Here is a 288,358-nt window from a genome sequence, read left to right as displayed (position 1 = left end):
TCTACACCTGCACCTCAGAGACCCAGAGCAAGGAACAGAGGCCTGACTCCATCCAGACACAGAGAGTTTAGAAGCATGTGGGATCCAGAGGTTGAGTCCACTCATAAGGACCGGTGGCCACCCAGAGAGGCAGACTGGGTCAAGTTGTGACATATAGGTTTTAAGGGGCATTTGAATGTACAGCTTCATTATCAGACTATGGTTTATCCAGGATACATGTGTGTTTAGAATCCTGAAACAGGAACAAAAGTCACAGAAGTGAAGCTTTTATTGGCTAAAAACTTTGGTGGGAAATTTTGTAGAAGGGATCATTTTATGACCAACCATTTGTACCACAAATGATAATGGTCATAATGCAATGTCATGCCTCTGTTCACCTGCAGAGGAGCAAAAGGGTCGAGAAGTAAATTATCCCCCCATGTATGTCATGACACAGTTGGTTTTTCACGTACCTCAGAAGAACCAGGTATTGGTCACTACTGGAAGCTGGATGCTGGCCTGGGAGGACAATGATATGAGTGGTACAATAAAGCCTTTCGTCAGCTCTGATCAAGCTGTTTGAGGCAGGGACTGTCTTTTTGTTCCATGTTTTTACAGCACTTAGCACAATGGAGGCCTGGGCCATGACTGGGACTTCTGGTGCTACAGCAATACAAGTAAATAATTGTACATGTTATTGTGACAATGTCACACCTGACAGTTCTGGGAGGGTGGCTGAAAGTAGGTATACCAGTCTTTGAAAAGTTAAAGCCCTTTTTCCTATGAACTGAAAGAGGGTACCTCTGGTTCATCAGGGACATGTAAGTCTAATTAAGGGCAGCCTGTGACTTTTAAAAATCTCTTTTTAAAGTGAGCACTGCAGAAGAATTGTGGGCAGTGAGGGGAAAAGGCTTCTCCTAGGTGAAGGAGAGCTCTTTTTTCCCTGTCAGGGAAATCTCGTGTTTATTTCTGTTCGGGGAGAGGGCCTTGGTTCCCAGCGTAGCTAGGCCCAGAGTGGATTAGAAAGGGTGGCTGGTGATTGGTAGCCAGCACAAATTGAAGCAGTATTCCAGTGGGAATTAGGAAATGTACTTTTGGGGGGGGAGGGGGTTGTTTAAAGAAGCCCTCTCAGCCGAACCCTGGGGCCTACCCCATAAATACTGTAAATAAATCAATATGAAGAATTAAACCTCCACAGTAGGACTGATTTAGCCCAGGCCCCTCCAATGCCAAAGAGAGAAACGCTGAGCCCTGATATGACGAAAGCGGTGTGTTGTTAAATATTATGAATAATAATAATAATTAATAGGAAACAAACTGAGCTGGAAACATTTTCCAGTGCCTTTTATCCTGGCCACTTTTTTTCCTTATTCTTCTAGTAGTGCTTGTCTACACTGCCTTGCAGTGTGGACAACAGGGATGTAAATAGTAGTACGCACCAAAGTGCTGCACTGTAACTCCTCCATGTGGACACTGCAGAGGTGAACTTAAAGGTTCCTAGTGCATGTTCATGAAGTTCTTTTCAAACAGGATTACATTTGTGTGAACTAGGAAATGTTGAGTTTGCATCCACACGGGTCAGTCACAACACACCATTTTAGCATGCCCTGATATTCATACCCTCATAGTCCAAACAGCACAGCTAGGTAGGCCTAGCCTTAGTTTCTTTACTGGCAGCAAGTGCAAACTGGTATGACTTCGTTCAGGAAATTCTTGCTCCTGTGGGTTTGTCTCTGAAGGTGACTCTGGGGAAGAACTCCAGTTAACACAGTACCTGGAAGTCTCAGGCAATAACCCTAAGTCATATGCCAAAGGGTGCAGCTAAAATGCTGAACGAGGGGTCTGGAGTCCCCTCATTAATACATAGCAACTAAAACCATAGCTCCCTGAGAAGTTGACGAAGAATGCTTTGAAGCACCAATGCAGCCCTGGGAGCTGTTTCACAGCAAGAACCCTCATTTCAATCTTGATCATTAATCAAGTGTAAGTGGGGGAATACTCCTGCTATTGTGGGGAACTTTCCTGGCTTCTGCACTACCCCGGTGAAGTGGGTTAGCGAAAGGATCTGAATCCTCGCTCCCACGTCCTTTATCCAGTGGCCTCCCTGCCCTTAAGGACTCCCCTTCCACTCTCCTTCTGGCAGAGTCCTCGTAACCCCAACAAGGCAGGGCCCTGGGCTCGACCCCCAACCCTGCTGTGGTCACCTAGGAGAGGGGCTAGGGTGTCCCCAGTCCGGGGTACTCTCTCTACACTGAGCACTTCTCTGACCCACTGACCATTACACACAATTTAAAGCAAATGCAAGTTATTTAATCAACAATTAATTTTAAAAAGAATAAGGAAAAATGGGAAGGTTAAAGGAAACACATCAACCCGCTCTGTGGCAGGGAACATCACAAACAGTGTCTCTGGAATATCTGGGCAGTTCACAGTCTGTTCCTTGTAAGTCCCAGGCCGCGTTCTCAGGCCCTGGCTGTGCTGCAGGGATGCTGTGGGTTGGACACTTGCTCTGGTGGTGGCCACACGCTCTCAGGCTCTAAGTGGTAGGACCCTTCTTCCCAGTGTTGCCCCCGCCCTGTCGGGGTTACGATCCAAGCCTGGCCTGCAGAGCCTCTTGGCTGAGGCGTCTCCCTGTGCTGGGCCCGCTGCCCAGGGTCCCCCTCGGTCTCCCCAGCTGCTCACCGCACCCAGCTCCGGACTGCTCCAGCCCCAGCTCCACCACTCTGTCTCAGCACTGCTGCTGCTGCTGCTCTGCCTCCAGCTCCCTGGGCTGCTTCTCTGGCCCCTCTGGCTCTGGTTGCTGCAGCTCTGCTCCCAGGACAGGTCTGCTCTGCAGGCTGCTTCTGTGACTCTGCTCCCAGCACTGACCTGCTTCCTGGGCTGCTTTTCTGGCCCTTCTGGCTCTGGTTGCTGCAGCTCTGCTCCCAGGACAGGGTCTGCTCTCTCTGGACTGCTTTTCTGGTCCCTCTGGATCCGGCACAGCTCTGCTCCCCAGCTTAGCTTGGGCCCCTGCTTTCTCCTTAGCTCGGCCCCACTCTGTCTGACCCAGGCAAATCCAGCTCACATAGAGGATGGGACCTCCCTGGCCTCCTGACTCCCTGATTAGCCTGCCTGCCCTGTCATTCAGGATGACCTGGAGCATTGGCCTCTCCCCATTGTTCCTGGGGACTATCAGTCTCAGGGTCCTGATTTCCCATAGACCCTTCCCCTTTTAGTACTGGGAGCTAGCCAACCAAAACACCCCCACTGAATGTTAGTAAGGGGGCAACAGTCCCCTTACACAAGCATTCCAGTTCCATTTGGATCTTGCTGCTTGGTTTCAACTTACAGATGTTCTTCAGAATGGCTCAGTTCAACACCCACTGTCCAATTGCTTGACACAATCCCAATATTAAGTCAGACTGTTTATTAGCCAAGGACAGAACTTGGGCTCTTGTGCCAAAATGTTATATTTTGAACTCTCACGCAAGCAGATTTAATTTGTTCCAACATTAGGGTCAGACGTCTAGCTGATATATTTAGAAATGACTTTCCATGGACTCCAGCTAAAGTGAATCACTGTGTCCAGTGTTAATGAACTTAGAAAATTACTGTTTTGAGGGTGATTGCATTGACAATTTTGATATATTTTTTTTTCTGTTCGCCTTTGGAAATTTCACAACCATCAGTTAGCCAAACTCCAAGTCTGAGCTGGGTATCTTGCAACACTGATTTATCAATGTTACTGAAAAACAAATCCCTACAGCGTCAGACCTTTCATTGATCCACCATGTTGGATTCAAGCCTGCAGTTTATTACATAAGACCCAAGGCAAGTAAAAGCCAAACTTGTTGATTTATACTAATCCCGAATCATTGTTTGGCTGCATATAACCCACTGACTCAGCTAGAATTCCAACTGGGGGCTTTGGCTGTATTACAGTCTTTTCGTACCTCCTTAGCCCCCAGCACAGGCTGGGGATAAAGCCACAGTCTAGCCCTAAAAGTGTAGTAACTCCATTGTCTTCCTTGGAATTACTCTGGATTTACATCAGCAAACCTGTGCTCAGAAACTGGCATATACATACCTGGGCATACAGGCATGTTTGTATGGTGTCACATCCATTCACAGTGCTATATGCATTTTTCTTATTATGAATGAGACAGTAATACACATCACTGTTTACAAGCATCTGTATGCATAATCCTTCATCAAAGTGTCTCATGCTTATTAAGTGTACAGAGGGTAAGGTAAGGTGCTGAGTTCATCACCCTGATCTGGAAAAGCACTTAGTCATGTACTTAACTTTAAGCACATACACAATGTCACTGACCTCAGTGGGACTCTCACATGTTTCAAGTTAAGCACATGCATAAGCATTTTGCTGGATCCAAGCCAGCATACTCAGCACATTACCGGATCAAAGTCTATGTGCATTGGACAGAATTTTGTTCCCCCTGAAGACCCATGGAAGCTTTTCCCACTGACTTCAATGGGATCAGTCATAATTTAGGCTCACCTAAGGGTTCATATATGCACCCAATTTTTCAATTGCACTGCAAATTCCAGGTAGGAGAATCATGACATGACACCATTGAAAGACTTGTATCTGGCTTTTAAATTGTGACTTCGGCAGCAGATAAAACTTGAAAAAAGGGACATGTAAGCTAAAAGAAATGGCCTCAGATGGTATTTCCCAACATTCTTTGCTAGTATATTTATGATTTATTTTAAAATAAGGATTGTCCTCCTTCACAGTGCAGTTTCTTCCCCTGCTGAATCTGGCATGTAAGTCCTAGGGCTCAGTTCTCCTACGCATCCAAACTCCACTTGGTGTGGAGTTGGAAGTCCATGACGGAGCCAGTTATAGTTCACTGATTCTTTGCTGGCTGAAGCCTTGTATGAGTTATGCCACAGGCATATGGTATTAAAGTGGCTTTTGTCTTTGTTTCCAGTTACTGTGCCAGTGGAGAGCGAACCATCCTCCTATCTTAATTTACAATGGCATACAATTCCGATAGCATGGACAAGATCATAATTCCAGATGAGGAATCAGATCCAAGAGCAGATTAACGCCCAAGCAACAGGAATCCTGTTTAAATGCAGAATGTCCCTAAATAAGACAATATAAAGGAAGAACAAACTGACATGTATGAGAAACTGCATTCAAACAGAAGGTTCTTTCTTACATCTGTATTTCTCAGCAGTGAGATTTTTCAGAGAGTCCATTTGGGCCTAACCACTCACCTTTTCCTCTTTCTTTGGGAGAGTGAGGTGCTAACTCGCCTTTCTGGAACTTCTACTTCATTTCCTGGAAATAAGCCTTCAGTCACGTTATATTGTTTTGCTACTCTTTAGGAATTCCAGCTCCTTGTTTGGACAGATTGTAAACAAGGAAACCTGATACCTCAAGGACAGAAGGAGGGAGAGAACAAGATGTCCCTAGAAAGACATTGGAGAGTGTTCAAACATACAGTGGTTTTTATTTTTATATACTATAATTTCTTACCCAGCACCACTAAATGCTATACAGAGAAAGTCAATCATAAACAAAGGGAGATTTTAAAGTAGGGGACAGGGCCTGATATTTAGCCCAGTTTTAAATGTGTCTCTGTCTCTGAAATTTTGCTGGTGCAGTTTTGAACCTACAGTGATTTCCAGGCACAGTTTTGCTCCCAAAGGACCTGATTTGCGGGTGCAGGCAGGGTCTGTACACAGGCAGGTAAATGAGCACCCACAATCTGCTGCACAAAACCAATGGGCAGTTTTTAAACAATCTGGCCCTTAAAGAATGGAACTGACTTGGTGGCTTTGGGAGAGAATGGGGATCTGTTCCAGATAGATGGGGTAGAACAACTGAAAGAGAGATTCCTGATTTTGGAGATTCATAGGAAGGGTACAGGGAGGAGGGCATAACTGAAGAAGCCGAGTACGCACAGGCCAATCAAAGGGAAAGGATGGAGATTTTGTAGTGGTAGAGACTGGGGGAGTGAATCCATAGGGAGTTTTAAAATCTAAGAGGGCAGTTTTGAATTCAGCACTTCTGCACCATGTCTGTGGCAGTGGGGGAGACATTTCTGAGCTATTTGCTTGTATTTCTTTGCTGCGATAGGGTGGGTTTGACATTATAATCCAATCTGTTAAGTACAGTATAAATAGGACAGCGGTGCAGAAGATGAGATGCTACCTCTCATGGTTCGATACTGTCAGCTTTTAAAAACATTCCCTCCCCAGATATGTTTGTTCTTCATATTCTCTCTACTTCTGGCAAACAGATGACATTTACCATTAGCCTTATGGTTCCCACTGTGAATAGTGGACATAGAAGCAAGCAGGGCTCTAGCTCTGAACTTCAGAATCACTGGGACCCTTAAGCAAAAATAAGATCCTAACCCTAAACTGAGCCCTGTCATTAACCTTAACTGGGACCCTCATGTGCACTAATTCTACACTGGTTCTAACCCAGTCTGTAACCCTAAGCCGAGCACCATGCTGACTGGCAGCCTCACAGCAGCTGGGAGAATAAAATAGCTGGGAAGCAGAGGGGCAGGGCAACTGCCAAAGGACCAAGAAGACTGGAGAAGAGAACTCCTGCCAGTAAGCTTCTGAGAAGCCACACAGAGAGAGCCCCTGAGAAGGGACAACCGGACCAAGAGGCTGAAAGCCTACAGAAATCAGGGGAAGTAGGAAGGAGCTCAGAGTACTGCAGGACTTAAGTCCCAATTATGCCTCTCTGGCTTAAGGGCCATGAGCTGGAAGGAAAACAGTGGACTGGGTGGGCCTGGGTTCCCCTACCAACCCCTGAGAGACTTAAAAAATGAGGCGGTTTCCAGACCCCCGGGGCACCAGGATTCTGCCAAGAATAAGGAGAAAGCACACGTCCTCTAGCAAGAGGAACTGACTGATCACCAACCCAGACTGAATGAACCCTGGCACAACGTTCCTCCTGGCCAAAGGGGGCACTGTTGCAGTGACACACCAGCTTCACACCAAGTTAAACAATGGGTCCTAAAATGTGTATTTCACACTCCATTGATTGCAAACTTCTTAGAAGCTTGGAGATAACAAGCTGTTCCCCATCAAATTTGTCCATTTGAAAACTGTTGAATTTCCCACCAGTCAGCACCCTCCACCATTTTCTTTTTCCAAGATAAACAATGTAGCTCTAGTTCGTTTACTTCCTTTTTAAGGGCATATGCTTCATAGATAATGTTAGGAGGAGCATGAACAACTCTGGCAACAGGGTCCAGTATTTAAAAGCCAGATCCAAAGCCCAGTGAAGTCACTTGAAGGATTCCCTTTGACTTCAGTGGGTTTGGGATCAGGCCCTAAATGTTGCAGTGGGACCAGTAAGAAAAGCTCATGCATAGAGTTGGGCAGGAAATGGTTTTCCCATCCCATGAGAGTCTGAGACTTTCCCAGCCCAAATTAGGACAAAAATTCAAAATCTCATTTGGAAACCGATAATCCAAAATATTTTTCAGATTGGGTCCATTGAAATGTTCTATTTCAATTTTGATCTTTAAAAGATAACCTATTTTTGGTATAAATTAACTATATTTCAAAATGAAAAAAGTAATTTCAAACCAAAAAATGAACTTCACTTTGAAAATGTCAAAGCAGAATGTTATGACAATTTCAAGACTTTTTTTTTCTCGCCAAAAAATGTCTAATTGGGAGATTTGAATTCTTGGGGAGATCTTTACATAACAATAATGATTGTTTTTCTAGGATGTCTGATGCTCTGCCAGCTCTTGGTTCAAGTTGCACAGCTGGAGGGTCTCCATCCACTTCTGTGAATAAATGCATCAATAAACAGAGCACCTTTTCATCTCTGGTTTTCCAGAGTCCTTCACAAATGCTGTAAAATGGAGCCCGCAAGGGGATACTGAAGTGCTGATTTCTTCATGAAGATGACACAGAACACAACTACAATTTCGCAGAAGACACCACCTCTGTTCCCTGCTTCAAACAGCTTCTACTTAGGACCTTGATATTTCATTTTGGTGCTTTTGTAAGAAAATGGAATGGGGCAATATAATCCACCCACTTATATACACCCTGAAACCTTGCAAAACATTTCACATAACACCAGTCTTGAACCTAAACATAAAAGTTTAAAGATTTTACCACCTAAACTGAGAATAAGCCCATATACATGGTTTTGTGCTCTCAGCTGCAACAAAGCACATTCTCTGCTGGAGTCTTGCTAGCTGGTTGTTACTGTTGCAACATATAGCTGAAATGGGTGCTATGGCTAAGTCTGGTTTCAGAGCAGCAGCCATGTTAGTCTGTATTTGCAAAAAGAAAAGGAGTACTTGTGGCACCTTAGAGACTAACAAATTTATTTGAGCATAAGCTTTCGTGAGCTACAGCTTACTTCATTTGAGCATAAGCTTTCATGAACTACAGCTTACTTCATCGGATCCGATGAAGTAAGCTGTAGCTCACGAAAGCTTATGCTCAAATAAATTTGTTAGTCTCTAAGGTGCCACAAGTACTCCTTTTCTTATAGCTAAGTCTGACAGTGCAATCCCATTGGAGGTCTGTAAATGATTCTGCTGTTTGTGATACATTCCTCTGATCTGGACTCCACTTAAAGGAATGACTTCCACTTAAATGAAGCCAAGGACAAAGTTCAAGGGTAAGCCAATAACCTTTGGTTTTATTTATGTAGAGAAGCAATTCCTTACAGTACCTTGTAGAATTGATTCACGCTGTCATTCTCTCTCTCCCCTTAGTCCAATTGTTTCCTTTTCCCTCACAGCATGAGCCGTTTATACACAATTCAGACAAATTTGCATCCCCCCTACTAAGTCATTCTGTTGTCCCCTTCCCCCAGCCAGGTGCAGTGCCCAGTACAGTCTCCTCTCCTGCACCTGCCCTAATTCCTTTGCAATGCCACCTGAGGAAGGTGGTGGTAGGGGTCTGTGTGATGTAATGTCCTGGGTGGAAATTGTGGAAGTAGTTAGGCTAATCATGGGTGAAGGTTTCCTGTGACCCAGGAGAAAAGGGCAGTCTGTGAGGTGCTCTATGATAGAGGGAAGGCATCGTCATTACCCACTCTATGTTCAGTACTTAGATATGGCACCCATCACCACAGTAGCTGAGCCCCTTGCAAGCTGTTTTTTTCATGTATTTATCCTCACAATACTCGGGGAAGGCAGGAAGAGCCATTTAACACCTGAGGAATACAGAGACTATAGGACTTACCAAGGTCACACAGGAAGTCGGTGGCACAGCAGGGAATTGAATGCTGCTCTCCCAAGTCCCAGGCTAATCTATCACTGCACCAACTTTCCTCTCCGAGGAGCTGCACTAATTATCCCCCCACAGCTCTCAGTCAGAAAAAAGCTGCTCAAATGCCACCACATGCAACACTGGAGCAGGGACCTGCATTAGGCCTCTAGGTGCCACTGCAATAGAAAGAACATCACACTCAGGGGTGTGTGCAGGAATTTAAATTTGACCGCTTTTGAAGGGGCATGTTAGAGCAGCAGCTGGGGGCTAGGTCAGCAGCCAGGGCTGGTTCCAGGGCCAGAGCAGTGGCTGGGGATGGATCAGGGTCCAGGGGATGGGTCCAGGGATGGGTCCGAGCAGCAGCCGGGGCTGGGTCCAGGGCTGGGTCAGTGGCTAGACTGGAGCAGCAGCTGGGGATGGAGCAGAAATAGGTATTTTACATTCATATTGGGGGTGCCCCTGCTTGCCCCCCCCCGTGCATGCTCCTGATTACACTTATGTTTCAACTTGTCCCTGGTGCTGTGGGCCCCCCAAATACCTGAGGCCCCCAGGTGGCTGTAGCTTTGACAACATTATCCAAACAGGCTCTGCTTATACAGGGCATGGATCCTACCATGACGAGATAACTGGTTCTGTGGATGAACGGAAAGCAGTGGACGTGTTGTTCCTTGACTTTAGGAAAGCTTTTGACACGGTCTCCCACAGTATTCTTGCCAGCAAGTTAAAGAAGTATGGGCTGGATGAATGGACTATAAGGTGGATAGAAAGTTGGCTAGATTGTCGGGCTCAACGGGTAGTGATCAATGGCTCCATGTCTAGCTGGCAGCCGGTATCAAGTGGAGTGCCCCAAGGGTCGGTCCTGGGGCCGGTTTTGTTCAATATCTTCATAAATGATCTGGAGGATGGTGTGGATTGCACCCTCAGCAAGTTTGCAGATGACTCTAAACTGGGAGGAGAGGTAGATACGCTGGAGGGTAGGGATAGGATACAGAGGGACCTAGACAAATTGGAGGATTGGGCCAAAAGAAATCGGATGAGGTTCAACAAGGACAAGTGCAGAGTCGTGCACTTAGGACGGAAGAATCCAATGCACCGCTACAGAATAGGGACTGAATGGCTAGGCAGCAGTTCTGCAGAAAAGGACCTAGGGGTTACAGTGGACGAGAAGCTGGATATGAGTCAACTGTGTGCCCTTGTTGCCAAGAAGGCCAATGGCATTTTGGGATGTATAAGTAGGGGCATTGCCAGCAGATGGAGGGAGGTGATTATTCCCCTCTATTCGACACTGGTGAGGCCTCATCTGGAGTACTGTGTCCAGTTTTGGGCCCCACACTACAAGAAGGATGTGGAAAAATTGGAAAGAGTCCAGCGGAGGGCAACAAAAATGATTAGGGGACTGGAACACATGAGTTATGAGGAGAGGCTGAGGGAACTGGGATTGTTTAGTCTACGGAAGAGAAGAATGAGGGGGGATTTGATAGCTGCTTTCAACTACCTGAAAGGGGGTTCCAAAGAGGATGGCTCTAGACTGTTCTCAGTGGTAGCAGATGACAGAACAAGAAGTAATGGTCTCAAGTTGCAGTGGGGGAGATTTAGGTTGGATATTAGGAAAAACTTTTTCACGACGAGGGTGGTGAAACACTGAAATGCGTTACCTAGGGAGGTGGTGGAATCTCCTTCCTTAGAAGTTTTTAAGGTCAGGCTTGACAAAGCCCTGGCTGGGATGATTTAATTGGGGATCAGTCCTGCTTTGAGCAGGGGGTTGGACTAGATGACCTCCTGAGGTCCCTTCCAACCCTGATATTCTATGATTCTATAATTCTACCAGCATAGTCCCACCAAGTAACGGTGGGCCTCATAGCAAATGCTGCCCTATCCCAGAAATTCACAACACAGTGAAATTGAGCTTGCTTTACTGAAATATAAATGGCTGAATCTGACAGTAAGCTAAGTACCTGACTTTGCTGAGAGCACTTCTGAAAATACTTTATTGTGTGTTGTATCTGCATTCGGTGCCATGCAGCCTGTCTTACCTTGAGTCCACTTGTAGTAGCCTTCTTAGTGTGCTCCTTTGTTTAGTGTTATAAATTGGCAAAGAAAGCTGTTTACCAAGGCTTGAAAACACCACTTACAGTGCAGAACAGTCCCCCACTACATTGAAACGCTTGGTGAACAAAACCCCCACTCAGGTCTGTCAAGATCAATGTGTTCTAGCAGTTAGAGTGCGAAACAGAGAAGGAACACTTGCTTTCATTCCTAGTTCTCAAAAAGAAAAGGAGTACTTGTGGCACCTTAGAGACTAACCAATTTATTTGAGCATAAGCTTTCGTGAGCTACAGCTTACTTCATCGGATGCATCCGATGAAGTGAGCTGTAGCTCACAAAAGCTCATGCTCAAATAAATTGGTTAGTCTCTAAGGTGCCACAAGTACTCCTTTTCTTTTTGCAAATACAGACTAACATGGCTGCTACTCTGAAATCTGATTCCTAGTTCTGCCACTGACTAGCTATGGAGCTCTTAGAAAGTCACTTTCCCTCTCTGTGCCACTGGTTCACCATCTGTAAAATGGGGCTGCTGCTGATTATTACCGGTACCTTCCACACAGATGGGCTGTGAGGTGTAATGCTTGAATATTTGGAAAGTGCTTTGAGATCTGTGATGAAAGACACTAGAAAGCTGCAAAGGTTTATTATTATTACTTATAATATAGTCCAAAGTTTCAGCTATCCCCCCTGAAATCCCAGTGGGGCTAAGGCAAAATATGTATGATTGTTTGGGCTTAGGCTGTGTTTTAAGTCTCTGAATTCTCTCATATGGTTGTAACAGCCAGAGACACTTCAAATGAAGATTAAAGAAGCCCCATGTACTGGAATAACTTTCCCACATGGGAAGTTTCTTCCTACCTCCCATGAGTTAATTGATGCATGAGGGTTACTCTTTCTTTTGATTTTTTTATCCTAGCTAATATAACTATGGATGTTTTCATTATTCATACCATATGATTTCCAGCTCATCATTCAATCTTTGCTCATCAAAGCTTCATTTAAACTGAGATTAGTTTATTTGAAATCTGGCTGCTGCCATCATTTCCCTTGCTACATATATTTATTTATTCCTAGCTGTATTCTTTTTGGGTAGCCTTGCCAGGTAGTTTTGATTAGTAACATATTGTTCATGCATCACTGTCATGGAGCCAGCAAAGGCCCAAAGATGCAGTAGGACGTACAAACCAAGCCATTATAGGATTGTGAAATGAACTTCTCTGAATGGCAGCACAAACTTTTCACTTGTAAAATCTTTCTCCGTGTAGTTCTATCTGAGCCTGTTTGACCTCTGTTTGGAATACATACTACTTACCCCGACAAAGGTACAGAGCCTTGTGATCTCACGTGAAGGAAGCCAAATGACCCTACTGGATAATGAATTTACAGAATTCACTTATTTTCTGAAGCATTAAGAAAAACACTCGAAGGTTTTAGGGAGGAAATACCCTTTGCTCAACTAAAGCTCTCTTAGCAGATTCTTCTCAGGCAAAGTGGAATGCTAGGTCAGGGGGACAGGAATAGACCTGAATAGTCATTGAAGCAAAGAGAGAGATAATGACTGTAATCTGGTGGTTCGAGTACACACCTGCGTGGGAGAAGACCTGGATTTCAATCCCTGCTCCAAAGAATATTTAATAATTTATATGAATTGGAACAGCCTGAACAGGAGAGATTGAGGGAGACTCACTTCACAACACATAATAATCTGAGGGTTAGAGTACTCACCTGGGATGTGGGAAACCCAGCTTTTGGAATGGGGATTTGAATCCGAGTGAGTGGTACTGGGCATGAGTGAGTGGTTCTGGGAAACAGTGAGTGGTATTGGTACTGAGTGAGTGCTACTGGGTATTGGTACTACACCCCTTCTAAATTTGTGAATGGCTCCTAAATCCCCTTGTGAATTCAACCATTCAGGAAATGTCAAGTGGTTTGTATTAACATTTCTGATTTTTTTCTTTTTTCATTTTAACTGAAACAATTAGCCATTATTGTCACAAATTCACAAAAATTACAGTTGACCCGAATCTGCATTTTTCAGTGAAAAAAAGTTTCAGCTGAAAAATTTCACCCAGCTCTAGATAGGAATGAACTGAAGGAGATGAGAGGGCCAAATTTTCAAAGTTAGGGACACACATGCCCACAGTGTATGATTGCAAATATAAATCAGGTATTTGCACAAGAACATAGACCATTTATCGCCCAACTGGCTGTGTGCACACACAAAAACTTGATTTGTATACACACACATACTCACACACACACACAATATTTGCATGCATAAGTTCATTGCATGCAAATATTCATATGCAATTGAATGCTTAGCTTTGGAAATCTGACCCAATATCTTTGTATGTGGAGTTGGCCAGTTCAGCTGATTACATGTTCAACATAGATAATAAATCAGGAGCATTGCTCAATGCCCTCAGGGGCTCTGACTAGAAAGAGAAAGGGAAGATAGCACCAAATTGCAGGCACGCATTTGTGTGTAATATTTCGCAAAGACAGAAGTATTATGCAGTTTACTGGCTTCCCCTGAGTAACGTTCTGTCATCTAATTGCTCAATAGTCAAAGGAAAGTTCCAATAAAGCTGCTTAGGCCTCTAAAGTTCCTGCCTAAAATATAGACTAACAAAAACCAAAAAGGCACTGTTGGGAAAGTTGAAATGCTATGAATAATATCTAACAAAAGAGAAGACATGGTGATTTTTAAAAATTGATCAGAGGCTATTAGAAAAGATTTCTGTGGGAATCTGAATGGCAAGTAGGTTAACCATGGGAGAAATCATGAAGTCCTAAACTCAGGTAAAGTTCCATTTTGAGGTAGGAGGGTAGGTAGGACAAGAAGTAATGAGCTTTATCTGCAGGAAAGGAGATTTAGGTTAGATATTAGGAAAACCTCTAATTATAAGGGTAATTAAACTCTGGAATTGCTTCCAAGGAAGGCTGTGGAATCCCTATTATGGAGGTTTTTAAGAACAGGCTGGACAAACACCTGTCAGGGATGGTTTAGATTTACTTTGTCCTGCCTCAGTGCAGGGGGCTGGACTTGATGATTTCTCAAAGTCCCTTCCAGCCCTTAATTTCTATTATTCTAACCCAGGAGTCCTGATTCCCAGGCCCTTGTTCTAAGAGACCACAAATTTTCCCTATGTAACAATGACCTATTTCCTTTGTTCTGAATGCTCATAGGATCTCTGTTGTCTGTGATGATTTGCAGTTAGGGGCCATGACCAACATTTTGCTCCTGGCTGGAGTTAACTATGAAGTAAAAAACCCAGCTGGCTAATTTGCCAAGTCGGAGAGCTATGGGAAGAGACCTTGACCACCATCTCACTGCCAGACCTATTTCTTGTCTTCCTTTTATAGAACCCAGTTAAAGGTGATGAGGTGTGTGTGGCTCTTTGATGAAGTCCTCCCCCTTTCCTTTGGCAAAGAGTCAGAGAGGACCAGACCATGTCTTCACTTATTGGTGGGGTGGAATGGAGGACAGAATTCGGATCAGCTTGTTTTCCACATGTTTAATCAACAGAGCAATGCCTCATACGTACATTTCCTGTGTCACCACTAGTCCTACACACAGTCCTCAGTGGTTTTAAACAGAGAGAGAAAGAGATAGGGCCCAATCTTGCATGGTCCTGAGCTCTTACATGCACGGTAGGACCCAGAGACAGAGGGCCAGATTCTGCTCGAAAGTCAATGATGTTATTCTAGACTTACAGTGATGCAAAAAAACAGAATCTGACCCAGGAGGGAGAGGTGAACTCCATGGCTGTTTATGACAAACTGTAAACTTTGTTCCCTTTATGTGATTCCTCCTCAGCAGTGCTTGACCACTGGAGCTCATTGTTCCAGCACAGTCCATGATTCACAATGTTACAACAGAGCTGAGTTCGGCTTCTGGAGGTTTTTAATTACCTATCCTTACAATCTGAACTAATTTTTTTTTCCAGTTTGGATAAGAAATTTGTTTTCTTGGGACTATTTTATAACATCAGTTCATCACTCTTTATTAGATTCATCGTCTAGGACTAAGGTAATATCATCTCTGATTGCTTAAACACAGTCATGGAAAGAAACGTTTCCAAACAGAAAATGGAATGGGCAGCAAAAAAAAAAAAAGGGCGGGCATTTTTTATGCCTTGATCCATCACTACCTTGAAAGGAGGAAAGACTGCTTTATTTTTAAGAGGCAGGATCCTCAGCTGGAAAAACTGGTGGCATTCTATCAAAGTCCAACTCCACTCCACTGGAGCTATGCCCATTTACCCCAGCTGAAACTCTGGAGCAACATTTCTTTCTTGCAAACTCTCTTTAAAAAACAGGTACAGTAGAATTTAGTGAATAGGGACACCTGCATGGACTGAGAAACCTAGATATTAGAGGCTTGAACCTAATTTCATTGAAATCAGTAGCAAAATCCAGTGTTGCTGAAACAGTTTGTATAGTGGGGGTGCTGAGAGCCATTGAACCCTGGATATAATGGAAACCACTTCAAGTCAGGGGGTGCTGCCGCACTCCCAGCTCCAGTACCTACGGCAAAATCCAATGGGCTTCAATAGCTCAGTGGTGTAAAATCTGGTTCTAGTTGTGCCTAGACATGATGGTGATTTGTGGCCTATAAACACAATAGATAGATTAGATAGATAGATCCCTAACAACAGAATTTGTGGTTTAGATTGTAAGCTCTTTGGGGCAGGGACTTTGCTTTCCAATTTGCTTGTAGAATGCCTCACCCATTTGTGGCACTAGTTTTATACAAATAATAATTTATAACAAAAACCAGGGTCAGATGATCAGGACAGCCACCCTCAGAGCCAACGTTCAGGGGCAACAAATCCCCATTTGTTCCTCCATTTATTTGTTGTTTTGCTTGCACCTTTTGTGGGGGAGAAGGGCAGGGCAGGCACTGAAAATGTTTCCCTCCTTGGATGACAAGGCCAGCCCTAACAACAACGCATAGCAAACTCCTCAGGAATTATTAAGGGAAACATTTACCCTCTCACCTCCAAATAGTCCAAATGAATTGTGCACAGATTTGTAAGGTTTGAATCGCCTCTCACACCTCTGTTAAGAGGAGTAGCTCCAATGAAATCAATGGGGCTACAATCTATTTGACCAAAGCCTGAGGTCCTTTTCCAGCAAAACTTCCACTGAAGTCAATTGGAGTTTTGCCCGAATACAAACTGAATGAAAACTGATCCAGAGATGTGAGCAATCCTTACTCTTCAGAGTAGTTCCATTGTCTTCAACCATGCTTTGCATGTGGGTTAAGGATTAGTCATGTGAGGAAGTGTTGCAAGATCAGGCTCTGGGACTTGGTTCTTAGAGGGCCTGATCCAAAGCCCATTGGATTCAGATGGAAATATTCCCCTTGACCTAAGGGGCTTTGGATCAGGTTCTAATTGCTCTGTTACTGTATCCGTTTGTATAATTAAAACACAAATGTAGTTGTCCTCTACTACATCAAATAAATGGCTACACAAATACATTTTTAAAAGTTAATATAAAGAACAATTTCATGGCCTTTGTCCTATCGGGACCTTTAAAAATTGCATTTGCTTTTTTATTCCTTCTCAAGCTCACACAGAAATTAAAAATATCAGTTCACATCCATTCCTATTATCCAGCACAAGGACCCAGAGAAGTCCCTTTTAAATGGATTTATGCCTATTAAGTATACTCCATGAAACTAGTTTACAGCAATATATGGGCTAGAAACTTTAATTCTTTCAGACAAACTGAATGCTTAAGATCACAAACCATTTAAAAAGATCTGTGATTGTGTTTAATCCATTTTTATTATAACTGATTTGTCTGCCGTTCATTGTGTGGTTTATAGAATAAGATACTTTAGAGACAAAAAAAAAAGTCTATTAGATTATCTACTTAATCTCTCTTTGCAAGAGTCTATTCTTCAGTACCTTGATCCAATCTAATTTGAAAAATGTCTCAAAATATGAGGTTTCCTGTTTCCACCACTTCCCTTATGGGAAAATTCTACAGTCTAATAGAAATCACTGTTAGGAAACTTCCTGATATTTAAGCCTAAATTTTCCATTGGTTAGTCTTACCTATTACTCTTAATTATTCCACTTGTAACACCCTAAGTAAATCCACTTTCTCTCTCTCTGATGTTTACAGACTTCAAATATTTGCAGATTATTAGAATGTCCTGCCTTAGTCATCGCTAATCCAAGATCACCTCTGTTTATTGATATGGATGTAGCGCACTCCTCCACTACTTCCTCCAGTCTGAGGAACCATCCTATATGGCACAAAGCTTTGTCAAAAAAAGAGAAAGAAAAGGCAACATAGTGAGAGAGAGTTGTTAGGTTAGATCCGTGGCCAAGACAACCACTCACGCTCACACTAGGGAATTGTTTGCATTATTTTCAACATTCAGTTTCTTTTATGGATGATTTTTCCCTTCTGCCCTTTTGCCCCCATTAGCTGTTCTATTCCCTTTGCCGTGTTTGACCAAAAGCACAGATGAGAATGCAAGAGCAACCAACCAAGACCCTCAAGTGCCAGTTTGGAGCTGGAGTCTGCTCCTATTCTGTCGTGTTTCCTTCCACCTTTCTTGCAAAAAGCCCCCAGTATGTCATGGGCATAGAATGGTTGGGTCTAAGGAGAATGAATGTGTTTATTAGATGCTTAGCTACATGCTCCCCTCTTTGGCTCCTACTCGGTAGCTGTGCAATGGGACTTTCCTTAATGCAGGATCAGGCTGCCCAGCTCATCTCCTTTTTACCTTGCACGTAATACATGCAAGCACTTCTTCCATGAGAAGGCTCAGTGCTCTCATGGGGACAGAAGGTGAAATGCTAGCCTCATTTAAGTCAATGGCAAAACAACCATTGACTTCAACCAGGCCAGGATTTCAGCTACAATTACTGTTCTTCAGAGGCAGTGAGGGATTAAAAGTGTGCCACATGAATGCACTGGTTAAAGTGAAAGACTGGCTAAGCAGATATAAGGTCCAAATACGAAAGCTACAGAGGGTCAACGTTCCAGTTCAGTGAACCGTGGCAACAGTTCCAGGACAATGCATCGCTCGAAGAAACTAAGTAGCTATCAGTGTGCACTGTCAAGAGCCTAAGGCTGAGATTTTCAAAGATAAGGGATTTGGACACATTGATTCCCATTCATTTTTATTTGGAATCGGGCATCCAACTCTCTGCTTAAGAAAGCAATAGCTGTGCTCCAAGCACAATGAGGCCTGGTGGCCAAGATCTCCAGATGGATGGCACTGCTATGGAAACTCAGCTCCTGGTGCCAAATCCATTCTGAAGTCAATGGAGTTACACCAGGGATAAATTTGGCCTCCTGCATTGTGCAAGCACTCATGGATTAGAGGCGTACTGGTAAACGCAGGCTGTGATGGTGATGCAATAGGTGGCATTTCTACATGGGAGAACCAGGCACAGGAACTAACTTGAGCCCAAGGTGTGGCAGTCAATTTGCAGAGCTGTTAATTTGTGCAGAGGAAGCTGAAAGCAAAGAAGTCAATAATGTAGTAAGATTATATAATCAATAAGTGACAGGGAAAAGGAATCTAATACAATGAGAAAAACTTTCCTTTCCTTCTCATAACACAAGAACTAGGGGTCACCAAATGAAATGAATGGGCAGCAGATTTAAAACAAACCAAAGGAAGTATTTCTTCACACAACGCACAGTCAACCTGTGGAACTCTTTGCCAGAGGATGCTGTGAAGGCCAAGACCATAACAGGGTTCAGAAAAGAACTAGATACATTCATGGAGGATAGGTCCCTCAATGGCTATTAGCCAGGATGGGCAGGGATGGTGTCCTTAGCCTCTATTTGCCAGAAGCTGGGAATGGGCAACAGGGCATGGATCACTTGATGATTACCTGTTCTGTTCATTCCTTCTGGGGCACCTGGCATTGGCCACTGTCGGAAGACAGGCTACTGGGCTAGATGGACCTTTGGTCTGACCCAGTATGGCTGGTCTTCTGTTCCTATGTTCTCTAGGCCCTCTGGCTGGTTAGGAGTTGGCTGTGGAAGGGACTGGAGTGGTTGTGATGACAGCAGCATTCCAGTTCCAGCTCTGTGTAAACAAGACAACTGTGTGCACAAATTAAGCATACAATTTCATGCATAGTTTTGTGCAGACAATTGCACCTGTACAGTTAGTAACATTAGACTCATAGCGTGCATCAAACTGTTTCATTTTATCAACCATTTAACCAAAATTTAAATGCATGTGGCACACAGGAGAATAGCCAGCAAGTTAATCTCCTTACAGTTTCCTAAACTTTAGCAGTTATGCCACATGAGACAGTCCTTTCCTTCTTTTCATTCTTCCTAACCCCTCATCTAGGGAGGACTCACTTCTCAGACACTACAGTCCAGCCCTCAGGCACTGACCAAGCATCTTGCCCTCTGTATGGAGACTCAATGCCTGTAGGCCGTGCCTACAAAAGGATGCAATTAAATCATAGAACTCACCATGACCACTGCAATGTAAATTGTCAGTTGAGCCTCTATCCAGCCTCTACTCCACTGGACTATGCGCCAAATTGCGCACACACTTACTTACACCTGCTCTTTGCAGATAGAAAACCCTGTTAAAAATTCCAACCCTTGTAAGCACCCTTTAAATAGTCTAACAGCTGTGCACACATGTCTCTGCATTGCACCCACACTTTAGCCCCACCCCAGTACGTGCAAGCTGGTGCTAGCATGTTTAAAGGGTACAAGCAAGTATTAATGCAAATGCAGATGTTTGCAACTGCAAAGTGTGGGTGCAAGTTGATACAACTGCAACTCATAGAAAATTCACCACAAAATGGCTTTACAGTGATTTGATTCCAACCTCCTAGGAAGGTAAGTTCTTAACACACATGGATCAGAGGTGCAAAGGTCAGATCTAGATCCATATCTGAATTCTCGAAGTTCAGGGTGTTTGGATCCAATTCTGGCAGAGTTGGACATGCTGTTTTGTTCAGGCTGATGATGTGGATTCCTATCCAGCATGACAGTCATCACTAACTCATGTCTGAAGCTTTCAAATTGCTGAGACTCACAAGGACCCATGCCCCTGCCTTACATCCAGGCCAGCAAACAACTGTCCCTGCAATAATACGGCAGTGAGAGGATATGAAATGTGGCCTGTCATCTATGCAAGGTATTTCATCAGTAACCAGATGGTTCAGAAATGTGCTTAGCAGCAAAATTGTGTAAGGGCAAGGAAAGTGAAGGCAAAGAGCAAATTTGGCAATCTCCCCTCTCCCCACCCCCAAGATAATAAAGGGAATGAAGAATGGAAAGGGGAGCTGCCATGCAGTTCAGATTATGGAACCAAGCAGGCAAAGGCCCTAAAAGGAGCTATCACAGGCTGTTCCTTTATTACATTATTTACCATTGACTGGCTGATCTGGCTGATTATATATTGTAAAGAGAGTGTAAAGTTTCATGTGTGTTGTTTCTGGAACTGCTATCACTAGATAAAAATGTGTTTTATGATACTTTTATCAGGAGCAGTACTTTCCTTAATTCAGAGTAGTTTCTGCAAAACAACAGCAGCCTCAAGAGCGTAAAGCTAGGGAACTTGTGCAGAGAGTGGATTTAATCAACTACAGAGTCAATTTTCAGTCTAACTGAGGGCTTGGCTACACTTGCGAGTTACAGCACAATAAAGAAGCCCCGGGTGCACTAGCTCACTACCTGTCTGCCGTGGCAAGGCACATAGAGCGCTCTGACTCAGCGGCTACAGCGCGGCTGGTACTCCACCTTGACGAGTGGAATAACATTTGCTGCACCCCCGCTGGAGCGCCGCGGCGCCAGTGTGAACGAGGTGTTGCATTACTGCACTCTGATCAGGCTCCGGAAATGTCCCATAATCCCCTTAAGTCAAGTGGCCACTCTTCTCATTGTTTTGGAATTGCTGCAGGAATGCGGATATGCCCTTTGAAAGCTCCATTTCTGACAGCCGGCTGCTTATCTGCTCCGAGACAAAGCAACCATTAGTGTGGAATGCTGTGTGTGAGAGAGAAAGGCCGGGGGCGGGGAGGGGTCTGCTGCTTTCTGAACTTACAAGACAGCATGCTGACATGCTCTCAGCCCCCCAAAAACCCACTCTCTCTCCCCCCACATACACACAACACACTCCCTGTCACACTCCACCCCCCATTTGAAAAGCACGTTGCAGTCACTTGCATGCTGGGATAGCTACCCATAATGCACCACTCCCAATGCTGCTGCAAGTGCCACAAATGTGGCCACGCCAGTGCACTTGAAGCTGTCAGTGTGGACAGACTGCAGCGATTTCCCTACTGTGCTCTACGAAGGCTGGTTTAACTCAAAGTGCTCTACATCTGCAAGTGTAGCCATGCCCTGAAGCTAGTCTCCAGTGTCATTAAACCCAATGAGGTCTATTCTGCCCTCCACATTGAAGTCCAAGTAATGTTCATGGTGTCTTCTCCACGATCAGCTGAAAAACCCATTTCATTTGCACCCATCCACTGTATTTTTACTAGGGTGGACCGGCACAACAAAAGCTGACAATGGCTTCCTCAGGTGAACAATGGGTGATTTATTTTCAGTATCTTGTCTGTGGTGTTTCGGTTCAGATATATTTGTGCCTCGCACAGAATGGCTGCATGCAAACTGACTGCATGGATCCTCAGTCTGAGAGTGAATTAGGTTCATGGCAAACTTTATGAAAAATCCATGTCACTGTTGTTGTGTCTCTAACATTCCCCGCTGTGTCTGATTATCATGGGAGTCTCTTAGATCTTTGGGATTTATACCAAACTCTATAACACCCAGGTGCTGACGAAATCGTACCTTGTACGAAGTAGCCTGTGCACTGATATATGTGGGCAAAACAAGGCAGAATTCCAGCCTTCCCTTTGAATACCCTAGATATGGTCTCAGGATACAGCTTTCTGTAATGTTGCATCCCCGTCATTTAAAAAATAGAATGTTTGTGAGCTGAATGCTGATGGAAGGTGCTAGAAGGAGTGAGTTGGAGTCTGAACTTCTCTACTGATCCACAGAACAGGCAGCGGCAATGCAATGTGCCTCAACCCTGACCTGTATGGACTGTCTGTAGGCCTAAAAGAGGAATTCACTCTATTCAGCCCTTGGCCTCTCTACTGGGACTGCCAGCAAAGAGTCAATTAGAATTAACTGTTTTGGTGGATTTTGTGATGAGGACACGAGTCCACTTGGAATTGGACTGAGACCCACCAAGAGGAAACTGGACCAGTTCTGAGTTTTCAAAGAAGATTGGGCACCTTTCACCAGCCTCACCAGTCAGTTTTAATATTGTGTAAATAACCAGTCACCTATGAAGGGGCTGCCTGGAGTGAGTAATGGGTTGTGAAGCAGGTAAAGCAGGTGCTAAACATTTGCCCCAAGAAGAAAACTGAGATCAACACATCATGTGATGCTGTGTTATTTTATGTCCCATTGCCTGGCAATGCCACACACCCCCTCAATGCCAGCTCACTGGGTCCCTTCTAAAAAGGTGGCATTTTAGGTTCTCGGTTTCTCTATCTGCAGAGGCATTCATGTTTGTTATTCTCAGGCTGGCAGTGTCTCTACTGGTTAACTGAGTAACCTACCTCTAATTAAAGATTAAAATAATTAAGAGCTAGCTCAGAGGTTTGGTAACAAGATACAAAGTTTTTCTCCTCTGGGTAACTGTTGCCAATCCAGACCAGGTCAGTAGGAAGTGGTTACAATCTGACAGCAACTCAGTGACTCCTCTGTGAATTGAGATTGTTCATCTCAGTCCAGTTCCTAGTGGACAGGAGTCCACATCATGGAAACCACAATTGTGTGTGACATTAACAGGCACCCTTGTTCGTGATCTCAGCACTGAAGCCCATGACTCATCAGGGCAGGAAAACTGACCTTCAGAAGGTGGGTCCCTCTGCACTGGCAACGAGGCACATTATTATTATTCACCTAGCACCCATATGAAAGGTGCTATACAGACTGATTTGAAGACAGGGCCCCTGCCCCTAAGAACTTATAGTTTATATAGACCTATAGAAATGGACATGGGAAGAAACAAAAAAAGGAACAGGAGCCCATCTGCAGGAGGTTTTCTGGGGAGACATGCCTAGATATAGCCGGTGCTAGACCTGTTCTGTGGTTTCTGAAAAGATTCCAGGGCTTGAATTGGGCACCTTTCACCAGCACCATCATTCAGTTCTAATATTGTAATAACCGATCACCTACAAAGGAGCTGCCTGGAGACATTTAGAATCCCTTGTGGGTAATAACAGGTTTTAAAGCAGATTAGGGAGGGCGTTGGTGTTCCCCCCAATGAAAAATGAATAATTATATAACTAAGTCTCTTTGCTTTCTGATGCAACACATATTGGGAATCTTGCACATTGACTACAGTGTGTGTATTGTTCCATGTCAGTGGATAAATAATTCACCATCTGAAGACTTGGTAGCTTTTTCTTGCAGCTCAGGATTATTGTTTCACTTGATGCAGGAAGCTGGCTCCCTTTCTTTCCCTTCTTCCCAGGAGAATGTTGTCATTTTGAGCCTTGAGTGATATGCAGGCTAGTGCCCCACCAAGCTTGTCTGGCCATTAGCGCGTGCATGTGTGTATCTGCCAGAGTTACGTGAAGAGCTGATTTAATTTCGGCTTTATTGTATTTCGGTTTATTTGTATTTTGCTTCACGATGGTTTTACAGCTGTTGCCCTTTGAGCTTTTTCCAACCTAATTTAAAAGCTAAGGCTAGCTTAGGGCCAAATGTGTGGGGGGGGTGCAGGGGGGGTGCGGGGTATTTTTGTTGTTTTAATGACAGGGTGGATATGTGTGAAAACACATCTGACAGGGATGTCTCTGTGTGGTGTCCTTTCAGAGTCTGTTCCAGAAAGTGAAGAAATCAATAAACTCCTCTTGGAAGAGAGAAACCAAAACCAAATCCCCAGATCTGAGGATCACCAAATTCTGGGGAAGCCTAGTGATGGCAAGATGGTCACTTTTCTATTCTCTGGTATTTGGGGGCAGTAGCAGAATCAATGTAAGCCTCCAGTAGGAGTGGCAACATCTTAGTGTGAGAATATATGTGGCCCCAATATCTTTAATATCAAAAGACTAAGGGTCTGATCCAGATCCCACTGAATTCATACAAAGTTTTTCCTTTTACTTTCAATGGGCTTCGAATCAGGCCCTAAAACTTTGTGTTAAAAGTCAGATGTGAAATATGGAATAAACCACATGGCCCTGAACCTGCACCATTCAAATCAATGGGCGCTTTGCCAGTGACTTCAGTGAGTATTGAGCCCTGTATCTGTAGCCTTCCATTTCAGAAAGGTATCGACATCTACAACAGAGATGTCCAAAGGGGCTGAAAGAGAAGTGTGTAGGTTGTGCATGTCCACACTATGTACCCATGTTCCACATCAAGTATGCCAACAGAGATGTAGGTGCTACACAATTGCCAGGGCAAATAATTGCACTATTGAGATAGACTCAAACTGCAACATTTGGATCAAAAGTCAGGGGAATTGCTTTGGGGCACTATAAAGATGGACGGCCAAATCCTCAGCTGGTGTAAATTGGTGCAGCTGCATTGAAGTCAACAGGGCTACTCTAATTTACACCAGCTGAAGATCTGTCCTAGAACGCGTTTGCAAAATTAGGTGCTGGATCCAGGACTGAGTTCTAATGCCTCACATTTTGGGTTGCAGAGCGGGAGGATTTCTTCATACCTGGAGTTTTGTTTTCTGCCCATCTCTAATGCAAGTCTGATACTTGGAAACATGATGGGTGAAAGTACATATTTTGAGGGAGAAATTTATGAGCCCACCGTTTGTAAATTCAGTCCATTCTGCATATATATATGTGTTACTAGTGCAACAAACAGGGCACACGTGTTCTTTGCACAATTAACTGTGTGTTGTGTGATTAATGAACAGCTGCTGTGTTAGCTTTTTAAATCATACTATGCTATGGGATTGCTAAAATCACGTGGTGGGTGTCACTCATTTTGTTGAAGAAGAAGAAGAATATGAATTCGAAGATATTTGATTTTACAGTGTTGAGGCTCTGAAACATCTGGGTAATATTATGCAACAATTGCTTTAAAACACACGTACAATTTCCAGCAGCTCCAGGCCTTGTTTGTCTGAAAACGGACTCGGAGCACAGACAGTTATCAACAGAGGCCTAAACAAATTTCAGCACAAGCTTTGTTTTTTTGCTGACTGAAAATCAAGGTCTTCTAGGGCTGCAGTTGCTGAGGCAACAAAAAGGAGAACATTAAATGATCAACATGAAGGCCAAAGCTATCAGAGTTGGAATGACCAAAAGTTAATATTTAACTTGAACCCGCTATTTGTTTAAAAACCTTTAGCTCAATTTATGTTACCAATTGCCTGGTGGAGCCACTTCAGAAATAACTGTGGACCATAGGAATTTTCATAGAAGTTCAGACCATAGGTCCATATATTTTGGATTCCTGTCTCTGATAGCAGTCAAAACCACCATAATGGGCAATTTTGCAATAACATGCCTATGTGGGAAGTTTTTCCTCTAATCCTATGTGTCTGATGGTCAGTTTATGTCTTTAAGCATGAGCAATGATATTGTTTGCCCTAATTAATATAACTGTGGATGATATTTTTAGTATCTATAAAAATGTCTAATTCTTTTTCAATTTTACCATGCTCTATCATGTGGCAATGAATTCCAGAAATTAATTCCTCTAAGCACTGAGCCCAGAAGACATGGAACAGTTGGCAGATGAGTTTGGTGGAGGTCAGGGCACATGGAAGTGGACTGGAACTAAAGATGGTGCTGGATGAAATGACCCACCTACCACCAGTGCAGTCGGGTGTTTTCCTCAAATGTGATCTTCAGCCAGTGCTGTCTCAAAGATCTGGCGGTACGCAGCCTTCCCAACCCCCCATGCTGTTTCTTTCACCCAAGGAAGTACCACCTCTGAAAAGCCAGTAGGAACACAGTAGCTTTGGCCAGCTTAACAAGCCCATTGCTAGTTTAAAGGTGGGGTAAGGAGGGTCATAGCTGAGCTACCTGCAAGATGACACTCACCCCTGGCCAGATCCTCAGCTAGTGTAAATCAGCATAAGTCACTGAGGTCAATGATGCATTGAAATCAAAGGAGCTATGCTGCTTTACATCTGGTCCTCTATTTCTTTTATTATACCTATCTCTTCTGGAGCTGATTCACCCCATCTTTTAATGAAAATATCCAGGAGGAAAACTGCCCACCTTCTACCTCCAAGCCTACCAGCAAAGTCGCACCCAGCCTGAGAAAACATTCTTCAAAAGGTCTGATTTTCTGTGTATGACCACCTGACACTAAACATTCATTCTGTCTGGTGATTTATTGATCCATACTGGAAATCATCAGAATAGCCATGTGCCATCACGGAGACAAAGCATTCATGTTCTAGCATACATTAGCACAGACTTTCCTTGGGGAGTGGTGAGATGTTGCCACTCCATTTCAGCTTTCCCAATCCCGCTGAAGATTTCAGTTCAATGGAAATATGACAGTTGTCTGCCTTGTGACTCTGACTAAGTGTCAGCAGACCCTGGGCAAAACCTTTTGGGTCTCTGAGGCTGTTGCCCACCCACATCACTCCATCGAATCATGTCCAATTCTTATTGTCCTTGTCATCGTCCTGTTCTCCTCCCTCTGTTCATCAAATCCAGAGGAAATTGGAGATAAGACTGTGTTCAGTGATTTCAACATGGACAAAGAGTTTGTGCATTAAGTCTCTGCAAAATAAATAAATAAATAAATAAATCATATGCAACAGGGCTGTAACACACAATTGGGAGGCCCAGCCATGTTATAAAATGATCCCTTCCTGTCACTGCAGATAGAAAAAAACAAAACACCCTGCATGTTACAAATACGTGAAGGAACCCTGGTTTAACCATGTTTATTTTCCACTGTCCCCTAACATGGGCTTAGATTGTGCCAAGGGGTATGCCTTCATGCATGGAGCTCGCCTTTCCATATGGAAGGACATATGTGCTGTTTCTTTAAAACTTGAGCAGGAAGTCAGGTGGGAGGAGCTGGGAAGGTGGCAGAGGAAGTCCTGGATTCCCTGATAGAGTAGCTCTTAGGGCATATGCGTGGAGCGGCCACTGAGGATCTGACCCTAAGGCTTTGACTCGTTGGTTTTTGCCTGAGCAAAGTATAACTGGAGCTGCCATATAGTATAAAAAGGTTACGCTCACACATAAAATTGCTGAGTTTGGTTCGCTGTTATTGGTGGAGTCACAGTGTTCACAGATCTGTGGATGGCAAATGTTTCACAAATTTCAACATAAATCATTTGCCTGAAAACGTTATTTCCACTTTGTTGTTTGTTAGCCTCCTGTTCAGCATGTTTCAGTCACCTGATCAGGGAGCAAAGATACTATCATTTGACTTGGATACCACCACTAACAGACACTGAATAGTTGAAGTCACCGGCCTGATAATTATTCATTCAAACTCTTTGGCAAATATTGATGAATAATAAAAACATTCAAAGAAAATGTGAATGACTTGCCAACCCCAAAAGGGGAAAATCTCATAACTAAACACTATTTGTAACTAATAGGTCTACAAGCTCCAGTTCTGAGTGAGGGGCTTCAGGATTGGGGCAAATCTATATCTATATATAATATATTCAGGGATCATTCACCCAACACTGACTACTGCCATTCTGGGGTCAAGCACAAGAGGTGTTTAAAAGTGCATAGAAAAGTTACGCTGCACTTTATGTCTATTTCAATGGACTCCCATTCAGTAAGACTTCTGCATCATAAATACAGGAGATATTCATTATTATACATACTGCTAATTACTTTCTGTGGGAAGGCGGGTGCATGGGCACATCCCCTCATCCATCTAGCTGTCTTGCTTTCTAAGCACATGCACCATCTTCATCACCATAATATTTGAATGCCAACTCTTAGGCTTCCCTTCTCAGGGACCCTAAATGAGGCTTATTTTAAGCACTCGGCTTGCTCATTCCAGAGCCTCTTTCCATGCATTCTTTACATCTTCACCACAATAGTAGGAACCTGTCACAAAGGGAAAGAAATGATCAAAAATACATCTGTAACAGGTATGATGCTGGCAGACCAGGTGCCAGTTCATTCCAGAGCCCCAGGCCACTTCATTTGCGTATTAGTACAGATCAAAGTGATTGTTAAATTTATAAGTGTGTATTTGGTGTTTAAATTTCATGAAAACTAGTGGAATGTTACTTGCATTGCTTTCACTTATCTGTATCCCATTTTATAATGTAGCAGCAAGCATTTACATTGTGGATACCCTTGTAACTAAATAACCCATCAAGTAACGCAGAAGCCTTGTGGAATACAAATGAAGAACTTTAACAGAAAAGTGCTAATTTCAAAGCACGTGATCATAGTGTGTGATGATCGGAGGTCAAAGACTGTAACTGTGAGAAGCAGCTATAAGTATGGATTCAAGGAAAGATCCAGCATCTCTGGACTGTTTGGACTCTTATAGAGAAGTGTACCAGATGCAAAGTGGAGATCCCCAGAGATAATCTGGGTACCCTGAGAAGACTTTTGGGAAACTGGCAGTTTATTACATCACTGCCACCATTTTGAATTACAAATTGTGGTTCACCTGTGCATATATTTTATCTGCTTTAATCCCTCAATCACTCTCATTTCCTTTTCTTAGCCAATGCATTTTTAGTTGGTTTACTATAGAATTGGCTGCCATCACTGTCTTTGGTGTAAGATCTGGAGTACTGATTGATCTGGGGAAAGTTACTGGTCTCTTGGGAATGGAAGCAACCTAAATGTGATGTGATTTTTGGTATAAGTGACCTCTTATCACAAAGTCCAGTTTGTCTGGGTGGCAAGATAGACTGGAGAGTCTAAGGGGACCCTCTGTGACTCCATGGTAAGATTGGTATAGTGATCCTGGAGTTCACATTTGTCACTGGCTTGGTGAAATCTATTTATAGATCAGACCACCAGTTTGGGGTGTCTGCCCTGGTTTCTGACAGTCTGTCCTGAGGTAAGCACTCATGGTCACGAGTCACTCCAGACAGCCTTACAACAGGTTGGAAATGTTTGCCTGAAACACCCCTGCTTTTTTAGCTGGTGTTAATCTTTCTGGAAAAAAAGATAAAGATAAAGAGGGTTTTGCTGACTCAGTGAGGCAGGTGGCTCAGACTACACCTGGATATAAAGGAGTGACTTTTTGGAGAGAGGAGACTAGGGTACATCTGAACAGTCCTGAGCAAGACACCCTAGGAGCAGTGAAGCCTGAAAAGAAAGTCTGAGCTGAACTTTGCTGTTGTGTTATCTTCTTGCTATTTTCTAAAGCCAAACCCCAGGGAGGGAAATCAGTTTGGGCTTAGACTGCATGGGCTGTTTGTAGACCAGGCTGAGAAAGATGCCTGCTCACACCATCTTTAACACAACCCCTTAAAGCCTAAATTTAACTGTGATAAAGTCATTTCCCTACGTGCTTTGTAAACTGAAGCTCTGAAAGTGAGCAATGGCAGCAGTTCACTGCTCTTACACCTGCTCCCACCTCTCCCAGCCTTCCTAGGGCAGCACTTGTTCAACAAACAGGAACATGTTTGCTGCTCACCAACTGCTAGGATTGGGCCCATAAGGGTAATGGGCTGGATTCTGATCTCATACTAGTTTTACACTGATGCAGCTCGACTGACTTCAATGGTGTGACTCCTGATTGACAGTAGGGTAAATCAGCATCGAATCAGGCCCAGCAGTACAATAGACCATGACCCCGCAGAAGGAATCATGCCTTTAATTTGTCATCTTGAGAGAGCTGAATTATTGCCTAGTTGGTCCATTTTTATAACATTTTTGGGAAACCAGAAACGCTCACGCTAAGTCAGTGCCCTGTTTTTAGCCTTAGGGTGTTAGAAAAGGGCTCTCTCTTTGCTATACACTAGATTCTATGTAATCCCATCTTCTTAGTACCCGGGGGAAATTAGGAAGTGAAACAACAATTCTGCTCTCACAGGTATCAGTCCATGGAGTACTCCTACAGCCAAAACCATCTTCCCAAGTACCATAGTCTTTGCCAAATGCGACAGAAGATTTTTCTTTGTATGAAAGTTGCTGAAAACTGCACTACCCACTCTGTCCCCATCATGTTGCCCCCAATTGAGGAGCATACAGTTCTAATCAAGCATAACCTAGGAGTCTGAGGGATTGATTTATGAGCAAGGATCACAACAAAAGGAACTAAATATGTATAACTGCTCTAATGCTATCTAAGGGGTGGGATACATTTGAGCTTCTAGGCACTATGATAATACAAATAATAAATCACAGTTATAATCTCACAGAAATGTTCACAACAGTAGGGGTGTGAACATTGGATCCTTATCTAACTCTGGTTTGGATAATTACTTTTTGATTCCTTGAATTTCCTCCCTCGATATAGTTAGCTATTTCAAATGTGTGCACTCGTACTCTGTCTGATGCATTGACTCTCCACTTTCTATCCCTACCCCCCCACCTCCCCACAATAGAGACACTGACCTCTTCCCAGAATAGGATAGTATATACTGTTAATAAAAGGAAATTAAAAAGTGTAACCCACATGAACATAACATATGCCAAACACCTCCCTCCCCATGAACTGGATATAGTATTCTTTGCTTCCCATCCTAAACTATTGTGCAGTGTTGCCATGCACTGTTATAAAACAACTGTCGTGTTCCACCCAAGAGAAGGCTGCCTTTCAGTGGATGGCATGGCACTTCCTGTGTCCCTTGGGACAAAGGACACAGTATGAACAAACAGTATTTTTCTTATTATACTATTACATGATTGCTGTAAACAAATGTGGTTGGGAATTGCAGCCAAATAAGCATAAATGCCAACAAAACAAAACATTACATACATCTCATCTGGAAGTTATTTTTATTTATGTTATTGCATTTTGTCATGGTGACGTTTGGCCTGTAAGTAGGAAAATCTGGACCCTGACATGTACTAGAAATCTCTCCTGTTCAGAGGCCCCAGACTTTTATTCCACTCTTGTAGTTTTGTTTATGACTTTCAGCACATGTGGTTGGACAGAGCTGTGCCTGGTGTTCTGTACTTTATATAACCAGCATTTTTTTTCCCAGAAGAAATTTATTAAAAATAATAAAATAAAAACACATGGAAAACTTCTCACTTTTATAGCACTATAGATCAGGCCACAGACAGATGTGCAAATAGCCCCCCCATACCCCAAATAATCTAAAGTGGTAAGTCACATTTCTGCTCAACGACCCCTAGAAGTTGTTGCTTTAAGCTGATGACTGCTGGAGTACATGCCCTCCCCCATGGTGATCAAACACTGGTGTAGATTTCCAACCTCACTTATTTCCATTGGGTCCCTTCTTTGCTTTGCTTTGCTCTTTACACACAGTGTAAGCCACTGAGCTAACTCACAAACCTGCATACCAAAGAACATTTTCCAGCCATAGGATTCCACTCCCTTTTCTTCAGAGACTGAGTTTTTTTTCTTCAGAAGAAAACTATTGAACACAAGTTCACCACCATCAACCCTGTCCTTTCCCCTTGACCCACTGTCTTGTGTGTGAGCCTATCTACTCCCTATAGGATTACACTCTGCAGACCATCTGTCTGGTGGTCATACATAAACAGAGTTCTTTCCCCTAAGCCAGAGACTCCTATATGATTATCATACCCCCTACAGCATTCCCCCTTCAACTGAGCTACCCGCTGGCTTTTATGAGAATGAGGAATCTTCAAACTATCACCTGATCTCTGGCCTCATAGCCTCAGCTGGGAGGCAGCTGATTAGTCACAGGTGGGGCTGGGTTGAACAGCCCCTAAAGGGTCAGCCTTGTGGTACAAGACCATAACCTGAAGCCTTGGATGGGAGTTTTGCTTGAGTAAGAACTAAGGATGAAATTATGGCCTCCCTTAAAGTCAACAGGAGCTTTGCCATTGACTTCCCTAAGGCTTGGATTTCATCCTGAACAGATATTTTAGTATGTGCCTTACACACATGTGCCCTGCGTGGGACGGTCTCCAAAATGTGCCCCATTTATCAAGTGTGGGGGCTGGGGTCTAGCAGAATAATTATGGGATGGGTGTTAAGAGACCTGGGTTCTGTTTTTAACTCTACCTAGGGTTCAAAGGGTGCCCCACGCAAACCACTGCATTTGTTTCCTTGTTGGTACAATGGAGGATAATATCACTTGAACAGCACATATGTGAATTAGGGAAAGCAAGGAAGGACAGCAGACTACAACCTCCATGTGAAAGCTAATTAGGACCCTGACTATCTGCAGCACCACCTGAAGCTACTTGTGGTGCTGGAGTTTCCTTTCCACTAGTGTCTAAGCTGTTTATCATACAGGTAGTGATAATCTTCAGTTATAATGTTCTCTTCTTGCTGCCTCTGCTGCTGGAAAACCCTAGAGAACTTAGCTGACTTTGAGCTACTTTTTAGTCCAATTGTACTCATTCAGTGTATGCAAATGGCCTTGATAGACTCTTCATTGCTGCGCTCTGTGGAATTTTCTTAGTGATGTGAGCCAGTTTAATTGGTCCATTGAAGACAAAGTTCTTTTGCCATGTTGTTGCCCTGAGAGGTTGTTGCCACCGGGCTGAGAAATGGGCTATTTGTAGAGCTGAGTGGGAACTGACATCTTTTCTGCCATGAAAATTTTCTATAGAACTGTTTCTGCTTTCAGCAAAAATTTTCTATGAAGTTTTTCATGGGTTTCTTTTGTTTTTGTTTTTTTGGTCAAGAATAAAAAAAAAAAAATTTTGGTCCCTGAAAACTGATCATTTTTCAGTTTTTTGACAATCACCCCTCCCTGAAATCTTCCACACAGAGAGACATTTTCTATGGAAATCTCCATGTTGTCAAAACCCCACAATCTTGCAAACAATCAAAACCATCCTGATTTGATGGAAAATTTTTGACCAGTGAAAGACCTTTGACTCTGAGGAGAGAGAATGAGTGAGAAGAGCACTAGGGGAGAGAAGTACCTTCCTCGGGCACAAGGGCTGCTGTTTTAGGTGGCCTTTAACTCTAGATGTGCAAGTGTTTACATCCTCCTCCATGCTAGGCACCTATGTTAGGTGGAATCATGATGTTGCCTAACGGGACTTTATGGAGACAGCTACTGTGAGGGGAAGGATGATCTTGTGTTTGAGACACTGAACTGGGGCTCAGGAGTTCGGACTTCAGTTCCTAGTTCTATCTATGTGACCCGGAGTAAGTCACTTGATCACTGTATGCCTCAATTCCCCAGCTGTAAAATGGGGTTAATAAAAGTTCCTTTGTCTGTCTTGTCCAGTGATATTGTAAGCAGTCTGGAACTGTCTCTTGCTATGCACCTAGCAAAATAAGGCTCCAGTTTCTAAGTACTACTGAAATAGAAAAAATAATAATACTCATGATAGGTAAGAGAGGAAGAATCTGGCCCTAAGTAGCATCTCTCTCTAGACATGGATTGGTTATTTATTGACCCAATAAACCTGCCTTAAAAATGCAATTAGAATTGTTCACAACAAAGGGTGGAATTTGTTAATTTTAACACAATTTATGTAGTTACAGAGATTAAATGGAAGATCAGACCAACCACCAGAGACTGACTCCAGTGAAATCCTTTGTACTAACTTTCAAAACGGGAACTCTTACTCAAGTAAAATGTTTGTGTTAATAGATAACAACTTAGTCCACAGACATAGTGAATGAATGACCAATGCTGGGGTTTTGGGGGGGCAGAGAGTTGAGGTTTTTTTTAAAGAAAAGTATGTGGGGGCACTTGCAACCAGCAGAAAGTATCAAAGATGGTTTAGAAGAGTGAGAATGGCAGCTGTAAGGAAAAGAGAGTTATGATTCCAGTGTTAGCCAAGGTAAACCTTTGAGGGTCACGGCCACATTCACTTGATCGCATGTAGGATTAAAGATTAAACTATTGCTGCTGTATGGTGCAATGTACATTCTAAATCAAGAGCCAGATTCATTCCTTGGATAGGCACTGGTATAGGAATGGAGGGAAGCTAGTTGATGCGTCCCCTGTTCAGGGACTGTGGGGGCCAATGCAGCCCTTAGCATAAGGTAGAGAAGCCCTGAGGCCTGTGCTAACTTGAGCCCCTCTTGCAATGGCCATTATGAGCTATTTCAGGGGCTCAGAATTGCCAGGGAGCAGGACCACCCTGGCTACTCCCTGTCTTTCCCCCAGTCCTCCTTGGAATGCCCCTCTGTTCCTCAGGTTCCTGCAGAGGTAGCAGAGTTGGTCCTGCGATATTTGGGAGGAGCAGTTCTTAGATGGGTTATGCCTTTCCTAGGCTCCTTTGTGACACAGGGCAAGAATGAATGGGGCCCCAAACCGTCCACGTGGACATAGCGAATACAGCCTTTTTCATCCACTCAACTGGGAATGTGGCCAAACATAACTCACATTTGGTGACTTTGTCATACCATGGTTATATACAGTGCAGACCTCTATCTGAACTCAAGGAACAAAAAGTTCTATTCCTGTCACACTCTGTTTTGCTTGAGACAATTGTATTTATAAGATCAGAGAGGAGTTAAAAAAAAACGAAGTGATTTTTAAGAAGTACAGGCGAATGGCTAAGACACAGGCCTGGGGCAGAGAACCAGGACACTTGGGATCTATTCCTACGTCTGCCACTGGCTTTCTGTGTGATCGTGGGGCAGTCATTTAAACTCTGTCTCTGAGTTTCTTCCATTTGAAAATGGAGACAGTTCTTATTCTGCAGAGGGTCTGGAAGGCTTAATTCATTCCTATTTGTAAAGCACACTTTGATCCTGAGATGAAAAATGCTAAAGAAGTGCCACCAACTATTTATTATTATTATTAATGTAGAGTAAGTGATTTATTCCACTGAGATGAAATGAAACTGCAGGAGCAAACTGGAGAAAGTGACTTCAGAGTTCTCTGGATTCACAGTACTCCACCCGCCACGGTGCTCCAGAAGATATCAAGTTTCAAACCTTATGCCATCAGGACCAACTCCACTTTGCTGGTCATCCCCTGAGGCATCACATGGTTTCTATCAGCTTGGAAGCCACAGTCTTATCTGAATTAAATATTTCATGGGTGTCACATATATCATACACCCATGGATTATCTACAGGACACTTCCAGCTATAATGTCTATGGGGTCACCATTGGTTCAAACAATCTGGGAGTCCTTGAGAAGCTCATATTCAAAGAAAACCATGAACTCTTAAGGAGAAATGTGTTATTAGAGCATGTTTATTTACCAGTTATTCATCGTGAACAGAAAAATTATTCCAGATGGCAAGTGAATGACCCCCCTCGAGTTGGTTCATTCATTCCTGTGACAAGAAGAGGAAGGGTTTACCGGATATACTTGTCAGCTACATATTACAGACTCTCTTTTCTGATAGAAAAAAGCCCTTCACCCCTCTTTTTCCATTAAACTTTCCTGAATAGCACTGAGATCGATAAGGAAACCTCAGCAGGTGACCTTCCCCTCCACCTTTCAGCATGCTGCTGGGACTCCCACTTCAAAACTCACAAGGACCTGATTATGGACCTCATCGTAGGGGGCAGATGTTTCATCGGTTGCTTCTGGAAGACAAAATGATCATCCACCTCTTCCATTTCAGAGGCCATTTACAGAAAAGCCAGGGCCGGCAGGTATAATTTACATCTCCACACATCAGGTAGGTTCCCTATCCTGGGCAGGTATTCACCATGTAGAATCATCACCTTCTCTCAAGTTTTCCAGTGGAGCAGCTTAAACCCTATTGGATGCTCCCTTTCTGAAACAGCCAATGAGGGAAACTTCTGAATCTGCGCACACTGACGCTCACGTGCTATGACTCCTGCTCTGTCTCGCACAGCCCCCTTTCCAAACAGCACTGATCCCACTGTGGCCACTCTCTGGCATAACTGAATTTGCAAACACTTTACCCTCATTATCTGCCACTGGGGACCTTCCTGTGAATGGATCTAATTTCTGCTCTCCAAGGTCTGGGGCGCGCTGTCTCTGGAAAAAGAACACGCATCAGAGAAAACAAAAAGTGGGCGACGACCTGGCTGCCAGTTTTAGAATGCTCAGGAAAAGCCAGCTCTCCGGCAGCCAAATCCGGCTTCCGTGGCACTCTTGCGCTTATTGGAGGCTGGTTTTATAAAATGCCTGGAGTCTTTTCTGCACAATAGCCTGCTACTTCTCTTTCCAGTCAGAACATTATATCAACTCTGAGAGCCCAATCCAATGCCCAGTGATGTCAATGAAGGTTGCATCTACCCAGTGCTTTTGAAAATCATGCCTTTCTTATGTCAGTGCCTAGCCAGAGATTTAGGAACCTCCCGTTAGGCACTTAGGTTTGAGAATTTTGGCTGGAATATTTTGAGAGGTAAAATAATAGTGGTTTATATTTTTACTTAGATGCGCTGCTGGTAGGTGCTCAGACACTATGTCAAGGGGTGTGCTAAAAACCCCTGGATAGTAACTCCTATGTCACATTTCATCTAAGGAGCTCAAAGCACACATGAATTAAGCTTCATAATATATAGGTGGGGCAGATCTATTATTCTCATTTAACACTAGGGGAAACTGAGGCACGGGGCAGTTAAATGACTTCCCTGAGGTCACACAGGGAGGCAGTTGCAACATCAGGAAGAGACCCCTGTTATCCTTTCATCCAACCCCCCATTTCTAACCACTAGCTTCTTCTCCCTCTTGGGGTCTAATCTAGTTTTGCTGTGATGGTTCCACCAAGGACCCTCTTGCAGTGCTATATAATAGGAAGGCAGGGGTACTTTTTGCTGTATAAATGAGGCCCAAACCTCTGTGCATGTTGGAGGAGGCAGGAGAATACCTCCTTTTGTTAACATACCTCCTGCTCTCCTTTCTTTTCCAGAAAAACAACAGGTCCGATTCACCTCTCATTTATACCAGGTTCAGAACTGTGATAACTCCGCTGACATCCATGGAGCTATTATTTCTTATTTGCCCTGGCATAAGTGAGAGGAAAATCAGGCCCTATGTCTCCCAGTCTTTCAAAGAGTTAACTTGTCATTCACATATTTCATTTCTGTTTTACATAATACTTTGGCTTGCAGAACTAAGCAGAAAGATGCAACCTTGCCCTCTTCTCCAGCTGGCTGGAACCTTCTCGGATGTTGTTCGAAACCATAGGATACCTTACTAATGTTGTTGTAAACCATAGGAAACCTTACGAATGACCCTATTTTAGCAGAATGCAGGCCAAGACATACACACTCCTTAGGAGAATAAAATTAAGAGCAGGATAGGGACATTGATGAAAGCTGTCAGCAGCATGCTCGCCAAGGAGATCATTCAGCCCTATCTAGAGAAAAGAGGGGCCACCTTAAATGGGATCATGTCAGCTTCACCACAAAAAAGTGAGAGCACAATATAGACTTGGGGAAGTATTGTTGTCACAGATTAAGGACCCACTCTGGCTCCCATGAAAAGCAATGGGAAGATTCCCATTAACTTCCATGGCAGATGGATCAGGCCTTATAGGTCCGATCCAGCTAGGTGCTGAGCACCTCCTGTGAGTTGCTAATTGCCCACAACTCCCACTGAAGTCAGTGAGCATCCGCAGCAATCAGGCCTGTGCTCCTTAGAAGGGCCACATCTGTGGTATTTCTAAATAAGAGAACAACTGGCATTTTACTACAATGTGTAATGCTCAGTGAACCAAACAGGACAGATTTAATAGGTGCTGTTAGGTGGGAAAAGGAAAACCACATTCCTGTCCACACCTTTGCTATTTCTCGTGAAGGGGATGGCAGGATCAGCAAGCTGGAGCCACTGAGTTCCCGTGTTACAAAACACGAATGCTTACATAACAGCAAGGAGATCACTGTAGTCATTAACCTCGGCTCAGTGCCAGTTGCTTTGTTCTGAAGTCACCTGCTTGTTTGGTTTAAATGTCTAAGTGGTATGTTAGAAAAGGAGAAACGTTCCAACCTCCTCCTACCACTTACCCTGTAGATCAGGAAATCCCAGGGGAAGGAAGCAGAGAGACTGCAACAATCCTTGGTGTGCGACAGTCCCCACAGTAATGAGAAAAAAATATACACAAATACTGAAATCCTCCCAGAAGGGTCAGTTCTGCTACCCTTAATCACGAGTCAGCCCATTGAAGCTAGTGGATTGACGCACATGGATATTGACCACTCCAAATCAGAGCCTGAGACCAGGCCTGATTCTCCCATCACATGGGTGTAAATTGGGAGTAATTCCGCTGAAGCCAATGGAGTTACACTGATATAAAACTGAAGTAAGTCACAGGAGAGCCAGACCCAGTGAGTGTGGCCTGGCTAAGTAGTGAGCCAGGAAATCAGGAGCTTGGCAAACTGGTTCTTTTTCTCTCGTGGGCATCTTTTCCCATTGTAATAATTATCAATACAACCTGACTTTATCTAGTGCCCTGTTCTGACCTTCTCTTATCTGATGTCCCGCCCTTAAGTTCTGTTACTCTTTGTCTTCTGTAATCTAATGTGTGTTATCTACATGTGGTCAGTGGTCCGCTCCAGTGGGTAGAGCAGAGGACTAAGTTTCATGACTTCTTATTTCTATTCCCAGCTCTACCTCAGCCTTGCTGTGTGATCTTGGGCAAATCACTAAACCATTCTAAGCTTCCATTTAGTCAAAGGTAAACTAGATATATGTCAAGTGTGTTAATGTCAACATCCCTTTATTATTATGCCTATGCCACACCTGCATTTGACTTCATCAGACTTTATTTCTTACCTTCTCTCATTTAATATATTTTTTCCACTGAACTCTGAAGAAATTAAGATGACAGCAACCAAAAATGGCCATTAAAATATTTTAGAGAAACATACAAACCTTGGGATCATGATCATCATCTTATAGATTTATGTTAGGGTCAATATGTCATTTATTTATATTTCTAGACTGCAACTACAGATGGCTGAAGTCAACAAGAATTAAGCATGTTCATAAAGGTTACGTGTTTCAGTGTTTTGCTGAAAAGAGATGCTTTATTGAATAAGGAACATAGTTAAGGTGTCTCCAGTTATGGTCCCAATCCACGTAAGAACGTAAGCCTATGTTTAAATTCAAGCCTATAGGTAGTCCTATTATCATCAACTCAGGAATCCAAAGTTTAATATTGCATAAATGCGTTACTGGATCAGGGCCTATGTCCACAATAGGTGGATGTATGCAAGTAAGTCTATGTAAAATTCAAAAAGTTCATTTGGAATTTTCAAAAATTGTCCAATTTTCATGACAACCCCCTGAAACATTATAAACTTTCACTCAACAATGGCACAACTTGCACCCCATAAATGGCCCTATTTTTGAGCAAAAATTTCAAAGTTTTCAAATTTCTTTTGGAACGATATCAGTTTGCCTAACAATCAGGCATACACATTTCTTAATGCATACACTTTTTTTTTTTAAATGTGAAAATGCCATTTCATGGAAAACAAAATATTCCAGGTTGCAACAGGACCCAGACTAGGGTTAAAAAAATGTTCACTTTTGCTCTGTTCTAATAGTGGGTTTTTTAATAACTCCAGTTCTGCTTTAAACACCTTCTACTGCAGAGGCATAAGAATTTCTGCTTCCAGTTCATTTTAGAGTAGATTGCAAAGTTATATTCATATCAGAGCTACAAGGAAGATGGGGTTGAGATTGTTGTGTTTGTTAATGTAAAGTAACCGGTTTAATATATAACTTCTGTAAAGAGAGTGGATGGGAGGGGGGAATGTTTACTATTCAAAGCCTGCATGCAACCAGCAGTCTAGTGCTTTTAGGACTATGATCTTCCCACATTTTATGAGTTAACAACACACAGTGGTGACCGAAACCTGGTTTGACGCATTCTTGAGCTTTGTTGTTGGTCATGCAAGGATTCTGTAAGACCACCATCAAAGTTATAGAAAGACTTGGGTCATATGTAAGTATCTTTTGGTGGAGTAGCCTGTGAGTCAGGAAAATAACATACACTGTCCCTAAGTGCTAGTTAGTCTGGTATTGGACATTACTAGGGATATGTTTCTGGACTATGTGGACCACTGGTCTGACCAAGTATAGCAGTTCCTGCATAGATGCAGACACAATGCTGACAGGAAATACATCATTGATTTCCTCCTCAAATGGTGAAAAGACAGACAGGCTCCAGGCAGTACAGGTGTCCTCCTGTGCAGAGCGTGAGAGGAGCATATTTTATGCCCCAATTCTGTGAAAGAGGAGTAGAAAGCAGGCCAGAATTTGTCCTCCTCCCCAGACCCACGGAGGGCTTTCAGATCTCATGTATCATTCTGTTGAATATAGGGCTTTCACAAGAAAATCAAACCAAAGTGAATTAGCAATTAAATCTGTGTTATGTCATACAGGATCTTCCTACTGGCTGATTAATTTCACAATCTAGCCCTATGACTATTATTACTAATAATAATCCCTGGCTCTTCTTTAGCACCTTTCATCTTAGCATCTTATAAATATAATTAAACCCCTGCAATATTTCTGTGGTGTATCATTATGCCCATTTTATAGATGAGGAAACTGAGGCATAGAGTGGTTCAGTACTTTGCCCTGGGTCACGCAGTGAGCTATTGACAGAGCCATGGCTAGAACCCTGCAGCCCTGAGTCCTCGTTCTACACACTAACCACTAGACCCCCACTGCCTTCAGCCCTGTTAGCTTTTCATTCGTTAACCACATTTGCACTGCAAACATGTTCCATGGCAGTCAGATACCAAAGAGGGCACCACAGTGACTGACAGGCATGGCATGAAAACTTAAATAGAATAGAAGGGGGAACAGAAACGTCTCAGGACCCCCAATAATTTCTGAGCTCTGGTCCCTGCTGAATATTGGTCCTATGCCTGTCACATGAAGCAGAGCAAACATCACTACAGTTAACTTTGGGCCTATCAGGATCACAAAAGCTTCTGAAGTTCACTGTGGACCAACTCCAGCCTCACCCTTTCACCCCATACCTAAGAAGTTATGTCCAGGTGAAACAAAACTCAAGAACTAATTTCTTCTCTCAAACATGACTGGGGGAAAAAATCATTTCAAAAGGGATTTAAAATTTCCATTTTCATTTTATTGTCAAAGTAAATATATTTTATGAAGAACAAAAGAAAATATACAGAATTGTAACTTATGTACACTGGCATTATAGATATTTTTGTTTCCAATTTACACAAATTTTGATATGTTATTAAAAGATATTTTATATAGATATGCATCTATGTACAGTTTTATTTACATACATTCATAGGATGTGAGATAAACCAGTCAACAAAAGATAGTTCATTTATATTAATTTCTAGAGGACAAAAGGAATGCATTCCTAAAATAAGGTAGTTTTAGCTCTACTGTTCTTACATACAGTATGTTCTCCACTTCTACCTACTAATGTGAGAATTGCAGTGTTTTATTTCCCATTTGGCTGACAAGAAGACAGACAGATGCCATCTGTGAGTGGAAAGGAAATGCAATATCCTTTATATAATCATCTCTGATTTTTGAATTCTACTGTATTCTAAAGAGTCCTACAATCGGCAGAGTTAAAAAATAAAAACAAAAAAAGAAACACAAACATAATATTGTTATGATAACATCTGATTATTGTTTAAAATTCCCTTCTTAGCCACTTAGGTAGCTACCATATGTATTTGTTTCTACTGTTCCCACCCATTCACTCACCCCAGCTGTGTGGCGCTCTGACATGGCTGTTAATAATAAAATAATGCTTTGCACTTTAAGATCCCTGTCAGCTAAGGATCTCAAAGTGCTTTTACAAACATTAATTACGCCTCACAATCTCTCCTGGGTGGGATATAAGTATTATTATCCTGATTGTACAGATGGGGGAACCAAGCTATGAAGAGATTCAGGGCCCAAGCCTGCAGGCATCTGCTGAAGTCAGGGGGAGTTAAAGATGCCCACCCAGCATCTTTCAGGATTGGTGCTTGCCCAGTGTCACACCGTGAGACAACAGCAGAGCCAGGGATAGAAACTAGGAGTCCTGACATCCAGGCTCCCCTGCTCTAACCACTAGACAACACTCCTGATAATGAAGAGGATAGTTTCAGCCAGAGCCAAGGCGTAATCACTGGTTCCTTAAATATGTGGGCATCTCCCCCACGCTCAACACATTGACCACGTAAGATGGAACGCATGCAGGCAGTTTACACGGATCCATAATGAAAGGCCTTCATTCCAGCCCATTGAATCTGGCCCGAGCGTTTGGGTTTTTTGTTTTAAAGACATTGTCAGATCCAGTTTCCGGGTGCACGAGATTTGCTGACCAAGTTATGAACGGCAAGGACCACTGAAGGATGGTGTGTTGGAGAAATCAGAGGCCCAAATTCCAATCCCACTACTCCCCACCTCCCAACTGTTCCTCCTCCTCCTCCTTTTGCCTGCCCCCCCCCCAAATCCTTGGCTCAGGCGACTCAAAAACAAAGGAGCTGTTTTCATTTCAAAAGGAATTTACTGTTTCCAAACTGGACAAATAGACCAGCTTAATAAAAACTCACAATGAATGGCTCTGTACATGAGCAAAGCCCTCAGGAATGCCAGGACTATAATTAACTAGCAGCAAGTAGCCCATAAATTTGCCTTGTGCAGCAGAAAACAGCTAAAAATAAAACACTGTAATTTCCAAAAAGAAGCAGCAGCAAAGGGAAAGATAGAAGGAAAGGAAAATAAAATAAAATAATAATAATAATAATATTAATAAAAAACCCACCCCACCCTCCCCCAAAAGAACTTCGTTCTCAAATCATGTTGGCAGGACACAAAACATTCAGAGGTGGTAGTGTGAAGTAACAGCGCTGACCGTTCTATGGAGACAAATAAATTATCACAAGAAATATAGTGAGCAAAGTGCTGTTGTCGGCTGTTCCGGGACGGACAGGTGGCAAGGGGTAGGCGGGACCAATCAGTTCACGGAGCGCACAGAGCGGTTGCTTCTAGGGAACCGGTGCACCTTGACGTGTTTGGATAAGTGGTCACTTCGAGCAAATTTCTTCTCGCAGACAGGACACTGGTAAGGTTTCACTCCAGAGTGGGAGCGTCTGTGCCGGGAGAGCTCATCTGATCTGGAGAATCTGCAAGCAGAGGTTTAGAAAAGAAAACCCTCTTCAGATTTTTGCTGCTAATTCTTTTATGCCATTGCTACTTTTCCATGGCCCATGCTGCATGCATGGAACTTCATGGCAGCATCAGGGATAGAACTCAAGTCCTCCTGCTGCAGAAGCCCAAACACTTAAGCTAAAAGAGAATATGTCAGCAGTATAAGGCCCATGACATACAGTCGAGCAGTTCTCATTCTATCCAGCAGAGGGCAGCAGTAACACACTACACTTCATTGCATCATTCTTTGGTGCTCATGCAAATTAGAACGGATAGCAATGACAGGAGACAGGCCCTAAAGGGGTTACCGGTGTATAAGCTTTACCCAAACCCCTGACTACACATACACACAACCCGGCTAATGCATCATCACTCCTGACCTGCAGCAAGCACCCCGTGCTATTCCAATCCCAAACCCCACAAAGCTCTGCCAATGCACATCAATTCTAACCCACAGCATCTTCCTTAAACTCCAGTTCTGGGCCTCTCCTGCGCAGAGACCACCACCGATGCTCCAAAGCTAAGGCTTCTGCCAGTCTCACCTTGGCATGCTCAGAATGATGGAGGAACGGCAATATCCTCAATCACAACGAGACTGTGAGACCGTGGCCAGATACTACGTGAGGGACTACCCAGGCAGAGTCAGCCATGCTTACTCTGAAGCCACTCGGCTTATTGAATTGACCTAAGAAAAGAAGAAACTTTTCTCCCGAAGGATTAAATAAAGGGCTATTAATGTCAATTCCGGCTCACGGTTATACTGGAGTAAATCCCAGAATGACTCTATTGACTACACTGCAGCTACTCTGGATCCGCACTGGTACAAATGGAGATAAGGATTTGGCCCTCGGTTACCAAAATTAGATTCCCCAATATCGTTTTATTTTTAGACACCTCCCACCCACAACAGCCAAGGAATAGTCGCCAAATAGCCATCGTGAATCTCGGAGGCCCATTTTAAACTCAGATAAACCAGCTAATCCTTGGGACCGAGCGGCTGGGTTGGTGCTATTTCTAGCCTAGACCAGTGCTGGGAGCCCAAGTGTTAACAATGTCATGCTAAGACAGTTCTCTCTGGATGCACGCAGAACTGCTGTCCAACAAAGGGTGATGAATGTGAGTTGCCAGAACACTAACAGAGAGTGGCATAGAAAAAGAACTCTCAAGAAACCATATCAGCTGTTTATTTACAATAAATACATGAAGTCATGAGTGTTTGCTGAATAAACAGGGGAAAGGACATGTGGGAAAATGTGCATTTGTGGAACAAAACCATCACAATACCACTTGTGTAAATATACTATTTTTCTGGAGGGGAAATAAAGAGCACCATTTCAGGTGGAAAGAGACTTTACAGCTCACACTCTAAATCCTTCATGTAAGAAAATACATACTAATTGCAACTAGAGATGATCCCATGCTACCAGTTGATGGTCAGGATCCAAACTTTGCTAAAGTTTGGTGTGTTTGGATTTAGGATTTTTTTTTTATTCTAAGCTTTTATTTCACTGTCCACTACAGAGAGAGTGGATAGTTCAGATTTTGATACAGATCCAAACTTTCCCAAAATTCTTGAGTGTCGTGATTCAGGGCTGAATTTGGGCCCATCTGCACCTGTGAACACTTCTCTCTCTAACACTGCTAGCCCTTTCCAGCAGTGGGTACCCAGCCATGACCAGAGTCTGGAACACTGACATGACCAAGAACTGTTTGTGAAACTCCTCCATTGGGCTGGCCCTGATGCAGTGTCCTTAAAGGAATTATCTTTAAGAACCATGAGATCATAGGACTCTGAGAAACTTTTCAGAGCAACTCAACAGGAGAGAAAGGGAAGGGCAGCATACACTATACAGAACTTTGCAGACTGAGAGCTGCTAGGACCTCACCAACATATCATAGTGGCAAGTTGACAGACATGGGATCAGACATGTTGGACAAGGAACTGATTTGTTTGCCAGGAAAGGTAGTCACTTTCTCAGGTGGAAGAGAAATCTACCTCAGGAGAGAGGTCCTTGAGAGACAAACACAGAGCAATCCTCATGGCAGAGGCAGGAGCCGCAAGATGCAGGGCTGCCTCATCCAGGTCTCTGTGTTGTCAGTATCATTATAAAACACAAGGAAAAGTGGGATGGAGGGACCTGAAACAAGCTCAGAGCAAGACAACTGCAATGGGTCCCTGGCAATTGCACCAAGGGAGAGGGGAGGGAGTCATATGTGGCTGGAATTTACTAAGCTATTACCAGCAGGAGAATGGGGTGGGAGGAGGTATTGTTTCATGGTCTCTGTGTATATAATGTCTTCTGCAGTTTCCACAGTATGCATCCAATGAAGTGAGCTGTAGCTCACGAAAGCTTATGCTCAAATAAATTGGTTAGTCTCTAAGGTGCCACAAGTACTCCTTTTCTTTATATGTCAGAGATGTGTGTGTTATGTGAGCCATGGACGCTACTGTGAGTTAATATGATAAAAATACACTTAGCCTCATAACGAAGCCCTTAGCTGAAGAAGTAAGAATGTTGCAATGCTGTTACCCAGCATTCATGGAAAGATCACCTTACCGGGCCCCACAGAAATAAACCCTCCTCTCTCTCCCTGTGTTTACAAAAAAAACAACCCAAAAGTTAGAACAGGAAAGCTGCTAGAATTCTATTGCCTGCGATATTCAGAGATCAGGCTAAATGACGATAAAGGTCCCGTCTCGCCTTACAGTCTAAAAAAATTGATGGAATTCCAAATTCAAACAGGTAGCAAATGAAAAAGAGGCCCCACTTACGAATAAGCAGCCCAAATTTTATGATCCCAGCACCTACGAAATGACAGCTCCTCCGAAATAAAGACAGAGACTGTTTGGAAATCTCACACAAACACAAGGAGCCAAATTCACCCCTCTTGTAATTCCACTGCAATTGATGGAGATGGGCCAAGGATGAATGTAGCCCTGTAAGTGCAGAATGACACTGAGTTTGTTGCCTTCCTTCCACTATACCTGCTGGCTTCAGTCAGGAAGCTGAATCACACTATTTAGACAGGTTTCAGAGTAACAGCCGTGTTAGTCTGTATTCGCAAAAAGAAAAGGAGTACTTGTGGCACCTTAGAGACTAACCAATTTATTTGAGCATGAGCTTTCGTGAGCTACAGCTCACTTCATCGGATGCAGACTATCAGCTTCTGCTCAAGGGAGACCTATCTTGTAAGGGAGTGATTGCATCTTGTTAGAATTCTCACTTTGGGAACAGGTGAAAGTATTTTCCACCTAAGGGATTTATTTCAAAGGCAAGGCTGCCAGGGACTTGGGAGGGTGCCTGTCGGCCCTTCACAGTTTCCCTCTAAATTCAGAAATCAAGTAGCCTCCCAAAGAGAAAGGAGATTCAGAGAGCACAATTATTTCAGCTCCTGAGAGCTGAAGTGCACTTTCTGGGCATTGGAGCAGGAGTGGTGGGGGGTGCAAGAATGTAAATAACAGAGGAGGGTACAAAGCAGAATATTGCTCCAACAAATAACAATCATACGAGGACTAAAAATATCCAGTCGCGCTGAGTTATAGACTCATAGACTTTAAGGTCAGAAGGGACCATCATGATCATTTAGTCTGACCTCCTGCACATTCCAGTTCCATCAGTTAACTAGAAGTTTCATAATAAAGTAGCTCCTTTCTGTTGCCTTTTAAATTTCACTGTGTGCCCTAGCTCTTCTTCGTCTTGTATTGTAGGAAAGGGAGCATCCAACTAGCCCTTTCTGTACCACTCCTATGACACAGGCAGGGGCAGTGCCCACAATGTGGCCCCAATCCCGAGAGCTACAATAAAGAACAATAATGGCACCATATAGTGACCCCAGATCCAAACACAGGGGCTCCTCAGGCACATCTCCCCCTTCCCATGCAGAAGAAAGGCTCAACCATTTCCACAGCACCTTTCCCCATCCTCAAGACCCTGCAGAAGCCTCTATGCCATTCTGGAGATGCCAGCTAGGGCAGAGGGTAGAGATTGGGCAAGTTTGAGGGAGGAGGGGCTGGAATATGGTAGAGGGATGGGGAAACAACACATTGTATGAGGGCCAGAGCAGAAGCACAGGGTCTCTGGTGTGGATGCCCCAGGCCTCGCAGGTGTCCCTGGGGATCCAAGAAGCTTAGGCTCGAGCCTTGTGGCCTTTTAAGTTAGAAGGAAAAGCCTCCTACCTAACAGGACGTTGTGAGGGATCTATCTCGGCGAGGGAATCCTCACAGGGATCTCTCCCCCTCCCCCCAACACCTCCTCCTTGAGTTACGGCACCTGGACTTTCCTTATGTCCTGTAACGCACTGTGTGCTCGGGAAATACACAGCCTCACACAGTAAGCTTCCTTTAACACAGCCACATCTTTATGCAGTGTAGAGGGGTCTTGGTGTAAATGAGAATCAGCCCCAAGAATCTTATTCACATTTTTGGGCCGTTGTGGTGCCCTGAGCAGGCAACTCCAGCAACTTGCCTATACTCTATCATTGACAAGATCATCATCTTGAGATCAGATTCATCAGCATGGTTTACCAGCCATTTAAACTGTTCCTTCGAAAGTGCAGTAGCTTGCATCTGTCTTCACCAAATTTCCTACATAAGATACTGAAGTTCAGGTGCGAGTTTCATGGTTTTGCCCTTCTCAGAAGAGGCAGGCATTAGCCACTGACCTAGATGAACATAAGGTGTAGCCTGGTCTGACACGGATCAATGCTCTGACTGGTACAACAGGATACTGGACTAAATGGGTCACTGGCAGTTTCTGTACTCTGCTGTTTGCATATTGCTTAAGACTGAAAAGAGCAGCTCTCGCGTTCTGTGACGGAGGGGCAAAAGTTGGTAGTGGTCAGCATTCAGAAAGGAACTTGGGAATCCCATGCTGTATGAGGCTTGCAAAAGTTTAACCTTTCCCATCACTTTGCTTTGCTACACTTAAAGATGACATACAGTTGGTTGGGAGTTTATTTTAGTTTAGCTGTTCTGTCCATACAGGAAGAAGGAAAAGCTTTTACACAGACACCCCCCTTGTAGCTAAACACTATGACTCAAAAGATACCAAGCAGCATTTTTCTAAATTGCTATTTTCCATGAACTCAGATTTTAAGTTCATTTTGCTGAAAAAGAAATACACCATACACACGCAGAGAAGAAAGGAAAAGAACGTGGAAGAAACCAGCAGCAGAATTTCAGTGCATAAATTCATTTGGGATGATATAAAACTGAGAACAGACTCCAGATGTACTTGACTTAGTCATGTGAGCTCACAGCTCTCCCTGAACTTCTGGAAAAGGTAAACATGCTTTACTGATGAAAGGGGACTGTGTAATTCTGTGCTCACTGCTCTGGCTATGGTATGTCACTGCAGATCTGACTTTGATGTCTGAGAAGAACACATGGGAGTGCTGGAATCTCAAGCTTGTTCTAAGAGATTTGTGATAGAGGGAAACAGCCCCTTTGAAAGTCTGCCCCCTCCTTGGTCTATGTTAGTGATGGGCCCCAGCTGAAAAATTTCAAACTGGGATCAGAACTCATCCAAAGTTATGGGGCATTTGGATCCGGGGTTCTGGCTTATGCTCTCAGTTATCCTAAGTGCAAAGATGCAACCACAATGAGGGGTTTGGAAAAACATCCAACAGCCAGAAACAAGCCTTTTTTGTATGGAAGTTATTTAATCCCTAGGCTCTACTGGACTTCTGCCCATAAAGAACTATGGCTGTCCAAGCATTTGGGTCTTTAAATTACAGGTTCTAGATGTACTCACCATCTGGATCAGTACTTCTCTTTACATGCCTCTTGGCATTTTTGCTATGCACCATTCACACTAGACTTCAACCCTTGTGAGGTTGTGGACATACAGAGGCTACACTCATCCTTGGTGTCACTTCATGGGAGGCACCCCAGGGAACATTGGTCTATATTGCTGCTTATGCATTCCTAATCATTCACCTTTGACTGACATTCTGGAAAATACCAGTGTTCTCATAAGATACATCCACAGAAGATCATCCGCAAAAGAACAATTCACAAACAGACTCCTGAGGTCTGATCTTGCACTGCTGAAATCAATGCGGAATCAGATAGAGACACAATCAGAGCCCCGGCAAGTCATCTTCTGACCTCAAATATGCCTGGGTCAGGACCATTGTCACTAGTGGTTAGCTGAATATTGCAAATCAATTTCCCACAAACATTCATTCAGCTTTTTAAAGGAATTAAACTTTGGCCAAATTTCAACCCTTTGTTTTGTTCCCCTTCCACAAAAATTTGGACAATCAAGTTTCACCAGCATCATGGCTCATAGAAAGCAAGTGTTACATTTGCACAGATACTAGCAGAAAACAAATCTTAAATATGCTCCTTGCAAGCATTGACTCTGAAAGTCAAACAGAAAGGACGATGCTATGCCAATGAGGGCATGGGAAAATGCCATGTGATTTATGTGACCAATCACAACTGAGAGACACAGTCGAATTTCAGTTCATTTTGAATCACAAGGCTGGAAGTAAACAAAGCTTGTGAAAAATTTCATTGGTAGCAAATAAATGAAGGAAAATTGCAATCTGCTCATGGAACCTCCATGAATGAGAAAAGGGAGGAAACTGATCACAGGAAGTATTAGCTACAAATGATCCACTCAGCCCTAGTGGCAATGGGGAAAGCTCAGTGTATCAGTTGCAGGAAAGGGACAAGATTCAGACTAGTTCCGACTTTTTCCTTTCAAACAAATTCATCCATCCCTAGTGGTCCTATATCTCACATAGCTGCAATTTTACTCATGTCTCTCCTCTTATCTCTTCAGTTCACAATGAGCGTGACCCATTTCCTAACCACACATTGCTCACCAAAGCACTACAGGATGTTTTTCCTTTTGCCAAGTCTTTCGAATCATTTTGGTACAATTTAACAGGAGGGATTTGAGATGATGTTTGGTTTTCATCAAAGTGTAGGAAGTTTCATTGCTCGGTTAAGAAACTGGCTGGGTTCCACAGCAGATTGAAAAATGGAGGAGAAGGGGTTTCCATGGGAAATTTCAACTTTTTAATCACAAAAGAAATATTTGTCAGTTTCCAGTTTTCCAACAAATAATCAAAAATTTTGAGGAAAGCTAAAGCTAAAGTAAATTTTTACTTATTCAAAAACTCAATTGTCCATTGAAGAAAAGTTTTGACAGAAAATTTTTAACCACCCCTTCTGATTGTTTTCACTGATTACTTTTGAAATGTACAACACTCAGGGGCACATCTGGATGAGCACTAATATACATTTCTAAACCAGAACATAAAATAAACACAGATCAAATTGGAGTAGCATACCCTATGATGAGACAGCATTCCCAAGCTAGTATTTTATTCTGGAAATTACAAAATTGCTTATAATGTTTTAAAGTTTTATTAGGGTTTTATTAAGCATATATGTCATTCATAGCCCTTCACTGATTGTATTTGACCTCCATGTAGTTGAATCTCCAAATACATATAATCATGTAGTACTAGTAATGAAGTGACTGTGCTCCAATGACCCAATTTGCTTTGTGTGTCCTAGTTTGCATCAATGGTACATTGGAGATGGTATGCTGCAATGGGACCAATGAATATACAAAGCAATATCTGCAGGAGCAAGTCTAATCTGGCCATTATGAAATGAAATACCAGTCACTGGGGTATTTTTTTAGACTTTTGTACAGTGAATGTCAACAGTAATGTTCTGCTATTCAACACACCAAAGTCCCTAACATTAAGAAAAGTGGTTTTAATTTTAAAACCAACCAAACAGGTTTCAGAGAACAGCAAAATTGTTTATAAACGAACTTGGTTCAAACCTGTTTGGCTGGCATATTATGTCAAGTGAATGAAATGTTTATTGGATACGGAGTACTACTGCATCACAGTACTGACCTCCATCCACAACCAGGCCACGTGCATGCAAAAGGTTTTTCTCCTGTGTGTCTCCTCAGGTGCGCTTTCAAATGGCTGCTTTTAGTGTACATCTTGGTACAGCCAGGGAAAGAACATTTGTGCATTTTAATGAGTTCTGCCGCAGGGTTCTTTTGAAATTTCTGGCCCACGATGATCCCCGTTTGACCCTGGATCATGCCTCCTGGCCCAATCGGCTTTGCAGCAATAGGGACTGGAGCTATGCGGACAAATTTAGAAGACAAGTTCAAATTGGATGACTGAACAATCTGCGGCACAAGTGCAAATGTCTGTCCTTGAATGTTGACTAGGAGCTGTGCAATTTTAATATTCTCTTGTGCTGGTCCTTGTGAACTAGGGCTTGTATTTGACTCTTGTTTGATCTGTACAGGCTGAATTTGGAGCATGACAGGTATCCCTCCCTCCAGGGATAGTGCTCCATTTGAAACATCGCTACCTTCTGTTGAGCTACTTGATTGTTCGCTTTTACTTTCTTTTAAATTAACGCTAGGTACCAGATGGTCTTTTTGCTGGACTGAAGCAACGGAAACTTGGCTGCAAGCTCTCAAGTCCTTGGTCTCACTTTTAGGCCCTTCCTTGAGATCCAACTCCATGTTTTCTTCCAGAAACTCCTCAATCTCCTCAAGTGTGGGCTGAAATGGTCCAGAATCTTCCATATCCACTGTGAACTCAGGCAATCTGAAATACTCCTCTTTCACTACTGGTTGAAGTCTCCTTTTGTCCCACCAAGAGGCAGGGGTGTTCCCCAAGGAAGCCTGGGACAGTAAATAGTCTAAAATGCTATCTTGACTTTCAGCGCTAGATGTGCTTCCATAGCTAGAGCTGAGAACCTGGGAATCGGGGCTGGAACAAGAGCAAAAGCTTGAAGAATCGCTGTCATCTTCTGACACCGGTGAGGGCAGCATCTGATATGACCTCCCACCGGCCATCATGTCCCCAAAGTATCCAACAGGGGACCTTGTGGATGAAAAATATTCATCAGCCGGAAGCAAGTGATCCACCATTCCTGGATAATCTGTTACGGATATCCCACCAGCATATACCACACAGTGAAAGCTCAAGCGAAAGCCTGAATATAGGGAACAAAAATATTGACAGTCAGAAGTCAGGTTTAATCATTCATCTCCATGCACTAGACCTACAAATCTCTCCAGCTCAAATGAGAGTCAACCGCATGCAGTTTCACTGGGAACACATGTTGCTACATGCTTTCATATTGCTGTATCACCCCCAAAGGATTCTGAGTGCCTAGGCATTTTCCAAGATTGCACCACATGTTTGCAAAAGAATTCTTTCAGAAATAATTTCACAACTAAGTGTTCTGTAGATTTACAGTGCCTTCTCAGACTATTACTGGCAAGAGGAAATACATTTATAATCTTTTGTCTGACAAAGAAACAGAGAGCCAAAGAAGGGAATGGGGGGGGGGGGGGGAAGTGTTGAAATTTTTACCACCCAAAAAGCAAATAAAAATAAAGTTTATAACTTGTGTCCATGAAAGAACACTATCCTTTCCTTATCTTATAGCTTTCCATTGACTTTATTTTTCACTGTCTCAGTTATTCAAATATAGGCTAATCTGCATAATGCAAGGACCAATCTGCTAGGAGCCAAAAATATTTATTGTGCTTCAGCATTTACTAGTAAGATTTTCCTTTCCAGATGTAATGAATCAGTTTACTAACGTCATCATCACCTGCATCACCCTTAATAGGACTGGCACCATGCTGGGCTAATTACCATGTGCTGGCAGGCCAGCTGATTGTGCGAGTGTCACCTCATTATTCCACGCTGCCTGTCACTTGGATACACAGCCTTGAGATGATCTAAACATGGTGCCAACTTCTAAACTGGGAACTTGGAACAAAGCTCTTGCGTAGGATTTCAACTCATTGTGACTACAGCAAGTGACTGCATTTTGTTATATTCTGAACACACGCAATTTAGTAGGGCCAATGGGCCTGATCCTTCAGCCTCTTACTCACTTGAGCGTTCTGGTTGAAGTCAGTGGGACTACTCCCTTGAATAAAGAACGACAGGCTCCGACGCTTATTTTGCAACCCTCAGGCAAAACTCCCTCTGAAGCCAATGCAATTCCTGCAGCCCTCAATTCAGGCACAGCAGTCTTACTGGGAGTTTTGTCTGAGAAAACACTGCTTGACGGCTGCACGATATAACTCTTAAGGAGCTAAAATGCAGATGTGCAGACTTTGCTGAACACTGACCCTGGGCCCTCCGCTCTGCTCAAGGTGACTGACTGAAAACTGAGCTGCATATGTACATAATAAAACATGCCTCCCTGTGGAAGGTATGTGGTTGCAGCGATAGATATAATTTGATCGGTCAATAAGGGTGTGTTTGAGAGAGAGGGACAGGCAATCAGAAGGCATGTGACCGAGCATGAAGGAAATGCCAGTCAAGCTTGTTGCACACTGTCATTTTCCACAGGCTCTGCTGCTGTGCTGTGGACACTTTGCCATGAATAGTCAATAGCGTCCAGTTTTGGGAAGGGTGGGAGCTGTTTATTATTACTCCAGGGCACCTATGCTGCCTGATCTGCAATTTGCCTCTGTCTCTGTCTTCTAGGAGGAGATAAAAATAAATCTGTGCACTCAATCTATAGCTGATGCAGTGCACAGCAACCTTCACATGCTCCATCAGCATCAGTCTATTAATGTTCCACAGGAAGTAAAAGTAAAAACACACTTCTTAAAGCTACAGCTTCCTTATTTATGTTTATGTGTGGAGGAGGGTGGTGGTGGTTCCAAAGAAAAGGGAATTAAAAGCCAAGTTGTACATTTTCCTGGTTTGCATCCACTGTCAGTCATCTATTCTTGCAAACTGATAATGAAATACTCACCTGTGCTCAAAGTGAGGAAGTTCAAACAACGGTTAGTGTCCATGTTCTGTGACCTTAGCATATAATCATTTCTAATAGTAAAAGTGATTGCCAGCATACCTGAAATATGCCAAGGGGACTACAAGTCAGATTTTGATCTCAGTGCAAATTCAATTACTCCAACAGAAGTCAGTGGAGCTGAGTTACTCCAGATGTAGACCAGTGAACAGAGATCAGAATCTGGCTCTGTGAATCTTTTATTGCTTCCAAAAAGGGTTCACTGATTAATATCTTGCTTGCCTCAAAAGCAGAGATAACCACAGTTTAATGTGGGGCAGAGGGGAGGGCACATTCCCATATGGCAGATGGCTTCAAATCCTGCCTATTCCCATTTTGCTCCAGCTCTAACCTCTCACTGCTATTGCTGTGACCACAAAGATTTTGCACACAAGACATTTTTGCTGAAGAGAGATTGGCGCGCGTGTGTGTGTGTGTGTGTGTCTGTGAGAGAGAGAGAGAGAAAGTACCTGAGTGGCAGCAAACTTAGCATAGAAAAAACATTTTTTTTTGTAAAGATTTCTTAAATGTCCATTTCAATCTGGAAACCCTTCTTGCTCCCACTGAAATCAATGACAAAATGGCCACACTACTGGCCAATCTAAAGAGCAAAAGACCCTCAGTACTGCGGCTAAAGATATGGCCCAAACCAGACATTTGCAAAGAAACAAGAACCAGTTAGATTAATACAAAATAATGATTATATCATATATCTAACATTTATACACAGCATTTGCATCCATAAGCATTCCAAAATGATTTATAAAAGAGGCTTCACTTCTTATGCCACTGAAATGCAGCCACCTCTGGGGTGAAATGTAGCAGCTGATTAACAGCGCACAGCAGCACTATGGTCTCCAAGTTTCAAAAGAGTTCTCAGCTTTGTTTTCTTGCATGTTATGCCAGAGTCACATTGTTCTGTTTAACAGTTGTCTGTTTAGTGACTGGCTAATAAAAGGATAGAGCACATATACCCCGTACAGCAATGTTTCAGATTAAAAATTACAAAAGTCAAGGCCTCAGCGGCTTGCTGAAAGATAGGCAGAAATTTAGCAGCCTGTTATTCCTGGTGATGTTTACAACATCATAGGAAATACCATAGCACGCAACTGATAACACCAATAGCATATTTTGGCAATTGGTGCTTGCTCAGCAGCTGTGGATATGCTGACAACCATTTTCCAGGGAAATCGCTTTTCTCTGAGGATTAAAAATGCATGCAAGGGCCTGATCCTGCTCCAGCTGGTCCATAAAGCTGACTATAAAGTGACTTTGAAACACTGTGGGCCTTGAATTTCAAAGAAATCAGGAGCCAGTTAACATATAAAGGCATTTTTAAAATAGAAAAATCCATTTTCTATTAGCAGCCTGGGAGCTGCATTACTGAAATTAGTTCTCCAAAGTAATTTTCCTGATAAGGAGCCTCTTTACAGTACATTTTACAATACAAAGTAGTCATGCCAACGATTACCTCTGCAAGGTGCATTAAAGAGAGGAGGCATTTGATACAGCATGATCTGGTGAGAGCTACTTTTAAAGGGGTGGTCTTAGGGGACAGCCTGAGCATTATTAGGAAGTTCAGAAAAATGCTTTCCAGCCCATCTGGTTTCCTCATTCCACAGCTTGCAAACGCCCCAGAACCCTTTTGGAGAAAGCAGGCTTTTGAAAAGCTCTTCCACTCTCCCCTGCCCTCTTACAGAGGAAACACTTTAATCTACAGCAACCCTGGCAGCAGCGACGGTGAAACAATAATCCGCTGCCTCGGTCGCAAGCACATGCTGATCACACATTCGTTCCAGGCATTTCTATGCTAATTTCTCATTAGTGAATGGAGCCCCGGCAACTGATGCGCTGCACGGGGCAGAAAGACGGGACAGGGGATGCTGCATTTCCGAGCCCCTCGGGCCTTGCCAGGCTGTGCGTCAGCCCAGGAGTTGGGGTTTCCTCTGCACTCATGGCTGAAGAGCCCGGCTGTGTTTAGCCCACCTGGCGGGGCTGGACATGGAGCGAAGGAACCCAGTGCACTGATGCTGCTCCCCCCCCCCCCCGGCCCCAGGGCTCAGCTTGACCGAGAGTAACCCTGCCTCGCCGCTTCGCCTGTCAACACTGCCATAACAGCCTGCGAGCAGAGCACACACAGCCCCCCCCGCTCCGGCTCCTGCTCCCCGCCAGCGCCTTCCCGAGCAGCCCCGGCCGGCCTGCACGCAGAGGGGCACGCGTCTCCCGGCGCGCCCGGGGGAGATGGGCTTGAGCTTTGCAGCCCGATGCTCTCCTGCGGGGCGGTGGGGGGAGGAGGGATGTCTCCCTTTTGCTCCTGTCCGGAGCCACAAAACAACCGACCCCTGCAATCCACATCCATGCATCGCAACGCCGGGTGCGGCCACCCCCGTGCAAAGAAAAGAGAGAGAGTGTGTGTGTGTGTGTGTGGGGGGGGGGGTTAACCATCTACTCGTTATCCTTCTGCAAAGAGCTAATCCTCCCCCGCGTCCGGCGGGGGGTGCTGGGGGGGGGGTAAAGTCTCTAATCCCGGGGCGCATTGCATCGGCAGAGAGCGGGCAGGCTCCTGGCTTGGAGAGCGGGGTGATTCCTGGCCCCGTCTTGCAAATGAAGCGGGTCTCAGCGTTGGGCAGAGGAAACTGTCCCTTCGCTGCCAGTCCGGCCAACATATGGTTATAAACATCGCCCCGGCTCCTGCCCGACCAGCTCCCCCGCCCCCTGCAGAAAGAGGAGCCCGTGTAAATACAGCCAGCTTGTGGGGTCTTATCTTCCAGAGTCCATTGGGACTGGATGGCACGAAGGACCCCCCCCACACACACACATACCCCCCTTTGCACGGCACTTCAACAAATCCGGATCTCCTCCTTCCCCCTCCCCAACGCTGATCCCAAAGCTTCTCTCCAGCATGTTCCCATCCCCCCTCCCGGGGATTCCCCCCCCCCCCCCCCCAGCAATCCCGGAGATCTCCTTCCCTTGGCCCCAGCGGGCAGCGCTAACGCGGCCAGCCCCCTGCAGGCAGGGTGCTCCACGCTACGGGACCCAGAGCCCCCCACCCTGCGAGTGAGAAACGTGTCTTTACTCCTTACCTGAACTTTTCTGGACAGACACACACACCAAAAAACAAAACAAAACAAAAAAACTAAGAACACCCCAAATCAAAGACAAGCAAGATCCCAGCGGGCAGCAGCTCCTCGTGGCGTTCAGAACCAGCGCGACACCCCCAGCAATCACCAAACCCCGCAGCGCTCCTAAGGAGGGGGCCTGGCCGCTTGTTAAATGTTGTCCCTGAAAACTGCCTAGAGGCAGGGTCCCGATTTGCAACGGCGCTGGCCGGGCTGCTGATGTGTCCTTTAGCTCCGCTAGTGTAGTACTCTATCCCCGTCACATGACTGCCAGGGAGGTTATCACAGTGAAGGCAGAGGAAGGCTTGAAAGAGGCTCGACCAAAGCCGCTCACGTCATTGGCCAAAGCAGAAGCAAAGGGGCTGGCCGGAGGGTTTTGTCGTCAATGGAAGCATCTGGCACCCTATCCTCCCTCTGCCTTTGCCTTCCCCTCCGCCTCCTCTCCCTCTGCTGCCTGCCCCCTCCTGGTCTGTATCACAGCCAACCGAGCGCAGGCAGGAATGTTTGGCTGCTTCCCTGCTTACTCGATCTCTGAGCCATGACAGTGAAGATCATGTGAATGAGAGGTAGAAATACCTTGGGGATATTTTGAGGACTGCAAAACCTGGAAGAAACCACACGGAGAATTTTTCTCTCACAGGGCCAGGTTTGGGTTGGTGGGGGCGGGTAGGAGGCTGGTTTGAGTGCAGATTGTAGTCTGCAAAGCTGGAAATGTTCAAGACGCATGCCAGTCTTATGGATGGATCTGAATCCATTTCCCTTTCTTTAAGTCTTGCCTTGTCTGTCCTTGGCTTCTGACCGGCCCTGGGATACTGCTGTTCGGAAAGGATGCAGGACAAACATGCGCTGAACTGGGGGGGGGGGGGGGAGGAGGACCTGGATTTGTGCTGGAAATGGCCCAACTTGATTATCATACACATTGTAAGGAGAGTGATCACTTTAGATAAGCTATTACCATCAGGAGAGTGGGGTGGAGGGAGGTATTTTTGCATGCTTTGTGTGTATAAAAAGATCTTCTACACTTTCCACAGTATGCATCTGATGAAGTGAGCTGTAGCTCATGAAAGCTTATGCTCAAATAAATTGGTTAGTCTCTAAGGTGCCACAAGTACTCCTTTTCTTTTTGTGAATACAGACTAACACGGCTGTTACTCTGAAACCTTCTTTTAAACAAAATGTTGATCCATTTTTAGCAGAGCTGTTTGAACACGGGAAAAGGACCATGTCAAAAGTTAAAGTGATTAAAGTGATCACAGCAACAAATACTCTCAATGATTTGCATTAAATATCACCAACATCAAAGCCCATCTGTGTTGTTCTGTGCTGTGGAAACACATACCGAGGGACAGTCACTGCCCCCAATGAGCTTATCTCCTAAATAGACGAGGCAGGAAAAAAGATCTGAGAAAGGAAGCTTGATTATCCCCATTTGACAGATGGGGAAACCAAGGCACAGAGAGATTAAGCCACTTGCTCAAGGTGGAACAGAAAGTCTGTGGTAGAGGTAGGATTTAAAGCCAGATCTCCTGAGTCCCATCCTTAACTACTAGACCATCTTTCCACTCAATTGGTTTTAAGTGCCTGCCAACAATCTGCTCAGCCTTGTGTCAGGCACACAATACAGACAGTCCCTACTTTGAAGAGGTTATAGCTTAAATAAGACAACACAGAACAGAGAGAACACAGTGGGAAATTGCTCTTGCTGACTCATTTCTTGGGAGCATCTCAGAAGGAGCTTTTAGGTAGAATATGAATGGACAGAGGATAAATGCAGTGATTCTCAAACTTTTGTACTGGTGACCCCTTTCACATAGCAAACCTCTGAGTGCGACCCCCTTTATACATTTAAAACACTTTTTAATATATTTAACACCATGATAAATGATGGAGGCAAAGTGGGGTTTGGGGTGGAGGCTGACAGCTCGTGACTCCCCATGTAATAACCTCATGACCCCCTGAGGGGTCCCAACCCCCCATTTGAGAACCCCTGAGATAATGGCTTGGTGCACTATAGCTGGGAGGGGTGGGGTAGAAGAAGACATGGAGCCAGCTGTATGTACGTGTGGGTGGATGGATAATGCACAGAGGCTGGCATCATTAGGGGTAGGGTGACAAGATGTCCTGATTTTATAGGGACAGTTCCGATTTTTGGGTCTTTTTCTTATATAGGCTCCTATTACCCCCCACCCCCATCCCGATTTTTCAAACTTGCTGTCTGGTCACCCTAATTAGGGGAGAGGAGAGGGCAAGGTATGATGTGATAAAAAATCAGGTCAGAGAGGAGTGGAGCTATGCAGAACCCTAGAAGCCGAAGGTGAAGACAAGATGATTAAACTTGTAGCGAAAACAGGTGGGGAGGGGAGCTAGAAGGATTCAAAGGAAGGGTTTTAAAGAATACTTATTTTTTGTTACTAATACTAATACATTATTAAAAGTGAAAAAAATCATTTTTACATCATTTATGGTCAGTTTTCCTTTTGGTGGGTTTAGTTTGGTTTAGTTTTTTTTGCGTGTCACCAGTTTACCCAGTGAAACTAGACTGAACCCTCATTTTTCAGCTGTTCTGCATACATATGCCTGTGTTTCAGTTTCCAACACTGAAGGGGTTGGTTTAAATTAAAAAAAGAAAAGTATTTTCATTAAAAAAAAAGAGTACACACACTTACATTTACATATTTCAATGAATACTATACACGCGCGCACACACACACACACACTTGATATATGTTAGATATATCAAGGGCTAAATGCAATGGAGTTACACCAGCCAAGAATTTGGCATCAAATATTTTTATCCACATTAGACTTTGCAAATTCCCTGCTTTATTGTTTACTTTAAATTCAAGTGCTCTATTGCTTGAGAATGTGTGAAATACACCACCATGCAAAGGGACCAGGAACAATGCTTATGCACCATCTAAGTTCCAAGACCTCAAAATAGGATCTAAATGGGACTTAAATAGGACTCCTGTGGACCCCACTGCACAAATGTGAAATTCACATACACTGTAATTAATATCTTAGGAACAACCAAAATCAAGCGTTTTTTATCAGAGCCTTAATTTTAGCAACATTATGACTGAAATATAAGGATGGGGATGCATTAGAGGACTCTCAACACTGTCCTCCACATGCTAAAGATGATTCCTTTATATTTTATTTTAATTTATTAACAGATCCATTCTTTTATAACAGCAATCTTATAAACCTTATTCTACAACATTAATAGAAATACACTTTCTATATACCCACAAACACAATTATAAATTGGCCTATGGAAGTCCCTAAAGTTGTATTGACGAGACCTGCTACCAGTCGCTTTCTTCAACTTAGTGCTACTGAGGTTGATGTTTTTCTGCTCTTTGTCTTCCTTTTCTGTCTTGTCAGTTGGTAGTGTTAGTTAAAGTCTTTCATTATCTCATGTTTAGGTCCAAACTTTTCTTTTTCTTACATTTAAATACACAATCTGTTACTTAGTTGTCCTATCAAACCTCTTTTCTCCTATCTATTTTCCTTACTTTAAGATATTGATTTTGAGTTTAATTTTGACTATTGTTGAAGGGGTTTCTTCCTTCCTTAGGACTAAAAAAAATTCTCAAGCTATCAGGTTTGATGGCGGGCGATGACCCTCTTCCAGCAAATTTCAGAAAGTTCCACCAGCCTTCTCAGTAGTTATATGTTTTTGCTTGTCTCCAGTAGATCTCTGACTCGATAAGTTAGTTTTTCTAGTTCCAGAATTTCCCACACTTTTTGATGCCAGTTAAAAGTTTTAGGTGAGTTACTCCTCTTCCACTACCTTGCTAGAGTAATTCTAGCAGCAGCTAGGAGATGAGTGATCAGTTCTTTATGACTTTTTTTAAAAAAGGGAAGAAGGAGGATCCTGGGAACTACAGGCCAGTCAGCCTCACCTCAGTCCCTGGAAAAATCATGGAGCAGGTCCTCAAGGAATCAATTCTGAAGCACTTAGAGGAGAGGAAAGTGATCAGGAACAGTCAGCATGGATTCACCAAGGGCAAGTCATGCCTGACTAATCTAATTGCCTTCTATGATGCGATAACTGGCTCTGTGGATGAAGGGAAAGCAGTGGACGTGTTGTTCCTTGACTTTAGGAAAGCTTTTGACACGGTCTCCCACAGTATTCTTGCCAGCAAGTTAAAGAAGTATGGGCTGGATGAATGGACTATAAGGTGGATAGAAAGCTGGCTAGATTGTCGGGCTCAACGGGTAGTGATCAATGGCTCCATGTCTAGTTGGCAGCCGGTATCAAGTGGAGTGCCCCAGGGGTCAGTCCTGGGGCCCGTTTTGTTCAATATCTTCATAAATGATCTGGAGGATGGTGTGGATTGCACCCTCAGCAAGTTTGCAGATGACACTAAACTGGGAGGAGTGGTAGATACGCTGGAGGGTAGGGATAGGATACAGAGGGACCTAGACAAATTGGAGGATTGGGCCAAAAGAAATCTGATGAGATTCAACAAGGACAAGTGCAGAGTCCTGCACTTAGGACGGAAGAATCCCATGCACCGCTACAGAATAGGGACTGAATGGCTTGGCAGCAGTTCTGCAGAAAAGGACCTAGGGGTTACAGTGGATGAGAAGTTGGATATGAGTCAACAGTGTGCCCTTGTTGCCAAGAAGGCCAATGGCATTTTGGGATGTATAAGTAGGGGCATTGCCAGCAGATGGAGGGACGTGATTATTCCCCTCTATTCGACATTGGTGAGGCCTCATCTGGAGTGCTGTGTCCAGTTTTGGGCCCCACACTACAAGAAGGATGTGGAAAAATTGGAAAGAGTCCAGCGGAGGGCAACAAAAATGATTAGGGGACTGGAACACATGACTTATGAGGAGAGGCTGAGGGAACTGGGGATGTTTAGTCTTCAGAAGAGAAGAATGAGGGGGGATTTGATAGCTGCTTTCAACTACCTGAAAGGGGGTTCCAAAGAGGATGGCTCTAGACTGTTCTCAGTGGTAGCAGATGACAGAACAAGGAGTAATGGTCTCAAGTTGCAGTGGGGGAGATTTAGGTTGGATATTAGGAAAAACTTTTTCACGACGAGGTTGGTGAAACACTGGAATGCGTTACCTAGGGAGGTGGTGGAACCTCCTTCCCTAGAAGTTTTTAAGGTCAGGCTTGACAAATCCTGGCTGGGATGATTTAATTGGGGATCGGTCCTGCTTTGAGCAGGGGGTTGGACTAGATGGCCTCCTGAGGTCCCTTGCAACCCTGATATTCTATGAGTCTATGACTTTTATAAGATGCAGGGTTTTCAGGACAATTTAATAAAAATACTAAGGGGTTTTCTGACAGCTAACACCCAGTTCTCTTTTACGGCTTTCCAAAATGTCTTAATTTGTTGGCCCCTCTTACATACATGGAGAAATCCCCCCATTTCATTACATGCTCTCCAGAATTTGCCTGTCCCTGTACTATAAATTCATTTAATTTTATGGGGAGTTAAGTACCACTGATAAACAATTTTAATGATAATTTTTGATTAATGTGTTTGCTGAGGTGTAGGGACTATAGCTCCATTTGTTCTCCCATTCTTCAGTTTTGGTGTCTATGTTACATCAACCTTCCAACTTTTCATGAACGTAGTTATTTTCTCTAAGTAACAGCTAGAGATTACTTTGTATAGAACAGAAAGCAAGCCCGTATGCAGAATCGATAGAGTGAGTGATTTTTCAAATTCCATCAATTTTCTACTTTGGTTTGCATTGGTGCAGGGAGGTTGAAAAGTATCTGTTGCAGGCATCGATATAGTGGAATTTTGGTGTCTTTTGCAAGTTGTATTTCATCAGGTAATCTAAATGTTTTGTCTCTAAACAGTTGGCTGAATTTTGATATACCTATAAGTTCTCAAATGTCAAAATTTCCCAGGCTTTTAGTGGGGTTACATTTTATATTATCTACTATGGGTATTAGAGATGATGGGTATGGACTTGGCTTTCTAAATAAGCTATCCCAAGTTTCTATTGTTGCTTTCATGAAAGTGTGGTTATATGTTGATTTTGGCCTATAGGTTTCTTTATACAAGGGATCATATGGAGTTTGAGTCCTTTATAGAATCATAGAATGGTAGGACTGGAAGGGACCTCGAGAGGTCATCTAGTCCAGTCGCCTGCACACAAAGTAGGACTATGTAATAACTAGACCATTCCTGACAGGCGTTTCCAGTGACGGAGTTTCCACAACCTCCCTAAGCAACTGGATCCTGTACTTAACTACGCTAACAGTTAGGAAGTTTTTCCTAATGTTCAACCTAAAGCTCAGTTTAAGCCCATTGCTTCTCAGAGGTTAAAGAGAACCATTTTTCACCCTCCTCCTTGTAACAACCTTTTATATCTTGAAAACTGTTACAATGTCCCCCCTCAGTCTTTTCTTCTCCAGACTAAACAAACCCAACTTTTTCCATTTTCCTTCACACGTCATGTTTTCTAGACCTTTAATCTCTTTTGTTGCTCTTCTCTGGACTTTCTCCAATGTATCCACATCTTTCCTGAAATGTGGCTCCCAGAACTGGACACAATACTGCAGCTGAAGCCTTATCAGCACAGAGTAGAGCGGAAGAATTACTTCTGTGTCCTGCTTACAACACTCCTGCTAATACATCCCAGAATGATGTTTGTTTTTTTGCAACAGTGTCACGCTGTTGACTTATATTTAGTTTGTGATCTACTATGACACCCAGATCCCTTTCTGCAGTACTCCTTCCGAGGCAGTCATTTCCCATTTTGTATGTGTGCAGCTGATCCTTCCTTCCTAAATGGAGTACTTTGCATTTGTCCTTTTTGAATTTCATCCTGTTTACTTCAGAGCATTTCTCCAGTTTGTCCAGATCATTTTGAATTTTAATCCCATCCTCCAAAGCACATTCAATTGCACATAAATACTATAATACTATTAATAATTGCACACTTTTTATAAATATTTGCTGACATTGGGTGAAATTCACCACTGTGTAGACAGCCAGACTTCCACCTAAGTGGAATTTAAGTGGTTCATAAGTCTTGTGCTTGCTCTCTGTGCAGGTGTCAATTTCATGCTTGTTTTAACTTAGCCCTGGAACCTTCTGTTCTTCTTTAAATAAAACTCCCACTGAAGTCAATAGGAATTTTGCCTGAGTAGTGACTCAGATTGGACCTTTAGCTTGTCTTGACGATAAAGAGACAAATCCATCACTGCAGTAAACCTGTGCAACTCCACTGAAGTTCACAGTGACTTGGGCTGAATGAGAGCATGTGATTTTAGCCAAATGGCAGAAACCAACACAGAACCTTGCCCATTCCTTGTGCACAGAAATGTGTGACTAGCGTGAAGTTAAATCCAATGTGAAGTAAAAAGACAGGTGTGATGTTTCTGTATTCATGCAATAGCTGTTTCACTACGCAAACATCACGGATCAGTTATGTTTCCCTCAGCACCTCCATAGCACAATGGGGAATGATAAGAATACAGGTAACCATCACGATCACTGCACCTGGGACTTGGTGTTGGATTGTCTTTGATTGAAAAGAGTATTGGTTCTGCCATTTTCTCACCTCTTTTTTAAATGTAGATTTTATCTGGCAAATTTCCTCATTTCACCCCCTTCCTCCCTGGAGCGTCACAATCTTTGGTGATCAGTTTGGCATAAATGCCTAGACAAACATATAGACCAGGGGTGGCCAACCTGAGCCTGAGAAGGAGCCTGAATTTACCAATGTACATTGCCAAAGAGCCACAGTAATACGTCAGCAGCCCCCCATCAGCTCCCCAGCGCCTCCTGCTTGCCGGCAGCCCCTGCCAATCGGCGCCTATTCCTCCCTCCCCCCGCCCATTGTAATCAGCTGTTTCACGTGCGCAGGAGGCTCTGTGGGGGTGGGGGAGGAGCGAGGGCATGGCAGGCTCAGAGGAAGGGATAGGGGCCTCGGGGGAAGGGGTGGAGTGGGGGTAGGGCTCAGGGCAGGGGGTTGAGCAGGGGGTTGAGCAGTGAGCACCCACCGGCACATTGGAAGTTAGCATCTATAGCTCCAGCCCCGGAATCCGTGCCTAGGTAAGGAGCTGCATATTAACCTCTGAAGAGCCGCATGAGGCTCTGGAGCCACAGGTTGGCCCCCCCGATATAGACAGACACACAGATGATAAGATCACATGTTCTAAAAGTTAATCTGTGGTCTAAATTTCCTCAGTGCTAATGTATCACAGAATCATTGGAAGTAGCGACTGGACCTTTTTTTGAAAGGACCGGTGAGGTTTTCTGGTCCCTTCCCTGCAATCAGTGCTTACTTTGTAATGAAAGAGGTGCCAGGGCTTGCCTCAAGCAGTTAGGTTGGGGCTCAAGCAATTTTTTTTACGTTCATAACTGATGCAGCAAGCCCAGAGGTGCTGGGGCTATGAACTGCCAAGCCTAGAGGTACCGGGCCCAGCTAAGCCCTGGCATAAGTTAAGCACTGCCTGCAGTCAGGAGTTGTCCTTGCAGTGTGAATTTTTTGGCTGTGTCTGCATATAGCTGAACATGCCAGTTTGTATGTGGACTGCTTTTTTTCCTTCTTTCAACAGGTTTACCATGCTTGTGTCTGAGCTGGGAGTATTCTCGAAGTATTGCGTTACCATCACCAACTTTCCAGTTGTGGGGGGACTGGAGAAGACGGTCTTTTAACTCAAACAATGGTCAACCAGAGAGGTCACTGTTGAGCAAGGTAGTTTCCTTGTTTTCCTGGTCCTGGTCTACACAGCCAAGTTTTGCTAGCATAGCTATGTCGGCTCGGGCTGTGAACAAAACCCACATCCCCTAGCCGACAGAGCTACGCCGGTAAATCCCTGGTATAGATGCAACTATACTGACACAAGAGCTTCTGTAGATAATGTATTTTGGGGAGATAGTATAGCCATTCTGCAGGCTTACTCTGACTCTAAACTAGGAGGCTTTGACAGCCAACGCTCTGTAGCGTAGACAGATTCTAAAGGTTACGCATTTTGCTTCTGCCATACTCACAGCCCCAGCTGCTTCCCACTTGCCAATGCAGCAAACTCCTAAAAGCAATTGAAGCAAATGGCCATTTAGCAAAACAAAGGGTCCTCATGCTGGATCAATTACCCACACATTTATATGTGATTTATGAATCACAGCCGCTTTTTCCATGACAGAAGCACAAAACAATCAGGCTAAAAAATGTTCAGATTTTATTTGGGACTTTTATGACTGAAAAGTTCCCAAATCAATACTTTCTACGTTCTGCAAAATAAATAGTTCTCCCCAGCTGAGATCTTGTGGCTCTCATTTTTCAGCACCAAGACAGATATGTTTTCAATCCTGGAGCCTAGCTATAAAGTGGATTAATAATGGAAAACTGTTAAGCCCTGCAGCCCAGCAGTGGTGTGGTGATCACATTAATTTGCAGTCCTTGAACATTAGCAGATAAGAAGTGCAAGTCCTGTTAGTGCTACTAGTATTGACACAAAGAACATGTTTATTCTCTGCTGCAGTATTGCAGGACAAGGTGGAAACAGCAACAGTAACCGCAGGGCCAAATTTCTTTGGCCTCACAAGGGCACCTATGAGGCAGAGACAGCATTTTATTATTTTATTTTATTTTGCTGGGTTGGAAATGATGTTGCCTCTTGGAGTCTGAGTCACAGGCCCAGAGGGAGACACGAAGGAAGAAGCCCATTTCAGATTGTTATATTGGGGCCCTCTGGAAAATCAAAGAGGCTTCGGATCTGGGCAAAGGTTCTTTGTTTTCCAAATTCTTTGTTTAGTCAGATGCTGAGCGAGACAATTTGAGCAAAATGTCTAGATGCCGTTTTTTCCTGGGTGTGCATTAGGCACAGTTCTTCCCCCATATTTGCATGCACAAAATCCTCCTTTGCTTCAATGCAAGTTCCACAGGTGTATCCAAGAGCAAAATTGGGGCCATTAAAATTACGAATGGGCAGTGGGTCCTTTTGCTCTTCTCAATGACATGGATCCATTTCTAAAGCAATGGTGGGAATGTTCTGACACTGGCGCTGTTGAGTTGAACTTGAAGTGATGTCAAACTGAGTCTGAGCTCTTTGGTTCCCAAGCAGCACTCGAACCCATTTCTCCATGTAACTGGTCAGGCCCAATGCAAGAGGGAACAAAAGCAAAACTAACAGTCAATAGGCCAGCCCTGGTCAGAACTATCCCTTGTGAAAATGAGCTCAGGAGCGGACGTAAGAGTTGCAAACTCATCTGCAACCACTTTAGGGGGACTTTTATACAATGCCTGCATCAACTGTATTGGGTTGAGGAAAGCCGAGTAGACTGGAAGATGTGAAGGAACAATCTCACTGAGACAGCTGACTCCTGTTCAGTAGTGAGTCTGTAATAAGCTGTGCTTCCCTGCCCTCTCCTGGATAGAATATGTCAGATCTAGTCGCATGTGTTTAGCATCCCTTGGGGGCAGCTGGGGGAATTGATCCTCTTTGCAAACTGGGAAGAGGCCAGTGGATTTGGAAACAAAGTTTACTGGACTGAGCAGCCATGACTGCCGTGCGTCCATCCTGCATTGCCAGCACCGGCTTGGTATTAACTAGGAAACTGATTTTCCTGGCTGGACTTCCCAAGAAAGAGCTGCCTGCGTGGCTGTTCTTTGTGGATTCACATTAAAGTGAGGAACGGTAAGGATAACTCCAGAGGTTGGCAAATGGGGTGCAGAGTGTCTTGCCTCACCACCAATGCAATTCCAGCCCAAGATGCAAAAAACGTTGGTCCAGTTTACATGGCCACATCAGGTCAAAAAACAGCATTGCAACTGACATTAATTAGCCCCAGTCTCTGTGGAGAGGCCAAACACTGGATGGACAAGGAAATTGAACTCCTCTCTCACCTGGAGATCTGACCTCTCCTGGCCAGGGTTGAAGCTAAAGGGTGAAGCAGAATTGGAAGCTGTGCTGAATCTCTTAGGAGGGTCACCTAAATAGGAGGAATAGGCCTGAATTGCAAAGTCTTGAACTTCCCCAGAATTCAGGATGTTCAGATCTGAGGCTTTGGCTTCAGAGCCTCCTCTAACAGACAGAGAACTTTGATCTTCAGGACTTTCAACCCACAGGGCAATCAATTCACTGAAAACAACTGAATAACTCAGGGGGACTGATTTCATACTTTATTTATTTTACTTTAATTTATCGTTATTATTACTGCAATTCCTCTTAGAATTAATGTGGTTTATTTCATCATTACTTTTTTGAGCACCAAGAATGCAAAGTGACACTAGCACTGCTCTGTGAATAGTGTTATTAGTAAACTGCTGCTAACATGGTAATGGGAGCAAAAGACCACAGTCCCTTAGTCTGCCTATTAGTGGGTCTCTGGAAAATCCATTTGAGTGACTAGAGCAGTAACTGAAATGTTGTATGCAGTGTGGTTGTAGCCATGTTGGTCCCAGGATATTAGAGACGAGGTGGGTGAGGCAATGTCTTTTATTGGACCAACTTCTGTGTAAGCTCAAAAGTTTCTCTCTTTCACCAATAGAAGTCGGTCTAGTAATGGATATGTTGTTCAGTACCAAAGACAAGCAAGAGCCAAATCCTTCACCTTGTGGATGGGCAATGGGCAAGTACTCTATCATGATTCTCTCCTCAACATTGTGTGAAGACGTAGCACTTGGAGGGAGATAGAAAGCATAGCCGGTAGAACACCAACTATGCAGATTCACTGTCCAACCTCCCTGCCATGGACAGAAGGGTAGGGCAGGAGCCACGGACACTGGTTCTCTCCAGGAAAACCACAGGAGCCATTGGTTCTCCCCAACTTCAGAGGAGTGGTCCTTTGCTACTCCAAGCCCTGCACAAACTCTATTTACGAAGCTTTGTGCAGGGGTCAGGATTTGGGGGGCAGCTCTATCCCTGTTTCTCACCAACCCCTTGAAAGGCAAAAGTCACGCAACCAATTTCAGACTATATCGCATATCACTGTTGCATGCCCACTGACTTATTTTGACGGCAAGCTACCGGCTCTCCACCTGGCTGATGATGATGCCATTAAACAGTTGGGCACGTTGTGCATATGCCAATGATGGCCAACCCCTTCCTTCATGAATTTCTCCAGAAAGCAAGAACTGCTTTTCTGGCTGGCAGTTCTTTGTGGATTCATGTTCATGTGAGTAATGGACTGGATAACTTCTGATCAAACATCTTATCAAAGCCACAACATTATACACAGCAATTTCCATCTGCCTTTGAAAAAGAAAGAAGAATCCTGCTTCATTGCTGGGGTTAAAAAAATGTTTCTGCTCATCACAGAAATAAAATTAAATGAATGATGAGCTATAACTTTAATGAGACTAATGCCCTTGCTTGTTTCTTAAAGTTAATTCTTCATATACATTTTTTCTGCTCTGTTTTACATCTGTCCAGACTCTGTGCTCCTGGGGATTAATTATGCACTCAGCAGTCATTCTGAAGCCCAGTTTTAGTATTTGGCAAGACCAATTCTTCCAGACTAGCTTGCAAAATAATACCTTGTTTCAGAGCAGCACCACTGGCTGGAGTTTCTGCCCAATTTTCTTCATTTTGGATAGTCTTTTATTGAGCTGCTATTGAGAGGTGATTGACGGTCACAGAGTGTATATTCCCAGTAGAATATTTTTTAAAAAATCCCAGGAGATATTTTTATTCAAAAATACATTGTGATGTAATCTTGTATTCTCTCCTCCATCCCCCCGAGCACCACCCTTACTAGCCTTTAGTAGCAACTGAGTCAATCCACAAGGTACAGAGTCAGACCATCTGGATCCATTCTTGCCCAAAGGTCAATGGTGTTTTCAAGTCCATTATTAGATTTACCATGGAGTTCGAGGTTCGGATAGTTATTGGTTCAACTCAGAATTTGAGGGTGTTCTGATCAGAGAGGTTGTTTTGGGACAGGTTCTGATTTATGATGAACGTCATGAACCACGAATAAGCAATTTTCTTTGCTGTACTGACCCCATGGGCAAAAATTCTACCTTTGATGGCATTCTCGTAGCGCCTCTGTAGTCAGTGGGACTCCACAGATGTAACTGAGAGCTGAATTCTCTAGGAGACATTACTGGAGAGGGAGTGGCTATGGTCCAGGGATCAGAGAATGTGGCTGGGAGTGAAGCATTATCATTTCCATTCCCAGATTCCGTTCCCCCTATTTCTGTTTTAATTTATTGTGTAATCTTGGCCAAGCCACTTCACTTCTCCACGCCTCAGTTTCCCCCATCTGTAAACTGGTTATAAACTAATTTGGAATAAAGTATTCTTATTCCAGAATAGGTGCTTCCACACAGAGCTAATCAGGAATAGTTACCGGTAATCTGTTTTAAATTCACACCGTACCTTATTCTGGATATATTTTCATGTGTAGACAAGCCCACAGAAATACCAACACAATTGGTACTAATCAGCAATCTTCCTAGCAGTCTCAGCATGGTGCCCATTATAGGGGTATAAGGGACAGATGCAAAGTCTGGATCTCAGTCCAAATTTCCCGTGTTCACTCTGGTCAGTTTTGAGGATTTGGCTCAGTTCTGTTTCCAGTTACATATTTTTTTACCTGTGTTTTTTACCTGTTTTAACACTAAACTATTAAAACTGATTCTTTAAAACACACAAAACATTAGTAGATTTGCTTTACGCTCTTCTGTGGGTGCCCTTTTTGCACTTCTCTTACCTTGGACAATGAAAACAGACTAAACATTTTCATTTTTGTTTCTAATCAACTTCTAGTCAATTTATCCTTCTGATTCTTATGCACTACCACAGTGCTGCCATGTTCAGAGTGCACGGACTGCCGGGGAATGTTTATATCTGTTTAAAGAAAAATAAGCTTTCCATAGAAAGTTTAGCTCTTAGAAACTTTCTGATTGGTTGGAGGATTTGTAAAGGCTGGTTTTTACAGTTTCTAAATTTGAGACCCAGATTTGACCTGTCAGTGTCCTTGTAAGAAGTAGTTGTGAAACAGTTGGGCATTCTGGGTGCCAATATGCAAATGACAAACACCAAGCTTCTGTTTCTATATCCAGACCTGTCAAAATGCAGCGTGGACTAGAGTAGACAAATATGCAACTGACTGTGGGACAGAATCAGAAGCAGTATTATTATTGGTAGAGGGCTAGAATCAGCCCTGCTTTATACCTGAGTTTGGCAGGTGTAAAGCAGGGGATGGCATGGCTGTGAAAGGCCAGCAGGGGATTACACTGTTTGAGGTGCTGGTAGGGCTAATGTGGTCCACTGATGCACTGATTCATTGCATCCACTTAGCATCACATATTGGCCAGGCTCCTGGTTAGCTACAGCTCCTGCCCTGGCACCATTTCTCGGGGAGGGTGGTGACAGAAACACCAGCTCTCCTCTGCTTGGTCAGGAGATGTCTCTCCACTGATGTCAGAAGGTGTCCCTTTCTTCCCTGTGCCACCAGGGATGAATCTTCCCTGTAGGAAACAGAGACTTTTGACTGTTGCCTCATTTTTATCAAAACTTTTCACAACCATTGCTTGTAACCTTATCCTCTTTCTTTGTCACTATGAACCTCAGCAGAGTTTAACCAGCAGTGACTGTTTTGAGCTGGTCATTAGGTGACAATAGAATTTTTCTCCTCATACTGCTCACAAGGAGATGAGTCTAGAGTCTATCTCCAGGGGCGTACTAACCCTGGTGATTTACGGCTCACCATCACTCAAGCCATTTGCTGCCCTTCCATGATCGTCACAGTAGCCCGGGGCACAGTCTCAACCCCAACCCCAGAAAAGGCGGTAATATCTCTGGATTTTTATATCAGCTGCTGCCCCAGCCGCAGCTGTCCAGGCTGCAGCCAGATTATGTTCCTTTTAAAGAGCAATTTCCCATCCACTTTCAATCACAGGTTTCATGACCTCTGGAGCAGCTGGAATTTGCAGGAGATGGCCAATCATGTAAGCAGATATCCTTCCACTCACAAAGCAACATGAGCTAACCCCGCTGCCATTTGGTAACCTATTAATTGTGCTGGCTGGATCAAACTGTCATGGGCCGATTTCTGTTGTGCAGCAGCAGCAGCCATCATCCGGCCCAGAGACCTTAGCTCTGCCAGTGTTGAAATGATGTACATTGTTGCAAGCTTTGACATCATTCTGGCAGGATCAAGCTCAGCCGTTTGTCCAAATCGGGGATTGCACACAGTGCCCTGGAGAGCTGAGATATTGTGCCAAGAGGGGATGTTAAAAGAAAGTTCACTGGAGAAGCAGGTTCAGGGAGAACCTAGACAATGTCTGGTGGCATCTCTTACACAGTGGGAGACATACCTGGCCACCACATCTGCTAATATATTGACTCTCACTAGCTGGAGAGGACAGGTGTGACTTTGACCATTTGCACCATGAAAAAAATAAAATATTAATAATTCATATGTACATAGTGTCTGCCTTGCCAAAGCTAACCCAAGTGCTTTACCAAAAAAAAAATAAATAGTAATACAGATTAAGGGCCCAGTCCTGCAAAATGATGAGCATCTACAATGTCCATTGACTTCAGCAAGAGGTAAAGGCACTCCAGTACCCCTCTGGAGGTGCTCAGCACCTTGCCCGCTCAGCCCTTTAATGAATAGAAATATTTGAGCTTAAGGCAGCAAATAAAGCCAAAACCAAGACACTGTGCCAAAGACTGTCTTGAATTAAGAACTTTTTAACACCTGCAGTAAATGGAGAACTTTGTGGTCATCCTTAGATGTAAATGGAAGGCGCACTCTTGGGGTGCAGGGACAAAGTCCCCACTTGCCCCAGGGAAGACAGTTTGCTGGAGCCAGGAAGAGGACCAGCTGTGTAACCTCTTTGAGGCAGGGACCATCTTTTTGTTGTGTGTGTGTGTACCGTGCCTAGTGCAATGGAATACTGGTCCACCACTAGGGCTCCTAGGCACTACGGTAATACAAATAATAATAATTCAAATGCCTTGACAATGGACCAATTTATAGACACTCAGCTGGACTCAGACTTGCAGATCAGCAAAAGGAGGCCAAAGATACTGTGAGGGGCTATGGAAACTGCCACAGAGCTTGAATCTTTCCTTGCAGCAGAGCACCAGAAGAGGAAGCAGCTGCAGCAAGGAAAATTGAAGTTGATTGTCATGAGCCCTCCAAGCACAGCACTGTGTCTAATACGTATGATAAGAGGGGGGTTCGAATCTGGTTTGTGACATTTTTGAATTATTAGAAAAAGTGTTAAATTTGATTTATAAAACAAGGGAAATTGGCAATAATACAAAAATTAAGGAAGCAGTTCAGTTAAATGCTGATGCTTTGAAAAAAAAAATGGCCATAAAAAGACTGTTATAAATTTAAGGCAGGCCAGGACAGAGCATCACAGTGTCTAGTGAAAGCCCCTCTCCCAGTTTGGGAAAATGGGGATGGGGCACCAGATGAAGGGGTACAGCTTGGAGGTACAAGGATTAGCCCCACTTTTTCTTTTCTTTTCTTTAAGGTCTAGACAGTTAAAAAACAATAATGGGAGTCTGCCTATTAAGTGTGCAACAGTACCTGTGAAATGCATGGGAACCGTGGACACTGGCTCCAACAGAACAGCTATTAAACCAGACATGCTACAAACGCTGGGGAATAGGGGATCCAAAAGTGAACCACCTAGTTAGTTGCAAAAGGGAGAAGTGCACTCCTTAAATTTTGGGGAAAATGGATTTGAAAACTAGACCTCTGGAATTTAAGCAAGAAGTCTGGAGAGCTGATAGAGTGGATGAGTTAATAATTGCTTTGGGTTTCATTATAGTTAATAATGTACTATATGATGTGTAATACATGTCAGGAACGGGAGCCACTGGGTCCAGGCCAGGAGGATCAGGGTTACTCATACTTGAAGGGTCAGAAAGGCGCAGAGCCTGGAATTGTATTGAGACAAGAGAGATATGGGGAAGGTTCTGGTTGCGATGGAAGGAAGAAGAGGACAGAACATGGAGAAGAAGCAGAGGAGAGAAGAAAACCATGGAAGACTTAGATGAAGCATCCAAATCAAACCTGTCACACACACCCCAAGCAAGGGGACAGGAGAAAGGAGTCTACAGCTAGATAGAGACATTGATCTCTTCCAGTTTGGCAAGTCCTATGTGCCTCTAGTCCAGTACCTTGCCTCCAGGAGTGGTTGAATTTGGATGCTTTAGGGGAAAATCTTTGTTGGCATCCCAGTTCCAGGCACAGTACAACACTTATGGGTGTTTTCTTCCTGTTGGTTTAGCTACAGAACTGTAGTGGGGCAGACATTCTATTTATAAGCATATCTGATGTCAGCGAAATTGTTTCTATAGATTGTACATCAAGTACACAAGAACATACTCTGGCTGAGGGGAATGAATTAGCACAGGTTATAGAAGCGGTGTCTTCTTAATTCAATACATCTGGTTAAGGACAGCAGCTGGCCCTCTGCCCAGACCTTCTCACAAGCTCTCTGAAAGCCAAGCAGATCACTTTACTAACAACAATGTGAGAAGGAAGGTTTGAAAATGCTGTTTTTAAAGGGCCTGACTTATTAGCCAGAGAATTCTAAACAGGACCTTGAAAAAAGGTCCAAAGCTCTATTCATAGAGGTCTTACAATGCTCTTTCAAATATATAATTTGCATAATATATTAATGAAACATCTAAACGGTTAACGCTCCCTGTGAAACGATTACATGAGTTAGCCAGAACACAGATTTTTAGCAAAAAGTGCCTGAGAACAGACAAAAGATGACATGTTATTCCAACGAATGTTCTAGCTTGCACCTGTTCTTTTTAATTATTCTGAGTCTGGTTTTGACTGGAGACAGAATTGCTTAGACTGCTATTCTGATTTCTGTCGCTCCTTGGAAACATTTCCTTTGTTTAAAAGAAGTGAAACATTGTTGTGTATTGTTATTTGCTGTGGCTGTGCACACAGCCCACACGTATCTTACCCATGAGGTGGCAGCAGCCATCTTAAATCTGGGTTCTCTATTAAAAGAAAAATAATAATGGAAGAGTTTTCTTGCTGACCTGCAACTGGCATTCCTTTAATTATCTGAGAGTCTATTTGTCATCCCCCTCACCAATACCCTCCTCACAAGACCTTTTGATAGCTGGATGTTTAAATTACATACAGATTTCAATTTATGAACCACTGAAATGTGAATAAATAAGCCCTTCCAGTCTGCCAAGTCTCAACCCCTGCCTTAAATTCCCCACTTATGGAAAATTTCCCCAGATATTAAGCAGCATTCAAGTCTTGTAATTACAGGTATATGAGCCACCTAACCGTTTAGGGGAAAGCAGCAAACAGCTCTTGTAGCAATTATTCCTCTTATCTCTGAGCAGGGCATTGACCCACTGCGCAAACCGCAGGTAGGAAAACCACAGGGAAAGCAACCTTAAATGTAATATTTACCTAAGAGGAGACATTTCACTGGAAAACAAGCTACAAGATCTGCTGACATCTTGGTACATAGAATTACGTGTATTCAAGCAGATGTTGGCCTGGATAGATTAAGAGATTAGGCATGGGATGTGAAGCTTTTTGAGCAGTCCCTAGTTGGGGGTAATGAATAGGTAATGAATGAAAGCTCTTACCATTTGACACCTGTTGGGTGGCCCATCTGAAGTGAGTTAGCAGTGTCAGTGCATTTCCTAGCAGTGCATTTCCTAGTAAGTGGGATTCCATTGCAACTAAACAGCTACTGAAGTTGGTGGGAAACCTGCATACAAGACCCTGCTCCACAGTATAGATTTCAATGGGCAAGTCACTTGACCTCTCTGCACCTCAGTTTCCCCATCAGTGTCAAATGGAGATAACTGTACTGGGATAAGTCATAGGGGTGTTGTAGGATGAAATAGTGAGGTGTTCAGATATTACAGTAATAGGAGCCATTTAAATTAGATAGATAGATATGTCAAATGTATTCATGCCATTGGGATGGGATACCCAGTGCAAACTGCATGGATGTGTATGGGGGCATGTTGGCTACTGCACCCCACTGGCTGCTGTAAACAGTTATTTCCCATTGGCTACATTCTACGTGTGTCACTCCCATTGAGATTCATGGGAATTCCAAGGGGGAAGCCTGGAAGAGTGGGACCTTTATCAGAACAAAAATCCTTTTAGGACAGATTCTGCAGGTCCTGAGGAAAATAATTATTCCCTGAAAATGAACTGGAATAACAGACAGGACTAGAGTAGTCTCATGGGCCTCATCTTTGTGGCTATCTCTAGAATGGGCCAAACCAAAACCCTGATTCCAAACACACCTGAACTTTTAGGGAAATGTGGATTTGGATCTAAACTGTGTTTGGGGCCCAGGTGTTGCTAGAAACTCAAAAATGGCATTGCAATTGAACAATGTAATTTATAAAAAACAATCTAACAGTGAACATTCCCATTCAACTCTATGGGAATCATTCCATGGTCTACAGTGGGCTTTGGATCAGGCCCTATACACTGCTGATAAGCGTGCTGTAGTCGGTAGTCCAATCTGTTACTGATTAATCCAGGCCCAGAGTTAAGGAGGCCCTATGTATTGACACTAGACAGCACAGACTGTGTTAGTCAATTAGTCAAGAGCTAGAGAGAACCACAGAGTTTGTCCGTGTCCAACAGCCTCAATAAAGAATACAGTTTATATTCATTACTGTGGAGTCTTTTCTTCCACAAGGGACGCTACAATAAGCATTATGTTTGAAAAACCATTGACCCACTTCCACATTGTTGCCATCTGGACTCACAAGATGTTGAGAATTTACGCCTTTTAGTGAGAAAGGGAGTGCAACTGATTTGATTATGGCCAGGGAAAAAAACCCAATAGCTCAGCACATACCACTCTTATCAGCGTAACTACAGCCAGTGCTCACAAACACCACCATAGAAAAGCCACGAGTTTGTCAGATTCCCTGTTGGAGTTTTGGCAGGTGACAGTTTCCAGTTTAATCAATCAGTTGCAAAAATAAAATGAAATCCCCTTATGGGTAGGGCCCTACCAAATTCATGGCCATGAAAAAAACATCATAGATCATGAAATCTGGTGTCTCCCCCCCCCCCCCGTGAAATCTGTTCTTTTGTTTCAGAGTAACAGCCGTGTTAGTCTGTATTCGCAAAAAGAAAAGGAGTACTTGTGGCACCTTAGAGACTAACCAATTTATTTGAGCATGAGCTTTGTGAGCTGTAGCTCACGAAAGCTCATGCTCAAATAAATTGGTTAGTCTCTAAGGTGCCACAAGTACTCCTTTTCTTTCTGTTCTTTTGTGTGCTTTTACCCTATACTATACAGATTTCACAGGAGAGACTAGGGTTTCTCAAATTGGGGATCCTGACCCAAAAGGGAGTTGGAGGGGAAGTCACAAGGTTATTTTAGGGGGGTTGCAGTATTGCCACCCTTATTTCTGTGCTGCCTTCAGAGCTGGGTGGCTGAGAGTGGCAGCTGTTTGCCAGGAGCCCAGCTCTTAAGGCAGCACCCCACCAGCAGCAGTGCAGAATTAAGGGTGGCAATACCATACCATGGCTTCCTTACTTCTGCACTGCTGCCTTTGAAGCGGGGCGGCTGGAGAGTGGCGGCTGCTGACTGAGGGCCCAGCTCTGCAGGAAGCAGCGCAGAAGTAAGGGTGGCAATACCGTACCGTGCTCTCAGAGCTGGGCTCCCGGCCAGCAGTTGCCGCTCTCCAGCTGCCCAGCTCTGAAGGCAGCACCACCGCCAGCAGCAGCGCAGAAGTCAGGGTAGAGGTACCACAACCCCCCCATAATAACCTTACAACCCCCCTCTCCCAACTCCTTTTTGGGTCAGGGCCCCTACAATTACACCACTGTGAAATTTCAGATTAAAATAGCTGAAATCGTGAAATTTACGATTTTAAAAATCCTGTGACCATGAAAATGACCAAAATGGACCGTGAATTTGGTAGGGCCCTACTTATGGGGAACCATCCTGGTGGGAAGCAATGTCAAAAGAGTCCCACTTTGGTTTTAGGCTAATAGCATCCTGGAGGGTAGGATCTACAATTCTGCATACTAAATCAAGGTTCTTCTATTGAATCACCCTGCTAGCAGGAATTAAAACTCTGCTCACAGAATCTTGATGGCCTCTTCAAAACTGCTTACAGAATTTATCACTTGGGAAATTTAACCACTAACATCCAGGGGATGGAACAGGATTTTCTTTGTGCTGATCGTGTTTAACCCTCATTCATAACATACAAGGTGAAATTTAAGCACATGTGCAAAGAGAAGCCACGAGTTAGAAATGTGGGTCCTTCAACCAAATCCGTCTCTCTCCAGCGGCTGAAAAGCAACTTTTGATGACATCCTGTGGTGGGCTCTGGCAGTGCGGTTGTTCCAAGGTCCCCTGAAATCAGCCTCCCCCTTTGAAACTGATGCAGGTTCCCTGCAGTAAGAGGATGCTCAGCTGGGAGCGGTGAGACGGTAATCAGCAATTGGTGGTAGATGTGGGGGCCCAACACGATCAAAGAATCACATCAGGATTCTAGAAACGGCAGTCCTGCTGTAAACACGAGACATCCCAACCTTCCTTCACCACAGGGCTTTTCTGGAGAGCAAGAGGATTCTTTTGTGCTGTGAAGATGACCCACCCATCCTGTATTTCAAGCAGCATCCCTTATGGGGAGCTTGACCCTAAGCCCATCGCAGTCAAAGAGAGTCTTGTGGCTGTGGGTCAGGCTCTTGGTGCCTTATGTTCTGTCACCCATATGCAAGAAACTTGAACTACTAAGAAGCATTTGATCAGCCAGACAGGATATGTTGGCAACCATTACTCATTTAAAGGCTCATATGATTGTGTACGGTGAATAAAGCTTTGTTCACAAAAAAAAAAAATGGGAGGGATTCTGTTCCCTACTCTAGTCCCTCTATGCAATAGTAACATGATATAGGAGCCAAAAACAGCCTCCTTCCCCCCGCCCCCCAAGGAATGGGGCGAGTGTGTATTCTGGCACAGGCACAGCATAGGACCACTCTAGCCAGCTTTATCCTGGCCCCTCTGCAAGTCCTTCTACATGGGACGTAGCCCAGAATGCAGAGCACTGTGTGGGTTCTGCCCATAGTCAGTCCTTGGGAGGCTACAATAAATTTGAACAGCACCTATTACTCTACTGTATATTAGAGGCTGCTCAGGCCCCTGAAGGAATTCAGAGAGTCCTGGAAGTGCAGCACAGAATATCAGCTGGTAGGATTTCTCCTTCCTTAATTTTTTTAACCTTATTAATATCAGGTCTTGATTTCCCTCTTTGGCTGTTTCAGGTTCTACAGCACCAAATCCAGCAAAGAATATAAAGCTGAACGGATCTGAGAGAAAATACTCAAACTGCCTTGAAGTATTTCTGTGCCATTCTCTGCTTGTCATTTGGCTTGTATTTTAGTCCTTTCCTGTTTGTCTAGTGCATATTCAGTTACATTTTATAATATCTAAAGTAAAATAAATGAATAATGGAGACCCTTGAGAGAGTTAAAAGGAATGGTGGAGACTAATGAACCCTGAGCTGAACAGTGTACTTGATGCATGCCAGCTTCCTGGTATAAATATATATTACTTTGCAGTCGTATCTTTCTGTCTGTGTAGATACTTATATGGCTCCCATCTCTTATAGTATTTCTCAGCCAGCGATTTAAAAACATTTTGCCAGTACCAACTAACTAACTCTCACACCACCCCAGTGATGATGATAAGTATTAATTGCTCCATTTTATAGATGAGGAAACTGAGGCACAGAGAAATCAAGTGACTTGTCCAAGATCAATAACAAGCCAACAACAAAGACAGAACTAGAACTCCAAATCCTTCCATTCCAATCCCATGTTCTAGCCATGCCTTAAGAACTATTGTGCTATAACAATTCTCCCGCTATCACATCTATTAGATGAATAAGGGCATCTTACTAAAAGTGAATCTTACCTCACTGACACCTGGGCTTCTGCTCTCACCAAACATAGAATGAGGAAACCGTATTGATAACCCTTATGTCAAACATTTAAACTCGTAGACATGGTATCCCGATGTCACACTATGGAACCTTGAAACTATGTGAAAGTAACTAACAAGCTATACCACCAGTCAGTTGCACAGACCACTTTATAAAGCAGGTTTTCCCCATGATGTGCACATGTAATTTATTACATTCATTAACAGAGTTAATAGCTGCTTACAACAGACCCCCTAGTATCCTTCTGGCCTTAAAAATCATGAATCTATGGGCCCTCAAAGAAAAGCATAACATAAACACCTGTAGAGTTTACAGGAAGTGAGTGATGAGCCAAAAAAATTTCATGAAAAGCTACCTACTTTCTCTCAATTTGATAATGTAATGATCAGTTTTTTAAATCATGTGTGTTCTAATATTAAGTAATAAACGTTTAGCAAGGTTGCATGGAAGGGAAACATAGCTATAGAATTTGTATCATTCACTATGAGAAATGACTCCATATATTAGAGCTATAGCTGTCCTAATCTCCTAGGTTCCTACGTTATGCACTCCAGTGATGTCTATTCATACCACTACAGCTCTGTATCTGCAGTTCCATTATAAATCCTTACTTCCAAAGGCTATTTACATTTAGAGAATTGCATTTGCAGTACAATTTGTTCCTTGATTTTTTTTAATACGCAAAATGATTTTTCAATGTCTCTCCTGATTCAAATCTTCTGCTACAACTGGGAAATTTTCAACTAAAAGATTCCTTTACAGAAACATAAGATTACCCTGTATTTTTTTGCCAAATGCTGAAGTATTTGTTTGGGGTAAACAGAAGTTTCCTCTTCTATAAGCAACATCCTCCTCTTGCTTGAATTATTGAGAGAGACTTTACAGCTCAGTGAGTCCCATATTTTAGCGATCCACAATAATGGAAAATAACACATTAAATAGGAGTTTGCTCTTTTTAAAAACAAATCCTGTTATTTGTCATGTTGTATGATTTATTCAGGTGGGTAAAGCCATCTAGAAATCTATTGTAACACAGAAATTGCTGTTTTAGAAAGCTCAACTGCTAATCCCTAGAAGAAGCACATTGATATATTTGGAACCGATATTTTTCCCTTTGGGCACAACAAAGAGAAAATAAGGGGTTTTTGATACCTTCCCCTCCCCCCATTCCCCAAAATCATATTTTTGCAATACACCTTTATAAATGTATGATATAATAATATTTTGCAGCACCTTTCATCTGATGAGTCTTTTACAGCTGTTAGTTTAGTAAGCCAAGCAACACCCTTCTGAGGTGACTAAATTTAATTATCCATATTTTACAGCTGAGGAAAGGGTGAACTGAGCTCCAAAGAGGTCAAGTGACTTGCTCACAGTCACACAGCCAGAAAATTGCAGTCAGGTTTAGAAGCCTGGATGAAGGCCCTGCTCTAACCTCTTAGATATACTGTCTCCCTATGTATAAGATTTGTAGAGATAGGGTTAAATTCTTTCCACTAAAAATAAGAAGTAGAAATGCATGATTAGCAATATCCCTCTTTGCCTCTGAAAATGGTCCCTAGGCTATTATTATCCAGGGAAAGAAGAACCTCTGCAAAATCAGTAGAAAGAAACCTGCAATGAATCCTGCCAAACACCTACCAAACACAGTGGCACGTCATGTGCAGCCCCTTGGTTGGTTTATGTGCAAGAGACCCGCAGTTGCCGCTAACCGCAATTTCGTGCTCAAGAGACCTGCAAAAGCAGCTACAATGGATTTTTCTTGAAACTTGTCGCCGATTTATGTTTATCAACTTCATAGTCATGCACAATCTCTTTAATTGCAACTAAATTGCCCCTGCCGCCGGTTTACTCGCTTGTTTTGCGAAGCCTAGAACTGCTACCACCCACCCTCCTGCAAGTGCAGCCGGTTAGCTAGTTTGCCTGCCCTCCCCATCATCCTGGAATAGCGCACCAAAGTGACGCAGCTCTTCTTTCCTTTATGACGTAGACAGTTGCCGGGCAACAGGAGAGAAGGTTTCCTTGACAACATAAACAAGAGTGGAGAACAAACGAAGCCGCGGAGCGAACCAAAGTCTGCACGGTTCTGTGCCACTCTTCCAGGTGCATGGCTCTGCCCGGCTGCAATTGACCCACGCTGCTACCAGAGCGGGTAGGGTAGTCATTGGGGTGAGAAGCCAAAGAAGGGAGGTATAATTTTTATTGCGGTTTTTAACAGCAAATACAGCTTTTCACTGAGACAGAAAGTTGGAGGCATTAGTATGTTTCACTAGGAAATTCCATGCACTGATGATTTACCTGCGGGTGGGTGAGTGTGTATGCATGTGCGTGTGTTTTGTTGGAAGCCAGGGAAACCTAACCCGTCTGCTTCTCAATTACCTGCTGCTGGCTCAAGACTTGAGCCCATCCAATGCTCTGGGAACTTGGAAACTAACCTACATTTTATCTTATTAATTCTATTTCTAGACTGATTGTGTATGTTTCATTCAGCATTTTTGTGCACTGCACCTTAATGCTAGGGAAATGTGGGATGTAAATTTATCAGTAAACTAAAAATGGTAATTCCCTATCAATTGACTTTGGCACCAGTGAGTGACGGTATAGACCTGTGGAACCATTAAAATGTCAAAGGTTGTGAAAGAGACACCACATGATTTTAATACCATTTTTTCATTATGGATCTTAATAACTAACCCTATTAGCACTTAGGTAACATTTTAGATAATTTACAAAGTGCTGTGCAAACAATCTATAATAAGATTTATAAAAGAAAAAAATGTATCCACACCTTAGGAACAGGGTTAAAGAAGGGCCCTTATTATTGTTGCCCCTTTTTTGGCCCGAGCAGCTAGTGGAAGTTTGTAGCCTTGGAGATGTTCCCGTTGGGAATAGAAATCGGTGAGAGGCATTTCTTTGATGCAGCTTTGTTTATTTACAAAGTCCTCCTGTCTCTCTGAATGCAGACGGAATCAAACAGTAGGAAGCAGCTTCTTCTCACAGCACCAAGACCATTCTTTTCAGCCTGCACCCATGACCCAAGGTTTCTTCCAGGGTCAGATACTGCGCTTTCAGCTGCTCCTTCTGTCTGTCTCTGTGTTCTGCCTTCCCTTTCTCTCTCATACCTGGTCACAATACGCAGTGGACCCTTCGTCACCATATTGTTAGTTTCTGGGCAGATTCTGTTAGCTCTTTTTTTAGGTGTGGGTCCTGAAGTGCTTCTTACAACTATCTCAAGTGAAGGGTGCGTTCACACCCACTCTCAAATAGACTTATGATCCTTGCACTTATCAGTCTTTCTCAGTGTAACACTATCCTATGAAGCACCTTTTATCTCAAAGAATGTCACAGATAAATGGTTAGTGCACACATATATAGCCCTGCAAGATGCTGAGTGCTCTCCACTCTCATTCATTTCAATGGGAATTGAAAGTTCTTAGCAACTGGCAAACGGCACTTTGCATTCTGGAGTAGCACAGCTCTGGATTATAGATAGCCAAGTGAGCATTGAGGGGTTTGCACTTTTAGGGGTTTGCTGTGTTTGCCCAATTGCCCTGCATGACCAAGATATTTCTTACACCATGCAGCAGAAGTTGGATTACACAGCTACCACCCAAGTTGGGATCTGCTTAGGGCTCACAAGATAAACAGGGTTAGCCCTACAGAAACCCCAGATACTGCAGGAAGGGTGATTTTGTAGGGAACTTTCTTCTTTTTGAGCTGGTGCTAACCCAGTGACACTCGTGGTTTGGACCTAATGCAGAAGGAGAGTGAAAGCCAGTTCTGTGATGGAGCAAGCTTCTTTAAAGGAGTCTGGGGTTTTAAGGGGCAGGGTTGGAAAGGGAAGGTGGAGACCACTTTTTGTACAGGAAGTGGGAGGTTGTTCTAAGCATAGGTGGCAATGCAAATGAGACTGCTTAAAATATAGCCTTAAAACCAGTGCAAATGGCAGTCGATATTTTCTCCTCTCCTTTATGCCAGTGCACGTCTGGAGTGATCCTACTGACTCTAGTGGAATTAGACCAGTGCAACTGATTCCCATCTGAACTTGTCCTAAGGAGTCACCTTCCAAATGAAGGAGGCATGGCAATTGTGTCTGTTGATTGTGGGTGAATTTTGATGATAAACTACAATCATTCTTCTGTCTGTACATTATAGATAATTGTATTGTGATCATTATGCTTTCCCCCTAGGTTCTGTCGCAGAAAATATAAAACTCAGCCAACTGCCCATCTAAACCTTTCCCGAGAAGTCATCAGAACGGAATTTGTACAGCATGTCTGTGGTGTCCTATTCGCATTTGACTGTGTCCCAGGAAACATCCAGCTCTGGAGCCATTTCCAGTAAGAATTTTAATTCGTAACTTGTTGCTTGCAAAGCATAAATCTAATGATGAAATGTGGGTGTTGGCTGGAGCACTTAGAAGTGTGGTGTATGGCATGCGTGGGAATGTTCATGTCTTTAAGGAAAGACAGAGACCATAAGGCTTATTACTAACAAACCCCCTATGTTTTATTTTGTCCCTCCTTTCCCAAAAGTGGTATACATAGTTAAAGCCATGTCTACACTACAAAATTATGTCAGCCTAACTTACATCGGCATACAACCAGTGCAGCTGTTAAATTGCTTGGGGCTATGCACATTTGGCTCCCCGTGTCAGCAGTGCAGCTTCTCACCAGGAGTGCTTGTATCAATTGTATTGTTAGTGTGGGGCACTGTTGGACAGCTCCTGAAAGCGAGGAACAGTTGATGTAAGCAACGCAGTGTCTACATTGACACTGGATCGACCTAATTACATTGACCATGATTCTACGCCGCTTGGGGAGGTGGTGTTACTACAATGGTTACTACATCACTTACGTCAGCGGGAAACAAATTTAAGTGGAGACTCTTCCACAGCTAGGTTTCAGAGCAGTAGCCGTGTTAGACTGTATCAGCAAAAAGAACGAGGAGTCCTTGTGGCACCTTAGAGACTAAAAAATTTATTTGAACGTAAGCTTTTGTGGGCTAAAACCCACTTCATCAGATGCATGCAGTGAAAAATACAGTAGGAAGATATATAGATAGATAGATATACACAGAGAACATGAAAAAATTAGGGTTGCCATACCAACTCTAATGAGACTAATCAATTAAGGTGGGCTATTATTATCACCTTAATTGATTAGTCTTGTTAGAGTTGGTACGGCAACCCCCATTTTTTCATGTTCTCTGTGTATATATATATATCTTCCTACTGTATTTTCCACTGCATGCATCTGATGAAGTGGGTTTCAGCCCATGAAAGCTTATGCCCAGATAAATTTGTTAGTCTCTAAGGTGCCACAAGGACTCTTTGTTCTTTTCACAGCTAGGTTGCTGCAAGGCAGAAAACATCAACCTAACCATGTAGTGTAGACCAGGCCTTGGACTCTATTTTCTGTGTGTAACCCACACTTTCTGAGTGTGGCTCTCTGTCCCCCTCTTGTGGCTGGATCACATAGAAGTTTGAGTTTTCTACAGGTGCTGGCTAAGAGAGCTGAGTTTGCTAGTTTAGGCGGTAGTGGTGAGCTTTTAGCTCTAGCAGCCACGGGGTTCACTTCCCACTATCAAGGACTCACCCACTGGATCATGTTTCTCCACCTTTTCAATGTAAAAAGTCTGCCCAACCATCTGCTGGGAGTGGGACGGTGAGGGGATTGAAAAAGAAGATATTACAGAGTGAGAGATGCTTTCTTTTTCCTTTCTTATGGAGACTTGATATTTGTTCTTTCTTTGCTATATTCTTTCATCTAAAATAAAACTAATCTAGACTGCACGTGAATGTTTTGCTCTTTGGATGTAGGAAACACAACACCAAAACCAACCTGTTCAACTTCCTATTAAGCATTCTGGTATAGTCCAACAGGCATTTCCCATCCTACATAGTAATGTAATTGGAAGTACCACTATGGGGCATTTAAAACATTGTATACCAAATTCCACTCTGAGTTACTTGTGTAAATCCAAAGTAACTGCACTGTTGTCAATGGAGTTATTTAGATTTGTATTGCTGATGGCAAAATTTGCACCTATGTGCCTTGTCCAAACCCCATAGAAGTCCATGGAAACACTCCTATTGACTTAAAAGGGGTTCAGCTCAGGCCCTATATGTGCACTGCACATATTATTATATTACAGAAAGGAACCCTAGATTATGGATGTACTGGTTCCTTAAGACAGGCAGATATGGTACCGTCACTCTGTCCAAAGGCCTGGGTTATAATTTCATTAAAATCTAGTGAAAGGAGTTAATGGCTGAGCTCTGTAATCAATCTTCATTCACATTACAAAGTCACCCCAAGATTCAGGACAAGATGTGAGAAATAGCCCCTCTCTGATCAGAAAGTGGCCTTGATTTGACAACAGGGTATTGTGTTAATTTCCCTTTGGAAAAGCCCTACTATCAATGTTTGAAAAACATGCTCAACCCAAGCATCCTGCAGAAGATAGGAAGAAGCTTTACTGTTGCATCTTTCTATGAGAAATTAAAAGGCAACAAAAGCCCCCTTTCTGATGTCTGTAAAAGCAAGGAAATGCCAAGACTTGGGGATTAAGTCTATGGATTCAAGTATTGCCCTGCCTTCTTGCCAGTGTTGCTTATTACTATTGATTTATTGATGGCTGAATGTTGATTTGTATTGAACCAGAGGCTAGGACATTTTCTCGGCAAACAGTGCCAACCTCTGGGGTTCCCTCTACCAACTCTGGAGTGGAAACAAAGTCTTCACTTTCAGGTAAGGCCCTGATACTCTTTTCAGCTTTTAATTGTTAACCACGTGCCAGATCTACAGGTGCTTATTCAGGTTGCTGTACAACCTTTAGTCTGGCAGGTTCTAATGTCATCGGTGGGAGCTTTAGCTGAGTAAAACATTGGGTAAGGACTTCAGGAACTGGCCCAATGGAACTGGATGAGAGAGTGAGGTGGGTGTAGCTAAACAGTAAAATCTCTGCTCTGTCAACACAGCCTCCCCAAAAGATCAACTGCTGCAAATGTGCTAATTCCCAAAACTATACCCAGTAGGGCCCATCAATAGCGATCTCTGATAGAGTGAAGTTCCTTTAATATGGCCAAATCCTGAGGCCCTTACTCAAGGCAAAACGTCCATTGTAAACAATCAGTAAGGACAGTAAAACCTCAGGACAAAACACAGTATTTGGCCCATTGTGAATTTGCCACTTCAGGAACAGTTTACTCTTAAAATGCCTGTCTCCCCTAGCAAAAGGACCAGGTTATACATTGACGGTGTCCCTTTAAAATATGTTGGATAGTGCTGCGGTAACTCAGATTAAAACATTGCCCATGAATTTTATATTTTGAAATTGGCCTTTTTAGCTCTCACCACACTGAGGCTCTGCTAATCGAGTTCTGTTTCTTGCTGTGTGCATAGATAATGAGGCGTTTCAGATGAGGAAAAACCCATTTAAAATCCCTTCGGATATGGATATCTTCTTACTGAGAGACAAGGAAAGAGAAAGGGCTAAGGCGGTATGTATAACAACTAAGGCAAAAGCTAAGATGTTTGCAGTGCATTCGAAAGGGGATGGCAGCCTTAACAAAACTTGTTGTATGAAAGAACATTACAGGCCAGATCCTCAGCTGGTGTAAATCAGAGTAGCTCCATTGAAGTCAATGGAGCCAGGTTGATTAACAGCAGCTGAGAATCTGGGCAGGTATTTGAAGATTATTTTTATTGCTCTTTTGCTTCTTTCCTTCTATATAATGGTGGATTTCCCATTCCTGTGGGAGGCTCCTGAGGCTACTGGGATTACTTATTTCTGTAGCAGCCTTGGGTTTTACAGATCTCCTGATTTACAATTAATCAGACTCATCCCTTGACTTGGGGAGCCCATATACTAATGCTGGTTTTGTGCTGGACCACAAGCTAAATGAATGCTAAGGTTGACAGATTAATTTAGGGCTGCAGGCTTCTGTCCATAAGAGGAGGGGAATTGGAACCCCGAGAGCAGACTAGTGAGGCCTGGAAGTTGGGGAGAGCTGGCTCTGTGGTATGCTTCCTTCTTCCCCACAGACCTGGAGGGGTTTCCTCAGGGCTCCAGATCCACAAATGGGGAAGGACACAGGGGAGTCCATGGTAGTACAACCCTTGTAGGGTCTGTGCTTTCAAGAGGCTGCAGGAGGCAGGCAGCACTGTGGAGGCAAGAGTCCTCTGTATGCATGTCCCTTACATTTGAGAGGTTCCCCGAGATCAGCCTCTTCTGCTGAGTAGGGGGACAAATGGTAGCCCTGTAATAGAAGAATGAATAGGAGACTCTGCCAGTTCCCCCCCCCCCCCAGAAATAACCCACAAAAGGAAACACGAGGCACTCAATACATACATTTAAAATCTAGCAGGGGAGGAGATGTAGCAACAGTGTGCACACTGCTGGGTATAAGCTTCAAGGAATGAGACCAATTATTTTGGTGGCTCCAAGGCAGTATCACTAGGAGTAATGGGATGAAATTGAGCAAATTTAAATATCAGAAAATCTTACTAATGGGGAGATCAGTTAGATTGTAAAATAATCTCTTGAGTCATTTGAAGAGTGTACTGGACAAACTACTTGACTAGGAGAACTTGTCTACATAACTGAAGTCTCCCCCTAGGAACGTGAGCGAAAGAAGACCTTGAAAGTCCATGAGAAGATGACCTATTCCACTATGATGAATGCCAAGCAGTCGGGGTTCAAGAAGGAGCTCCAGAAGGAGGAGGACGCAGAGGACAGAGCACTGGCAGCAGAAGCAAAGCGACTGAAAGCTCTCCAAGAAAGTATCTCTTGGAAGATAGCGGTCACCAAAGGTAGAGAACTTGCTAGACTTAACATCCCATCAGGTTCTCTGTGGGACTGTAATAAAGAAGCAAAGAAGGGTTGAGAGTTGCAAATATTCTTGTTCTCTTCAGAAGCAGCTCGTAGATAACTAAGTTGAGTTCCTCTAGCATGCAGGCACCACAGTCGTCTATCATACCTGGCCAATATCCATGCACCTGGTCTCTACCATATATTGTACATAAGGACTTATATGTGGCACACAGAGAAATTTATTACAGCACAGTGGACCAAATTCTGCCTTATCTTACACCCTGAAAAAAGTTGTCATCAATAGTGTTGCGTGGGGTGCAAGTCATTACAGAGCTTGGTCTGGGGCTCCCAAGGCTCAAGGTTAGGCTGTGGGTCATGGAGATATTTCCATTCCACCATGATCCAGCAGGTTATATTTGTCTGCATTTAGGGCCAAATCCTGATCCCATGAAAGTCAATAGGAGTTTTGCCATTAATGCAATGTGACTTAGATTTGGCCCTTATGGGGGCCTGACACTCCATTCTGTTATACCAGTTTCATGCAGGTGTAACTCCATTCAAATCAGTATAAAACCAGTGTAACAGATCAGAGAACCAGTCCAGGAACTCCACCTCAGCATCCTTAGTACTTTCTTGTTGCTAAATACATGCACAAGGTTTTACCTCTGCAAGTAAAATTCTGCTTTGTTTTTGCGTGCTTTGCAAGCCATTTTTTTCCGCTTTGGCACTAACTGCAGTGATGAGCACAAACCTGAATAACAAAGACTGAAAACCACAAAGGTTCAGCGCTTTGCTCTTTAAAGCAATGAATTATCTAGTTCTCCCAGCTTCAGAGGTTATCCTGATTCAACCCTGTGACTCCATCCAAGTGCCAGAAGCCTCCTGAGTTTTTTCTCCTTTTCCTAATCAAGGACAAAGTTAATTCACTTTCTGTTACCATTCAACTTCCTGTTTTTCCCCCCTCCAGCAGACAAAGACACCCAGCGTGAGCTGGCTTAATTCTGTACCTGCTTGTTTAGGCCTCAAGTGCAGACGCCCATGCCCATTCCAATGAGCTCTTGCTAGTAAATGCAATTTTGCATATACGCCTCCTTTTGTTTGGTCACTTGACTACTTGGTTCTACCTCCAGCTTGCACGACTTTGTCTCATGCTTTCAGACCAGCAAGTGGAAAAAGAGATGCTCCATGAATACATAGACAAGAAGCGACAGATGTTTCTGCTGCAGGTATTTGGCTTTGGTTTACGAATGTGATTTATGTAAAACCTATTTTAAGCTCCTTCCTTGTGTGTTGTTTCATATGCAGCATGTCTAGTGGTTAGAGCAGGGAGGTGCTAATCAGGCCTTATTAGCTGAGTGTGTTGGTATTGTGGTTATGGCACTGGAGAGGGACTCAGGATATCTGGCTCTATCACAGATTTACTATGTGATCTTATGTAAATCGCTTAATGTCCCTTTGCCTCAGTTCCTCATCTGTAAAATGAGGATAATACTTCCCCCCTGCACAAGGCTGTTATGAGGATAAAGTCATTAATGACTGTGATGTGCTTGGACACTTCGGTGATGATGACAGTGTAAGTGTGTGGACAGATTGGACCTGATTCACAAATACAACTCCCATCTTATGCCAAAATAACTCAGTTGAAATCAATGGTATTATCTAGTGGTTAGAGCAGGGAAGGGGGTTATAGGACTCCTGAGTTCTATTTTTAGCTTTAGCACTGACTTGCTCTGTGAATCATTAAGCATCTCCCTGCCTCAGCCCACCCATCAGCACATGGGGGTCAAAGTGCTTTGAGATCCTCCGGGCGAAGGCGCACTGTGAAGCCATGTGTATGTTTGTGGCTGATGTAACAATGTTTGCAGCAGCCAGAAAAGAACCAGGCTAAACCAGAATTCAAAGGAACAAGCGGAGTGAGGAGCTAGCATGAGTCACCGTGTTGCCCTTTTGGGTTGATTTCAGTACACTGTGGCAATAAAGAGAGATGAAATTCAGAAGCTGGAAAATTTAGCAGCAGAAGAGGAAGCAAAACTGGAAAAGGCTGAACAGTACCTGGAGAAGGACGCCGCCATGTTTGACGAGTTCCTGAAGGAGAACGATAAAAACTCTGCTCAGGCGCTGAAAACGTAACGCAAGTGGTGGGGGCAACGCGTAGACGCTTTGGCATGGATGTCTGGACATGAAGGGGGTCCCCAGCCAGGGTCTCTGCTGCACACACAGTGCTCCCAGGAGCATCACTGGGAGTTCTGCATGTGGCAAGGCGGCAGGTTCATGCCCCTGTGTCTGGGCACATCTGTTTGGGTACCCACGCTAGAGGTTACACATAGACCCTCTGAATCCAGACTTCTCCCAGCAGAGCTCTAAGATTGATTAGCATGCAGGCTCACTGCCCAGTCAAGCGACATCTTTGGCTTATGCCAAGTTTGAGTCCAAGGGGGGATTCACCACCCTGTGAAGGTTGTTTCTACTGCTGCCCTGCATGGGGGTGGACACCTGCAGTGGGGCTGTTGGGAGATTCCTCAAACAGCTGCTGACTGGGCCTCTTTTTTTGCTGCTTTAGTCGATGGGGCAGCCACCCTGCCCATTGGTAAGGGCTGTAGTGCAGCAGAGCCACTATAGTCTAGTCCCCAGGCAAAGGTCCCGCCCTCAGGGACCTCTAAGGGAATCTGTAAGTGAAGGCGTGATTGTAGCACAGGTAGGCCTACCCGTGGTAGCTTTAATCTAGCTAGCACAAGTGGCAACGGTCGTATAGATGTGGCAGCACCGGCCTTCAGGACTGGCTAGTAAGAAGAATACAAGCATGCCAGGATACCTGGGTGTGTGCTCTGGCTGCTAGCCCGTACCTCCATGTCTCAACAACTACTGTTATCCTCTGTTTTCTGAGGCCAGTATTGCAACATAATAATTACTTACATGGATCTACCATAGTGTCACTGGCAACTCAAAGTCTGGGTGGAACACTTGGTTCTAATCCCCTTGTTTCAGACGTGAGTAAATAGTGGAATTTTTTTTAAAAAAAAAAAGTTTAAAATTACAATGGGAAATGGGGGAAGGAGATGGTTTTTTTGCCATCTCTCTTCATCGCAAACTTGAACATTCCTTTTGATCTGAAATTCTTTTAACCCCATTCACTCGCCCCCCACCCCCAACCCAGGCTCTGGTCTTGGCTCAAAGGTGACTTGGTTTGTTCATATTGCCAATGAGCTGGGTGAAATGAGTTTGATGTCAATCCAGTAGACCAGGAGTATCACAAAAGCAGTGTCACAACAGAGAGTCGGCAGAGTACATTTTCAGATATAATAAAGATTTCCTGCTGCTCCATCTGTTTCCTCTATTCTGTATACTTCTCTCCCACCCCACTACAACTGTGGTTCTATGCACATTTGCAATCTTATTTTTATGCATTCTTCCCTAGTGCTGAAAAAGAAACCAAAGCAAAGATAGAGAAAATAATCGAGATCCGGGAGCTTACTGCACAAATGATGAGCATTCAAAGGTAATGATCACCCAGCGAACAGTGTCACTGAATAGCTTGAACCTTTAACAGACCTTATGGAGCTGCATCCTCAGGGCTGCCGCCTTTAAAAGTTTGTGCTGTCAGTGTCATCTGAAGCCAAACTGTCATGAGACAATAGCTGTGTAATGGAACAATGCAACTTCATGTTGCAATGTCATCACATTATAATGCAATCCGATAACATTGAGCCGATTGCGCCACCCTTCCTCAGGCTAAAAATAAAAAAACTTTCGGGGCCTTAAATGTTTGTGTGGGTGGCAGGTTACCCCATCCATGTGCTCAGTCAGGTTGTTCTCATAATCTCAGGGAGAATTATCAAAACTGGGCCAAATTCAGTCCTGGTGTAAGTGGGTGCCATCCCCACTGATGTACCAGTTTATGGCACTGTTGAATTTCACTCTGTAGCCTTGGAGTATGACACACAGAAAGGAAAGGTTGAGCTTCTCAAATTACAGCCCTAAAGCTTGGTCATCAAGCTTTTTTATTAAACTTCGATAGTGCCCTCTCAGAACATGGACAGGGTGTTAGGGGGAGGTCGAGTGGCTACTACCACCACTATGCTTCTGTCCCCAGAAGCCTTTACAGCTATTCTGAGGGAAAATGGGCCCTTTTCCCACAGAAATGGTCTATAAGGGACTGCTGCAGGCAGCAGGCAGAGAGAGAATCTGATCAAAATTATTTGACTTTTGGGTAATGTAATCAAAATCGCTAAAGGATGGAAGGGGTTTCGATTGGAACTTAACTTGGCTGCCCCTGGTTGTGTCTAGCTGTACAAGATGGAAGTGTAATCGGGGTACGGTTGTGTAAAAAGAGTAATCACAGTGCAAGGGATGTTAGGCAAAAGAGAATTTTGTGTGTGCGCACAGGTAAAAGAAAAGGAAAAGGGGAGGAATGATGGGAGCACTGAGCCTTGGGGTGGCTCTGGGGGATCAGATTGTTGCTTTGGTGGGTGTGTGGGTGGGGGAGATGGGAACAGGGAATGGGGTAAGGAAATTGGAATCATGTTTTGCTAAAGGGGGAAATGGGAACAGGGAATGGGGTAAGGAAATTGGAATCATGTTTTGCTAAAGGGGGAAATGGGAACAGGGAATGGGGGTGGGGAAATTGGAATCATGTTTTGCTAAGGGCAGGAATGGGAACAGGGACACAGGTGTAAGGCTCTGTGGTGTCAGAGCTGGGAAGGAGGATACTAAGGAAGGAAACTGGAATCATGCTTGCTGGAAGTTCACCCCAATAAACATCGAATTGCTTGCACCTTTGGACTTCGGGTATTGTTGCTCTCTCTTCATGAGAGAAGGACCAGGGAAGTAAGTGGGTGAAGGAATAAGCCCCCTAACATCTTTTTAGAGAAGATTTGGGATTGTCTCTGTGGGCATTTGCTTTACCTTAAAATACTGGGACTGTGCTCATTGATGCTGGCTTAAATCTGGAGTAACTCTTTTGACTTCACTGGCGTGTAAAGACGTTTGCATGGCAGTTGCTCAATTATCATGATGCTGTTTCAATAGCACTACTTCAGGTTTACCCCAGCATTGCTGAGAGCAGAACCTGGCCAAGTCAGGAATATAAAAGGGACTTCCCCATATTAGATCTACCACAAGCTGAGATTTTGTTTATTGCAGGTTCTTCTATGGAGGGCGTTGTCTGACCGTTCTCAGAGTTAGAACGTTGCACAAAGCCCTGCACAGTTGATTGGAACTCCCGGGAGACTCTTGCAGCTTGATTTTTTTTAAAAACAGGCCAAGTGTGAATGCACACCCCAAAATGTGCACACTATCATGGCTAATGTGCATGCCCAATTACTTCAATTATGTCTGCAAATTGTGTATTTTTAAACAAATGATCACGCATTTGCTGAATTGGCCATTGACATCCCATTACCCAACATACATGTAATCGTATATACAGTACAAATTTTGTGTACATTCATCATCAGAAAACTTAGCCTTCATCTCCAGAGACAGAAGGAAAATCTGCTCTCCCATTTACATTACTTGTTGCATAATCTTGGAGTAGATGGATAGTAGATGAACGCCTTGCACTGTCTGTGAAACTAGATAGATTTGATATAATAGCTAGAAAAGGTTATAGCTAGACAGAGTATGAGCAATGACATTTGAAATGGATTTTAAACTTCCAAAAGATTGGTCTGACCATATCTAGGTTTTGGTCTGTCCCCATCTCTAGTATTGACTCACTTAGATCTGAGGTTTAAAAGATATTATTATGGTATTTTTCATGGAATATACACTGTACGGAACAACCTGACCTTGGCACAGGGAAGATGATCCAATAAGTCATCTGATGAAGTGAGCTGTAGCTCACGAAAGCTTATGCTCAAATAAATTGGTTAGTCTCTAAGGTGCCACAAGTCCTCCTTTTCTTTTTGCAAATACAGACTAACACGGCTGTTACTCTGAAATAAGTCTTCTCTATCTCGAACTTGAATGAAGCTATTGGTTTCCTCATTGAGGTAGAGATTAGGGCGTCCTCCAAACACCAAATTTCTCACTCCACTCATTACTCTCTCCATCTTCAGAGATCTCACGCCCAGCAAAGGACGACAGGATGCAGCTCATTAATACACTGCTCCATCTTTCGGCCATAAAGGTTCCCTTCCCCAAACCTGCATGACTACACTTGCTACCTTGGCACTCCCAGCCCAGCTACCCTGGCACCTCAGAATGTGAATTAGATCTTCCGCTCTCTCATGTGGCAGCACTCTTACTGGCCCACTGAGCCAGTCCCGATCTTGTTTATAACCCCTCTCCTGGAAGCCTGCAACAGGAAATCTTTCCTAACTGAAAGACGTTTCAGCCCTCATCCTCCTATGAGCTCTGTATTGTAGGGGGCTGGCATTGATTCTCAGCTGACAGCTCTATATTGTGTCCCTCAATCTCCTCTGGGAGCCTTTACAGGGGCCTAATTGGAGTGGTGGCTTCAGAGCTGATTCAGGGGAAGAAGTGACACAGGCGGTCTCCCTCACCATGTGCTGTGCCAGCCTAACTTTTTTTTTTTGGCTACAGGATTTCAAATAGTCTACTCGTGATTCCTGCAAGCCATGAAGGTGTGCTTCTGCTCTGTAAAAAAGGCATTGTGGGGTTCCACGCTTTGTCTCTGGTTTTTGAATGACATCTGCTCGACTTGCCAAAGCCAGCCCTGCAAACCAGGCTGGGTTCTCAGAGTCAAGCTGGGTTCTTTCGATCTCATCCATCATCTCCACTACAGCTAAAGATGCCACAGGCCAAATTAGGCCCTTGAGGACACCTGTGTATTACAGATGCCTTCACTGACTCTCACAGGAGCAGTGGTTAAAGTAGGGGTGAGGTGGGACTGGGGGAGTGAAGACCCGCTCTTCTACTAAAAGCAGAGGAGAGCTCCCCTCTTCTCATTAGCTTCAAGAGGCAGGGCTTCTCCATAGCTCCTCCTCCTTGGCTAGTGTGTGTTGAAAGCTCCCCAGGGGTGAAAGTAAGTTAAAGGACTTACTGGTACACCGGAGTCCTGAGCAGGGGGCGTGGCCTCAACCGGAAGAGGTGTGGCCTTAAATCCCTGGGCCCTAGCTGCAGTAGTGGCGGCTGGGAGCCTTGGGCCCTTTAAATCACCCCCGAGCTACCAGCTGCAGCAGCGGCTGGGAGCCCCGGGGTTTGGGGGCAATTTAAAGGGCCCAGGGCTCCAGCTGCTGCTACTGCAGCAGAGCCCGGGGCCCTTTAAATCACTGAGGAGCCCTGGGGACTTCCGGCTGCCACCGCTACCCCAGGGCTCTGGGCTCTGGCAGAGCTTTAAAGGGCCTGGGGCTCTGCTGTGGTAGCGAGCCCTGGGGTAGCGGCGGCCGGGCTCTGTCTGGGATTTAAAGGGCCCCAGGGCTCCAGCTGCCGCTACCACCCCAGCCCTTTAAATCCCCTCCAGAGCCCCGCTGCCACTACCCCAGGGCTCGCCACTACCCCGGGGCTTGGGCAGCAGGGCTTAGGTGGGGATTTAAAGGGCTCGGGGCTCTGGCAGCTGCTACCGCCCCGGCCCTTTAAATCCCCGCCGGAGCCCTGCCACCACTACTCCAGGGCTTTAAATTGCTGTCTGGGAAAGCCGGTCCTGGTGTGGCGCACCGGCTCTTCCCAGTACGCCGTACCGGCTTACTTTCACCTCTGGAGCTCCCCCTCCTGTATCAATGTACTCTGACCCCCTGTGCAGGGGTAATGGGTCAGAACAGAGTGACCCATTATGTTGAGGATACACAAGAAGAAATACATGGATGCTAGCTCTCTCCCTCTTAGCTGTGCGGGTCTAACAGCAGTTAAAAACTTGTTGGCCTTGAATCTGTGGCTCAGACTTTGAATGCACACGGGCAGCGGGTCTGAGGAGCGAGACGGTGCCATTTTGACATAGTCGCTGTCAGAGTAGAGCTGCCTTTCAGGATAGAATTTCTTCAGAATGGTGCTTTTAACTGCTATTAAATGTAGTGCAACCCGTTTGCTCCTCCGTCCTAGTGAGATATCCAGATTTGAAGACACTTTGAAGGAGTACAAGATGTACAAGAACTTCCTCTACCAGCTCTCTCCAAAGGAGTGGCGGGAAGAGCATGAAAAAAAGCAGATGAAGACAAAGGCGATGAAAATGCCCTCTGAAGTGAAAGAAGAAAAAATCTCCCATTCTCCCATCATGCCCAAGGGTAAGTTCTCCCAGGAAGAGTTTCTTGCCATTCCTCACTGCGTGCAGCCTCCCCTTCTAAGGATTTGTTCCTCTTGCGTTCAGGCCAGGATCCAACACCCCGGACCAGACGTGGCAAGTTGCCTTATCTCGGCTATACAGGATGTCAGACTGTTGATTTCTCTTCAGGAGGGCCTGATATGAGGTCCCCAAGCCAAATCATGCAGAGAAGGGAATCCCTCAGGCCAAGCAAAAGCCCTTCAAAGCAAAGCTTTAAATTCCAGCTGACAAGACGACAGTAAGTATGAGATACCCGGTGAAGGCGATCAATGTAAATATAGGAGAGCGGTCAATCAGATGACAGTAGCTACAGGTATGCGTATTATTTACCTTCTGTGTTTTTAGGAAAACCATCCAGTTAATGTGTTTGGCTCTCTTATTAGAGCAAATCAAAGTGCTCAAAGGGCCAGATTCTCAGTGCTGTAAACTGGCATAGCCCCGTTGATCTCAATAGATGTACACCAGCTGAGCACTTGGCTAAAGTGTTTGTTTCCTCAGACTGCCACCCAGTGGTATTCTAGGGCAAAAGGCACTTGTCCCACAACAAAACTTCCTTCTGGGTAGAGGTGTGGCGCTTCACCAAATTGCCATTGCATACTGTGGCACCCGTTGGTATCTGTTGGATCCGGATCCATTTGTAAAATTCCCCAAAAGGAGTGATCTGGGGCAGAGGGGGTTTGGAGCTGCCCCATTGCGGCATGAAGAGGACATGGAAGAGAGTGTATGGAGCAGCAGCAGCAAGGGCTGATGAGTAGGGTCTGCTGCTGGCATCAGTCCAATGTCTCTCATCCTATTGCTCTTCATCATGCACTTGGGGCTTATTCCTTGCTGGAGCAGTGAAATAAACTGCTGCACTGTTCATTAATGGCCCGGGGGTCCTGCTTTGGAATATATTACTCTGCCATGCCTTCAACTTGCCCACTTTCTCTCCTGTGTGCAGGGTATAGGGAACAGGGATGTACACTCTGCAGGTGGCTCTAGCTGTGTGGAAACCCCTCTGCCTAAGAGCACTGCTGCAACCCTGTATGGAGCATACATGCAGACCCACTCCATACCACTGCTCCACGGACCACAGGGATCAAGCCCTTGATTCAACCCATTATAGAGAGCAGGGCTCAGCTGTCAAATTCGGATCCAAAGCTGGATCCCAGACTCCCCTAAAGGTTGAGGGTGTTCAGAATTAGTGGTTTTGGTTCAGGACTATCTGTTGTTACAATACCAGTGCAAATGGCTCTGCAACAGCTGAACAGAACCCAGAAAGGCTGAGATTGGCAGTTCTTTGGGGCAGGGACCATCTTTTTGTTCTGTTTGTACAGCAGCTAGTGTAATGGGGCCTGGTCCATGTCTTGGGTTCCTAGGGGATACCATAAAACAAATAGCCTAGAAAGAACCTAGCCCTGCGAATATTCAGGGAGTTAATATTTAAAATCAGATAGGTAACATGCAAAAGAAATGTAAATTGCCAGCTATTTACAGCTACAACCAGAGGTGGTTTGCAGTTGTTATTAACTTACTAGGAGTCTGGCTGCTAGCTAACAAGATCTCCTTTAACATGGCTTAAGCAATCAATTCTGTAAGTGCCTGTCACTGGAAATACCTTTTCAGGAGCATTGCAGCCCTAGCAATGGAGGAGGAGAAGGAGAGTACAACCTTCTCTGAAAATGAGGACGAGGATGAGGTCAGTAGCCTTGTATTGAACTACTCAGACATTATACCTGTCTTCTCATTCCATCTGTGGCTTGTTTTGCTGATTTCCCATACCTTCCAACCATTAGTTGCTGAATTGTGGAGTTATTGTATCTAATGATTACAACGCTGGATGCTTATTTTCTTCTAGGATACCTTAGTGATGAGTGTAATATAAATACCTGAACCAAGGGAATCATTTATTTCCTTTGCCTTTAGCAGACCCAGGATCAACTCAGTTTGCCACCAGTCATACTATGTGTTTAAGGTTTTTGTTATTATAAAGTGATTTTTTTAAGTCCAAAATTGAAGTTTTGTAAAGAGACATTTTTAACAACTGTAAATAGAGGTGGTGGTTGGTCTCCTTAAATTTCAACATCTGCTCCCAGGCCACTTACAATGCAGCTGGTTTTTTTGGGGTTGCATGGAGGCTAGCTCATGGGAGACAAAAATGAAACAGACCAATGACAGAGCGGAGTAAAATGCAGAAAAGTAAATTTGCAGCATAAATGGTGAATATTAGATTTTTAAAATCTCATCTTTTCATAATCCCCATCATCATTAAAACAGGCAAGGATCAAAAACCAAAAGCCTGCTCTTGGCTTTAAATGTCTATTTAAAGCCAACATATTCAAAGCTGCAATAGCCACAGTTACATATGGGAATTGAGTATTGCACAAATGACTATTCAGCCATCTAAACGGCCATTTGTGCCTGCAGTTGTAGTAACTGCCCCACCACAGCAGGTGTGCAATTGCACACTTGTATCTGGGTATGTAAGCCTCCACCTTTTAAAAAAAAAATCTGTCCCATCACCTATTCATTCTAACTTAGAACACAGCGTCTGCGTGAAATTTAGGTCCTAAAAATGTTGACGGTTGCTGAATGAAGAGGTACTTTTAAACTGTTATGTTTTGATGCCAAATATGATATTCGCTGCCCAGACTTGTTGCAAGCAGTACATCTGTACAGAGAAGTACATCACTCCCTTTGCTTACAGGATGTTACACCGCAGTCGGGTTGCACAGAGCCCAGACGAACCTCAGCTGATTAAATGAGATGTGTGTGATGTTTCCCTCCCTCTTTAAGAATAAAATGAAATGCTGTGTGGAAAGTAAAGACATTAAAGTGCCTGGGGAGCCAGCAGCAGACCAAATGTGCACCATTAACAGCTGCCTTTTTAGACGTAGGATACCAAATCCTATCAACCCCTTAGTATTTTGCCCCAGAGGGCTTGTTGGTGGCTGCAGCTACCCTGTACTTACCTTTTTGCTGACAACGTGCCCGGCTTCATCCTAAAATTGATCTAAAATTCAACTACTTCTGTTCAAAGAAAAGGAGGACTTGTGGCACCTTAGAGACTAACAAATTTATTTGAGCATAAGCTTTCGTGAGCTACAGCTCACTTCTGTTCAGGTTCTCTCAGGTTCCCTCTTCACCGCAGCATTTGAGTGCCAATCCAGAAGGCTTTATATGATGTGACGGGCATTTGTCATGTGCGATTTTCACTCCCCACCCCCCCTTCTCTCTCCCAGGAGAAAATCAAGTGAGGTTTTCTTTTCATTTGAGGGCAGCGAGCTGCCCAGGATATATGGTCCCAGGAGGTGATAGGAACCAAGAGCAAAGGGAGGGCCTGGGCTCTTGCAGCAGTCTGTTCCAACTTCAGCTATCGTTGGTATAAGAAACCCTGCATTGTTAATATGTTCACTGTTGCTCTGCTTCAGTCATCCTCTAGGGCCAATTATGGCTGGTTTCAAACAGCCTATTGGTAGCAGCTGTCTTTAATCTTTTACTTTCCTAACCTTCATGCCTGCGGACATTAGGAGCAATAATTAAGAGGGTGAAGGGCAGTAAAGGACCTTCCAATCCCTCACTGCAGGGAGGTGAAGACAGGGAATGTTGAGAGAGGAATATAATGGGTTCTTACTGGGACATAGTGGCTTCTTACCTGGTCCACTGTCAAACTATGCATGCCTCAGATTCGCATCAGCTTGGTATCTCATTTCCCCATCTCTTCAGGCCCTTGGGTGCTTTAACATTTTGGTGATTTAAGTAGGTGGATCTTCCAGCCAAAGCAAAAAGTCCTTCCTTTATGGGGTAAACAAAGACCAGACAAAATGAAGAGACCCAGAATCTTTCACCCAGTCTCCATATGGGGTCAGAAGCCTTCCCTAGTGCTCTGCACACATTTTACCTTATCTGGGGTCCTCCTCTGGGCCACAGCTTCCGTCCTCTGTTTGCAACCATTTCCACATCACCTCCAGCTGGCACAGTGGGGGAGCCCAGACCCTTCCACTAGTCTGGGTTCCATCCCTGGGACCCTCCAGCATCTGCCCTCAATCCTGCTTCGCTCTTCCTAGGCCCTCTCCCTCCTCTGCCAAACTGCTGCTCTTTCCAGGTCTCTCCAACCCACTGCCTTGGACCAGCTCAGGTCTTGCCTCAGCTTGGTCACTCTCCTACTGAGGGGTTGTATACACACACATGTATTGGTTTAGTTACTCCTTGCATGGACTTTTACTCTGGTTTCAGAGTGGCTTATTTCAACGTAAACCTGTTCCCAATCGACTACACTAAAGCACAGTAAGAGTGGCCACAGAACCTGTGGCACTGGTTTAATAAAACTTATTTTACAAAATCACACCTCCCATTAAACCAGTGCAACAATGGATGGAGACGAGCCCAGGCTGAAGGCTGCCTCATTTATAGCAGGTCCCACTTTCAGCCTGCACTCACATGACCCCTCCCAGTCATGTGATTCAGCTGGGGAACTACAACTCCTGGACCTTAAAAGGGGATGAGCCCTGGAACTGGGCTGGCTGAGCCAGGTCCTGCCCTTAAAGGAACAGGCTGCCCTGTAACAGAGAGAAGAACCGTGAGGGGATTTCAGATATCAGAATCCAACTGCATATAGATGCTAGGAGACCCTGTCTTGTCAGAGGCACTCCCTTCTTATAACACAAGCTCTGTAGTGCCCACAGCCCCCTTAATTCCCCATCAGACTGAGGAACTAGGGCCTGTTTGGGACTCTGAAGGAGACATGTAACTCCTAGGGTGAGGGGGTGAATCGAGAGTAAGCCATGTAGAAAGGCAGTAAGAAATCTTGCTGACTGACCCATGGCACTGATGGCTTGGGGAGGGGGGGTGTCTGTAAGCTGCCTGGCTGTTCAGGCAATTCTAGAGCAATGCTGCTCACAGGCATTAGGAAGTACAACCCAACCCACGCAATACAAACAAAACAGCAAGGAGCCAGGTCCAAAAATGCATGCCTCTATCAGTCCAACACTGCTGCTAAAACAATCCTCCTACATAGTAACAACTTCACCCCCCATTCCTCAAATCCCATCTTTGGCACTGGGTCCCTTACAGCTTCATATTCAACCCTCTCCTCAGATTAACCCTGCTCCTGCTGATATATCTCCACCTATGCTCTTCCCAATCCTTAATTCCTCCTTCCATCATCTGGTCTCATTCCCAACTTTGTGCCTTCCTTCTATTATGCTGAACCTTATTGCTGGAGCACTTCCCTTACACACGTCCAACCAGACCACTCTCCTTCAAGGCCCTCTGTAAAATTCAACATGCCGAGGGACTCTTTCTCCCATCTTTCCACCATGACTAATCCGCACACCCACTCTCTCCTGAGCAATGGACCCATGTCTTGTTTTTGTTCATTTAGAATTTAAGTTCTTTAGGACAGACGACACTTCTTGATCTGCGTGTAACAAGCTATGTAATAACTATATATTAACATTATGATGTGTAGACCAAACTTCAGCACTCATATAATAAACTGCTAAATTAGAGTCACCAAGCGAGATGGATGCACAACCATATTCTGTATTTCTCATCCCAGGAGCCGGAGTTATATTTTACTGATCCCCAGCAGCTGCTGCATATTTTCACTGAGCTGGAAGAACAGAACCTGTCCCTAATCCAGAATTCCCAGGAGACTGAGGAAACCTTGGATGAGCTCCGGCATACTCTCACCACTACGCGAAGTAAAATGTAAGTGGCTGAAAGAGGCTGCATATATTCTAGCATTAGAATGCCTGGGGTCTCCCCTGCCACAGATCATAGCATTAAGGATCATGTTAAAGTAATGTATAAGCCATGCCGTACACGATGAAAGAGGAGTCTCTCTCCTACACTTTGTTAATCAGATGAACTGCATGCACCGCATTGCCTTTTCACCAAGGGATTGGAGGGGGTGCTACTGGGGCAGTGGTCTGTCTGTCCGCTGCCATAGAGGAGGGCTGACTTTAGCTCTGAGTTGGTCTTTTGGTCTCCTATTCACAGGGGGCCAGGGAATTGGTGAGGTAGGCTCCGGAAAGGAAAGGTGAGCAAGTGAGCCTTGTTTCACTCCTGATCATTCACCATGTGTTGCTACTATTTAAGGCTCAAAAGGTTCTGTACAGCATTGCACAGAGGACTTCCAGCCAGGAATAAACTACAGCTACAGGATAAACTACTATCCATGATAATTCCAATGAGAATCCTCTCTAGTGGAAGTCAACAGGCAATCCAAGTGTAAAGTCTTTAAATTGCAGGAAGCCACATGGGCATTTTATTCCTCCACCCATGTCTGTCTTGTATATTCAGATTGTAAGCTCTTCAGGGCAGGGACTCTCTACTACTCTGCGTTTATTCGGGGCCAAGTGAAATAGGTCGCCCCTTTCGGCTGGCCCTTAGACACTACTGCAATAGACATGACTAATAATAATCCTATGGTTTAGATGTGTATTAGCCTCTTGTTTTTTTTTAAGTAGGAATCTTTCTATTTTGACATATTGAAACTTTTCACCATTTAATTAACTCCCACCCCCAATGCACAGAAAATACTATTCCAGAGACCTGGAGTCCTCTCTAGCTCTTGGAAATAGAATTTCAACTGAATGCATTTACCAGCCAGTCTCCTTACAGAGGAAAGTGATGTCACAAAGTTCAGGCTCCACCTGATGGTTGGAGGAGTTATAGCCACTGTTTGCAAAGACACTGGAAGAAAGTTGTGTCTAAGAAAGATCCTTTTAAAAAACGCCTCCCTTTTCTCCTGGATTAGGGACCGTGAGATAAAACAGCTGAAGCAGCTTGCAACCACACTCAAAGCCTCCATCATCAAAGAAGAGGAGACAGCAGCAGACCTGGAATTGAAGGCACGAGTCTTTTCCTTTGGAGAGTATAAAGCAGATGTGCAGGTGTGTGCAGAGAGCAAGACCCTCAGCAAGTGAGAGATTGGCAGGGATATGTCTAGGAGTAGCCTGTCCTGCTTCTTCTCATGATAACTCTAGCCTGTGACCAAACAGAGGACTTCAGATTTCCAGTGGTGAATGTGATGGGATCCCTGGGGTGCAGCCTGGGACTGTGGGACCGCTGTGCCCTCTTAACTCTCCAGCCTGGGCTGACTCTCAAAATACTTTGCTAGTGACAAGTAGCAAACCCCTCCAGGCACTGTTATCACTCAGCACAACTGCACATGGAGCCCCACACCCAGCTAGATCGCATGAATGCTCCCAGAACCACTCATGAATCACACAGAGAAAGGCACCAGCCAAATCCCCTGCTCCTAGCCTTGTACCTCAGGAATACAGTCTTGCACTTCTCAAGACAAGCAGTGCAAGTTTATTAATTGGTTCACCACTTCATCAATGGAAAGTGAATATACACCAGCCTTTGCAAAGCCTGAGCAAGCACCCTTACCAAACACTTCAGGCAAACTCACTGATAAACAGTAAAACAAATGTATTGATGACAAAAGATAGATTTTAAGTGATAGGCAAAAAGTCAGTTAGTTACCAAAATAAAATATAAGCACGCAGTCTAAACTCTCAACCCTATTAAACTGGGCAATATCTAGATTAAGCAGTTTTTCTCACCCCACTGGCTATTGCAGTCTTTAATATGCAAGTTTGTCCCTTAAACCTGGGCCAGTCTTCTCTGCTGGAGTCTTTAGTCTTTTGAGTGTCCTTGTTGCTTGCAGCATAGATGGGGGGAGGAGAAAGGCTCAGCATGTGGCCACTGTGTTCTATTTTATACCCTCAGTCCCATGTGCTTGGAGGATACAAGTCCAGGCATGTGTGGTGAGCACTGCTGAGGCCCCAGGCAGGGTTGAGCAGTTCCCCTGGTGTGGCCTTATGTAGATGAGTCATTGAATTGTAGCTCCCTTGCTGGACAATGGCTGTTGATGGGTTATTTGACACCCGCCTGGGCATTGGTTACCTCCCTTGTCATTGCCTTTGGAGAGCTAGTATCTGGGCGCTTCCCAAACCCACAGCATATTTTAGCGACACCCATACAACACAATCTCGTAACTTCATATGCCTTAATTATATATATTTAGATGAAGTGACTTTCAGCAGATCATAACCTTTCCCCCCCGATACCTCACATGGCATGCTTTATATGCAAGATCACAATTGTATATAAATGAGGAATATGGAGGTTACAGGATGCTCCCCCAAGGTACAGAACGTCAGTGAGGTTTTAGCACCCATCCTTTCCCTATACAAAAACCTACCTGTAACGGAGCTGGATGCTGAAAGTATCAAAACATGAGATGAGGCACTGAGTTCTACTGAGGGAATTGAAATGTTAATTTCAACTTTTGGGCTGGGTTTAAGCAGATTACGCTGGGCAGGTCCTCAGGAGCGGTGACAGTTTACAGCAGCTGAGGACCATCCCCTTACCTTGTCTCCAGGACAAAATGTTGGTGAGTCTGAACAAAAAGGTGACGGAGGTCTATCGACGTTGCATTGGAGAAAATGAGGCCAACCTGGGAACCCTGCAGATGCTAACAGTCATAGAACACCAACTAGATGACTTATTGGAGTGTCTGGAGAGAGTCCCGCAAGCAAAGATAGAGCAGGCGGAGAAAGCCAAAGAAAAAGAACGGAGGATGAGGTAAGAGGAAGTTCTGCTCTGGCTGTGGTGCGACCCGTTTCAGGGAGATCACGCCAGCATTTCAATGTTTAATGTTTCTCAAACTCCAAAAGATAAAGAGAGAAGCCAGTGGAACTGCTTGCGTGCGTCAGTTAATCAGGAAGAAATAGCAGGTATATTAAAAAGCCCACATTATCAATACTTAATTACTACCCATAATTCTAATAAGAAATTAGGAGATACAGTAGTAGCAAAATATAAACTGATCAGGCAGAAAAAACTTCTTGCTGTAGTTAAATCTATGTTTTCATACTGATCATTCTTGCTAAGATAGTATGCTAAAAGACAGGAGGGCATGTGTGAAAATCTTAACTTATTCTCCAGTACTGTATTTGGGAAATTTGACAACACTGGCATGTTTTAAATTAAATTTTTTGCCTCTGCAAACCCTCAAAATGCTAACCCACATTAGTAGAAAATACCATACTCCTCCCCACCGCATCTATGATCTTAAGATTAGATGTACTCTCATTGACGACTTGAGAAGCTGAATAGAGATGATCGTTTACATCCCAAGAAGTGAGCCAGCGATCAGACTGTGTGATCACTGTCTGGGTCAGAGCTGCAAGAAGAAACTTTAAGTGTCAGAAAGAGTTCAGTAACAAACATATGAACTCCTCCCCCCCCCCCATCTCCTTCCTCAGAATTCAAAAAAGGTCATTGTGCCACTTCGTGAGCGTTATTTAGACTAAAAGCACACACAAAAACAAAAACCACACCACAAAAAAAACCACACACCATTGCAGAAAAGGAAAATGCCAGGAAATGAAGTTACCCTAAATGAAAGGGTTTAACATTAGAGCAGTATTTTGAGAAGGAGGGGGGGAGAAATCACACTGGCTTCTCAGTTGTAGTGGCTATACAAGAGAGGAAGCCCTCTGCACTTAATCAGCCAGGACAGTCTGTCATTGCAGATTATTTTTGTATTACCAGTTACCCCCCCATGCTTTTCATGCAGAGCACAGTGGATCAGATTCGCCATTGCCCTGCCACTTTGTGTAGTCATTTGCACAAGGGCAAACCGGGTATAAACCCCTACCAGGCTGATCAGATAGCATTTTATACTCACTTTGCACTGGTGTGAGGACACAAGGTGTCAGGTAAGTATCGTTACCCTACAAATGCCATTAGCCCTATTTTACAGAGGGCAAGTAACTTGCTGAAGGTGATGTACACAGAAAGTCAGTGACAGATCCCAAAATAGAAGCATGATCTCCTCTGTTCAGTTCACTGCTGCTTTGTCTCTACTGAGAAATGAAACAGGTCTTTTTGGAGGGGGGAGGGGAAGAAATCAATTGCACTTTAGAACTGTCTCACTTGCACTGTAGAATTCCCTTGTACTAAATGGAGCGGGCACTGTATCACAAAACATTCACCTCTCGTGGATTTGTCCTTTCTTATTGAAAACCGGGGTCAAAAAAATACCCTGCTGGGCAGAGTCCATCATTTTAATTCCCATTTTGCTCAATTGCTCTGAAAGGATGAGGGACGAAAAAGTAAGACAACAGAGGCAGTTGCAGGAGGAGAGGTTGCAACGGGCACTGGAAAGAGCACAAGCGGATATAAAGAAAAAGGTAACCTAAGCAATTCCTGATAATACTTGGCACTTATACTGCACCGTTTAATGGAAAATCTCAGTGCACTCAGACATTAAGGATCTGGAGCGAGATCCTCACCCCTGCTGCAGCCCCTCACAATGGATAAGTAGGCCAGAGTAGCGTAAAGGGACTCTAGTATCCCTGTATTCATATGGGAGCCCCTGTACAAGAACTACAAGAGACAGCCACAGGCTCCCTTCTGAGGACCCCTCAGAAGCACTGGAAAGGATGTGGTTGCACTGCTGCAGTGTGCAACACTGGATTCTGGGCAGCCCTGGGAGGCTGCCATATCTTAAGTAGGCCCCCAGGATTTAGTTACACCTGGAGCCACTCTAATCCCTGGAGTGGCCCAGGATCAAGGGGGCACTAATGTGGCCTAAAGGCACCTTAGCCCCACTTATCCTCCTGGGCTGAGTCTGTGCTGCACCTTAGACGCATAGGACAGAATCTTACCCCCACTCTTCACAAGCGGTAAGGAGCCACAGCTTCCACTGGCCTCAGTTTGAGTTACCACTGAAGAATCTAGCCATAAACTTCTCAATGCAGCTGCACACCAAACAAGTGATTGTATCCATGTTACAGATGAGTAACTTGTTACAGAGTGCCAATGTGACTTGCCTAAGGTCAAACAGGAAATCAGTGGCAGAGTGGGGAATAAGCCACAGGCAGTCCGAGTCCAAGTAATGTGGTCCAACCAGTGGAAAACAGATTCTCTACATGTCTCACTACCGATTTCTTTCACCATTTGAAGTATGGCATCACCATGATGGGATAGCTATTTCAGTTAGACTAGATATTTTGAATGTGGAGGCTGCAGTGCAGTGCCTTGGTACAAACCTAGCCATTAGATAATCAGCAATAGCATATACACAGACAGCCCTGGGCCACCAGGAGCTGTCTTACTGAAAGAATTAAGACACCCACTCTCGTTTTTCCAGAGGGGTTTATGGGAGCTTCTGTCTACAAACTTAACACTAGAGGGACCGTAACATATCCTAAAAATTAGCACAAGCTTGCAATATAAACATTGGTAGTGACCAGCATTTGCACCCAACCTATTCTTCTCTCACCACCATTGCATTTTGGTTCATTGCAGACTGGCAGAAAGCTGATGTTCCGCTCCGAGCCAGTGCCTATCAAAGAGAAAGAAGATGAGGATCAAGGACTGATTGATCAAGAGAACGAAGAAGCTCTCTATTACTTTACTTAAAACCCCAAATAAGGCTGTAAATTAAGGACAGCACCAATGAGATACAAAGACATTGTACTAACCTGACTGGGGAATGTCTTAGTTTGGGATTCTTAGAATTATATACAATTTTTGCAATGAATTAAACAAAATTTCCCATTTTCTCTTGCTAACCCTTGCTCCCCAGGAGAGTAGTTTGTTTCACTGGAGCCTGTTGTGTGAGTCAAGAGCTATTTTGGCATTGCTTTAGATGACTGTTTACTTAGAAAAATAAACGGAACTCTCTCCCCCATTTTGCCTCTAGGCCAGTTGTCAGCAACAAGGTTCTTCATAGAATTGAAGTCAGTCGTAATATCCCTGGAATCTTAGGAAATCACGTTCATTACACAGGTGGATGACCTCTTTAGTTACAGCAAGATAAAGCTAGGTTCCAAACAGATGTTTGTCACAAACCCCAAGCCTATGCAAAAGGAAACACCCTTCTAGGAGTTGGAGTTTCAGTACAGGCTCCACCCTGACTATTGAACATACAAGAATCAAGATGAAAGCACAAGCACTGCAGATGAAAAGCTGTTCAGCATTAGTTTTAAAGCCAATAGCATACACCTTTGCAACAACAAAAAGATTACTCACATCAAGAACAAACCCAATGCCAAAGTGACCATAAAAAAAGCTTTATTAATCCTTTTGCACCAGCAGTTCTTCAGATGTCCATTGCCAGCAATGGACTTCGAGCCGATTAACCTGAGTCTCGGCCCCAAGCAGTTAGCAATTTACATTCATATACAAAGCCAAGTGAGGTACATTTTCAGAAGTAGAAACAGATGGAGTTTTAAGTCCCATAAAAAGAAATTATGTTTCTTTGCCATTTTCTTAAGAACAACTGGTATGGTTCCATGAGGATCAGAGGAGTTTGGCATTCAGGGTGACAGCTTCCAGGGACAGCATTAGAGACTGCTCTAAAGCAAGACCCAGTAGTCTGTTCAACAGTGCTGTGCTCCTGCAGATGACTCATAAGCCCCTTTAACCTTTCCACATTGGACTCCATGATCAAACAAAACAGCAGTCCCCACAACAAGTGGGTGAAATCTCCTCACTGACTCACTCTGGCTTGGAGACCTCACTTGAGGCAGGCTAGAGATCCCTTGGGCACGAGCATAGGCATATCCAATGCTCAAATTGTTTAGCCACCACAGACAGAAAAACATTAGTTCAACCAGAGGATAAAATACTGCCTGCAAATCAGAGTTTGAAGTGAAAATAGCCTGTATAGTTCTTTCAAGTCTCAGAAACAAAAAAGTATTTATCCGGACATATACATAGTTCAAAAGGCACAGGAAGTAAAAACACTTCTAAACAACCTCAGGTGAATTCAACAACTGTATAACTAAATAAATAAATATGTGCAATATTAGGAAGATCGCAATGTTCTTCTGCATGACATCTTATTCTGTAAAAAATATATACACATACGTGCATACACACAACTCATTGAGAATAAAAAAAAACACACACCCCTTTATCAAAGTCCTATACATAATTTTATAGGCATTCAATACATCAGCATAAACATTTAAGTTACTACCTTAAAATTTAATAACCAAAAGGTGTTTTGTTTTTTCCACTGAGAATTTACACAACCCTATGCTTATTCAGGCTTATGCAATTCAGTTAAGTACAGTACATACACCTATTCTTCTAGAAACTGCAATTTTTCAAATGAAGCAATTCTTCCTAGTTAACAATACTTTCCCTCTCCCTCTAAAAACTCTGACAACTGCATAATCAGTAGGCCAGCTGGACACTATGGTCACTAGATAGAATGATCTTCATTAAAATCTAGACTAAAAGATAGTGGCTAGTTATGAGTAACCTGGCAACACTTTTTGTATTATAAAGACATAACAAAGGTGCTGTGAATTAAGTGGCTGTCAAACATTCCACCAAAATAGGAAATGTTAAGACAGATCTAACTTGTCAAATGCTGTTGGAACATTAGCTAATTGCTAATGGAGAGTATAGTTCTCTAACAAAGCTTTCTTTTTTCAATTCTTGCTGGAAGAATTCAGCTAAATATTATTCAGGATGAATGAGAGGGGGAAGCTCAACATAGGGATTAAAACTCATTCACAGTTAATATTTAATCTATAGTTTGCTATCCAAGAGACTTTTAATTCATTTCTTCTCCCTGCTTTCTGGACACTACTTTCCTACATTGTCTTGTAAAATAATTTTATCGCAACTTGCTGTCAACATATAAGATGGCTGAAACAAGTTTGGGAAAAAATATTTCAGGATTTTTTTTTTTTTTAATTCCTTATCACTCATGGCACGTAGGAGACCTTTCCTAATGGAGGAAAAGTTTAAAAGTCACATGAAAGATTTTAAGTTTGTATTTGTTCATTAGCTGTGAAATATTTGCTTTCTTGTGAAAACAGGAAAACTATTACCCTGGTCAGAAGTTTAATAGCTATGGCACTTTTCTACAATGGGATTTCAGCAAGTCTGCCCCCAGCATCTTTGACCACAAGACAGAAAGAATCTCTTACACAGGCATGTTAAGTAGGATTTGCTGATTCTTTTCTTTTTTAATTCTTTTTTCATGTAACTGACACTAAGTGTGTGATCATAGTCACATACTCCTACTTTTCATATTTTCTTTGAGAAACTGGAATACAGCTATATTTGCTTTGTCAAGATAGGATTGCACCATTCTGTTTTCGAATTAATATTCCTAACGATCATTCCAGGTCCTGTAAGTTTATTGTGCTTCCAGTGAACTGAGAGTTATCAGAACCTGCATCGTCTTCTGTGGAGTTGTGTGGTTCCTGTCAAAACAAAGTAAACAAAGAGTTTGGAATTCAGACAAAGCTTTCACCCCATTATGTTTTCATTGCTTGTAACACACATTCCCTTTTTTGTAATATTTCTTTATCTTCAAACTTAATTCAAGATTATGCAAAGAAACCAAATGCACTGTTCACAGTAAATTTAAAGTTGTCCCACTCTTGGGTTGCACACTGATCTAGGTGGATTGCCAACAGCATTTCATTAAAATGCTGATGGGGTAGGGATGGATCCTGACTATTGCTAACAAAAGAAACAAAATAATTGACCATTTAAAAAATATTGTTTCCCTTCAGGTTAACCCTTCAGAATTTGAAATAATCCAACTCCCCTTCTGAACCCACCAATTTATTATAGGGTTGTTCAAGACATGAATACTTCTCGGAAGAAGGTATATAAACCACTTTTTTTTCTACAGGAAAAGGCATTAATATTTGGCTCAAATACTATGTTGCAATTAACTTGACAAATGAAAAGCTCCATAGCAGTCATAAAAAAAAGTGATCTATTTCTCTCCACGAAGATGTTAGCACTTGGTTCTCTGTTATGGAGCTGTCCATGTTCACAGACAAACAGCTTGTTAGAATAGTAGATATTAGGAGTATCCTGACAGTTTTCAGCTGTCTTTGCACATGATGCTTTTGGGATGCAAGTGGCATTTGGTGGAAATTCACTGCAGTACAGTGGTAAGAAATATTCCAAAAAACGAATGAATTTAGACCCACACTGCTATCCAAAGGTGATTTTCAGAGCGCAGGGTAGAAGAGAGTTCCCTTCCCTTCAGTGGTTTTCTTGCACACTTTTACTAATGCAGGGATATTTTCCATGTCCCAGCTGCCACTAAAGGTACTTCTCTGGTAGTAGCCCAAGTTGTTAAAGGGGTTTTATGTTTCTGGTAGTTGCCATTAGATTGTGTCTGTTTAAAAATATCACTCCCTGTTGCTGCTGGAGTTATTTGAATCCCAGTCACTATGGAAGAGTAGGATCTACAAATGTCTTCACTTTCCTTTTGGGAACTATCACTTGGGCTCAATCTGTACTTGTTTGGGGATTTGACACTCAGCATCCAGCAGAGCTTCCACTCAGGCACCTATTAAGTAGTCATGTTTTCAGGAGCAGTTGGCAAGCAACAGCCCCGCTATTACCAACAGAAGCGGCTGGGTACAGAGTACTTTTGAAGATCTGGTCACATCATATTTAGGGTGCCTAAATCTGAGCAGAGGTTTTTTGAAAATCCAGCCCCACAACCGTAAGTGCAGAGCGCTTTTGAAAGTCTGGCTCCCAGTCTTCCCGGCCACCTATCATAACAGCCACGGAACGTCTTTCTTGATGTTACCCTTTGGGGCAAAACAAAAAATGGGGGCACTTAGGGAAAAAAATGGCAAACCTCTTGTGGTCACAGAGCTAGAGACTGTGAAATTAGACTTTGGTCTGAAAGTAGAGTACTTCTGTAGTGCAGGACAGTGAAAGCGTCGGTGCAAAATTGTTTTCATTGTATCTAACTTGACAACCAAAATCAGAGTTCTAAGGTGCTGTACCTGAAGGATATGAACAGGTAAGTCCACTGTAAGTTGAGAATGTGATGAGGAAGATTGAGAGCTGAGCTGAAAGGGCAAGTCTCCCTCTCCTGGGGGATCATCCTGTGAAGGGAAAAACATAATGCAAACATAAGATTTCCAAGTATCTCCTATCACATAGCAAGCTTCACTCTCACCACTACAAAAAAAATCAGGAAAGGTGAAGAGTGCCTTACTGGCTAAGACCTTACAAAGGGTAGTGTCCTAAGGCACCCCAGCTTTGAAGGCTGATGAGGCCTAAGAAATGTTTCCAGTGGTTTCATGGAAGGTGAACCAATCCCCCCTAGTACTCAGTCACATGTGGGAACTGCAGATTCTCAAGAACTTTACTACAAAAGCTATGCGTTCACTTCAAGGCCATTGTGCTACCAAAGTGGTGGTCCTGGGGCAACCCACATGATGGGGGGAAAAGAGGAAAAGCTCTGCACGTGGCTCACCCCATACTAAGGGTAGGTGAGCTGAACGGCCTCTGGAAACCAAACACCTCCAGGTCTGGCCAACAGCTTACTGCTCCCCAGTGAGATAGCAGCATGTAGGGTGGAAGCTTGCCTGACATTTCCTGTTAGAAGACCCTGTCTTTTCAACTGCTTATAACTGCCAAACTTTAACCATTTGGGCAGAAATTTTCCATACTGAATATTGGGGGGGGGAGGGGGGGGCAGCGCGCCACAACGGATGGAGAAAATAAGGCCAAAGGGTTCGGCTGTTTCCAAAATTGAGACCAGGGAAAAATACTTTGCTTTGCCCATGTTAAAAAGTATGTTGGCAACCTTTGCTTTGAAGAGCTCCAGTGCCCCCTGAGCTTAGGAGCAGGTCCCTGAAGTTAGGTAAGGCAGGGGCCTTGTGCATGTGGCATATGACTTTTGCCGTTCCTATGAAAATCTGTCTAAATTTGACCTTTTAAGACTCTCAATTCACAAATGCTCAGTAGAGATTCACATTTTCATTTTGCGAGGACTCCATCCACAGTAAGCACGCTCCAGCCCCGCAAAGTGCTGAATGGGGTCTTCCCTGCAACTGTAGTTCTAGCTTCTGTAGGCTGAATTCATGTCTCTTCTCTGCTTTCAATGTCCTCCCTGCTGATGCACTAGCAGCATGGAGGAGAAAACCACCTAAGCCACCTAAGGTGAGAAGAATGGGACTGGGACAGAGACAGTTTAGAGAGGAAGAGGCAAGAAGAGGTCAAGCTTGGGAGAACCTAGCAGAAGGCTCTGTGCTCACTAGAGAGCACTCCCCTCCAGAGCCTTGAATGGAATCCAAGACTTCCAAGTCTCACCATTAGTCTGCTGCTAGCAAACATCTGTGAAGCCCTCAGGCAACGTGTCTCATCCCACCCAGTGCTGATCCATGAAGATGATTACAATCTACTACTGCTATCAGTCTGTTATTTTAAGTGGTAGAGGTCTGTGGCGTGGATCTAAAGGTACCAACAGTGCTGCTGATGACCAGCATCACTAGGATGACATGATGGAATCTGGTTTTTCAGTCTGCTTTTTTAAAAAAAGCTCCGGGAAGTTGCACATAAAAGTTACATGAAAAGAACATTAAGGCTGCAAAGTCAGACATTCAAAAATTACAAACTGCCAGGATTAAGGTTCCCTGTGCAGCTTATTTTGAAACACCTCCTCCTCCACCCCCTCCCCCCCAGTGCCATGAGCACATAGTATTTTTCCCCCACAGAACCCCAGCCTCATTCAGTGAATAGAAAAGACAGTGTTCACTTAGCGAGCAGCTATTCAATATTGTTTTCTCCTCATGGTTCAGTGCATGGCTCAATGCCTCACTTACAGCACATCAATCAAACCCTGCTCTGAAGACAGAATTATTAGTTTTCTCACAGGCAGCCTTAATATTCTTATCGAAAATGGTTACTTACCTTCTCGTAACTGTTGTTCTTCGAGATGTGTTGCTCATATCCACTCCAATTAGGTGCGTGCACAGTCGCTGGAAAGTTTTTCCCCTAGCAGCACTCGTCAGGTCAGCTGCGGAGCCCCCTCGAGTGGCGCCTCTATGGTGGTGAATATATGACCCTGCCGACCTGGCGCCTCCTCAGTTCCTTCTGGCCAGCTACTCCAACTGAGGAAAGGTTGGTGGGTTTGGAATGGATATGAGCAACACATCTTGAACAAGTTACGAGAAGGTAAGTAACCTTTTTTTTCTTCGGGTGCCTGCTCATATCAATTCCAAATTAGGTGACTTCCAACCCTTACCTCGGTGGTGGGGTCCGAGTTATGGAATTGCTGAGTGAAGCACCGCTCTGCCGAATGCTGTATTATCTCTGGCATGCTGGGTGATGGTGTAATGAGAAACAAAGGTGTGAACAAAGGACCACATTGCTGCCCTGCAGATTTCATGTATAGAGACCCAGGCCTGCGCCCTTGTGGAATGCGCCATTAGCACCAGAGCAGGGACTTTAGCTAGCTCGTAGCACATCCGGATGCAGGATGGGATACACAACGAAATCCTCTGAGATGAGACCGGGAGCCCTTTCATCCGATCTGCCACTGCCATGAACAGCTGGTGCGACTTATGAAACGGCTTCGTGCACTCGATGTAAAAGGCTAGCGCCCGTTGAACGTCCAGTGTGTGAAGTTTCCATTCCTGGCTACTCGCATGAGGCTTAGGGTAAAAGACAGGTAGAAAAGTGTCCTGGTTGGAGTAGAATTGGGACACAACCTTTGGAAAAAAGGCCAGGTGAGGCCTAAGCTGCACCGTGTCCTGAAGAAAACTGTGTAAAGAGGGTTGGAGGCGAGGGCCTTCAGCGCCGAAGCCCTCCTCGCCGAATAATGGTGACTAGGAAGGCCACCTTCCATGACAAGTATAGGAGCGAACAAGTTGTCAGCAGTTCAAGCGGGGAACCCATCAGCTTGGAAAGGACCAGGTTGAGGTCCCACGCCAGGATCTGCTGTCTAACCTGCAGGTACAATCACTCCAGGACATTGAGGAAACAGCCAACCAAGGGGTTGGCAAAGATGGAGCGCCCAGCCGCTCCCAGATGGAATTCAGAGATAGCTGCCAGGCGCACCTTGATGGATGATGCTGCCAGACTCTGCTGTTTCAAGTGCAGTAGGTATTCCAGAATAAGCGGTTTGGGCACCTGCAGTGGGGGTGTGCGGCTCTGAACACATGAGATTGCAAACCTTTTCTACTTGGCCAGGTAGATGGCCCCGGTGGAAGGTTTCCTGCTACCAAGCAAGACCTCCCTAACCTGCTTGGAGCACGAGTTCCATGGGGTTTAGCCATGAAGCTTCTAAGACATGAGGTGAAGGGACTGGAGGTCAGGGTGGTAAAGGTGACCGTGGTCCTGGGTAACCACGTCCAGGACCAGGGGCAATGCAATCAGGGCATCCACTGACAGCTCCAGCTGTACGAGCATTGACAAGGCCACACTGGTGCCACCAGCATGACCGCTGCCTTGTCTCTGCGGACTTTGAGCAGGACCTTGTGCATGAGTGGGAACGGAGGAAACTCAGAGCAAAGTGTTCCGTCCAGGGGAGGAGAAATGTGTCAGAGAGCCTGGGCTGTGGTTCTGGAAAGAACAGAATTGCAGGCACTTTCTGTTGCTTCATGCGGCAAGGAGGTTGATTTCCAGAGGTGAGGAGCTCCCGAAAATACTGTGCATCACGTCTGGCCGGACAGACCACTCATGGTTGTAGAAGGATATGCTGAGGTACTCCTCCAGCTCATTCTGGGAACCTGGGAGGTAAGACGCTTCCAGGTGAATGGAGTGGGCTATGCAGAACTCCCATAGTTGGAAGGGCTTCCTGACACAGTGGAGAGGAATGGGCTCCACTCTGTTTGTTTATGTAAAACATCTCAGTTTTGTTGTCTGTCATGACTCCCACACACTGTCCCTGTAGATGAGCTTGGAAGGTTTGGCATGCTTGTTGGACCGCTCTCAGCTCCTTGAGGTTGATGTGGAGAGTTCGTCTTGGGACCATAGGCCCTGCGTCTAAAGGTTTCCCAGGTGCGTGCCCCAACCCAGCGCTGACACGTCCGTTACCAGGGACGGAGAGGGTTGAGGTTTGTGGAAGGGGACTCCCTTACACACTGTCTGCGGGTTGAGACACCAGCGTAGGGACTCGAGGTCCTGCACCGGGACAGTAACCAGAATCCAGACTGTCGCGCCCCAGGCGTTCGGCTGATGCGAGCCAAGCCCGCAGAGGTCTGGGTCGCATCCTGGCATGCTGTACCATGCATGTGCAAGACGCCATGTGACCAAGTAACCTCAGGCAGACCCTTGTTGTGGTGGTGGGGTACTGTCTGAGGCTTTGTACGATGTCAGTCATTGCTTAGAAGCAAGCCTCCGGCGGGAACGCCCTGGCCCAGTTCGAGGCCAGCACTCCATGATAAACTCTATCCTTTGAGTTGACTTGAGTTGACCAGGGTTGACTTGCTCTCTTAGAGGAGAAGCCCCAGCCTGTCGAAGGTGGATCTCACGAAATGGACCTGTGCATCCACCTGGTCCCTGGAGCGTCCCCCAGAGCAGCCAGTCGTCAAGGTAAGGATACACTTGTAGCTGCCTCCAATGGAGGAAGGTGGCCATGACTGACATGCAGTTGGTGAACACTCGGGGGGCTGTGGACAGGTCAAATGGGAGGGCTGTAAATTGGTAATGTTTGTGACAGACCACAAACCTGAGGAAGCGTCTGTGGGCGGGTCGTATCAATATGTGGAAGTACACATCCTTGAGGTCAAGGACGGCATACCAGCCTCCCAGATTCAGAGAAGGGCTAATTGTGTTCAGGGAGACCATGCAAAACTTCAGCTTTTTCATGAAGCAACTGAGGCCTTGCAGATCAAGGATGGGTCTGAGACCCCCCCCTTTGCTTTGGGGATTAGGAAATGACGGGAGTAGAATCCCTTGCCCCATAGCTCCTGAAGAACCTCCTCCACTGCCCCTGCGGTGAGGAGAGTTTGGACCTCCTGACTGAGGAGATGCTTGAGAGAAGGGTCCCTGAAGAGGGACGGGGAAGGGGGTGGGGGCAGGCAGAATATCTCACTTCTACCGTGTGAAGGACCCAGCGATCTGATGTTATTTGTGACCAAGCATGGTAGAAGTGGGATAGAAGGGGCAGGAAACAGGGCTGCGGACCTGGTCTGTTAGCTGGTATGTTGCCCCCAGGCGCACTTTCAAAAGGCCTGCTTAGAGCCTGAAGAAGCACATGCCTGGCCCTGGTTGGATGGGGGCTGGGAAGGCTTATGCCCGCCGTTCCTGCCACGCTTCCTAGAGAAGTCCTCCCTAGGACATGGAGGACAGGGATGCTGTACAGGCTGCGGCTTAAAGTGCTTTCTCTGGGTGGTCAGGGTATGCACCCCCAGCGATTTCAGCATAGCCCTGGAATCTTTAAGGCTATGCAGCCTGGAGTCAGTTTGCTCTGCAAACAGGCCTGCCCCATCAAATGACAGGTCCTGCAGGGTATGTTGCACCTCGGGTGCTTCGCCTTCATGGCAATCCCAGAGGACAAGCTACGCACCGCTGAGTATGCAGCGCCAGTGAAGCATGTAAAGAAGTCCGTGCCACTGCCTTGCCCTCTTCAACAATTGTCCCAAACTCCTCCCTGGACTCCGCAGCACTAGTTCTTTGAACTTTAACATGGACTTCCAGGAATTGAAGTTGTATCTGCTTAGGATTGCCTGTTGGTTGGCAATCCTGAGTTGGAGTCCCCCAGTCGAGTAGACCTTTTGGCCGAACAGGTCCAGCCACTTAGTCCTTGGATTTAGGGGTAGGACCCTGCTGCCAGTTTCTCACGCTTGTTTACCACGGCCACCACCAATGAGCAGGGCTGCGGGTGTATGTCAAGATATTCATATCCCTTAGCAGGGACAATATACCTCCTCTTGACTCCCTTTGCAGTCGGAGGAATGGAGGCAAGGGTCTGCCACAGGGTCTTTGTGTTGGCCTGTATAGTTTTGATAAGGGGCAGAGCCACCCTCGATGGACCTTCCAGGGCCAGGATATCCACCCTCCGGTCCTCCGTCTCCACCACCTCCTTAGCCTGCAGGCCCATGTTGCACGCTACCCTATGTGGCAGATCCTAGTGGGACCGAATGTCTATAGGGGGCGGTCCTTAGCCAGAGGTCCCTGCAACCACTTCATATGGGAACAACGACGATGACGCCAGTGAGGGTACAGGGCCCCCATGGGACTCTGGGGACACCCTGCACAGCCTCTCCTTCCACACTGACCGCCCCAGGGTCCATGCTGGTGGTGGGAGCAGGCTCCGGGAGTGGCGGGGTGGTCTGCACCAGTGTCTCCTCAGAACCCCTAGGGGAGGGTGCCCTGGGTCCGGTGGTATGCCCACAGGGTCCAGAATGGCCACTGTGCAAGCACTTGTCACTGCACTTGCTATGGCCCTGCACCCACATCCCGATGCCTACAATCGGGTTTGTGTCTGGTATGCCTGGACTCCACCTCAGAAGACAAAGACCTGGAACATGAAGGCCAGGGTGGTGCTGATCAGAGCTGTACCTGTGACTGGTCCCAGGAATCTGGAGAGTGGTGCCACGAGGTGGAGTGCCGGCGAGAGGTCAAGTGGTGCCAGGACAAGGGTGCCACGCTGGGGACCGGTGCCACAAGTCAGAGCGGTGCCACGGAGATGCAGCTGATTGCATCAACATCGTGGGCTTGCCTTGAGACGGTGCCACGCGTTGCAGTACCAGAGGCTTCTCCCGACCGGCCAGGGACTGTGGCGCCATCATGGCACTTAAGTCCCTTGCGGCCTCGAAGGTGCCCGGCAACTCAATGTCCTCCACCACCTGGCCCAGAGTCCACAAGCACCAGACTTGATTGCCCCCCTTGCGGGGCTGAAGTCAATGGTGTCATCTCCTGGGCTGCTGGTGCCGGGTGCTCCTACCCAGGACGCACACCAGTGGCGCTTTCCAAGGTGGCTGTCCTCAGCGCCAGAAATCAACCCGTCCTGCCTGCAGTGCCACTTCTGTGGTACTGGGGAATGGGAGCAGTGCCGCACCGCCTTCTGCCGGCCTCAGGTCTCTATGCCTAGCGTCCTTCCTTGGCACCGCTTCTCATACGGAGCCCAGAGTGCACCGCATGGAGTAGCTCGGCTCCGGATCCTGTTGTGACAAAGCTGACTGGGGACGAAGGGCCGCCCCCATCAGCAGCTGTTTCAGGCGAAAGTCTCACTCCTTTTTCATCCTGGGACAAAACCCCTGAAAGTTCTTGCACCCCGTCAGTTTGGTGCACCTCCCACAGACACTTAAGACAAGAGTTGTGGGGGCTTATGGCAGAATCTGCAGGGTTTAAAACCCTGGCATTGAGGCATGCCCCAAGCGGAACAGGAAATTTGGGCTGGGGAGAACCCCCACTCCTACACTAACTACTATAAACTAACAACTATTAATGCTACCGAACTAAACTACTAGAAGAAACGAGGAGCACTTGCAATAGCAAGCCACTGCAGTTCCAACGACCGTCCATGGCAGTAAGAAGGAACTGAGGAGGCGCCAGGGTCATACGTTCACTGCCGTCAATATGAGCAAGCACTCGAAGAATAATGTAATTTGTGTGTGTTATTACAGCATATAGGGCAGGGCAGGATCTTTCCTTTCTAGCTCGCACTCCTGGGGCTGTTCTCATTCCTGAACAGTGTTTCCTCAAGGCCCCTCTCCAGTGCAGCTACTCCTGTGGCTTTTCAGTGCTGCCCCCAAGGCTTCCGCCATGCCACTTCACAACTCTCAGTCTCCCCATCACCTTAGCAGTGTCTAAACCTCCTCCCCACCCCCCAACATGTGCATGAATAAGGGGAATATTTACAGAAGGGTTTTAGTTTATACTATAGCATTCATTTTTCATTATCAACTAAGGGTGGGGTATAAGGACCCCCATAAAGTGGCTCTCTAAGGAAACCATTTGAACCAGCCTTCTTCACTCCAGTTACTTTTGTAATTATTTTTAAGATGCTTGGAAAAACATTTCTATTATTGGCGATAAGTGTGTGAAGGGACTCTCACCCTGAGGAGAGAAAAATGCTCCTTTTGGGAAACAGCCTTAAAAACAGATCCGCAATACATTACTCACCAAGTACCTTGGTATCATGCAACAATCACAATATTAATATAGGAGAAGACTATATCGGGTTTGAAAGGACAGTCAGATTCTTCTACGTGAACTGGCAAATCATTAGAGAACTGGGTAGATCGTATGTTTTATTCACGTATTCTTACTTGAAGTAGCTGAATTTGCACATACTGTGCGCCAGTGGCTGGATCCCTTATTGTTAGGCCTCCATTTGGCAAAATAATGTTGCCACACAATCGATTGCCATGACCGGTAGATGAGAAGCTGGTAGGACTCACTTTACCTCCTTTGCTTTTCCTCTGGCCAGAATTTGATGCTGCTGAAATAAAGTTATTTTATTAATTATGTTGGAATGTCTGATTCTTTGGTAAGTTTCTCCTTTGGATTTGTCAGATTTAACCTGAAAACATCTTTTCTCCCTTGCCTCTAGTTACTTTGTCTCCTTTTACTATTAACCAACTAAGGCCATTAAAGTAGATAGGCCCAAAGGTAGAGATTATAAACTTTTATGTAGTCTATATTTTCATTTTTTTCTGTTTAAATTTAAATTGGATTTAAATATTTCCCTCCATATTTCTCAATATAGACATCATATATTACCCAGGAGAACAATACGATGATTAAGAGCAACACTAATATCTTCATTGTTCATGCTGAATAAGATGCCAAAAGAAAATTAAAAAGCATAATTTGAGGATAATACACATTAGATCTTTTCAATTATCAAGTGTTTTTTTGTTTTTTATTTCAAATGTTACAGGTAAATATTTTTAAACTAGGACTATCAACTTTTGAGTGTCCATTTAAATTCTGTTCATGCATTTTAAAATGCAAGACTCGTTTGAAATACTATATAGAAGTTTTTATTACTCTATACCAGCAAAAAGAAGAGCGGATTAATTGGCTCTGAAAGTAAATGGCTGTCACTAAGTTACTGGTATGTGACACGTTAGACATGATACAAGGAATCTTGTTTAAGAAGGAAACTGGGAATTTTCTAGCTCTGTTTTATAGAACAGGGGCAAATTCAAATCAAGTGTCCTTTCAATCTAGGATATCACCAAGCATGCATTTTGGACAAGCTGCCATAATTACAGATCACTTCATAAACAGACAAAAAGAAGGATAGTCCTCTATTTCCTAGACAAGAAAGAATTTTTAAAAAGAAGTGCATACATGCATAGTGCTATAAAGCAAGAGATATGATAATGTTTAATTTGGAAGTGTAATCCTTTGCTTACCTCAAGACATAACTAAAAACAACTGTCACCTTGATTTTCGGAGATAGGAGGCAACAAGAAACGTAAGGAAAAAAATTGTTTAGTGCAATGTTCCTCTCCCCTTGCGGGCAGCTGCAACTCAAATAGCTGTCTCTTGTTGTTTCGTTATTTTTTCTAGGCAAGTTTAGCAAGCCATGGAACACATTTGACCTAACAAAGCAAAGTTTAGTGCACATCAACAGACAGCTATGAGTTCCACTGTAGTTTAAGGGGAGAAAAACAGATGGGCTAGTTATGTAAACTATGGCCCAATGTTTGTGTTTTATAAAAATCTGCTACATCAGACTCAAGGTTAACAGAAAGGTTTCAATTAAAAAAGAAAAAAAAAAAAAAGTCAAATAAATTCCCCCTACAGCGCTTGCAAATTAACACTGCAGCACTGTGCTAGTGCCCGACCTAGAAGTGAAACTGACTAGTCTGTTTTCATTCATTGTCCATGCTGAGTAAAATGAAATCCCAAGAGTGGACAAAAAGCACAAATAGCAAATTAGATTTTTTAAATTATTTTGGTTTTAATACATTAAGGATAATCCTACGAGTAGATTAAGTAAATGATATTGAGGGCGAGGGAAGGGGGAGTTTAAATATAACTTTAACCTACCAGGGTCCCTTTAACAGAAAGGGAAAACTAAAGTGTGGGTTTTTTAAACTCTCAGTGAATTTGAAACTCCATGCAAGACGACCATCTTAACTATCCTCAAAAAAAAGCACCCCTCACTCTGACTTTGTTGCTGATTAAAATAAGTTTATCTATTTGAAAGAGATATGCTCCCATTTCATTGCATGTTACTAGATTCCGCAAGGAAAATGCCTCCTCACCTGTGCTGCTCCCATTCCCTTTCTGTTTTCTTTTCTTGGCTAGCTGAATGGCTCTGTAGTCTGTCCTTGCAGATCCACCACTCTCCTAATCAAACAAGAGATATGTTTTATACATGTTTGAAACAACCAATTAAGCTAACGAAGCCGACTAACAAATTGCTGGTTGCTCATAATCTTTTATGTTATCCTGTATATTCATCTTTGGTTAGGATTTAAAATTAGTAAGTTTCTCAAACAGTAGCAATCAAAATTCTGATGGGTCCCTGCATGTATCTGTCATCTAAGGTTAAATACACTTCCACGTTTATCTGCATTTTCAGGAAGGTCATGCTGTGATAAAAGGAAACATTTTATACTGAAAACAAACATTTATCTTTACACAGTACTGGAAAGGGGAAGGGAATGGTTTTCCGGAAGCAGTATTAAAGATAGAGTTATGGGAACGAAGACTGAGACTAACAATTTCAGTTACTTTCCATGCCCAAACCCTTCCCTGAAACTAATACACACAGGACATACCGTATAGTCCCCTCCTTATGCTTTCTTGTTAGTCCCACTTCACCCTTGGGGGGTTAATTTTGAATTTTTTTTTATTTTTTTTAAACTTTGAGCACGGTCCTCCCTCCCCCACCCTCACAATTCAGGCCTTTTAAAAGAAATTTTCACCATGTTGAATCCATGTCTAACAACATATTTAGTCAATACAGAGTTCTACATCCTTCATGAAAAAAACCCATGTAATTGGGTAAATCAATATGAAAGGTCTGCTCATAAGTTGCAAGCAGCACTGGAGTATCCTCAAAGTTAAGATGCTTCAGTCATCTGGGGACAACTGAATATAGTTACTGCATACCAAAAATGAGCTGCAAGTCACTGTGCTAAGATCCATTTCTTTCTGAGCACTGTAGCTTCCTGGAGGGTTGGAGAACACAAACTGTGTCACCACTTTACTGCCTTCCTGTTGACCAACAACATCCGAGCTAGGAAGCAAGTTTCGTTCAGCTTTAGTTGGTGTCAGTAACTCAGGTCCATTGTTTCCACCAAGGCTGCTGGAAGGGGTCAAAGTGGTAGTGTCTATCGTTAGATTATTGCTGGATGTCAAACCATGCAGGTCTTGACTGGAATTCTTCACTGATAAAGATGCTAGCGAACCTAAGGCTTCTGCATTTACAGTCTGTACATCATCCAGATTTGAAGTACTTTGCTGTAAAACTGTAGCAGTGGTTCCCATCAAGAGAGAACTGTCCAGGCTATGTGGAATATCACTACTTGTCACCAATATCAAAGGGTCAACTGTTTGACCTAGGGAATTGCTACTGACAGAAAGGTTTCCACCAAGAGTAGAACCTACTGAAGCAACGTCTATGGTGACAATTCCAGAGTTTACTAAAGCCATATCTGTTGCAATCCCAGAATTGTTACCAGACACATTGGAGAAAAGGGACACAAGGTCTATGTTGCTGAGGTCACTTTGTCCTGGACTGGTGAGTTCACTACTAGGTGTGAGGGAACTGGTTGCTTCAAGCTGGGTTAAGAGATCTGAAATACAATACATGTATTAAACTTGTTGAAAATGCAACAGACGAATGATAAACAAAAGGAGGTTGTGTGCCACTACCTGTGGCTGAAGGGGTGCAACACTCAAAAGTGGGAACACACAGAAGCCCTAATTACTAATACAACATACTGATACTTTTTCCAGAACAGGCAAGATGCACTCTTAAGTTTACATGCACTACAAATAAATGAAGCAACATTACTGACCTCAGAAACTGTGGTGTTTAGAAGCAACACACTTGTACCAGACACATGAGAATTTAATAGGGAAGAAAACACACTGCATGCAAACGTCTGAAGACAGAGTATCCTGAAAATTATAGGCTAAAAATATTTCCCAAATAAAACCCACTTTTCTAAACCAGAATTACAAAGGAAAACAAATTCACCTTTATAGTAAATGTTAAGATTTCCCAATCAGAAGAAAAATTGTTTTAATCAAGTATTAGTTTCCTTTGTAATGTATCCTCCTCCCAGCCTTATCAAAAATCCAAAAATATTGTACAGAAGTGTCTCATCTGTGTATACATATTTAGAACATTGAAAAAATTTTCACTCTCTTTCCTATTCACTATGCTACCAAGGTGGGACTTTGAGCTCTGTCTTAGTGCGTGTCAGTTAGTTGTCTAGATAAAAGTAGGATGAATTTTTAAGTTTGCCACATCACTGAAAGACAAAATTACTTTAACAACGTTTACTAATGTTCCACTGTGATGAAGAATCTCATATCCAGCAAACAATTATACAGTAACATTATTTGTTCATACTGCTGGACAACATAGCTCCTTTCAGCACAGGAATTTCTACATACACTTATACTCTCCAAAATACCCTCAATACGGTCCATGCTACAAATTAGGACATAAGAGTATTTTGGTTTTAAGTCCTCATCAGGTTCTAGAAAGAATATTTTGAAAAACCTTCAAGAGCAAGATCTAATTAATTCAAGATGTTATTGACTTCTGAAAACCACAAGCCAAATCCTAGTCGCAGCTCCCCCTATAGATTTTATATTATGTACATAGAAAGAAAAAATCCTGGCCCCACTGAAGTCAGAGTCTTGCTGTCGACTTCAATGAGGCCAGGATTTTACCCACAGTTTTTGCCTGATATACATAGTGTTTAGGCTTCCCTTTGCCCCACCCATATTTTGAGGCTAAAATATTATACCTGGACTGAAGTTGTGCTGTTTGACCATATGAGTCTTCATACTATGCTTGGAAGTGAACAATTTATTACAACTGGACACTGGGCAACGGGTCTTCGATGAATCCACATCTTGAAGATGTTTCTTGGAGTGAATATACAAACTGCTGCGTGCAGAGAATTTTGCACAACAACCTGCAACATGACACACAGCATATTACAGAATCTTTCTTAGTTTTAACTTAAAATTAGTATTTAGAATTCCCTAGTAAACAGCTCAAAGTCACATAAATAAAATGTTCTAGTTAGTTAACTTGCAGTACTTGAGCACTGGTGCCATACATAAATACAGGAAGTTGAAGAAAGCAGCACAAAGCAAAGAAGCACAGAGTTTCAAAGGAGCAGAAGAAATGCCATACCAGAGCAGACCGCTGATGCATCTAGTGCAGCATCCTGCTTCCAAGAGCAGCAAAAAACCCAAATGATTTAGTGAAAAGTACCACAAAGGCACCTTAAATAGAAGCATTTGATAATGGCCACTGGTGAAACCATGAGGAGGAAATGCTTCCTGACAACCACAGGGCAAAAACCACTTTGTTTTATGCCATGAAGTGTAAGTATCAACGTTCCTTGTTCAGCCAGGAAGTTGGGTACATGGTCTTGGGTCTATTTATAGCACACTTATAATCTAAACCCTTTTAAAAATCCCACTAGAGATTGTGCCTCAATGATTTCCTGCAGCAGATGGATCCACAAATCTTTTGCTTGTATTCATTTTAAAACCATGGGTCTTATCTGTAAGCTCCCCATATACCTTTAGCCACTTAATTATCCCTTAATGGATATTTGTAGTTCTACAGAGACCTTTTTGCTGGAAGAGGCAACCCAAGGTGACCAGAAGTACTGGAGGGTAAATGTACTACAGAGTTATAGAAAAAGGCCATTATAACTCTTCTGCATGACTTTCTATCCATGTTAAATATGACCAACCAGCCTATTAGATTATCTGAACAGCAATCAGATGCTGAGCAGACATCTTCATTTTAACATTGCTTGTGATTCTTCCCTCCTGCAGCCACACATCAAAATAATTTTTCACAAGCAGTTTATCCCTAGGGTACAATTAGTTAGCTGAAAAGATAAATATAGTATCTGGACAGTATCACAGTCTTAAATCTAAAGTCGATTTCCTTTAGTCACTAACTGATAAGAAAAATCAAGTGACAATGATCTGCTAGCCATTTCCCCTTCCTCCTTCACGTCTGGGACAATATGATTTATTCAATTAGATGTTCTTTAAAAAATAAGCTATAAAGAGGTTTAAAAAAAGTATAATATGACTTGAAATACCCAAAGTTCCACTCCTTCACTGAGCCTTAATTGGGCAGGACACTGCACCTACCAAAGCCTCATGTGCTCTAGTAACAGCACACAGGACCACAAACAAACCGTACCTTCCACTGGACATTCAAATGGTTTTGTGCCTAGGTGAGTTATACTGTGGCCTTTCAAGTGTTCTGCTCTTGTGAAGGATTTCCCACAGCCTTCTATTGGACATGTAAACCTCCTGTCATCTTCATGTTTCCTACAAAAAAAGGGAGATTACTATTCCCAAACTTAAGTTCACTACGTTCTCATTTCTAGCATCAATTACAACCACTCTGATTTTAAAATTCACTCTTAAAACAATTATCTGCATTAAAACACGTTTAGCCAATGCGAAGATCTGACAAGTAAGCCATGTGTTGGGTTTTGGTGTGGTTTTGTTTTTAAGCATAACTACTTTTTGTTTGTTTACCTTTTATGTCTTAGTAGCTTGGACATGCTGGTGAAAGACCAGCCACAACCTTCAGAATCACAGATAAAAGGCCTTTCACCTAAAAAAAAAAAAAGTCACATTTAATCATACAGTAACAAAAATACACGCTGATATTGTGAAGTCTCAGAGAAGTTTAAGGGATATCTACACTGCAACCCAATCCTCCCCTCCCCCCCGCAACAATGAGTCTCCAAGCCTGGGTCCCCGGACTCAGGCTCATACTGTAGGGGCTAAAAACAGCAGTGCAGACATTCCCGCTCTGGCTGGAGCCTGGGCTCGGAAACCCTCCTCGGGTTTCACTGCCAAGCAGAAATGTCCACATGGCTATTTTTAGCTCTGTAGCGCAAGCCCAAGTCAGTTGACTTAGGCTCTGAGACTCACTGCAATGTCTTTTTTCCCCCCCCGTGTTGACATACCCTCAGTTACTTTAAAAAGTTAAAGAAACTAAAATATCATTTTACAGTTATCAAACAAGTTTCCGTATCTACTGGCCATATCCGGCAATTGGATCTGCATGGGCAGACCCCTAAGCTCCCATGGAACCCGAAGGCACTCCATGTGGGTGCATGGATCCACCTACATAGATCCAACTGCAGAAGACGGCCCTATATTAATTTGGACAACCAGATTTTTTAAAACCCAATTTGCTTCTCACTGTTTATGTAGCAGTTTGTGTGGGTTTGTTTTTCACCCATTTCTCTCAGTTATGTTTTGTTGTCCAAACTAAAACGCAGTCCACTTAAAAAGTCAATAAAATCCACTTCTCCTTGAAGAGGTTTTTACCAACTATTGTTGTAAACACTTAAAATCAGTAAAATATTTCTCTACTCTTGCAGTTTGCTCTATGCAAGTGATAGCACTTGATCTATAGTCAATTTCCTCCTGTTTCCATAATCTTTCACACAGTAACAACAGAGAAAAAGACTGTTAAGCCACAAAAAATGGCAGAAGACAGAGGGAAAGGCATAGAACTACTTTTAACTTAAGTTTCTTTTTTAACTTGACAAGATGAAGCTGGCTGTCACTTATAAGTCACGGACAGTTGTTTAGAGTCATTTTCAGATTCTCACTCTTCCAACTCTTGGTCACAAACATTTCAGGGGTGTTTCTATTGACATTTTAAAAAAATTCTTATTGGCGTTAGGTTTGTAAAGACTGCTTTTATAAATGGCTAAAGCTTGAGTCTGCATCTGACCCACTATTTCTTTATGCATTCAGCTGTCCCAATTTATGAACTATCCTGATGAATACCTGTGTGACTTCTCATGTGGATTTTCAGTCGGCAGGCTTTGTCATATTGCTTGCTACAACCAGGGAAAGAGCAGGAGAACTGTTCTTGCTCTCTGAAGTGGGCTCGATTATGAGAAAATAATGCACTCACTGTGATAAAGGTTCTCTCACAACCTATGGAAAGAGGGGAACATCATCTTAACTCAGTGTGACACACAAAATAGGAAAAAACTCTATACCAGTGGTTCTCAAACTTTTCGATTGGTGACTCCCTTTCACACAGCAAGCCTCTGAGCGTGACCCCCCTCCCCTTATAAATTAAGAACACTTTTTTTTTTTTTTTTTTTTTTTACACATTTAACACTATTGTAAATGCTGGAGGCGAAGTGGGGCTTAGGTGTGGATGCTGATGGATTGCATCAGGGGGTCACTGGGGGTCCTCAGGGGGTCACTCACAACCCCCAGTTTGAGAACCACTGCTCTAAACCATACTTCAGGGTTTGCAACTATGGGCTGGAATTGAATATCCACCTAGACATGGTATGTTCTGGGCACAGAGAAAAGCAGAACCACTATAATTTAAGATACACTGCTCAAAAAAGATGTAGTCATTTAGAAAAGCTGGTGGACTGATGCACATCAACAGATTAGAAGACAACAGTGAGGAAAGTGCTCACAGATTAAAAAATTGTTCTACTATTGTTGTACATTGATCAAAGTACTATGTAAGTCTAATGTGGATATGTTGAGTGATATCCTTTTCCTTTCTGCTGTTATTCAATCAGAAAACTCTGAGATCTCTCTCTCCGACAAGGGACAGAAGATGGAGATCAAAAGATTCCAACTGTCCATCCCAGACATCAGGGTGAAATAGAAAGGTGGCAGCACAAGCAAGCTAGAAGAAAAGGAGTACTTGTGGCACCTTAGAGACTAACCAATTTATCTGAGCATAAGCTTTCGTGAGCTACAGCTCACTTCATCGGATGCGAATACAGACTAACACGGCTGTTACTCTGAAACCTGTCATTAAACAAGCTAGAGATGACCATCACGCAGGATAAGCATGGTATCAAACCTACAAGACAGTCTAAAAAAGGGACTCCAGGTTAGCCATCCTTGCATATAAATATACCAGCTGATCCCAAAGAAACACTGCAGTATGGTAGTGCTCAAGTAAGTACCTCACCTACATTTAATCAAAAATATCCATAATTTAGATTATTTGAAAAGATTGCTTGGCAGGCTGTGAAGATATTGATTTGTTCATGACAGGGCTAGAAACAGAACCTCCTTCAATCACCAATGGATGAGACACATTCATATACTATTTGAAGTTATGTAGAATATTGCATAAGATACACCCCTTAATGAGTCTGAATAAGATCAGCATTGCTTGACGTTTAATCAGGGAGCTGCCCGACAGGACTGATTCATGAACAATTCTAGGTGTGTCTAAAGGGGATGTCTGCCTCTTGGGTCAGAACTGTGACACCCCTGCCGCCAGCAAGGCAGCTGCTTTATGAAGTCTCCCCACACAAACCAGCTCTCCTCCCTGTTCGGAAGAGGCAGGTGACCCCCAGTGGTCCCACCAATACTGTAATTCAGTCCCCGCCCCATTTCTCTCAGGCAGGCCCCCGGCATAGCTCTCACAAGTCCCAGGATCATAGGTGGGGCTGGGGCGTCCACAGACCAGTTTCACCCGGGAGGGTCGCTGGCCGGGCGTAGGTCTCTCGGGGCGTGGGACTGTGCCAGTGCCTAGGCAGGAAGCGCACCCCCATCCCCAGTAAGGCCCGAGAGGAAGGGCGAGGCCCCGAGGCCAGCCGGAGAAGGCGATTACCGGGGAACTCGCAGCGGTAGGGCCGGTCGGGCTCCAGGTGGCTCCGCCGCTGGTGCGCGCCGAGGCGGGCGGCGCTGGGGAAGCGCTGCCCGCAGGCCTCGCACTTGTGCGCCGCCTCCTGCTCGTGCGCCCGCCCGTGCGCCCGCAGGTTGTAGACCGTGGTGAAGCGCTTGGTGCAGCCCGGCGCGGCGCAGGCGAAGGGCCGCAGCTTGTCGTGCGAGTGCAGGTGGCGCCGCAGCTTGTAGGCGGTGGCGAAGGACCAGGCGCAGCCGGGCACCGGGCAGCCGAAGGGCCGCGCCGCCCGCCCGCCGCCGCCCGCCCCGGGCCCCCCATGAGCCGCCTGCCGGTGCAGCCGCACCTGCTGCTTGCGGGAGAAGGTCTCGGTGCAGCGGGGCTCGGGGCAGTGATAGACCAGCAGCGCCCGGGAGCCCCCTGAGGCCGGGGCCGCGACCTCCCCCTCAGAGCCGGGGGGCTCGGCCCGGCTGGGCCGCGGCGATGGGACGTGGGAGGCGGCCGGCTCCGGCGCGGCCCCGGCGGGAGCAGGCGGCCCCGGCTCGGCGGCGCCCGGCCCCAGGGTCAGGACCCCGTTCTCGATCCGCACCAGCAGGCTCTGGTTGTTGATGGTGATGGTGCCGGAGAAGGCGCCGGGGCCCGCGCCGGCCTGGCCCGCGCCCTCCGCCGCCTCCGCTCCCCGCCGGAGCGGCGCAGCAGACGCGCCGGGGCCCGGCGGCGGGGGCAGCAGCGGCGGCGGCGGGGCCGGGCCGGGAGCCTCCTCCTGCTCCCCGCGGGGAGGCTCGGTGCGGCCGCTCTCCCCGCCGCCCGGCCCGGCCCCCGGCTCCGCCGCGCCCCGCACCAGGTTGAAGACGAGCAGGAGCCCGTCGCTGTCGGGGCCGGGCGCCGGGGGGGGGCCGGGGGCGGCGGCGCTGGGGCCCGGCTCCTGCTTCTCCTCCAGCAGCATCACCGGGAAGCTCATGTACAGGCCCGAGGCGGCGGCCGGGTCCCACTCGGGCGACGGCGGCTCCGGCTCCCGCTGGGGCAGGCGGCCGGCGGGCGGGGCGCTCGGTGCCGCGGCACCGCCGCCATGTTGGGTGTCGGGCCGGGCCTGGGCCGCCTCCACCGCGGGTAGCCCCTGCGTTTCCATCTTGGGGGTCCCTGTAGCAGCGGCTGAAACCGGAGCCGCGGGGCGGGGCCGGCCGGGCGGGAGGCGGGGGAAACCCGGAACAGAAACTCCAGAGCGGAGCCGGGCGGGGCGTGGGGGAAAACCCGGCACCTGGATCACGGTGGTGTTACGGAAGGGAGGAAGGGGCTCCCTGGAGCGCTGGGGCTGGAGCGGAGCGCGGGCCGGGGGAGAACCAAAGCAGGCATAGAGCGCAGAGTCCCTATTGCCACCCGCGCCCCGTCACCAATCCCAAATCCTGAGCTTGGTTTACAGCTCCTGGGGATCTAGAAATAACTTGCAGGGGTTGGTCTGTGAGATTTGAACTCTGCCTGGCATGTGCCCCCCCCAGCACTCCCCTTCCTATTATGTCCTTTACCAAATCACATCTCTTACTTGCTTATAGTGGCAGCTCTAAGCTGAGAGAGTGTGTCACATTTTGGTCTGATAGGGATGCGCATAAAAACAAGTTGTGAAACTTCTCAAATGCCAAAAAATTAACCAGTGTCTAAATCTGAGGCCCCCTTTGAGCTTGAGGCCCAGGCCAAATGACCCTCCTGACCCCCGCTCTGATTGGCCCTGCCTGCCCCCTCCAATTCCCACTCCTTCTCCCTTGTTCCTCTCAGCTCCCCTTCTGCACCCAGTCTCCTGTCTCCTCCCGCACCCCAAACTCCCCAATCCCCCCTTTAATTGCCACCTTTCCTCCACATTCCCCAGCACACGCCTCAGTCTTCCTCCTGCCCCGCAGAACCCCTCTGACCCTGCTACTTCTTCATATTCCCCAGTTCCCCCTCTGATAACCTCCTGGGGCCCCCTCCATCCCCTGCACATCCTCTTCTCTCTGTTCTGAATCCCCATATTTCCATCTCCCCCTCCCAGGCTCCCTCCTGCTCCTTTTCACAATTTCCTACAGTATCTTAACTTCCATTGAAAACAATAGCCATCTTTATTGGGGGTAGCCACACTTCCTCATGCAAAATCTGTAGGAAAACACTGGCTATCTTGCCTGTTGCTTCAGTCCTGTTGAAACTGATGGAAGATGGCAACCCTTTGGAACAAGTGCAAAAATTCACAAGAAACCTGTAGTTCACAAGGTTAAAACACAGAAAATATCACAAGGCTCACAATAAAATCATGAGTGTGAGCAAGTCTGAAAAATATGTTTCTTCTAGCTCTCATGGTTGTGCAGTGATCCTGCCAATCCAAATGTGAACCCCGTGTAATTAATGCTGTGTTGTCTGCCTAACTTTGGAAACAGCCAGAAACAATACTTAACTCAATTTTTGTATTGCTTTTAACTATATATCCATTTGAAAACATACGTATATCAAAGGTGATTATTCTGGTATTACTTTATGCTCCTTATGCTTATGGGAATAAGCTATCAACCAGTATAAGGCATCTCTCTATATAGTATAACTATGTCTCCACTCGGGGTTGTGCAGCTTTAACTATTTAGTAATTTATTACACACACCCTAATCAAAATAGTTAAATCAGTACAAAAACTGTGTGTAGACCAGGACTGAGAGATGTGACCGCACCAGTCCTTGGTTCAAAGCATAAGGATGTCACTCTAAAAAGCCTAATTTTGATGATGGACATATCATAAACTTTCATTGCTGATCAGTTTATGGGGAACTGGGTCAGTATGAACCCCATGAGTGGTGGGAAAAGCAGAACAAAGGAAGGAGGAAAGACAAGAAAGAGGGAAAGAAACAGAAAGGAGGTTGAGGAAGGAGGAGAAACAAATAGGTTCCTAAAGGAAAGCAAATTCTCCCACTGAGAGATGCTGAAGTCAGTTGAATAAGTGAGTTTAGTTACTACATAAAAGCTATATGTGATCCTTGATCTTTGTGCAAAACCTCCCCTTGATATCACAGTCAGAGCTGCTGTGATTTGAGGGTAATATGTAGTCCAAAACATATGCTCCAGCCCATAGACCATAACTGAAAATGGAATTTAGCCCTCTTCTGTCTCCCTTCACACTGCCTCCATATAAAAGAAAATTATGTCATGTTTCAGGCAAAAAAGGGCAAATTAACTATAATTTAGATAAAAACAACACAGAGTCCTTGTGGCACCTTAGAGACTAACAAATTTATTTGGGCATGCCTTATGCCCAAGTAAATTTGTTAGTCTCTAAGGTGCCACAAGGACTCCTCGTTTTCGCTGATACAGACTAACATGGCTACCACTCTGAAATCTACAATTTAGATGTTAATGGTATTCTGAGAAACAGCCAGTAGATGGTGCTATAGCACTAGCCCAACAGTTCTATTTTGCATTTATTTTAAAAATTACTTTAATTTCTCTTCACAGTATAATTTAGCATTTAATCTTGAGCACCAAGGCTTGTTTCTTTATGTGGAACCCTTATTCACTGATAATAGTTCCAACAATCTTCAGGTATTAACAAGCTCCTATTATTTGTGAATGCCTCCTGTAGTGTATTAATATGGGTGCGTAATAAGGGCACGTAGGTTTCAACTCACGCTAGTCTTGTGCAGTGTATGAGTTTAGAGACACAAGGAGACCCCCTTCCATAATATGCTTGTGCAAAGGGGAAGCCACAATATCAGTCCTCCTGATACATAAGACCTATAGGTGGTGGTGACAGCAGCACTAGAAACCCCAGAGGCAAGCCGGACATTGCCCCCAGTGCCTGGAGGAATTATGTCTGAGTTACTCATACTTTCCGTGTGGTAGGGCACCTTTGCACCGTCCCATCACTGAAGGCCCTGGCAATCTAATTGTTTTGGATGGCTTCTGTTGGTAATTCTTATTACCATTTTTCCTAGCTTAGGAAATGCCTCTTGGATAGCATGTGGCCTAGAATCCTTCTCAACAAGTTGGGAGTATCTGTGTTTGGAGAGTGGGAAATGAAGCATGGTAGATTGTTAGCAAAATTCCAGGCCTCTGTCATTGCTAAGGAAGAAACCCAAACCAAAAATCCCTCCTGTGTACAACACACCAGAGAGATGCTATGAAAGCTCTCTGGAACAACAGACCTCACCAATCTCAATGAAACACCAATTCAGCTACAGTGATAGATATAAAAACTGAAGCCCCAAATTAATTATTCTCCCTCATGTTGTGGATTTATGTCCTGTAGCCATAACTGTGCATAAGCTTTTTCAGAACACGCAGCCTTGTCTTTCCCATGCCAGGAGAAGAACGTGAAGACGCTGTTTGTAGTTAAGGAAGGACTTTCACAATGGGGCAAGCTTTATAAAGGACATTGCTACAGAAATTCATTTACTCTGTCAGTCATTGCATGGGTGTCTTTTATTATGACTACATATGTGTTTGAATAAGTGCACTCTCCCCTTCACAGATTTCTCCAACAGTGAAGACATCATCCTAGACATGACATCAATCTCCCCATGGAAGGGGGTTGAGCAATCACACCTTCAGAATTCTGGCTTCTCTGCAAGACAAGGCAGGAGGTTCAGATGAGCTCAGAAAAAAAACCCTTTGCCCAAGACTTGCATATGGTTTCAGCATGCTCTTAATCAGCTACTGCTTCACCCTAGGGGTGAGTAATGGGAAACCTGTTTCCTTTACCTCCCTGGCAAGGGTATCATGAGGCTCAATTAGTTCACATTTGTAAAATGCCTTGAGATCCTCAGCTGAAAGGGCTATACACGTACAAAATGTATCACAATTAGTAAAAATTACATATATATCACATTATTAAATATGATGAATTACTCATGGGTTCATTTAAGTCCTTTCATTACTATTCCATCAGCCATCTTGCATTGCTCATGCTAATTAGTAAATAGACAAGCCTAACTAAAACTGATTGCAAGAAGGTCTGATCCTCAACCAATAAATCTTGTATGGAGATTATGTTTGGGTACTGTTGTTTGTTGACATATGGCCTGGTCCTGCAAACGCTTACACCCAGAGGTATGCGTGCGCCCATTGACTCTGGTAGGAATAAGCGTGGGAGAGTTTGCAGAATCAGGCCCAGATCATAAAAGCCTTGAGGCTGGGACCCTGTCTCTTTTTGTCTGTTGTACTAGACTGAGCACACTACCAGAACATAACTAGTACGAAATAATGAAAATGAATCTAACATATTCATAATAAAGATTTCCTTAGGCAGCCTTTTTCCTCAGGGGATTTTCACATGAGGATTAGGTTAAATTGATATCTTAAAAATTCCTTCAGTACAAAGAACTGATGTATTTGCTGGGCATTTATTCATGATAAAACAGTCGCCCAATGCCATTAAACTGAGAAAAATATCTTTGAAGTCAAAAGGTAGTAATGATGTTGTAAGAAGTAGCTATCAAGATGCTAACTTTGGGCCCAATTCAACTCTTGTTTAAATCAATGGGAGTATTTTAGAAATAATTATGTCTATAGGTCAAAGCACAGATTGGCAATTTTGGCTGATAGCTACTTATGTTGTGGATGTGTAAACTGGCAATTGTTCTTCTGTAATATGTAGCAATCTTGATCTACCACAATTTTCACTTTCCAGGACATTTGGTTAACGTGTGTATTTACAGCTGTATATTGTATAACTACAGACCGGTCAGCCTCACCTCTATCCCTGGAAAAATCATGGAGCAGGTCCTCAAGAAATCCATTTTGAAGCACTTGGAGAAGAGGAAGGTGATCAGGAACAGTCAACATGGATTCACCAACGGCAAGTCATGCCTGACCAACCTGATTGCCTTCTATGATGAGATAACTGGCTCTGTGGATATGGGGAAAGTGGTGGTTGTGATATACCTTGACTTTTGCAAAGCTGTTGATATGGTCTCCCACTGTATTCTTGCCAGCAAGTTTATTAAATATGGTTTAGATGAATGGACTTTAAAGTAGATAGAAAGCTGGCTAGATCATCAGGCTCAACCGGCAGTGATCAATGGCTCGATGTCTAGTTGGCAGCTGGTATCAAGCGGAGTGCCCCAGGGGTCAGTCCTGGGTCCAGTTTTGTTCAACATCTTCATTAATGATCTGGATGAGGGGATAGATTGCACCATCAGCAAATTCGCAGGTGACACTAAGCTGGGGGGAGAGGTAGATACGCTGGAGGGTAGGGATAGGATACAGAGTGACCTCGACAAATTGGAGGATTGAGCCAAAAGAAATCTGATGCGGTTCAACAAGGACAAGTGCAGAGTCCTGCACTTAGGATGGAAGAATCCCATGCACTGCTACAGGCTGGGGACCGAATGGCTAGGCAGCAGTTCTGCAGAAAAGGACCTGGGGATTACAGTGGACGAGAAGCTGGCTATGAGTCAACAGTGTGCCCGTGTTGCCAAGAAGGCTAATGGCATATTGGAGCACTGCCAGCAGATTGAGGGAAGTGATTATTCCCCTCTATTCAGCACTGGTGAGGCCACATCTGGAGTATTGCATCCATCCAGTTTTGGGCCCCCTACTACAGAAAGGATGTGGACAAATTGGAGAAAGTCCAGCGGAGGGCAATGAAAATGATTAGGGGGCTGGGGCACATGACTTATGAGGAGAGGCTGAGGGAACTGGGCTTATTTAGTCTGCAGAAGAGAAGAGTGAGGGGGGATTTGATAGCAGCCTTCAACTACCTGAAGGCGGGGGGGTGGGGGGAGGGGAGGGTCCCAAAGAGGATGGAGCTAGGCTGTTCTCTGTGGTGGCAGATGACAGAACAAGGAGCAATGGTCTCAAGTTGCAGTGGGGGAGGTCTAGGTTGGATATTGGGAAAAACTATTCCATTAGGAGAGTGGTGAAGCACTAGAATGCGTTACCTAGGGAGGTGGTGGAATCTCCATCCTTAGAGGTTTTTTTAGGCCCAGGTTGACAAAGTCCTGGCTGGGATGATTTAGTTGGGGTTGGTCCTGCTTTGAGCCGGGGATTGGACTAGATGACCTCCTGAAGTCTCTTCCAACCCTAATCTTCTATGATTCTATGATTATACAGCTGTAAATAGTACGGTATGTGATCAGGAGAAAACTTATAATCTTGAATGAGAGCATGCTGTACTTTACAATGGCACCTGAGACACTAATAAGGTGCAGAGAGTTGGCATTCACCTGGTTTATTGTGCATTAGCCCCAAAGCAGAAAGGGAAAGTAAGATATGGTCTTAAACAGTACATATAACTCCCAAAAAAGAACACAGGAAACCCATAGAGGATGGGATGATAAATCTTTGTTTGAAGAACATGCTAGTCCCAACAAAGGTCCATCATGGCTGAAGAGGAACTGAATTGAATCTGAACTCAACACTGCAGGCAGCTCAATCATAGGAAATACAAAAGTCACATCTAGATTGAGGAATTAATGGCAGCCCATAAGAAATAAACTCATTTTTATATATATAAAAATCCAACCTTTCAGTCAAAGTCACTGATAATTAGAACAAAACATTATGACATAACCTTAATGCTAGGATTAGGATGCAAGGAGCATAGCTTCTTCCAATTACATCAAGCTACATCAAATCCTTTGTCAGCATGGTTTTTGGCGGGCATGGGAGAGAAGTAGTAAGGGAATCTACATTTGGCTTTGTACAGAATTACTGTGTGAAAGGAAGCCCATCCTGTCTATAAGGTTAGGTTTTGCTGCAGAGTAATGTTGGTTGTATGAAAGAAAACTACTGGATGATCTTCAAACAATTTTTAATATGGTCTTAATTTTTTGTATCATTTTGAACCTCATACAGCAATAGTGTTCACTACAGCGGGAGCAGAAGACCATAGAGATAATGCTCTAAAAATCCAAGTCTGTCTTGAGAGACACAAAAGAGACTAGAGTTTAGGATTCAGAGTTTCTAAGGCCATGTCTACTAGAGAGACTATACTGGCATAGCTATGCTGGCATCACCTTCTAGTGTAGACGCAGCCTATGCTAGTAGAAGGAGATATTCTGTTGACCTAGGAACACTACTTCCCCTAACGACGTTAGCTACATTGACATAAGCCCTCTTTCATCAACATAGCTGCATCCATGCTGTGGGTTATGTCATCATGACTATGTTGGTTTGGATATGTGTACTTATTGTTCATACCGCTGACCGATGTAGCTATGCTGATAGAACTTCGAGTATAGACCAGAACAAAAGGCCTCCATCAATCTAATAAGTGGCTTCATTTGCTCAGATAATGGAGACAGCTATTATGAAAGAGCAAATCCATCACAGTCCTTCAGATGGATGGGTGTACGCACAGGGTCAGACTCAATGGAATTGCACCACTTTGGACCGGCATTGAATTTGGCCCACACAACAACTCATGAAGCTGTTTTACACATTTTCCTGGCCTTGATGTTAACTTTATTGAAATGATTTAGTGCTTACCCCCCTTGTTCTTTTCCCAGTCACTGTTTCTGGCATTGCTTTCTGTTCAATTAAAGAGACTCCGTGTTCTGTCTTTTGTGCAAATCTCAGGTGACCCTTTTTCCAGGCAAACCCTGGTGCAGGTAGATGCACTACAAATTCCTTTGTTTCATAGCAAATATCAAATTGCTTGTCTATACACAGGAAAACAGAATAGCTTGGCTTCAGCCCATGTCATTTTAATACCCAAAGTCAGCCTAAGAATATTTTCCACAAACATGTTTTCACACCCAAGTCTTATAGTAATTTGACAAGTCTTTTTTTATTTATAATCTGGCGATCAGCAAGTTCTAGTTTTTGGCTGTGGAACTAGTTGGGACTACTCACAGATAAGCTGAACTTAAACTGCATTCCAACAGCACAGAAGAAACATATACTGATACACAAAAAACTATGTTAAAAGAATGTCAAGGGCGCAAAATCAAAATATTCAAAAGTTACGAAATGCCAGAATTAAGGTTATCTGTTCAATTTGATTTGCCCCCTTCTACTCATGCATTATAATACAGTCTTGAATTATATTATATAGTATTTTTTTCCACAGGCCCCCTGCCTTATTCAGTGCACAGGATCAGACCTGCGCTGGGGATGACTCAGGGTTGTGTAGTGAAAAGGGCTGTTTTTTGCAGGATGTCTGCTTCATTTGTTGCAGAAGTTGGAAGGTGTACGGTTGATGAGGCAGGGGATTGCAGGAACAGAAAGGATAGGAAAAAGAAAGGAAACTTCATGGAGGATAGGTCCATCAATGGCTCTTAGCCAAGATGGTCAGGGATGCAACCCCATGCTCTGGGTATCCCTAAACCTCTGACTTCCAGAAGATGGGACTGGACGACAGGGGATAGATCACTCAATAATTGCCCCGTTCTGTTCATTCACTTTGAAACATCTGGCACTGGTCACTGTTGGAAGTCAGGATACTGAGCTAGATGGACCATTGGTCTAACCCAGTATGACCATTCTTATGTTCTTCATCTGACAGGTAAGGCAGTTGAACTCTGCCCTGGAGAATTGGATTCTATCCCTGCCTCAGAAATTCCATTATGTGGCATCACATTGACACCCACATGGGTCATCAGCAGTGTTGGAACCTTTAATGCCATGTGAGCTAATGTACTGATTCCAGTAGAAGGTTGTCATCTTCTAGTGGACCAGCACTAGAGGGGGATGAGACACACACTTTGCCAGTGGTTTTCGGGGTGTTGCCTGCCAGATAAGAAATGGTCTAACTCTGCAACTGCTAAATGAGATGTTAAAACCCCTTGTCCACATTCAGACTGCGTGTGTGAGAACTCTAATGGAGCTGAGAGCCATCAATCATGAAATCATTGTTAATACATTAGGAAATAGAAGGGAATGTAAACAAAAATTGAAGAAACTGGTGTCCACTCAGAAATGTTCTCAAATGGGGACTTTGACAAAAGCTAAGGGTTTCAATGTCCTGTGAGCAGCTTAATCAATAATATCACCAGCAGCTAAAATCTTAATAACTGTTCAATTGGCTGGGGCTGGTAATATCTAACAGTAAAAATAATTGGGAAATACCATGTACTAATACAATACTATACTCTGAGCAGTTCACCTGTGCGTGTGAAGTGTGTGTGTGTGTGTTTGTGTGTGTATTACAGCTGGTCTAAAAATAGGAGGGGGGATATGCATGTTTTCCCCATTTTTTCATTGAATTAGAAAATTTGTCACAATACCCCCTCCTCCCCCCCCGCAAAAAAAAAACACTGTGGATTCAGGAACTATTATTTAAAATCTTGGCCTTAACTGTTAAACATATTGGTCTTGATCCCGATACAACTTTAATCAGGCCTTTGTGGTTAAACCATATTAAAAGCAAGATAGTAATAGGTTTCATCTCTTACCAAAAGCTATTGCCAGGACACAGTTTCACAAAATATCTCTTACGCTTTTAGCAAAATGGCTGCCATCTACACAAGGATCAGAAATGCCAGCTGCAATTATGGATACGTCAATTTACTCTCAGTACAAAGTCATTCTTCCCTTTGAATTTTCAGTCTGTGAGGCTGAAGGGAATGGACAGGAATTGCTTTGGAACGACATACCATGTGTTTGGTACATTCAGATTGCAGGCGATGACACTTGCAAACAAAGGTCTAAGGATTTGGGTGCAGAGTAGCAACAGGAATGACAAAGGCTGACAATATGTCTTCAACATGGAGAAATGAAGCTACATAACAGGAGGGCACAATTTATATATAAAAATTAACCAATTAGTAGCTGCAGATATTTTATGCCAGGAAAAAGCAGGGTTAGTCAGATTCTTTTCCCCTCACTGTGAGCCAAAGAAGGGCAGTATCCATGTTTCTGCAAGGTGTACATCTTCCCCCTGCCTTGCAGCTCCTGGACAATCATACAGAGTATGTAGATAGTGCGCTTCCTTTCCAAAGCATTGTGAAAACATTCATTCATTCTCAAATGTCCTAGGAGGTGAGTGTTTTTATCCCCATTTTACATGTGGAGAAATTGAGGCACAGAATACCATATCCAGCCTTGCCATAAACAGACACAAGTCCAGCCAAAGCCAATGGGAGATGAACGTGCTTATAACGGCAGAATTTACTTCACAAAGATGTGAAGTGATTTGCCTAAGGCAGTGGAGTGAGACAGTGGTAGAACAAGGTAGAACTGAGAACTCCTGATCCCTAACTCCATACTCAACCCACTAGACCAGTGATACTCAGACTGAGGCTCCTGAGCTGCAAGTGGCACTTTAATGTGTCTCCTGCAACTCTTTGCAGCACAATATTAAAACACTGCGTGACTTAATTATTAACCAATCTAAGTTATTAATCAATCAGGATGCCTTTACTATGTTATTAACCAATTGTAATTGATAAAACAACAACACTTGGTCAATATATATATATATATATATATATACAAATAGCCAATGAAACAATGAATTCACACGACTGGCTCTTTAGGGCAATGTTGATCACTCATTTGGCTACTGAACCACTGAGGTCTGTGTATCCCTGCACTAGACTAAAGGACGTCTGAGATTTCTGAACAGTCAGACAGGAATGGATGTTTTTTATGTAGCTTAATTTGTTAGGCCCCGATTCCAATACCCTTATTCACACTGAATAGTATCTTCCTCCAGGAGTAGTCTTAATGAAGACAATGGAAAAACTCCCAATTATTTCAATGGAGTTTAGATCAGACCCTAAATGTAGGGAGCTTCTGCAGTACCCTGCTAATGATGAAGGAAAAGAACTGCTCACATGGGAGAGACACTTGCAATGCATTTATTATCTTACCAGAGAGTGAGGTTGGGTAACAAGAAATCAACTTCAAAGTGTGTCTGAAAGGAGCACGATGAATTCAGAATGCAATTAACAATGCAGGGCTTGCTCCAAAATGCTTTCGTCTACCACCTTGTGTGGGAGAGTCACCTTTAATTTACCAGTCTCCTCCATCGCTTGGCAGATTGTTTCATAGGCATTGCTGTTGCCCGACCAACAGCGTCTAGCTACCTGTCAGATCACAAACATAGTGAAAGTAAATAGATGTAAAAATGCAACTGTAACTCCCCACATCTCACCTCTCCCCATACACACGCACACAATTTAATTATAACAAATCTACCAAACTCATGCTAGTTCCCGGTTTCTTTACCAATGTAAGAAATCATTTGCTCTTTCACCCTAAGCATTTTTTTTTAAAAAGTTTTTGGATGGTTTTGATGTATTTCAGTCCAGTTAAAAATTAGGGGCTGATAGCCCTGGCTAGAGCAAGGCACACTGTAAAAAGATGTTTTGCAAAAGTCCCTCACAAGGAAAAATTAATGCATCTCAATCCAGATCTGCAAAACTAGCTGCTGTTTCAGACCGAAGTCTGTCTTAACCAATCACTGATTTTATCATGGGACAAAGAGTTACATGGAAGGACGCTGAGATCACTGCACATATTTTCAAATTGAACCCCAGGTAAGATTTGAAACCAAGGGGCCAAACTCTCTTCTAGCTCCTCTAAAGTAAATGGAGTGGTAGCCATTTACACCAGCAGAATTCAGCCCATAGTCTCTAGAACTGGAAGGCTCAGAATGTCTATGGCAAAGTTATGCCCAAACCACAGACCAGATGAAACCCCTCCTAAAACTTTACAAGAAATGCTAAGATTCAGATTCAGATTTATTTGTAAAATAGGTCTGAAGGAGGACAGATCCAAACCTCCTTGAACTTTGGAGAAGGTCAGACATAGATCTGAACTTGCTGGTTTAGCCTCATCACGAGTGTATTGGTGCTATATAACTATTCTCAAGTATTAATTTATTATATCATGTATCCATTATGTCATTTAACACAAACATCACCGGCCAAATCCTGAGCTCCTTACTCAGTCTTTACACAGGCACAATCCAAGGTGCAATGGGCCTAGAAATATTATTTTGTTATGCATTACAAATCAGTGTTTGAAGTATTTGGTCAGACTCAAAGCTGTTAAAATAGGCAAATGCTTAAGATCCCAGTTCAGCAAAGTACTTAAGCACGTGATCAATTTAGAACGAATACATTTTGAGGATTATAAAAATAAAAGAACTACTAGTCAATGTCCCCTGCATATAAAGGATTATTCCTGGCAGTGTATTTTCTAGTGTACTGTCCAATTTCTTTCCATTTTTGGATGTAGGAATATAGGCAATATTCTAAGATTGTCTTTTTTAAACAGTGCACTGAGAGTTGTACTATTGCATGCAATAAATCACATTGCAAGTAAATCTTCTACCAGACTCTTGTTTTATAGGCTGTCTCTGATAAATTATGCTTGTTAAGCAGCGGCCTCCATTACTCAAATCTAGAGATTAATTTAATCTTCTTCCTTCTTCCTCAATGATTTATCTGTTCTATCAGATCTCGTTCAGGGAGTGCATGTGGATTGTTCCTCCTACTGTTTTTTGTACCACGTTCTCTGGAGAGAACCCGTTTTCAGATCTAATGCAAGGAAGGAAACTGTCTTCACCAAATTCTTTTGAGAAATAAAACAAAAACAGACCACACCAGAATTGGCAAGCAATCACCTCAGTTGGTCTGAGACACATCAAGTAATTATGAATAGGCAAAGTCTTCCTAAAACGCAACAAATTTTGTCCTTTATAATTTTGCTGTATGTGATTATGCCACTGTGGGGAGTTGTCTACAGAAATTGAACCCAGGACCTCTGGATCTAAAAAGCCTGAGCTACTCCTGCTTGATCTAAATTACCACCTCTAGTAGCCCAAGCATGAGAATAAACCCATATTGGTCTAGGTACTAATGGAGGACAAACACTCTGTGTTAGTATGTGTTACACTCTCCCTCAGGCCAAGGAAACTCAACCCAAGCTCATAGGCCATTGCAGTTCAAATAAATAAACTGATTTGTGTTTGCACATAACTAGCACTTAGTACTAAACTCTAGACTGAGGGACATGTGGCATGTACCCAGGAATAAAAGTGGCCACAGGTGCCTAATGTAAAGGTATCTTGAGGTTGCTCCTTTTCCCACTGACAATATTGGAAAAACTCTCATTGATACAAATTGGAGATAAACAGGCCTTTTATGCATTGGGAATTCAGTGGGGGTTGAGGGTGCTCTGGACCTCCCAGGATACGGTCCCAAAGCCCTACATTTATTGGGTCTCTTTTTTAGGGTCTGACCCCAAAGCCCATTGAAGTTGACTAAAGTTGATAGAAAGACTCCCGCTGACTTCAATGGGGTTTGGATCAGGCCCACAAATTGTACATATCAGAGAATAGTTAGCAGAGTTAGTTACTCTGCCTATTTCATGGTACAGCTTGCATATTCCTGGGACACCAAGCATTTTTTATGTTTTGAAGACGAAAAGCAATATTTCAAGTCAAAACAGAAGGCAGATTTTGCTTACTCCATTGGAAACATCCCAGCTGAGCATCATCTTAGCTTGTTTCTCAGCCTCTGCTGATCCATCCAGAACAAGGCCAAATCCTCCATTTATCACTTCGCCCCTTTAAAATACAAGTATTTACATTTAAAAAAAGTTTTTTTTTTAAAATGATACAAACCAATCCTATAAGGTATCCCTCCAATCAGATGCACCGGGGGAAAGAGAAAATCTAAATTAGGCCTGGATAGTATTGCTGAAATTGGATACAGGACGCCATCAGTGAGTCTTTGTACTTAAAAGATGGAAAGCTAGCAGTACAAGAAACCAAAGTCCTAGTGTAGAAAAGGGTAGGAAGCCCATTCTGTACTTTCCCACACTATCAGCCAGCAAACCCATTCCTGACCCAAGTGGCAGTGCCAGAAGCTAAGCCTGCTGTAAGTCTCCTGAGAACAGTATGTTCCACATAGCACTTGCTTTATTTAAAAAAAAAACAAAAAACCAAATACAGAAATGCCAGCATTCCTGATGATTAAAGAGCTAAAGTCACAGGGCTTCTTAAAGGTTAAGCCTTTCACGTTTGCTACATTCAGGTCTAGCATTCAGATAGTATGGTGATGGGGGTTATGTTGGTATCTAGATGAGGGATCTCAAACACGTGGCCTACGGGGTTATTTCCTGCAGCCCTCCAGACTCCCCTCCCCCCAGCACGCCACATCCCCGCTCCTCTGCCTACCTGCAGGCGCTTCCCACCACCAAACAGCTGTTTGGCGGCACTTAGCACTTTCCAGGAGGGAGGGGGGAGGAGGTGGAGAAGAGATGGGGTGGGGCGGGGCCTCTTGGAAGGGGTGGAGTGGGGGCGGGGCTAGGGGCAGCACGGGCGGGGGCGGGGGTCAGTGATGCGGCCCTCGGGCCAATGTACTTGCCCTCATGTGGCCCTCATGGTGATTCAAGTTTGAGATCCCTGATCTAGACAGACAGACCAACCGACCTATTCATACTCCCATAATCAGAGTGTCACAGCTAAATACAAGGTGGAACGGTTTGTTTAGCATAAGGCGTTAAAATATATTTCAAGGGTCCATTCAAGGTGAAGTGGCCTGTGAACACCTCTCCAGTCATATGGAGGAAAGGACTGAATAAAGGCACTGGATTTATGGCCTCCTACAATAATCGATAACTAAGGCAGCAAGTTTGTCATGGAGGTCATGAAAGTCACAGATTCCGGGACTTTCCAGGATCTCTATGACTTCTGCACTGGTCGGTGCAGCTGGCCAGGGGGCCACCTGAGCAGCTCGGGCAACTCCTGGGCCAGCTGCACCAGCCGCTGCTGGGGCAGTCTCAGGCCAGCCCCACCCCCAGCAGCAGCAGGAGTTTGGGTGCATGTGGGAGTGGGAGTGGGCTCAGGGTTGAGGTGTGGGAGGGGGTGAGGGCTCTGGTCAGTGCTTACCTTGGGGGACTCCCCAGAAGCGGCAACATGTCCCTCCCTCAGCTCCTAGCTCTGTGCGCTGCCTCCACCCTCAGGCACCATCCCCACAGCTCCCATTGGCCATGGTTCCCAGCCAGTGGGAGCCGCGGAGCTGGCGCTTGGGGCAGGGGCAGGGGCAGGGGCAGGGTACGGAGCTAAGAGAGGGACACGTCGACGCTTCTGGGGAGCTACAAGGAGCTGGGGAGGGAGCCTGCCAGCCCCACCCCACCCCCTCTGAGCAACCGCAGCACCCCCGGACCGCCCACCCCAAGCACCCACAGCACCCCCTGGGCCGCCCGCCCCATAAGCATCCGTGGCACCCCTGGGCTGCCCCCTCCCCAAGATTTAGTCAGGGGTATACAGTACAAGTCATGGACAGGTTATGGGCCGTGAATTTTTGTTTACTGCCCATGACCTGTTCATGGCTTTTACTAAAAATACCCATGACTAAAACGTAGCCTTATGTATAACCCCACAGCTGCTTCCTTCACTCTCCCCCTTTTCTCTCTGTTCTTTTCCTCCCTATGACTGGAGGGGTGTTAACAGGCCACTTCACCTTGAATGGTCCCTTGAAATGTGTGTTAACTACTTATGCTAAATGACAGGTTTCAGAGCAGCAGCCGTGTTAGTCTGTATTCGCAAAAAGAAAAGGAGTACTAGTGGCACCTTAGAGACTAACCAATTTATTTGAGCATAAGCTTTCTTGAGCTACAGCTCACTTCATCTTCCACCTTGCATTTAGCTGTGACACTCTGAGAACATTTCCCAGACCAGAAGAAGAGCTCTGTGTAAGCTTGAAAGCTTCTCTCTCACCAACAGAAGTTGGTCCAATAAAAGACATTACCTCACCCACCTTGTCTTTGGTCCACTGAGTGTGACTGATAACCTAGCCAGAATTCCAAATTCTGCTCTCAAGTACACCCATGTAAACCTAGTGTAACTCCTGTTAATTTCTATGCAGTTACTCCAGTATAAATGAGATCAGGACCTGGTTTATTATCTCAGATCATCCCACTACTAATATAGAACAGTAAGAAAATTAGATCTCTAGTTTTTTTGTTTTGTTTTGTTTTGTAAAATAGTCTCTTTGGCAAAACACTTGCAGAAATGTTTTTTAATGGCAAAAGATCTCCTCTGAGCCCAACATCTCAAAGACGATTCTTTGAAGCGTGGAGGTTAAGCGCTAGATTCCTGATCTCAATAATACTCAAGTAAATCCAAAGCAACTTCACTGATTTCAATGGAATTACACCAATGTACATCCAGAATAGCCAGTTAGAATCTGGCCTACCATCTAAAAAGACACCCATAAATTAAACCCCAAACAAGTCATGTTTGTTAGGATGGCTTTGCCAACAAAACCTCTCACTTTTAAAGGAGAGTACTCTGCCTTCATTAGCATTGGGTAATATTTTCAAGTAATTAAAGAAACATGTGGCATTTTGACCTAAGCTACCTCCTATAATTTCCAGATGCCTCCTCGTAAGGTGATCAAAGAAAACCAGGCCCCTCTCACAATCAAGATGTCACACTGTCAACTGTGTAGTTCAATGTTTAAATTACCTCTGCTTTTTTGTCACTACAGTTACACAGACCTCATGCTAATATATATTCCAGTGCAAATGAACAGGCCTCGAGAAATCAATGACATTCAGTTGCTATAATTATGGCCAAGCCTGAGTTATTCTGTACCCACATCAACAGTGCATGTGATGCAGATCCAGCTAAATAAATACAAATCCTGTTTTTTGCTTGTGTTACAAGGTTATAACTTAGTGAATCAAAATGGAAGAAAAACATTTCTTGAGCCGTATAAGGAAGAAGCATCAGATTTGTCAACAATGCTGGTGAAAACAAAACATCTACTGCGAAGGCTGGCTGCCAAATAAACTGTGATCCTCTTTTCTGAATTCTCTAAACAGCAACATTCCAATGTCAAGTTGATTTCTTCCTAACATACGTATATACATACACTCCTTTATCAGTTATCAGGGAAATGAAAGAGGAAAAATAAATCACACAGATGAAAAGCCTACATCGACTGAGATCAAGGAGATGAGGTGGCTAATTTTCACCATGCACAAGGAGATTTGTGTATTGCAGGGCCAGCTGACTTCTCATGTCCCCAGCAGTCTTTACAATGCAACACAGGTTCTCAGTTGCTGAAGTGCAACATTGCTGGATGAAAACGGAGGACCAAAGAGCATCTGGCTCTGTAGGGCAAGGAAATCAAATATATTTGTAATGGCTGGGGACTGTATCTTTTTTTAGGAAAAACTTCCTATTATCCCTCCCTTTCTCCCAAGAAGCAAATGCAAGGAGGATGCAGCTTCAACTAGACTGGGTGGTATACAGGTAAACAGAACAGAACCACTGCAGTGCTAAGGCTTTTAGAAAGCTCTCCGACTGCAGCATCTAATAACATGATATTGTTACGACATCTCAGCATAGTGGCTTATTAAGGCTTGTGCAAGGACAGGCCCAATTTTCAATTCCAACGTTCTTTGTGGAAGCCAAACCCTTTCATCACAGAGGGCCAAGTCTACCCCCATGAGTAAAGTGAGCAACAATGAGCCCGTCAGGTACTGTACCAAATACCCAACCCCAAATCATCCATGGCAGTTGGTAGGCTGGGTTACCAGTACCTGCCTTTCCATGAATATTTGGATTCCAGTAAACTTCCATTTGCTAATTTTCTGATTAATTTTGCAAGCACCCCCTTTGTATTACATTCTGACACACATTCTACTCACTGGTGTAAATCCACTTAAGTCAGTGGAGTTACTCCAGATTTACATTAGTGTAACTGAGATCCCAATCTGGCCCATGCGCTCTTCAAGCAAAAGTAGTAGGACTAGATTCCCAAAATGGGGTCCACCATGGGTTATACAGGGGTTTGTCCCTTGAGCCAGGGCCAGAACTGTGTTCTGGCACTTTTGCTGCATGGAGGATGGCCATTTTGTTCTCAAAATGGCATCCTCCAAACAGCGTGAGAGGTCGCACTGGTGGAGGTATTCCCAGCCTGGCAGGGGCATTCCAATAGTACCATTCAGGACCACACGCTCCCTGTGAGGGTTTTTTAGAAGTACTTTTTTTGCCACAGATGTCAAGACTCATGTCACTTCTACAAGACAGGAAAGTAATACCCCCATTTAGGAGAAACAGAAATACAGATAAAATGAAGTGTAAAGGCCAACATGAAACTGACGTATAAAAAACGAAAGGGGTCCAGGGCGTTTAGGCAGGTGCCAAAGGGGTCATTTGCAGAAAAAAAAATTGGGAACTACTGGACTAGATAGTCTTTTCTATCACTTGAAGTTTGAACAGTCACAATCAATGCATAGAATAAACAATTCCTAAAGACAAATACATTTAAATAACAAATACATTCATGGACATAGTGATCTTTCGGCAGATTTTCCAGCAGCTGTCTAAAAAGGCTAAATTCAGCACAGAAATGACTCATTATGAATTATTCACTCAGGATCTAGTTGTTTTCCATCTCTACAGCCTACAGTTGAGATCATCAGAGCAGTTTTGAGGATTTAGAGACATATCCTCCATTATAATTAACGGACATTATGGACGAAATCCTGGCCCCACTGAAGTCAATGGCAAAACTCTAATTGACTTCAACAGGGCCACGATTTCACCCTGTGTGTCTGACTTTCTCAAGACTATGGCCCCGATTCTGATCTCACCCAGGTGTAAGTCAGTAATAACTCCATTGAAATCACTAGAGTTAGAATAATGCAGACAGAATGATCTGACCAACCAGAATGGGAGATTGTTTTAGCTCTAATTAATAAGGCCACATAATAGTCAGTGCCTCTATGGATAACATCTGTTGCAAGCTCTTTAATTCTGGTTCTCTGTACAGTTGTTCTGTAACATGTTGGAAGGAGAGTGGGTTCTTTACAGCATTTAACAGCAAAAGCTGTGCCCCTCTCAGCAACATGCTGTTCCACTGGACAATAGCCTAGAGACAATGCAACCAGCCGAAGCACCAGTAACTTCATGCCCCTCACACTACATTTTTAGCTGTAGTTTCCAGACTTGCTAGCATACGTTAGACTTGCAGTCTTGGTGACCAGCATTCCCCATGCCAATAGACTTTCCTGCTCTTAAAGTCATGGGCCTGGCTGAGATTTCATCGAAACTAGCAGCCTACTGCAGTGGCCTCGGGGGGAAAGGGACATCTAGTGAAATGTCAGACACTGTCCTACAGAGCTTGGGAAAAATAAATGACAGCAAAGCAGTATTATCATTTTTCTTTCACAGATTTGAAATCCTTGATCAGACACCCCTAGGCTACAGGCAACCACCTTAAACTTGCGAACTAGAGGGTCAATCAGAAAACGCTGTCACATTTAACGTCCTACAGCTCCTCACCTGACTCACCCAAGCAATACCATGGGACTGCTTGGGTGGGTAAGGCAAGCCAAACTTAATGGTATGAGTAATGATGTAATTTTGTTTTATTAATAATCAGTAATAAACCCAGTAGATTTATGTAACAACTGTATACCCAGAATACTCAAGTGCACAAGTTTTGCAGTAAGTCGTTTGCAGATGGGCCCAGTTGGCCCTAAATACCGCCCTCTAGCTGTGTTTGCTGGAAGCTCATGCCACGAACATGGAGATTCATGGAAAGAGGACAGTTTTTTTGCTATATTTTGAAGAAAACTATTCTTAAACACTTTTAAAAACTAAATTTTCTGCTTCTTATAAATGAGCCATAGGATGCCTAAAGAAACAGCCAAGGCTTAAATTCTGCTTGAAGCTACACCAGTGTGAACCTGACATTGCAGTTGATGGAGTGATTCCAGATTTACATTGGTGTAACTGAAAACAATGCAGCCCTCAACAATAATAGAAAAGCTGTAACAAATTGCTATATCATACCGTAACAATCTGTCTCTCTACTGCAACATTTACAGAGCACCCATCATCACAGTACATAGAGTCCCATCCACCAAAGCACTTAAGCACGTGCTTAACTTTAAGCGCTTGAGTAGGCCCACTGAAGTCATTGGGATTTCTCACATGTTAAAGTGCTTTGCTGGATCAAGGTCTAGGTTAAAGAGCCATGATTTAGTTTAGTATATTTTTTTCTGGCATTGTTTAACATGAGAAGGCACAAAGCTCTAACAACACACTCACGTGTGCACAGGTAGGGGGAAGTACTTTTTTCCAGATTGTAAGTGGTGATCATCCTATGCCCTGAAACAGGAAGCCTGATCGTCATTCGTTTGTTCTTCCAACTTCTCTGTCTTTTATTAATGGAAATCTGCTAGAAATGAGTCATCTGAACCATCCTTGAGTAGTCTGAACAATCATACAAAACAAAGCAAAAACGCACTCTCTTAATATTTTATTAGCCATGCTTCCACCTAGCTAGGCATTTCTATCCATGGTGCTTAGATTACATGATGAAAGTCATCTTAGGCAGCTACTATATTCTGATCTGAGATAAGTGCCAGTCCAGAGTAAGTTGTTAGTGGAGTTACTGTGGATTTACACTGGTGTAACCAAGATCAGAATGTGACCTCTGAGAATTCTCTTGAAAATATACATCCCCATCTCTCTCTATGGCAATCATCTTGTTCTGCTTCTCACTTTAGAAATCCCTGCAGGTTCAGCGTGTAATGCGACAAGGGGGCTGTTGTTCAAACCAGTCCTTGCATTGCTGCTGCCTTTTATCCTGCCAGGCCTGAGCAAGGGAAGAGGAGCGAAGAACTGAATGAAGAAGGACGGAAAAAAGTTTGCTGGCACCTGAGCTGTTTTGTATCAATAACCCTTTGTTGCACTTTAGCACATGGGCATGTTATATTGGGGTCCTAAGGTCACAGATTTAAATGCAGCTTAAGGGGAAACCTAAACACAATCCATCCACTAACACTCTGGCTCTTCATGTGTGAAGACAATGTTGGAAGTGGGGTCTGTTCAAAAAGACTAAGCCAGTCTGTCCTTGTTTGGCAAATTAAGTTTCCCAAATAGTGCTATGGCCAATGTCTAAAACACTTTTTCTTGACATATGGACATTAATTAAAAAAGCATCATATAACACCACTCTTCAACCTATAATATACACTTTGAGCTTCCCTTCCCTAAACCTCCATTTTTCCCATGAACATGGCCTTTTGCTGCCGCAGTAGCAAATGTTGACTCTTCTCTCTCTTTCTCACACATGCGTGCACGCGCGCACACACACACACGTCAACTGGATGGAACTGCTCTTCCCTTCAAACAAAATCAAGTTCTCCTTACCAGCCAACTCCACCACCATTGTGTAAGGCAACCCAAGTGGCTCCTCTAACTGCATCTCCTACAAAATTCTGTACCGCCATATCTAGGAAGAAAGGAAATGAGTTATTGCAGCACCAGAATGCTTCATTTATTTCATGTAATGCTTGTTGTTACTTCATTGCTTTTTCTCACTCTTGGGGGGGGCAAAGGGAAGAGACTATTTTTTCCATCCTCTTTCTTTCCACACAGGAGGAAACACATGTCGGTATCACAGAATGCTCTGTTCACTCAGGATTGTAGTGCTCTTTATACACTGATAACGTGGAGATCTAAAATGAGAGGTCTATGCAAGAGGAACTGTAGAAAACTAGAAAATAAGTAAATAAGGATATGTCGGCATTTCAATCGCTACAGCAGCACAGCCAACGGGAGGGGTTCTCCTGTTGGCATAGGTAATCCACCTCCCCAAGAGGCAGTAGCTAGGTTGACGGTATAATTCTTCTGTTGACCTAGAGCTGTCTATACTGGAGATTAGGTCTGCTTAACTATGTTGCTTAGGGGTGTGGATTTTTCACACCCCTCAGAGACATAGCTAGGCTGATGTAAGTTTCCAGTTCTAAAACTTCACTGGAATAGATAAGACTTTGCAGAGATGTGGCACTTTTCATGGTAGAAACATTATTTAATTATAACCCTCAGTTATAAGTCAGAATTGGGTGCGTATTGTCATTTCCATTCACAAACAGAGAAACTGAGGCATGGAAGTTAAGGCCCCAATTTTAAAAAAAAGTGTAATAATTCTGGATGCCTCAGTTATGGGGTCTCACCTGGGCACCTTTCAGCATGGGCATCCAAAATTAGTCGATGCTTTTGGAACCCTAGACACAAAGTGGAAGAGCCAAGGACAAGAAATCAGGAGTTGCCGATTACCAAGCCCGTGCTCAGACCACAGCTCCCTGTTATGCGCAGAGAACAAGCTAAAAGGCCTGTGCATCAATGAAGACTGACATTTTCCATGGGACTTGAGTAGTGTGAAGGCTTTGCCCCGCACCTCTGTACAAGAGTGAGTTTAACCCTTAATGATTCGAAGTTGCAGAAGTTACCTAGAATATTTCTTTCTTTAAAAATCACACTTAAAAAAGCAAAAAAATAAATTAGAGGCCAGATTTTCAGGGCACAGCTTCCTCTGAAGTGCACATAAACACACTATATACACTAGCCCATGCAATAGCGGGCACTAACACTTGCAAATCCAATTCTAAAATTTCAGCTTTGCATGTACATTTTAGTACATCAAAGTACACACAGAAGTGTGCATATGTGGAAGAAATTGCGCACACCAGAAGATGACGGGCTAGATCCCAGTGAAAACAAGACCCTAGGATTTTTGATTCAGGAACAACAGAGCAAGTGCTTTGATTTTATGAGTTCAAAATCAACCCAAAGAAACAAACACACACACCCCTAGAATCACATTTGCAATGGTGTATGTACTACATATTCAGTGTAAGAACTAGCTAATGTATCCACTGATCCATATTTAAACCCTGTCCAAAAGCTTTCATTACGGCATCATCTTGTCTGGCATAATGTCACTTTAATAACCCAGTTAACATAATTATTACTTTGTCAGATGGCACTGGGGACAAGAGGGATAAGAGTGTACACTCAACATGTAAAAACTTCCATTCCCTCCTCAGGCAAACAGCTGAGCAGAGTCAAGATTAGGAGAGAAGCATGGCAAGCAGATTAATGATGCAATAATTTGCAAGCCCTCTGCTTTGGAAAAGGTCACTAATTGAGTGAACGACAGCACGAAAAGACACTTTCTTCAACAGAATCTGCCTGGGCTGAGGTGACCCTGATTGTCAGGCTGCAGTGCTTAATGCAAAACCAAAACAGATCGGCCAAAGTTACAGAAAATCCCTATGTTCAGTAATGAGAGGACTTCAGATGGGCCAGTTCAGATAAACTACCAGATATTGCAGTGTTGAGGGGGAAAAAAAGAGAAATGAAGAGACCTAAAATGTTCCCCCACTCTCTCTGAGAGCTCGTCCTTAGGAGCTTGGAGAGCTAGGGACTGATCTACAGATCACTGAAAACTATAGAAAGATTCCCATTGATTCCAATGGGCTTTGGAGGAGATCTTTCAAGAGAACAATTTTATTAAACACTGATAAGCAAATTTCACTCTTAAAAAAATGAGTCTCCATTACAAACTGGAATCCTCAGCTAGCCGACAAATTAGTCAAATTTTTCAACTCTGGAAACCTGCTAAGAATACTTGTCCTTATAGCTTTGTAGCACCTTGCATCCAAGGACCTCCAAGCACTTCACCATCAGCAATTCATGACACCTTGCAACACCCCGAGGCACACAAATTATTATTATTATTATTCCCATTTTATGGTTGGAAAATTGAGGCAGAGAGATTTACGCCAACATTTTTGAAAGTGTGCACTGATTTGAGTGCCTCCATTTTTGGATGCCAAATCTGAAATACTTTGGGCTTGTTTTTCAGAAGTGCTGAGCACCTTCATTTTCCCCTGGTGCTCAGCACTCTACAAATCAGGTTCTAGGGCTCCCAAAATTACAGGCCCCTTTTGAAAAAGGAACCTGAATGACTTAGCCAAGGTCATTCTGCAGCTTGGTGGTAAAGCTTGGAATCTAATCCAGAACTCCTGATTCTCACTGCTGTGTATCAACCATCGGCCCATTTTCCCCGATGACAAGGGCTGTCTCATAGAATCTGAACTGTATTTTCTCGTTAATGCACAGAGTAAAATGAACAGGGTTGTGTCAGCATCAATTCTGTACAAAACATTTTTGTACACACAGGGTCTGATTCTGATCTTGCTTATACTGTACCAGGTTAATACTGCTGTAACTCCATGGAGAGTTCCTTTGATTTACACAGGTGCAAGATCAAAATCAGGTATAATGTTCCACCAGCTGGGGCAGATTCTACTCTTTAATTACACCAGTGTAAATCTAGAATAATGCCAGTGACTTTTGTAGCATTAGTCTAGATCTGCATTGGTGTTACCAAGGGCCCTTCTACTTTAACTAGTTCCATGCTAATTTCTGAAACATAACTATATCCCATAAAGCCGCCATGTCAAGACAACAGGAAATCCGATTAATTGGGATGAAAGGGTTAAACAAAACCCATTTAAATTGTTCTATAAAAACTAATTTCTTGTTTTAAGCCATTTCTTTTGTTTGCCTAGACAGACATGTCTCAGCTGCTCTGCTGACCTGCACAAAAGGCTGATCCATCATAAATGTCTGAGGTCTCTCTGTAAGGACTGTCGGTGCCACTCACATCATGGTGATCTCGACTCAGGACAACCGGTGCCTGCAAGAAACCAAGGATAAGGAAGTGGAATCCTACAGACTGTCAACTCTGTCATTCACAGACTGTTTTTTGCAGATTTCACTCTCCACCTTATTGATTTACCATCTCATTTCATATCTCATCTAAAAAGAACTCGTCACTCCCTACCCTAATCCTCTTAATTTCCTTCTCCCTCTGTCACTAATTTTTTATTATAACTGGTAAATAAATGCTGACTTTTTGTGTGTGAAATCTGGTGGAGAAAATCACCATCATTTCACACCCATAGATGAAGGGACCTTTTTTTTGTTTGAGAGCTCTGCGTAAAAATTATATTTTCACAGTAAAAAAAAAAGCAAAATGTGGCAAGTAATTGATCTGAATTGACTGCTATCTGAAATTTTAAAGACTTTGTGGTATTGGCTAATCCTCATGCAAAATAGAACAACAAAAAACAGGGCAAAGTCATATTTCTTCATGAATTTGCAACATTTTTGAAAATGTGAAATTAAGTATAATATCTGAGGCTATGAGAGATTACATAGATACTTTTAAAAAGCTCCACATTTCATTTTATAATTTAATTCTAACTTTATCATTTAGTACAATTATATTTGTAACTCTACAGCATTTAAGGAAACTGTTTGTTTTTATGAAAGATGCTATCCAAAATGAGAGACCAGTCCCGTGAACCTTACTCACAGAGAATTCTTTATTCATAGAATATTATTGACTGCAGTGGTACTGCCTGTGTGATCAAAGCTTTGTGAGATCAGGCCTTTAGTTTATCTTGTATTGTTTTCATTGATTCTTAACCACAAATCGCAACACATATGTGTAACTTAAACATCACCATAGATTGTGAGCTCTTTGGGGTGTTTGTACAGCACCTCGCACAATAGGGTCTGAGTCCATGTAGGGGTTCCTAAGTGCTACTGCAATATAAATAATAGAGCTGGGTAGAAACTGGAATTCCCATTCCATAGTAAATTCCAAAACAATTAAAGTTGTTGAGAAGTAGAACAAGAAATGAAATTTTGAAATTTCTCTTAGAACAAGAATTCCAAAATTTCATTGAGAAAAAATGAGATTTCATTCTGACCTTTTGGAAATGTTTCTGAGGCTTCCTGAGCTGCCCACAGCCCTGGCAGCCCACCAGATGGGGAGCCCAGCAGCTCAGAGGACTTGAAAACCCTGGGCACCCCGGCTCTGCCTGACAAGCTGCCTTGGACCCAGTAGCATGGAGGCCCCGGGAGCCTGGGCTGCTGAGGAGCAGGGAGCCTGGGCAGGCTGGCAGGAAACCAGACAGGATTCTGCTGGAAATCTGCCTGGTTTCCAACGGAAATTTGTCGAAATAGACACATTCCCCTGGAACGTTTCAATGTTGTCAAATGGGCATTTTCCAGTGGAAACTGTTCCACCAGAAAATTTCCAATCAGTGCTAATAAATAATAAACTAAAAATAAGGGAACACTGAAAACTAACAGCTTCCTACAGCTCAGATAAATCTTTCTTGGCCGGCGGATATCTAGCCCATTTGATTGGGCCTGATTCTCCTCTCACTTATGCCAGTTTTACACCACAGTAACTCCATGGACTTGGCACGATCTGGAGTCAGTTTGCTCACTCTGCTCTGTTCTGCCAGTGAATTATGAAGTAACTTCAAGGGCATCTCTATGGCCAGCTCATGAGAATGGCTGAGAAGGGGAATGGAGATTCTGAAAAGATGAAAAAGATACAGAACAAAATCCAAAAGGCATGGAAGCCTGCCCTTGACATTCATAGCTCCGAGGGCTTGGTTTGTCTGGCCAAGTTTAGTTTTTAAGACTAGCTTGCAATGACATTCATTTTGAATCCTGACAAGATGAACGGTATTTGAAATATGTTAAACATTTTCTGAGTAACAAAAACCAGATATTGCTCCAATGACATTCATTGTAAGCATTACATGAATTTGCTTCTTTAAAAATGATGATAATTGAGCTCTGACACTGGAAAGACAGACGCGTGATTTAACATCTTCGGGCCTGACTCCAAGTGCACTTAAACAAGTGTGAATCTGGAGCAACTCCAATGGAGTTACACTGTTATAAAACCTGTCTGAGAGGAGAATTGGGCCCTTAGATTTTGTGAGCAACAAAAATAGTAAAGATGGGTTTGAATCTCTGGATCTGACCGGCTGTCTGATTTGGGGGGTTGGAGATCAGACTGGGCTCAGAACCCTCTCTAAAACAAACACACATGCTGATTATGTTATTCTGTTGAACAGAAAAACATGCATGCCAGGCCCCATCATACTAAAATACAGGGAGCAAAATGCCACCACAGCATGCATCACTTAAACACCTTTCATGAGAATAAAAGCAAGAATTCAATTTTGTTCACCAGAGGTTTGTATACCACATAGTTTTGCTGTAGTGTAAAAGCCTTTATTATGCATGTACCAACCGAACCCAACCATGAGCTCCAGATTCTTTGCAATAATAAGTGTGTATTATCTACAGCAGTGCCTAGGATCTAGGTCCCACAGTGCTACGTTGCTGTACAATCATATACAAAGCCCCAGAGACCTAAGAAAATCCCAATATGTACAAATTCCTGCACACGTACTACATTCCAACAGGGTAGATTCTGCCTCCATTACTCACACTGACTAGTATCTTACTCCTGCAGTAAGGTACCAGCCAGCGTGCACAAAGCTGGTAGTATCAAACACTGTGTTAGTTTCTCTTAATTTTTCACTAGCATATGAAGTGTGAGTGAATGTTGACTGTATGATGCCCATACACAATACCAGGCAGATTTCTGACCTGGGGATTAAATGTGGTATCTATGAAGACATTCTCTCGGTCAGACTCTCCTCTCATTGAATATGTTCCAGTGTAACAGGGAGGAGAATTTGGTTCTACACTTTCTAATATACCTTTTTATTACCATTGGTTGAACCATTCAACTTCTCCCATCCCACCCTGATCTCAGATACTAAACACAATTACCACGCTGCATTGAGTGGGAAAAGCCATACCTTAATCCTTTTCTCAGCAATGGCTCGATTAATAGCCACCGCAATAGACACACGACCCTTCCGATCAGAGTACAAGATTCTAGCTTGGGAGCCAACTACCTGGAAAATGAAAATGCTAGAGTGATAACGTTCTCTCTGCAACTGGCTTATCTCCAGGCCCCAGCGGTAGACTCTGCCCCCTCCGCTGGAAAAAGCATGGAGTATTAATTTGAAAATAAATCAGCTTCCAGAAATAAGAAATTAACCCCCTCCCACCCCATTGAACTGAGTTTTATCTACACTCGCACAATGAGACTTATTTTTCTAATTAGCTGCTACAGTCCAGTAAATCCCACTTTTTAAATCAACCTCATTGTCAGGCCCACAATCCCCTATCAACAATCCCCTTATCAACAGCTGAGAAGCAGAGATTGGAACCAGTGGTGGTGGCAGTGGGCTGGAAGGGCGGAGAAATCTGGAGACAAAGAACATCGAACATCTGTCTCACATAGCTATGCTCCCATCCATCCCTTACTTTGTGGTCTTTAGTCTGACTTCCAGCTGGGGGATGGCATGCTTGAATCCTGAAGTGCCCACTGTTAACTGGCTGTGGTGCTTAACTGTGCTTTAAAAAGAGAGAGTCCATCTAATACACAATGCCATAGGAGGAAATAGCTCTTTCCCCCCTTCTCCTGTAAAAAGCATTACAGGACTAGAACAGCAGTCCTGAAGGGGAGAACCCAGGACAGGACAGCTCCTTCAAGGTCAGATTTCAGCAGTGGAGCTCAGGGGAAGCTAGTTATGAATAAAGTGTATTGTGAGCCTATGTTGCCTTGTTGAAAAATAGAGGTGGACTCGAGCCACAAAAGTTGGCTCTAGACCCAGTTTTCGAATATCTCCAAGTTGAGAGGGTTAGGTGTTAGTTTGGTTCATTATGAAGATGGGGCCATTCACAACGTTTGGATCTGGAGCTAGGATCAGATTTCAAACACCCCTGGGTGGAAAGGGCAGTGTTTGGAGTCAGAGTTTTCACGAGGGCGCTCTTTCCTGCTTTTTGGTATGGCCGCATGCGAGAAAGAGGCTGTGCATTTACCAAGCTGTGCCTCCCGGCTTGCCGAATCCAGTGGATATTGTCATGGTATTGCTGCTTCACAGATGCACTGACTGCAAGAGAAACCAAGAAACCAAAAGGTTTAGAAAAATAAAGGCAACATGCTCTAAATACTACGGAATTCTTAAAACATCTCCAGGGTTCAAACCATACCCTCAACATAGGCGCAACAGAGGAATATAGGAACGGCCATACTGCATCAGACCAGCAGCCCATCTAGTGGCCAGCTCCAGTTACTTTAGAAGAAGGTACAAGAAATCCTGCAGCAGGCAAGTACAGGATGATTGAAGCGCTCTTCCAAATCCATAACGGATTGATTTAACCCAGACACAAGAAGATTCCAATACTTTTGTTCACATTAACTATAACAGCTCTGGATATTCTTGTTGTGCCTATAAATGTCCCATCTCTCTTTGAATCTTGCTAAATTATTGGCCTGAGCAACATCCAGTGGCAGTTAGTTCCAAAGTCTAATTCCACACTGGGTGAAAAAGTATTTCCTTCTAGCAATTGGAACTTCCAGCAATGGAACTTCAAAGGGAGTTGCTTATGTGCATCTGACAGCATAATCTGGTACAACAGTTGTAATCACTGGGCCAAATTCTCTCATTTACAGCTACGTAACTCCATTTAAGTCACTGGGTCAAACTGAGCAGCAACAGAAATGGAAGGGTGAGTTACATGTGGAGTGTAAGGTCATAAAATGAGTGTAAGTGGCAAAGAAGTGTAGCATGCATCAGTCTGGCATGGTGGGGGTGTTATAATACAAATCTAACATGTTGATGAGACTGAAGGTAACTGTAGCAGGTAAGTGACTAACAAGATAGAGGGAAGGTGTAAAATAAAGTAAGGGCTGCTTTATTTTGCACCTTCCTTTTAGGTGTTTTTGCTGTTCTACCTTTCCTTCTGCTCCTTGGTGAGTACAGTACAATAATTTGCACACTCACTGAATGCCAAGTCAGTACATGTTACACTATACAGCTCACACCCATTTCCTCACCAACTTACAATGGGCATGTAACTTATACCAATATTTCCCTCAACACTGAATTTGGCCCAGAGACTCTCATGAGGTCTGAAACTGACTCCAGAGGGGGCTTCATGGGGGTAAGTGAGGAGTACTGAGACTATTGTCTTTTCACAAGGCGTACATTCAGGCAAATATGAACAGCCAAACTAGAAACTGAGGAAAGAGCCCGATATTGAAGATCAGGTTTAATATATTGCTGAAGAGAAATGTAAAATATGTTAATTTCTGCAAAGGAAAGATACATTACTGCAGGCCTGCACTAGCAGTGAGATAGACGCGAGATTGTTTTAATGATTCTGTAAGGAAGTTTCAGTGCTTTATGGGTTGGCTATGAGTGCCTCTAAATTATGCAGCAGGGATTAATATGTCAGCTCTTATAATCAGAAGGAGTAAAGGCTGAAACATCTGCTTGCACCATCCTTTCCTAGAAGACTTGCACTGAACTTTAAAACTGTTACGGAAACATCCTGTAGAATTTAATAGATATGACAACCTTAGGGTACTATTAAAGTTTTACAAGGGTTTATAAAAATTGTTCTACAGAATTTAATAGAGAATGAGATCCTTTCGATAGTTTTAAAACAATATCCTATAGAGTATAATTATCTATTCAGTCCAGGGGTTCACATAAACCTATAGAAAGGACCTCATTCTCTACTGAATTCTATAGGTCTTTTCCTTAAGAGGAGCTAGTTGAGAAAACTGCTGTCATTCAACTAAGACTATGGGGACATACGACGACTAAATAAATCTGACCCTTCTACAGAGCCCGACACATTATCAGGCTCTCTTTTCTAAACGTTGGTGTGTCCCGTGTTGAATTTCCTGTTAGTTCTGTGGGGGTGGGAGATAGCGTCCTTTCATTAAATCTGACCTGCTGGGATTGAAAGTATTGACGCTCCTTCTTGAGCTGCTGTGGCTCAACCTTGGACTAACTCCACGCCTCTCTCATTTGTTAAACTGTTGCCGTCTCGCTCAAGAATATGTTCCTAAATCAGACAGGCTACTGTGTTGCTTCTGGTATTTCACAGATACTGGTCTTTATTTAGGCTTTAAAGCATATTCTGATCTTACAAAAATAATCCTCATCAGCAAGGAAGTTGATTCTTTGTTTGTTTGTTTTAATTTATTTTTTGCTGTCCAACCCTGTCAAACTCTGACTAGGGTGGTGAGCAAATTCCTCATTTAAATTAGTTATTACTATCTCACTGCCATTTGGGCCTTGATCCAGAGAAGTCAAGTTTCCCAGCAAGTGTCACAAGTGTTTTACAGGTCAAGCGTGGAAATATACACAATAATATGCAAAGTCCCTAGAGGGTTTAAACCATTCTCCTCCCTTTTATTACCATTGGTTGAACTGTTCTACTTCTCCCATCCCACCCTGATCTCAGATACTAAACACAATTACCACGCTGCATGGAAATATACACAATAATGTACCATTCTCCTCCTCTGTTGTGGGTTCACAGATTTTAAACAGAATATGCATGTGTCACAAGTGTTTTACAGGTCAAGCGTGGAAATATACACAATAATACACAGTAACACGCATCACTAAAATTGGAGAGGAGTCCAGACTGAAAGTCCTGATCTGAATTTGAAATTCCCCAAAATTCAGGATGTTGGGCTCCCGTCTTTTGGTTCAACCTTTTACATTCTGTAAAATTCAAATTTGGGTTTAGCTTTTGAATACCACTGATGTTAGGGGATGGCCAGATGCAGGATTTTGGTTTAGGCCATGTATATATTTACAATGGCTAAACAGCAAATAGAATAGTCAAGACCATGGGAGGTCAAACTGGAATCCATGAAAGGCTGTGTTTATTAAGTGCGTTTTCCATCCAAGTTCAGTTTTAAATTCTCTCTGAATTCCTCTCTCCATTGTGCTGCCAAGCACAACAGAAAATCCAATAACAGAGTTGCCCCCAAGTCTGCTCCCATCTGCTGGGTTTTAAAGTACCATTTTTATATCAATGTAAAAATACAAATAGCATTCCAATACCTTTACTGTCTGTAAGAGGTGCTTTCTCATATCCTTTCCATGCATTTCTCTGTATATATATATATATATATATACACACACACACACACCACTCATACGCATGTACTTACACAATATTCAATTAATTTTGTATATACACAGTGTGAAACATTCAAATGTCATGTGTTGGCTCATTCTGGGATGGAAAAAATGACTGGAGAATGAATCACATGCCAGATAAGTTGTTGTGTATTTATGCTGCCCTGGTACACAATACAGCACCACAGTTGCCAACTTTCACGGAGGTCACTGGAAGTCCCAGATTCCATGATTTCCACGACCTCCGTGAAAAAATTGGGGCCTTATTCATCAGTGGTTAGGTTACTAGCCTGAGACGTGTGTTCAAGTCCCTGCTCTGCCACAGACTTACCTTGGACAAGTCACTTAGCCCTGGGCTACACTACGAGTTTAGGTCGAATTTAGCAGCGTTAGGTCGATTTAACCCTGCACCCTTCCACACGACCAAGCCTGTTTTGTCAACTTAAAGGGCTCTTAAAATCAATTTCTGTACTCCTCCCCTGTGAGGGGTTTAGCGCTAAAATCAACCTCGCTGAGTCAAATTTGGGGTAGTTTGGACGCAATTCGACAGTATTGGCTTCCGGGAGCTATCTCAGAGTGCTCCATTGTGACCGCTCTGGACAGCGCTCTCAACTCAGATGCACTGGCCAGGTAGACAGGAAAAGCCTCGAGAACTTTTGAATTTCATTTCCTGTTTGGCCAGGGTAGCAAGTTGATCAGCACAGGTGACCATGCAGATCTCATCAGCAGAGGTGACCATGGAGAATCGCAAAAGAGCTCCAGCGTGGGCCGAACGGGAGGTACTGGATCTGATCGCTGTATGGGGAGAAGAATCCATGCAGGCAGAACTCCGTTCCAAAAGACGAAATGCCAATATATGTGCCAAAATCTCCAAGGGCATGATGGACAGAGGTTACAACAGGGACACACAGCAGTGCTGCCTGAAAATTAAGGAGCTCAGGCAAGCCTATCAAAAAACAAAGGAGGCAAAGGGTCACTCCAGGTCAGAGCCCCATACATGCCACTTCTGTGATGAGCTGCATGCAATTCTAGGGGCGGGCCCTACCACTACCCCACCACTGTCCGTGGACACCTGCAAGGGGGGAGTCTCACGCAACAGGGATGAGGATTTTGTGGATGAGGAAGATGAGGAGAAGGAGGAGGAGGTTGAGGATAGCGCACAGCAGGCAAGCGAAGAATCCCTTATCCCCAGCAGCCAGGAACTGTTCATCACCCTGGAGCCAATACCCTCCCAATCCTCCCAAGGTGAGCTTCTGGACCACGAAGCTGGAGAAGGCACCTCTGGTGAGTGTACCTTTGTAAATATAATACAGGGTTTAAAAGCAAGTGTGTTTAATGATTAATTTGCCCTGAAGACTTGGGATGCATTCGCGGCCAGTACAGCTATTGGAAAAGTCTGTTAACGTGTCTGGGGATGGAGCGTAAATCCTCCAAGGACATCTCCATGAAGCTTTCCTGGAGCTAAAAGCCTTTGCAGAAGGTTTCTAGGGAGGGCAGCCTTATTCCGTCCTCCATGGTAGGACACTTTACCAGGCCAAGCCAGTAGCAAGTAGTCTGGAATCATTGCAGAACAAAGCATTGCAGTGAATGAGCCCAGCTTTGGTGGCATTCAAGCGACATCCTTTCTTTATCCCTTTGTGTTAGCCTCAGGAGAGTGATATAATTCATGGTCACCTGGTTGAAATACGGGAAATTTGCTTAAGCGGACATTCAGAGGTGCCCATTCCTGCTAGGCTGTTTGCCTTTGGCTGAAAAGAAATCATCCCCACTGTTAGCCATGTGGTGCGGGGAGGCCCGTTCATGCTGAGCTGTTCGTGTTTGGCTGACAGGGATCTTCCCTGATACTAGCCACGCGGGTGTGTGTGTGTGTGTGTGTGTGTGTGAAGCGTTCATCCCAGAGAATTGGGGTGGGGGTTGTGCTGAACATTCACCCTAAAACTGCAGCCCCTCCTTTTAAATGGCCAACCCAACGGGCTTTGCTTGGTATGGGAAAGGAGGATAATGCTGTTTGAAACCATTCCCACATGTTATGAAGGTTGAAGAAGCCGAAACCCTCTGCCTTACCATGGCTGCCTGCAAGCCAAATTCTGTTGCCCAGCTGAGCATGTGTGATATCTCACACCAAACCAGCAGGCACTCAATATAAGAGGCAAAATGCAACCTTGTACAAAAGCACATGTACTATGTAATGTGAATTGCTTGAATCAGTGTGAAATAGTCTTCCCTTTGTTCTCTAAAATGCATCTTTTTAAATACTACTCTCCCTTTTTTTCCTCCTGCAGCTTCAAATATTTCTACGCTCCCCCTATCATCTCCATCCCAGAGGCTAGCGCAGATTAGAAGGTGAAAAAACCGCACTCGTGATGACATGTTCTCAGAGCTCATGCAGTCCTCCAGCACTGAAAGAGCTCAGCAGAATGTGTGGAGGCAAACAATCGCAGGGTCCAGGAAAGCGTTAAATGAACGCGATGAGAGGAGGGAGGAGCATGCTGAGAGGAGGCAGGATGCAATGCTGAGGCTAATGGGAGAGCAAACTGACATGCTCAGGCATCTGGTGGGGCTGCATGAAAGGCAGCAGGAGCACAGACTGCCGCTGTAGCCCCTGTATAACTGCCTGCCCTCCTCCCCAAGTTCCATATCCTCCTCACCCAGATGCCCAAGAACGCAGGGGGGTGGAGGGAGGCTAAGGGCACCCAGCCACTCCACCCCAGAGGATTGCCCAAGCAACAGAAGGCTGGCATTCAATAAGTTTTTAACTATAGTGTGGCCTTGTCCTTCCCTCCTCCCCTCATCCACCACCCCATCCGGTGCTTCCCTCTTCACCCACCCCTCCCAGGCTACCTTGCGAGTTTTCCCCCTATTTGTGTGGTGAAAGAATGCATGATTTTGAAACAATAATGACTTTATTGCCTCTGAAAGTGGTGATTGAAGGTGGGAGGTTGGTTGGCTGGCTTACAGGGAAGCAGAGTCAATGAAGGGGGCGGGATTTCATCAAGGAGAAACAAAGAGAACTGTCACACTGTAACCTGGCCAGTCATGAAACCGGTTTTCAAAGCTTCTCTGATGCGCAGGGCACCCAGCTGTGCTCTTCTAATTGCCCTGGTGTCTGGCTGTGCGTAATCGGCCACCAGGCGATTTGCCTCAACCTCCCACCCAGCCATAAATGTCTGCCCCTTACTCTCACAGATATTGTGGAGCACACAGCAAGCAGCAATAACAATGGGAATATAGGTTTCGCTGAGGTCTAACCTAGTCAGTAAACTGCGCCAGCGAGCTTTTAAACGTCCAAATGCACATTCTACCACCATTCTGCACTTGCTCAGCCTATAGTTGAACTGCTCCTTACTACTGTCCAGGGTGCCTGCGTATGGCTTCATGAGCCATGGCATTAAGAGGTAGGCAGGGTCCCCAAGGATAAGTATAGACATTTCAACATCCCCAACAGTAATTTTCTGGTCTGGGAAGTAAGTTCCTTCCTGCAGCTGTTCAAACAGACCAGAGTTTCTTAAGATGTGAGCGTCATGCACCTTTCCCGGCCATCCCACACTGATGTTGGTGAAATGTCCCTTGTGATCCATCAGTGCTCGCAGCACCATTGAAAAGTACCCCTTGCATTTTATGTACTGGCTGCCAAGGTGGTCCAGTCCCAGGATAGGGATATGCGTTCTGTCTATCGCCCCACCACAGTTAGGGAATCCCATTGCAGCAAAGCCATCCACTATGACCTGCACATTTCCCAGAGTCACTACCCTTGATAGCAGCAGCTCAGTGATTGCGTTGGCTACTTGGATCACAGCAGCTCCGACAATAGATTTACCCACTCCAAATTGATTCCTGACTGACCGGTAGCTGTCTGGTGTTGCAAGCTTCCAGAGGGCTATTGTCACTCGCTTCTCAACTGTGAGGGCTGTTCTCATCTTGGTATTCTTGCACTTCAGGGCAGGGGAAAGCAAGTCAAAGTTCCATGAAAGTGCCCTTATGCATGCAAAAGCTTTGGAGCCACTGGGAATCATCCCAGACCTGCAACACTATGTGGTCCCACCAGTCTGTGCTTGTTTCCCGGGCCCAGAATCGGCGTTCCACAGCAGGAACCTGCCCCATTACCACCATGATGTCCAAATTGCCAGGGCCCGTGCTTTGAGAGAAGTCTGTGTCCATGTCCTCATCACTATCGTGATCGCGCTGTTGTCGCCTCCTCGCCAGCTTTTGCAGGTTCTGCACATGCTGCAGGATAATGCGCGAGGTGTTTGCAATGCTCACAACAGCAGCGGTGAGCTGAGTGGGCTCCATGCTTGCCGTGGTATGGCATCTGCAGGAGAGCAGGGTTGCAGCGGAAGCAGTGGATGACGACGGATGCCAGGAGAATAGATATTTATACAGAACAACGAGAGGACCTGCGAGGTGGATTCATGGCACCAGGAGAGCAGAGTTGCAGCGGAAGTGGTGGATGACGACGGTTAGCAGTCCTACTGCACCGTCTGCTGACAGCAGCACCCAGGACACAACAGCAGTGGTGACGGTGAGCTGAGCTGAGCGGGCTCAATGCTTGCTGTGGTATGGGGTCTGCACGGAAAAAAGGCGTGAAACGATTGTCTGCCGTTGCTTTCACAGAGGGAGGGGCGACTGACAACATGTACCCAAAACCACGCACAGCAATGTTTTTGGCCCATCAGGCATTGGGAGCTTAACCCAGAATTCCGATGGATGGCGGAGACTGCGGGAACTGTGGGATAGCTACCCATAGTGCACCACTCTGTAAGTCGATGCAAGCCATGGTAGTGAGGACGCACACTGCCGACTTAATGGCTTAGTGGGGACATATGCAATCGACTGTATAAAATCGATTTCTAAAAATTGACCTCTATAAAATCAACCTAATTTCGTAGTGTAGAAATTAGTCTCTCTGTACTTCAGTTCCTCATCTGTAAATAAGGAACAATAGTACTGCCCCATGTCTGGGGTGTTGTAAGGGTAAACACATTCATAGATTGTGACGTGCTCAGATACTACAGTGCGGAGGAACCAAATAAGTACCATAGATAGATAGACTGACTGTATAAAAGTGAGAGTAGAATCAGGCCCGATATTTTCAAAAATAGCTGCCAATTGTACAGGCATGTATGGGAGAATGATGGGAAAAAATTATTTGCCATCAAAACTGCAACCACAGATAAGGTAGTGAGGATTCAAAATGGGTGGAAGGGCAGGTGCAGATATTTGAGGCCACATTTAATTCTCAGCACAAAGTTGCACCCACAAAACTGGAGATCAGCTGGAGGCCCAGACAGAAATTAAACTACTGGCTTAAATGCATTTTTTGTTTTTCTGCAATAAACACATCCCAGTGAGGACTTATCCTGACCATTTTCTTTAGTGCATTTAATGCTCATGAAAGGTGCCAGGTGGACAGCTTTAGACAACAATGTTTTGAGCATTTATCCTAACAACAGGTATGGTATAGCTAGCAGATGTACAGGGCTCCCTAAAACTGTCCCACCTGGGGGCCTCACATACAACCTGGTGGAACCACCCAGGGGTAAAGGGGTACATCAGCATCCCTGGCCTCTATTTCAGTTCATAAAACCCCAAAGGTGCCCATCCCCTAAAGCTGTGGATGCCATGACACAAATGACATCACACAGTATCATTCAGGGTCCATGCAAGGAACTAACCCTTCAGCACAAAGCAATAGCACTCCCCTACTTCAGTCCAGTTCGCAAATGCCTCAAAGCCACTCCTGCAGGAGAACACAGGAGCCTTGCAGCAAGCCCAGAAGATTAACATATCTGGGGATAGGCAGACCAAGGAGGGAAGTGAATTCTAGAGTCGAAGGGCCCTCATAGTGAGTGCCCTGCCAGCAGCTCCCTCTCAGTTTAATTGAGGGAACTGCCTCCAGCTTGAGCACCTTTGATGACTTTAACTGCATCATCACATATGCTGGGTGAGAGGTGGTCTTTTAAGCGGACTGTTCTCAAGCTATTTCCGGCTTTAAGATCATCCTCCTGAATTCTACAGACAGCCAGTGCAGCTCCCAGAGCACCGGTGTCATGTACTCTTGACATGAAAGCCTACTTAATAAGCAGGCTACTTCATTCTACCCCAGCTTTAGCCTCCAGTTCTCAAGGCCTAGCCCCAGGTCGAGTGCATTACTGGGCTATTGGCTAGAGCGCTAGACACAGGAGACCTGCATCTTATTTCTGGCTCTGCCACTGGCCTGCTGGGTGACCATTAGCAAGCCACGTCACCGCATCGTGCTTCAGTCTCCCCATTTGTAAAATGGGGATAATACTACTGACCTCCTTTGTGAAGCATTTTGAGCTCTACTGATCAAAAACTCTAAATAAGAACTAGGTATTACTACTATTATTATTAGCTGAGTCTCAAGCTGACAAAGGCATGGATAGATGCAGCAAAATCCATACCATGTGCAGATGGGAAATAATGCTCTTAGTCACAGCTGCAGTTTACGCATCTAATAGCAGCCCTGGGCTCCATAAACCCCCTAAATAGTGCTTGTAAGTCATAAATATTGGCTGCACTCCTTGCTGACTTTAATACCTATGTGGAGCAGACAAGAGCTTGGTTTTTCAGGTCTCGTCTGAAAGACACACTAAACTCCTTTGATTGCACCCCATTCTTCAAGAAATTTGCACCTTTTATGATAGAAAAAGAGTTGACATCCTACCTCCCTGATGTATAGCATCTTCAAGCACTGACGTGGCGATTAAGTCAGTGGTAGCCAAATCCTGTGGGTCACCTGACGTACAAACCCAGCGGAATGGTCCAAATCCCAGGGAAAAAATGTCTCTGGGAAGAGAACATGTTTCATTAAGAGATAGTTGAAATTCCTGTCTGATTTATCCTGGCAGTTAGCAATGCTTTTCTTTCATTAACTGAAGATGGAAGAATTCTAAATATTTCAAACAAACTAATCTAAACAGAAAGCACTTGGGATCATTATTCCAGAATTTAAACAATGCTGTCTCACCAAGACATCAGCGGGTGTGGGGAAAATTGCAACCACACTTGCAGTGCTCACAGCCTTTGATAGAAAACTCAAGGCTGTTAATCAAACAAGGGTGTTCCCCAGTTGACTGCAGGTCCTTTCATAAAATAAGATGTTGGAGGCCTGGTTCTCTCCTTCCTTACACCAGGATAGCTGATTTACACCAGTGTAAGAGGAGCACCCAGCTCCTCGTTTTAATGTCCACAGATGAACCTGTAATCATTTACAGAGTGAGGGCTTGATTGAGCCTCTCTTTTGCACCCTTGTCTAGTCATTTACAGCTATGGAAAGTGAATGCAAAGTGGGTGTAAATGTACCCATCCACAGAAGAGAGTGGAGAAGTCTGAGCTGGTAGCATTCTACCTTACACTGCACTTACCAGGCCAGAGAATCTGGCCCTTTCTGCTCCCATTGTGCTTAGGCTGGCCCCTCATCCGGTATTAAACCGGACAGTCCTGCTTTTCTAGGGTTTGTCCCCTATCCAGAACTCAGACAAAACTGGATGTGGTTTTACCAGATGGGGATGCCCTTTTGAAGAGTGTGCTGCTTAGTCCCCGCTGGCGTGACCTGGCACATGAGTGGAGGTGGAGTGGTGTGCTCTTAAAAATGGCTCCCCCTGAGTGGTGTGACCTCACACGCACCATGCGCCTCAGGTCATGCTGCACAGGGGCAGAGTGGTGCGTTCTTAAAAATGGCTCCCCCTGAGTGGTGTGACCTCACACGCACCATGCGTCTCAGGTCATGCTGCACAGGGGCAGAGTGGTGCGTTCTTAAAAATGGCTCCCCCTGAGTGGTGTGACCTCGCATGCAACATGCATCCAAGGTCATATCGCTAGTGGTGGAGTGGCACGCCCTTAAAAATGGCAACCTCCATGCACTGTGCATCTGAGGTCACACCAGTGGGGGCGAAGCAGCACACTCTTAAAAATGGTACTGGACAAAACCACATCCAGTTTTGTCTGAGTACTGGATAGGGGACAAACCCTAGAAAAGCAGGACTGATATGATACCGGACGAGGGGCCAGCCTGAGCACAATGGGAGCAGAAAGGGCCAGATTCTCTGGCCTGGTAAGTGCAACGTAAGGTAGAATGCTACCAGCTCAGACTTCTCCACTCTCTTCTGTGGATAGGTACAGAAAGGGCCAGATTTGGATGTGTGGCCAAGGTCACGCCAGTGGGGAAAGGTTTATGCCAGCAAGAGCAGGCTCATGCCGTTCCCGGAAGTACTGATATGTCTAGTATTCTGGGAATGCATGAGTGGCCACCCTAATTGTGCCACTAATCCAAAAGGAGTCAGTCTCGCCCCAGGGTAGTGAGAGGTGGCAAATCTATGTATACAGCCACAAACCAACGGGGCACCACTGCAATGCCATCTCTGCTTTCTGCATATATATAAATGTCTTCCAGAATTACTGAGCTGTTAAGGGTCAAGTCCTGCTTGCCTTAGTGCATATGAGATGTCCCCGTAGGCCTGACTCTGATATTACACTGATGTATATCAGGAATAACCACAGTGAAGTCAACAGTGTCCACAGGCCAGACTCTTGGCCTTGTTCCGATTGTTTTACATACACACACTCTTCTTAGCCATGCTGGGCACTGCTCCCGTGCAAATGAGCACGTGGCCTACACAAGGGTAATACTAGTGCAAGTGACATAGAACCAAGACATGATGGGATGTCTTAGATAATTCGTTGCTGAAGCCCCCTTCCCATCACCATCATTTTACTCTGCAATGGGACTAGGCAGGATTTGGCCCTGTAAGTGGGGTCTCCGAGTTAACATATTTTTTGGATATTCTCGTAAAAAGCAGTCCAGTTTGTAGTTCTACTTCTCGAGTAAATGGAAATAGCTCATTGCCCCAAGTTATCTATTCCTTCCAACATACCCCATAATGTGCTGAACATAGGAAGGGTATCGGAATTCTGTTTTATTGGCTCCTCTTTTCTCGACATCAGCACCTGCAAAAGGATTTTAAATGCAGATTAGTTGATGAGAAGAACAGCTACAAACTTGGGCCCGATTGTACCCTGAGTTCATGCCCGACTGCATCCCTGCCTGCTCAGCTCTTCCCCTGCCACACCGAAAAAGGGGGTCAGACCTCTGATTGATGACACTTTCCTTCTCTGGGATCCCTCTCACAGGTGCTGTGTGAAAGGAGGGGTGGGGACTGGGTGGATATGGGGAGGTCAGTGGGCAGCAGAGGATCTTCTTTTAAGGGAATGATGGAGGCAGCTGTGGTTAGGGCAGTCCTCCATTGGAGCTGCTCTGCCAGAGAGCTGGATGGGTAGAGGGAACAGGATCCCAGAATCAGCTTTCAGAAAAAAAGGCTTCTGTATGGAAGGCCGTGGCCTCCTGTATATACCAGGGGTTGTGGAAAGTCACACAGCTCATACCATGGGGATGAGCAACCCCCTCCCTAAATTGAAAAAGGCAGGAAAAATCTATAGGAAGACCTCTGTGATTTCTTCCCTCTTCCTCCTTTCTATGGGATTTCCCACAAGGGAAGCAATACAGGCTGCTATAAATTAAACCAGAGCAGAGAAGCAAACTGACACACAGCCGGCCCACCTCGGCATCTCCCCGGCTTAGAAACGCTATACTCTCCTGGGCCTTAACATTTCAAGCTCCAAGAGAAATTCTCTTAAAATCACTCACCATTTCTTCTATTTGTTTTAAATGTTCTTGTTAGAAGAAAGAAAACAGGGAATAAATGAGTGGCAACGGCAGCTGAATGCAACCAAACAAATTAATGATATTCAAGAGGTCCTATATTTTGCAGAAGCCACCTCCCAAGACATCCTCAAAGCCGACCCTACTGCTTTCTTTTCCTTATTTTTTTTAAATGGCTCATTTTTTATTTTCATTTTCTAGTTTTAAAATGTCAGCTTGTAAAAGAAAAGAAAAGAAAAGAAAATACCCTTGCCAAATCCTGCAGCACCAACAGGGCAGGCTTAAAAAGTGACCCGAAGCCCTTGGGGTGAGATTTTGTGCTGCGCCACAAAACGCATAGCCCATGGGGAAAGAGGGAAGGCACTTTTGTGCCCTTCCAATTCTAGGCTGCTCAATGGGCAGAACCTGCCCCAGCCAGGTTTGTATCTCAGAAGGGCAGGTGCAAAGGTGGGCTAGCCATGTGCCCACCACCAGCTCTGTAACACAGAGCAGCTTAGAATGTTTGTCCCACACTTAGCCCTGCCTCTTAAACCAGGGGACCTCATAGATCAGCATGTGGCTGGTCAGTACAGTGCCAGAACCAGAGAAATTTTTCCCTGGCTGGCCAAGGGACTTTTACAGCCATTGTACATTGTGAAGGGGCCATAGTTGAAGAGGGAATCCCTCCCCAAACATTTTAAGGGGTCAAAACATGTTCCTTGTTCATATATTTTAAGCAACCACTCTGCATGGAGATGTCTTGGCAGCTTTTTCATTTTGATGCTTTAACGGTGCAATGGAGTAAAAATAGAAATCCTGAAGCTGCCTCCTTAGACATTTTCTGTTACAAAATGATTAAGGGTGAAAATCACTAGTGCTTTAAATGTTGATGCCCTACCAGTCACAGAACCTAGCCTGAAGATCAGGTTTGGTGAAGGAAATATATTGGGCCAGATGCTCAGTGGGTGTAATCTGGCATAGCTCCACTGACTTCAATGGAGCTAGACTGATTTACACCAGTTAAGGATCTGGAGCAATATATTCTACCCCTAACAAAGGCAGATGTCTGCTACATTTTCTTTGTACTTTCAGTTTGTCTGATCTGCATCCTGACAAGCCGCAAGGGTCTGTTTGCAATGCTAAGAAGGCTTTAGAAGATTCCCTTGTAAATCTCTGGTGGGCTTGAATTTAAGGGCAGCGGGGCCATCTGGAACGGTAACATTTGCCACCCCCTCCTGTCCAGGATAGAGAGGGACATTAAATAAAAAATAAGCGTTGTGAGGAGCGGGACAGAGAGGGAAATTATAATCCTAGGCCCTGGTCCTGAAAATGCCTCCACACAGGCAGACCCCTGCACCAGTGGGGCTCTGCATAGGAATCCACTCACACCCAGGCAGCTGCAGGATTAGGGCCTTATTTTGCAAATTTCAGACTGGGATGCTGTTACCTTGTGTAGAAAGGAGGTATGAGTGTCCAGATTGGAGCCCACAGTTCAACTGCCGGCACAAGTTGTGCCCACAGAATGGAGGTTTGTCTTTAGAAAGCTGGCCACTGGAGTCCATCATCTGTGCCCAACATTGGGTGCAAAGTTGTGGATGTGCCATTAGAGGACACTTCAGAAATGTGTATTTTATTTTTCTCCTTTGAGGAAAGACAGACTTTGCTTCCCATCGACCCCCTCCACCCCCCCAAAAAGTCAGTGCTGTTACTTTAAGAACAATGGGCCAGCTTTTCAGTGGTGCTGAGCACCTGTTTCTCCCACTGACTTCACTTGGAGCTGTGGGGGCTCAGCACCTCTGAAAATCAGAAACAAACACTACGGAATAAAGCCCAATACCACTAGTCTTCATGAGAAAAAGAATGGCACCGATTTAACGTCCAGGCAGGACTGACTCCTACTGATACACTCCATTTGGAAGACCTGCTCTAACAAAGGTAATGAACTATACGTTACCTGCCAGAAAGGAGAGAAGTGCCCTGGTTACATCTAGGAAAGCCAGCACCTACTCACCGGCTCTCTGAGCTTCCAAGAGAAAAGCATTGCCATAGTCCCAAAACACCATGCCTTTATCAGAGAGCCTGTTTATAGCAGCCACTTGTCTCCTCAGACTGAAAATAAAAAGGCAGAAAGTTAGCTCTGAGATTCATTCACTTATATAAAAGGTTAATGTCACAAACACCCTAGCATTGCTGCCCTGGGCTGTGAAAAGGTGGGGAGAGTTAGATAGATGACTTTGAAAGACTCAAGATCAATCCATGTTCTAAGCCCACCAGATACCAAATAAAAATACTTTCCACTTCTGTAGCACCTGTTGTCCCAAGCTCTCCAAATGCTTTACAAATATTAAGTGAACCTCACAACACCACTGTGAGGTAGGGTAAGTAACACACCGGAGTCACCTATTCCAGCTCAGAAATGCAGCCAGCTCTGGGTTGGAACACAACAGCTGTTTAACAGCACACAGCAATACTGCCCATCAGCTCAGAAGAGGCAGTGAAGAACAGTATCTTAACTAGCTGAAACTACAGAGATGAATTCAGAGAAGCAGAATGTGGTTATTGTACCTGAACAGGAATTTGGCTAACACAGCCCGGTTATCACCCATCCATTATGAAAACTGCCATTGGATCTTTAATGACCACAAGTGATCAGGAGCTTGGTTTTATGGGTTATCCAGAAGAGACCTCCTGTATCAGCACCATACCTGCTAGCAAGAAGCTGCAACACAGGCTAAGTACTGAGCCAGGGTGAAGAGTGCCACCTGCTAAATTAACAACAGTATTTCCCAAAGGTCTGCCACCCAGTTAAAAAGCCAACACAGCTCCTGAGATCTAACAGGAAAAATTGCAGAAGGTGGTACTGCTAGAGACTGCCTCCTAGCACAGAGCTGGCAGTTTCCAGTGATAAGGTAAACCTACCAAAGGCCAAATAACTTCAGACCATTATATAATGTGAGCAACTCCCATCACTGTCTCCTCCCTCCTCCCTATTTCTGGAACAGAGATCTAAAAACTTCAGGCAGCAAGAGAATTTCACAGCCACTGCTAATCTTTGTAACCTCATTCTTTAATTCCTAGTGCCGGTGGTTATGGTCTGAAACCCCCCGGCAACTGGCAAAGGCTCAAAAGCAATACAGCTGGGGCTCTTAAATTTGTAATGGTCTCAAAAATAAAGTCCACTTCCAGCAAAGTCGTTTGCTAACTTGGTTTTAGATCAAAAATCAGGAAATTAATGAAACTGCTTCAGCCCTCTCTGACCCCTTCTTTGGAGATTTTTGCAATTCTCTGCTTCTTTTCCTTTTGCTAGCCCTTAAAAGCACGCACAAGGTCTGGGCTATTTTGAACTGGCTGCAGTTTCCACCTGTTTCTTGGACTACAATAGAATCACAAAAAACAGAAATTAAAAAGATCCCAGTAGATTATTTAGTCCATCCCTTGGCCAATACAGGGGCCTAATTTTCCTCTTGCTTTCACTGGTATAAATCATGAGTGAAGGCAATGGAATTAAATTGCTAATTAAGAAGAGACTCAGGCCCTAGGCCTATTCTCGAGAGTACCCTTTTTACTGCTTGTTTTCACAGCTCCCAATTCTAATCTCACTTGCAATGGTGTAAATCAGAAATCAACAGAATTACACCAAAGCATAACCAAAGGGATCAGGGTCCCTAAATTATTCTGCATCTTACGAAAAGATCCTGCTGGAAATTAGCTTTGCTGTTACACACAGCATCGCCCTCAGAACAGCATCTAAAATGAAGACCTGGGAGACTGAAATCATCATTTTAGGCCCCTGGGCCAAAGCCAAACAGATGACAAACACAAATTCTAGCCTCTGATGGTAAAAACCTCTTCAGCAGGAGTGTTTCCAAGAGGAAGGAGAACAGCAGGAGTGAAGAGTAATAGCACTCAGAGCCAAAGAACCTCTGTAACTGCAAGCACCTGCTGGGTTTTAGTGAAGAACAGTAGCACTGTTCCCTGCTCCTACCCAATTAGTGAAGCTACTAGCAAGCCTGGAAATGATACAAAATAAGGATTTGTTTATTTTCTGCTCTCTACCTTTAATAACAACTAACTCACATGCTAGGTACCTTACATAGGCTACAAAGCCCAATATATGGTTGAAATAGATCCAAGCAGATATTTTCAGACTTTAGTTCTTATACAAGAGGGAATGACCCTGCAATGGCAGGTAGAGGGACTAAGCAATCTGATAGACCGTTTCCCTCTCTAGAATCTGTGGGGTCGATTCTATGTCAGTTACATCTGTGTGAAAGCAGTCACGCCACAGGAGCTAAAAGAGTTACACCAGTGTAACTTCAATGGCATTACTCCAGATTTACACTGAGAGAACCTAGAGCAGAATCTGACCCACTGATTCTATGAGTCTTATTAGGGGGAAGACAAGAATCTGGTCACTGGAGAAGCAAAATAAACACTGAGCCTAGAAATGTTGAGCAACCAAACCTGCATAATCAAGGCTGGAAGTTTTTCTAACAGATCTGCTCTAGGAATTATTTTGGGGACGTTCTATGGTCTGTGTTACGCAGGAGGTCAGACGAGATGATCACAATGGCCCTTTCTAGCCTTGGAATCTATGAATCAGGTAATTGTTTACCTTTCTTGCACCAGGGTACGGAACCTCCCTGGATTAGTAGACATGAGCTGGTTTGCCTCCTCAAAGCTGAGCTGCACGGGGTAGTATCCTCCACTGAACGGATTGTGACAGGAGGTTTGGTCGGATCCAAGATCAACTAGCTGTTCTCCTGTTGTATCAAGTTCATAGACAAGCCTCTCCCTATGGAGAGGAAAGATAATATATAGACTGCTTGTCTGGCGGCTGCCATTGCCGGCATCACCTCGTAGTTATATTTCTTGTGAGCATCAGCAGCACCAATTAGGAGTTCTCAGGAATATCCCTAGAAATTTTTTTATAATATTACAAGGATATCCTGGATTGGCAATGTCTGTTGGTGGATGCCTGATAGAAGTATAAATAATGCTTGTCACTGATTTCAGTGGGCTTTGGATCAAGCCACTAAAGCAGCAAATTTCTATTCTCAATATTCTGATGACCAAGGGGTTGTCTTTCATTAAGACACCATTCTCCAGTTTCTGATTACCAATGAATTATCTTATTAAGACCCCACTTTGGTTTCCAAAGCCAAAGTTATCCATTTGTGCCTAAAAGGGGTACTTTGGTCGGCAAAATGTAATTCCCCCATTTGGAATTTGGACACCAGATTTACCTCCGAGAGTCAAGATGTAGCTTCAATGGTTGGTTTGAAGGACAATTCCCTTTGTCTACAAGCTTGGACATTGTTCCAGGCTAACTAACAAGGAAAAGTGCCATCTACCATCTGGTACTTACCAAAGATCTACCACATTCCCATGGTAGCCCAAACTAAGGGTAATTTTATTCTCTCTTGCATCTCTATAATAGAGTAAAAATAGAAATGGTTGAAGAAAATTCATCATCTGGATAGTTGCAGTTTACAAACTACACATAAACAACCAAAGCAGTCACTCAAAAGAGCAGAGAAAAGCCTATGTGGGTTCAAACAGCAAGACAGGAGTGATGAGCACTATCAGCCTAAACCGACAAGAGGATCCTTATGCTGCGTGGGATTCCTTGAGTAGACTGGGAGTTCTAGGTGCATAAGCAATACAAGATTAGGCACTGTACCAGGAACTGGACAATGCACTGAAGAGTCAGTGTTCTTATTCAGACAGACTTTCTGTCTGAAAGAGTTTCAGAGCAAACAGAGCTCAGACTGTGCTGTTAATAGTGAACAGGTTACGGTGCCGGACAAGCCAAATACCATTCCTTTCACTTAAAAACCTCAACAATATTCTTTAAATCCACATCCTCAATATGGAGATTTTATACTTTCACCTAGCTCATCCTTTTCAAACCAGAGTGATTCTGTAAGGGGGCTATGGAGTAATAATAACAAGACAGGGAATTCATGAGTTGAATTTCTAATACATGGGCCTGATTCTCTTCTCATTTACCTCATTTAATAGCAGAGGTGATATGAGGAGAGAGATCCTGTAATCCCTCCCCTGCACACCCATGTGGGGGATTGCAAGGGCTGCTGCGGTTACTTCAGCCCTTGAGCAGGATTTAGCACATAGGGACAAACACAGCACTTCATGAGCCATACCTAAGCCGAGCAATGCAGTGGTCCAGGCTATCAGTGATTTCCATCAGCCAACCTTGCCTGTAACGTTTCAAAAGTGCAGCTTCATCAACCTGGGACAAATTGCATAATTATTTCAGGACTGTCATCTCACCTACCGAAGAACTTCTCCAATCCATCTTTAACTTTAAAACGATCCTGGATGAAACACTAACAAATGTACATAAGACCACACTCCTGCATTGGCTTCAAGGTGATGGGCTGGGTGATCGTTGTTTTTTATTTCTAGCTTCTAATATTCCATCAGTTCTGGTTTCTGTTGTTTCAAACCAGGAATGGAACAAGAGCTGAATATTTTCTCCAACCACCTCCCAACCCCAACCTTTGTGGTTTTAATAAAATGGGAGCCAGATCACTGCTTAATTTGTAATGAAAGAGGTGCCGGGGCTCAAGCAATTTTTTTACTTTCATAAACAACATGGCAAGCCCAGAGGTGCCAGGGATATGAACTGCCAAGCCCAGAGGTGCCAGGGCTCAGCCCTGGCAAGCCCCAGCACAAATTAAGCACTGAGCCAGATCCAAACCAACCTGGCTTTAGAAAAACAAAATCCTAATGAGAGCTGGTTAGGAAACATTTTTCCCCCACAAAAAAATTTAACAACAATTTTTTTATTTCTCTTGGAATTGTTCATGTTTTAACTGAAAAACTGAAAACAAAAAGTGTTTCCGCTTTCAGACTTTCAATGACCCCCCCCCACAATTTTACAATAACCCATTTAAACTGCCATGCATTCCCACAGCCCACCCCCTGCATTTTCTTTCCATCATTTCCAGCCACCAAACCATTGATATGTAAACAAAAAATGTTATATACTTGGGGTTTGATCTAATGCCCATCAAAGTTGATGGAAAGCCTCCTCTTGCCAAGTTATTTCAGTGTGTGAAACGTTCCTTCAATTCCCATGTCACTGATTAGGCATATCATTAAAAAACCCTGGTTTGGGGCAACACCAGGGGAGCAGCAGACTAAGAAGTCAGTTACACAGAGGAGACTGCTTCTCTTGGTGTGCTGTTTTAGTACCAGGCAAAACATCCATGATGGAAAAAAGAATGCAGAATGGTACATGACAAATAAATGGGTTCTGATACTACAGTTCAAAAAGTCTGAGTGCAGCGCTGATTGGACTATCTAAATCCTCTGTGTTCTAGTATCCTATATACTGTATTTCTGACCTATCTTGATAGGGTCTTGGATCTCATTTCATAGACCCCATCAACACACCCAAAGAAATTAACTTCCTTTTCATCAGATTCTAGAAAATCTTTTATACTCTTTGATCAGCGAGTCAACAGTTTTTAAAATGACATCAACCACATGGGTTCACATCACACCTGGAGTAACCCCATGGGATTAGTGGAGTTACACTAGGGATTCTCTTCAACCTTATACCCCTGCATAATAGCTTAAACAGGCCCCAGCAGGTAGTTTATGCCCCAAAGTGAAGATATGAAAAAAACCCTGCTTTTGTTTTGATTCCAACATACCTATGCAGGGTTTGCAACCCAAACATTGCAGCATTTTGCTAGCATAATAATAGTTGTCAGGGAACCTGACCTTAAAAAACGAGAAGAGGGCCAAGGGGTTCGGAGGGCAGGAGGGGCATCAGGGCTGGGGCAGGGGGCTGGGGCACAGAAGGGGGTCAGGGTGCAGGCTCCCAGCAGCACTTACCTCAAGCAGCTCCCAGAAGCAGCGGCATGTCCCCCCTTCAACTCCTATGCGGAGGTGCGGTCAGACAGCTTTGCTCACTGCCCTGTCTGCAGGCGCCGCCACTGCAGCTCCCATTGGCCGTGGTTTTTGGCCAATGGGAGCTGCGGGGACGGCACTTGGGGCAGAGACAGCGCGTGGAGCCTCCTGGCTGCTCCTATGCATACGAGCTGCAGAGGGGACATGCCACTGCTTCCAGGAGCCATGCCGAGCTACGTGCCGTCAACCGGACTTTTAACGGCCCAGTCAGCTGTGCTGGTCGGAGCTGCCAGGGTCCCTTTTTGACCCGGTGTTCCCTGGCAACCCTACCCAGCACTCACCCCACAGTGGCAGCTCCTGCAGCTCCTATGCTGTGGGGCTGGCTGGGCTTGGCTTTCTGCTTTGAGCATTACAACCTCCGGGGTTGCAATGCCACTCAGCTTTGGCCCCAGCCCCTGACTAGACCAAATTTGTGTGAGTGGAGTTGTGACCTGGCTCATGGGGTTGCAGCGCCACTCACTCAGATTTGGCCTATCTGGACTCCTGTCATCGTGACAGCTGGGCCAAACTTGAGTGGCACTGGGATCCCAGAGCTTGCATTGCCTGGAGCAGGGAGGTGAGCCCAGCCAGCCGCATGGGACAGGAGCTGCCATGTGACCCTTTGAAACATTCTGGTGACCTAATTTGGGGTCCTGACCCACAGGTTGAGAAACCCTGCCATAGTTCAATATGTTTCTTGCCTTTAAACATCTATAACTCCTTCTACTGATGTCAAAAACCACCTATCCACCCTCCCACCAAGCCAATGCCTCATCGGGCTGGCACAGTTAAGGCACACCAGTTTCATAGCCAATGGTACAAAAAGGAGTGAATCAGGAACCCATTTTGCAGCTGGGTGAACTGGAGGTGCCCTTTCAGTGTCAGATCAAATGAGACTTGAACCCATGACCTTCTACTGATGTGCTTATAGCTATCTATACTATTCATTTCTATAACATACTTATAACCTCGATTCATCATTTATTAACTCTTCTGAAATAGTTTATAAATGTAACTTTACTATAAAGTGTGAAATGTGACTGATATTTCCCTCCAAGTAAGAAGGACAGGATGAGGTTCTATAGAGTTGAAAAGTTCGTTAAAAAATTAAAAGGGAAATAAACTGATCTTTCAGCTCCATTCAGTGGAGCAGAATTGTATTTATATTCTTTAGAAAAAGAATAAATGATTATATAATGAAACAGCCCCATTATTCCTAGTCTGTGCCTGATCTCTGTTTATTACATTTTGGAGTATAGAAAATTATTCTGATCAATTCTGGTTAGAAACCAAAGAAAACTTTAGAAGAACAGAATCATTATAAGGAGCATCAGAACTTAAAAACAACTGAAAAATGCAGGCACTAAGAGACTTTATTGTTTTTCTTTATTTATATTTCAAATCTGGGTGGATTTTATTTTGGTCTTATGGATACTTACATTTATCAACATTAGAATTCTAGTGTTTGGCTTTTAGATGTGTTGCTTATCCATCATTTTATAAACCTAATGGGCTCATAACATCCAGTGTGCTGATTGCTAATGCATTAGTGGTCTTTAACTTACAGATAAAAGGTAGCTAATATTAGCAAAATAACATTAAAAATTGATCTTACTCTAGGTGGGAATAAGAGAAGAGGCTGTGTTGCTACTTGCCCTCATTTTTTTAAAAAAACTGTCAGACAACTTTCCTCTAGGCCAGCGGTTCTCAACTCTGGTCCACTGCTTGTTCAGGGAAAGCCCCTGGCGTACTGGGCTGGTTTGTTTACCTGCCGCGTCCACAGGTTCGGCTGATCGCGGCTCCCATTGGCCTCGGTTCACCGCTCCAGGCCAGTGGGGGCTGCGGGAAGGGCGGCCAGCACGTCCCTCGGCCCATGCCGCTTTCTACAGCTCCCATTGGCCTGGAGTGGCGAACCGCGGCCAGTGGGAGCCGCGATCGGCCGAACCTGCAGACGTGGCAGGTAAACAAACCGGCCCGGCATGCCAGGGGCTTTCCCTGAACAAGCGGTGGACCGGAGTTGAGAACTACTGCTCTAGGGGATCAAATAGATGAGCCATTGTGGCAATCTTTGCACAGGCAATGCTCCCATTGGGCCAAATGATAAATTCCACCTCCCCCAGGCTGAGGCTGCACATCAGTGGTGTGCTGTGGTGGAAGAGGAAAAGGCACTCTGGCAATTCCCCAGACAAAGTACTTGCCTCTAAGAGTCCTTTATAAATTGGTATAATTTAGAACAGCTCTGAGGCTGCTCTAAATTATGCTGGGGGCAGAGGGGTGGGGGGAAGAGGGGAACGAGCCCCTGGCTGCCCACTCCCTACAGCATTTGGGAAGGTGCACCCGGGGACTGAGACAATGGACTTCAGTGCAGGTTCAGGGTGTTCAAAGTCCAAATGCAGAAGCACAGAATGAAGCAGCCCCAAGCTTTGTGTACCAAAATGGAACATTTGAAAGAGAAATTGTATTGACCTTTCATATCTGGTCACTATAATGAGATCAGGACTTGCTGGGATAAAGGCTTGAGACATGTGCTGCCCCGGTGGTCTTTAGCTGATCAATAAATGCCCTGTGATGGGCCTTGTTGCTTAAGGGTGGGATTTTCAAAAGCACTTGGTATTAATTTAAATCTGCTCCCATTGAAGTCAATGGTAAAATTCCCAGTGACTTAAACTCCCATTGACCTCGATGGGAGCAGAGTAAGGCCAACGCTGAGCACTTTTGAAAATCCCACTAAAATAACTAGTACATTCCTAGATTTTGATGTGAAACTCCCATGTGAAGTTAAGCACATGGACCAATGGTGAGTTATTGACATGGGATCCTCTTTTTGCTGCTGGTGGTTAATCTCTTATTCTTAATGCAGACAGGATTCATTTAAGATTTGAACTTGATAACAATGGATAACATAGCTACAGAAAATGTTATTTTCATTTTTGCCTTATTCTGAGTTGAATAAAAGGGACATCTTTGTGTTCACTGAAAGTGATAGGTAGGGGACAGGTGACAGCAAGGAGCTATTGCTCCATTGGACCACAGGGAATAGTCCACAGAACTGTGGTAAGAGATTTGGGAAGGGTCCGTACATTTGGGGAGAGTCTACCATTAGGCTCTCTTATAACTCTTGATGAGGCTGCCAGATGCATTAACCCTATTATACTCACCCCTGTTTTAATACCTTGGGCCAGACTGAGTCCTGGCATAAAAGAGCATAATTCCCACTCAAGTTCATTGAAGTTAGGCCTACTTATACTAGGGCCGAATTTATCCCCAACATTAAAAACTGGCTCACTTAGAGAATGATTGTTTATTACTTAAATAGCACTAGGCATGTACCTGGCACTTTGCAAAAGGCAAGGTCCATACTCTGAGGAGCTTATAATTAAATACAGTGAACTGAAAACAAACTATAGAGGGTGGAGGACTTTAGGGAAGGGAGAGGAGCTTATAATAAGCACTGGGAAGGGTACACAGCTGTTGGGGGAGAATATTTTTTTTAATGAGGATCACATAAATTGCATGTTTGACACAATTCTTGCCAGTTACACATTGGTGGGGTAGAGAGTTTTATAACTGAGCAGGCGTAGATGCTACCAGAATGGAGTTTAGCACAGGAAGGCAAACTGAAAGGAATGAGGAACAAGCCCCAAGAGAGTAGAGAGATCTGAGACAGTGTATAAAGGAACCCTGCAAAGGGAATACAGAATGAAAACAAAGAGGTGTTGGTCTTACCTCAGCAATGATCCCCACACATCCAGCAATGACTGCAGCTTTAGCTTGAGCACCACTCATCCCTCCAAGACCAGAGGTGACAAACACCCTCCCAGCCAGGTCCTCCTTGCCTAAGTAGCGACGACCTGCATTCAGCACTGTTAGCTAACACACAGTGCAGAACAAAGCAATCATTGGTAACCCCTTTCCCTAAAATCCTGAAAATTTAAAGATATTTAACATGTTTGTATCTCTATTGTACTTTTGCATTGATTAGGTATTTGTTAAGCCTACATTTGTTTACAGGTAGAATTGGTTAAGATACTCTAAGACACTGGTGTTTTTAGGAGGGTCAAGTGCTCTTCATAGAATCATAGAATCATAGAATATCAGGGTTGGAAGGGACCTCAGGAGGTCATCTAGTCCAACCCCCTGCTCAAAGCAGGACCAATCCCCAATTAAATCATCCCAGCCAGGGCTTTGTCAAGCCTGACCTTAAAAACTTCTAAGGAAGGAGATTCTACCACCTCCCTAGGTAACGCATTCCAGTGTTTCACCACCCTCCTAGTCCCACCACCCTCCACCACCACCACCCTCTTCCCAGCCTTTTGCAAAAATGTAACGCTTGAAACACAATGGAACTGGTTTAAGGGATCATTTACATTCAATATCGGGAGAAACTATTTGAATGGTTAAAGAATAGAACAAGCTGCTGAGCAAGGTTGTAGACTCATCATTCCTGATCCTGAACATATTCAAGAGACATCCAAATCTCGTGGATGGTTTAGGGATGCCAGAATCAATCCCGCCATGAGGCCAGGGAATGGAATACATATTAATTAAAGGTCCTTTCAATCCAAAGGAGTCTGTGGATATACTCATGGGTTACAGAATCTGTGCACACAAATCTTTAGACAGGATTTTGAGACACTATGCAGGAAGAATTTGGCAGACAACAAAATACTGTATTTCAATACTAAATAAAATGAGGGATCAAGAACAAGTTACATTCAATGTACTAGGCAGTGGTAAGCTGGAACCGGTTGTTAAATTTAGAAGCCCTTTTAGAACCGGTTGTCCCGCAAGGGACAACCGGTTCTAAAAGGGCTTCTAAATTTAACAACTGGCCAAAAGTGGTGCCTTAGGTTCCACCTCTCTGGGTGCTCCGGGGCTGGAGCACCGATGGGGAAAATTTGGTGGGTGCAGACACCCACTGGCAGCTCCTTGCCCCGCGCCTGGCCCCAGCTCACCTCCGCTCCGCCTCCGCCTCCTCCTCCTCCCCTGAACGCGCCACCCCGCTCTGCTTCTCCGCCCCCTCCAGTTTCCCCACAAATCAGCTGTTCGCGCGGGAAGCCTGGGAGGGCTGAGAAGCAGGCGGCGGCTTCGTGCTCAGGCCCAGGGAGGCGGAGGCGGAGGGGAGGTGAGCTGGGGCCGGGAGGGGAGTGCAAGGAGGGCCGTCCGCACCGCAGCAGGTAACCCGGGGGGCGCTCAGGGGAACTGCTTCCCGCCCCAGCTCACCTCCGCCTCCACCTCCCTGGGCCTGAGCGCGAAGCCGCCGCTTGCTTCTCAGCCCTCCCAGGCTTCCCGCACGAACAGCTGATTCGCAGGAAACCGGGGCGTGGGGTGGGGCAGAGAAGCAGAGCGGGGCGGTGCGTTCAGGGGAGGAGGCAGAGGCAGAGACGGAGCAGAGGTGAGCTGGGGCCAGGCGCGGGGCGAGGAGCTGCCAGTGGGTGCTCTGCACCCACCAAATTTTCCCTGTGGGTGCTCCAGCCCCAGAGCACCCAGGGAGTCGGTGCCTAAGGCACCACTTTTGATGTGATCGGTGGGGGGGAGCGGCTGCTCCCCCTGCTCCCCCTCAGCTACGCTCCTCTGCCCCTAGGAGCCAGAGGGACCTGCCAGATGCTTCCTGGGAGCTGCCCCAGGTAAGCACCTCTGGGACTCCCCACCTCGCCCCCCGGCAGGTCCCTCTGGTTCTTAGGGGCAGGGCGCGGTGGGCACCCACTACGGTGGCCCACGAGACCCTCCTGCCAGGTTCTGGGGGCAGTCAGGGGACAGGGGAAGGGGGTGGATGGGGCAGGGGTCCCGGGGGGCGGAGGCGGTCCACGACCCCCTCGTGGGGTGAGGAGGGAACCGGTTGTTAAGATTTTGGCAGCTCATCACTGGTACTAGGTACTAGGACAATGCATGTTCAGCCAGTTCACCTGTTGTAACTAGAGATGAGCCCAGATTAAAACCCTGGATCCAGACACTCTCAAATTATGGCTCTGGATCATGATTCCATCTCTGATTTGAAGAGTTTGGGAGGAGCTAAAGTTCTGTTAATGAGGTGGCAAAACTCATTTCCTTTAGTAGTCAGGAGCATCCTGATACAACAGTCAACTCAGCACCCACCACCTATCTCGCAGACAATGTATAGACCCTCCCCAAATCTCTTACCACAGTTCCATGGACAATTCCCTGTGGTCCAATGTAGCAATAGCTCCCTGCTGTCATCTGTCCATACCTATCAGTTGAAGTGAACACAATGATGTCCATTTTATTCAATTCAGAATAAGGTTAAAATGAAAACAATATTGTCTGTGGCTATGTTCTCTGTTGTTAGAAAACCTGATATTATCAAGTTTACAATTTAACTGAATCCTGTCTGCATTATGAGTGATTATCCACCACCATCAAAAAGAGGAAAACCATGGCAATATCTCGCCATTCTTCCATGTGCTGAACTTCAATGGCAGAGTCACCTCAGAAGCCCAAAGCTGGTTATTTATTGTAAGAAGGTCAAATATGGGTATAAAAGGAGCTTTGGGAGTGCACAGCTGCAGCACAGACAAGTAAAATGGAAACATGGCTTTATGTGGGCTAAGCACTCTGGCTGTGACTCCCAATGTGGATAAAGTGATGTAGACACTGGATCCCCATTGAAAGTCAATGAAAACAGAGGATAAATTTTTCAAAAGCACCTAAGTTATTTAGGAGACGCCTACACTGCAAAAAAAAACCCCTCACTGCGGTGAGTCTCAGAGCCCAGATCAACTGACTTGGGCTGCTGGGCTTGTGTTATAGAGCTAAAAAAGAGCAGTGTAGACATTCCCACTTGGGCTGGAGCCGACTCTCTGACACCAGGTCGGGGAGAGGGTCTCAGAGGCAGTGCTCCAATCCGAGCAGGAACGTCTACATGGCTATGTCTAGCCTTGCAACACAAGCCCTGCAATCCTAAGTCAGTTGACTTGGGCTTTGAGACTCGCTGCAGAGAGTTGTTTTGGTTTGTTTTGCAGTGTACATGTGACTTGACTTTCAGTGGAACTTAGTACTTAAATCACTTAGGTACTTTTGAAAATTTTACCCTAGATTCCTAACTCGCCCCTAGGTTCCTCTGAGAATGCTAACATCCATATTCATGCTCCATATTAACCCCTTTCATATGTGCTCCTTATTTATGTGCACCTAATTCCCCATGACTTTCACAGCACTGTAACTGTTAATTCTCACCATGACATGCAAACTCTTGTATAATTGAGTGAACAATCCCCCTGCTCCATAAACTGGATGAGCAATGAAAAAATAAAATGCAATCAAATTATTTATTCCCAAAATATCAAAAATATCATGTCTTGGTCATGACTGAGGCTTTAGACCTTGATTCAGCTGAGTCCTTATACATGTGTTTAACCTTAAGTTCCAATGGGACTTAAGTATGTGCTTAAATTGTTTGCTGAGCACAGATGGGATCACTCATGCTTAAAATTAAGCATGTGTTTAAGTGCTGTGCTGAATCAGGAGCTTACTTTAGTGATGGAACACAGTTAAAGTCCATCTATATTAGAAATTTTAATCAAAAGGTAACTGGTCTCTGACTCAGGTTTAGTTAATATAAGACTGCAAACCTTTGAAACAGGAGTAATAATGAAGCATATCTTACATTGTAACTCCCATTGCAAACATTTTCTCATATTCATCTCTGGAGGAATAGTTGGGAATAACCTAAAAAGAAAAAAATAAAGCTTTGGAACATAGCAATGGTTCTATTCCACAGGCCAAATTCTGCTAGACTTACTCATGCCAGTAGTAAATCAATGAACATCAATGGGACTAATCCCAAGGGTAAGGAAGGGGGCTTTGGCTCCATATGTTCTAATATTATGGAAAAAGTGACTCATCTGTCATGCAGCTTACCTGCTTTCAAATCTTACAGAGGTAATTACCTGTCCACGTGAATAACAGATGAAGAAATGGGTTTCAGAGTGGTAGCCGTGTTAGTCTGTATCAGCAAAAACAACGAGGAGTCCTTGTGGCACCTTAGAGACTAACACATTTATTTGGGCATAAGCTTTCATGGGCTAAAACCCACTTCATCGGATGCACGGAGTGGAACATACAGTAGGGAGATATGAAGAGATGAGGACTGAATGGCTTAGAAGATTGACAACGGAACACAGAAACCACCTCTAGGTCACTCATTCAAATCTGCCCTAGGCTAACTCTGACAGAAAAACATGGCCATCTGATGAAGGCAGAATTCTGCCCTTAATTATCCCAATGCAACCCCACTGACGTAGAGAGGGTTGCACTGGAATTAATGAGGCAGAATTTGGACTTACGCGTTTTCTTTTATTCATGTAATGATAATCTAATAAGGAATAAGTTTAAAAACAGCCTAAGATGAGGCGAACAGAATGAGATGATAGTACCCACCATGCCATTGGTGATGATTAATCGAGGTGCATACCGATGGCTGGGGAAGAGGCCCAAAGGATGTCCACTGTACATGACTAAAGTTTGCTCTTCTGTCATCTCAGACAAATAGTGCATCACCAACCAGAACTGAAAATTAAAGCAAAGGAAAACTAGTGCATCTGTTTCCATCTTGCAATGATCTGTCTTCCAAGAGCTCTTAAGTTTCTAGTATAATAACAGCTGTGTGGCTAACATAGTGTATTTATATATAGAAAATCAACCAGAACTTTTGCTACATTCTTGCTTTTAATAAGGTCTATTAGAAGGACATTGCTCAACAGCAAACACATAAATTACTAGTGAGAACATTCTGAATGAGCTCCAGAAAGAACAGCAAAAAAATCAGTATTTTTCTCCAGTACAAAACTCAGAAATGACTTGCTAGCACTTAATGGATCATTTTTTGAATTGTCCTGATTTTAACCTGAAATCAGCCATTTGGTTCTGGCACTTTTCTGAAAATCTTCCCAAGGCCAAATGCTAAAAATTTCTCTTTAAAATAACAGCTACGAAAACACACACAAACCTCATTAATCTCAAGATTGCAAGGTCTCCTACGGCTTCTCGCCTTTGAAATAAATCTGGATTACAATTGGCACTAGAAGGTGAAAGAAGTTTTCATCCTAAACAAAAATCAACTCTTTTCATCATGTTGATAAAAGAAAATACAGTCCTTGATACACATTCAGATATATAAAAAAAAATTCCCAACATCGTCTGCAAAATTACTCTGGAAGTACACTAGAGAGCAAAATTTGTCCCTTAGTCTATAAACTGGCTGCAGAGTTAACACAAGTCCATTATTTTCCCACAGAACGTTCATATTATTTCAAGTGAATTTTCAAAATGTGATTATGGACTGAAAACACACAAAATAGTCACATTTTGCTATATTTTATGTACAACCACCATCTTTCTGGCTGATTAGCAAGCAGCAATGACTGTCTCTAAAGCAAGACCCATCCTGGCCTTCTTGGCGGAAAAGAATAGCCCAGGTCACAATTTTAAGTCTTGAGACTGGTGGGGCTAAAGTGAGGGAAATTTGGAACCAGAAATGGATTTTTCTTTAGTAATCTACTTGGAAGAAAGCAAGGGGCTGTGCAGATGATGTCAGCACTTTCAGGATAAAATTTGCAATGGCAAAAAAAAAAAAAAAAGCACTCTGATTTCATGACATGAACACAGAGAACAAAGTGTCCCCATTACAACCCAATCATTCATCCGATTGCTACTCTAAGTAACCAGGAACAAAAAAGCATTGTTTGTTCTGCAGTGAAACTCCTGCAGTTCACAGCTCTATCTAATTTGGACAAGACAGCTGGAAATAGAGAAAGGACAGAGTGTTATCAAATTTTGTGTTGCTTGCATTTCACCTTGTAGTCTCACATTTGCCCTGAGGCATACCAGCCTCTGAGACACATGCATGCATCTAATTTAACGGGAGGTGCTGTTCACACTAAAACAGGAACAGGGTCTCACAAGTAATTTATAATGAATTTACCCTCAAAAAGCCCCTGGTGGGGGTAAGGACTACAATCCACGTTTTATCGGCTCGGAAATTGAGGCACAAGTGACTTGCCCAAGGTCACACATGGAGTTTGTTACAGAACTGGGAATAAAACCCAGGTTTCCCATCTCCCAGACCTGCGCCATAACCACAAGATCATTCACATTCCCCTACCTGTAAGTTAATGACAGGTTTCAGAGTAGCAGCCATGTTAGTCTGTATCCATAAAAAGAAAAGGAGTACTTGTGGCACCTTAGAGACTAACAAATTTGAAGTGAGCTGTAGCTCACAAAAGCTTATGCTCTAATAAATTTGTTTGTCTCTAAGGTGCCACAAGTACTCCTGTAAGTTAATGTGTTTTTTGAAAAACAAACAAGGGACCAAAGTCAGAGAAGCTTCAGCAGGGATACATCTGACCCAATGCATTTCTGTCTTAAGGGTATTTTTGTTTGTGAGAGGTACAGGAAGCCTTAGAATAACGTGCACCATCTTCAGGTGAGCTCCGGGAGGACTTCAGAGCCAGAATTCCAACTAGATCTTCCAGTCTGCAGGGGGAAGTGCATGCCTGATGCTACATCCTTTCCAGGGGATGCAGCATATTCCTGTCTGCACACCTGTCCAGTTCTACCAGCAGCAAGGAAGGACTATAGCCTCACCTCCTCCTTTCACTTCTCTGCCCCCTTTGTAGTACACTTGTGCCTCAGAGGATTCATGGAGGGGGCAGTTTCTGTGCTCACAGCAATTGCATTTGTGCCTTGCTGTCCATAGGGGCACATGAGAGCTGCTCATTGAATGTTCTTCCACTTCCTCCCTGTTGAGCAACTGTACCCAATCTGGTTCTGAATGACTAAATTGCCCTTGTATAAGATGTAACCGAGTACCCATGTTATTGATGTCAGTGATTTCCTTGAAATGTTTTTTCATGTGCAAATTTCAGTGTTTGCAAAGTGTTTGTGTTAGACAACTACACTGTACTGCATGCCATTACTGGGAAGAATGGGGACAACATATAGTATGCAGAGGCTTGTTCTATGAGTAGAATAATACCTAATGCTTCTGAAATCTTCTCATCTAGTTGGGAAAGCAAACTCCCACAGACAATGGCCTGAGCAGAGTATCTGTACACTAGTGGAGAATTGATATTATGTCTCAGGATTATTGAGCTTTTGGGCAATGTGCGTGTCTTCCTCTGTGTTCTGCAAACCTGGCCTTGACCCTAGGTCTCAGATTTGGACTTTAGGATCCATTATACATTCCAGCCCCAGAATTTAGACTCAAGCCTCGACCACACCTCTTTATCAAAGGAGATATAATTCAATGTTACCAAAACTGAAGCTAAACTGGACAAAGAAATGGTCAGCTAGTAATTATGAAATGTCTTCAGCTGTTCTTTGATATTGTTGGAAACAGACTCAAGATTGTGCTTTTTAAGTCATTATTAGTAAGTTGCATGTTATGCAAACTAGCGTGAAATTAGTAGAAACAAACAAATATTCCTTATTACATATTAAGATTCAATTTGCCTCTAAAATTATGTGAACAGAGGCGCATGCAAATGTACGATAGAAAGAAAAGAAATTATCTTAAAATACTCAATTGTCGTCACAACATTCCTATTTGGCAGCATGTCCTCTCCTCACTAAATAAAGCTCTGTACATCTCTACAGTTCATAACTCAGGATTCATCTACTCAGACAGGATGTTTTGGAATATTACGAGACAATGACTGCCAAGAATTTGTCACAAACTCTGCCTAAGCAGAATGGAGTTCTGATGGGTGAAATATGAATCTGATCTACTTTTTCACAAGACTTCTGGTTGCAAATGTATCAATGTCATACCTGAGCCCAACTGCTGAAGACTTGTCCGTTTCCTCCGTAAGTTACAAGCTCCTGGGGAAACTAAAAAAGGCACATTTTCATTATATTAAAACTAGTGCTTTCCTGCAACATTTCTGCATGATTCCTTTAACAATCCCAGAGATTAATTTAATATTAAATTCAACTCGTTATATTTTTTGCATCAACATTCTCTTGACTTTTGAAACCAGAAAGTATCATAGTAAAAGTGACAATTTAAGCAAATCAGTGGATTGTAATCTCTCCTGTAGAATAAGGGCTATTAATTATTGCAAAAATGTGGTTACCTATATGCCAAATTACAAAAATTAATCCTTGGCTGCTATTCTTTTAACTAGGCAGGCAATGCAAAAAGCTTCCTTAAAGTCAGTGTGAGCGATCTTGCTTCTGAGATGCATGCTGCACTTTCAAAGATGCAGAAAGGGTTAACATCTACTTTTTGATATATATTGAGGACATAAGATATTGAGTGCTTAACCCTACTCTCATTAAAGTCAATGACTTCAATGGGAGCAGGATTGAGCCCTGATTAATTTGTTGTGCCTGGCAGCCCCAATCAGAGTCTGGCCCCGCTGCGCTAGTCGCTCTGTAAATATATAGTGAGAGATGGTCCTTTCCCCAAGGAGCTTCCAGTCTAAATAGACAAGGCACAACAAGTGTGTGTAGCAATGAATCGAAAAGAACAAGGAAAGGAAGACAAGTGAAATCAAAAACATTATTGCTTTACGTGGAAGTGGGCGTGGCAGCTGCAGGAGCACCCATCCAATAGCAGTATGGCTGCAGGAGGAACCATACCGCTAGGTGGAATGAGAGCCAGCCCTGCCACTCAAAGGGTGGCCATCTATGTGTATGGCTCCTGCCCACATTGATTGGAATGGCGGGGGTGGGGTGTCTCTTGCCTGCAGATCCCCAGTATCCATGGGGAAAGGAAGCATCACCCTCCAAGTTCCACAGCCCCCCAGCTCCCCACAAGAGGGGAGCTATAACCTCCATGAGATCATCTTGCTGTGCTTTCTTGACTCATTGGCTTCCACTGTGGGCTTCTTTGAGGGAGGAGACAATACTTTTACCATATTTACTGACATACAGAGGCCTGTTAATTTGAACAACCAAAATCCCTTCCCCTCCCCACAGCCAAACTGAACACCTTGGGTCTCCAGATGCCAGCCAGTACTCCAGACTCCCATGACATCAGAGCCTAATTAATAAAAACGGTCAAATAGTTAAAGGGACTCCAGTAGTCACCATCTCAACCTCAGAGTGATCCAACAGGAGTTGAAAACTCTGAGGAATATTGTGGTCGGTGATAAGGTCTTTATAAAAATCATAGCTTTACCATCTAAAAACCCTGCATGCCTCTTGCATGCATAATTCCCCCTGAAGTCATTAGGATTACAGCATATGGGACTGGCAGGCCTAAGCCCTACACAGATCCCTATCCTGAGAAACACAGTGCGCTTTCAGGCCCAACTGAAGCCAAAGGGAGTGGCTGGCCCTCAGTCCCCGCAGGAGATGCTCAGGAACCCTTGGAGGATCAGTCCCACAGAAAGTTATCATTTTGGCATGCCACGCTGTACATACACTCTCTTGCAGATACTGAAAATGGCCTGTTGAACTAACACACATAGAAGCCAGCTCTACAGATGTTATGGAGGAAATTCACCCTTGTGTAGAGGACCAGCACAAGATCTATGCAGCACTACTTCACTCCCATTTAATCCTTATACTGAGGGTTTAAATGGGAATAAGTGGTGCATAAACCTTGCACAGGTCCTAAAATACTCCATTTATATGCGAGCATATCTGGAGGGAATTACTTGTAGATTTGCTCCTGTTCTGTGAATAATTTCTATCCCTTTATTTCCATGTTACATTACCTGGGCCACGGAGGGATCCAGATTATTCATGATCATGTGCATTATTGCAGCAGCTGATTTGGTTTTGCAAGGATATTCCTCTATGGGGTAAGCTCTGAAACAAACACACACAGACATTAGGGAGGATTTTGCTTAAGCACATGTAAAGAGAAGGAAAAAAACTGCAATGAAATATTTAACTGCCACCAAACTTCCCGGAGTTGCAGATATTGATTAATAAGGAAAGAAAAAATAAAACAAAACACAGCCCATGCCTTAAAAGACTTCTGTAAATTAAGTTAACATATTTGAGATTGATCAGAGCTAGTCCAAGAATATTTGCAAATAGTTTTATTCAGCACTTTTCTACCATTAATTGTTGAATCAATTAATCACAAGTGGGATCTAACTTGATTGACATAAGCAAGTTCATATTACTCCTGAGAGCCCTGAAGAACCAGCACAAAGACAGCTGGATATTTCTGGTGCCCCATCACCTGAATTGTTTACTCCGCCAATTACAGGGCCACTCAGTTATATCTGTGCAACTCCGCACAAGACAATGGGGCTTGAAAGGTTTCACTGGTGGCACAGTTTGGCCTGCACCCCCTCTATTATTTCTGCTCATGCTTGAGAAGAAAAGACTCCAGCTTGATTCTCCATTCCTAGGTTGAGTTTGCAAGGCTGTCAGTTAGGGGAAAAAACACCCACATTTTCTTTTGATCCAGAAATCACTGAGGCATAATGTACATAGAATCCCACGCTGGTATTTCTACAGAGCCACTTTTCAGAGCAAGATCATTCTTCAAGGCTAACTACTGTAATTATCTAATTGCTACCCTATGCTCTCCTTCCCACCAATTTGTTCTAAGACATCTAAATGTCTCCTCATAGTGTAAGCTTTCCCGGGCAAGGACTGTTTTTTCTTATATGCTTGTACAGGGCACAGTACATCAGGTCTGGGGCCTCTAGGAGCTAATCCAAATCAAATAATATTAGAAAGTGCAACCATTATAAAAAGGTTTCACTGTTTTGCTTCCTCCTGTTCCACAAGCAGAAAAGTTGTTATGGCCATTGGAAGGTCATTCTGGCAGGAAAGATAACGTGACATGTTTTACATGTCTAAACCATCTTTCTTCTATTTGCACACAGACCCTTGATGGCTGGGCTTTTGCTTCATATAGAAAGATGTTTAATCTGGAAAGGTTCGGATGAAACCTGCCAGTTACATTGATCAGACGTTGGCTGACCAACTTCTGACCCAAGATTGAAAATGTGTATTGTGTAGATTTAGCAGCTGTTCTCATCCCTTGGGTGTATTTCCTTTTGTTTACCTGTATTCTGCAGGATAAAGAGGAAAATGTCTTGTAGTCACAGCCAAACTAGAAGGAAAGTCATTTTTAAAAAATGCACGGGGTTTCGTTTGTTTGTGGGAATAACATAGCAAGTACTGGGTAACTTTAAAATAATTTATTACAACATAAGATTACTGGATACGTATATCAAAGTTGTATACACTTTGCACTGAGATAGAGGTGATATCATAGATGTGGTCAATTACCCAGACATCTGTTATGGAAATAATTCAGCAAGGCACGGATTATTTAACAAGTTCTTGGAATGCATTGGAGACAACTTTTCACTGCAGTAAGGTGGAGAAAGCGACTAGGGGAGAATCTGTTCGGGACTGGATTCTGACAAATAGCAAGGAACACGTTAGGTGGAAGGCAGCTTGGGTGAAAGTGATCATGAAATGATAGAGTTCAGGATTCTAAGAAATGGTAGGAGGGAAAACAGCAGAATAAAGACAATGGACTTTAAGAAGGCAAACTTTAGCAAACTGGGAGAATTGGTAGGTATGATCCCATGGGAAGCAAGTCTACAGAAAAAAGGAGTTCAGGAGAATTATCAGTTTTTTAAAGAGACACTATTAAGGGGACAAGAGCAAACTATTCCAATTTGTAGGAAAGATAGGAAGTATGGTAAGAGACCACGCTGACTTAACCAGGTGATCTTCAATGATCTGAAACTCAAAAGAGTCATATAAAAAGTGGAAACTAGGTCAATACTGAAGAGTGAATAAAAGAACAATATAAGCATGTAGGGAGAAAAATAGAAAGGCCAAGGGACAAAACAAGATTAAACTAGTTAGGGACATAAAGGGTAACAAGAAAAGATTTTACCAAGACATTAGAAGCAAGAGGAAGACCAAGGACAAGGTAGACCCATTACTCTATGAGGAGGGAAAGATAATAACAGAAAACGTAGCAATGGCTGTAGCGTTAAATGCCTTCTTTGTTTCAGTTTTCGCCAAAAAGATTAGCAGTGTGAATGGGATAGGATTTGTGTCTAAAATAGGGAAACAACGAGTTAAGAATTACTTAGACAAGTTAGATGTCTGACAAAATACATGCTAGAATATTTAAGGAAGTGGCTGAAGAGATCTCTGAGCCATTTGCCATTATCTTTGAGAACTCATGGAGGATGGGAGAGATCCCAGAAGGCTGGAAAAGGGCAAATATAGCGCCTACCTATAAAAATGGGAATAAGGACAAGCCAGGACATTATAGACCAGTCATCTTAACTTCAGTACCCAAAAAGAGAATGGAGCAAATAATCAAACAATCAATTTGTAAGCACCTAGAGCAGTGGTTCTCAACCCTGGTCCACCGCTTGTTCAGGGAAAGTCCCTGGCGCGCCAGGCTAGTTTGTTTACCTGCCACGTCCGCAAGTTCAGCTGATCGCAGCTCCCACTGGCCGCGGTTTGCCGCTCCAGGCCAATGGGGGCTGCGGGAAGAACGGCCAGCACGTCCCTTGGCCCACGCCACTTTCTGCAGCCCCCATTGGCCTGGAGCAGTGAACTGTGGCCAGTGGGAGCCACGATTGGCCGAACCTGTGGACGCGGCAGGTAAACAAACCGGCCCGGCGCGCCAGGGGCTTTCCCTAAACAAGCGGTGGACCAGAGTTGAGAACCACTGACCTAGAGAATAATAAGGTGATAAGTAACAGTCAACATATATTTGTCAGGAACAAATCATACTAAACCAATGAAATATGCTTCTTTGACAGGGTAACAAGCTTTGTGGGTAAGGGAGGAAGCAGTAGATGTGATATATCTTGTCTTTAGTAAGATTTTTGATACTGTAAGCAACCTAGGGAAATATAGTCTAGATGAACCTACTATAAGGTGGGTACACAACTGGTTGGAAAACCATACTCAGAGAGTAGTTACCAATGGTTCACAGTCAAGCTGGAAGGGCATATCAAGTGGGGTCCCTTAGGGATCTGTTCTGCGTCTGGTTCTATTCAATATCTTCAACAGTGTTTTGGACAATGGCATAGAGAGTACACTTATAAAGTCTGCAACAATACCAAGCTGGGAGAGATTGTAAGTACTTTGGAGGACAGGAATAGAATTCAAATGATCTGGACAAACTGGGGAAATGGTCTGAAGTAAACAGGATGAAATTCAATAAAGACAAATGCAAAGTATTCCACGTAGGAAGGAACAATCAACTGCATAAATACCAAATGGAAAGTGACTGCCTAGGAAGGAGGACTGCAGAAAGGATCCAGGATTATAATGGATCACAAACTAAATATGAGTCAACAGTGTAACACTGTTTTCAGAAAAAGTGAACATCATGCTGGAATGTATTAGCAGGAGTGTTGTAAGCAAGACACAAGAAGTAATTCTTCCACTCTGCTCAGCACTAATAAGGCCTGAACTAGAGTGCTGTGTCCAGTTCTGGGCAGCACACTTCAGGAAAGATGTGAACAAATTGGAGAAAGTCCAGAAGAGAGCAACAAAAACGATTAAAGTTCTAGAAAATGTGACCTACAAGGAAAAAATTGAAAAAAAAAAAACGGGTTTGTTTAGTCTGGAGAAGAGAAGACTGAGGGGGGACATGAAGTATGTAAAAGGTTGTTATAAATAGGAAAGTGATAAATTGTTCTCCTTATCCACTGAGGACAGGACAAGAAGCAATGGGCTTAAATTGCGGCAAGGGAGATTTAGGTTAGGCATTAGGAAAAATTTCCTAACTGTCATGGTAGTTAAGCACTGGAACAAATTACTTAGGGAGGTTGTGGAATCTCTGTTATTAGAGGTTTTTAAGAACAGTTTACACAAACACCTGTCAGGGATGGTCTAGATAACACTTAGTCCTGCCTCAGTGCAGGGGACTGGTTTCATAAGCAACCATACAATCCCTAGTCTTTGATATCTGCTAACACAAAGAATGTTGCTATGTGAACAAGGATATTAATGAAACAGAAGCACGCTGAACCACATTCCATAGGAAACACAAATAAACAAACGAAAACAAAGTGTGCCAGGTGGAAAAGAACAGACTTTTTATTTTTGAGATTCAAAGAAACTGTTATAAAAATGGAAAACGAAAAATAAACATGCTATAAAAAGTATCTGATGCAATCAAAGAACTATTGACATTAGAGATGGAAATGATCTGGTGGGCCATCTAATCCAATCCCAGTCAGGGCAAGTTCGTCCCCAACTTTTTAGTGTTCAGTGCTTTGTGTTACCTAGAGTCCAATCCTGCAGTCCTATTCAGACAAAACTCCCATTGTCTTTAGCGTGCAGTTTGTCTTAGTTTAGGTCTGCAGAATTTGTCCCCAGTCTCATGCTGAGAGCTTGGAGACACAGTTGTCTGCACAAATCTGAGTGCTTTATAGTTACTTGTTTTATTTATTTAGATTTCTGTTAAGATATTAAACATGACCTTGTCTGACACAAATTAGAACACAATTAATCAGACTAGAAACAACAGCTAACCCACCAGCAGGCCCTCAACAAAACTGCTCTGCTCCACAAACCTTTGCCCCTCTCTGAAAGCTTGAGTAAATGTATTGCCCCTTACAGCACTCTCCAAATGTTAACAGGTCTAGTATATTTCAGATCAGGCTCAGGCAGCAGGTTCCAAAGCTGAAGGCCCCTCATGGAGAATGCTCTACCTCTCTTTTAAATCAAGGGGGATCCAGCTCTGAAGCCTCTCCTATGTGGCATGAGGAGAGAGCCTGTCTCTCAAATAGGTGGATCCAAAGCCACTCAGGGCATTTGACCTCTCCCTCTGATTCCCTAGTTGTTGGCTTCAACATTCCAGCAGTCTCTGGATTGAAATCTACAGTCTATCAATAATAACCGAGGAGTTTTGCCAGCCAACCGAATTCAGCTTCAGCACAAGCTGCAGTGCATATAAGACTTATCCAGAGCTCGTACAGTTGGGACTGTACTTCGGACGCTTGTGAAACACTACAAGGACCTCTGAATGTGGCCATGTGTCAGACGTCAGTGGTGCATAGGCCTTGTGCAGTCTCTGCACAGAGATGAATTTCACCCCAAGTGTTTTACAACCATTCCAGGAGCTTGAACTGATGATGTAAGAGCCCAAAGTAAATGTCTCCAGAGTAGACCTGCTTTTAAATAAGGAGCACAGTATAATGAGAGATAGAGAGGGGAGGGCCTAGTTCGTGGCCACCCACAAGGGTGCCCAATATTTCCCTGGTTGGACAGTGGAATGCTCACTAATGCCAAGGGGAATTTTGTGGCGCTAGAGAGCAATATAGAGCCCGGAGTATGAAGAACCTCGGTTATGCAGCTTATGGGGTAGCATTCCAAAACTATGACTGAGGCTCAATATGAACAAAGCTACTGATTTCTAATTACATACAAGGCACAATATTTATTCGTTTGATTGATTCAGGTCATTAATATGTCTTGACACTGTTTCGAGATGGGCGTAAGCGGGGCCTCACTGGGGCATAGGCTTTGGGCTAGCCCTAGGCACAGAAGTGAATTTCATATCCAGAGTACAACAAGCATGGCAGTGGCAACTGATTGCAATTCTGAAAAGTGCCCTCCCAGCCTTACCTCATCTCAATTTCTGGACAGAATCGGTACATGTATATGTGGCCATAGAGCTTGAGCTCTTCTGCAAATTCCAGCGCCAGCTCTTTGTGGACTTCGGGTGGGAAATAACGCAAAGCATTTTGCAAAGCCAGCTGTCAAAGAAAAGGGCAAGGGTAAAATGAAGTTGACGAGGTGGGTGGTTATCATAACAACATGAGCTTTTATGAGATATGATGGGAAACCTGCCCAGATCTTAAGAGTATTCAAGGTTACTGCCCTTAAAAGAATAAGGACCCAAGAAGTGAGAAAGCTGAGCATTTCCGATGATATTTCTTCATCCTAATCCTTGCACAAACAGAAAAATACTCTGGCTCAGATTCTCTGCTACGCCCAGTCTCCATCAACCACAGCAGTAGAGGGAGAGGAGGACAGCAAAGGAGCCAGCTGAAGATAACCGGGCAGTAGGGTTCTGGCCACTCCTTTCCTGCCCCCAGCATCCCACTACACTCGGCCAGGAAGGCAGTGGTATAGGAAACAGCTCTGCTATCTCTAAACAAGTTGAGGGCTCCCAGAGGCCAGGGGAAGCCTTAACTGTGGGGATACAGCCAGTTTATGGCCCCTTTGCACCTCCGGAGTGGCACAAAGGGACTAGATTGGGCTAGACAATCTGAGCCTCTAAGATGTTTATTAAACAAACCCAACAATAGGGAGTAGAACAAGCTTCAGCTCAACTCGAAGGCAGCAACCATGTCTTCAGACTTTTGGTAAAGTTTCATACATATGGTGCTACGCACAGATGTTCAGTAAATAACCATAACACCATGATGTGCAGTATTCCATTCGCACTCTGGTGGAATTTCTGGTCTTTTTTTTTTATCTTTTCAATGTGCATATGTAATTCCCATTAATTTTAATGCAAGTATGATATGTAAATTAAGTAAAGATTAGCCATAAATACTTGTGTACCTAGTTATTTCTAAAGATATTTGCCCATCATTTCTAACCCTTTACAGAAGAAAATGTTCACATTTTCTTTATCTTTGTTCTTTGCTTCTGTAAGTCAAGTTATGATGGTGGAATTTTTAGGAACAATCCCACAGAGGGAGTAAAAATCCAGTAGACATGAGGCAGTTTCAATTTGTTATGCGCAAAATTATGTGCAGAAGGCTTGCTCAAAATAGGACTTTAATGGGATTTAAGTGATGCATAGGTCTTGTTCTGGCTCTCTGCATAAAGATAAATTTCACTCAGAGTATACTCATAGCAGGATACCTACACTTGATAGTGGATTCTTGTAGGATCTCTCCCATTAAAAGTAACCACTAGATGTTTGTGAAATCCTCATAATGAAATGTAAATTCAAGGTTTTTCACACTCCTTACAAACTGGAAAATGGACTAATTTTCACAGAAAGCCTCGCTAAGGTATGCATATTATTTAGGCAAAACCAGGACCAATTTCAATTAAAAATGGACCAGTTTTTGAACAAAAATGTGAAAAAATAAGACTATTTTTCAGGAAAGGAAAACATATAAAATGTGTAAAACATGCAGCATTTTGAAATTACTGGAAAATTAATTGTTGGAATGAATAAAGCCATTTTGTCCAACATTTGAATAAACCTAAATGAACGTGAGTGAGAGAAATCATACAAAATTTTGTATATTTTATGTGAAATTTTAAACTTCAAAATAATCACAGGTGGGTGGCATTTTAGGCAAATCACACATACTCTTCTTGATACTTATCAGATATTTATTACTGTTCCATCAGTGAGAAAATCAAATTATGAATTGCTAAGGTTATTTAAAGTTCTATTTTGGTGGAGTTATTTTATTTTACAGTTGTTCAGCACATCTAGCCCCAAACAACAGGAATTGCAGGAAGTGGCTTTGGACATAAGTAGTGTCCTTTCCTGTAAATCAGTACTGAACCAATCTCCATTGTTGTGCTAGGGGGCGCTGTGCTGCCAAAGGAGCTATTGTTCAGAAATGACAACAATGAGGTCCTGGGCTCTGGTGGGCATTGAAGATCTCATGGCACGTTCCATAAGAGTAGGGTTTTCTCCCCTGTGTCGGGGCAAATTCATATTACATGCTGCTTGCCTAAGAGTCTTCCTGCCTAAGTTCCAGTTGGATAAGTATTCTCATCACTTTTCGTCCCAAGCTATTGCAGAGTGTGTTGCTATGCATTATTATGCATTTGCTACAATTTTCTACAGTGGTGGGTGTATTTTCATATTAAACTGATTCTTGCACATGGAATCAAACTCTGGAAGCTGTGCTAAGGCACTGTATTCCCTCTGCCTGCAGAGATGTTGCCCATAGTTTGCAAAGCACATTGGTGTCCTTTGAGATGAAAGATGATATGCATATGCTATTATCTTTATGTAACATTTTGTTAAATCATGTAGCCAATATGTATTCCACATTCTGGTCTTTTAGAGCCATAATGAGGCCAAAGATTTTACAACCTTTAAAAGGCTAATTGCACACAAAGGTCACGAAAAAGATTTTCCACTTGCATTATAAATGGCAGCACTATCCAAGCTGCTTTCCGCTGAAGATAGTCTCAAACCATATTTAACTTAATAGCTTCATTTGGGTGATTTGTAGGGAGTGGAGATATAGTTTGCTTTAAGATCTGATGAGATCACAACATCTCACCATGGGGGAGACTCTTGTTTTGGAGAGGGGAGAATACAGCACATATACCCTGCACTTGCAGCACCCTCTAGTGGCTGCATGAGGGAGTCATGGATGCAGATAATTTATAGAGAATGCGAACTGGAGTAGTGCAATATGGGAATAATGGCGCTTAGAACAGAGAACGGTGAAAACCCACAGACTCAACCTAATTATTCTCAGCATAGTAATTGTTCTGGGGAGCCAAGACACTTTGGCAAAAGCCCTTAAAAGCCATACAAAACCCAAGCCTTGGCCCAGTGGCAAATCTAGTTGACTTCAATGGGCCATGGTTTGCTCTTTATGGTTTAGAGTTCTCCAGCTAGCTCACCACTTGAGCCTGCAAGCCTTCCACACACAAAACTCCCTCAGGCTTCAGTGAGAACTAGCATCCACAAGGGCTGCCAGAAAAGACAAGATGATGACTATGTAAGAAAATGTTCCTGGCATAGGTATGCTTGCTTTTGAGCACGTAGGGTCAGATCCTCTTTGAGGTCAACAGAGCTACGACCATTTACACCAGCTAAGAATGTGGCCAATAAAATCCAGAGGCTGGAATTTGCCATTTTATCGACAGTAAGAAAAGAGAAAAAAATTCCATTCACTGGATGTAGAAAATGCAAATTATTTTTTCAAATTTAACTACCCCTCCAGCACCGAGATAAGCAGTTGTTTTTCAAGAGCATGTTACTAGCTAACACAAAAATCCCAGCTATAATTAATATATGGTATGGTTGAGTGTTTTTGTTAGTTGACATATCAGCTGCAATCAGCCATAACTACAACGATTTAGCTCTGGAGAATTTCAAATAAGAGGATAAATTATGCCACACACACTCTTAAAAATAAAATACAATTATCTGGGATAAAATTCTATGTGTGTGTGTGTGGCCGGGGGGGAAATGTATAACAGGAAAAGGGAAAATATTGCAACATTTGGAATTATGGCTGTGTTCTATGTTGACTATCAAGTGCTGGAGGAACGAAAATGTTATTTTTCTAACCTGGCTAGAGTTATTCAATAAAATCCTGCATTATTTGTAGTCTAATAGGATTGCTAGGGATATTTTTACCTAATCTACAAATACAGCTTGGCAAATTCAAACAGTTTAATATGTAAGTAAATACTAGAGCTGGGCAAATGGTGTGAAAACATTTTTGTGACTATCTGCTTGGCTTTTTTTGGCTGACTTTATGCCCTATTTGTGTTCCCTTTCCAAAAGCACCCAAGTGATTGAGTTTTGTAATACAAACATTCATGCAAATGAATTCCAAAGTTGCATGTGCTTGTATTTGCAGAAACCAAAGTGAATTCTCAGATGAAAGTATCGACACCAAAAGCGCTTGTATGTGTGTCCAATCAGGGAAGATAAGCAATACCATGTGGCTTATGTGACCAATCACAACTAAGCAGCATATCTTGAATTCTGTATGTTCCTGCCCTCTACATCACTTAAATCCCACTATGTCATCAAAATATGGAGCCTTGTGCTGGACCTTAGCACACGAGTGAATTTCATCTATAATAAATGCATTTCTGGAAATCAAAATTTTCCTGTGATTATTCTGCAAGCAGAGAAAGAGATGAAGAGGATGATTTTCAGAGATGCTTGGTACTTACGACTCCTATTGACTTCATCTCATGCTGCAAGTGCTCAACACCTGTGAAAATCAGACTTTGACCTCACTGAAAGTGTACATGAAAGTCAATAGGACTTACGCTCCTAAGTCACTTAGACTTTTTTTGAAAACCCCACCTTGAACTAATTATTTGTTGAGAGTATTTCAAGCTGGTCACCTAAGTACAATATAAGAACTTAACACAAAGTTTCCTTCTTAGACATGCATGGTGGATCATGACTAATATTTTGCTCTCATTTTGAAGCACTCCACTAGCAGGTTGTTTTTCTTGCCTTACAACCTCCTTGGGAGGTAGGTCACTATCACATTTTACTGATGGGAAACTGAAGCCCAGAGAAGTGACACCCAAAGTCACATTGATTTCTTGGTTCCTTGTTCTGTTCTTTAACAATGAGATTAACTGATTTTTTCGCCCCCATTTATCTTCTTGGATTTGGTGTTTATTAGTCATTTATAGAGGGATTATTCTCTGAAAAGTGATTGTAAAAATGAGATTGTGGGTTTCATGTGTTATTCTCTCTCAATAGCATCCAATACAGATGACCTCAGTTTAGAAGTAAAAGTGGATCTTTCTGATTGGCCATTGTTGTTAACTCCACATGGGCTCTGAAAGTCCAGCTGTGTTCTTTATGGCTAAGATTTTCAAAAGCAGAAGCCTAGAGTTAGACTCCTCCTTCCATATGTGGATTTCTAACTCAGTGGCCTGATTTTCAGAAATGCTAATCAACCAGAAGTTCCCACTGAGGTCAAATGTCCTCCCACTTCTCCACCAAGGTCAAAGGGAGCTGCTGGGAGGCTCAGCAATTTCGCAAAAGAGGCCACTTCAAGCTCCTATTTTTGAAATTCTTGACCCATGCCTATTACATTATAACTACTATCAAAGATACTCCAATCAAAGCTTCCTGTCTGCAGAATGTTTAGCTTGACAGATGGAAGCTGAAGAGCAGAAAGTTTGAGCTTTCTGAGACGGGGAGGGACAGACAGAGGATAAGGCTGTTTCAAGCGCTCAGCCATGGAAGTGGAAGCAAGTGAGCTCAGGAAACTTATAAACAAAATAGGTCCTCAGAAATGGTTTGGTTTATTGAAGGAGATTAAATATTGTAGGGTAGGGAGAATTGTATATCTCGTCAGCAAGCCCCAAGGCACATGGCTTTTTCTAAATCTCACTTAAAGGCTTTATATTATTACCAGAAACAGAGGCACACGAAAACAAACATTGCAATGGCTTAGAATTATTATTGCAAATACAGAAAAACTTAGCCCGAAGGGATATAAACATCCTCAGCAAGTGTAAGCCGGCATAGCTCCATTGACTCCATACCAGCTGAGTCGCTGGACTACTTTTTTCCTTTGCTCATTAGCTATTTTCATTAGAAAATAAATGTATCATTGCACACAAAGAAAAATCTCCAGATAGTCCCAGCATTACACATCACTGATAAAGGCTGAAATCCTGTCTCAAGGTTTTGAAACCACCTTGTAGAAAGACTATATTTGTTAAGCATGGAAGGGATTTGGGCTTTCAGGTATCAAATAAATACCAGCTGAGACTCTAAACCTGTTAGGAGTTTAAAGGTGGAGGATTAAAAGCCAAATAAATCAGAAAGGAAGCTTTTAAATCTTTAACAGGCCAATAAAAGATTCACAACCAGCCTGACCTTTTATTAACTATCAGAGGGGTAGCCGTGTTAGTCTGGATCTGCAAAAGTGGCAAAGAGTCCTGTGGCACCTTATAGACTAACAAATGTATTGAAGCATAAGGTTTCGTGCGTGAATATCCACTTCGCCGGATGCATGTCGTGGAAATTTCCAGAGGCAGGTATAAATATGCAAGCAAGAATCAGGCTAGGGATAACGAGGTTAGTTCAATCGCTAGAAGAGGGCCTCATCCTCCCTGATTGAACTAACCTCGTTATCCCTAGCCTGACTCTTCCTTGCATATTTATCCCTGCCTCTGGAAATTTCCACAACATGCATCTGACGAAGTGGGTATTCACCCACGAAAGCTTATGCTCCGATACGTCTGTTAGTCTATAAGGTGCCACAGGACTCTTTGCCTCTTTTATTAACTGTTATTGATAAGGAGGAGAGAGAATAGGGTAGGATGCTGGAAACCAGATTGGGACTAAACCAATTTCCATGAGGGTTTGTTCCCAGAAAATACTTGACCTGAGGAAATAATGTGGAGCCCATGATCCATATTATCCTCCTTGTGAGGTTATGGCAGGCAGAAAACTGTACTAGTTTCCATTCATAGAGTTCCTGCCTCATAGGAGAACAAGGGTGAGGATCTCTGCATGATGGGAGGTGGTGGGGAGGGGTTGGCCTGCTAAAAGGTGAATATCTGTAGGTCCATAGAGATCTCGGAACATCTATGGAGACCATATGCTTCTTCACAGCAGCTCCACTGATCTCCCCTCCTCCTGGCAGCATGGCTCCTTCAAGAGCCACGGAGCCATTAATTCCCCCACCTACATCCCATGGCTGTGCTGTAATAGCCAAGGAGAGCATTCCTCAGTGACTAATGTTGCTCAAAGCAGCATTAATTCCTAATTGGATCTCTCATGGTTATTCTCTTCTTGTTCCAAATACCCCTGGTGTCTCAATCCTTAAAAGTGGGGCTTCCAAAGAGTCCCAAGGACCTAGGGAGAGATCTGAGATCTGGGTCTCCCCAGATACACACCTCCACCCTAGCTGGTTTTTAACTATTTTGGTTCCTCCTTGCTTGTGGAAATGGACAGAAAGAATCTGACCTCAAGTGCGAATTCACCACTCACATAAGCAGGTTGTAACACCAAAGAAGTCTATGGAGTTGTGCCTACTTTCACCAGTTGTGAATGTGTCCCTGTGTGTCTAGCATGGGGGGGGGGGAAGAGTACAATGTTATATTATTATTGCTATTATTATCTGACGAAAGATGGCCTTTCAGACCATTAAGGAACCCACTTGCTGCCCTTGAACACGCAAAACTCCTGTTGACTTTTGTTTTAATGTAACCTTTTAACTGTTAAAATTTTAAAAATCTCTAATAAGGATTGAGCCTAATGATTACCTAACAGTGCAAGCTACCTAGTCAAACAAAAAAAAAGAGAGAGAATTGCACAACCAAGAACAAATCATTAACCCAAACCCAAGAAGTCTGTGCCTCAGCAGAGAACACCAGGACGTTTCTGATTAGGCTTTTAAATATATTTCTCCCTGTAACATCTTAAAATGCAAAACCAAAATGGAATGTATGCGGATGGTTAGTAAACAGGTGTTGAGCTTCCATACTTTGTGTTGATCAGTTTTGTGGGCTAAGCCTTGGACACATACACGAGGGATTTTTTTTTTAAAGGGGATGCTCATAAAATGTCCGGTGAAAAGTGCTAGATTGACAGCTACAGAGCCTAAAGTCCCGTTTACCCCCAGAAAGCACCAAAAAGTGCTGTGCAAGCTTCTCCCACACTGCCCCACCGACATGTCTCAAGCTTTTCTTTGGGGAGAAGCAATGAGGTGAAAGCAGACAAGTCCCCACGGCGTTGTCCGTTAGCTGACAGCTCCGTGATATTAAAGCCACAAGGAAACTTATTTAGTGGCCTTGTACTTTGGCCGCCAAACCCCGCGGAGCATTTGAGGCAGAAGCCCCGCTGCTTTGGATGGCTGGTATCTGGTGGGAAGGGAGGCTTGGTCTCGCAAACCCCATGTTACCTTTTCTTCCTGAGCAGTGAGGTTGGGGGTTCTCACAGGCGCATGAGGTACTCCTTTCTTTCGCCCTCTGTTTTCTGGCAGGGGATGTAGTGGAAGCCCCCCACAAATGTCCTCCAGGCTAGACATGTCTGCTGGGGAAATAGGAGATGAAGAAAAGGCTGGTTCAAGGGGAATGAGAGGTGGAGAGGGAGGTGTGTAAGCACCTGGGATGTGCAGTAGCTATGAGATCACCTCAGAGAGAACAGCCTACCCTGTGGCTTTTGCAAACATGTCTCCCAAGTTCTGAGGACAAACACCCCAGGCGACACACCTACTCACACTGTGAAGTCCCATTGGTTCTTCCCTCCTTCCCTGAATAATGAATCATTTACCATTTTGCTGTTTATTCTCTGAATTTTTTTTTTTTTTTGGCAGCTGCTCTGCTAACATTTTGAGATACCTTTGGTCCAGTCCTATATTCTTTGCACACACCAAAGTCACATTGCCTTCCATGCAAAGTAAGCCTGCTGGACTTCAAAAGGAGATTTGTCTGAGTAGCAATTCCATGATTTGTGCCTTGACCTGTCTATAATCTCATAACTGAATATTGGGAGCTTTCTCTTTCATACCTCTGGATAGTACTGTACCTCACTCCTGACCAGTTTCTCTTTCTGTTAACAGCTGTTATCCATAATAGCAATAAGGATGCCACCCCACATAGGTTACTGTTATTATATCTTCCTAAATTTTAACAGATTTAAACAGAAAATATATCAGTCTATTCAATATTGCTACTGATTTTGCTGTGCTACATAATAACAGCAGGGAGAAAATAAGGTTTCTCTTCTACCTGGCTTTTATACACCATGATCAACAACAACCAGAGTGGCTAAGGCTCTTCCCATTCAAACATCACAAACAAACAAATATGCTTCCTGTGACTTTCCTCTTAACACAAAACATGAACTTTAATCTCACCTTTGAATCTTTGTTTAAATTGTGCAGCAGCTTTTTGGCCCTTGTTGCATTCACAGAGCCACAGCCTGTGTCTGTGCTGACATCCACTGGCAGAATTGCCTGAGTAAGGACTCCAGGATTGAGCCCATAATCTGGAAAAAAAAGAGAGAGAGAGAAAAAATATTAAAAGAATGAACAGGTGTGAAATGGGAACATCTCAGACTTAAGGTTCATTGTTCTATGAGGTATAAAAGGGTGAAATCAGTAGGGTTCTTAAGAAATTAAATAATGTTCTATAGAAATTATTCTGAAAACCTATAGCATTTAAAAGAGAATGATGCCCTCTCTTATAGGGTGTCCTTGAACAATCCTATAGAATCCTACAACCGGGATATTATTGTCTATTAAATTTGACAGAAGGGTTGAAAAATGTATAGAAAGGTTATTATTTTTTGCTATTAAATTCTACTGGACTTTTCCATAAGTGCAGCAATAAACAAAATGGCAGGTGAAATTTAATGCTGATAAATGCAAAGTAATGCACATTGGGAGGCATAATCCCAACCATACATATAAAATGATTGGGTCTAAATTAGTTGTTACCACTCAAGAAAGAGATCTTGGAGTCATTGTGGATAGTTCTCTGAAAACATCCACTCAATGTGCAGCAGCAGTCAAAAAAGCAAACACAATGTTGGGAATCATTAAGACAGGGATAGATAATAGGACAGAAAATATCATATTGCCTCTATATAAATCCATGGTACACCCATATCTTGAATACTGTGTGCAGATGTGATCGCCCCATCTCAAAAAAAAAATATTGCAATTGGAAAAGGTTCAGAAAAGGGCAACAAAAATTATTAGGGGTATGGAACGGCTTCCGTATGAGGAGAGATTAATAAGGCTGGGACTTTTCAGCTTGGAAAGGAGATGGTTAAGGGGAGATATGATTGAGGTATATAAAATCATGACTGTTGTAGAGAAAGTAGTAAAGGAAGTGTTGTTTACTACTTCTCATAACACAAGAACTAGGGTTCACCAAATGAAATTAACAGGCAGCAGGTTTAAAACAAATAAAAGGAAGTATTTCTTCACACAACGCACAGTCAACCTGTGGAACTCCTTGCCAGAGGATGTTGTGAAGGTCAAGACCATAACAAGGTTCAAAAAAGAATTAGATAAATTCATGGAGGACAGGTCCATCAATGGCTATTAGCCAGGGTGGGCAAGAATGGTGTCCCTAGCCTCTGTTTTCCAGAAGCTGGGAATGAGTGACAGGAGATGGATCACTTGATAATTGCCTGTTCTGTTCATTCCCTCTGGGGCACCTGGCACTGGCCACTGTTGGAAGACAGGATACTGGGCTAGATGGACCTTTGGTCTGACCTAGTAGGGCCATTCCTATGTTCTTATGTTAAACACTGATAACAGTGCATTGTGAAGAAAGGCTTTCCATTAATGTTATATGGAGCTTGATCCCATGAGGTGTTGCACATCCTCGGCTCCCACTGAACCCTGCTGGTCTGAGCCCAAGGACAGTATTCACATGGTTTATAACAGGTGACTGGAGTATTTTTCATAATTACTATGCAACATTCTAGCAGTTTTAAAAGAAGAGGGGAAAATACACAAAAATATACAAATAACCTTCTCCCCCCCCCCAGTTACTCCCTTCCCTAGGTTTCCCACTGTAACAAACATTCTTTATTTCTGATTTTAAGATCTGATCCTGCAAACACTCAGGCAGGTGAGTTGCCTTTCTCCTGTTTAGATTCCCATTGGGCCTGCTTCTGTCTCAGGAGTGCAGTTTAACTCAGGAATAACTCCCCAGAAGCCCAGGGAGTGACACCGGCACAAGGTAGGTTTAAGAAAGACAAGAGTCAGGCCCACACTAGTCACCTGAAAAAAAGTCAGACAGGGCTGTGTTTTCAAGATTGGGCCCTTAAGCAATGAGTTCTGTGCTCTGAACAACTTACACCCTCTGCCAGCCCCCATGAAGACAAACGAGCCCTAAAGCTGGGACCAGGCACTGCTTGTGTGGCTCTGTTGTCTGCTTGCAAGCTCAGGGCCATAGACTGTATGTTCTTTGGGGCAGGGACTGTCTCATTTTGTGCCTTGTACAAAGCAGGGCTCACACACCTAACACATCTTGCCTGGCAGGTTGGCCTAGCGGATCAGTTGCAATTGGTTTTGAAATCCCCTCCTACCCTCTGAGCTCATTGCTCCCTCCTTGCTTTGGATACTATTTGCTCCCCGCTCTCTCTGTCTGGTTAGTAACCTGCAGTAGGCAGGTGTCGTTTGCCCGACTGCCTGATAGAGGGCGCTGCAGAGGCGACAGCCGAGCAGCTGGTGGGAGGAGCCCCCGGTCTCACATGCTGGGTATTTAATTTAAAGGCACAGGAGCAAAGTTGGGGCGCGCCTGAGTTGAAAGTGACAAGCCTGCTCTAACCTCTCCCCCCACCCAGCCTGGCTCCTGGAGGAGGCAGAGGCGGCTGGCAAACAAATAAGCATGCATCTGAAGCAAGGATCGGCCACAAGCCCAGCCGAGGGTGTGTGGAAACGACAGCCCTCCCCCCCCCCCACCCGCCGCCTCTAAAAAACGTATAAAGAACAGGAAGAAGATCACATGTTATAATAATCCCCTTTGCAGCCAGACAGGACCGGAGGGCAGAGCTGGCCAGTTAGGACGGAGAGATGTGCTAGCTGCTGAAGGGAGGCAGAGAGAAAACTTGAAGATTACTAAATAGCACTACGAGGGGGCGAAACCCCTGTCCAGATAGGAAAAGGGAGGCTTTCTCGCCCCCTTTTTTCTGCAAGGCATATGGGAGGGAGGAATAGTTCCTCCAACCCCCTCCTCTCACACCCGAACCCCCAGCTCCCCTAAACCAAATGCTCCCCCTAAACCCCCTCCCCACCAAGAACCTAATCTGTCATAATTTCCAGGAACAAATCAAGTCCCAGGAGGCAGAGAAGAACAGTAAAAGGGGGCAATCGATTCTGTGTGCATTGACACCAGTGGTGACTTCATTATTACCCTTTGACGACCAGTCTGTGAAGCTAGCCCCTTGGTGGAGAAGTGAGAGCAGGGACAGCGAGAGACAGAGAGAGAGAGGAGTAATTGTCCGATCATCTCTCAGAAAGAAAAGCAAACTTGGTTCTTCCTATGACCCTCTGCCTCAGGGAGCAAAAGGGAAGAGCGCACTGTCTAGGACAAAATTCATAACAAAGCAAGGGTGCATAGCCCCTAATTGCACCCCCATTAGCAGCGGGGGGGGCGTAGGAGGGGATAAGGGGGGCGGGGGACCCAAGAAGCAAGGACCGCAAATGAAAGTGAAAGATTAAAAGAGCAAGTAAAATAACTGCATATTATCAGATCTGACCGGAGACCTGAGCTTTGCTTTGCTTCCTCAGTGATGGTTTGTCTCAGGGCTGTGTCAGAGATGTGAATTTCACCTACTTTCTGGATGCAAAGGGGTAACATCTATCCATTCATTTATTTATTTGGAAGCAATGTGGGTCACACATATAGAAGCCATCTGAGACCTGGAAAGCTGTCTGGATTTTAAATAAAACAAGAAGAATGAGACACCAGCCAGGACCCCTGCCCTGAGAGGAAGGTGAAGAAAGAAAGAAAGAAAGAAAGAAAGAAAGAAAGAAAGAAAGAAAGAAAGAAAGAAAGAAAGAAAGAAAGAAAGAAAGAAAGAACATGCAGACACCAAACCTGTAGATTTATGAAATTCTTTTTGCTCCACTAAGGACAGATATTTTCCCCCTTACAGACATGCAGCATAAAGGCATCATGCTGATTGTGTTCTTGGAATACATTGTTTCTGGTCACGGTGAGGCAGGTAAGCAAAAATCAGTCAGTATTGTCAGCCATGGGACAGTTAAACGTAACTTTAAAAAAAATAAAAAGAGCAGGGGATGGAAGAAGGGAAAGTAGATATTTAAAGTCTCTTAGTAAGGTTCTTTCTTTCTTTCTTTCTTTCTTTCTTTCTTTCTTTCTTTCTTTCTTTCTTTCTTTCTTTCTTTCTTCAAGGAATCTGGGCCAACCAATATACATATTTTTCCTTCCTCCTATATACCCCATTCTCCTTTCCTATGAATTAAAATAGGATGTGCAATTTATCAGCTCATTTTATTACAAGAAAATCACATGTTGTCTTTATTTATTGAAAGAAAGAAAGAAAGAAAGAAAGAAAGAAAGAAAGAAAGAAAGAAAAAGAAAAAATTGGGTGGATGGGTGGGGAAGAATTGAGATATTCCAATAATTTATTTTGATAGGGGATACTATCTTCTTAGATAGGACAAAAGTCAGACGCCAGTTTCTTTGGATGGCACTGCTAAAAAGATCTGAACTATGTTACGGTTAGTTTTATTACAAAAATAATTAAAAGACAGAGCCATTCTATCTAGGAAATATTATTGGTACTGTATAAGGTAGACCATTCACTCAAGTTTCTTCTTACTTTGATCAGGATTTGATGGGCAAGGTTAAATTAAAATGGTTAATGTTTGAAAGTCAGTAGGACTAGGACCAATGCATAGCAGCTGGACATTTTTCATATTTGATTAAACTGCACTGGTATTTACATAGGATTCTAAAAATATCTCGATTATGATAAAGAATGGCTCCCCTGAGGGCATGGAAACTGGACATTGGAGTGGAAGAACATCTTTTCCTGCCATGGTTTAATACATCTTTAAGGTTGAAAGAATAATAAAAAACAGGTTGAACTACGATGAACTAAGGTGATCAGATCAGAAAAATATGAAAACAGTATCGATAAAACAGGAGAGGAGCCAGTGGGTTGGTTCATGTGTCTTTTTCATCAGGGAATTGACTTAGGATCTCTCTTTCTCTCTTTAGAGAAGGCTACAGACTGGTTTAAATTTCACTTGCGTGTCCAGAGTATTGCGCTGATAACATCATTTTCCACACCGTGTCTTGAAGGATAATTACATTTTCTGCTTTCTGCCTCTCTCTGTTAAAATCAGATGCAGACAAGATTGCTTCAGCACAGGTTATTCCTTGACTAGACTATATTTTATGACATGATTAGACATTAGATTTCCATAACTGCAAATTTTTTTTAAGGTAAAAAGAACTGAAATCACAGTAACCAGAGAAATATTCTCCTACATCATACAGAGGTTTATCTTCAATCAGATCAGAGTCTGGCTATCCCAGCATTATCGGGAAAGGTTATAGGGAAGTCCATAGTATCTCCCATCATGTATTTACACCTCTGGCCCCTTAGTCTCTCATCCGAGGCAACAGCTAGTTTCCCTGCTTGAGACTATCCCAGCAGCTCACAAGTGGGCATGTGTACAGAAATGTCATTTGTTGAGCTATTGGTACTATCTGGGGAACACATAGTTAAAAATGAATTTAGGGGAAAATCTATCGTAAATGCAGCTGAAATTTGCCTTGTGTAAGATTTGCAAAGCCAGAGTGAATTTTTAATGAGCCGCAGCATGAAGCAGATTGCTCAGAAAGTCTGGAATGGTTTGTTTTTTTCTGTATTGTCTTACAGACACACAGAGCATAAGGGTGTGGGACCTAGCGGTTAAAGACAAAACAGGTCTAGTGCTGCTCTGAAGGTTGAAGATTGGGCAATCTAGCTGAAGAGTCATGACATTTTAAAGGACTCACATGCTGTTTATTCAGATAGTTGGCCAAAATACTGTACAATAAACTCCCCTCCCTGCCTTGCGAGTTGGTCCTTCCTGGCCAGAATTGAAGCACCCTGATGGAGGATGGTATGTATGTGGGATGCATGCCCTCTGCCAGTGCATGGTCCCTTAGACCATTAAAGGTAACACAGTGAGGGTGAAATTGAGGATGTCAGCAATTTTGTCAGCTCTCTCTTGCCTTAGTTCAGTTAGACTCAGGGCCTTATTCCCTTTGCCATTGCCGAGCTCTGAAAAGTGTCCTGAGTGGGGGGTCAGCTTGAAAGGCTGACAGCAGTTCACGCTCTTACGGTCTGATCTGCCAGCATTCTGCCCTCCCTCCAGAGAGTGGGCGGTTCTTCATGGCTGCGTTCCTAATGGCAGCTCTCCAAAAGGGGGTGTGGGTTGGCCAAAAATGGCTATTTGTAGCACAAAGCTTAAAATCAGATGTGTGTTCTTTTTGAAACAAAATTGACCTTGGATAATTACCTGTCAGACTTTCACTAAGTAATGCCAAGTAGCACAGATTTTTGCTTATTCTGCTTTTGCCAATGGGCACTAGTGGGCTAACTTAGCAGAGTGGCTTGGCTTCCTTGGGATCTGTGAGTCCCCAACACCTCTGAAAATCAGGCCAGCCGTGTTCAATATAATTGAGACTGTAGGAGGGATTTAGACAAGCAGAATGGAATTGGTCGAGCTGGGATTTGGCCAGGACATTGGGTCTAAGACTCTTATACTCTGTCATATTCTATGTGATCTTTAACCTCCTGCTGGTGTGCCACAACCCTCATGTGGAATGGGACTACCCATAGGAGTGGAGACAGTCTAATCACCATGGCTCATTCAATCTTTGGCCTCTTAGGTAGCAAAGGGGGACTGTTAGTGCCAGTTGTGAGAGAGGTTTTTGTGACGTGAATATCTAGCCACTGGTAAATGGACTGAGACCCACCGAACTCATTTCACAGGGGCCATTGACCAGCCAACAAATGCTAAAATGTTTTGGTTGCTATCAAAGGGAAGCTAAAGAGTCTATAGCTCATTACTAAACCCTAGAGACATCAGTCTCCCGACCACAGCTAGCTTTAAAAATGCATACTTACAATTTTTCAGCTGTTAAGAAGACAGGTAAACAGAGTAAAACAAGTGAAATCTGCACACACACACCCCCAGTGTGAAACTGGCTTATCGTAAACGCAGCTGTAGTGAATCCACCAATACTAGAGATAGGCTAGGGACAACCCCAGATTTTTAGGGTGTCCAAAATATGGATCAGAACTTTGTGATTTGAACAACTGAAGACATTTAAAACACTGTTTCGTGGTCCTCTATGTTGACAAGAAATAAAGGACCTGATCCAAATCCCACTGGAGTCAATGGGCATCTTTTTATTCCCTGCAATGGGCTTTAGATCAGCCCCCAAATGAGTAGCCTGGTGCCATTTCTTCTGTTTAGGCCTCTAGAGAGGGTGAAAAATGCACTTTTTAATATTTAATAAGGCTTCAGTTAACATTTGTCAGGCTCTGATGCCTAATGGGGATTTGAAGTTAGCCACTGCTGCCTGAACAGTTGTCCAGTACGTCCTTTCAGCCATGTGAGCCATCTCCAATTGAATGGCTCAATAATCATCAGAGACTGTCATTTGCCAGCCGCCCTCCACAAAGCTGCTGCCTCACTGCACAGCATTTAGGGAAGCAACAAATAAATAAATAAATACACGGCCTCGTTTATTGGGCCAAGCCATCCAGCGCGGGAGCCAGAGTTAATCAGCCTCAGTAATAGGCAGCACCCGTGCGCTGGTCTGATGGTTTAGCCTCTTATAAATTATTCAGTGAGCCCCTCCTGGCATTCGGGGGAGGTTGCTGGCTTCCTGGCTGCTGTTTCCCTTCTTCAGCAGTGCCCTCGCCGTTCTGACTCCACATTTCAGGTCATAGCCATGAAACAATTGAGTGATCTGTTATCAGGAGGCCGAGCAAGCTCCTGCAGATTGATTTCTTTAAATGCAAGGCTCCCAATCGACTGCAGAACGTTTCCCCTCTCTCTCCTTCCATCAAACACCCCTTCGCTAATTTGCAGTTTGTGCTCTCCTTTTTCCTAATGACACAGCAGTTCAGACAGGAACTGTATATTGCTGTTGCTGCATTAGCAGGCAGAACAGATAAACTTCCATGTCATTGCTGATCAGAAGGGCAACTGCGTTCTTTCTCACTTTCCATGTGCCACTAAATACAGTTAGAACATTCAGTAGCAGACTGATAGCCCACCAACAGGAACTAAAAGAAACAGCAGTTTCCTGTCCTTACTTTCACCCATTCTTGGCTCCATGATTTCTTCCATGCTGTTTCTTATACTTAGAATTCCCGCATTCCCTTTCCTTGGGTACCAAATGATTTGTGTCTTCCTTCAAATCTTTGCTGCTGTATACTCTGTGAAGGCTTTCCACGATGATCCACCAAAGAGAGACAGTTGTCCACACAACTTTATAGATTGACCTTCCTCTAGCCATATGGTATATTACATGTCTCAATGGCATTTTTAACTCAAAGCCTGATCCTGAGAAGCACTAAAGGCTCTTAACTCTAGTTATGGCCAATACAAACTGAAGGCTTTCAGCATGAAGTAGGTAGGACCAGTCCAATGTCAGCTCTTTGGAACCAGAGACAATGTCTTCTGCTCTGGTTTGTACAGCACTGACCACATTGAGGTGATAATATCTGATCCATTTTAAACACAGAAACTTAATACAGAAACAACCGTATTTTCCATTTCTACAATGCCTTTCACCCAAGGGTCTCAGAGCTCATTAATGAAACCTCACAGGACAGAGACCAGACATTAACAAGCTAGGCTAGGTAAAATAAGGAAATTCAGATACCAAAATGCCATGAAAAGATATCCTCAGAGCACTGCAGTCTGAGAGCCTTAAAATTCTACCTCATCTGCCAGAAGCGAGGTGTTTTTTTAAAAAAAGGAACTCAGTGTTATTCAATGGAACTCACCCTGCAGAGCAGATGGAATTGTAAGGCTTCAGGACTGCAGCAACAAGGCCGAAACCAGGAAGCGCTAGACACCTTGTCCAGGTGTCTGACCTCAGAAGATCTCTAAGCCCTTTCCCAGAAAAAGAGAAGTTCAGATAAACTACAGACAAACTTTCAGATTAAGCTTCTGAACCTTCTGACGTTCTCCCATAACCATGCAATGCGTAGATGCAGTTCAAAGTGACAACTGATAACCTGAGAGCAAATATATCAAAACTGTGGCAGGCCAGTCAGAGCAGTTGTTGGCCAACCAAGGACTCTACTCACCAATGGGGTTATACTGTACTAATGGGGAAAAAAGTGTGTGTTGCAAACCTCAAAATGTATACAAAATTGTGGTCTGCGCAAAGTAAGCCAATTAAAATAAAAATTGTGGTGGAAACCTAATATTGCAGGATCCTCAATTTCTGCAATATTGCAAATTAAGTAGGACCTTACTTACAGGATGAGTCAGTGCAGCTGAGTTGCTGCGGCATGCCTGAATGATGAGTCCCTGCTGGCTCTGTTCGAGGGGTGAGTCATGGGACCAACTGAGGTTCCGGGGGTGTGCCCAGGGTGAGTCATGGGAACTGAGAGAGCAGCTCTGGTCTGGCTGCGGGTCTGATTCACAGGCAGTGCTCTGGCCAGTAATCCTTGGCCACAGGAACTTGTAAGCTGTATTCAGGGAGTAACAAGCAGAGCCTGAGCCAGAGACCCCCAGCCAAGTAGCACTAGGCAGAGCTAGTCACCCAGTCAGGAGCTAGCAGCCTGGCTGAAGCATCTCCAGCTGATGGCAGGAAGTAGCCAGATCACCCTCCCAACACAGGGCAAGCAGCAGCCAGCACCAGGGGTTAGCAACCCAACCACAGTACTATACCCAATTTGGGACAAGGAGCAGAGAGGGCCAGAGCCTGAGGGCACCACCAGCGTTATCTGGACACCAACCCAGCGAGATACCATAGCCAGTCAGGATTGTAGTCCTAATGTTCTTAAAACTCATCCCATGCTGGAGCCTTCTCATGCTTAAGTTTTGATCATCCGGACATTTGCTGTCATTCATGTAAATAAAATAATTCATAAAGTATGCAACTTAGGTTACATCATTTGCAAAAAACCTCCAGATTTCTGGACCTCCAACCTTAAAAGGCACGACATCTAAAAATGAAAATTGATACCAAAATGAAATGGGCCATGATCACTCTCTCTGTTCTGCGAAGAGAGGCAAGTGCAGGGCAGGGCATAAAAGACAGATTACAAGAGGAATGTACTGTGTAGAAACCCTAGATACAGAGATATTGATAAATCAATACAAGTCTTCCCCTTAAGCCTCTCTTGATTTGGGGTGTTGAACAGGAAAATGTTCATTTCCCTTAGTCTGCAATATTGTGCTGTGGTAGAAAATCCATCAGGAGAGCTAGGCAAAATGTTTTGGATGAATAGGTTATTCACTGGAAAATGCAGTGTTGACTGAGAAAAAAGAAAACAAAATTAGAAAAGTCAAAATGATTTGTTTCAACATTTTCAAAACAAAACCTTTTGACTTTTTGTTGTGAAACGGTGTTTTATTTAGAAATTTAGCTAGATTTAGCTACCCCTTCCCCCCCCCCCCCCCCCGCCAAAAAAAAAGGATTAAAAAAATCTGGAAATGAAACATTTTGTTTGCTCTGAAACATTTTTTTCAGTCTTTCATTTCAGTAAGAAAAACTGAAATATTTCTAGCTCTACCTATCAGCACGTACTGACTTGTACTTAGCTGGACTACTGGCCTCATTCAGCATCACACAGAACTGCTACTTAGGTTCACAAAAGATGAGATGCAATCAGAAAAGGGGTTGGAACAAAATGGTTATTGAGCCCATATTGCACAGTACACTTGGCTCAGACACTAAGCGAGGTTAGTGTGTTCATCAGGGTAAACTGAATGTCTTGAAATCGCTTCAAAGGCTGACAAGTACTACGGATTTTGAAGAATGCATGATATTAAGGGAAAATCTTGGGAAAAAAATCTGCATTTTGGACTCCAAGAGATTATGGTTTGTGCCTAATTTCTGGTTCTCATTACAATACACTTACAGTATTAGTCTGTAGAACTATTATTATCAGCAGGCCTTGGAGCTCCATTGATACACATATTTTTTAAAATCTTCTTAATTTTTCAGTTAATTTACTGCATCTTTAAGATGCCAGATTAATAGTTTGGTCCCTCCGACTCCTACATTTTAGCCTGTGGTACACAAATACGGGACAAAGGTGCAAAGGGCAAGATCATTACAGGCCCTTGCTCAACAATGCAGTGTTGGAGGCATGTGCAAGAAGGCTCCGACAATCAGGGCTCCAGCAGGCTTGAGGGACTGCTTGTTCCTGTTTCTCCACCCTGCAAGGAGAAGGTTGCTGGGGCACAGCTGGCCTTTGGCTCTGCCCCCTCTTTGCACTAGTCTGCATAGTACGGCCAGCACTTTGTGGGGGGCATGGAAACGTATTACACATGTTCACAAGGCAGCCCCAAAGACATAGGTGCTGGAACTGGGGGTGCGCAGACTTGAAGTGGTTTCCATTCTATATAGAGTTTACAGTTTGGGTCAATGGCTCTCAGCACCCCCACTATAAAAATTGTTCCAGCGCCCCTGCCTGAAGACTTTGCACCTGCCTGGACGTCTGAGACACAATCTGTGTCCAGAGCTTCTCTTGGACCAGTGGAGATCCTCACCACTCACTCCTGAGATCTGCAGCATAAATGCCACCATCTACCTCAAAATGAAGGACAGAAGAGAAACAAGGAACAAAGCCACATGAGCTGGGCTCATTTTTTTCTCCATAAATTGGACTTTATGGTTCAATGCTTATGATTTCCATATTTTTATAGGGCTAAATCCTCACGTCTTTTCCCAGGCCTAACTTGACTTTAAAGGGTATTTTGCCTGAGTAAGGACAGAATAAAAACCGAATAGGGATTTCAGGATTTGGCCCATAATTTGCTAAATCTTGAATTAACAGTTGATCTTTGAACTTCTCCTAGACTACTAAGCATTTAAGGCCATTCCAAGTTTCTCTGAAATGGTTATTTCCTGTAGGACTTGTACAGAGTCCTAGGATTTGACTTGTGACCCCCTCTCAGATTAGATTTATGACCTTGTAAGGTCAGACTTTAACTCCTTCTGGACCGTTAAGAAATGAAGACTGTCGTATGTCATTAAAAAGATGATTCTCCTTAGACTGATAATAAGGTCTTGGGAGAGACCTATAACTTCAATGTCACAAGGTATTAATGATTTCCATATAGGAACTAGAGAGATGAACAAATGTAAATATTAGGATTTTTTTAGTTTTTTTTAAATTTTCTTAGTTTCCAAAGAAATAAGTATATAAATAGTAGAACTTTTGTAAAGAAAAAAAATAATGTATAATCAGTAGAACTTGCTTTCTAAACATTTTGCCCAGCATTTGCAAACCTGGTTGCCTGAACTTCATCACTTGACAATATATTTAGGTACTTAAATGAGGGAACTGATACTTCGGAGCTGCTAAAACCCCACAGTTCCAGGTGATGTTAATGCTCAACACATCTGAAAATCAGGCCACTTAGGTGGAGCCGAAATATGGATGTAGGTACCTAACCTTAGGCACCCATATGTGAAAATATTGGCCTTAATTTTGGGGGCAGGAAACATCTTTCTGTTATATGTTTGTACAAAGCCCAACACAATGGGGCTTCAATCCCTGATGGGAGCCTGTAGGCACTTTTGCAAAACAAATAATATAGAATACATGGAGTATACCTGTTCTGTAGGTGCATAGCTTCACTAGGGTACAATAAAAGTGAGATAACATTAAAGAGATATATAGATGTGTAATACTGGACAAGACTCATTTTCAGAAGAGATCAAGGCCAGATTTTTAAGTGCTCAGTGTTGACAATTGGGGCCAGGTTTTCAGAAGAGTTCAGTTCCCAGTTAGGCACCTAAAATAAGGCTAGATTCACCCAGAAACTAACACTGTGACAATTAGGTCAAATTTTCTGAAGAGACCAGCACCCACCACGCGGAGTTCTTTCAAAAAAATCTGTCCTCAGTTGTAGTGCTGAATGTTCTGACAATTCTTTAGTGGTATAGATGGACAAGTGTCTCCATGATGGTTTAAAAAAAAAAAGGAGTACTTGTGGCACCTTAGAGACTAACCAATTTATTTGAGCATGAGCTTTCGTGAGCTACAGCTCACTTCATCGGATGAAGTGAGCTGTAGCTCACGAAAGCTCATGCTCAAATAAATTGGTTAGTCTCTAAGGTGCCACAAATACTCCTTTTCTTTTTGCGAATACAGACTATCATGGCTGTTACTCTGAAACCTGTCATGATGGTTTAGACTGTCAGAAGTTTGTATCTCTTTCCCTATATTTAATAATGAGAGCGGCCTGAGAAATTCTGTTTAGTTTTGTTTCTTACTACTGTATTTCAGATCCAGTAAAGCTACGAACCTTCCGCTGTGATGGCCACTCCTGCAATCCTCCTGTAGGGAATCTAGCAACAGGCAGGACTCCAGTCTCTCTTACCACATGTGGGCAGAACAGCACAGAACTTTACTGCTTCTACCCAGACCAGAACCTCCTTCATTGGGCCTCCCAAGGCTGTGGGCAGCCCCGATGCACTAAATGCAATGCCAATCAGCCTGATAACTCCCACCTTCCCTCTGATATGACAGATAATTTCTTCCTAAACCCTGGCTCCTGGTGGCAGTCTGCACAAGGGGTACACAGGGAAGAAATCAGGCTGGACTTGGAAACAGCATTCTACCTGACTCATGTCATAGTTGTGTTCAAGTCACCTCGCCCAGCTGCTATGGTATTGGAGAGGTCTCAGGACAATGGACAGACCTGGAGGCCCTACAGATATTTTTCTGTCAACTGTACAGCAACGTTTGGGCTTCAAGATGATCTTATTGAAGAGGGCTCTCTGTGCACTTCCAGGTATTCAGATGCGGTGCCTTGCACGCGAGGTGAGGTAAGTGATAACTGACATTTGGACCATATTTAGAGGGTCAGTTAAAAACTGGCTAAAATTCAGGGACTACGTGTTGAAAGGGACACTGTCCAAATCAGTAAATAAAGGTAGGCAAAACATTTAGGTTTTACATTAAGGAAATAAAAGAAGAGGTGAAGGGAAAACAAAGAGGAAGTTTCAGTAAAAGAAAGGGAATACAAATGCTTTCATGGGTTTTTTTAGGTCAGTCAAATCATCTTTAATGTAAACAGTCACTTTCAGTGTTGCCACATACAATATTTTGCTAATGCCTGAGGATTAGGAAGTGAAACTGTTTAAAAACAGGAAGTGAAACTGACCCGCCTAGTTTCATTGTCCAAGTTGAGTGAAGTTAGGGGAAAAATGGGAATCTAGCATAAATATTGAACAGTAAATTAGATTTGTAAAACTCATTCTGTGTTAATCCTCTAAGGTGCCATTAGATAGAAAAGGAGATTATTTTAAAGAAATATATGTTTATACTGATAATGTCTCTTTAAAGAGGAGTTATTAATTATTTACTAATAAAATAGCTACTTCATATACAGGTATAGCACTTTTTGTCCATAGATCTCAAAGCACTTCAGGTGGCAAGGCGGGTAAGTATCATTATTCACATTTTACAGATGGGGAGCTAAGGCACAGAGAAGAGAAGTGACTTTCCTAAGATCACACAGCAGGTTGATGAGATAGCCGTGCTTAGAATCTAAGTCTCTTGACTCCAACCAAGTCCAATGCCTTCTCCGTTAGACTATATTGCCTTTCTTATGTTATGTGAACAAATCAGAAGAAAAAGAGAACAGTTATACAAGAATGGCCAGACATCTCCTGGGTTCACTTGGCTATAATCAGAGATATTCATATTTGAATAAGTGCCTCCGAGAGCTTTACTACTACATCTTCTCCAAGATCCTTTAATGAGGTCACAGTCCTATTTATGGCATCACAATACGTAGTCACAGAAGTGATCATGCTGTCACGGGTTTGGCATTGGGACTTCACTGCAAAATAAGTGAGGATGTGCGAGGTGATGCCCTGGTTTGCTTAAAATGAAATTATAGGAATTCCAGTGGTGCTTATAACTTCACAACAGCCTGAAGGGTTAAGGAATTATTATCCTTATTTTCAGGCTGGGAAGCTGAGGCATAGAGGGGTGAAGGGTGAAATTCACCACTGTGCATTGGCAGCATACGACCTATGTATATGGATGGTGCACGTATTGGAAATGTGTGGCAGCTGATCTGACTCCCAGCCCATCCTGTTGTTTGAGTTGTAGCTCTGCTAATTAGTGAATATGATTTTTTTAAAACATGAAATAAGGAGAGTGGAGTTGCATTTAAGACAACTGTACTTGTATGTTTTCCGTTTCGTTATTTCTTTTGCACCCATCAACATACTCTCTGAACACCTAATACCATTTTGCATTGTTATAGCACCTTCTGATCAAGGCTCTTAGTACTTTATAAAATCTAATGCATCACACCTCAGAACACACATAAATGGCATTATCGCCATTTTACAGATGGAGAAACTGAGGCGTGGAAAGGCGAAGTGATTTGCCCATGATCGCACAGGAGGCTTCTTGTAAAGTTAGGAGTAGAATCCAGGTGTCCTGAGTCACAGGCCTTAATCACAAACAATACTTCCTTCCCCTGCCTCTGTAACAAAAGCCCCTGTCTCTGTAACACTTTGGTTTGTGCTCACATTTTTATTTAACCTTGGAGAATATCATTAAGGCCACGTGTTGCTGCTAAATTAAATCGGAGACGTGAAGGGCAGAAAATCAAACAGTAAAAGCTTCATCCAACACAAGCCTCTGCAATGACAAATCTCAGTTGGTGTAGCAAAAAAGGTTCCATGTATCATCTAGCCAATATATATATGTGCTGGAAATGTAGATTATTATTATTAATAATATATTTACATCGACCTTACAACCTTGAAGATCCCAAATAGTTCTACAAGCTGATGAATGAACTAAAAAACAGACAGGGTCACTTCACCCACCACTGAAGTCCAGCCACCTCTGCAATGAAATGTCGCAGGTGTAGAGCAGCGCAGAGCAACACGATCCAACATCCTCCCAGAGAACAAGAAGAGGATTACTGATGTGCAGCAATGCAAGTCATAATCTTACATTTATATAGCACCCATAATCCCAAAGGATCCTGAAGTTATGGGCAGACTTTATGAGGACCACTTAATTCACCATCATCACTGCAATGTGGGTATGTCTGGGGTACAAAGGCATTAGCCATTCTGAGCCAGGACCATGACACACCAGACTTTTATTCGAATGAATCAGATAGAGGGAGGAAGGGAGGTGGAATGTAGTTACCGAAAGTGAAAGTTGATCAGAACCATTGAGCTAACAGACTTACTCTCACAAAAAGTGCCATGGGATTTTTAACCACGTGTGGTCAGTTTTTACATCTTAGTGGAAAGACGTCACCTATATCTGCACAGTGCCCCTGGGACACTGATTCAATACTAAAAAGAACAGGAGTACTTGTGGCACCATAGAGACTAACAAATTTATTTGAGCATAAGCGTTCGTTGTTAGTCTCTAAGGTGCCACAAGTACTCCTTTTCTTTTTGCGGATACAGACTAACACGGCTGCTACTCTGAAACCTGATTCAATACTGACTCAGAAGGAAGAGTGCCACCTAAGGAATCCCCAATGCTATTTCCTGCAGCATTTCTGTTTTCTTTGGAGTTCCCCCATCCAGTTGCTGAAGAGCCTTCCCCAGGAAAGGGGGTGTAGGGCATGAGAGCTGGTGAACTCATAGCACAAGCTGGTAACTTCTGAGAAATTATCTAACTTGTTCCCAACTGAAGTTACCAATTAATTTTAAGATGATTAAGATGCTAGTGTTACCCCTTTTGACCTGAACTGATAGCCAATATTCAAGGTCTTGCAGGTTGTTTTTGTTAGGAGGAGAAATTGATAATAGTGTCAGGGATTTCTTTGATGCAAACCTGCTTATTTACAAAGAATGTAAACAAAGTTCTGTTTCCCTGAACACAGTAAGACTCAAACAAGAGGAGACTATTTCCTTGCTCATTATTCCAAGCCTCTTTTTCCAGCCAGCACTGTACCCCAAAAGCTCTCTTTTACCTTTTTCTTGATCACATTGCAAATTCTTCTCTAGCTATTCTTGGCTTTCTGCTGCCTTCTCTGTCTATGTCTGTGATGTTTCTGGCTGCATCTGCTCACATATAAACACAGGCCTCCACCAAAGCAGTATTCTGCCATCTGTGTTTGCATTCAACCCCCAGTGAAACCTCTCCATCCACATAGCTCTGCTCCTGACCAGCCTTGCATGTGGCATATGTTTTGGGCAGTGGCTCCTATTGGCTTCAGCTATTTTACTCCAAAAGGAGCTTAGTTGCTTTTTACATTTAGCCTGAACGAACGATGGCTGTTATGCCCACCAGCTTCACCCAAACCCCAGCATAAAACTATGGAATAACATTTTTTAGAAGATTTGTTCACCTCCAGTAAAACATTTGTCTACAGTAATGCTTCTGTGTGGCATTATGCATCAGTAGATGGAACTTTTTACTACTTGTCTATATGTCTACATTTCTAATGCACCGCTCACTATTGTATGTAGGTACGAACACTAATATTATCGTTAGGGACAGATAATTTAAATGAAGATGTGGCCAAGGCAAAAGGTTAAATTAATTCAACATTGAAGTCAGACTTTGGTGTGCTCAGAAGCCTGGGAGTTCAGATCCCATCTGGTGGAGTTAAGGATGGGGATGCTTGAACCTGCATATTGACAGCACGTGCATTCAAGGATGTGGGACATTAGGAGCGCATTTTTAAATAAACTAGAGCATCCGGAAATGAAAACAAATGTTCTTCTCTGTAGAAGAATATGTTTGTGTAAAAGGAAAACATTAACATGCAGGGTCTGTATCACAGTGTCCCACTTACAGCCTCAGGAGCTGATGATCAGAAATAAGACCTTACGCTATTGGGTCTGAAGAGTATAAGTGAGTTTTAAATCAAAGGCCCATCCATTTATGTGCATGTCTGTGTGACAGATGACACCAATGAAGTGTGATATAATAAGCTCATTACTGGAATTCACTGGGGGGGAGAGGAATTGTGTATGCCTGAATAAGGTAACTGGTTCCTAGGCAACATGTGAAATGTGCCTTGCTTGGAAGACCTGTACACTCTTCATTGTCTAAACGATTGTGACCCCTTTGGGTATGGAAGTACCCCGTGCTGCCTGTTTGTCAAAGATGTCACTTTTAAGCCAACAGATTTTTAATTATTCCTATTTTAAAAAACACAGTGAGGGTCAAATTCAGACCTGGTGTAAGGGGGTGCAGCTCTCTGCTTCACAAGCACCAATTTGCTCAAACCAAAGCCATCACCATGGAGGCCCCGGGTCTCTGCCCCCTCTCTAACTGCCATGGAGCAACACTGCTAGAAACTCCCTGGGTAGCTGCTAGCCCAGAGAAGGCTCTTCATCACACTGGGGGAACCCTCTCAAAAGTCAGTGCTCCTTCATAGGGACCAATGCGGGGGACAGGGTTATGTGCGCATAGCATACCTGGACATACAGATCCCTGACCCACAGAGGGTCCTGTTCTGAGTCCAGAAAGAGGAGGACAGTGCTGCAAAGGGGTGGGAAGAGGGATATCCATGCACAATATTTGCTCAGTCCTTTCTCAGGCAAAACTCTTATTGACTACAATGATAATTTTTCCTGATTAGGGACAGAGAGGTCAGGGCTGCAAGATTTAGACCCATTGCTTATTCCTCCCACTTGACACCATAATCTACTTGTGGCATCACAATGATTAGAGAACTGACAATGTTAAGGCCTCCGCAAAGGGATAGGCAGCAGGACCAGGTGATCTCTTAAGCAGGGCCGGCCTTAGGGAATATGGCACCCTGGGCGAACTTGCATTTTGGTGCCCCTTTAAGCAGGGGAAACTATTTTCAGGCAAATGCCCTTAAATAAAAGATGGAAGAGCCCTCTCTTTACCTGCAATATGTGGATACGTTAATAATTTACAAGGTTTTCAATGAGGCATCAGCAGCTATTTAAGGGTCTGATTCAACAAAGCATTGAAGTCAATGACAAATGGGATTGCTCATCTTTGTGCAAGATCAAGCCCCCTAATAGCTGAGGTGCAAGGGACAGAGTTGAATGCTCTAGTGAAATGTCCAGGAGATCTGCAGCAGGCATAGCAAACAGAGCTCAGCGTGATCCATGGGTTCTTCCAACTTCCAGCTGGAAAGGATTCGATGAGGGATTAGTCACTCTTGAAGGCAAGTGCCCGAATGTTATGACTAGGGCTGTCTGTTCAGCGTTTAGTTTAACTTGAGCTGTAGAGGAGAGAAAATGCAGAGGCATATTGGCGGGAAGTAGTTAACACCAGCAGAATAAACAAGTGGATAACACTGCCAGGCCTCACTTCTCTGGAGGACAAGCTTAAAGAGACACAGCGGATTGTGTCTGAAGGTGACTTGAACCTAGAAGAAACAAATGGGGCTGAGAGAGGACAGGTCTGGGGGCCTGCCTCCCTGTTATATGAACTGCAGAGAGCCAGGGGCAACCCGTTCTGACCAGGTTTATAATGAGCCATGTCAGGGATATTTGTTTGGCACCTTGAAAACTAGCCAGAAAAACACACTGTTTTTCTAGCATTATTTCTGCGAGTCCTGACATGCCGGGCAGCAGATACCAAATAGATTTCTCATCCTCACGCTGTTATGTAAAAGCTTGGAGAAGCTCCCACTTCTTTTTTCAAGTCTCAATTGAGAAAAATCTCTTTGTATGAGAAGTTATTAGCCTGGTGGATAATTTACATGGTTTTTGTTTTTAACTCCATGCAGAAGATAATTTATTAATTGCTCCGTGGTTTTCTATATATTACTATGATCACCAAGACAGTGGCAGCTTAGATTTCTGTTAGATCTCTGTTCTGCAGGTTGGTTCTTTGGAAATCTTTCAGACAAGCTTTGCATAGGAAAGGTAGAGAAGAAATGGCATTGGTGGTGGGCAGTGGTGCCTTTCCCATCAGAATCCAGCCTAGGTCATCCATTCAGGGAGTTGATTGGCATTTCAGTATTGTCCATCTCTAACCTTCATAGAATCATAGAAGATTAGGGTTGGAAGAGACCTCAGGAGGTCATCTAGTCCAACCTCCTGCTCAAAGCAGGACCAACTCAACTAAATCATCTCAACCAGGGCTTTGTCAAGCCAGGCCTTAAAAACCTCTAAGGATGGAGATTCCACCACCTCCCTTGGTAACCCATTCCAGTGCTTCACCACCCTCCTAGTGAAATAGTTTTTCCTTCATCACACAGGATCCTTTCCCATTGTCTTCTGACCTCTAAGCAATGAATCATTCCTCTAAGACTATGCATTACTCTACCACCAACAAGCAACAGCAACCATCAGCAGCAGAAAGCTACTCTGACACACTGTTTCGATTGCCCTGCATAGGTATGATCCTTAGACTCCTGGCAAATTGCTATTGTGGCCCAAAATTTGGATACTCCTTCCATAGTGCTTTATAATTCTTACCAAATGGAATGTAACACTTTGTAGAATGGGGATAGTAGCTTGTGGTACTCAAAAATATTCTTGTGAAGTGAATTTAGGAGAAATGTTTTGGATATTCTGAATCCAAAATGGAGCCACCATACTGATGACAAGGCTAGATGTTGAATGGAAGATTTGCTCACTGAGATAGCCCAAAGCAAATGCAAGTTGAAGAGGTATCAGCCCCCTCACTGTGTTGGAAAGCATAGAATTAACCCAAGATGTCACTTTGTAGCTGGGTTTAACTGGATCATAGGTGCAAAACAAAAATTAAATGCATAGATATTTCTTTAATAAACTGCCATATTCTGTTTTTTAATTGCTCCATAGTTTTACTGTCCAAAGTGGGAGGATGGAAATGCCGTGGATTTGGAGCAAACCTGTTCTGCGAATCAATGAGACGCTCAAATAGCTAAAAAGAAAACTGGAATTTCTTTGTGTTTCTAATGATGTGTTTTTCTAATGATGTTCTGAAACAGGACAAAGATCACTCTTGCATTGCAGGATGGAATAAAACAGGACAAAGATTACTCTTGCATTGCAGGATGGAATAATGCATTTAGCACTGTAGTTCCATTAAATTGATCATATAACATCTGTTAAAGGGTAGGAAAATTTGAGAGGTGAAAATGCTTACTACACCCTTAAGAACTAAATCAATTTGCAAGCAACCTACTACTGAAGAACATTTTGAATTGATGGAAGTTTTTATTATGGCTTCTTTCTGATGGGCATGCTTTGAGTGCAGGGACATTATTGTCCTCATTAAGCCAACGTGATCAGCATATCTTAGCGATGATTTGCAATATCCATTTTTTGTTCTGCACAAGGATCTTCTTTTGTAGGAGGGCATGCATAGGAACTTCCCTGCATGCGTGACTCATATTCCTTGACCTGAGGCTATGAGGGGAGCTTTTGTTGTGTCCACATCTTTTCTGACTACTGCAGGCTGGGAGATCATGTTAAAAAAACAGAATTAGCGGCCTCAAGAGTGGAGAAGCAAAACGTGGATTCAGTGAATGGCAAGAAATCAAGAATCTGAGACATTGTCTCTGGAATGAAGATGACCCTCTTGACTGGAGATAAAATATCATCCACTATGATGCTGTGCTAGCTGGTGAACAGAAAAACACATCCCCTAAAGATGGCTGTCTTGATTAGTTTTGAACTGGATTCTGCTAACTTCCTGGCTATTAGGATGGTCAGGGCAGACCAGGATAATTAGGGTGACCAGACAGCAAGTGTGAAAAATCGGGACGGGGATGGGGGAGTAATAAGCACCTATATAAGACAAAGCCCCAAATATCAGGACTGTCCCTATAAAATTAGGACATCTGGTCACCCTAAGGATAATATCCATCTTTATGAATCATGGCTGAATGACAGATGAAAATTAGAAGTGTGAGCGGGAGGAGGAACTAAGGTGACGAATGGGCACTCGATAGCAGATCGAAAATCCTTACTAAGCTTTCAGCTACAATTTCAGTTTCTGGTAATAAGGGTAGCTCAAGACTTACGATCTATTTCCTTAAGATGTTGAGAGCCTCTAAGGAGATGCTGAGAGCCTGCAACGCCAATCAAATTCAGCAGAAAATGGGAGTTGCTCAGCATTTATCAGGGTGGGATCTGTAATGAAAATTGAGAAGACTCTGTCCTTTAGGTATGCATAGACAACTCTTACTAAACCTACACACTAACGTTGGGGAAAGGTACTCAAAACTTTAGGGCAGAAAGCGTGGTAGCAGAAAGACTCAGATACCACAGTGATGGATTTAAATAGAATAGAATATCCTTATGATGAATGTCACATACTGGGAAGCCATCTTTGAATCAAGAGTTGGCATCAGAATAATAGGAACGACACAATTGTTTATTACATTCTCCTGACCTTTTTCCAGGAACGTAGTCGGGATGCCAAACTTGCAACTGACCCAGGGAAAGCTAATAAACAAATCAATTTTTCCGTAAGGTAAACAAAATGTAAAAGTCAAATGTCTATTTGTATGCCAAGAATCTGCCTCGTACAATTCAGAATGCACAACCCAGCCCTGTAAACTAATGATAAGGTCAGATCTCAGAGCATCAGATAATTGATTGAGAGCTTTCAGTGTAGACTGTCTCTTTCCATGGCCCATGGCATTATAAGTTTATTAAGCCGTAGATCCACTTCTAATCTAGTGATCTTTCAAACCACCAGCACAGACATTATTTAGATGGCCACCTTTTAAAAAATATTGATAATAGTTAAAATTAATATTTTTCACTTTATCTTCCATCTGGGAATCTCAAAGCACTTTACATACATTAATGAATCAATCCCCTCACCTTCTGTAAAGGAGCTAAGTGTTCTTATCCCCATTTTACCAATGGACAAACTGAGGCACGCAGTGATTGAGGTCATTGATGTCACTGGGAAAGTTCCCATGGATTTAAACAGGAGCAGGCTCTAAGTGACTTGCCTAAGGCCATGCAGGATGTCTATGGCAGGGCTTTGAATAAAACCCAAAAGTCTGAGGAGATCTCTTTAGCCACAAGAACACCTTGCCTCTTTTTTTGTATTTCCTCATACAATATAAAATGAGTAACTAATTGAAATGACTTTAGTGTCTTCCTAAGTCACAAAAAAAATCTATATACAGCACACAAGTGATATATACAATCATTGGATATATTTGGCTTCTAACTAGGGCTTCATTCCTTCCGATGGAATGAAAACAAACAAATAACATTTTATCATCTCTTTTTTTAGCAAAAACATTTTTAGTAGACGGTTGTATTTATTAATAAATTATTCCTGGAAACATATATCAGATGGGATGTCAGATCCCACCTGATAAATACCAGTATTTTAAATTATGCCTACTGGCCTTCACCATAACATATATAAAAAACAATTGATCAACTAATGACAAAACAATAATAAAATGTAAGCAGGGTCAGAAAAAATAATAATAGCCAACAAAGAAACAGTAACTACACAATCATTCGTGTCTAGCAGATTTTATTTTCAGTGTTTCAAGGACCAGGGTTCTCCTCCAGGGAGTGTGATGGATTGAAGAATCTGAAACTCAGGCTCTGTGTACACCAGAGAAACTTGCACTGGTGTAGCTAAACGGAATCAAACGCTAAAGGTGTGCTCCACCAGTGCAAAATGGGGCATGCATTCAGGTGACTCACTCCAGACACCTGTGCAAACCCTTAATGACGCACTGCACCAGTGTAAAGCGAGATTTGCTCTTCTTTGACATACTGCAGAGTAAGTCACACCAGTTCAAACTCCACTTTGCATCAGTGCAACATGTCTACATTAGCTACTCCGGTGCAAATTTCCCTAGTGTGGACAGACCTTCAGTTTCTGTGATTCTTGTAATAGTCAAGGCTAGCAAGGAGCCAGTGATTGCTGAGCCCAGGAAGAACATATACATGAGTTCACTTTTGTTATGTCACTGGAATTAGGTTTTAATGTTGTAAAAATCTTTCTTTGGGAGAGACTGAGATAAACAACTCTAATCTCACCATTGAACTTATTCTAAAAAAGCAGAAGTACATCATGAATAAATCAGGTAAGCAAATTCTTGTGTCTCAGATGGAACGGAATAGTGCTGTTCCATAAATGGAGGCCATGATCCCTATGGGACTTCCAAAGCTATTAACATCTCTGCTGATGGGTAGATACTCAGAGCTCTAAGAGGATTTGGAAATGTCAAAGCAACTCCCCTGAAGAGATGCAAAGCCTGAAATGAAAATATTTGCAAAACAATCAATTCACAAGGAGCCCGAGTATTTTCTGAGCTGGCAGGTTAAGAAAGGAAATGCAAAACACCTTCATGACAGCAGGCAGAGCAGTAGTGAGAGCTTAGCACCCTGTAGCCGTTCTTTCAGCCTAAAGAACTCATTGCTACATAGGATACCTATTAATATCTGGAGAGGATGGGCAATTAACTGGATACCCAAATCACTAATCACTACCTGAAAAATGTGGCTTACACTAATATATACGAGATTTCTAATATACACTATACAGGGCCAAATGTATTGCTAGCATATGCCAATGCACTTCTATTTCCCTCAGATTTAAATATGATTCAGGATATGTAATTATAGAAAAAATACTTCTTTGAACCTTCTATAGCACTTTTCTATTGAAAATCCTAAATCTTTGCACATACATTAACGAATTAAATCTCACAATCTAGCCCAGGGATTGGCAACCTTTGGCACACAGCCCATCAGGGAAAGCCGTTCCAGGAGCTGCGATCGGCCGAACCTGTGGACACTGCAGGTAGACAAACCGTCCTGGCCTGCCAGCGGCTTTCCCTGATGGGCCACGTGCCAAAGGTTGCCAATCCCTGATCTAGCCTGTGACGTAGATCAGTATTATGATCCTCCATTTTACAGATAGGGAATCTGAGGTACAGAGAGATTAAATTATTTGCCTATGGTTATACAGGAGGGCTGTGGTAGAGCTGGGACTAGACCCCAGATCTCCCAGCTCTTACTCCATGCCAGTCACCATTCCTCAGCTGACATGTCGCAGTGCAATATGCCACTAAGATATTTTTTTTCTCAAACTTGTGGTCTCTCAAGTGTCCTAGTGGCTTGGTAGTACGTATGAAGAATGGAGCTTGTACAGGGATGACGAGAACACAGATTAAACAGACTGATCAACTTTTTTGGGCCTCAGCTCCCTTGTGCCAGTATAAGAGACCTTCAGAGGGTTGTTTCAGGGCTTAATATGTTATTATTTATAACTTGCTTTGAGACACTTAATGTTGGAAGGCTCTAGAGAAGTGTCAGGTATTAGGTTTGCACATGGTATAATTAAGAACTAGGAGTGAATACACCAATCTATTCCCACATGGCTCTATCAGTCTAAAAATGTTGATCTTTGGATCGATCAGACTGGGTCATTTGCCCATGACTCCATTGATAAGCAAATGAAGGATCCTGTTCTAAAGAGATTTGGTCATTGACCTATGGTTCCATTGATCAGGGGAATGTTGGGCCCATGGACTAAACAGAATGGACCATTTGCTTATGGTTCCATTGATCAGGGGAATGTGCACATCTGGGCAGAAAGGACTAGGCTATTTTATCATGGCTCCATTGATCAGGGGAATGTAAGCACCTGGGTTGCACAGGCTGGGCAATCTGCCCATATCTCCATTGAACAAGGGAATGTGGACATCTCTGGTCTGAACAGACAGGGTCATTTGCAACTTTGTGGATGGCTCCGCAGAATAAAAGAAGAGAATAAAAAAAAGGGAAAATTATAAAATAGAAAATGCTGTGGAAAGGCATGAAATGCGCTGTTGGCACTGTGGCATAACTCTGTCAGGTGTCGGTCTGCTACTGAGTCAGGCAGCTGACTCTGTTATTTTAAGGGGGTTTATCTCCCATGTGCCATCGACACACAACAGAGTTATCTGTTAGGCACAAACCACCAGTTCTTTTCTGGCCCCTGCAAACAAAAAGGAACAGAAGAAATATTTTACACACAGCAGGTATTTAAACTTGTCTGTCCACAAAAAAAGAAAATCCAGAGAGAGAGGGAGAGAGAAAGAGGGAGAGGGAATCCCTATGGAAACAAAGCTTTCACTCCACTAATACGGTTAGTCAGACAGAGACTGTCACTACTCATAAAGCAGGGCCAAAGAACCCTGAGGGCAAGTACCTCTGCTATGATGGCAAAACTCAGCCAGAGGAGAAAATAGCTCTCAAATCAGAGACAGCACATCAAAAAGGGAATCTAAGCCTGGGAACTAATGCGACCAGCTCTCTAGTTCACTGTCACCCCTCTATCTCCACCACTCACCATCACAATATAAAAAAAAAAGACCCTGAAGAGAGGAAGAGTCAAAGTGGAATCCAAGCTAAAACAGGACATATTCCTGCAGCCTTTGTTAAACACAAAATCAGAGCCTTGATACCAAGAAAAAAACTATTACTCTGTTGGGATTCTGTAATCTGTAATATGAATAGCCTTTCTCAGCAACATGGAAACTCCAAACAAACAATAACCTTGCCTCTTATGTCCAGCAGCAATAGGATGCCTTTATTTGTGGATTTTAACTGTTTGAATACTGCAGATTCTCTCTCTCTCTAGCCCCTCCTAATTAATAATTTGGCTCAGCCTTTAAAATGATCTGCTTATCCTAATGTTTAACAGTGGTGTGACAGGCTGTGTTTGCTGGTTGTTAGTTTCGGGGACTGACTCATGACTCCTGGATTCTATTTTCAGCTTTATCACAGACCAGTTGTGTGGCTTTGAGCAGATCACCTCACCTCCCTGTGCCTCAGTTTATACTACTCTAGAATGGTGAGACTATCTACCTCACAGAGGTATTGGGAGGCTGAAGGTATTTTCTTAAAATGCTTTGAGATGCTCAGGTGGAAAGTGGTGTAGAAAAGTGGACAGTGTTGCATTTACAACCCCGGTATTCCTCTGAGTTGTCACAATCCGTCACTACCTGGTGCCTCATACATGTCAACCATGACTAAGGCTGTGAGAAGCCTCCCAAATGGCAACTATTATTCTTTCCTGAGCATCCCGTTTGTCTGGACTGCACATATACAGGGGTGCTGCATCTCCTCAGGGATGTGTTTTCTGTTTGCCTCCTAGGTGATCTATCGTGCCTTAACTCCAACCAACAAGATTGAAGACCCATATGGTCCTGAGGCTCAAGACCTCCTGAAACTCACCAACCTGCGCCTCCTTTTGTTAAAAAGGCAGGAGTGTCCCTGCCAAGGCTTGGGATTGCTGGAGAAACCCCAGAGGTTTGCCCACTATGCTATCTATGATCTGATTGTCCGGGGAAGTTGCTTCTGTAATGGGCATGCAGAAGAATGCCAGCTTGCCAATCGGACAGGGAACACAGAGAATGTGGTGAGTTCTTGAAATTCACTAGTTTACTTCAATTTGTATTTGTGCTTCCTGAGACAAACAGAGGCTTCTCCATAAGACCCTGTCCATCTTCCCCATAACAGTTTAAAATAGGGTACCACTGATAATCCACATCAATGAAACCTAAACCTGCTTCTTAGTATGGAAGGGGCTATATAACACTAAAAGCTGTTCCAAACATGATCTGTGTTAGAGATAGGCCTGAACCAAAACCCTGGATCTGAACATACCCACACTTTGTGGAGAGGTTTGACATCTGAACTGGGATCCAGATCCAAATATAGTGGCTGATATACCTCTTCTCGTATCTCAGCAGGGAGATAAACCAAAACCTTGGACCCAAACACTGCCCGTGAAATTCTGGAATTTCAAAATCTGTTCTAAAAAAGGAGTACTTGTGGCACCTTAGAGACTAACAAATTTATTGAGCGTAGCTCACAAAAGCTCATGCCCAAATAAATTTGTTAGTCTCTAAGGTGCCACAAGTACTCCTTTTCTTTTTGCGGATACAGACTAACCATGGCTGCTACTCTAAAATCTGTTCTAGTTATCTGTCTTAAATCACATAAGGAAATCTCTCTTTAAACAAGGCAAAGAATCTCATTTACCGCAAGCTAGGACATTAAAAGTATTCCTTGAAATTCCATTTTTATTTTGCACTGTATTAGAGTGCAAATGACAGCGGAGATCCCCACCACTGGAGACCCTTGAATTTGCAAGGCACAAGTAGTTGTGTTATGGTTATGATTTCAGCTTTTGACTCTGAACTTCCTGGGTTTCGTTGGTTCAGCCAGATGCTAAGCATTATTGGTGGGAGAAGAAGATTGTGTGAGTGGTTTAATTATAGAGTCCTACAGCCAAATTCATAATTGTGGAATACTTCAATTATTTTCAATGAAAATTTTGCTTGATTAGGCACTGCAGAGTTTGACTCTAGATACCAGGGCCAGAAGAAAGAGGCATGATTGGTCTTGTTGTTCCTTCTCTTGAATCACAGCAGATTAGTCAATGTTCTACTGGTTTTTTTGAAAGGTCTTAGCTTGACCCATGCAATCTAATCTTTGTCTTGATATACAATGGACTTCTGTACAAATAATTTGTTACTCATTTGTGACTCTAACAGAAAATATTCTTGATAAAAGGGAACATAAAAAGGGTAAAAAGAAGAAAAGAAAAAGAAAACGAACGTTTTGCCAGTGCAGTTATTTATGTGCATGTATGTTTTCGGGGCACAGTTGTGGGACTAGTGGTTCAAAATGTGGCCGAGAACATATTTGCTTGTAATAAACTCCGATCACTTTTTAATTTTAATATCTACCTGGCTGTTCTTTTAGGCACTTGCACCAACAATTTGCTCTAGTGCTGACACTACGTCCCAAGTTTCAATCTGGAGGGATTTCTTCTCTTTTTGCGCACCCACGTGCACTCAAGTGTGTAAACTATTGGGCTTGATTATCAGAGGGGCTGAGCATTTAAATCTCCAACTGAAGTCAATGGGATCTGTGGGTGTTTAGTGACTGAAAAATCAGGCAGGACATCCCTTTTATTTTCTGGATAAAGGACTAGAGAGGAAGTGAAAGTCTCAACAGAAATGCAGGTGGTCTCGAGCCCAGCCTTGTCTCTACCTCTGGAGAAAAGCCAGGTTTGCAAGGAGCTTGGGAATTATTTTTTGTGACACATTTGGATCAGCTTGTGATAAGATTCATAAGCAAACTTAAAAAAAAAAAAAGACAGAATGAGTGCAAATTTACCAAGTTTCTGGTAAGATTTTTTTGTTACTTACTTAACCTTCTTGTAGCACAAGGTTCAGAATGTAAAGGTGATTCTCTTTCCCCCTCCACTCAGCTTAAAACTGATTAGGATAAAAAGGATCTGTCATACATACCACAAGTTCACTCTTGAATGGTGCTAAGCCTGAATTCGCTTCAAAGGTTCCGTGCGCCCTTTACCTGACACCACCCTAGTTCACAGTAGCCCTTTACATTTTATGAGGAGACCAGATACAAACTCCTAACCTTTTCACTGCTATTATACATGCCAGGTACAGGTAGCTGGATGCACCTCCAGTCCAAATAGAGCAATTACGATACTGTGTGCTATAGTTTTCAGTAGAATGTTAATTGGCTGAACTGTGAAGAGATTAATAATTAATGTAATCTTCAACAGTCACTTTGGAATAAAATTCGAGGCCTTGATCTAGGAAAGCCCATATTTACACTGTGGTATGTGGTTTAGTGCTTTCCTGAATAAGGATGTGTTCCTGAATCAAAGCCTTAAAGCTGGGCAGGGTGTTCGAATGCTGCTATTCAGACTTCACTACCAATAATGCCCCCATTACTGTCCAAATACTGATTCAGCTGTACATATTGTATGGAGTAACCATAATAACAGTCATGGGAGAATTATGTTAACCAAATATAGTGTGTTATCCAAGGACATCAAAAAAGATACATTCCAGGCCAAGAATTCAAGCCATTTAACCAGGAGCAGCAACACAAGTCAACAGCTCTGTGGTTTTCCATAAGGCTTTCTGTCTCTATAATGGGATCTGAAAATAAAAGCAGCCATACATACTTTATTCGTGATGCACTCTGACATTATAGACGCAAGAAACCCGTTCCACAACTAATTTCATGTCCATATAGGTATATGGTGCGTGTGTTATTCTGGTTTTTTTCTTCTGGAATGGATATTCCTAGGTGTCTTTTAAGTTTTCTACTTTTAGAGTTAGATATTGTACAATTAATAAAGATCATATGAATTTCACAATATTTAAAAGATTTTTTCTGAATCACTACTAGCCATGGTATAAATCTAGCATCTTATGTATGCTAGCATTGGGTGATGTTATTCACCCACTGTAAATATGGACCCATTTAAGACATAACTGTAGAAAAAACACTGTTTAAAGAACAAAATTCTCTACTGCAAACTGTTTAATATACAAATGGTGAAATAGAATAGATGAGTTACTCATTAAATGAATACAGCTGGTAGAAGAATAAACACTACCCGTCAAAAGGGAAAACATAATATTGTGCATGCTGTTGGCACAGTCATTGTAAACTATGACTGGATGTCTCTTTTTTTATTTTTTCCATTAGTCTCAATAGAACAGGGGTTTTGTGCCATCAAATGACTTCACGGGGCAGAAGGTGAAATAGTTTTGATGAAATAGATTTCATGAGTGACTCATACCCCAGGAGACAAAAAGAAGTATGTATCCTAGTACTTAAACTGAGAGACAAGGGTGAGTGGTTTGCCTGGGTAGGATTCAATGAGAACTGAGGATGGGCTTCAGGATCCCTGTACCAATTTCCCTGAAGGTGCAGTGCCCATCGTGTGGCGGAAGATGTTTTATTGAACATATTAATAAAGAAAATCAATGGGCATCTTGAGATTTAAGATTGTTAAGCCTTTTTAAATCTTTTGATTATTTAATATATGGTACTTATAGGAAATGCAGAGCATACGAGCATTTTAAATAAACTATTCCTCTCAATGCTGGGTTTTGCTTTTTATGGATTATTTCACTGGAAGCATCTGATATTTCCTAGGTTAAATTTAGCATAATCTCTTTAACTACGCTCATATTTCTCTGTACAAAGTTCCTGTAAATTCCTTCCTTAGTCAAATAGGTGGGACACAAGACTAGGAGAAAAGCCTGGATCCAGCTCTTTTGCGCATTCTTCCATTTCAATGCAGAAAGTAAAAAGGAGAAGAAGTGATGGCCAAGAAATCTATGGGCAAACATCCCAAATTTGGGGGGTTTTTGCAGCATCAATTACCCTTTTTCTTGTTTTCCCTTTCTCCTCTCTTACCCCCAAGTCATTTGGCAGATGCTGCAAAGATATGAAACATGATTTATGCATCATCTTGTAGTATCCTTAGGTTTACACTCAAAGGGCAGAATTCTTCTCTCGGTTCTGCATGGGCTACAACATTTGGTTCTCCCTACATTATGGTGACATGACAGCGAGTGTGAAAAATCAGGACAGAGGGTGGGAGGTAATATGCGCCTATATAAGACAAAGCCCCAAATATCGGGACTGTCCCTATAAAACTGGGACATCTGGTCACCCTACCCTATATGAGTGGATCTTTCATGGATGTCAGTGAAGGAGAACTACTGATTGAAGCTGGGCGATGCCATGAAAGTTACAGAGAAGCATTTTTGTTGTAAGTGAAGGACATTGGCATCAGTTTAGAAAGGAATGAATGCCCTGACCAGGCACATCTGTGTGCCTCCTTGCCAGAGGATGTTGTGAAGGCCAAGACTATACAGGGTTCAAAAAAGAATTAGATAAGTTCTTGGAGGATAGGTCCATCAATGGCTATTAGCCAAGATGGACCGGGATGGTGTTCCTAGCCTCTGTTTGCCAGAAGCTGGGAATGGGAGACGGAGGATGGATTACATGATTATTACCTGTTCTGTTCATTCTCTCTGGGGCACCTGGCATTGGCCACTGCCAGAAGACAGGATACTGGGCTAGATGGACCTTTCTTATGTTTTCTGTGTTTTTTTCATTGCTGGACATAGTGGAAAGTAGCCCTCCCCCACTCCCTCGCCAAATACTGTTTCTGTAGGAGGTGCAAAGATAGCTGTTGTGATGTGCTGAGGGCCTTGCTGTAGGACACTGTAGGGCACAAGGAACAGTGGTCACGTTTAGGTTGCAGTTAGCTAACAGATGGTAGCTAAGACCAACCTTTCCCCTAGCGTACATCTAGAACATACAAAGGAGCTTAGAGTGCAGACAGAGAGCGCAGACAGTGAATGGCTTCTAGACAAACTTCCAGTCCATTTGCCAAATATCTCCCAGTTCTTTTTTTAGTGCAAATGAAACAATAATAAAGATGGGACAAAGGAAGGTCATTGTGTATCCAAAAAAATGATTTATAAAACACAGTGCAGAACCACTGGCTGTTGACAAGTGTTGGGGGTGTTTTGTTTGTTTTTGGTGCCCTCATTGCCAGGAAATTCACATGAATTGCCTCAGACATCAGTTCCTCTTCTTTATTATCTTGTTTACAGAGGGGAATTGTACTTTTTTCTGGGCCTGATCCTACACAATTTCAGCCAAAGGAAATTTTCCCATTGATTTAAATGGGAAAAGGATCTGGCCCTATCTGCAGTTTCTTGTTTGGGGTAAGAGGGAGTTGAAACAAGGGTTACATAGGGTAAAACTTGTTTTTCTACAGCACTTTGCTTGGTGACTTGGCTGTCATCCCCCTTACAAATATTATCTCCTGACAAAATACCTTGTGCTGTTTCACTGATAATCTTCCAACTAAGTTTCCACAGTCTCTGATGGATCCAAGTTGTGCCAGACTATGTGACTTCCAAGACTCAGTGCTGCCAGGAGCTGCTCTCTGTTGAAGACGGCAAGTCAAAGAGCAGTTTTTGCTAGGGGAAAAATTAGCCTCAGTTAGGTGACTATCATCAGAAATGTTAATGTATTGTAGGCTACTTCAGAATGAGTTCTAGGGTCTCCCTACTGTTTTGCCTGAATAAGGACTGAATTAGGACTCCAGGTCTGGTGCGCCCCATTTGAAAGAACAGGAAGAGATAACACAGACTATGTAACAATAAGTAGTTTGTTTAAGTTTCATGGACCACACGTAAAGAACATTATATCCCTGGCATGTTTGCTAGCCATGTTAGATACAATGTTTTTCCAGGACTCCCTGCTGGAGCGTTGGATGAAGAAAGATGGCTAAGTTTCAGATATTGTCTGAGAGAGAAGCTGCCATAGCTAGCATCACAGATAGGTTCACTTGGATTTTCTTAGGAGCAGCTGTGGTGGAGCAGAGGGCTCCACGCAGTATGGTGCCCTGTGAGCCACAGATGAGAACCGACTTCAAAACTGCGGCTTTGAGGGTATGTTTACACTGCAGTTAAACACCCATGGCTGGCCTGTGTCAGCTGACTCGGGTTTGCAGGGCCCAAATCCAAATGTCTACACCACAGTTAAATAGCACAGTAATCCCAGCCCCGTGAGCCTGAGTCAGCTGACACAGGCCAGCAGTGGGTGTTTAATTGCAATGTAGATATACCCTGAGTGACAGTCAAGTTCCCCAAAATGATCTAATCTAAGGCCAGAGATGAATGTTCAGACCCATCTAAAAGGCCAAATCCAGAATTTCTTAGGCAAAACTCCCACTGAAGTCAATGGATATATTGCCTAAGTAATGACTGAGTAAAATCTGAGTAAGGGCTTCTGAACTTGGCTCAAGTTGCTGTTATCTTATGTAGACTGTGAGGAACATTCCTACGTTAAGCTAGATCTCTGTTGTTGTCTGGCACTAGAAACAGGGCCCAAACCAAAATGCAGCATCACTAAACTTTGGAATTGTTTGAGATTCAGACCAGAATGTTCTAAACAGTCTCGCCTTTATTATGGGCAAAACCTAAACCCCTGATTCAAATACCCTCCAAGTTTGGGACTGACACCATCCCAGTCTGGAAAATGCATTTGTCCTGGTATGAATTTCTTGTGGACTATTCCCTGCTAGTACATCTAGCAGCACTAAACGGGTCGGGCTTTTTCTTTTTTTCTTTCAGATATAGGACGTAGCAGATATTAAACTGATAAGGGCCATGGTAGGCAGATCTCTCAGTTTCAGAGGTTCATTTCAGAAGTTCATTTCAGTTAAAATAAGGACCCAGTAGTTTGAGTTCCTCTGCAAAGTATTTCTGAAGTTTCTGAGTTCCTTGGGTCTCCAAAACTGAGCTCAAAGTCTCAAAGAGCAGGCACCCTCAGAGGATTTCTGCTACTTCCTACTCCCAGATGGGCTAGAATACCTTGAGAAAAGCCTACCCAGTGGTATTTTGACACTTTAACTTCCAGCTACAATTGCAGGGGCACTTAAAAATGAAAAGTAATGAATAAAGTAGTTAATCAAACTTTTTAGAATCACCAGTGTTTGGGTTTGCGTTTTGGGTGAGGGTTCAGGTCAGATTGATTCACAGTGCCCTCATTTTTGGAATGCACCCACTCTACTGTTGAGTGCTGAATGAAATTTGGCTGTTGGCCCCATTCCTTCTTACAAAGAAGGCTAATTTGCTGAGCCCATACTGATATTATTGACTGTACCCTGTAAATATCCTGTAATGCATGGCATCTTTCTGTGTCCGCTGCCCTTTGCAGAATCAGAACTACTCAACCTGGGGTCATGAATCCTGTAGCTAACATCTAATGGAGATTTGAGCAGGGGGTTGGACTAGATGACCTCCTGAGGTCCCTTCCAACCCTGATAGTCTATGATTCTATGATTCTCCGTTGGCTGAAATAGGGATCTGTGCTTTTGAAGCAAGAGGATCTGAGTTCCGTCCATGCTGTCAGTGTGAAGTTTTGAGTGGCTGTGGTGTACAGCATAGCAACAAACATGATAAAGCCCTTGGTGACCATGTTATCATACAGTGAGCATGTAGTCTAGGATTATAAATTCAAGTAAAATATACTTTCCCACATCCCTCTGCCAAGAACCACATGTAGTGCTGAATTACTCTTATTAATGTCTTGGAAATCTCTTTTATTAATGATTAAGGCTCTGAATCAGGAAACTTACCTATTCAGGAAGGCTGTTTAAGTGCTTTCCTGAATCAAGGCCTGAAAGAGCATTCTCTGTTACTTACTTACACACACCCCCACACACACACACACCCGCACACACACGCCAGGGAGCAGCCTCTCTCTCTCTCTCTCTCTCACACACACACACCCCCACCATCTTTGTAGGAAGCAACACTTCTGCTCCACTTCTTTGACTTTAAACTATTTAGTGTGATGGGGTTACAAACTAACTCCCTATCTGAGACTGTATTAACTTTTAAACACAGCCTTTTATTAAATGTAATGGTTAAGAATGAAATGTAAGCCATTCAAAGTACGGTAGTTTCATTTTATTGCTTAACTGGTTAATTACTGGTAGGTTGGGGCTTTTTTGGTTATTTTAATCACTTAATTGCTGCTTTCATCTTCTGTGAAAGAACCACACTACTCCTGCCAGTAGAGACCTTTGATTGGAAGCACTTGTAAATACACTTAGGGCTGGTAAAATGGTTTAATGTTCCTTATATTGCCTTCAGGGGGTTGTTTTTCTTTTTAAAGATGGGGGAGGGGAAGAAATAATCAGCTCCGTTTAAAACTATCAAAGACCATTTGAGACCAACATCTCTCCAAAGAGTCAAGTACAGCAAATTTCAGAGGGTGTTTATTTGGTTTCCATTCGATACAAGCTGTCCAAAATTAGACTTGATTCAAGCCACACTGATACTCTAGCAAATCCCAGGGTCATGGCAGTTGTTTTGTACAGGTGAATATCCACAGTAACAATGTAAGTATACCAGCTGCTGAGCTCCCTGCACTCTGCTACATGAGCCTCACACGCCAACTAAAAATAACAATATCACCCAGAATGTACTTTACTGTTTATCATTATCAGTAGTTAATATTAACTGAGTACTGTAAAATGAGATAAAGGAAGGAATTTATAGCCACAAACATTGGTTTGACCACTGTAAATCCCAAGTAATTCCATTACAGTCAGTGGAGTTGCATCAGATTTACACACTAGTATAAGTGACAGGAGAATTTGGCCCACTGGTGTGAACAGATGGTGTTCAAGTTTCTCCATTGCACAGCCATGGCAGTGCTCCCTGGTGCTAACCTGTTATGTCTGTGCTGGGAATCCAAAGATCTCTGATAATGTACTTTAGGTATGACAAAAACCACTTCTCTTCTCTCTTGAAACCCAGTTCCGGGTCTCTCCCCAGCAGAGCTGGCCACTCCTGCCAAAGTGTTTTGTGCTTTTGTGATATGGACCAAAAGAACCTAGGATGTGACCACCAAACTCATTTTCACCATTTGATCTGAGAAGATTTGAACTGTGGCAAAAGTTCAGGTTAATGCATTGACCCAGTATATACTGAGCCTCCTTTCTCTTCCTCACTTGAAATAGCCAGTCTCCATTCAATGGGGCAATCACTGGAACCAGGTGACCTACTGCATCTCAGAACTACTGTAATTGTAATGTCCTATGTAATGTAATGTAATAATAGCAGCTATTATTTGCATGCTATTTGGTAGGCATTGACAATATGCTCATCACTATACAAGACAGAAGAGGGCAGCCCTGCCCAAAGACACAGAAAAGTCAAGCCTGCACTGAGACAGAAAATGATAAGAAACCAGATTGAGATGTTGGCTGGGGTGGAGTCATGCATGAGCTTGAAGGTGCAGACAAGAAGTTGATGTTTGATGGATTAGGCAACAGATCACGCACAGCATTCCCTACATTATGCCTTTGTCACTGTTCAGAAAGTGACTTGGTCTGGCCAGCCTGTGGATTCACCTAACTCATACAAGCCACCTTACTGACTTTCTTCATTGTTGTTCTCTAGTGAATTTGGGGAATGCTGATTCATTAGCAGTCTGGGAGACTGAAGCCCTCTGTTTATCCACAGAACAGGTGCCACACTGCCAACTTCCTAGCTCACCTTCCCCTGCCAGGATCTCTCAGTCCTGTTTTACAGAAGCTCTTTGGGATGGATGGACATTCTCCTTGGAGAATGCCTACAAGGGTAACAGTCATGATGACAGGGGTAATACAGACATGAACTTAGACCAACCTACTCATATCACATAGACCAACAACACATGATGTGAATGGGTAATAGCCTTCAGTCACTCCTAACCTTGTCAGGATTTGAACTGGTGACCTAAATGCGGAAAGCACTGCAATTCATCACTAATTCCCTCTGCCATTTGGTCCCCTAGGACTTTGCATGCTTGAAAAAGTTGAAATAGTTTTTTCATTTGACCACACAAAATGATTGAACAGGTTCATGAATTTCCCTCAAAGGCTCAAATATTGATGATATTATCAGAAATCACAGACATCTGATATAGCCAAAAATCCCTTTGTGGAACCAGAGAGCATGCATGCACCTCTCAATTTGGGGAGGTCATAAGGACAACGGGGATTAGTTTGAGGCAGAATGGGCAGATGAATGTTTCACTGTTTCTCATGAGACCCCAACAACTACCCACAAATGGTGCCCTTCCTAAAAGCCTGTAAATGACTTGCTACTGACATGGTTGCAAACTGCTATGTCCAAAACTGTTCTGGCGACACTACAAAGTGAATACACAGCCCGAAGACAAACATTTTCTCCGAATCAGCAACAGTTGCTCAGTTCTGGATGGCTTCCAAACTTAACCTTCATTCAGTAGCAAAATAATGAAATACACTGACAGCAGCCAAGGAGCAGCAGCAAAAACAACAACAACAACAATTACTAAAAAGATAAAAAAAGCCCAACCAGACAGAGGGAAAATCAAAAGAGTGAGGTATGATGTAGAACTGAATGGAAATACTATGCATATTCTGCTTTACATAATGGTTCCAGCCACTTAGAATTCTCTCTTTTCAAGTGTGGTTTGCATGCTCTTTATTAATCATTTTATGTCTGTTAACATCAGATATGAATGGTTAGGGTTCAGGAATTAAAGAATCAAAGAAATTAAAGATGGAAAGACCTATTTGATAAATCTCTCTCTCTCAACTGCTCACGACAATGATATGTGCGGGTGATACTTGATATTGGGCAGTCAAAGTATGAAGGAGTCTCTAATGATCACTTGGGGTCCTTCAGTCAAGACTCCGTGTCTTTCTCATAGATATGCTATGATTCAACTGTAAGTTACTGGGCTCAGTTCAGGAATCATGGGATGTAATTTTGTGACCTTTGTCATGCAGGAGGTCAAATTAAATGACCATAATAGACCCTTTTGTAATCAGATTTAGGGGTTTTACATGGTTGACCGTCTTGCATCCTGGTCTGGAGAGACACCACATAATGTGCTCGATATCGCATCTCCCTGAGGATTACTGGTGTTGAGTTCTGAGAGAGAAATGCATACCCTGAAGTCTGTGTTCATTCTTCCGTGAGGAGGCAGCCAACCGCTCTGTGAGGCGGTCAGTCTGCCAGCTGGCTGTAGAGGAGCAGTGGCATCAGCTGCAGCCTGTCCCCTCTGCTAGCTACGTGAAATATCTGGTCTGAGAGGATTAGAAACTGGAGGAATAGGGAGCAAATTGATGCAGGGAGCTGGGGTTGGGATAGGAGAGAATGCTAAGGTAACTATTATTTTTAACATTCTTCTCATCATCTCAAATTACCTACAATGATGAGGGTGGGGAATGGAGGAGACTAGAAGTTCAAATATAAAATCTGACTTTCAGGAAAGGCTATGGAAAATCATAACTCACATTAGCGTGAGATTAAAGGATAAAATTAGATTCATGCTCCAGTCAAAAATGAAATCTCAGTCTTCACTTTTTGTGTCACATGCACTGGGCCAGAGTTGTGACCATGTGGCTATAGGGCTTAGTCACCAGTGTGCAAGAAGGGAGGGGAGTCTTAAGTTCTTGACATTACCTGCCCTGCTGTTAAGACCATTTCCCCTGATGTACATGTCAATGATGGATAGCCACTAGCCTGACAGGTGGAAAAGCAGAATTGTCAATTGTGAGTTTACCTTTTCCATCTCCTGCCTCCTAGGCCAAATATCAGGCACTTCCTGAAGGAGATTCATTCTTCTGAAAGTAATTCTCTTCCTTCCTTTGCAAGACCCTGCAAGCAGAGAACTTGGATCTCCCTTTTTAAAAGACCCTCTTGTGTCACAAAAGTTCTAAAGAAACTAGATTTGTAGAGTCCTGTGTGCTCAGGTGTTACCAGTTCTTGGATGCACTCAGACATTTTGCATTAAACAACCACCACTAATGGGAGCCAGGGGGCTTCTTGTCTTCTTTGCCTGCTTATCTGGTATTCCACTGTACTACTGTCCTGTTAAATAGTGGAGGGCAAAGTCTTCCCTCTATGCATTTGCCACAATCTGATACTGTACTGTGAGATTACTTGGAACACTTACACTAGCATCTCTTATTCTGAGGGAAGCTCTTCTCTTCCGCTCACTCCTCCCGAAGTGAATATATGGTTTTGCTATTCACATGTTAGCCTTGTAATGACTTTGCTAACTGGGTACCCAGAAGGAGAGCTTTGTTGCCATCTGTCACAGGTTCGCTTGAACTAGCAGAGCGACTTGCAAAGCAGAGCTCCCTTTAATTTTACAGCACTCAACTGATATCCAACTCAGGGCTTTAAATTCAACCCTTTAAAACAAAACAATATTTTCCTGGCTACACTAAAAGATGCAGTCAAAGTTAGGCCCCTGACCAAGCTGGGCATTTGGATTAAGACAGTGAAGTACCTTCCTTCCCCCACATTCCCATCCCAACTTCACCCAGAATTCCCTCACCTAGAGGAAGAACCCAGTCCTTTTTACCTTGCCTGCTGGGCTCTGATTGGCTTCTGCCTGCTTCCACCCCTTCTAGCTGCTGCTGGACCAATTATTGTTGGTTCCACCAGCAGCTGATCCTGGGTGGCCTCTCTAGGAGCTCTTGGAGGTCTAAACTCACTGCTCTTTTCACCCAAAAGGTGGGCAGGGTGTGCCAAGGCAGCAGGGCTTCAATCGTTCACTGGTTCAATCAAAATAAGCAATCAGAGTTAGGCCTCTGACCAGGCTGTGCTTTTGGATTAAGACAGGGGAGAGCCTTCCTCCCCTGTCCCTGCTTTGCGCAGGACTGCCCTCCTGGAGGAAGCATCCCACCCTTTTTTACCTTACCTCCTACACCCTGAGCAGTGTGACCTAGTGGCTAGTGCACTGCACTGGGATCCAGGAGACCTGGGTTCTGTTCTTGGTTCTGTTGGTGATCTTGGGCAAGTCACCAACCTACTATGTGCCTCGGTTTCCCCATGGGTAAAATGAGGATAATAATACGGACTGACCTCCTTTGTAAAGCACTTGGAGATCTATGGTGAAAAGCTCCATATAAGAGCCAGGTATTATTATTCCAGCAGGGGGCATCAAATGCCTGGCACACCTCATCACCCATTCAGAATCTGACCCCAGAGTTACGGGAGGGCAGAGAATGAACCCACATTATTAGAGACTTCATGAGGCAATAAAGCTGCATGTATAGAAATTCTAGATGGACGGTGTTGGCGTTGTGAGAGTGCTGGGGAACTGTGCAGGAGAAATCCTCCTCGCTCAGAGGCTGTGCTGTGCTCTGTCCTGTTACTTCTTTCAGCTGCTTGAATGTATTCTCCTTCCCTGACAGGTCCATGGGACATGTGTGTGCAGACACAACACAGCAGGGAACCACTGTGAGAGGTGTGCACCATTATACAATGACCAGCCTTGGAAGCCAGGAGATGGAAAAACTGGGGCACCAAATGAATGCAGAAGTAAGTGGCGGGGGGTGTGGGGGTGGGGAGGGCCTTAATGTCTCAGGGCAATAAATCACCGTCCAAGTAGGCAAGGCTCTATAATAGACAATTCACCCAGTTTGGATTTATGGTGCTCTTGCAGCAGATGGGGAATGAATTGCTAGGTAACTGCTAGAAAATCCTTTCAATCAATGTATTTTTTTAATGTAGCTGGTCTATTTGATCTATTGCAATATAGAACATACAAGGCAGAACTCTGCTCTTCAAAGAGAAACATTCCCTCATTCATTTCACCATTCCCAAGCATGAGTGTCTACAGAGCTGCAGTAGGCTAAGAAAGCTTAAGGGGATAAGTTTAATGGGGGGAAAAGAAATGTTCAGTGATCTCTGTCCTTGGCATGTGCATGGGAACAAGGTTTCAGAAATGTTTTGATTTGAGTTGGTTCCAAGTCTATATTTAATATGAGATATAATTACATTATGTATTTATTAATAACTAGAAATGGATTTCAACCAACCTCCAGCCCCTCCCCTTCCCCAGTCCAAACAAACTAGGGCATTTGTGTGGTGAGAATCAGAATCCAAACTTGGATCTGGATCTAAATTTGTTTATACAGTGGTCTGAAACAACACCCCAGTTCTGAGCACTCCGAGACTTAGGGAGGTTTGATGTCTATATGGTGGACTCATCCAAAACCCTGGATCCAAACACCCCAGAACCTTGGAGTGAAGTCCAACTCTGGATCAAATCTGTCCATCTCTATTTTTTCCTCATCTAGCACTAAAGGTGTGCATACTTTACAAAACACAAAGTATAGCATTGCTGCCCCAAACAGTTTACAGTCTAAACTGCATGGGAAAAAAGCCAACAGCGTTTTAATGTGGGAGATTCTAACTGGAGCAGAACAGACAGAGTCGTAGCTGATCAATCTCGGAAAATAAAGTGGACTTTCAAGTTTACTAATGAGGGCTACAGGTTTACTATAACATATATTAATTTTAGTACAATCAGCTTGCATGCTTCAAGCTAGAATTGCAGGACATTGAAACAATCCTGAAAAGTCTTTATCTTTTTGTTATATTTGCATTGCAAAAGCAAAATTATGAGTGGCTAGAGCTGGCTGGAACACAGGGGAGGTTCTGCGGAAAATTTTGACAATATGGCGAAAAATCAAAATCTGAAATCTTTCAGTCAAAAACTGAAATATTTTGGCCAAAAAACAAAATGTTTCAACCAAATATTGAAATATTTTTATTCCAAAATGCTGTCACAGTGCCTCATGTGAGTTGTCGTTCAGTTGTCTCATGTTCCCTTTCTTCTCTACAGGAGGGCTGCCTGGTTGGACTGCCTCTCCATGGTGCGTCATGGTTTCCCCTCTTGTTGAGGAGAAGTGGTGTATCCTGGGAGTCGTACGGCTATGGTGCATCATGGAAGATGAAGTCCAGCTGAGGAACCCAGCCATAGAGAATGGGGAGATGAGCCAACTGAACCACAAATTTCATAAGGCACTGCGGCAGCATATCTGAATCTGAATTCTGGGGGTTGGGCCAAAATATTTCTGTTTTCAGGCATTTGGTTTTTTGACAAAAACAGACACTTTAAAAATAATTTAGTTGAAAACCCAATTTTCTGTCCAAAACCAGTTTTGACAGGAATTTTTCAACTCGCCGTAGTAATGATAGATCTGTTATGGCCCAAAGGGCTCAGTTCTACAGGTGGAAATAAACAGGACAACACGAAAAGAAGAGATGGTCCAAGACGCATAGTTTAGATCTAGATTTGGATCTTAGCTTTCCCAAAGTTAGGCAGTGTTCAGACGTGGGGTTTTGGTCCAGGCCCACCTGTAATTAAATTTAGATACTTAGATAAGGTATACAGTTCGTGACAAATGGCTTTTTCACCTGACTGTCAGTCTTTCTTGGGATTTACTAGGAGTTTCATTCTGCTTTGACATTTCTGTTTTTAATGTAAACCCAGGAAGGCAGGCAAAAGAAAAATGTTTGGCATAAATTAATTTGGTCCTAAGTTCATTTCAATGAAACCGTCACATAAGTGATACTGTAGGCTCTGTGCTTTATAAACATGAGTGAGAAATGCATTTCCCTGCTCCTTAACAGAGTGCCGCTGTCACAACCATGCTGATAGCTGTCACTTCAACCTGAGTGTTTGGCTGGCATCTGGGAAACACAGCGGTGGAGTATGTGACAACTGCAAACACAACACAGAGGGACATCGATGTCAAAGGTGCAAACCAGGATTTTACAGAGATAGGGGGAAACCTATGTCTTCCCCAGAGGTCTGCAAACGTAAGTCCAACATACTACAGTACAAATGAATGGTGAAAGTTGTTTAGGTCTACACATTACAGAGTGAGCTAAGACATGCAGCCCATTAAAAGTATCTACAGGTATCTGTGGAAATACATCATAAATACATTATCCTTTCCTCCGACCCTTGTTTGCGAGCTCTGTTTTCCTGGTCAAGGACACTTTCCTCCTGACCCTGGCACCAAAGTCTGATTTCGGTGTGGGATCGTGGAATGGTCTGATATAAAAAAAAAAATTATTATCTGAAGCCATTCTATTTTTAGGGAAAGTTTTATTCTGGTTGCGTTTGCATTTAAAATGCTCCTATGCTAGTGAGGCACACATTTTATTTAGTTGGGTTTATCTGTATCTCACCCAAAAGGGGCCTACAGCATCCATGGGTGTATGTTCTAACTGCTGTGAGGCTCCAAGGAGCCACAGGTTGATTTTGCATTCTCTCCACAGACAAACATGAATAATATTGGCTGCAGGGGATGGGTAGGGAGTTTGAGCCTCTGAGCTCCCTCCCACATCTGACACCTTTGATCCCACCTAGTATTCCCCAGGAAGGTTTCTGTTTGTAACAATCTGTCATTTCATTCATCTCTCCCTCCCCTTGGATACTTCCCTTTCTCTGCCTCTGGATGAAGCTTGTTCTCTCCCCTATGCAATCATGATTCCTCCCCCAGCCCTGTCCACGCAGTCGTCAACACAGAAGAACTGCCTCCTTTGTCACCTGTGTTCGTTCCCATTGTCAGCCATTGCTTCTGAAGTTCTCCTGCTCCTTTGAAAGCCCTGATCAAGGTTTCTCTAGACACTTGGGTTACACGTGCGCTTCTTGCTGGGACCAGCTGGCCTGCGATAGTGCTTGATCATTCCGGGCAGAACATGCCCTATGTTTCTGATCCTTTGTATTCACCTTTCATTGGATCTTAGAGCCAGCTCTGTCTCCCCCCAATTCTTTCTTTTTGATTTCTTAACCTTGCGACAAAGCTCATTGATCAGGGGAGGAGGCAGGGCTTCCTTGGCTGTCTTCCCAATTGTGTTTGATGATGCCCAGATTTCTAGGGATTTTTCTGCTGGTTTGTTTCTGCTCTGAGAGGACTTGCCGTATGCAAAGATTTGTAATGAGAATAAATTCTTGTTCCAGTAGATTAGATTTCAAGTCTTATGGCACCTGAAAGAATCAATGTACAAGCTCTTTTATTTGACAGCAAGGTGACAGTGTAGTAACCAGCACTGTGTGTAATATGAGATAATCATTAAGGCTAGGAACATTAAAGAGTAGCAGAGAAGAGAAAACATTATTTAAAAATACAGCCTATCTGTGAGGAAACCCTAGAACAGGCTGCCTGGGTGAAATCAGACCCTGAGCCTACCTACAACTCTTTTGTCCAGTCTGGGTACCACCTTCTCAGCACATCTTGCCAATGTTCTGCAAAACAAACAGGAAAACATTTCGGAAGGATGCAGTCACACAAGCAGAAATATACCCTGTTCAAACAGAGCTAGTCCTGTGGTGGCAGCATTTTAAGTAATAGCGTTTTTCCCAGCAAGATGGTTAATGCCAATAGAAGGCTCCCTGCAATTGTTCCCATTATGTATAACTTCTGCATTAAGACTCCAATTCTGCATAGCACTTATGCACATATGCATGACTTTAAGCATGTGGGACTGAAGTCAAAGGGACCACTCACACACTTAAAGTCACACACAGTGCTTAACTGTTTGCTGGCTCCTGACCTAAGGAACAGGTAGGCACTTTCCTCTCTAGAGAACCCCCCTAGTTTTCATGGCTGATTTGTGAACTGTGGTTGTATTTGTGTGGAGCAGGGAGAAACATTCAGTCTTCAGAGCCTGTTCAGAGAGACATATTTTCACTGGGTATTAGTCTATGCCCTTTTCTATCTTATTTAAAGGTGAAGGGGAGAATTCTTACAAAGACATTCAGTTGGTTACCTAAATGGGCAGCGTTTTGAAGCTAAGAGCTGAGCTCCACAAATTTCCCAGTGAGGGGTGTGGGTCGGTACGGGTGTAAAATGCTGCATCTACACAGGTAATTTTCAGGAAATCTCCCCCTCTTCTGCTATCACTGTTTAGCTCGACCAGTGACACCACCTGTAAAGGCACTAATGGAGATAGAGCCCCCATACTCCACCGATGCAACAGTTGTGGGGAGGAGAAGCATTGCACTGGGTGGAGCAACAGTAGGTTTGGTGGGGGGAAAGATTCATCCCACAGGGTCCCCCCTGATGCAAGTGCATTTACGGAGGCTTGGCACAGGGTTGAAGATTTATCCCATAGTGAACTTTAACCCATGGAGGTGCATTTCTCTCACACCTCAGCCTGCTGATCACGACCTGAAGAACTACCAGGTCTGGGTGAATAGCTTTGTGAAGGATTGGGCATGCCACCTCCTACACATCCACTCACGTTGGCTGAGAAAACCCTCCAAATAGTACCAGAGTCACAACATTAAATAACTAAATGTTTTCGGGAAATGATGAAGAGAGCCATAATGAATTGGTCACGGCAGACTGCACGGATGCTTTTGGGGTGAGCAACGTGGTTCTTGGCTTCACATTGGTGTGGAAGGGAGAAGAAATACAGGGGATTAAAACTCACCCAGTATTTACAGTAGACACTGAACTGGGAACTAAAAGATGATGAAAAAGATGAATGAAACGCTGTGTTAAGCCTTTTGAGAAATCATGCTTTAAGAGAGTGCTCTTCCATCCAGAGCAAAGTCTCGGTTAAGCTACGACAGCCCCCAAAAAGTTAGCAGGACTCTGCTAAGGTCCAGAAGGAATCTTTAGGCATTAGTCATAATAATCGGCAGCATTCTTTCTTAATCACTGCTAGGGGGGGAAGGGGTTGTATAACAACTGGCTGCACTGGTGCTATCCAGATCCCCCTTCCCTGACTTCTCCATTTACAAGACTAAAAAGACATTTGCTTTAAAAAAAAAAAAATCCCAGCTGAGATTTAACATGTAAATATGATTCTGCCATTCCTTTTCATCTGGAGAGATCGCCTGTCTCTGACCTCTTTGCTTCTGCTGTTCCTGGCAGCTGGGGATGAATGGGAGCCAGGTCATGCACAGAGCCTTGTTTTGACACTGCTTAGATTAAAAAAAAAAAAAAGAAAGAAAGAAAAGGACATGAAAAGAGACACAGAGCCCAGTACACACCTGCTTGTTATTGCGGGTGACAACACAGGATTAAACAGTTTGGATATAGGCTTGTATGGGAGCTTTGAGTCAGAAGCCTCGTGAAGCCGAATCGTTTCCCAGCCAGTGGTCAGAAAAGCTGCTGTATCCTTGGCTCTTTCCTGTGGCTTATTTGGAGGCTTAAAGGATACTTCTGAACTGACACCATCTTTTGTATTCACCCTTTGCTTATCCAAGGGGGGAAAAAAAGCAAGTATGTAGGACCGTCAGGCCAAAGTCTTCAGGGAAATGGGCTTTTTACTCTAGCAATCAGCTTGAAAATTAAAATGTGCGCATGCACACACACCCCATCAATAAAGCTGTCCCTTCCCTTCCCTTCTTTCCCCTCTAGACAGATCTGTGAACCTTCCAGTTGTAATATTTGGGATTAATCACATCTTTGTTAGAGTCAATATCTCAGTCGGCCACACAGATGGTGACCACACCCGCACAGACTGTAGTGTATCCAATTTCCTTGATTTATGGGACATTTTTGAGTGGTTTTGGCCCCACATTTGACCTGCTTTAAAAATTGTTCGAATTTGGTTGGGATTATATTCCAAATTCCAAAGATTTTGTTTTGAAATTTGGAAAAGATTGAATCTGCTGTTAACTGTGTTTTGCACCGTAGTTTTGACAGAAATGAAAGGTTAGTTATCTCTGTCGGTATGTCTACACTGCAACCAGAAACCTGCAGCTGGCCCGTGCCAGCTGACTCAGGCTCACAGGGCTCAGGCTAAGGGGCTGTTTAACTGTGGTGTAGACAATCCAGCTCAGGCTACAGCTCAAGCCCTGGGACCCTCCCACCTTGCAGAGTCTTAGAGCCCGGGTTCAAGCTTAAGCATCTAGCACTGCAATTAAGCATTCCCTTATAGCCCACGCTCCACGAACCCAAGTCAGCTGGCATGGGCCAACCGTGGGTTTTTAATAGCAGTGTCGACATACCCTGAGAGTCTCTTACGTATGAATTCATTGGAGTACTACATGCCTGCTATATTCATGTTGGTTGGAACGACATTGTTGCAACTAATATTATAGTTTACATCTGTATCTAATTAAGATACAGCTGGAGACATCTGTGCTGAGAGCAGACAAATATTTATCTGCTTTATGACTGCTTTCATTCCTTGGTTTCCTCTCTGTCAACAGCATCCTGGCAAAAATCTTATAACTGCAGCTGCCAATAAAAATCCAAGTGGACATGTGGGATACTTCAGTGACCAACAACAGCCACCTCTAAGATACAACCATGTAATATTTTGTAGTGTAAATATTTTGCTGCTGTAAAGGGGAGAACCCAAATAAACAGGGCCCTACCAAATTCATGGTCCATTTTGGTCAATTTCATGGTCATAGGATTTTAAAAATCAGAAAGTTCATGGTTTCAGCTATTTAAATCTCAGATTTCACAGTGTTGTAATTGCAGGGAGATTTTGACCCAAAAAGGAGTTGGGGGGGGTCACAAGGTTATTGTGGGGAGGGGGGATTGCTGTACCGATACCCCTACTTCTGTGCTGCTGCTGGCCGGGAGCCCAGCTCTGAAGGCAGAACCACCGCCAGCAGCAGCGCAGAAGTAAGGAGGGCAGGGTATGGTACTGCCACCCTTACTTCTGTGCTGCTGCCTGCAGAGCTGGGCCCTCAGTCAGCAGCCGCCACTCTCCAGCCACCCAGCTCTGAAGGCAGTGGTGCAGAAGTAAGGGTGGCGTGGCATGGCCTTGCCACCCTTTAGTTCTGCGCTGCTGCTGGCACAGTGCTACCTTCAGAGCTGGATGCCTGGCCAACAGCTGCTGCTCTTCGGGCACCCAGCTCTGAAAGCGCAGAAGTAAGGGTGGCAATACCGTGACCCCCCCTAAAATAACCTAGAAACCTCCCTGCAACTCCCTTTTGGGTCAGGATCCCCAATTTGAGAAACGGTCTCCCTTGTGAAATCTGTATAGCATAGGGTAAAAGCATAGAAAAGACCAGATTACACGGTCTGTGATGCGTTTTTCAAGGCTGTGTATTTGGTAGGGCCCTACAAATAAACTAGCCAGCTCTGTGCCAGAATTGTCTGTCCACTGTCCCTAACATCCTTTGACAAAAAGGACGTAAACCATCCATTGTCATGTTGGTTTGTGTTTCATTAGAAAGAGGTGGATGGAGAGAAAACTCAGGTTTGCCAAAGGGAAAAGAGCAAAAATCAGCAGAGAAAGACATTTTAGTTACAAACACTGGGAAATACAAAAAACTCAGTTCTTAAGAACTTACTTATGACTCTTTAATTGTGAGATTTATCATCAAACCTGTTATGTTATTTGACAGATAAAACCTGGTCATCAACAGCTGCCCTTCAGCATGTGACATTCAGATTCATATTTTGGGAGTTACCTTAGCCTCAGAATTGTGAGTTTGGTCATAATACTCTAGAAGCCAGACAATGCACACACCCGAGTTGATACGCTAAATAAACACAGACTGAGGGAAGCATTTGTGAGCCACTTGTGTAACTCATCTGAAAGTGTCATGCATTTATTTGTTCAGTTTTGCTTTATGACCCGTCAAGAGCTGCCAAAGCTTCTAACTGGAAGCAATGCCTGCTTTTCATTTTTGGACCATCAACTTTCCTTAGTTATATCCCTGAACTAAATACATGCAGTTTTTTCTCTACCTCCCTCCTTGGCCTCTGCTATAAATCACAGCCCACTGGAGCACTTTCCCTTTGGCTGGGATGGTGAAATTCACATTCTCCACCTATCTGACATCCTGTCCTCAGCTAGAGTAAGCTAGTGACACTGATTTACACCAGCTGAGGATCTGGCTCCAGATACGGAAACTTGGAAAGACAAGAGAGAGACCGAACAATCTGTAAAGAACAGAGATAGATCCAAACTAAAACTCCTGATCCAAATACCAGTGAACTTTGGGAAAGCTGGATCCTAATGACATAATAGGGGAAATCAAGAACAAGGATTCAGGCAAACCCAGACTGTGGCAAAGTTTGGATTTTTTTTGTCTCAGACCTATCTCTAATGAGGAAAGCACCCATTTCCCATGTCCAAAGACCAAGGACAACATTTTCAAAAATGTCAACTAATATTAGATACCTCCATTTTTGGAGTGGTGTTCAGCACTTCTGAAAACCTGGGCCACAGTGTCTCAAGCTGAGCACCAAAAATCAGAAGCAACTTTTGAAACGTTGGTGCAAATGTGCCCTGTGATGTTACACCTGATTTTCAAATCCTGGTGAACAACAACCCTTAGATTGCTCTCAGGCTCAAGACTCCTGTGTGACGGCAGCAGTAGAGCCTGATGCTACCGTGCCACTAGCCAACAAGCTCATTGTGTGGAATACATTGCTCATTATAGTATGCTTATTTTCTGTCTTTAGGCTATTGTGCTAATGTTCCCTTGAAAACAACTGAATAGGATCCTTCTGCGGCAAGGTATAATAATATTATTAAAAATATTGGCGTGAAGGACACAGCTAGGACAGGGTGAAAATATAATATCTAATGGAAGATCACAAGAAAAATGCCCATTACACAAACTGCTGGGCACTGCTTTTTCTCTTATTAGTATTCCCAAAAGAGATTTTTCCTTTCTAAAGAACAAACATGATGATGCGCATGAAAGTAAATCCATCATCACTGCCATTATCCTTCTTCATAGAGCTCCCTTCTTGGACAGGGATGTGTGGAACCAGTGTGTTCATTTGGTCTCTTATCTGTGAGCTCAGGAAGAAAAGTTGTTTGATCAGCAGTAGTGATAGGCAAACTTCAAAAGCACTGGAGTAAAGATAATCATCCAAAAGGCTGGCCCCTAAGCCAAACATCTTGGGTGTCCAACATCTGACTGGAAATCCCTGTTAGGGCAGGTCTTATCCCCAAGATTTTTGTTTCTTCCTTCTTGCAGGTGGATGAAATTGTGACATCTTGGCACTTCAGGCTTTGGTGCCAGCAGAAATCAAAAGGTGTCACAATGTTCAAAAATGAGAGGGAGCTAAAATATGAGCTGGACCTGAGTTTGGGGTGAAGATTCAGCTCACGTCTCCATTTGTCCAAACCTATTCAAACATCAGATGTCAGTGGGCCAGATCCTCTCTTGTGATCCAGCCTGGTAGAGCTGCCCTGACAGCACAAAGGGGCTGGCCGTCTGCCAGATCTCCCCAGTTGAGAGTTCCCCTGGTGGAGAGGTGTCCCAGCTAATGCACAGTCAGCTCTGGCCTCACCCACTCCCCAAAGCCCCTGGCATGGAGACTTTGTTAGGGGCATGGCCAGAACACCACTGAGCTCCAAATTGTCTTAGCTGGCGTAGTAGCCCCTGGAGGCCATAGCCAGCTGCTCTACTTTACAGCAGCCTCCAGACTATTCTGATGTATGCCAGGGCTGGTGTTGAAATGGCACCAGAATCAGAGCGCCGCACCTGGCTCTTCTGTCCCCTCTCTCGCTGCACTCAGCAGATAATGGTCATAACTGAAATATACACAATGGGTTTGGAGATCTCTCTCTCTCCCCCTCCCTCTTGTAATGTATCCGTTGATGTCTGCATGCAAACTTCAAGTTCACATTGGGAAGAGAACCTATGGCCCTACAGCTCTCACTAAAGCAGAATCATGGACTCCTCAAATCTAGAGCTGGAAAAGTCCTATCCGGTTGTCTGGTCTGTCTCCCTTGGCCAGTGCAGAATTGCTTTTCATGTTGTACTTTTACTAGTGTTTTGTCCAGTTTAGTTTAAAATATACCTAGCAGTAGGAATTCCAACACTAGCCTGGGGAGCCTGTTTATTCTGATCTTCAGCCTAAATTATTTCCTCCTTGTTTTGATCTCCTTGCTTGGCACATCCTCTCACATATCACACTAGCAAATCCTCTCTCTCTTGTGAAAATTCTCCCTCTCGCTCTCTAAATGTTTGGGCACTATTATACGGCCGCCCACCGTTGTAAGCATATCCCTCATGCTGCAATCAAGTGCCCTTAGCGCTAAACAGCCTGGCTTCTGACCCTTATGGTGCAAGTGTGCAGCACAGCGGGCACCTGAGAGGTCTTTGTGCGTACACAGAAGACTATGACTGATTTATATTATTTTATTGTATAGCCCCACACGGGGCAAATCCTTCCTACCCACAGCCTACAGCCACATACCATCCAAAAGGCAAGTTCACAGATGGGCATAATGGGAAGCCCACTCTGGCGACGTATGCACCTTGGGGCCCCAGACATGGTAGCCCAGTCAGGTGTTTTACAAATTCACTTGCCTGCCCCTCCCACCTCCTTGCAGAGTGAATCCACACCAGTAACACAGGCTACTGCATATCTGCATAACACTCTTTATTTGAGATTGGTGTAGGGGGAAGGATTTGGGCCACAGGAAATGGTGCTGGCACATGAATTGGTCTCAGGTGAGCATTTAGCAGTTTGGGTTTTATTTTGAATCCATTGTTATGCTGAATGAGATAACACCCCACCAATACTTAAAAATTACATTTCCATTTTGAACCAAGGCTGCCTGAGAATACAATGCTTCTCAGTGCTGATGTAAGAAGACTGGCTGTTGGGAATGAGTGGGACCCATGGAGGTTATCAGCCTTGCAGAAACATCACCTAAACTGCTGACCCTTGGGATATCATCTCAATCACTTCTTATGTCTTGTTAGCTTGCTCCTGTCAACCTATGGGATCGGCCAATGCAACCTTCAGCAGAAGCTGGCAGTGCCACCCAAAGACGGGGTTCTGTTACTGCAAGCCAGGCGTGGCAGGCCCGAACTGTGACAGATGCCTTATGGGATACTGGGGCCTTGGAGAAAATGGCTGTCATCCTTGTGACTGTGCCAGAGACTGCGACCCCCACACTGGAAACTGTTTCAATGGGTAAACAAGGCCCCTTTTATGGGGAGATAATCCTTTGGCTCACTTTTGGGCCTTTAATATGAAACTCAGATTAACACTTGGAATCCTGCACAGATGGCATAAATTCAAGGAAGTGGGGGGAGGTAATAGAGGAAACAAGACAGTTCTCTGCATCCACCTGAATTTGAATGGATTGCAGCACTGGGTCATTCAGATGCCATTTGACTGCTTCCATGTAAGTACATCCATAATACTCTTTAAAGGCAGTTCTGAAGCAAAGGTCTTTTCTAGTTATGATAGGTAACTCCATGACCCTGCTGGTGTCCGTGAAACTACTGTTTGCTTTAGAAAAAGTAAATGAAAGCATCTGAAGAGCTTGCTGTGCTCTGTGGCCTAGGTGAAACAAGTTGGAGAGTCTCACTCCAATTCCTAGTGTGCAAATGTTCTCATCACATAAAACACAGACACACACGTGACTAATTGGTGACAGACTCAGCAAAGGCCAAGCCTGAATGGCCCACAGAGACTGAAGTACTCTTCCATCCATAGTGGTAGTCCTTTTAGATCACTGATGGTGTGAGGAAGCCTGCACAGATGCTACCAGTGCTCGTCATTTTCGACAGATAACTGCAGGAACTGAGTCCCAAGGACCATTAGTGAAGTGTTTCACTGTGTGAGTCAGTGAAGTTGAAGTATAAGCCCAGATACTGTAGTCTCTCTATAGGGCAGTGAGCTACAGTTTTGCTCTTATTTGCATTCAAGACTAGATGTGTGATTAAGTTTGCTCATCATGGCCTCTGAGGCCATGTTCCTTTCTGGCCCTGAATGCTGCTGGCATGTGGTAGTAGCTTCCTCCCTGCTAAACATCAGAAATCCTAACATGAGATTTTTCTTCTATGTCTATCTCCTCCAGTTATGAAAATGAGCCATTTTTCAACATCCCCATGGGTGGGCGAATCCCTGACCTCCTACAGATGCCAGCCAATGAAAGCGATGAGTGGAAATGGAATGATCATGAGCAGGGATTTTCTGCATTGAGACATCCAGGTATGATTTAGCATTATAAAATCCATCGCTCAGTGTTTATTAAATAAATAAATAAATTCTTATAGAGTGCTAGAAATAGGCACGGCTTTTGAACAAATGCATATATTTATTTTATTTATGATTTGTTTCTTCACATTTGTAAAATGAAGGTGTCCATCTAGTGTTCTGGGTGTCTATCCCATAAATTAAAAATCACAACATAAACAAAGGACTGCCTATAAAATATAAGTCTTCCCTCCTCTTTAACTACTTGAGTGAAGAGAGTAAAAAGATAGCTAAGATAAGTTCTCTGTCCCAGAGAGTTTACAGTCTAACACAAGACAATACACAGGACAGCAGCTCAGGAGAGGGTGAAGGAAGGGAAGAACGAGGCTGCTGCATCAGCCTGTGCTTCCCAGAGTCCACTGCTGTGCAGCCCTACGGCACCCTTCAGAAACTTAAAGCCACAATATAGCTGGCCCACATATAGCTGTCCAGTCTGATCCTTTGCATCTTTGTAGAACTATTCCCTGCACCATTTCCTCTCATATCCTATCAAAACTGCTCCTGCATATTGGAGATGTAAAAGTATGATGGTGGCATCCTAAGTTATTCAAATGTGGAGGCAAATGTGAGCATCCCATGAATGGGTCTGAGACTTCTTTGCCCCCAGCTCTGATTATTTGTCAGGACACTCCAGGATGAGTTCAAGGAGAGATCTGAACTGTGCTGGTTATCTGTATTTTCCAGTGCAGGTTGAACTATCCAACTTTGGCTTTGCGGTCAAGAAATGACAAAGTCATAATTTAAATCAAATCTCAGTGAAAAATACGCTTCCCATTTGTATTATTCATTGATTTACATAGCGCCCTTTGGAAGCTTTCAATTGCTTTGTAGAACTACAGATGCTATATGTAGAAGGATCATTTGATCCATGGCTGAAATGCAGCCACCTGTGGGATGGAATGTAGGTGCTTTTAAGAACACCTTATGGCCACGCTAAGCAACAATTCAAGACAGTCAGTAAAGAAGTATATTGTATTCAGCTAAAGTAAGAGGGAAATTAGACCAACAGAATATAGTGGAACCTTTAATGCCTAAAAGTGGTCAAGACCTCAGTTTTATATAGCATATGACAGACAGCACCAGTTAGTTCATCGCTGGTTCTAGACTGACTCAGAGGAAAACGTGCCTCCTGTTGAATCCCCAACATGTCCTGAAGCACCAGGGATTTTCCTTAGAGGACTTCCATCTAAGTACTGATAAAGCTTAATATTGCTTATCATATGACATCTAACAAGAGCATTATTTGTATTACATTATTCACACCTGGATCTGATTCTGATTTATCTTTTGTTAGCATCGGTTTATGAACTGTGTAATGGACCCGATGCAGACCGCTTTTTACTTCACAATGCGGACCAGATTTCAGAACCCTTTTTGTATTGTTTAACAAGAACCAGCTTTGCAAATAACTGAGCTCACTCTGAAATCTTCTTTAACCATCTGTGTTTATTCAGATAATTGGAGCAACTTTTATACATAGATGTGTGTGTGTGTATATGAATGAACATCATTTGCTTTTCTCTTCTCTTTCATGTTCTGGCACTTCTTCAACCCCTTGTGGTCTCCGGTTCCTACACTAGAAAAGTGTGTGTGCAAAGAGAAAGAGCTCGGAAGTGTCACTGATTTCTGCCAGATGAAATACGCATATGGTAAGTGACTGATGTGCCTTCATGGTATGATCATTCCAGTGTTTTCTTAGCTGGTACCTGTGAAATCATAGATCGGTTTCCTTCCTCCTTTTTTGTCTAGTGATACCTCCCAGTCCTGGGAAGAGCTGATCAGAGGACAGCATACTTCCTGTAATGATGATTTCTTCAATGCTAAACAAATCAACATGGCCTTCATGAACTCAGGCACATCTTACACCTATATGTGTATGTGCTGTAGACCAGCAGACCATGTCAGGGCTCCTTTTTTCCTCTGGTGCTCCTCTTCTGTCTACACAGCACCTCCCTCCCATTTAGCAATAGAGGAAGGGCAGGGTGGTCAGGATCCCCTGACACCTGCCTGCTACTCCCATCACCCTGAGGTTCAGAACCCATTCTATAGGTCTTGCAGTAGGATTGCCACCCTTTTGCAGTTTGCCCTGCAGGATAAACTTGCTGTGTCTGTTTCTCAACACCGTATTTATCACCCTGGCAAATAAGCAATTATGTCCTGTCATCACTCTGTGAAGGGTCATGGCCACCAAAAGACACCACATTTTGACTCAACATAATCACATCGTGATCAAACAAAGCCTATTTGTGGGATTAGCCTGTTGAAAGTTGGATGATCTTGCAAAATCAGGAGGAGTGGCAACCCTGTTAGGTCACAAATCAAAGTAGCTTTTTCCAGCTTATCATTATCATTTTAGAATTCTAGTCATGTGGCATTCCTGCACTCCAGTAGGAAATTTCCTGCCCTACAGGGTGAATTCCATTGCTTAACACTGAATTATTGTACAGCGGGCAGGAGGAATTTTAAAGGCTCAGGATTGTAGCTATGTAAATCTATTGCAAGCCTTCCAATGTCCAAACAAAAATCTGCCCAGGCTCTGAGTCAGTTTGCTTAAGATCATACTGTAGCTGCTGGACTTTCTTTGTTTTTTATGGCATTCCTATTATCACGGGTTCCACTCACCATAGTGGCGCCTTCTGCTGGCCACCCTGGGGATTAGCTCTGCCAGTTGGTGCGCCCTCTTCTGGAGGTACCTCTCCTGTCATCGTCTCTGCCTGCAGATCTGCATCACTCCAGGAACCAGAGAGTCCTCTTCATGACTCAGCCCTTCGACTGGGTCACCATCAGTGTTTCCCCCTTCTGGGATGTATCAAAGTTCAATATTTAGGCCACTTCCCCAGTGGCTGATGGGGGGAAACCCAGGCCCTCCCACTACTCCTGGTTCTGACCCAGGGACCCTGAAGATAGCAACCTCCTGCTGTGACTCTTTAACTTCTCCCAATGCTGCTACATTTCCCTAGGCCACTTCCTCACAGCCCCAACACTTTCTTCGCCCTCACCTCAGGGCATTCAGTCCCAGCAGCCAGCCAGGAGCTCCCTCTTGCTCCCCCGGTCCCTGCCAGCAGCTGCTCTGTCCAAGGTGCTACAGTTCCCTCAGCCTGCTAGGGACACAGTCCTCACTCCTTGAGCTCCCAGCAGCCATTAACCTAGTCTACCTTGCAGATCCTCTTATATGGCCTTGTTGGGCCTGGATTGGTTGTTCCCTGAAGCTTTTCTCTGATTGGCTGCACCCCAAGCAGCCACTCTAGGCTGCTTGGAGGACTCACCTCCATTGCTCCACTCTGGGGCAGGGCATGCTAGGACCATGAAGCCTCCACTAACCCCTTCCACTCCTGTGTGGGGTGGACACCCCATCACACTATACATACCCTAGAGGTTTCCTATGACTTTTGAGCTGTTGGCAGAAACCCATTGGAGATGAGCTGATAAAATTGGGAAGGGATTAGTTAACTGTCTAAATTGAAAAAATCCAGCATTCCTTCCCCAGATTCATTTAAATGGGTGCAGTGATTGAACCAGAATGCTCATGTGCCCCTGACCAAGAGCCAGTACCCTGACATGATTGTTTGTGCCTCATCCAACAGTCCCTAACATTCTACCCTCTAGCCATCTAAGGAAAATACCACTGCTTACTTTGAAATAAATTATTGGTTTGTGCCCATGTGTGTATTTTCTGGCAGTGATAAAGGCAAGAATCCTATCGGCTCATGACAAAGGAACCCATGCGGAAGTTGTAGTGAAGGTAAAGAAGGTCCTGAAATCAGGCAAAGTGAAAATTGCCCGGAGTAACAGAAGTATCTATCCGGAGTCCTGGACCAACAGGGGATGTACATGTCCCATTCTCAATCCTGGTAAGTATTAAATGCTTATGGCATGGATTCTGTGGGGAAAAGACTATGTCAGTTGTTAAGGTATTAAAGTTCCCAATTCTTATTTCACTTTCACTAGTGTAAATCAGCTATTGAAGCTAATGAAATTGTATTGGTATGGCACCTATGTGAGAACTACACTAATTGACCATACTGCTGGAATAATCCATTGAGGTAAAGCTGGTCCGGTTAACATAAAGCGAATGAACAGATTAGCAGGGTAAACCTGGTACTCTTATTGGAGTATTAAAGAGAGAAACATAACTGAGAAATCCTTTATTCAAATAGTTAGGGCTGAACTATGCCTCCCTGTGGTGGGTTTGCTACAGGGGAGTGGGCACAGAGACCCATTCTCCCTTCACTGCCCAAGCATCTGCACAGTGACCAGGCATAATCTGTTTCCCAGAGCTGGGGAGTGCAGGGTTGGGGGGCAGTTAGTCCTGCCAGCAGCTCTAGCAGGTTCAAACTGGTTCAGTGATGCCTTTCTGAGTTTGAAGACAGCCTGAAACAATAGCTGTGAGGTGTGAACTGCCCCAGGCATCTTAATGTATTGTTACTTTGAAACTTAAAGCTCACAATTTGCAGCATGTGGGAAACTCAAAATATGGGGCTAACATACAATAAATGAATTTAATGCCACAATAAATGAGACAGGGACTTCAGTGCTGATTGGATTATTCATCTTTAGATTTAATTCAGTAAAAACATCCCTTTTAAACATTTATCTGTAGCCACCGCAGAATTCCCACAAGAGTGCCATAGAATCTAGGGCAAAATTGCCGTTGCATACATGCCTTGCATCATATACAGTATGCATAGAGAAAAGGAAATGCAATCTCAGTGTTAACCATAATGCAATCCTAGAATGTAAATAAATCCAGATCTCACATTTCAGTTCATTACTACATTAGATTTACGCTTCTGAATATACAGGTTTGAAAGAAAAAGAGAGTTAGAGAGGGAGGCATTGTCTAGTGGTTTACACACAGACTTTTGGTCCAGGAATTCCTTGAATCCCATCTCACAATGACTCCCTCTGTGGGCACGAGAAACCCTCTGCCACAATTGCTTCATGTGTCAAGTGGAGCTAATGTTTATCAGAACTTATCTACTTCACAGGGGACTTGGAGGATTAATTAGTTAGGGCACAACTGGGAGCCTTGCTGTGCACCTGCACAGGGGAGGGGCTTGTATGAACTAGTGACAACACCAGAACGAGCATCTATTCCCCCTCCCCCTCAGGTAGGCAGGGAGGGAGTAGAGCCACCCCATACCTCTGAATACCACACCCAAGATGGCACAGAAGGGGAAGTAACCTGTGCCAGCAAAAGGGCTGGTACATATTACTTCCCTGCAGGACAAGGGGGAAATAGGAACCAAATGATGTCTTGGAGGCACAGGAGCAGCACTGCACAGCTTAATCTTTCCAATGCCCCTAGAAATTGAAAAGCACATCGGCGCTGATTTTTATTTTTCCCAGTGGGTGCGCTACCCCTACTCTGCCCAGAGGCCCTGCCCCCACTCTGCCCCTTCCCCCAAGACCCGGCCCTCACTGCCTCTTCCCGAGCACCTGAGCACCCCCAGAGTCAGTGCCTATGCCAGAGAGGTGCTAAGCAATATTATTAGTAGCTGAATGGATGGATTTTTCAGCAGAGCCCTCGCTACTGCCTTCTTTCCCATCAAGCAATTTAGTGGACTGGAGACAGAAATATTTGTATTGCCCCAGCTGAAATCCCATGTGGATAATTATGGGGAGATGAGCTAGAGAGCCCACGTAAGTGCCTTTAACTGTGCTAATTGGAGTCTGAAAATGTCTTTTGGACCCTGCTTTCTTTTTTTCATCCAAGTAGGCAGCAAAGGGCTTGATCCCGAGAGGTGATGAGCACCCACAGCTCCCATTCACTTCAGCAAAGGCTGCAGGCGCTCAGCACCGCTTAGAATCAGGCCCTGAATGAGACAGGTAACTTGGTTTTCTTTTGGATGAGCTAAACAGTGTCTCCAAGGATCATGTTTCACTACTGTGCCTTACACCATGGAGAGTGGGGACTTATCCACATTCTAAAACAAAAACTTGTCAGATAAGTTACCCTACATTTTTTCCTCTGAACAGATTAAACACACTTTCATGCTGAGTGAAAGAATTCCTTGTATTTGGTCTGAAATCCAAGGCTTACCCTGAGCTCTAAGGCAAATTCTCATCTGAAATCAGCCACATACAAAAGAGCCAATTGTTCTGGGATTGGCTGAGTCCAATCAAATCCAGTGTGAATTCTTCCAATCAGTCCAAAATGATTTGTGCCCTCTCAAAAATGATTTGGGTCTTGCATTATCTGTACCACCAGGTGAGGAATTGGGTTTGAATTTGCAGGGATGCACTATATGGTCTCTGAGAGCTGTACTTCAGCAATGTAACTCAGACTTGGTCAAATACATTTTACTGACTGTGGTGCAAATGGTTAAGGTATTCTCTTACACTTCCTGTCCTAAACTCTTTTATGGTATAGCTGTGGACCGTTAAACAGCTGCCGGGCTCCCTGCCCAGCAGTGGGAGCTGTAGGTCAGGGTTGGTGAAGTATGTGTTTAATATAGGGTTAGACTGTGTTTGACCCTTCACAGAAGCTCAAGGAGGGGAGAGGGCATAAGGAGTCCAGCCCCCTTGTTTCTCTTTAGCTGTTAGGAGTATGGGGCCCATGAAACACTATTGTACAGTTCTGATGCTAGCCAGTGTACCTGCAGTGGTGTACCTGCACACTAGCCAGTTCTTCACAATAAGTTTGTAAACTAGATTCTCATCACAAAATTATGCACTAGATTCACAAGTGGTGTAAATGAGCATAATTCTATTGACTTCAGGTTTCTATGCCGATTTCTACCCACTGAGAATTTCACTGTACATGCTCACTCATGTTGAGATTCCCTGCTTTTATTCGGCTCATGATTTTTACACACCCCTTTTCCCTTACTTCTGCATGCATATTAGCTTTTCATTCCCATCATTTTACTTCCAGCAAGGAGGGAGCGGGGTGGCGGTGGGAGGGGTAAAGCGTAAGCAGCAGCCACCAATGCCAGTCCAAACTGCCACTGTCGTCAGCAGGGCTTTCTGCTGTGCAGGGTGATCTGGCTTCCTGCCCAACCGTCTCTGCAGCATTGTGTTGTATGTTCTTCCCTGGCTGATGACAGGAAGTCCATATTTAATCTCACAGCCTTTAGAGTTTAATCATAAAACTTTACTTATGGAGCTACCAATAGATTTGCTGTATGGATACTAAAGAAAGACCTTCTGCTTTCCATATTAGTAACTCCCAGCAGAATAAACTATTGAGCTGCCCTCTGCTTTGCACATGAATGAGCATTTCTTAAAAAAAAGCGTAGGAAACCTCAGGATTTTTAAAGGCCGAAGAAGTATAATTTGGGGGTAAATACTGCCCTCTCTCTCCCCTTCCAGGGCTGTGGAGTGCTCTGTCTGCAGTGAAATTGGTGTGCTTTCACTGTGCAAGGGGTTGCACAGCAGGATTTGGGGGAAGGGAGGAGTGAGCCAAGGCCAGTGACTCCCATCACTATCAGCCTCAGTCCTTCTTAGGGAGCGGGATTGCAACAGCAGCCTCTACTGAAATTGCAGGGCTGCTGAGTAGGGAACATAGGGAATGTATAATCCCTCAGAATCCCCTTTCACCACTACACATACTTGGGGTTATCAGGGGATTCGGCCCTGTGTTTTTAATAAACTTTATAGTATAATAGTGGGGTTTGTCTGCTTGAGTAATAAATCATTAGCAGTATCTGTGTCTTGCTAATGACCTGATCACAGTTGGGTGTCTCACCTCTGTGGTTATGCCTCTAATCCTATGGGGATGTGGTGGTTACATTTCCTGGAGTTGCCTGAGCTGCTGTTAAAGATCCTTATTGTGTCAGGAGAATGTGCATTGTTGTACGAGAAGAATACCGAGCTGGCAGTTGTCATGTCAAACAGCCATTTCAGCTAATCTGTGTGGCGCACACAGATTAATCTAGCCCTTTAGACTGCTCACCAGCCAATCGGAACACTGCCTCAGCTCAGGCACTTTAATAATTGTGTTTATTTTGTTCCTCACCAGAAAACACTGACTGACAATGTGGTCTTTCTGTTGCTGCAGGTTTCAGCTATGATGGGGGAGGGAAGGCAAGATCTGTACCTTCCCCCTCCCCCCTTGCCTATCATCCAGAAGTTTTGTTCCACACATTGAACCCAAAGTAATAAAACTTTGGATATTAACAGGTTGGATATAAAAAGGCTGCCAATCCCCCCCTGCCCTCCCTGCGGATGGATGTCCAAGCTTCATTTCAATTAAAAATCAAGCAATCACATACACATGACATAAATACACAAGCAACCAGATACCATACAACAGCCATATGCAATAAGGCACAAACAAAAAAGAGAAAGACACAGCAGACAAACGGATACACAATAACAGACGCGTACACACCAGGCGTATGGATAGGAACACACACACGTTGCTGAAAATAAGACAGTGTAAATTGCGAGCCAAAATCTAGCCATCCTTTTCAGTTGGTGGATGTTTCTTTGTTGTGTTTTAATGACTAGGGAATTTGCACCTTCCACTTGTGTTTTGTGCTATTAAACCAACAAAATCAAGATAACTTCAGAGGGACACAGCTCCCTCCATAACATGCCCCAAGGTGCTTTAGCTGTTACAAGGGCCTCTGAACAGTAAGGGAATTTTACATATCATACCAGATACAATACACAACAAAAAAACACCTCTGTGTTTAATGCAAAACATCGTGATTTTCAGTGGTGCCTCAGTCTGGCCTTTCCTTGAAGGTGTACAATTTTGTATGAACTAGCACATTTTCTGTGCACTAGCAGTTGCGTGTGCAGATGATAATCTAACAGGGATGCTTTAGAATTCTCACATTCAAAACCAGCCCACACCTGGCAAGACCTGATTCTGCTGTCACTTGTACCTGTGCAAACAAGGAGTAGTTGCACTGAAACCTATGGAGTTAAATTGGTGTAAAAACCAAATCAAACCCCAAACGCCACAACAACAAAAAACCAGTGACAGGGAGATCAGAATCAAGCCCAATCGCTTGCTGGTGCAGGTGTTAAGATTTTGAAAGGTCTTAAACCCCTTGGAACAAATAAGGTTTGTGTGTGAAGGTTCTAATATGTGCACATGCACGTTAAAATGTATTGCTGGTGTACAGAGGAATTAGTGCAAAGAAAGTGTATGCACATAAAACTGTGTGCGCACAACCTGGAATATTCATTTTAAAAAAAAAGGTTGAAGCTAGCTAAGGTGCAAGATCCTGATTCCCCAGGGAGTGGAGATATTAAGTATGTACTCCTCTGTTTTATTTATTTAAGTAATTATTTTTTTAACCAGGAACAGACTACCTGATAGCAGGCCAGGAGGACTCAAGGACCAGCAAACTCCTCGTGAATATGAACAGTCTGGTGAAACCCTGGAAGGCATATTTGGGAAAACAAGTAGCAGACATTCTTCGAACTGGGTGCAAATAATTTCTTCTTCAGAAGTTAAAGTCATAAACTTTATATTTTAATAACACTGTGGTGAAAGGTGTAGCTAGTTCATATATTACCATGCAACACCTTCCTAGCTAAGGGGACAAAAGTGGACTTACCCTCCTTTCCCTCATTATGTGTTTAAACCAGGAATCCTTGGACATAACTTTTCTTCCATAATTACACACTGTCTTATATGAAATTAACCAACACATCACATGTAGGTTACAAATCACAGTTCTTAGCTTGAAGCCATTTTCATAGCTCCCAGAGATTCACTCTCAGGGGAGAAGCAGAAGCTATGGTTTATGTGTTTCCACTCTTCAGGAATGAATCTGGTATCGATACCTATAAACCGCTTGCATAGTGCAGTCATTACTCCGGTGTCATTTCTTTATTTAAGTGGCCATTAATGGGCAAAAAAATTTCAGCTTTGCACGTGGCAAAATATTAAACAGTCAGCATGTCAAATGACACTTGATTTGTTTGAAAAGAGCCGAGTTATTTTATTTTACCAAGCAAACTGCAGTTAGATCAATATAAGACACGTTGCTTTCTCGAGTGAAAATATCACATTGCTGCACAGAGACTAATGCTGGAACTTTATCTGGTGAGGGCCTCTATAGATGGGCGTTGTCAAAGTCAATGCCTAATGTGAAAGCACTTCTGGTTCAGTGTGGAATCCTGACGCCGCACTCATCTATTCTATCAAAGGTCTCCTCGTTCTTTGCTATTTGTACTGTCACACAACAGGTTTCAGAATGACTGTTGCTAAAAAGCCTTGTGCCAGTACAGTAGCATCAAGCTGCAGCTCCAGACCCATAGGAGAAGGTGATGGAAGCTGGCCCAGATCTGAGTTTGTGAAGCTACAGTAGATAGAGGTGTGAAGGGGCAGCAGGCTGTGCCAATTTGAGGATTAAGCAAGGTGTTGATGTCTCATAGGGCAGCTACCTTGTTATTTTGATCAATGCCCTTGAGGCCATGCTCATTATTTAATTGTCGCTACCGTTTTCACTCTGCTGTTACTCTTGCCCCCTTTGTGTGTTGTACTGCAATAGTCAAGTGATGTTACCTTTCAGTTGTGCTTGAAGTTTGTTTAGCGTGAGAAGCAGGGGTGGTAGCATCTCCACTCTAAGTAAAGTCCTGCTGTTCTGCAGAAGGAGTCCCCAGTAGATTTATTTTAGTCTGTTCCACAGTTAGTAAGAAGCCAGTCCGTGGAAATGTGAGTTCCTCAGAGTACCATGGGGAGGGGGAAGGGAACGATCTCCTCCCGGTCTCTGCCCAAGTGACAGGAAACTCATGACCAAACTGAGAGGGTAAAGGAGTATGTTCCTTTGATAAGTGAAGCATCAATCCTTTTTTTTGTTTGTTCATATATGCAGCTTTTGCACATCTTTGTCTATGCTTACAGGAAGAGGAGATGGGGTTTGATCTGCATGCCACTCAGTCACTGTGACATGAAGGAATCTAGGACAGCCCAATAGCCATGAAAAGAAAGTGGTGGGTCTGGGTTATGAAGTATCTGATGAGAAAGAGATAAATTATCGGCATGTTCAACTAATGCAGTTGGGTGACAAGTATCTGAAGACCAGGGATCCTGGAATGCCAGATCTACTTTTTTATGACCGTTGTTTGTTACCCCTCCTTTTATGTAGGGCCTGATGCACATCAGAACAGCAAAAGGACACATTTCAGATCATTTGTAAAGAGAAGACCAGCAGAAATTTCTTGGAATATTCTTCCAGCTTAGGTGAAATTCTGGATGGGCATCACCTTGAAGTGACGCAGTGTGTGTTTACATAAACAACCTTTCCCTCCTCCCTTCACCCAGCCCCCTCAATCTATGGATGCATTATATATTGTCTCAGGCCAACATGACATCATCCTATGTTTGGCTGTGAATTCAAAGGAGATTCAGTCAGTTAGCTAGCTGGACTGATGAAATATTCCTAAACCCATTATTGCTCCTACAATGGCCCTGTTAAAAGCAACTTTCCATTTTGTGCCTGCAGTTTTGTAAATGCAAGTGCAATCAATATCACTTAGATGTCAAACTGTTTGGTTGCAAATAACATTGATGATACCTTCAAATTTGCAGGCACAAAACGGGGAGCTGAATAGAAGCTCCTTTCAAAATCAGGTCCATACAGTATATTGCCTCATGCACAAGTGGATCTAACTGCCCTTGGATAATGTCACTTAACTATAGGCTTGTTCCAGTTTTAAAGCTATCCTGTGGGAAAGGAAGCTCCACATAGTTATTTCAGTAGTTAGTTGTTTTAGATTTCTGTGCTTTTAAGTAAATATACATAGTACCTTGGGGGATTCCTTTATTTGTATTTAGTTCAATTTTCAAAGGAGCCCAGGCCGCTCAGTTCCCACAGAAATGAAGTGGGACATCGGAGCCTAATTTCCTTAGGCACCTTTGCAGATCCCATCCTAGAAGTATGTCCTGTTCACATTGAAACTAGCATAGAACTTGTCATCTCCACTTCATAGTTAACTAGAAGTATTCATGGGACACATTATGATATGGATAGAGGTTCCCATCTGATCGTATACATTGACCCCACTCCCTCCCCAAAATTTGTTTTCTCCTAAGGAGCACAAATGCTGTGTTTTCTTTTTCCTGTCATGGCAGGAGGAAAAAAAAGTCACTATTATCCATTTGTTGCTACCTAAAGCAGTAACCAAGAATTTGGCATCTCTGATTAGACATTTAATTAATGTAATAAAACACTATGCACCACTAAAGTGGCTTTATTTAAAATGTCAGCCCATTAAGTTAGAGTAGCAATCAAGTGATATTGTTTTCATTCCTGTGTCCAGAAACAGACTGACTACAAGGATTAGCTAGTCATCTTCTTTTAAAGACCATTAAAAATAATGATGTGTTTAGATGACTTTACAGTCCATTCTCAAAGGGCCTATTAGGAAGGGTTTCAATAAAGTAAAGCCTAGGGTGAGAGAATGTGTTTGAGAGCATTTAACAAATGCATTTATATTTACCACTGTGTGTGCTTCTTATCTGCTGAAGGTCATATTCTGTTCTCATTTACCCAAGTGCTATCCCAGTGAGGTAAATGGCATTGCAGAGGGTGTAAGTCACAGGACTAGAAGGTTCCCCCCCCCACAGCTATTTTAATTTCCAGGGGTGAAACTTACCCTTTTTGTGGGAACCTGAGAAGGGAACCCCTTGCAGTGACCGTTTCAGGTTATGGGCTGAGATAGTGACCAGTGTCTTTGTTCTTTTCAGCGTGCAGGCTGCTGAATCCACATAGTCCAGTCAAGCCCTTCCTCTGATCTGCCACCAATACACTCCTCCATGCCAGTTTATTTGGCATCAGTAGGAGCCCACTATGCAGCATCCACTCAGTCTGCCTGCCTACTCCGTGTAGGGCTACTGCAGGAAGTGGGGAATCAACAGCTTAGAGGACCTTGTACTAGCCTTTCAAGGGGATATGAATTCCACGCTTACAGAGTTTCTATGTGCCTAATCTTATATGTAAGGGAGGAGGTTATGTGTAGCTTTGTAATGGGGTTCACTCACCATTAGGGTGCCTCCTCCTGGCTGTTCAGGTGATTAGCTCCATCCACATCTGATGCCCTATTGTTTGCTCTCACCGTGGCCCCTCCCACCCTCTGGGACTCAGCATGCTCCCTCTCCATAACTTGGCCCTTGGACCAGGTCACTATACATGTTTCCCCTTCCAGAATACCAAAGTCTCTCCAGATCAACTGTCCAGTTGCCTTCCCAAGCCATCCTCTAATTCAAGACTATGCCACTTTCCTCAGTGGAGGGGTATGGGACCCAAGCCTGCCTATTACTCCAGATTCCAGCACAGGGACTCTGCTCAGCAACAATGGTCCACTTACCCCCAGACCTCAATGCTATTTCCCTGCTCTTCTTCCTACTTTTCTCCCCTAGCTCTACCCCCCCCCCCCCCGCAGGTTACCAGTAGAGCTCCCTCTGCTATTTCACCCTTTTCAGTTTCTTGCCAATTTATATTCCAAACACGCTTTCCTCCTCCCAGGGAGTGACTATAGACTACTTCTCCTACAACCCCTTCTGTTTTCAGCTTGCTGGTTTTGTATAAGACCAGCCTACACCTGCTCAGCTGAAATTCATCTTCTATTAGGGCTTGCCTGGCCAGCCTAATTCTCTGCCAGGTGCAGTTTACTGGGTTAATTAGCCCCTTCCCAGCTATCTTAACCCTCCCAGGTGATGTGTGGAATGAATACTCCATCACAAGCTTATACATACAGCTTTGCGATGTACCTTAACGCCAACTTTCAACTGGGTGATTCCCGACCATATTCATCCATTTGTGCCAGACTGTGGTGGCTTTGTGGTATATGCAAATGCCCACTGCAAACCAGAGTGGGACCAACACATTTACGTCACTAATGGTCAAGCTACTATGTTCTTGAATCTATTGCAGCCATTTCTTATAACCAGGGATCTGTCTCATCATGAAAAATATTCATTAATGTCATTCCCAAGTGTTCTATCAATATTAGATGGGAGATTTGAAACAAAGGTACTTTTATAATCTCTATCACTTCCCTTGGGATCCATTGTAATAAAAACAATCAGGCTAACAATTTTTTTTTTTGCATTCAGATACATTCTCCATTGTGTAGCCAAACGTTTCCAAAAGTGAATCAGCTGACATACAATAATGTGTGAGGAGTGCGGAACAACTGAGGGCAAACGTGAAAAAATATGCATAGGTTTTTTTCCCCCTTCCTCTCTTTCATCCTATTTGATGGTGGCTGGAGAGCTGAGTCTACTTCCTATTCTACAATCTCCATTACTTAGAAATACTACACATTCCATTTTGACTGTCAGGCTAACTGCTGTCTGATGGCTTCTGCTTTGCAATCATTCAGGGTAAGCAGATACCCCACCAGCGTGTGACACTGGTGAGCCTACAGGTTGAAGGTACAGAATAGAAGCCAGTTATGGTCAGCCTAAGAGCAAGTTGACTTTGCTATTATTCCCAGCTGTTCATGAGATCTCTGGTTAACTAGCCCAAGAAGAAAGTCAAAGAATAGGGAACAAAACTGAAAATTATGCAGAACTATAGTGTCCAGCCAAACGATAGTACCAGCACGCTCTGCAGTGCTATAAAGCATGTAGCCTGCCTGAAAATAAACGTCCAAAGTACAAATGAACTCCACAGATTTGAGTGAGAACAGAGTTCACTATTTGCAATGGAATTAAGACTGTATAAAGGGATGACTATCTTGGGTATGGGGGAAAAAATAAACTTTCATATACTGTGATGGCTCAGAAGAAGATTGTTGTGAGACAACGTGACACTATCAATACTTCCCAGAAGTAATTGCTATGTATTTCCTGTGACCAGAACAAACAAGGCCCTACAGAACTAACAAGAGGATCTGCCAAAGAAGATGCACGTATTGAAATGGGAAAAGAAATCTGTTGGTCTTGTCCAGGGGTTGCTGAATACAGCTCTCCAGTACTTTCTACCACATTGTCCTATCATCAGCTTTGCCAAAAAGCAGCAAAGACAGGGCAGCTGTGTTACACTCTGATGCACCCCAAACACCAGGAAATCAAAACAAGACACACAGGTAGGTGGTCAATCAAAAACATGTAATAACCCTAAACCAGTTAAGTCAGCAACAGTCCAAATGGCAGGTACGTAGCAGAAGGCTCAGCGTAACTGCACACATCCAAAACTGTGTGTATATACACACATGTGCACACCTACCCACACACAGAAGAACAGGAAATGGAACACTGAATTCAGGGAGCGGGAACCAGGAAACAAACAGAAACAAGGAGCAGGAAGCAATAAGCAGGAAGTCAACACAGACCAGTCATCAGCATCAATACTGAAAATGGTCATACGAACAATCCAACCCAAACCATAGTAGACAGGTTGCCCTATCGCTAGCTGTTATCACATGCCAAGAAATAGCAAAGACAGCTGGTAGGCCCTGCCTAATGATGAAATAACAGCGTTTACCCGCAAGAAAAGTATGGAAAGCACTGAAGGAGTTACACTGGGGCAGGGAAGGGAACAGGCTGAACGCAGCAGCATATGTGGAGAGGAGGCAGCAGCACCATTAGGACAGTTTCAAGTCAGAGCAAGTATCTGTGAGAGTTGTGCAGCTCACGTATCAAATAAAATGTGGCCACATCTATCCTAGTCTTGGTAGGGAACTTTAAAGGATCAAAATAGTTCACTAGGTAGTTCTTTGTGAGTGCTGAGCTCAATATGCAAGGTTGCTATGTTGTATTTAATCATGCTTCTGCATCTCCTGCTCTTGTACACTGGTACAGCAAGCAGATAGGAGGAAGGAGGCAGAAGGAAGGCAAAGAGACCTACATACAATATTGTATTACTTTGGCAAGAGTGGCTCATTCTTCTAACTGCTATCCAGAGCAAGGTTTCTCTGTAGTGTTCTCCATCTGTGTATCTCAGATTGTTTCAGTGCTGCCTGATGTAAGCTTTCCTTGAATTTATCTAATTCACATGGTGTTCTCTCCAGGGTTCCTCAAACCTGGAAAAGTGATTGTGTTATTTGTAACGTGTTGTGCACATTTTCTGTTTTGTACTTAAACTTTGATTAAAAATACTGATAGAAATGTATATTGATCTTGAGTTTGGGTTTTTATGTTTTAAACTATGTGATTTTCAAGCCAAATTACACTAGTTCTGTTGAAGTTAATAAACCTGAAACATTCCAGACATCAAACTCTTGGTTCAATAGTCTTGCACAGAGTAAAAGAAACAGGAGGAAAGAATTTAGTTAAGGAAATTGTACCAATTTTCCTAGCAAGCTAATTCTCACTATTAAAAACTAATATGTATATTTTGTGTGTATAATAAACACACAAAAGAAAGTGTCAAAAATAGATGCTGATGACTTGTATCAACAGCATATTAATTCAGAATTTCAGCCCAGGTCCTTCAAAACCTTATATGGGTATTTAACTTTAGTAATATGAGTAACACTTAGGAGCATAACATTACACATGTATAAATGCTTGCAAGTTTGGGACCTTAAAGCTCATCACTACATTCCAAAATCACTCCCTGGAGCCTAATTATTGCCCACACCAGGCATCAGGCACAACAAAATACAAGTTCAAGGTGGGTGGAGAAGCCTTGACTCTGGTCTGCCCAAAACTTATGTAGGCTTAAAACTACTACTTTTTTTGGGTTCATAATTACTTTTGCTTTTAATACACAAAAATAAATGCATCACAGAGACTTGGCAGTGTGACTTTGGCATTGATTTTGTGCTAGCTCTTTGGGACATATTATGAGTTCAGGATCCTTGCAGGTCTTCCTACTGAGATGTTTGCACCTCCATTCTCAGCAGGCCTTACTCTGCATGCAGATGATTAACACAACGAACAACACTGAGGCTTCAATCCATGTCTTATTGACATGATATAACATAATATGTCAATAAGAAGGTGACCTTTTGAACTGTGGGGCAATATTCACTGCTGGCATAAACTGCAGGGGATTTATTACAATAAAATCAATTCTGCCTAGACAGGTGTAACTCCCATTAAAGCTAATGGTAGCTGATTTACCAAGGCAGAATTTAGCAATGGGAATTGTGCCTATGTATCTGAAAGCAGTACTATATGTAGAGTAGTTGTAGCCAGGTTGGTCCCAGGATATTAGAGAGACAAGGGGGGTGAGGTAATATCTTTTATTGGACCAACCTCTGTTGGTCAGAGACACAAGCTTTCGAGCTCTGTGTGGCTTGAAAGCTTGTCTCTCTATCACCAACAGAAGTGGTTCCAATAGTACTGTAAAGTATATACTCCCTTAAGTACAGTACAGTATATACCCCTTTAACGAAAGTAGCTCCATGTGGTACAGCTGTACAGGTACATGACTCTCAGTTTGTTAACTGACTTTAAATTACAGGAACAATGTGGTGCATAACAACACAAACAGCTTCAGTATCTAGAAAACAAGTGGCTCAGTACTCAGTCTCTGAACACTGCTGAATTTCAGGGAAGCTCAGATCTGGGTCTGTGCTTTGTGGCTCAAACCCATATCTAATTAATGCATTTGTAATGACTTTTTTAAAAGAGAGCAAAGATCATAGGCATTAAGGACTTTTCCATTTTTAACTGAGGAGATACAATGCCTGTTTGTTACTGTAGCTGGCATGGCTACAAAAGTTATGTCATGGAGCTGCTTCAGGATGTAAGCTGGTCACTTGGATGTTTGTTCTTGTTCCCCCTTCCACGTACACTAGTAAACAAGTGGGTAAGTGTATTATGAGTGGGGTTTTTTCCTGCAAAGTATCAGGTTTTTGTAACTTCCGGAGATAAGACACCAAACCCGCTGGACCAATAATCTGATTTGGTACAGCAAATCCTACTCCCACTTTCCCCCTTCACCTCACTGCTATGGGATCCGAGCTAATCGTCAATGAGCAATCACTACAAATCTTCCAATGCTCTTTGTGTTGGCTGCCATGGAGCCTTCATGAGCTGTCTGCTCACTGATATATCGACTCTAATCTGTAACACGCTTTTCTTTTTTTGTGCATTTACTCTTGTTTTAGAGACTGCCTCTCCTTTTGGTCTCTTTATGTTCGGCCTCTGAGTGCGGTTTATGCTAAGGATACGGAATTCGAGCTGGGAGAGAGAGAAAAATAAAAATAAAGGCCAACGATCCTAGCAGAAAATAAAGTTAATAAGAGAAAGGAGAAGCTGACAGTTCACTATTAGGAAGCCTCTATCACACATTACCCCTTGACACCAGTGGTGGAAAACTGCCAACTCCAAAGTCTATTTTCCTTGAATTGCAAAAGTGTTTGCAAAAAAAAAAAACACTGCACTCACCCCAACAAGTAGGACAAAAGGCCCATTATTAATTATTTCAATTAAATCAGCAAATGACAGGAAATAAAGCAACATTCCAAGCATTTTAATGCGCTACGCAGGCTCCTCCAGTGGATCAAAACGTATGAAAAAAATTGCTCTGGCTTAAACCGTTGGTGGCGGTGGGTACAAAGCAAATTGCAACCTTTTACTGATACTATTAACATGTTAATAGCAGCCTGAGCTTTTAAAAGTTCACGAGTAAAAATAACCATGCATTGCAGTTGCTTACTTTCTACTGCTCAAAACCAGCACGTGTTAAATTGGTGAGACTCTCTTCCCCAACCCCTTCCCCACTTTGCTGTTCTAAGAAAGAAGGGCTACTGAGCAAGGGCTGGCACGGGTCGATGACCTAGCGCCTCCCTCCCGTCTGCGGAAACTGGACTTTTGGTGTTCGATCGGTACATCTGACCGGACACTGCCAGGTGCCCTTTTTGACCAGACTTTCTGGTTGAAAATCTAACACCTGGCAACCCTAATGGGGGCAGGCGACAAAAGCCCGCAGATAAGTCCAAAACATGGAAACGTGGGTGAAGAGTCAGAATCTGGGGAGAACGTGGGTAATCATAGCAGGGGCAAAGGAGACAAGAGGGAATATAGAGGGGAAATCTAATGAACATTTTAGATAGCTGTACACTAATGCAAGAAGTATGGGAAATAAATGGGAAGAATTAGAAATACTAGCGAATAATCACAATTACGATACAATTGGCATCACAGAGACATCTTAGGATAATTCACATGATTCGAATATTGGTATAAAAGGTTACAGCTTGCTCAGGAAGAACGGACAGGGAAAAAAGGGAAGAGGTATTATGTTGTATATCAAAGATATATGCACTTGCACTGAGGTTGAGATAGAAGTGGGAGGTAGACCTGTTGAAAGTCTCTGGGGTAATAAACAAGGATGATGTCATGGTAGGGGTTTAGTATAGGCTGCCTACATAGGAAGAAGAGGTGGATGAGCCTTTTTAAAAAAAAACAAAAACCAACTAACAAAATCATCCAAAGCACAGGATTTAGTGGTGATGGAGGACTTCAACTCTCCAGATATCTATTGGGAAAATAATACAGCAGGGCACAGATTATTCAACAAGTTCTTGGAATGCATTGGAGATCACCTTTTAATGCAAAAGGTTGAGAAAGCAACTGTGGGAGGCTGTTCTAGATTGGACTCTGACAAATAGAGGTGAACTTGTTGAGAATTTGAACACGGAAGGCAGCTTGAGTAAAAGTGATCATGAAATGATAGAATTCAGGATTCTAAGGAATGGTAGGAGGGAAAACAACAGATTAAAGACAATGGACTTCAAGAAGGCAGACTTTAGCAAACTCAGAGAACTGGTAGGAAAGATCCTTTGGGAAGAAAGTCGAGGGGGAAAAAAAAAAACCTTCGGAAGAGTTGGCAGTTTTTTTTAAAAGAGACATTATTAAGGGGACAAAAGCAACCTATCCTAATGCGTAGGAAAGATCGGAAGTATGGTAAGAGACCGCCCTAGTTTAACCAGGAGATCTTCAATGACTTGAAACTCAAAAAAAAAGTCATACAAAAAGTGGAAACTAGGTCAAATTAGAATTATGAATATAAAAAAATAACACTAGCATCTAGGGACAAAATTAGAAAGGCCAAGACACAAAACAAGATTAAACAAGCTAGGGACATAAAGGGTAACAAGAAAACATTTTACAAAGACATTAGAAGGAAGAGGAAGACCAAGAACAGGGTAGTCCCATTACTCAATGAGGAAGGAAAGACAATAACAGAAAACGCAACAATCAGCAAAGTATTAAATGCCTTTTTTGTTTCGGTTTTCACCAAAAAAGTTAGCAGTGATTGGACGATGAACATAGAGAACATCAAGGTAAGGAGGGTAGGATCTGAGGCTAAAACAGGGAAAGAACAAGTTAAGAATTAATTAGACAAGTTAGATGTCTTCACCTTGGAAGGGCCTGATTAAATACATGCTAGAATAATTAGGGCACTGGCTGAAGAGATCTCTGAGCCATTTGCCATTATCTTTGAGAACTGATGGAGAATGGAGAGATCCCAGAAGACTGGAAAAGGGAAACTATAATACCTATCTATAAAAAGGGGAATTATAGCCAGGGAATTATAGACCAGTCATCTTAACTTCAGTGCCCAGAAAGATAATGGAGCAAATAATCAATCAATTTGTAAGCACCTAAAAATAACGTGATAAGCAACAGTCAATGTCAAAACACAGGGTAGCAAGCCTTGCGGATAAGGAGAAAGCCATATATTTGATATATCTAGGCTTTTGATACTGTCTTCATTCCTTGCAAACACCACTCATGTTCTAGCTAATCTGTTGTAAAGATGCAAAGTGTGTTAGATATTTTAAAAAGGAATACCTATTTACAGCGTTATAAAAAAGATATGATTAAATAAACCTCAAAAGTCCCATTGTAACCCCCAAGGAGCTTACTTGGTTCCTGGCTGTCTGTGCTTGTAACTCAGGGAGAGGCATGCTGTCCCTGGGAGGAAGGGGGGCCAAGGGCAGACTAGGCAGTCTGCTAGGCAACCAAGAGGGAGAGAGGAGAGAGACTATTTGGGGCGCCCACTGGGTAGGGGGAGGATAGCAGGGTGCCTGTATAGCCACCAGTATGCCTGCTAAGAGGAGGAGCAGTGACTGAGAAAAAGGAGGGAGGTAGAGTCAAATGACTGAGGAAAAAAAAGCCTGGTAAGAAGAGCTAGCTTGATCAATAGGAAGTGAGATACCCTACCGTGGGAGCACTGGAGAGGGGAGAAGCCATTTTGGAGGAGTCAGGAGCCAGCCACTGCAAAAGCAGGATTTGCTATGTGGTGAGAGGTCCTGAGTCCCAGGCCTGCATGCAGGGGGCCCGAGAATTGGCCTCTGGATACCTGGCAGCAAGTCTTAAGCTTGGTCCTTTCCCCATTCAAGGTGACTCCCCAATGCATACAATTTTGTTGGGAAAACTCCCTACCCGGCCAGGTGAGTTAGCCCTCCAGCACCCTAGATCCACTCAGTTACCATGTGGCAAATACTGCTCTTGCTGCTAGTTTGGGCTGCCCACTTGCTGTGAGTGTATGTGAGCACTATGGTAGGAGGTTGGAGTTCAGATTTTAGTAGAGCAACTACATCCCTTTGCGGTGACGGGAAATCTTAGGAACAGAAACAGCTCGATTCCTGCACGAAGAAGATGCCTAGCAACTAGTTGCTGAGGAGTCGAGAATGATTCATCTCTGAACCGGAGCATCATTTGTGGAGTTGTGAGTACACCATCTTTTAGTCAGTCAGGGAAACTGTTTGACTAAGCGGGGGACTATCAGTCAGGGAAATTGTTTGATAGTCCCCCTGCATTGTGTCCTCAAGCCAGGGGGCAAAGGTTTGGGGATTTTATTATCTGTGGCCTACTAAACTTGGGGAGGGACTTACCATCTTATACCCATGTGAGAGTTTTGTGGACTGTACTGAACCAAGTCAGCCAAGTTGCTTTGCTGCTACAGATGATCTTGTTCTCACAGGTCATCAAGGGCCCCCGCAAAGCACACGTAGCAATGGGACACTAAATTTTACTCTTGTTCTGAGGTCATGTGACTGGGGAAATTCATCAGTATTATCTTGGCACAGCTGACTCAGAGTAGCGTTTTACCCTGTCATATTTAATAGAATTACTCTGTTGAATATATTGCGTGTGTTTGGGTTACTTCTTGGGAGTCTCCAACTATCTGGAAGCTAGGGGGGGGTTACCCTGTGGTTAGAATTTTCCTGCCAAGCTGCCCTGGTGATCTTGCTAATGAGGCATGATGGGGGTGGAGGCACCGCCATATATATTCATATGGGAAGAAAAAAAGGAAGTTACACCCTGCTGAGATGAAGGCAGAACCCTGACCTCTCAATCAAAACCTGTAAGGAGATTGGTGTTAAAAGGAGGTAACTGGGTGAAGAGGGATGTTACCTACTATTAAACAAACAAAAAGTCCTTCAAAGACTTTTTGACCTAGATTTTGTCTGGTTAAGACTGCATAAAACGGATGCAATTGTTGGCAACCCTTTAACAGACAATTCATTCCAAACATTTAGGTGTATTGTTATGTCTCTCAAAAAGATTTAAAAAAAAATTAATTGAATCAGTAATTGTTTATTATATTTAAAAGGAATTGTTCAGGAAAGACACTAGGGTCACGTCTTCACTAGCAATGCTAAAGCGCTGCCATGGCAGCACTTTAGCGTTGCTAGTGTAGTCACGGCAGAGCGCTGGGAGAGAAGTCTCCCAGCGATCTAAAAAACCCATCTCTGCAAGGGGTACTGCAACCAGCGCTGGGCCACTGTCTACACTGGCGCGTTACAGCGCTGAAACCTGCTGAGCTCAGGGGGGTGTTTTTCATACCCCTGAGCAAGAAAGTTGCAGCGCTGTAAAGTGCCAGTGTAGACAAGGCCTGAGGAAATGGGTCATACCTAAAACCCTAAGTCAGATGTCAGCAGTCCAGGTAGACAACCATAAATCTTTATTCATGTGTAGGCTAGGTCAGCAACTTCACTTTGTCTTCTTTACTGTCTGACTCATAAGCTCTTTATTAACAAATTAAAGATAAATGTGATGCAATAAATTTACATAGAACTTGTCCACAATTCCTTTAGGCCCCTGCAAAACAAGCTCAGGAATATCCCAGATCAGACACTGAAGATCTGCCACTTTAAAAAAAATAAGATATGTTTGTGGCAGAGATCCAGTACATATTGTTAAAAGTAGTAAACAAAAGAAATTGAAAAAGCAGCAATATTTGCCGCATGCAGGTCTATATTCTATCTCCAGCAACTAATAAAAGTGACCCCTTGTCTACAATTTCACCAGCCTGCCACATAATGTTGAGAAGCATTTTATCATCTTACTTCTTAAAATAGCCTTGACTGATTACAGGTTTAAATTGGAGCGTGCATGTATAAAAGAGAAACAGCACCAACAAAAGGTAGTACTGGTGAAGGTGTAGTATGATGGAGTTGTACCAGCCTTGCACAAATACCCATATTAACATATAAAGTAAAGGAAAGGTTATAGCAACGATCTGTAGCCCAGTAACACTCAGCTGTTTCTTTTATCTGTCCCTCTCTCCTCATAAGAGCGGCCATACTAGCTCAGACCAAAGGTCCGTCTAGCCCAGTATCCTGTCTTCCAATAGTGACCCAATGCCAGGTGCTTCAGAGGCAATGAACAGAACAGATAATCATCAAGTGGTAATCATCCATTTAAAACTAGGAAGTTTCCTTCCTATCCTGAGTAGGCAGGCTCTTCATACAATTTTTCTAATATTTCTAAGGACATAGATATTAATCAGAAGAGAGAACTCTTCTGGAGACTGATTCTAGTTGCAATTACCAGTGACAACAAGACTACGGGTAAGTCAGCTAGCCTCTCTGTGCCTCAATTGTTTCAGCTGTAAAATAGTAATATTTAAGCATCTGCTCTGTTAGTGAGCCCCCATACCACCTTTTATATAAGTGCAAAATACATTATATGACTAATGGATTTTAAATCCCAAAAGCAAGGGTTTTTTACACTGTTTTACTACTGTTAACACAGCAGAGTACTGTGCCCACATACCATGACGAGGAAAGCAGTGCAAGAACCTACACAGAATGAACTGCATACTATATTTTGGCTTGTGCATCACTCTCCACTAAATAAGCCTTTAGCAGACTTTTAGGTCTCAAGTGCAGTTTGTAGAGCTGGCAGTTAGAAATGGTCAAAAAAAGAAAATTTTGGAAATTGAGCAGAATTGATCTGCAAGTCACTGAAAAATAAAAGTGTAATTATTCCATTTTTAAGCCACTTTTCAAAGTGTAATTGCATTTTAAGGGACAACATGAAGAATGAGTGGTGGCTCAATTATTTTAGCCACTAACTTCTAGATTTTTGGTTAAGAAAGAAACTTCTATTGAGTTCTCTTTAAAAGGTAAACCATCATCGCCTGCAATTCCAGAATTCCCTTTTATGAAATACTCAGGAGCTTTTAAAAGTGGTTGGCTATCTACACATCTTGTGTAGATACAGAAACTTTTGTAATTTTTACTTAGATTGTTTGATGCAGGGACCATCCTTTTCTTCTGTTTAATACAACACCTAGCACAATGGGGTGCTGGTCCATGACTGGGACTCCTAGGCACTATCTCACTACAGATAATTTAGGCCAAAAGAAACCCTAAAGTACGTTAAGCTATATGCTGTAAATACAACAATCTTTTCATCATCCAGTATGATGCACTGGGGTAGAACACGGTAACTGATCGACAGTGCACAGAGTCTGGAACAAGAAATTACGAACAATAGAAATGGCATTAGAATGCCATTAGAAATGGCAGGAGGCAACTTAGTTTTAATTTATGACAAGTTACCCAATCTACTCTTAATTGTAAAATTGTATACTGAAATTTGACATTGTTTTAGTTAGGAAATTAAAACTGTAAGCTCTCTGAAGAAAGGACTATATGCTCCTTCCTGTTTGTACAGCATACAGAAGGTACAACTAGGAACAAATACATAATGATTTTTGACAGTATGGGACAGGCTGACAAGGGACTGAAGTATGGATTGAGATGCAACACAAATACAAGGCTAGAACTCATGCATTCTGTATTCAGTACACAGATGCTTCAAATACTCAGTTACAGATAATAAATCCTAAAGCAGCAAGGTGACAAGGCAGCATGGGAAAGAAAAGCACACCACAGAAGCACAACAGGCAAGCAATTCTGAGAACAGAGCACTCCTTCACACTCTGGTATTCCTTTAACAAATCACAAGCTGGGTTTCCTTTTGAAAAACAAAGGTTCAGGTACACGTGATTCGTTATCAGTGCTCAGTATTTTTCTGTTTGTCTCAAATTTCATTTCTCCATGACCCAAATGCCTAGTCATCAAGGTTTATCACTGTCACTTTTGTGCCCACTTTCTCAGGTTGTTAACTTGGCATCTGTTTTGCTGACTGTTTCATGCACAGACTGAAACTTTGCTTCTTTTAAATGCAAAGTCTGCCCAGAGTACTTGCTATCCAGCCCCCCAGGACTGAGTTATTAGCAACTACCTAATCCTGAATGAAGATTCAACTACTACTGAAATTCAAAGAGGGCAGACAGTGCTTTAGAGGCTAGCAGAAGAGAATAAATAGGTCCATTTACACTGAAATAACTTAATAAGAAAAGGAGTATTTGTGGCACCTTAGAGACTAATAAATTTATTTGAGCATAAGCTTTTGTGAGCTACAGCTCACTTCATCGGATGCTCACGAAAGCTTATGCTCAAATAAATTTGTTAGTCTCTAAGGTGCCACAAATACTCCTTTTCTTTTTGCGAATAAAGACTAACACGGCTGCTACTCTGAAACCTGTCATTAATAAGAAAGTAACACTAAACCAAAGTATTGATATAGGGCATATCAACAGTGTTGAGTGATGAAGCCAAAGGCTTTCAGCCCCCCAAGGGAGGCAAGTATCTAAACATTATCACACCTGCTGGAGCGAATTAGTGCTATTGTAAAATGTACTTTGCTATATTTTGGTAACAACCGATTAATGAGCGTGAAGGCAAGTTACACATGATACTTTCATATTATGAAAGGGATCTTACCCAAGGCTTCAGTATCACATTGACTATCATGGTCGCCTCTTTGCTAGTGGAGAGGGTGGTAAATGTATT

At 43.5% G+C, this 288,358-nt stretch overlaps 5 protein-coding genes across 8 annotated transcripts; 2 read left to right on the top strand and 3 right to left on the bottom strand.

Annotated features, from left to right (window-relative positions):
* Positions 1-42,995: 42,995 nt before the first annotated feature.
* KLF15 (KLF transcription factor 15) lies at positions 42,996-57,520 on the bottom strand. Its single transcript, XM_074959689.1, has 3 exons — positions 57,273-57,520; positions 51,255-52,362; positions 42,996-43,342 (listed from the first exon to the last, which is right to left on the bottom strand). Exons 2-3 carry the CDS (start codon positions 52,295-52,297, stop codon positions 43,174-43,176), a joined length of 1,212 nt encoding a protein of 403 aa, XP_074815790.1. The 5' UTR covers positions 52,298-52,362; positions 57,273-57,520; the 3' UTR covers positions 42,996-43,173.
* A 24,699-nt stretch (positions 57,521-82,219) lies between these two features.
* Positions 82,220-109,472, top strand: CFAP100 (cilia and flagella associated protein 100). Of its 4 annotated transcripts, none has more exons than XM_074957627.1 (16): positions 82,220-82,345; positions 84,384-84,533; positions 86,859-86,945; positions 87,600-87,697; positions 88,817-89,009; positions 90,169-90,236; positions 90,973-91,136; positions 92,426-92,506; positions 97,009-97,190; positions 97,274-97,466; positions 98,834-98,906; positions 102,768-102,919; positions 103,971-104,106; positions 105,606-105,808; positions 107,328-107,421; positions 108,542-109,458. In XM_074957627.1, the coding sequence occupies exons 2-16, from the start codon at positions 84,467-84,469 to the stop codon at positions 108,653-108,655; spliced, it is 1,905 nt and encodes a 634-aa protein (XP_074813728.1). In that variant the 5' UTR covers positions 82,220-82,345; positions 84,384-84,466; the 3' UTR covers positions 108,656-109,458. The 4 variants fall into 4 exon arrangements, with proteins under 4 accessions (XP_074813728.1, XP_074813729.1, XP_074813727.1 ...); XM_074957626.1 differs by having other exon boundaries at positions 82,257-82,383; XM_074957628.1 differs by lacking the exon at positions 107,328-107,421 and having other exon boundaries at positions 82,255-82,383; positions 108,542-109,472.
* Positions 109,299-131,925, bottom strand: ZXDC (ZXD family zinc finger C). Its single transcript, XM_074957623.1, has 10 exons — positions 130,785-131,925; positions 128,969-129,121; positions 127,697-127,775; positions 127,353-127,483; positions 125,923-126,093; positions 124,049-124,734; positions 123,196-123,280; positions 121,243-121,415; positions 113,020-113,121; positions 109,299-111,462 (listed from the first exon to the last, which is right to left on the bottom strand). The coding sequence occupies exons 1-10, from the start codon at positions 131,923-131,925 to the stop codon at positions 111,376-111,378; spliced, it is 2,808 nt and encodes a 935-aa protein (XP_074813724.1). The 3' UTR covers positions 109,299-111,375.
* A 10,612-nt stretch (positions 131,926-142,537) lies between these two features.
* On the bottom strand, positions 142,538-208,823 carry UROC1 (urocanate hydratase 1). Its single transcript, XM_074957625.1, has 20 exons — positions 208,548-208,823; positions 200,554-200,684; positions 194,685-194,778; positions 192,790-192,849; positions 189,400-189,528; positions 188,627-188,688; positions 187,144-187,210; positions 184,729-184,872; positions 179,244-179,332; positions 178,448-178,510; positions 177,695-177,874; positions 175,091-175,188; positions 172,316-172,388; positions 170,107-170,228; positions 160,294-160,364; positions 159,222-159,320; positions 156,118-156,217; positions 152,881-152,962; positions 145,167-145,266; positions 142,538-142,777 (listed from the first exon to the last, which is right to left on the bottom strand). Exons 1-20 carry the CDS (start codon positions 208,671-208,673, stop codon positions 142,637-142,639), a joined length of 2,031 nt encoding a protein of 676 aa, XP_074813726.1. The 5' UTR covers positions 208,674-208,823; the 3' UTR covers positions 142,538-142,636.
* Positions 208,824-212,776: 3,953 nt separating this feature from the next.
* LOC141990442 (netrin-4-like) lies at positions 212,777-278,317 on the top strand. The gene is made up of 10 exons (XM_074957622.1): positions 212,777-213,334; positions 222,626-223,167; positions 236,387-236,650; positions 249,851-249,977; positions 252,078-252,266; positions 261,106-261,319; positions 262,212-262,345; positions 263,971-264,039; positions 266,071-266,241; positions 271,650-278,317. The coding sequence occupies exons 1-10, from the start codon at positions 213,268-213,270 to the stop codon at positions 271,784-271,786; spliced, it is 1,914 nt and encodes a 637-aa protein (XP_074813723.1). The 5' UTR covers positions 212,777-213,267; the 3' UTR covers positions 271,787-278,317.
* Positions 278,318-288,358: the final 10,041 nt, after the last annotated feature.

This window comes from Natator depressus, chromosome 7 (assembly GCF_965152275.1).
Source record: "Natator depressus isolate rNatDep1 chromosome 7, rNatDep2.hap1, whole genome shotgun sequence".
Taxonomy (NCBI): domain Eukaryota; kingdom Metazoa; phylum Chordata; order Testudines; family Cheloniidae; genus Natator; species Natator depressus.
The sequence above is the reverse complement of the archived record's forward strand: the minus strand, read 5'-3'. Positions and strand labels throughout refer to the sequence as shown.

What these genes read in the sequence shown, in the direction of transcription:
- KLF15 (XM_074959689.1), bottom strand. Translation starts at nt 52,297, where the DNA reads ATGGTGGATCACTTGCTTCCGGCTGATGAATATTTTTCATCCACAAGG. An exon ending in TGGCCTGGTTGTGGATGGAG is followed by an intron (nt 43,343 to 51,254) that starts GTCAGTACTGTG and finishes CTCTGCTTGCAG; the next exon opens with ATTCTCCAGATCAGATGAGC.
- CFAP100 (XM_074957627.1), top strand. Translation starts at nt 84,467, where the DNA reads ATGTCTGTGGTGTCCTATTCGCATTTGACTGTGTCCCAGGAAACATCC. An exon ending in TTCTCCCATCATGCCCAAGG is followed by an intron (nt 97,191 to 97,273) that starts GTAAGTTCTCCC and finishes TCTTGCGTTCAG; the next exon opens with GCCAGGATCCAACACCCCGG. An exon ending in TTCCAGCTGACAAGACGACA is followed by an intron (nt 97,467 to 98,833) that starts GTAAGTATGAGA and finishes ATACCTTTTCAG; the next exon opens with GAGCATTGCAGCCCTAGCAA.
- ZXDC (XM_074957623.1), bottom strand. Translation starts at nt 131,925, where the DNA reads ATGGAAACGCAGGGGCTACCCGCGGTGGAGGCGGCCCAGGCCCGGCCC. An exon ending in CTACCGCTGCGAGTTCCCCG is followed by an intron (nt 129,122 to 130,784) that starts GTAATCGCCTTC and finishes CTCTTTCCATAG; the next exon opens with GTTGTGAGAGAACCTTTATC. An exon ending in AGGGAATGGGAGCAGCACAG is followed by an intron (nt 121,416 to 123,195) that starts GTGAGGAGGCAT and finishes ACTTTATTTCAG; the next exon opens with CAGCATCAAATTCTGGCCAG.
- UROC1 (XM_074957625.1), bottom strand. Translation starts at nt 208,673, where the DNA reads ATGTCTAGCCTGGAGGACATTTGTGGGGGGCTTCCACTACATCCCCTG. An exon ending in CACTGCATTGCTCGGCTTAG is followed by an intron (nt 178,511 to 179,243) that starts GTATGGCTCATG and finishes ACTCTATTATAG; the next exon opens with AGATGCAAGAGAGAATAAAA. An exon ending in GGGAATGTGGTAGATCTTTG is followed by an intron (nt 177,875 to 178,447) that starts GTAAGTACCAGA and finishes TCCTCTCCATAG; the next exon opens with GGAGAGGCTTGTCTATGAAC.
- LOC141990442 (XM_074957622.1), top strand. Translation starts at nt 213,268, where the DNA reads ATGCAGCATAAAGGCATCATGCTGATTGTGTTCTTGGAATACATTGTT. An exon ending in CAGGGAACACAGAGAATGTG is followed by an intron (nt 236,651 to 249,850) that starts GTGAGTTCTTGA and finishes CTTCCCTGACAG; the next exon opens with GTCCATGGGACATGTGTGTG. An exon ending in ATGTCCCATTCTCAATCCTG is followed by an intron (nt 266,242 to 271,649) that starts GTAAGTATTAAA and finishes TTTTTTAACCAG; the next exon opens with GAACAGACTACCTGATAGCA.